The sequence below is a fragment of the Rousettus aegyptiacus genome, unplaced genomic scaffold, assembly GCF_014176215.1.
Source record: "Rousettus aegyptiacus isolate mRouAeg1 unplaced genomic scaffold, mRouAeg1.p scaffold_m13_p_11, whole genome shotgun sequence".
Classification (NCBI taxonomy): Eukaryota; Metazoa; Chordata; class Mammalia; order Chiroptera; family Pteropodidae; genus Rousettus; species Rousettus aegyptiacus.
Genome location: NW_023416286.1, coordinates 16,823,291 through 17,111,648, shown reverse-complemented (window position 1 = coordinate 17,111,648; position 288,358 = coordinate 16,823,291). Strand labels below are relative to the sequence as shown.

Sequence of the window (288,358 nt, the reverse complement as noted above, 5' to 3'; positions counted from 1 at the left end):
GACTTACCCCTCAGACTCCTCTCTTTGACATCACCTCCTCCCCAGCTCAGGATTCCACTCAGGTTCTCCCAATCTTTTTTCAGGGAAAGTCCATTCTGCTCCAGTTCCTACTCCCAAAAATCCAGAGTGTCCATTGAAACTAATTCTAGTGTCCAGTCCGAAATCAAGGTGTGTATGTACTCTCTATGCCTTGTATCGATCTAGGTTTTTACATCACTGGCTCTCATTACATGAAAATTAGGTAATTTCACTGCACTTGAAGTATTACTGAGGGCACACATCCATCTATTAGGCCTTACAATGCAAAGGTTAGATTCAAGGGCTCTAGAGTTCAACTGCCTCTTTACTAGTTCTCAAAAAACCACTTAACTCCTCTGTGCTTCACCCTTAAAATGGGGATAATGAAAATATCTGCTCCCAGGGGTAGTGATGAGGTTTGTATGAAATCATTACATAGTGCTCATCACAGAGCCTGGCCCAAAGTCAGCACTAAATGCATTTCAGTTATAGCAAGGATCAGCATTGATCATAAACCCTTCTTTTGAACGGCTCACATTAAAAATAGCATTTTATTTTGATAACTACCTTTTATTTTGACCTAGCTTCTGTGTGGACCAAAAGATAAAAGAAATAAAAATGTAGAGTGAGGTAGACTTTGGACTTTTAAATTAAAAGTGATGAAAAGGATTATAATTCCTCTGCCCTAATAAATTGTTGCAGAAATAGACTGCAAAATTAAGTCAATATTGTCAAGGAAAATGAAAGCTCACCCATTTTGCTCTCCTGCCTTCACGCAGGTCCACATCCAACTTATTTCTGGCAGACAAGGATAACATTTAGTTTCCAAGGGTTTCTCAGGAGAGATTTGGCATTCTATCTCTTTTTCTGAATGTGAGACAAAAATGTGGGTCTTTTATTCTAGACATGGATGTATGTATAGAACAAAAACTGAGCAGGATGAATGAGCATAGAATTGACAAAGGTTTCTGTCTTTTATTTACATTTCTGTTTTCTAATTACCACAAATGATTTACAATGAACAGAAAATAATTGGCAAAAATGCTATACTTTTACTCACCTACTCTTGGCAAAACTTCACATTATTCCCTTAATTTGTTAAATCCTGTCACTAGTATAGTCTTGCCTATCTAAATTTGTAAAAATTATGTTAATAATATTAAAATGCAACTGTCACTTCAAGAATTGACCTTCTTGGGTCAAAGAGGACTAGCTCTGGCCCTGGTGGAGAGGACACTTAAGAAGGTGTGGGCAGAAGCAGGAAGACCAGCTCTGAAGCTGTTTGGTAAACAGCTAGGAAATAATGTTGAAAGCCCAGAGTAGGCAGTGCAGTAGGGGTGAGAAAATAAGAAAAGATGGAACAATAGTATGGAGGAAGGATGACAGGACGTGGTAACAAATTTCTTCTGTCTAAATTTTTCTCATTTATTATAATTAGTCTTCAGGGGAAAAAAAAAGAAAAACTTCTCATCTCTATGTCTGGCAATACATTATACTTACGTAGTGCTTCAGGAGAAGAAAAGAAGAGAATTACTATTTCCTGAATGTGTTAGGTCTTTGGACCTCTTCTCTATCTGTATTGGTGATTTCAACCAATCTCACAGTTTAAAATATCTATATCCTGAGGGCTCCAAATTTTTTGTGTCTAGCTTTAACTTGTTCCCTGAACTCTGAGCTTATATATCCAGCTGCCTACTCAACTTTTCCACCTCCATGCTTATTAAGCATCTTAAACTTAACACGACCTTAAATAAACTTGAGATTCTTCATCCAGCCTGCTACCTCCTTTGTCTTTCTCATCTGTTATTGGCTTCTCTACTCGTAAATGCTCGAGTCAAAAATCTTTCAATTATCCTCAACTCCTCTTTTTGTTACATATCTCTTCCAGCCAGTCAAAAAATCCTATTAGCTTTACCTTCAAAATATATCCAGGAGGACCCCTTCTTTCTAGTGATAATAGGCTGTACTTTTCAAACCAACCCTCACAACAAAAAATTGGGGGACAAAATAGTTTTTAAAACTAAGATCTGAAAGATAAGAGGGAATTACAAAAACTGAAGAGAAACTAATAATTTGAGAACTAAAAAAAGACCAAAATAAGATATCTTTGCCCAGAGGACATGTGCCAATCCGAGAATATTTTCCTTGTGAATATAAACAATAAAAAGAAACTCTCCCCACTGTAATTTGGGACCTTAAAGGATCTACAGTATGAGGCTGGTCCATGAATGTTTTGGTTCTCACATAGACTTATCCCTGAGCTCTACTTCTAGTCATCTAGTGAATCTCAAGCTTTGAACTTGACTTAAGTTGATCCCAAACTGGTTGTATCCCCATGGCTGACAGAAGCAATGACAAATCCTTTCTGTGTGAAGTTTCCTTAATTAATTATAAGCCTCAAATTATTCCTACTCTTTTTTCAAATAAAACATCCAGTAGGTATTCAAAAATAACTAGGCATACAAGGAAACTAGAAAGAACCAGCAGAAGCAACAGATTCAGAAGGCTTAAGAATTACCAGAGACTATAAGGTAATTGTGCTCACTATCTTTGAATAAACAAAAAAACCAAACTTGAGGGTCTCTGTGAAAATTTTAAAAAGCATATATGTAATGATAAAGCAGATAAAAACAGAATTTTATAGAAATGAAAATTTTAAATTACATGAATGGGTTCAACAGCAGATTAAACACAATTGAAGAGAATTAGTGAACTGGAGGATAAGTCATAAGAAATTATACAGAATGTAGCATGGAAAAAAAAAATGATTAAAAGCATAACATAGAGGCAGCCAGCTGGGATGGCTGGAGGTATGGTGGGGTGGGGGCAGATGTGGCTTCTTTGCCTCATATTTTCCCAGCACTGCCTGGCCATCACATAGATCACCACCACCATGAAGATCTGGATTTCAAAGCATGTTTTACACCCATGGGAAACTATTACAACAGCTGCAGTGCAGTTATACGCAAACTCTGTGAATTCAAATATCGTTGGAGTTGATGTATTGGACAGACATATAAATTCCTCTGGAAAGTTTCACAGCTATAAACTTCTCACCACAGAGAGAAAACTGCCTTCCATTGTGAATTCATTTATCATTGCAGCAAGAACCAAAGCATATGTGTAAGAACGTGCCATATTTAATCTTGCAGAGAAAATAATGGAACTTAAATCTACTAATATTTCATTTACAAATATGGTTTCAGTAGTTGAGAGACAAATGCAAACCATATCCTTAAAACCCATAAAAATGATTTTGACTCGAGAAATCATAATGCCTTTGAAACGAATCCATTTAGCAGTTACCTAGAAGGACTAATAGCAAGTACCACATCTTCAAAAGATAATAAAGGCTGAGAAGCAATGGAATGAGTAATACATAAATTAAATACCAAGACTGAATAGTTGACAGTTTTAACAGGGGGAAGATAAGGACAGCCATAGCAGCAGTAGCATTTGTAGAGAAATGATAATGAAAATTGGGATACAACATATGGTACCCCAGGTGTCTCTAAGCTGGCAATATATTTAATTTTGACAGTTCCAGTATCTATGTGAAAATTTAACAATTTTTGAAAAAGTACTTTGAAATTGGTATTTGCATATTCAATGTCCTTGAGGTAGAATCTTAAAGTTTTTCACACATTGATCTTCTAGCTGGCTTTGGACCAATCTAGAACAAAGCAGAGCTACCTCTTATGTACACACTATTTCCCTAAGGTAGATTCCATTCAACAGCTTGCTTGAAGGACCTCACTTTCAAAGGAGAAACTGTACAATTTTGAAGGCATATTAATTTGTATTTGAAAACCTACTTTGCTATAAACCACCATTAAGAACCACAATGTTTTAATTTGATATTTAATGATATTTCTAAAGTAAAAATTAAAACTAAATATAATTTTATTGTATTAATGAGAACTGTATAATTTTGTAAAAGTTTTATAAGTTAGTAAAGTTATTACTTTCCTTCAGTTTGTACTTCCAAAAGTCTTTATGATTTAATATGTTGTATTATGGGCTAGTTATGTTATTTGAAAATCTAGACATAGCTGAAAAAAAAAGTTTAGAATAGAAAGTAACAAAAAATGTCCATAGTGAGAAAATCTCACATTAAATCAAAGTCTCAATATAGTAGGGAAAGTGAAGAAGAAGCAATATTTGATGAGATAGTATCAATTTTCTAAACTATAGAAGGGTAACAATCACATCTTCTAGAAGTACTATGAATCCCAAGCAGAAAAATTAAAAGGATGCCACACCAAGATATATCATGGTTAAAATTCAGAAAACCAACAACAAAAAGAATGTCTCAAAAGTGATGAAAGAAAAAAGACACGTTGTCTTAAAATAAAAACAACAACTGACAAACAGTAATACTTTAAAGAGCCATAAAAGAAGTCAGAAGACAGTGAAATTACTGCCTTGATGATTTTTTTTTTTAAATCTAAAAGTCTACATCCAGCTAAAGATATGTTCAAACAAACGAAATGAGTTTCTTCTAGCAGATTTGCACTGAAGGAAATACATTTCAGAAAAAAATAAAATAATCCCAGTGAAAGGTCTAAAATACAAGAAGTAAATAAAGAGAATAGGCAATAACAAGTGTGAGCATAAGTTCAAATAAACATTAATTATGTAAATTAATGAGTATAATTTCTTATGTTTTAAAAATATATATATAATTAAAATATACAACAATAACAGCATAGTCAAAGAAGTGTGAATAGATTTAAACTATTCTAATGTCCTATATCAGCCAAATACTAAAAGTATTTAACAATAGTAGATTTTGATAAGGTAACAATGTATGTTGTAGTTTCTAGTGTAACCACTAAAAGAAAGGAAATATAGCATATAACTTCCAAACCATTCTAGCAAAATAAAAGTAACAAATGTGGAAGAAAGAAAATAGTGCAAATAATAGCATAAATTAAATACATTAAAAACAATTATGTTATAGAAGAGATAAATAAAGTCAAACACTTTTAGTTGAATTGACAATTCTCATTTTAAAAAAAAGAAACAAAAATAACCAATAAAAGGAGTACAAAGGGAAGCATCATTACAGATCCTGCAGTCATTAAAAAGGTGATAAGAAGAAATTAAGAATAATTTAAGGCGAATTAATGTGAAAAGGTAGTTGAAGTAGACTAATTTCTAAAAAATAATCAACCAAATGTGATTTAAAAACAAAAATAGAGGTAGAAAAAAATGACGTCGATGATAGAGGCTCTGTTCATCCCTCTGGCCACCAAATCAAAGTTATGACAGAAACAAAGAGCAAAAAGCAAGGAAAATCACCTGAAATTTAGACGAACAACCCCTACAACTAAGGAGCAATCTAAGAAATTACTCTGCAATGGCAGAAGGTAGGACAGGGCAAGGACACGAGGCCACCTGGTCCTGGGTGGCTGAGTGGGACAGAGGCAGCATCGGCGACAGACATCTCTTAAAGGGGCTGTGTCCACAAGTGCACTTTCATGGTGACAGACCTGTTCTCTCTGAGCACCAGAGCTGGTTTGGATGCTCTGAAGGCACTAGAGACTTACGGGGGGACACTGAGTTATTGGAGAGAGGGTTGAGGTGAGGCTCACTCTGTACAGAAGTATTGGCAGTATCCATTGTTCCTCTGTTATGCCTTCCCCACTTCCTGTGTGCAGACATAGCACACCCGAAGCAGAGATGTCATAAAACTTGATAACAAAGGTCACTCCACACACAGGATTCCCTAAAACTCCACCTCCCCCAAATCGTAGACCCACCCAAGCCATATTCAGTTGTGTCCTTGGGGAGTCCTGTGCAACTTGCTGAGCAGCTCCAATATTCACACTGGTAGCAGCTTACTTCAGTTTCTGGCATGGTTTCTTGATGCAGCCACAAGCACTGCATCTGTGGAATGCTTGATGAATCTTAGCAGTTGACTCTGGAGGGGCACAGGCTTGGGCTAAGCTTGTCCTGAAGCCAGCCCATCTCAGGACTGTGCCACTGGACACCTACCACACAAAGCTACGCTAATAAGACTGGGAAGCTTAAGAGCTTTGATTATTACATAGAAACAGACACAGAAAGACAGCCAAAATGGGAAGACAAAGAAGCAGAAACCATATGAGAGGACAGAACAGAGGTCCAGAAATAATGGAATCAAGCAATCTAACAGATGCAGAGTTCAAAACACTGATTATAAAGATGCTCAATGAACTTATGGGAAGTGCAGATGAATTCAGTGAGAACTTCAACAAAGAGATAAAAAACATAAAAATGGAAATGGAAATTATAAAAGGAACCAGTTAGAAATGAAGAACACATTATCTGAGATGAGAAGTATATTAAGTGGAATAAAAAAAAGTGAATAAAGAAGGGGATCAAATGACCTATATAGAGGATGGGGAAGCCTAGGACATTCAATCAGAATGTCAAGAAAAAAGAAGCCAAGACTATAATAATAATTTAAGGAGCCTACGGGACATTATTAAAAGTAAAAATATCTATGCCATAGGGGTATCTGAAGAAAAACAAGATGTTAAAGAGCTATTTGAAGAAATAATGATGGAAAACTTTCCTAACCTGGTCAAAGAAATAGACATAAAACCCTAGGAAGCTCAGAGAGTTCCAAACAAGATGAACCCAACGAGGCCCACACCAAGACACACCATAATTAAAATGACAAAAGTTAACTACAAAAAGAGAATCTTAAAAGTAGCAAGAGAAAAGCAATTAGTTACCTTCAAGGGAGCCCCCATAAGACTGACAGCTGATTTCTCAAAAGAAACTATGCAAGACAGAAGGGCTTGGCATAAGATGTTCGACATGATGAAAACCCAGGATCTACAACCAATAATACTTTATCCAGCAAAGCTATCACTTAGAGTTGAAGGGCAGATAAAGAGCTTCCCAGACAAAAATAAGCTAAGGGAATTTATCAACACCAAGCCAGTTTTACAGGAATTGTTGGAGGAACTTATTTAAGAAGAAAAAACATGTATCAAAAACAGGAATAAAGAATGGTACCTCAAATGGAACAAGTACATCAAATGGAAAAGAATTAAGTGCTTCAACCAAAAGGTAGAGTGGCTGAATGGTTAAGAAAACAAGACCCCTACATATGCTGCCTACGAGATACTCACTTCAGATTAAAAGACACACACAGACTAAAAGGAGGGGGATAGAATAAGATATTGCCTTGATGGACCTCTAGGGTATTGCACTCAATGAAATGGGTCAGATAGTGAAAGACAAATATTGAATGCTTTTATGTACATGTGGAATCTAAAGAACAAAATCAATAATAACAACAACAAAAGCAGAATAAACTCATAGATACAGAGGATATTTAGAGGGATACTAGATGGGTGGAAGGTTGAGGGGACAAAAAAGGCAAAAAGATTAGAGGTACAAATGGATAGCTGCAGAAAAAGACATGGAGATATAAGTGTAGCATGGGAAGGATAATGAATAGTGTTGTAATATATAAGGGGGAAAGGGGTACTGGGTTTCGTGGGGTGATCAGTTTGCAAGTTATGTAGATCTCTGATTATTATGCTATACAACTGAAACTGGTATATTATTTATGCCAATGTAACTCAAAAAAACTCATTCAATTGTACAATGTAAACGCAAGCAACTAATTGTCTATTATATTTCAATAAAAATGAAAAAAGAAAAAAAAACAAAAAAATAGAAAATCTGCATGATGACCTTTTTAAAAATGCAATCATTAAGATGAAGTCTTCGTACCAACCTTCTAGGTCCAGATGACTTCACTGGAGAATTCTAAAAACCATTCACAAAATTCCATACTTTCTAATCAAACAAAGTCATCCGGACAATAGAAAAGAAACTCATTTTATGAGGCTGGCATGTACCCAACACAAAAATCTTCCCGAGACATATACAAAAGGAAATCACAGGCCAATCTTTCTAATAAACATAGATGCAAAAATCCCAATCAAAACATTAGCAAATAAACTCAACAATAGATAAAAATGTAATACATCACAATAAAAAATGCAAGGTTGTTTTGACATTAGATAATGAATGCAATACACCACAAAAATAGTATAAAGGAGAAAAACTATACAGTTACCTCAAGATATTCAGAAATCTTTGATAAAATTAAACATCTATTATAATAAAAACTCTTAGTAAGCTAAGATAGAAAAGAATCACTTTAAGCATGATGAAAAGTATCCACCAACATCATATCTATCCTGAAACACTGAAAGTGTACTTGAAACAAAGAATAATAGGACTGCCTACTAGTATCACTTCTTTTCATCATTTTACTGGAGATTCTAGCAAATGCCGGAAAGCAATAAATAATGAATGAATGAATGAATGAATGAATGAATGAATGTTTTACAAATTAAATGAGAAGAATTGAAACTATCATAATTTAAAATGATGTGACTGCATAGCAAGTCCCAAACCAATCGCATTTGGACATCTTGCTATATTGAAAAGCAAAGAAGCACTTATAGACTGATAGGAGCAATGCAAAGAGACACAGAAGCCAGCTTGAAGAGGATCCCAGTGACCAAAATATGAGAAAACTTGAACATTGAATAGGAAAATGACTGCAATTAATTATAAAGTATTTAATAAATAAAACTTCACAATGAGTGACAGAGAGACAGAGAGAAAGACAGACAGACAGACAAAAAGGCTTAACTGGGGCCACTGACAGAACTTGTTGGGGAGCCTCTGTGTGGTGCTGCTAAACTTATTGGGAAATTTTCCTCAGGAATGCAGCTGAAACTTTCTGGGGTATGAACACCACTGGGTCCTGCATACCAGATGCCACAGAAGCAAGAAGAAAAGGGAGAGCACTGGAAATAGGAAGAGAAGTCCCGGTCTTCTGCAGCACCCTCCATTGACAAAGCTTAATAGCACACCACCTGGCAAAGGAGAAGTGTTTATAGGATCTGACTACACAGTACCATAAATCAGAGCAAGGAAAGGTAAATTTAGGGCCCGGAGGCAATAAATTATATATATGTTCATATGTATGTATATAACACACACATATAAAACAGTTTCATGCTAATAAAGTTAACTATATTTAAAACTGAAATTGAAAGCTTTAAATTAAATGTGTATTTATGTGTGTATGTATTGTGAAACATGGACATATAAAGATACATTAAGATTCATTTAACAAATTTTATTTAAAAAAACTTTTTCAATAGATCAGAAAAAGATGGATCTTTAAGTATATATTTTTTCCAGCTCTACTGAGACATAATTGACATACAACATTATGCAAGTTTAAGGTGCACAACATGTTGATTTGATCCACTTATATATATTGCGAAATGATTACCACTGTAACATCACATCACATAATTACCATTTCATTTTTGTGATGAGAACATTTAAGATCTACTCTCTTAGCAACTTTCAAATATAGAAAATGGTATTATCTAATATAGTCATAATGCTATACATTAGATCCCCAGAATTTATTCATCCTACAACTGGAAGTTTGTACTCTTTAAGCAATATCTCCCCCATTTCCCGCCCCTACCCCAACCCCACACCCTGGTAACCACGATTTTGGTTTCTATTTCTATGAGTTATACTTTTTTAGATTCTACATATAAGTGATACAATCCAGTCTTTGTCATTCTCTGTCTGACTTATTTTACGTAGTATATACCCTCAAGTTCCATCCACGTTGTTGCAAATGGCAGAATTTCCTTCTTTCTCGTGCCCCAATAATACTCCTTTGTGTCTATCCACTACGTCTTCTTCATCTATGCTAAGTATACATTTGGAGGCCTTTGCTACTTTAACTAATTTTAACAAATGTTCCTAACTTATGAAAAAAGTTTAAAGATTTTAATAATCATTGTTTCCTATTGCTGTACACTTTAAAAACAGTACCTATGACTATTGCTTGCCTTTATATTATTTGGACATATACTCATATCTGACAGCTCTTCATTTTTGCCTTACCCAAATTTAGGCCTGAAATCAGATTAATAAAAATGTTAACATGCCTATATATATAAACCATCTTTGGGTTTTGTGGGGTAGTCACCAGGTAACTCAAAGTTTTGCTCCTTCACTCTATAAAAGAAAGGATTGTAAAAATAATTATTGGGTTGGTTTTCTATTCTCCAAATTTTAGATAACTCATAACTTCAGATAAATGTGTTCCAGTGACTATGGGTTTCTTTTTTCATGTTAAAATATAATCTTATTCAAGCACAAATATTGATACAATAAATGTCTATAATATGTTAGAAAGAATAGTCTCTTTAATAAATTGTTCAGGGATAGCTGGATATCCATATGGAAAAAAATAAATTTGCCCCCATTTACCCATGTTCAAAAATCAGAATCTAAAAATAGACTTAAATGTAAAATACAAACTATAAAACTCTAATAGATAAAATTGGAAAATTTCTTCATGATCTTAGGCACATGAAAGAAAAAAATGGAAAAATTGGACTACACTAAAATTAAGAGTTTCAGTTTATCAAAAGACACCATGAAGCAAGACTTGTCAAGATGGCCTGGAAAGTAGGGGCTGTGCACACCTCCTCTCGCAACAACACCAAAGTTATAATGAAACTACAGAGCAACCAGCATGCAGTTACCTGAGGTCTAGCCAAACAGAAGCCCTACAACTAAAGACAAAAATAAGAGGTCACTTCAAAAAAGTAGGAGGGGCGGAAACGCAAAACACCTGGTCCCACAATCACGTGTGGCGATCAAGAATCAGGAGAGTTGTATTGGCTGCAGAGCCCCTTGCCCAACCTGAGAAGTGAGGGGTCCTGGCCTGCACTGGGCTTCTCAGCACAGCGCTCCAGTGCCAGAAAGAGAAGTCCCCACAATCTTTGGTTGTGAAAACCAGTGGAGGTTGCAGCTGACATTCCTCTTAAAGGGCCCACATCCGAACTTACTTGCTGAAGGACCCACTCCTTCACTCTGAGATACAGTGCTGGGGCAGCTGCTTGAGGAGCACCAGGGACATACAGGAAGACACAGTCGTCAGGCTTCAGGGGGAGGGTTTGGAGGGGTGGCCTCTCCCAGAAAGGAGTGCTGGCAGTATCCTTTGTTCCTTTGTTCAGCACTCCTCTTCCCAGCCTGTGGATGCTAGTGCCACCATACTAGATTTACCATCAACCCGGATAACACAGGTCACTCCACCCAGATGATTCCCTGAGACTCCTCTTCTCCTAACTTGTGGGGCCACCCAAGTTGCTTCCGGTGGTTTATTCCATACAAATTGCCTGTCTTGGCTCTTGCTGCAGACTTTCCTAAAATCTCTCAGAAGCTCACAAAACCCAAAGAAGCAGCATTTGGCCTCCGTGTGTCCTGAACCTCTTGCTGAGTAGCCCTGCACTAGTGGCAGTTGGCCTCAGTTTCTGGCTTGGCCTTTTAAGACACCTATAAGCCCAGCACAGGTGGCAGCCATCTGTGGATTGTTGGGTGACTCTTACCAGGTGGCTCTGGAGGTGCACAGGCTGTGGATGAACTTGGCCTTTAGCTGAAATCCTCCCAGGACTGTGCCACTGGGCCCCACAGAACATCTACTACATAAAGCCACTCTACTAAGGCTAGGAGACTTAGAAAACTTACCTAGCACATAGAAACAGACGCAGGCATGCAGGCAAAATGGGAAACAAAGAAGTATATTCCAAATGAAAGAATAGAACAAAGCTCCAGAAAAAGGACTCAACAAAATGGAGATAAGCAATCTACTAGATGCAGAGTTCAAAACATTAATTGTAAAGATGCTCAAGGAACTTAGAGGAAGAGTAAATGAACTCAGCGAGAGCTTTAACAAAGAAATAGACAACATAAAAATGGAGATGGAAAACATAAAATGGAATCAGTCAGAAATGAAGAATACAATATCTGAGATGGAGAGTACATTAAAGGGAATCAACAGAGTGGAAGAAGCAGAGGATTGAATCGGTGATATAGAAGATGAGGTAGCAGAGGACACCCAATAAGAACAGTAACAAGAAAAAATAATTCAAAAAAATGAAGAAAGTTTAAGGAGCCTCTAGGACAACATCAAGCATAAAAACATTCACATCCTAGGGATAGCAGGAGAAGAGAGAGAGCAAGGAATTGAAAACCTATTTGAAGAAATGACAGAAAACTTTTCTAACCTGGTGAAGGAAATAGACATACAACCCTAGGAAGAGCAGAGGTTTCCAAACAAGAGGAACCCAAAGAAGCCCTCACAAAGACAAATCATTATTAAAATGCCAAAGATTAAATACAAAGAGAGAATCTTAAAAGCAACAAAAGAAAAATGGTTAGTTATCTACAAGGGAGCACCCATAAGACTGTCAGCTGATTTCTCAACAGAAACTTTCCAGGCCGGAAGGGCTTGGCACAAAATGTTCAAAGTGATAAAAAGCAAGTACCTACAACCAAGATTACTCTAGTAAGCAAAGTTATCATTTAGAATCAAAAGGCAGATAAAGAGCTTGCCAAATCAGAAAAAGATAAAAGAATTTATCACCACCAAGCCAGTATTATGAGAAATGTTGGAGGGGCTTCTCTAAGAAGGAAAAATATGTATCAAAAATAAGACAGTAAAGCAATAACTACATATCTATCAACAAATTCATCAAGTGAAAAAGAATTAAATGTTCCAATAATTTTTAATTAAAATAATTTTTTAATTAAGAAAAAAGATTGGGTGGCTGAATGGAAAAGAAAACAAGTCATTTACATTGGCTGCCTACTAGAGAATCACTTCTAATGAAGACATACACAGATGGAAAGTAAAGGGATAGAAAAATATATTTCATGATGGACATAGAGGGTATTGTGCTGAGTGGAGCAAGTTAGATAGAAAAAGACAATGCATTTGATTTCACATACATGTAGAATCTAAAGAACAAAATAAACAAACAAACAAATAAGAAATAAACTCATAGCTACAGAGAACATTTTGTGGGTTACTAGATGGGAGGAGGGTTAGGAGTCAGTGAAAAAGGGGGACGAGATTAAGAAGTACAAATTGGTAGTTAGAACATAGTCATGGAGGTGTAAAGTACAGAATAGGAAATATAGTCAATAATATTATAATAACTATACATGGTGTCAGATGGGTACAGATGTCTAATCACTATGTTCTACACCTGGAACTAATATAATATTGTATGCCAACTATAATTTAAAAAATATGATTTTAAAAAGACACCATAAGGAGAGTCAAAAAGCAAGTCACCGAGTAGGAGAAAGAATTTTCAATAAAAATAACTGACATAAGTCTTGTGTGCAGGCTACATAAAAAAGCTTCTACTAATAAATAAGAAAAAGGCAACCCAATAGAAAAAGGGAAAGTGACTTGAACAGGTACGTCATGACATAGAAAATGCAAATATCAAATAAATATGTGTAAAAGTGTTGACCTCATTAACAATCAGATAAAAACAAAGTAAAACCACACTTAGATATCACTACATAAGCAAAAGAAAAGCTAAAATATAAAAGAATGATGATAATAAGTATTAGCAACTGAATCTTTCATATATTGCTGGTGACAATGTAAATTGAGCAGCCACTTTCAAAAACAGTCTAGGATTATCTATTAAAGTTGAAAATATCCACACCACTCTATTCAACTATATTCAGATATAGTTGGCATACAATATGATCCAGAAAGGTATATGTCTTGATATAGATATATAGGTGGATAGAGATAGATGGATAAATAGATGGATAGATAGACAGATAGATAGATATATATGATAGATAGATAGATAGATAGATAGATAGATAGATAGATAGATAGATATAGATAGATAGATGATAGATATAGATAGATGATAGATATAGATAGATAATAGATAGATGATAGACAGATAGGTATTAGATAGATAGATAGATAGATAGATAGATAGATAGATAGATGCACAGAGAGAGAGAGAGAGAGAGAGAAAGAGAGAGAGAGAGACATGTATATTTGTAAATGTTAATATATCCAAGAGTAATATCTATCAATAGATAAGTAAAAGAATGTTCACAGCAACATTAGAAGTAACTGCAAAACCTTCGATATGCAATGGTTTTTTTTGTATTGAAGCAGGAGCAAAAAAGATTGCACCATCCTTTCCCTTGGTCCTGGAGGCCATTGACTGGCGCTAAGGGGAAAGAGTGGGAACCCTTGACACAGCCAGAAAAAACCGCTCGAGCTCGCACTCATGCTCCCACTCGTGCTCCCGCTCTCTCCCCACCCCCCGCCCTTTCTCTCCTCCCTCTCTCCTTCTATCCTCTATCTCACCCCTCTGCGGCCTTCCTACAACAGTTTGCAAAGACCGGGTTCTCTAGAGTGGGAGCATATGTCTGCCTCTAGGTTGCTTTCTTATGCCCCTAGGTGTGGGAAGAGGGTAGTGGCAGGTTGAGAAAGTGTTCAAGAAGTGTATGAGGAAATTAAATATTTAAGTCTCAAGATCTCGAAATAAACCAAGGAATATTTCAGGTAGAAAAGAGGATAGAGTGAAATGGAGTGGGGAGATCCCTGGCAGCCTGCAAAGCTATTTTGTCCCCCTGCCCCGCCATGTTATGGAAGAAAAACCAATGAAGGAGGGTCAGCAGGAGCGCACACATCTTAGCTTGCCCTGCGAAACTGGAACTCCTAGAGGGGTCCTTGTGCTCCCCTCTGCTTAAGAAGTCTCACACTTAATAGGCAGGAATGAATGGAACAATAATAGTAACTAGTCCAACCAAGGAAGATATAGGAATGAATTTTAGCTACCTTATGGATCAAGGCTTTGGTGATAGAAACTAACTGCCATGTTTAATATCGATTACACAGGAAAATACTTTCCAGGTTCCAAACTTACAGTACTCATTTATAAATTCCTCTATGTACCCAATTTCTTAAATTAATATACTTTATAATTGTACCTTCTAAAAATATCTGAGCTGTAAACTAAAAGCTAGGTAAGGCATACTCATTAAAAACAACCAGAAAAAAAATTTTCAGAGAAGTTAGTAGATGTTATCGGGCAGCTGGGATAAATTTGTTACTGTGGTGGAGGACAAGACCTACTACCAAGACCCCTGGAAACTCAATGTAGTGACTGGAACATATAGCATTTCCCCACAGGGCAGTGACTAGAGGACTGGGCTGAGAGGAGGGGAATTGCTTATAGGGAGCCTAGGACATCTGCATGTTCCCTAACACCTCTGGGCCTCTTTTCTCTTCTGTAAAAATAATGGAATTAACTACATTACAGTAAGGCCATTTTTAGTTCTAGAATGTTATGACTCATCTTTGATTCACTGATCCATATTTTTAAATGCCCTAGTTTATTCAGAGAAGCGATTTATTTTTCCTGGTATTGATTTGTAGGGTGAATTTGTCACAAAGTTCTTTATATAATGCTCATTGAGTAACTCATTTGATAATGTGCTTACTGCTGTTTTGCAAAGGACACATTTAATAAGCTTTTCCTGTATCTTCCCTCTATAGAACTTAAAGACCGAAAATTAAGGTAAGCTTGGCATTTCCTAAATTTTGTTTCATTAATTCCATTAAACACTACTTGAAAATTTTCTTAAAAAGTGAAGATGGTGGAGTAAATAAATGCTATGCTTGCCTCCTCCCACAACCACATCGAAATTACAGCTAAATTCTAGCACAACCTCCCTTGAAAACCACCTGAAGACTAGCTGAACAGAATTATTTAAGGATATTAAAAAGTTACACCAAGATTAACAGAAGAGAAAGATAAGAAAAGGGCCGGTCCCACGCCCATGTGTGGCGGTTAAGACTCAGGAGGGATATCCCGGCTGCAGAGGTCCCTCCCCGAGAAAGGAGAGGTCCCATTTCCTCACTAGGCTCTTCAGCGTGGAGCACCAGTGCTGGGAAGGGGACTTCCCACAATAACTGGCTGTGGGAGTCAGTGGGGAATCCATTTGGATAAGACAAAGGGCTGTTGTAAACTCAGGGATTCTCTTAAAGGGCCAGAACATAGACTCATTCGCTCATGAACACTCACACTAAGCTACAGAGAAGGAACAGCAGCTCAAAAAGTGCCAGGGACATAGGAGGATTATCTGGCTTCACAGTGAGGGCCGAAGGCGCATCTCTATCTGGGAATAAAGTACCATCAGACACCATTGTTCCTTTGTTGAAATGTTTTCCATGCAGCTGGTAGACATAAGTAGGCACCAAATCTGAGTCTCCATTAACCTGGCTAACATAGCTCTCGCCCTACTTCACTAATTTTCTCAGACTCTGCCCCACTCAATTCACATGCCCAGTCCCAACTTCTTTCAGAGGCAAATTCACACAAGCAACCAACCTATGCCCATACTGTGGAGTTTCCTAAGATCTCTCAAATGTCCACAAACACCAAACAAGTAGCATCTGACCCCAGTGTGACCTGTACATCTTGCTAAGCAGCCCCAAGACAAGTACTAGTGCAGCCAGCCTCAGATCACCAGAACATAACCACTCCCAGGTGGCTCCATGCTCAGTACAGACAGCTACCAACCAAGACTGCTTTGTAGCTTCTACCAGATGTCTTTGGGCTGAGCATAGGCAGCAGCTGACCTGGGCCTGCACCAAAACCCCTCCCTAAGGCCTCAGCACACCCGTCAGAGGGCTTCAGACCACTCCAAAGCACCACCTCATTAATGCCACAAATGACATACCCAAAGAGTGGGCTCTGAAGGCACTCTTTAGCCCTTCCCTGTGAATCCTTCCCTGTGGGGTCAGCACCCACACAACAGTTTGTTTGCTGTAGTTATGGCTAGACCTCACAATCAGTTAGCCTGAGGATTAATCCCCACCCACTGAAATGCCGATAGCGATCAAGGATCGATTACAATAGGAGGGCACACACAACCCACTCAAGGGACACTCCTGGAGCACTTGAACAGGGAGATTGTACCAATATGCCCCAAGGGACACCTACTACATAAGACATCTCTGCTAAGACTGGGAGACATAGCATATCTACCTAATACACAGAAACAAGCACAGAGAGGCAGCCAGGATGAGGAGACAAAGAAATATGTCTCAAATATAAGAAAAGGAAAAAACTCCAGAAAAAGAGCTAAATAAAATAAAGGCAAGCAATCTACCAGATACAGAGTTCAAAACATTTGTTATAAGTATGCTCAATGAACTTAGGAGAAGAATTGATGATCCTAGTGAGAACTTCAACAAAGATATAGGAAACATTAAAAAACAAGGAATAGAAAACATAAAAAGAACCAATCAGAAATAAAGAATATAATAACTTAAATGAAGACTACATTAGATAAAATCAATGGCAGATCAGATTAATTAGAGGATTAAATCAGCAATTTGGAAGACAAAGAAGCAGAAAACACTCAATCAGAACAGCAAAAAAAAGTTTTTTTTTTTTTTTTAACGAGGATAGTTTAAGGGAACTCTGAGACAACAACATCAAGTGTACCAAAATTCACATTATATGGGTACCAGAAGGAGAAGAGAGAGAGCAAGAGTTAAAACCTTATTTGAAGAAATAATGATGAAATACTTCCCCAATCTGGTGAAGAACATAGACATACGGGTCTAGGAAGCACAGAGAGTCCAAAATGAACCCATAGAAGCCCACAACAAAATACATCATAATTTAAATGCCAAAGATTACAGACAAAGAGAGAAACATAAAAGCAACAAGAGAAAAGCAGTTAGTTACCTACAAAGTTGCTCCCATAAGACTGTTAACTGATGTTTTAACAGAAACTTTGCAGGCCGTAAGGGATTGGCATGAAATATTGAAAGTGATGACAAGCAAGGGCTTACAAGTAGGATTATTCTACCCAACAAGACTATTATGTAGACTCAAAGGAGAGATAAAGAGCTTCCCAGACAAGGAGAAGCTGAAAGAGTTCGTTACCACTGAACCAGTATTATAAGAAATGTTAAAAGGACTGCTTTAAGAAAAGGGGAAAAATGAATAAGAAAATATTGCAAAAAAAAATCTCACTGACAAAGGCAAGTGCATAATAAAAGCAGTGTATTGACCAAAACTAAAGCTAGTACAAACGTTAAACGGCAGAAGTAAGAAGATCAGGTGTAACTATAATAGAAATTAAAGGGTACATACAAACACACACACACATGCACACACACACACACACGAAACAAAAAATAATGACAAAAACATACACATGGAAGGAATGAGTAAAAATGGGAGTGATTCTAGAATGTGTTCAAACTTAAACAATCATCAACTTAAAATAGACTGCTATAAACATAGTTTGGTATATAGAAGTACTTGGTAACCACAAACCAAAACGTTACAAGAGATATAAAAGAAATAAAGGAAAGGAATCCAAACAAAACACTACAGAAAGTCAACAATGTACAAGAGAAGAGAGTAAGAAAATAAAAAGAACAGAGAAGCATTGCAAAAACAATCAGAAAACAATTAATAAAATGGCAATACCTATATACCTAACAATACTTTAAAAGTAAATGGATTAAATGATCTAATAAAAAAATGAATGGATAAAAAAGAAGTGTTACATATATAGAATGGAATATTACTCAGCCATAAAAAAATGAAATCTATCCATTTGTGATAACATGGGCGGACCTAGACTTGAGGGTATTATGCTAAGTGAAATAAGTCAGAGAAAGACAAATACCTTATGATTTCACTTATATGTGGAATCTGAAAAACAAAATAAACAAACCAAATAAACAGAAACAATCTCACAAATACAGAGAACAAACTGATGGTTACCAGATGGGAGGTGGTTTGGGGAGCTGGGTGGAAAAGGTGAAGGACTTCAGAAGCACAAATTGGTAATTACAAAATGTACACAGGGATGTGAAGTACAGCATAGGGAATATAGTCAATAATATTGTAATAACTGTATATGGTGTCAGGCGGATGCAACATTTATGGGAGGGAGCATTGTACAAGTTACATAAATGTCTAGCCATGTGCTGTACACCTGAACTAATATAATATTGAATGTCAACTGTAACTAAATTTTTTTTAGTTCTTTTTCTTTTTTAAAACTTTCTGGCATCAAATAAGGAGAAAAATTCATAATGCATGTTAACTTACCAAGGCTCTCTAAAGATAGGTAGTAAAGATGTTTTTAAACCTGTTTCTCAAAACCAATTAATACCTCATATGAAATGGACTGAATGTTTGCCCTTCCCCCAAATTCGTACATGGAAATCCTAATCCCACCTCTAACAATAGATTTTACTTTATTAACAGTTGCTCTTCTAAGGCTCCTTAAAATCCTGTCCACAACATTCTAAGAGCTACTCATGAGCCTAAGACTTGCAGGTTGGCTCCCTTGTTCTAATGTCCTCTGCAAGGACTCCCACATGGGCTGTCTCAGCTCCACACTGTCCCTGACACACAGTTGAAGCAGAGGTGGAGCAAGCCCAGATGTTCTGAAAGGGGCTGAATGTCCTCATGATTCCCTAAAAGAAAAGAGTTTTCCTTCCTTCACTTAATGTGTGTCCACAGAAGTCTCTCATGCTGGCCACAGTCCCACCACTAAAAGTATAGGCAGCTGCTGCAGTTTCCGATGGTGAAGCATGGAAAGTATACTCTGTACTCCTCTTTGTGGTAGCTGAGGACCACACATGTGACTGAGACATGCACAAAAGGCCCATGAATAATCTTTAATAAAGGCTTGTGGAATTACATTATGAAGTCAATTCTCCCATTGCGTAAGTGGTGCTTGCTGGTGCCACTTTAATAAATTCCATTTCTAGTGTAGTGTTTGCATAACTATTAAACACCTTCATTATTAGAATAGAAAATTGGACAGCAAGGGATGAAGCATCAAGCCCTATGTTTGACTAATACGGTGGAAATGCTGGAAGTAAAACAAGGTTCTGCATTCATTCGAACTATAGGTCGAGGAAGAAATACTTTAAATTCTTGTGTTATACACTCTCATGTACTCATATGAGCAATTATGCTTCTAACAACTTATCCTGCAAATATTTATTATTAACAATGATAATGTTCATGGAGCCATGGTTTGGGTTCATCAGGAGGTTACTATTATAAAATGTGGCAATTCATTCAGAGCAACATTAAAAGAAAAGCTTTTTTTAAAGGAGGCAAGTCTGTATGTATTCACATAGGAACATCTCTATATAGATGAAGTGAAAGAAATCAAGGCAATGCAGTCAGTATAATATTTCAATTTCATTAAAAAGAATATATTCATATATGTGAGCATGTGCATGGAAAATATGTAGAAGGAAGCAGAAAAACTGTTGATAGAATTTAGAAAAAAAAGGACAAGAAGTTTGGCATGTAAAGAGCCTCACTTTTTATTGTATATGTTTCATTCTATTTGAAGTATTTTACCATATGCATATATTTTTAAGATAAAAAATCTTATCACTAACAACTTTTACTAACAATATAACTTAATAAAATAATTTGTGTTAAGATGTTTGATATCCTTTTAGATGATTTTGTCCTTATTTCGATTGTGCCTGAGAAGACCTTTCAGGTTTTTTTGTTACTCAACGCTGCCCTTGCAAGTTTATTCCAACCTCAAGAAGCTCACAAAGGCATTTTTCAAAAAAAAAAAAAAAAGGTAAGTCTGTTTTGTTTACCATTATCATATATCTCCAGCACTAGGGACAAATCAACAGTTAAAATATAGAGTATGTCAAATGGTGGCTAGTGGTGTGAAAAAATAAAGTAGAATGTGAAGGGGTGAAGTATAACTTTAAAAAGTGATTAAGAAATTTTTTTTGATATTCGAGTAAAGACATAAAGGATTTATTATAAAGTAAGGCATGAGGCAATTGGGAGTAAGAGATTTTCAGGCAAAAGAGTAGCAAGTGTAAAGGCCCTGGGGTGGGATTGTATTGCTCAAATAATATGCTGGATTTCTTTTAAATTTTACACTACATAGATCGTTTCTGAACTTAACACATGAGTTCGAATGCAATATCTTTGATCTACTTCATCATTTCTTTATTTCCTAGAGTTAAAGATACTACCTAAGAAAACAATATTATGACACATCTAAACAGGGATTAGCATTTTAAGGGAACTGGGGTGAGGCTCCTAGCCTAAAACAATCAGGTGACTCTCCCAAGAGACCACGGGTGATTTGTCTGAGAACCAAAGTTGCTTGTTAACAAGTTATACCTATGCAGGGCAATTTTGCAAATGACCTTGAACCATAAGACCCTGAACCATAAGATTTGAGTCCTTTTTCATAGAGATTATCCTAACAGAACATCCAGTGCACCCAGAGCCATAGCTTTTCAATCATTTTAAGGACATCTTATTTCTCTCCTCCATCAGGCTTCATGATTCTCAAAGACTTCTTCATGGATCTACTTGACCTCTACATAATATTTGACATTCTTGGTAACTAAGTTCCTTCCTAAAACTCTCACTTACTTTGGCTTCCATAACATGATTTCCCACTAATCTATGATCACTCTTTCCAAGTCTCCTTCTTCCTCTGCTCCTCCCTTAAACAGTGATCTGCCATGACTCTTTTCTCTTCCCTGGCACTGACTCTCACTTAAATGCTTAAATTTCTCCTTATGTTAATCTACAGGGGGAATGAGGCAATTTCCAGACCATCCCTACTGCCATCACCATTGTAACTTACAAGCGATGTCACCTGCTGTGTTAAACAGAAAAACCAATAGCACAATGATGTCAACCAACTAATAACAGTGATAATGTCAACTGTATATAGAAGAAAAGAAAGGGTTTGTGTATAAATACAAAGCTGATGCTATCTGCGTCTGTTCAACAGTCAAGCAAGTTTGGGAGTAACTTCATCTCAGAGAAACACAACTGGAGTGGGATTTTTAACTAAGAAAACTGAAATGTGAACATTTGTACCTTGTACTTTCTGAAAAAAAAAAAAAACCTTGAGTAGAAGAATGTAGTCAACAGGTAGCCTAGAGAAAGAGCAAGACCATGTGGCTCTGTCTACGTGTCCAATGCACAGATCAGAGGAGAGAGAATTCATGTGGCCTAACTTGAGGGCTCACTTTGTGGTTCATGCTCTGTTCTCCCCAGCCTGCCCCATGGTTTGCCTGAAGCAAGAAGTCTGTAGCCAAAGCTACTTTAAAAAAATTCCACTTTTTTGATATGTGGGTAAGAAAGGAAAAATAGAGAAGGCATCAACATTGCAGCCTCTATCTCAGATCCTTCTACTCTGGGTTTCAGAAAGAACTCTTCCATGGCCAGAGGCGTATGTCTCCTCAAGCAGATGGTGACCTACTGTAGTCATGATGTTATTGGCTCTTTTCGGACTATAAATCTTCAACTTGGGGCTTTCTCTCACTTCCAGGTAGAACAAAAGGAAGAGGTTAGGATCTTGAGATTCTGAACTCAGGACTCAAACCACCTGGGTTCAAATCCCAGGGCAGCCACTTTCTAACTATGTGACTTCAGCAAGTTATCTGCCTCACCATGCCTCAGTTTTCTTGTCTGCCAAGCGGCAATGAATAGAGCATTTACCTCACAGAATTTTAAGCATGCAATGAGTTAATATATTTCAAGGATGTAGAACAGTGCTTGGCTGAGAGTTAAATTCTCACTGTCATCTTAATGGGCAGAGAGGAGAACGAGAAAGACTACAGATGTCAGCAGTTCTGAGCTTAGGACACTTATTGTGCCTCCCACAATTTTTGCTCATTAGAGCAGAGCTTGCCTCTCACTGATTCTTTTCCCCCAAGGCAATTACATTAGAAGCATGGTGCTGATGATCACTCTCTGGTTATTTTTTCCATAAGACCCAAGCAGAAGAGAAGATTCAAATGACTATTCTCTCAACCGCTTTATCTTCCTCAGGGCAAAAAGTTTAATAAATTAGAACATTCTTCTAACTGGGTCTCACTGGGAGTAAAAACTTACCTTTTGTAGGCAATACATTTTAAGCGAAATATAACTTTACACTGAAAATTTCCATAGCCTTGTGTTTTTCTTCGGTTGTTTGCTGTTTTTTGTTTTGTTTTTTATAAGGCAACAAAAACCATTTGTAGAAAAAAAAATCTCATATATAAGTAAAAACTGCTTCATTGTTTTTATCCAAACTTCAAGTTTAGCTCAGCATAAATAGAACTTTAAGACACAGCATCAACAGTGCCTAGAAACATGCATATGAATATTCTGGACCAACAATTCAATGGAAACCATTCATCTCACTTCCCTAACTTGGATTTTATGCTCATCAAGCAACTTTCTGATTATAATTTGTCTTACAGTAATTTCTTTTTGGAAAAAGAATGTTTGAGCAGTGAAGTCGGTATATTCTTTAGGCAAATTTAATAGTTATATTTCTCACTCTAACGAATTGACATGATTGATTATATATCAATTTCTTGTGAGTTAAGTGTATGCAAAATAGCCCCTAAACAACTGGAGGGCTTCAGCAAATTAGAGTTCATTGTCCTCTGAAGCCTCCAAGAATGCTGTGGCCATAACTGGTATGATTGCTATTCTGTGAACCCAACTGGGGGAACACCTAGATCACCTTTACAGTATCTCTATGTGATTCTCAGTTACAGCAGCAAGTACTCTAGTTACGTCTCCTGCTGTGAGCTCTACATACATCTGCCCTGAGGACCTTAACCGAATTTCCAACAGACATTTCAAGCTTAACATTACTAAGACATAATTTATAGTCTTAACTTGCAAGCCCATACTTTCTACTGCTCCTAGAGGTGTCAGAAGATCACAGAAGGGCTTTAAGCAGAGTAGTAACATGATCGAGTTTGCATTGCTATAAAATTTCTCTGCCTGGTATAGAGATAGATTGTTAGAAGGCAGGAGTGGATACAAGAGTGTCATGAGGTTATTGTGGTCATCTAGGTCAGCAAGGATGTTGGCCTGGACTGAGGGGGTGACATTGGAGATGAACATGAGAGGATGATTCAAAAGATACTTATGAGGTGTATTTGTGATGATTGGATGTAAAGGGATGGGACAGATGGAGATATCAAAGATGACTCCTTGGCTTCTGGTGGATGGTGGGATCATTTACTAAAAAAACATATAAGAAAAGCAGCAGGTTTGGGGAGAAAAATCATCATTTCTGTTTTGGGCATGTCGAATTTGACACATCTCTGAGATAGCCAAGTGAAATGCCATGTAGGAAATTGGGCTGAGGGTTGGAGCTCAGCTGGAACAAATGGTCAAAGAAACAAATTTAGAAGTCATCAGCATAATGATAGTACTTGCAGTCATGAGCTTGCATAGGATCACCAAGGAAATGAGTGAAGAGTGAGTGAGGCTGAAGAGTGGAGATGGGGTACGGAACTAGTGTTAACAGTGACTACAGCACAGGAAGCTCAACTGATCTGCAGGATCTGGCAAAGGAATCTGAAAAGCAGCATCCAGAGATTTGGGAGGAAACCCAGCAGGGGTAATGTCAAGGGAAGGGAGTACTCTAGGAAGAAGGGTGAGGCAGTCTGTGTGGGCTGCTGCTGGCAGGTCAAGTTGAAGTGTCTATAATCTTCCTCTTGGGAAAAATTCCATGATAGAGTCAGAAAAATGTTTATTTTTTGAAAACAACTCTCTGGATACCCATAGGTTATGTTTAGAAATGCAATGTAAATCCTACCTACATATAATAAGGAAACTTTTCAAAAATGATTTATGTGGCACCACAATAAGAAATTTTTAAAAAATACATAATTGTTCATCCAGAAAGTTTGTCATTGCAATGCCAGACATTTGAATGTTTCCAAATATCTTAATGTAAACCAAACGGGCATGTAAACCAAGTGGGCAGATATTTGGCAGTGTTTTATTTTTTTTTCATAAATTATTCCAATATCTGGTATTATGTGCAAAATAACCTAAAGCTTTCCACAGCTCACTGACCCACATTCTACCTTTTTAACATAAAGCCAGCATTTGCACCTTGATCTTTCTGGTTTATGCACTGTTGGTTTCTTAAATCACTTAGAACACCATTTGTCAGTGTTCCCAGACTCACAGATAAAATATCACATGTGTTCCCACCAAGAAGCCAAATCCAGATAAATTTTGAGTCAGTAGCATAAGCCCTCCGAGATCCTCATATCAGGCTTTGCTTGTTTCCTAGGTGACCAAGCTGTGCAGCTAGTTACTATTCCAAAGCACACAGCCAGATTTCCATCACTATGATATATTCCATTTTCTATTCAGTTTCATCCCCAGGAGAAAACTCAAGGGTTATATGGAATTGCACGTTTAGACTTGCCCTTCTGTCAAACATTGATAGGATCACAGAATCATCATGAAGAGGGAGACTGGGGAAACTCGTGGAATCAATTCACTCACCTTCAGCAGGAAGATGTTTAACCTAACCCTGAGGAACTAAGATGTCCTTACGTTTAAAAGGCAGCTTCTTTACCCCTCAGGAGAGAAGATTCCACAAACTCCAAGAAACAATTCTCAGTGCTTAGCAACCTCTACTCTGTGACGACCCTGGGGTGACATGGTGTCAACAACTGTCAACGACCATCACAGTAGGACATTGCTAGTAAAGACAGACTGGGAAGAAAATTACCTAATTTACCTAGAGATAATTCAGATATAATACTTTGAATTTGGGAAAATATTACAGGAAAGTGAAAGCATAAAAGCACAGCCAGTTCATAATATAACGTTTTACACATTAAATTACTCATGCCTGGAAGAGTTCAGGAGTCACTTGGGTCAATTTTTGAGGGGTTGTGGGAATTAACCACTGTCACTCAGTGTATACTTTCTTCATGCTTCTTCCAGTAAGTAAATCTCCCAAAGGGATAAAACCTAATTATTGAACTATGTCTTCTCTGTTACATATTCTGTCCTGCCCATGAAGAATGCTGTAATAAAACTGTCTTTTTTAAAAGGAAAGTGAACATCTTTGAGAATTTTTCTAGTTTCCTCCAAAGGATTAGTCATCATAACATTCACAGCTCATGTGCTCAGTCACCCTTTCAGCAACATTCGCAGAATACCTACTGTGTGTTAGGCTTGGTATTAAGTGCTAGGCATAGAAGAATCTGTTATAATAGTACTCACCATGTGTCAAGCACTGTTAGACAGTGAAGGTACAACAGTGAACAGAATCATTTGGTTTTCAAGAAGCTTAAAATTTAGAGGAGAAAACAGGAATGATGAAAGAGCCACACAAACAAATATGAAATTATCACTTTTGTTAAGGTCCTCTGAATGTATGAATAGGGGAATCCATCTAATCAAGTAGGCAATAATGATTCAGAAGTGACCTGACAACCAAGTAGCAGTCAACCAGGTGAAGATGAACCAAGAAGAGTGCTACAGAGAGAGAAACCGCAATCTGCAAAAGTCTGTGCCTGGAGAAAGCATAGTTGGTGGTTGGAGGAACTAAAGTAGGCTAGTATAATTGGAGCACAGAGGATGCTGAGGGAATTGGGAGTGGGCTGTGATGACGCATGGCTAGAGCTTTGGTATGATTCTGGTCTCCATCCTATAGAGCAATAGGAAGCTATGGCAATTCTTTATGTTGTTGCAGGAATAACACACCAGATTTGCCTTTCAGGAAGAAAACTCTGGCTACAGCATGGTGACGAGATAAAAGGACAGGAATTGATATGAAGCCATTTGAAAGACCAGTGTAATGAGCTAGCCTAGAGAGGAAGGAAGAATGGACTAGTATGATGGCAACAGAATAGGAAGCAAGAGAAATATTTCAGGGCACATCTTGCAAGCAGAAATGATAGTACTATGTGATGTATTGATAAATGATTAAGTGAAAGAGAGTTTTTGAGGATGACATCTAATATCTGGCTTGCATACTAGGGCAGAGGATGAGAAATAGGGAAGAGAATCATAGGAGGAGTAAGGGTAGGGGAGTAGAGAGAGTGGGGTGGTGATCATGAGTTCGGTTTGTATTACTTTAATTGGAAATAACTTTGTAACATCCAAGAAAAGCTGTCAAGGAGATAGTAAGATCAACAATAGGTCTGAGGCACAGAGATGTCACTGTTGGATTCTCATTGAGAGTCGTATGTGCATCACTTGAAATCATGGGCCAAGGGCCAGGATGCAAAGAAGGGAAGAGAGCTTAGAAACAGACTTTGAGTTTATAAAGGGGAAGACGCATGGGAGACAAAGTAGATGAAGCCAGAGAGCTGGCAAGGAAACCCAGGAGTATCATAGTGTGGAAACCAAGGGAAGAGACTGTTCCAAGAAGAAGAGAGGACTGAACAGTGTCTAGAGAAACTGAAACCTATCTAGAATGGAAAGAAAATGGAGTTAACAAATATGCACAACACTTTCAGGAAGTTTGCTGTATGAAGGAGTGGCAGTTGATGAAAGAGGATGTAGAATTATTACAAAGATTTTTTCTTTTTCAACATGAGAGAGATGAATGTATTTAAATGGATAGGAGAAGTCCCAGGAGAGGTTAAAGATAGAGCAGAGAGAAGCAGTGAAGCAATAGGGTAGTTTATGAGTAGGCTAGAGGAGATAGTATCCTTAGATGGAGAGACATTATTCTAAAGGTACTCACTGTAGGTGTTGACAAGGTCAGATTCTCAGACTATACTAAAAACAGCAACCATCAGGGAAGAAAGAGGAGAAGTTATGACAGACACCACAAAAATACAAAGGACCATACAAGAATACTATGAAAAAGTATATAACACCAAATTTGATAACCCAGAAGAAATGGACAAGTACTTTGAAAGATAACAACCTTCCTAGACTGAATTAAGAAGAACTGGAAAATTTAAGTAGAATGATCAGCAGTATGGAGATTGAAACAATCAACAAAAACTTACCAAAAAGTAAAAGTCCAGGACCAGATGGCTTCACCAGTGAATTCTAGCAAATATTCAAAGAGATTTAATACCTATTCTCCTCAAACTCTTCCAAAATATCAGAGAGAAAGGAATACATCCCAACTCATTTTTTGAGGCCAATAGTACCATGATATAAAACCTGGTAAAGATAATACAGAAAAAGAAAACTACAGACTGATATCTCTCATGAACACAGATGCAAAAATCCTAAATAAGATACTAGTGAACCGAATACAGTAACATATTGAAAAGATTATATACCATGATCAAGTAGGCTTCATACCGGTGGCACAGAGATGATTTAACATACACAAATTGATTCATATGATATACCACATAAACAAATTAAAAAATAAGAATCATATGATTATATCAGTAGATGCGGAAAAAACCTTTGACAGGATACAACATCTATTTATGATCAAAACACTTAACAAAATTGGTATAGAAGGAAAGTACCTTAATATGATAAAGTCCATATATAACAAACCCTCAGCCAACATTAAATTTAATACTGAAAAACTAAAAGCCTTCCCTCTAAGATCAGGAACAAGACAAGGCTGTCCACTATCACCATTGTTATTCAATATAACATTGGAGGTCCTAGCAAATGCAATCAGGCAAGGGAAAGATTAAAAACAAAAAAGCATTCAAATAGGAAACAAAGAATTTAAACTGTCACTATTTGTGGGTGACATGATTCTCTATATAGAAAATCCTAAAGACTCTACAAGAACACTAATAGAAACAACAAGAAAATACAGTAAAGTTTCTGGATACAAAAATCAATGTTCAAAAACCTGTAGTGTTTCTATATTGTAATAATGAAATGTCAGAAAGGAAGTGGAAAAATAATTCCTTTTGCAATTGCAACAAAAAGAAAAAAACACCTAAGGATAAATTTAATGAAACATATGAAGGATCTATATGATGAAAACTATAAGACCCTATTAAAAGAAATTGAAGAAGAATTGACGTAGTTAAAATCACCTTATTACCTAAAATGTTATATAGGTTTAATGCAATCCTCATCAAAATCCCTTCAGCATTTTTTAAAATAAATAGAACAAAAAATCATCAGATTTGTATGGAAGCACAAAAGACCCCAAATCGCCAAAGCCATCCTGAGAAAAAAAGAACAAACCTGGAGCCATCACTCTGCCTGACTTCAAATTATACTATAAAGTGACAATAATCGAAACAGCATGGTATTGGCAGAAAAACAGACACACAGACTGCTGGAACGGAATCAAGAGTCCAGAAGTAAATTCATGGTAATATGGGCAAATAACTTTTGACAAAAGAGTCAAAAGCATACCATGGAGAAAGGAAAGCCTCTTCAAGAAATGGTGCTGGCAAAACTGGAAAGCCACCTGCAAAGAATGAAACTAGACTGTTGTCTAATCACCACACACCAAAATTAACTCAACATGGATTAAAAACCTGAATATAAGACCTGAAACAATAAATTGCATAGAAGAAAACATAGGAACTAAACTCATGGACCTTGTACTTAAAGAGGATTTTATGAATTTGACCTATCAGGCAAGGGAAGTAAAGGCAAAAATAAATGAATGGGACTACATCAAACTAAAAAGCTTCTGCATAGCAAAATACACTGACTGTCAACAAGGTAAAGAGACAACCATCTTAATGGGAAAATATATTTGCAAGCAACACCTCCGATAAGGACCTAATATCCCAATGTACAAAGAAGTCATACAACTCAATAACAACAACAGCAACAACAAGTAATCCAATTTAAAAATGGGCAGAAGACCTGAACAGACACTTCTCCTAAGAAGACATACAAATGGCCAACAAACATATGAAAGGATGCTCCACTTCACTAGTTATTAAAGAAATGCAAATCAAAACCACAAGGAGATAGTATCTCATACCTATTAAAATAGCTGTTATCAATGGGACAGGTAATAACAAGTGTGGAGAGGATACGGAGAAAAAGGAACCCTTGTATATTGCTGGTGGGACTACAAATTGGTACAGCCACTATGGAAAACACTAAAGTTTCCTCAAAAAACTAAGAATTGATCTACCATATGATCCACCATATGATTCTCTACTGGGTATTTACCCCGAAGACTTGAAAACATATATCTGAAAAGATATTTGCACACCAATGTTCACAGGAGCATTATTCACAGTGGCCAGGACATGGAAGCAACTGAAGCATCCTATAACAGATGATTAGATAAAGAAGCTGTGGTACCTACATGCAATGGAATATTATTCAGCCATAGGAAGAGACGAAATACTGTCATTTATGACAACATGGATGGACCTCGAGATAATCATGCTAGGCAAAATAAGCCAGACAGAAAAAGTTGAAAACCACATAGAAATCACTTATATGTGGGATGTAAACCTAAAAGGAACAAACAGACAGGACAAACAGAGACTCATGGACATGGACAAAAGACTAGTGGTTACCAGAGGGTAAGGGGGTGGGGGAGGTAAATGGAGTAAAGTGGTTCAAATATGTGGTGACAGAATGAAATCTAACTATGGGAGGTGAACACACAATGCAATATACATATGCCTTAGTGTTGAGCTGTACACTTGAAACTTACTGGATTTCGTTAACCAATGTCACCATAAAAAACAAACAAACAAACAAACAAAAAAACAACAGCAGCTCTGTTGACAGAGCAAGCAGCATTGTTGCTAGCATCAGAGAACCCCAAAGATACTGTTAGTTGTTCCTCTCATTGCCCCCCTTTAAACAGCCGATCTAGTCAGGACACTGCTTCCTGGTCGACCCAGCAGAGCATTGTCTGAGACTGAGGTTTTGACAACCCTAGCTAGCCCTCTCAGTGGGCTTCTCATTCAATGACCGTTGTAAAACCCACAACACAGAAAAAGGACTCCAGACCTCCAGACATAGTTCTGGTTAAAAATTAAAATAAAGCAAACAAACAAGATGCGCATAGCAACATGTATTTCATGCAAGGTCTAGGGTTTAGTGGGAAAAGTGGACCCCATCAGCCTTAGGGTTTAAGAAAGAGTATCACATTGTTTGCAAACTCTCAGGCCACTTTTTAATTGTCGAATATAGTTGGTAGAAATTTAAGGGCAAAGATTGTGCCCTTTTTATATGTGTACCTCCAGTGCCTAGCGCCATCCCTCATATAGAGCAGTTGATGGACAAGGAGGACAGGATCCATTACAGAGAGCCAAAGGAGAGTAGAGAGAGAAATGAGGCTGGAAAGACAGCCAGTGTAGGACGTAGTTGTGGTGGTTGCCTGTATTCTGTGACTAGATGATAGAAATGCAAGTTCTTAAAGCTGGGCTGTACGGGAATCTCTCTCAAAGGAACACACCTATCCAGAGACCTTTTAGGATGGTCAACTCTGAGATGCATAAATAAAAGTTTTTATGAAGTTGGGAATGGATGGGAAGACAGAGAGGAGAGTAGAATCTAGGACTGGAACTGGCAGTCATAAATTTGTTTCTTGGAGTCTTAAATTACTGTTGGAGTAGTTGCAAAATGAAGGCAAGAATTAGGGTGGAAAGAGTGATTGTGAGCAAACGGCAAGGTCTTCATAAGACCTGGGGCGGTAGGGAGGGATTATGATATCTATAACGGCAACACACCAGAAGCAGTAGTAAGAGACAGGGGTAGGGGGTGGGCAGAGTTTATTGGGGGTTGGGGCTGGCAAAAGAAGGCTGAATGGCCTAGGCCTCAAAAAAAAAAAAAAAGAATTTCTGACCTTTCACTTTCTGTTTATTCACTCTTTAAGTCCCAAGCTTCATTTTCTACTCTGTGTAATTTATTTCCCCTTCACCTCCCACCCTACTCAGGATGTATTATTTTTTCTCTTACACATGCTCTAACAGCATCTTGTACATGTTTCTAAACTGAATCGCACACGTCTGCCATAACATTTGCGACAACGCATTGAGGGTTTACTTGTCTGGATTGCCTGCTAATGACTGTCAGGGTTCAAGGGCAGGGTCTCTATCTTATTGGGACCAGATCCAGTGGGATATCCAGGTCAACATCATTTTGAGAAGTGAGTGCATAGCATTCGTGTGGAGGGAGTCAAGAGCATTTGGACAGTAAAGACCCAAGAGAGCACATAAAGGGAGATATAGATTTGGAAGTTGACTGCAGAGGAAAATGATAATATCCAAAACTTTTCGTGCTCCAGACACTATCTCAGCACTCTTCATGTAATGACTTCTGAGTCCTCTTAGAATTCCAGTGACACAAAGCTCTTAGAATGCCAGTGACACAAACAGGGAAACCAACTCTCAGAGGGGTGGAGTGACTTGCCCCAGATCATAACCTAGTGAGGAGGGAGGGTTTGACTGAGGCAATCTGGCCAGCATCGAAATTCATTCTAACCCCCAGGACCTCAATATGTGACTGTATTTGGAGATAGTTTTTACAGAGGTTATTAAGTTAAAATGAGGCATTTAGGATGGGCCCTAATCCAATATTACTGGTGTTCTTATAGAAAGAGGAAATTTGGACACAAAAAGAGACACAGGGATGTGTGCGCAGAGGAAGGACAAGGAGGGAGAACTTGGGAGAAACCAAACCTGCCATCAGCTTCATCTTGGACTTCTAACCTCCAAAATTGTGAGAAAATAAATTTCTCTTGTTTCAGTCCTCTGGTTTATGGTGTTTTGTTATGATAGCCCTAGCAAACTAATACAGGCAGTTAGAGCTGTGGAAGACGGGGTCACTAAAGGAAAGTGCGAGAATGAAGAGACCACAAAGGGCCCAGTCTTTCCAAGTCTAGATGATTACTATGAGGATAAATAGGTGACCCAGCCACTGTCCCCAGAAGGCAGGTCTATCCTCACAGGGGTCCAGAGAGCGCTCTCCTGGGTCTAGGGTTTCAGCGGATTCTTAAGTTTCTACAGCACTTTTCCAGACATCTTTCTCATTCTGTCTCATCTTTCAGCCACCACCCTGCAGTTGGAGAGGCCACCGTGGGCTCGTTGTCTGACGTCTGGCCTTGGACTCAGATCTCATCCCGTATACTGCAGGCTGAGAGTTCTTGGATGGGCTCCAAGGCAGGACCACTGTCTCTGCTCTCCCTTATCAAAACCGAGTCATTTATATTTTAATGAGATTATTTTCCAACTCAACAGTTTATCTTTAGTTTCATTTTCCCCTTACCATCTGGTCTCCTTATGCTTGCATGTAAGGCTAGTGGTTTTCTTTGTCTAAGTAGATTTGTCAATAGTTTATAATTTTTCTTGTCATGATCATAATATTTATTTTTCACTTGAGACAAACTCTTCTGGAGACTTGGAAGAAAGAGTTTTATTGTTTTTGGTTTTGATTTTTGGTTTTGTTTTTTTTTGGGGGGGCGGCTCGTTTGTTTGTCATGTCTCTCTTTAACCTGAAACTTTTGTTTCTGGGAAATATGTTTTAAAAATTAAAGAATTAAATAAAAATAAATGAACAAAACTTCTCAAGCCACATCTTCAAGTAACCCATTAACCTGTGGTCCCCAACTTTTTTGACACCAGGGGCTGGTGCTCCTATGAGAATCTAATGCCTGATGATCTGAGGCGGAGCTGAGGCAGTGATGATAGTGCTGGGGAGTGGCCACAAATACAAATGAAGCTTTGCTCACTCGCCTCCTGCTGTGCATCCCAGTTCTTCCCAGGCAATAAACCTGTACTGATCTGAGGCCTGGGGAGGTTGGGGACTCCTGCTTTAAACCAATACTTCAATTAAAGAACTATATTAGAACAGGCTGGCCTTATAGCAAATAGTTCAGAAGGTTTGGACTCATGCTGTGGAAATAGCCTAGCTTCCTTCTAACTTGAAACTCAAATACAGGAAAATCTCATGCCCAGGAGATTTTTATTTTTATCTGTTTTCAATCTCTAGTCCTTATAGCAGCTTATTTTCTATTGTTCAAAACCCTTGGCGCCTTCCCAATTACTTTTGGCTTCTGGCTTACTAATTTCTTTCATCATCAAAACCAAAGCTTTTTATTTACCGTCAGATTATTTTTTTCTTCAGATTTTCCACTCCTATCCTAATGGCCGATGGCACTATACACCTGTCGGGTGTGTGGTGGTGCTTAAGGAGCCCTCTAAAAAAGGGTAGTCTTGGTGGGGAGGCTGGCCCTGCCCATGGGACCTGGGACATGATAAACTGCCCTCCCCTGACCTCAAAATCTCGATTACGCCAGCCACTGCCTCTGGCCTGTTCCCAGTGTGTCCCTGGCACCCAGCCACTGCCTGGCACACTGAGTACTCAATAAATAAATGGATGAATGGCCTTGTTTTCTAATACTAACATGTGCAATAACATCAACAAAGACTGAAACAAGTATTATTGGTGAAATAAAATATGAGAGTGTCGTTCAGACCTGTTTGAAAAAAAGTGATTAAAAAATCAGTGACAAATTAAATTTATATGCTTCATAGTTTCTAAAAAGCTTCAAGTCTCCTTTGAGATTTATATCAACAACCCTATTTTAAGAATGAGGAATCATCACAAAATTATCCTGATGAGTAAAGAGATTATGTATATAAAGTGCCTACCACAGTGCCTGATGTGTAGTAAGAGCTTTTAAAGTAGCTGGTAGTCTCACCCTTTTCCTCTGGTGACATGATGGATTCAGGTCCAGAGTTGGGTTTCATGGTTCCCGGCCTATTACACTTCCTGCCATATCTCAGTGCTCCACCTGTACTGACCTCAGACTCTAATGGGAACCTCTTTTGTGCAGCAGGCAGGGCAGCCTAAGCAGACCAGTGACACTCCTCTGCCCCCTTCTTACGGGGCGGGGGTTGGTAGAGGGCATTACAACCCGTGATTAAAATGATTGATGCTAAATAGTTGGAAGTAGAACCTGGGGACCATGCAAGGTCATGGGCATCACGACGAGGTCTTTGTGCTGATTTCCTGATGATAGCCCTATTTCCAATAATAATAATAACAACAACAATAACAATAAAGTGGTACTCCTGACACCCAAGACTGAAGTGGGAGCGCATGCAGAACCACCATACCTCTGCTCAGGGGGACCATGATTACCATTCATACTTTTCTTCTGGATAATAAATGCATCACTATAATGCCATCAAACACTGTGCCAATGATAAATGATAACACTTGTGCCCCTGTGGTCGAGGGAACCTGAATCAATGCATCATTTTGAGATGTGGCCCAGACTTTTTCTCTGGTCTGACCTTTCTCTGGATGTTTAAAAAAGACTGAAGTAATTTAAGTAGCATCTCATTTTCTACAGCTCTCCTTTTAAGGGTCATGATAATTTCACTCTTCCTTCTCTGACCTTTTTCTTAATGCCATCTTCCTGAGGATGCAACTGGCCCATCCATTAGCCCTCCAAGTAGATGACATGGACTCCATTACATTTAAGGAGCCACCTGGATCCTCCGATCACTCATTAGGTGGCCTGGGGCAGGCACCGGAATCATTGGAGTTTAGTTTTTTCCACTGTATGAAGGAAAAGTAGACCTACTTTGCAGAACTTTCTTTGTCAAGGATTAAATGAGATGACAAATATGACTTGTCCTTACACAGAATAGACAAAGGTGGCTGTAAGGATAACGAGATGGTAGAATGTGCATTATACTTAGCTATTTTTCCACTTTTCACCTGGTTTCATTGACACCATATTTGTCCTTCTGCTTTCTAAATAGGCTGTACTTGTCTATCGATTTCCTGGAGATGTCACATGCATGTAGAAACGTCTACCATCTTTGCCATTTTGTGTTCTCCGATCACCCAGCTTTCCTTAACTCTCCCCCAATGGAATGCTCAGTGCCCCACCCTGCCTCACACTTGCTGGTCTCCACCAGGAATGCTTTCTTCACTCCCCACCTCCACGCTGGGGCTCCTCCCCCTTCATTCACCCTTTCACAAAGAAAGACTAGAAATGCAATCTCATAATCAAGAAGAAACACAGGTGAATATGCTAACTCCAGATCTTAACTCAACGGTCCTTACTGAGCACAAAACTCCTTTTATACAAAACAGAAATTGTTATATTATATTTATTTATTACCCCAGGTGTTGGGGATAAAGCAGTGAAAAAAACAGAGTTCGTGCTCTCATGGAGCCAGCATTGTTGGAGTAAAGTTGGGGAGGGAAGAGCAGGTAATCAGTAAATAAATCTCCCAGGTGCCGGTAAAGTTGTAAGAAAGAGTAGAAGGGGTAAGGAGATTCTGCGATCTAGGATTAGTTTGGAAAGGCCCTCTGATGAGGGGTCATTTGAACAGAGTCCTAAAGGACGTGTAGCAAGAGTCTTGCAGAAAATCTAGGAGAAGGTAATCCAGGGAGAAGGAATGTGAAGTGCAAAGGCCCTGAGGCAGCAGATGGCTAAAATATCTCTTCCCGAGAAAGCTTTCCCTGACATCCAAATTTAAACTATGTTCTCTTTCTCTCAGGGCACACTATTCTTTTCCTTCATAGCATTTACCTTTATTGGTGTTATGTATATTTTAATATGTCTATTTCATTTAATTAGTTCCCCCCTCAGGATTATAAGCTCCATGAAGGCAGGCATCATATCTGTTACTGTTTTCTCTCATTCGTATATTCAAAATTCATCTTCCTGTCCGGTTATTTAATGAATTAATAAATTTAAAATGGTCACTAATGACATTGTGCAGTAAATCACTCACAAAGTTTCTTTGCCTCTTGAGAATTTTCTTTTAGAAATTAGTACATGGGGGTGGGAGGATATCTCCCCTTACAGAATTGGCACGCTCCTTTCCTTCAGCTAATGTGCACAAACTGAGTAGAATATATTCGTGTCTGTTCTGTGTAAAAAGAATTTTATGCTCGGTAAGGAAAATTCAGTTAAGATTTGGGGTTGGCATATTTACCTGAGTTTTTTTTCTTGATGATGAGATTGCATTTCTATTCTTTTGTTAATTGGTCTCTCTTTTGTGTAATTTAATTAAGAGAAAGGAATGGTATTTAATAGTAAGTGGGAAGGAATAAAGGGCCGAGGAGAAGGAGAGAGGAAAGAAAATATATTCCTCTTCACGGTATCACATGTCACCCAGAATGACACTGCTTTGCAAATTGAGAATGGGAATATAGCTAGCTCACACTTTAAATGTAATGATAGCTGCCTTGTGTATAATGCTTGGCATGTATAAGGATCAATGCTAAGTATTTTACATACAAGATCTCATTAAATTCACAACAGGCAATAGAGTAGATATCACTAGCCTTATTTACAGATAGGCAAATTAAGCCTCGAGGAGGTTAAATAACTTGGTTTAAAATGGAAAAAAGTAGAAATTAGTGTTCTCCAATGGCTTGGACAGGGCTGTCATAATTAAATCCAGATCATTCTGATCCTCCCACCCCACCAAGCTTCCATCCCACCTCACTTGACTAAGGAAAGTGAGCCCCTCCAATAGTGACCATTAACTCACCTTGAGGCCTTGACAGGGATACTTTACAAACATCCATTACCCCCTTACTACAACAATCTCTGATTGAAGATACATCCAATGGTCTTTAGATGATTTTTAAAGACATTTTGTTAAAAAAAAAAAAAAAAAAAAAAAAAAGCAAAAGAGTGCATGACACCGACTGTAAACTGCCAAGTTGAATGGTGGGAAGCCACTCAGACCTGTGCTAACAAAAGTGATAATGAATTCAGTGTTGGCAATTCTGAGGAAACTATAAGAAAACATCTAGATGTTCCAGCTGGTGTCAGAAGTGAAACAGATCCCCCCTTGCTTTCACGGTGCCATCCGGTACCTCTCTGTGCTGCTCGCGCAGAGCGGGGCTCGAGAACCTTGGGGCAATCCCTGGAACTCCGATTCACAGACTGTGGGCCCAGGGAAAAGGGGCGGCTCCCACGCGCACACATACACTCACACACACCACACGCGGTTACAAAGCACGGACAAGCGCAGGGGCACACCCAGAAGAGTGCACCTACAAATACGTGCCTCACCTGTCCACCCACATTACGCCACAAATAGGCGCATGCGGCCTCACACACTTCTTCCATTCATGCACGGACATCACACACAACCGCGCGATACGCGAGCTCACACATGCTCGCGCACATGTGCCCCTCTGCGCGCACACGCTCACATCCCGTGCACACACCCTCTTGCGCACGCACAGGCCCTCATACACATGCACACACCGGGCGCGCACGCTCACATCCGGAGCACACACCGTCTTGTGCACGCACGCACCGTAGCGCACACACGCTCACACCGCTGAGCGAGCGGCGGGGCGGGGCAGGAGCGGCCGCCGGTGCCCCGCCGGCGCCGCCAGGAGAGGGCGCGGCGCAGGGGACCGCGGCCGGCGCGAGTGTGTTTGCCCCAGCCGGGACCAGGAGACGCCTGCAGGGAGCCCGGCCATCAGGCTGCTCTGAGCTGGGCTGCTCGGAGGGAGCGCGCCCAGGTCACCCCCGCGTCCGTGAACGGAGCGCGGCGGGGGGCGCGCCATGGACCCCAAGACGGGAGGCGGCGAGGAGGAGGACTGCGTGGACTCCGGCGCGGAAACTGGAGGGTGAGCCGCGCCAGGCCGGGCCGTGGGCGGGGTCGCTCTCTGAGTCGCGCGGCAGCCCCGACCCCGCACGGGACCTTCTTGGACCTCGCCGCGGAGCCGGAGCCGCTGCGGCTGAATGGGGCGGCGGGGACTGCTCCTCCTGCCGGCTCCCCCAGCGAAAGCCGGAGGGACTGCGGTGGGCCCGCTTCCTCCCAGGCGGGTCCTGAGGGCAGGGTTGCGCGGTCCATGGCTGCCCGCGGCAGATAGGACCCACCCCGGGGATGGGGAAAAGTGCAAAGACTCCAGGTTTAGAGTAACCCCCTGCACAGCCCTCCACCCTGGTCCCTTTTGCCCTCCATTATCACTGAGATAATGTGGAGAGCCAGGAAAACGCAGTGTCTCCCTGAGATTATCGTTAGACAAGAGACGCTCTTGCACTTGTTTCAACCTTCCTGTGAGGACTTTCTTCTTGCAGCTCCTGAGCCCTCCGGGGTCCAGGATGGGGGCTTGGGGCAGAGGGTAGGACAGCCGGCACCTAAAGTCTTTCAGAAGTCATCTAAGAGGATGGCATTTTTTATTTTATGGCTTTACTGAGCTTGCTGAGACCCCAGACCCTCTCCAGCACTCCCACGCCGAACTTCCTCGGCTCTGTGCGCATCTGTCCCACCCGGAAACGGTTGCCTTGGGTACAGGTGGGATGAATTTGGTGGGACAAAGGCATGTAAAGAAATGTCCTTTTCTCTTTAACGGATTCAGTTACCCAAAATCTTTGGAGACTAATCAGACCTCTCCCAGCAAAACCGGTTTCCTGAATGTCTTTTAGGAGGTGTAGGTCATTGTAAAGGCTTCCACCCAGCCCCTATCTCTAGAGGATTTCCCTCTGCAGAGTCAGCGACACATCCAGGATTCCGGTACCAACTCAGGAGGAAAGGGTGTCTTTTCCTATCTGGAGTAACCCTGGGGAAAGGCCGGAGCTGCCCTGACAGAAAGCTTTTATCTTTGAAGGTTGGGGAGGAGGACAGGGTGGGGGCGTAGTCTAATCTCAGAGGTTGGTGACCCTGTGAGGGCAGGAAGAGTCCAGAATGGACCCAGGGGTCTGACCTGACCCAGAGAAGGAATTCCTACTCGGCCCTTCCTGCCAGCCCAACACGCACCCACCCCCCTTCTTTGCAGCCTCCACTGGTGCTGCTAGCTCAAATCTGGGACCTTATGCCCTTAAGCATTTACCTTGCAATGGACTTTCCCTATTATCCAAACTTGTGATAATCTAAGGTTCACTACAGAATCTGATGACATTCCAGTGGAGTGACCTGATCCCAAATACTAAACTCCCTTGGTTTTTCCCACACTTGGTATATATGGCATTTATCAACTTTAACAGAAGATTCTTGGCTCTGCCCCCACCCTGCATTAGTTGGACCTTGAATAGAAGAAAGCAAAATTAACCAGCTCGTTTTCAGCTGAGTTAAATAAAGCACCAACTAGTCCATTTGTTTTCAATTTGCAGAGCTCACCTAAAACACTTTTTCCAAAGGCTTGCTCTTGGAGAAGTGGGTGGAGAGCAATCCCTGACACAGGGGGTGGCATCACCCCCCAGTTACAAAGGAGCAACATGACAGCTGCCAGGGCTCCTGGGAGGGGCTCACTGAGCATACCGACACCAGAGCTGCTGTTCTCTGCCTGTCGCGAACGTGCGCAGTCGTAACAGGACAATTGTTTAAATTCTTATTGCCTCAGCAGCAGCCTTGAAGATACAGGTAAAATGGCCTGCATTTAAATACAATAGTTTCTGTGTATGCTTATTAGTCTTGTATTTGACACATAGTCACATTTTTTGAGTTTAGTTATCAAAAAGCTGTTCACAGTTTTCCTACTTTTCCAGAGCCTGCCCCCTCTGACCTTACTTAGCTTTCATATAGCCGCCTGTGGAGATTGTGTATAAAACACAGAGAAAGCGCTCAATACGTGTTTGCTGTCATTATTTTTAAAACACAAATCTGCTCATGTCTCTCTCTTCCATTCAAACTTTTAGTGGCTTTGTCATCTATAAAAGGCAAAGACCTCAGCATGGCCTACAGGCCTCCATGTTGTGAGGTTCCTCTCTCTCTGTTTCTTGGTGGGTCCGCCCTCACACCCTGCATCTAACTATGTCAGTAGGGTGCTTCCAGTTCCTTGCCTTTGTTAAGCTGCCCTCTTTGCCAGCTCTGCCCTTCTCCACCTGGCATACCTATCTAGGTAGTGAAACTCTACTCTTAAGACTCAGCTCAAGTGTCACATTCACTAAGACAGGGGTGCTTAGTCCGGGGTCCATGAATTGCTTCAAGTTGTATTAAAAATGTTGTCATTTGTGAATTTTTATGAGAACAGACTGATTTTTCATCAGTTTCTCAAAGTAGCCTGATCCCTTCCAAACCAGGATGGAGCAGGGTGTGAGAAGTTTCATTTTCAACATGTTGCATTTGAGGTATTGAGAGATGTCCAAGTGGAGATGATGAGCCAGCATGTGAGTCTATCTGCCTAGAGCTTAGAGAAGAGTTCTGCATGATGGCATCACATTTGGGAACTGTCAGCTTAAAAATGGCAATCGAAGCCACAGGAGTAGATTTAATCAACTAGGGATAATAGCAAACACTTACCTAGCATTTACTATGTGCCAGGTACTGTTCTGAGCCTTTTCATAGTTCATTAACTCATTTAATCCTTCAACAACTCTGTGAAGCAGATACTACTTAAGGCTAGCCTTGAGAAATTACGACATTAAAGTGGCAGATAAAGGAGAATGAGCCAAAAAAAAAAAAGTAGTCATGGAATAAAAAAAGGAAGAATGTGGTATCCCAGAAGCCACAGGAAGGAAAGAAACAGATCAACTGTGCTACTGACAACTAATTAAGAATGTGAAGTGTCTTCTTTGTAAAAGGAGATAATGAAGGGAAGGTAAAGAAGCGTTTGACAAAGGAGTGGTAGAGTAGAAGCCAGGAGGGAGTGGAAGTGAGGAGGAGGAGGAGCTAGTTGGAGTTCTTTGTCTGGAAAAGGGGAGGGATGAGGTGGGGCAGTCGCTAGAGGATAGAGTAGGGCGAGGGAAAGATTTTCGAAATATATATGAGAAAAGCTGATAATATGATGTGTCAGCTGTCTGAAAGGGTGAAGTGGATGGACTTCAGACCATCTGTGTGGATGGATTGGCTTTGGATAGGATGGAGGACTTCTCCCCTCTTAAAACTAACAGGAGAGGGTTCCTATTTGGTGAAAATGCAGCCCTCCTCCCCCAGGAGAATGAAGATTTTAAATAGTTTGGACAATGTTGAGTGAAAACCCAGTTGAGATTACTGGTTATATATTTATGGTGGTTCCAGTCTACCTTGCTATTTATTTTCTTGCAACAGTGCTGGCAGAGAGAGACCATGGGAAGCTTGGATCATCAAGGCTTAGGGGAGAGAAACTATTGTTACTGTAAACCAAAATTAATTTTAGGCTGTAATAAAGAACGAAAAGCATTTACTTGAGCAAAATGAGCTGCAGCCTGGCACACACAGATTCAGGTAGCAACTTAAATTGTGCTCCTCTGAGCCAAAGGTGAGGCAGCCTTTTATAGTGAAAGTTTCTTCCCCTGTTCTTAATTAGGTCTGTTTTATGTAAATGAGATATCCAAATTTGTACACTCTGATTGGTATGAATTGTGCAATCCTAATTGGTAGACATTATGCCTCCTAATTGGTCAATATGGAGCAGTTCTGACTGGAGAGGGCAGGTCTTAGACCTTGGTGAAAGACGAGACCAGGAACTCCCTTAAAATAGTTGACTCAGGTGGTATAATTGAGCAAGGTGTAAGCTGAGAGTTCAGTTTGAGGTTCTTCCTGGTACACAGGATATATGAGAAGCCCCTGTCAGCAAGTGGCCATGAGGTGCTTATTTATAAAATTTGGGCCCTCAGTTGACCATGGGGGTCCATCCTAGCAGAAAAAAATTCCTTCTCAGGGTTCACACTAGGCTTTTATGAACATACAGGCAAAGGATTTGTGTATAATGCTTGAGCAGATTATCGATCCTTTCCATATTATAGTCAAAGAGATGGTTCCAGGAACCATTGTGGGTTCCACTGACAGTGGGCAGACTGTACTGATCACTTTGAAAGTTACAATCAAAAGAGCCACCCCACCAGGGTTCAAATTTAAGCATTGTGGAAGCTTGAGCCAATTACTTAACCTCTCTCTGCCCTCAGTTTTCTCCTCTGAAATATGACAATAATCGCACCTACCTCATAGGATGGTTATGAGGATTAAATTAGTGTATACATTTAAAGTCTGTAGAATAGTGCCCGGCATAAGTGAACCCTCAGTACATTATTATTTCTCATTATAGTGTTGTTATGAAAAATACTCCAAATGATAAACTTAGTTTTATATAATAAAACTGTGTATTCCCTGGGGCATTGAAGACCATGTGTTCTTTATACTCATCACAATAGATGCTCTGGTGCTTTTCAATGCCTTAAGCAATTTACTCATCGCTCAGAACATCTAAGACTATAGGACATACCTCAGTATTATAAACATTATTTTACAGATGAGGAAATGGAAGTTCAGAGGGTACATGAGTAATTAGTAGTAAAGGGGAGCAGAATTAGCCACTGCAAAATATACCTCTTTGGGATGTTATTTCAGGCTGGGTAATTTTAAGGAGCAGCAGACTTGGGAGAAGCTCTGGAAGCCAAGCAGAAGCCACTCTGTATAAAAGGTCGTTTACATTTGTGAGGGCATTCCCTTCACTGTACCAACCCTGCCTGCACTGTCCGCAAGAAGGCCTGGACTTAAATCTGTATAACAGCCTTACCCTCGTTTTCCTGGTAACCTTCGATAACTGATTTTTCAGCATCAACGACTTCTTTTGTCTTTACCTGAAGGTGGTATTTAAGGTGGTGGCTTCTGCCTTTTTGCCAAGTCACTCAGTTTTCTGGGTCTCTCCTTTGTCTATAGGAGGTATTCATGTTATTAAACTTTAATTTGTTTTTCTCTTGCTAATCTGTATCATGTCAATTTGATTATTCATCCAACCAGAAGAACATAAAAGAGTAGAGGACATTTCTTCCTCCCCCACAGCAGCCTAAAGTGAAGCCTGGGTCTGTATCACACTTTCTACCTAATAAAGTTGCCTCTCGAGAAGTCGTTTGATCTGGAATTCTTGTTTTTAGGTCAGATATTCTCTTTTGCCTGAAATGCTACCTTTACTGTCTGACTCACCTAATATAGGCCAAAACTGAAAGCAAACTAGTGTTCTTCTGTGGTGATTGATGTCATTTTGAAACTCAGGTTTTCCACTTGAAAGCAAGCCTTGTGCTTCTGTGCACTTTTTGTTAGAAAAAACTGGCAAGTCAGCTGTTGATGCTGGTAAACTATCTTAACAGAATCTTATAATAGAGAGACAGGCAATGCTGTAAGCCCAAATAAAAGACATAGAATAAAACACAGACAAATGTTTTATACTGCTTTATAATGGGTACTTCTTTAGTGATGTCTCCCAGATTTGGCCTCTAAGCCACTCTTTCCAATATGACTGTACCTGATGTATTATTTTCATTCAAATGTTTGGTTTGACATCAGTGGACCTCCTCTTCTGTGTCAACTGTCCCCAGTCTGGAAAACATAGGGTCTCTCAACGAAAGAATGTCCAGTCTATGAAAAGTCTTATAAGAGTTTATTTGACTGAAACTGATGACAATTGCTGGTAAGCAAAAGCTCAATGGTTTGAGAAAATGCTCAGGAGAACGGCAGTTTTGCTGCTTATTTTATACATTACAATCAAAGGAGGACATGGAAGGAGGGTTACGTGAAATTTGTTGGGGGTAGATAAAGGATGACAAGAGAAAGCAAAGTGGGCAGGGGGAGGGGGAATTTCTGAGAATGGAATAAGAGCAAAATGGAGAGACATATTTCTTTTATATTGGTGAGTCAGGATAGTTAACGTTTACATTACATAGAAATTGTGTGTGGACAACAAGACAACAGTGGGGTCTTGTGCTCTGGTGCTGGGCAGTTCAAGGGAAAAGAAAATTACTCTGACATTTCAAAGGTATGTTATCTTAGATGCACAAAGACCATAGACAAGTTTAAAGGTAAAGACTGACATTGTCAAGGAAGCTACAGGCCTCGAACATGACTACCTGCCCTGACTCACTTCTAGTTAGGAATTTTTATATTCAGACAATCCTGTGTGTCTGCTTTTGGTTTCTGAGTTTGTAAGACCTACCATGCAGGCCTCCCCTGAGCTTCTCTGGTTTAGTATGTGGCCCCTTTTTTGTCCACAGGTCATACCATGTCCTTTATCTTTGGGTGACTTTGAACTGATATGTATTGTGATTTAAGAAATAATAAACAATTCACAGGACTAGAGTTTATAAACAGGTGGATGGGAAAGAATAAGTGGAATGAATTTTAAAATGAGACAAGTTTAAAGAAGGCAAAAGGAGAAATCTCTCATAGAAGACAAGATGATCTATTAGGTACTTTATTATCTTCGTGTCCAAGGTGGAGCTAGTTAACTCTAAATTACCATGGCATCTAATTCAATAGACTGAGAGTTAACAGATGAGGTCCGTGATGCACTGAGCCAATGTTTTATAGAAATGTCAAGATGAATTTTACTGAAATGCCAAGATCAATTTTTTGCCAAGTTTTTCCTAAACAGAGAATTTAGGAAGGTATTTGTTATGTACATATGAATTGACAAGTAGGCTAGTAACAGTGGAAAACTATCTAAAGTGCAGAACCCTTTCTATATGATTTCTATATTTATTATTACAATTAAAATACAGTCAAGGGACTGCATCTGATGTTCTGTTCATTATTGGCACAGATAGTAGATAAATGTGATATTTGGAAATGTGTCTATTATATGTGTCACGCATGTGAAAATATGTAATCTTTGCATCATTCTGCCCATCTGTATTATGGGTCTATAAATTTTTCATCCTGAAATTTATGGATTCACCTTTCATGCTTCATTCTGGCAGAGCTGAATGTCTTAGGCAGAGCCAGCTCGGTAAATTCTTAGGATGTGCATCCAGTAAACAGATTCCTGAGGCAGGTACCCTACTGCTGTTCCTTCCTGCTCTGAAATAGCTTAGGCTATTCACCCCTCCAGAGACTAAAATTGTTTGACCCTGCTTAGTATGCACAAAGTTGTTTTAAGCTTTACAGTTTGTCTTTCACTGACAGTATTTCCAGTAAATAATCTTTTGGAGTTATTTGGACTATATTTTAAGAGCTATACCTCGACTCAGTCCCTGCTCTTCATGGTAACTTTGCTATGGAAAAGAAAGTAAATATCAAGCTGTATTTATAAATATCTCATCACCATGTGCTTTGCAAAAGTGAACAATCAGGAACAATCATATATCCAACAAAAGGGAAATGGTTGAATAAGTTATAGTACATCACTTTATCTAAAATCATAATTACAGGAACTATTCAGCAGCATGTTTTGATGGTGTTTAGTGAAGAGAGCAGTTTACAATTGTATCTTTATGGCAACCGCCTACAAATTATATAAACAGGATCAAAGGCTGGAAAGCAATGTGAGATTTTAGGTGACTTTTTTTCTTTTAATATCTGTTTTGATGGCAGACAGGGATGGATAGGGGTGATAGATGAGACTGCAAAGCTGGGCGAGGGCCATTGGTCATGGAAAGAGAGGATTATGCTATATCATGACAAGCTTGAACTTTATCCAGAGAAAGACACAATCAGATTTGTACTTTGAAAAAACTGTGCGCTGTATGGGGAAGGAATTGGAGCAGGGCGAGGGTGACAGTAAAGAGACTGACCAGTTGGCAGGCCTGAACTGGGCAGTGCCTTTCGTCACAAGAAATATGAAAGATTCATGGCAGGGGTATTATACTAGCACCTATCCCAAAATACTACTAGTGCACTTTAAGATTCTTGAAATATCTGTCAAGTGTAAATTTCATTCTACATATATTTCCATCTATATGCAGATCTTTAAAATATATGCATATGTGAAATCCATCTGTCTCAGGAGTATTTGGAAAATCCTAGCTGAAAATACTGACAAATTTTTAATAATAAGATAAATAGCCCCATTGCACATTCTTATCGAACATTTTATTCAAATTGTCATAAAGTTTCTCTCAGTCTGACCATCTTAAGATGATCATATTGTAATGGAATTGTTTTGCTGTTGCATATACCACGGTGGATGTTTGTCGCACGCATTCATTGCATTTATATAGAGTTACATTTCTAAGTACTGCCCTAAAGTTTATTTGTGTCTTGCCCGATTCCGGAAAACATGGAGTGCACCAACACTGGGGTTACAAATCCTGGGTTTCAGAACGTTCCTGATCCTTGACCGTCCTTTCTCTTTCATTTCCCTTAGCTAGCCTGTCATCTTGCCCTAGCCAATTCGTTCTGCATTTTAACTTCTTCCTTGCCACCACCCCGCACACATAGTTCAAGCCCTTATCGTTACTCTCCTCCTTGTCTCTTTACAAATAGTATCACTTTAGTTTCCTAATAAATAATGTAAAAAATTGGATTAGATCTAGGCAGATGCAGTTGGTAATATATAAAGGGATATGCAAATGTTAGTAGTTGTTATTCTTTCCAGTTTTAAAATTCAGTGATTCTATGACTGCTGAAATATTTCATTTGAAAAGAGACCACATGCTGTTTTTCTTCCATTTTCTTTCTCTAACAATAAATCAGTGCATATTTTTGTGTGAGAGATGTAGGTTATTTTAACTAGCAAGAGGCATGCTTTTTATGTTTTTTTAAAGTTTTGCATATATTACACTTTTTTAATGTGATGAGAAACTTGATGGAGTAAAAATTGGATGATTCAAGAAAGGCACTATGAGACTAAGTAAATAAAAGAAGTTAGAATCTACAGAATTAAATATAATTAACCACTTAATTTGCATAATTATGTCCCCTAACTACCACCTTGGCCTACATGCCTGAGAGATTAATTCCTACTGCAAATGACTTTGGGACACTTGGGCAGGGGGTGGAGGGTGGCGGGGGGGGGGGGGTAAGGGGGAGAGTGACTAATATTTTCTACAACAAATACGTTGCTAGAGAGGGAAGGCTTAGGAGCCACACCAGTATGACAGAAGCTTAGCAGAGATTAAGCAGGCATATCCTTGGCCAGACGCCCATCCGCACAGAGACCAAATGCCAGCAGCTGATTTCTTAGCATAGAAACTGATGGCTAATTTCACCCTGGCCCTAACCCTGCCTTTTCCCTTTCCTGCTCACAGCCCACATCCTGTTACTTTACTGTCCAGCAAGATTTCTCAGTCAGGCATCATTGTGCCTTTGTGTTTCCTGATAGTTGATCAGACCCTGACTGTGGAAGCCCTCATGGCCAGGGTCCCCGAGCTCTCTCCCCAGGGTCCACCACTCCTCTGCACAGAGACGTTTGCCTGTGCCATGGTGATAACATTTGAAGGGTACTCATTTGCAGTAGTATAACTTTGGGGAAAGTCGTGACCCCTTTTTGAGAATCTGTTGAAAACTTTGAGCATCTCCCCCAGAAAAATAAGCATCCATTCAAATATTTGCGAGCAAATTTAAATGGTTCAGTACCCATCTGGTCTCCCACGTGAGAGAGTCATAGAACCCATACGAAGGACCCCTGATTTCTAAAGTACCTTTGAAGTTTTGCTTTCAAATTCAGATATAACTTTATTTGCACAAACAGTATTCAGCACTATATATTTTTTTATTTGTAGTATTTCTTTGCTAGTTAAATATTACGCACCACTGACTTTAAAATTCTAGCGAAGAAATTATTTGGATAAAGAAAAATAATGCCTAATCCTACTAATACTAAGATTTTGTGTTTCAGGTCTGACTACAGCCACATGTCTTCCACCAGCAGTAAGTATGGTTTAAAAGTCCTTCAGCGTTGTCTTCACAGTCCCCCAGGGGTCAGTCCCATCTATGCACGTAGAGAAGGTCATCTATGTGACCCATGCTTTAATAGTAAGTCTCACTGAAGGTATACTTGCCAAAGAATATGAGATGGATCCTCTACCTCTGGAAATGGGGCTTTTCCTTAGGGACACTCAGCCTGGAGGAACTAGCTTTATTAGCACAAAATCCTTCTCTGAAGAATATGTGGTAACGCATTCATTCAACAAATATTTATCAAATGCCTGCTGCCCGAAGGCTAACAGCTCAGAGCATTTTCCTTGGATCTATGGGATGGCCCCAGCTCATCTGTTGGGCAAACTTCCTCCCTCATATTTCCGTGTCTGCAGGCAGATGTCATAGATAATTATTGTACAAAGTTAAAAAAAAAAAAGATTGGGAATATGTTTATAAACATACTCTGAGCATAGAAAAAGGTCCCTCTACATTAAATATTAAATTACAAGTAAATCTATTCATGGGAAACAGGCCTTACATCTATGAACAATTTACAGTGATTAAAATCACTGTATAAATGACCAAAGCCATTCAAACACTCATTTTAAAATAATGAAAAAATCTTATAATAAATTCCTGATGTTTTGAGTTAGGACAAAACACTTCAGTATTTAATATCTCACTATCCTGTTAAACTCTCAATTCAAAGTAGTTCCCAGTTGGAAAGACATTTAATTGGATTATTCTGTTTAGTGATGTTCTGGCTTAGTTTTCCCTTGCAATAAGAGACTGTGCAGAAAGCTGTAAATCTGAAATTGTAATTTAGTGTCAAATTATATTTAGTTATTAGTATAACTGCAAGGAGCATCTTCTGCTCATTTCAGCCAACTGGAGACTCAGCATTGCCCCTTCGTTATTAAGAACCATTAGTAATAATGAGAATAATGCTCCAGTGATTTGCATTCACTCCCTGAAGCTTTTGCATTCCTAAAATCAGAGCAAGCTCTCTTGAACTCTCCCTCTGTGCCACCACTTTCATTCTGGTTTTGCCTAGAGGCTATATTTTTTAAAGAATTATTTTTATAAAATACTTGCCCCAAGCCTTTGCTCCCTAATCATCCCTCTGGGTCACAGCAAAGCACCTCTCTTGTCAGAGAAACCAGTAATTTGGTTTGGGATGTTTTCCTCTCCATTATTTTAATTGCAATCTCTGAATTGGAATTTCTCTTAGTGCAACTGGGATCAATAGTCTTTTACTGCTCTTTATTTTCTCTTTAACTATTTGGTGATTCCTGTCTCACCATTCAGTGTTGGGGCTGCTTAATAAGTGAGGACGCGTATGTATGTATGTATATATATTTCATATTTCAGTTAGGAAATGTATTTGATTACAAATAGTATAGGAAAAATAATAACTTGAACAAGTAGAGGTCTGTTTTCTTTCGATGTTAAAAAAGAAACATCCAGAGGAGAGAGTGTAGGTGCGGTATAGAGACTCCTTCAATCACTCTGCTGCACCATCCTCAGTTTGGGCTTCCAGCCTCAGGGTTGCCTCAGAGTCACAAAACGGCTGCCTCCACCATAGCCATCACATCCTTGTTCTGGGCAGGAAGAAGGGGTGAGTGGATACTGGTAGGCCCCTGGCTGTCTTTGCCTGGTATTTTTCCTGGCCTGCCTTTCCTCCCAGCCAGAAACATGAATCCTGGCCACACTCATACTCAGGAAAAGGCCCCGTAAGCAGTCAGTGAAAGGTAACAGTGTGGACTCTTTCTGAAAAGGAAAAGGAAAATTTAAGTCTAAAGTTTTAAATCTGTTCTTTAAAACAGGGGTTCACAACCTCCTGGCCGTGGACCAATACTGGTCTATGACCTGTTAGGACCCGGGCCACACTGCAGTAGGTGAGCAGTGGGCAAGTGAAGGTTCATCTGCATTTGCAGCCGCTCCCCAGCACTAGCATCACTGCCTCAGCTCCACCTCAGATCATCAGATATTAGATTCTCATAGGAGCACTGGTCCCTGGTGCCAAAAAGGTTGGGGACCACTGCTTTAAAGCATAAGTTCAACGGCACTACAATTTTTTAAAAAAAGTATTTTCCAAGTAGATTTTAGAAATAATGTTTCCCCACAAACTATATAATCATACTCAGAAGACTGAGTAGAGTGAAAGGTAATGTGTTTACTATCTACTCTGAATGGTTCAGTTCCGGGGTTACTCTCCCTTTACAACTGACTTGGTGCCAGCGCCCACGAGTGACCAGCAGGGCCCAGAGGTCTGACTGTTGCAGGTCTTTCCCGCGCGTTGATCCTGGGATCAGCTCCTGCATCTCATTGTCATTCCGTTGCCCTGTCAGCCTCTTTCCGCTCAGTGGCTTGTTTCAGAATGATTCCCAGGTCCTGATAGGGATTCGAGCACTGGTTCCAACTATTCACTGTTACGAAATGAATTTTCCTGTGTGTGAATGGTTCTTACTCAACATTTATGTGATGCTCCTTTCCCTGTTTGTTCCTGCATTCACAAGGACATAAATGCTTCCTTGGGGTAAACTAGGGTTAGAGTCTGTTTGTCCACAGTTGGTTTTTCTCCTTACCACAATGATCAGGAAAGCTTCCCCCAAGAACAGCAGTAACTGTTTAGTCATCTTTTCCCTTGGAATGCAGGGGCTGCTTCCTCATGCTGTCTGTGCCTGATGGGAAAAGAAGAGAGGTCATCAGCAAAAGTACAAGACTTAGTTATCCTAGGTCCTAGTCCTGGGTTCCACCATGACTGAGCTGTATACCCTCAAGTCAATTACCCTCTCTCGGCATCGCTTTCCTCATCTGTGAAGGAGGTAGTTGAGCTGGATGGCCTCTAAGGACTTTTCCAGAAGTTCTGGGATGCTAAGATATGAATATCCTAGAAATTCCTCTAAACAGAGAAGGGAGGAAGGAAAAATGGAGGAGAGGAGGGAAGGAGTGAAGAATTGAGCAATCTGTACCTTTTTTCTTTGTCCCCAAATAGAGTTTGGAAGATGAGAATCCTCTCTGGTAGCCTGTAGCATCCATCTCCAGAATCAACTTGAGCTTCTGTACTGCGAGCTGCCTGTAAGTTGGTGGCAGCAGAGACATTGTGGTGAGGGACAGCTAATGCTTTTTAATCCCCCTCACCTTGAAAAAATGGACAAGGTACGGGGCCGGGGAGGGCATGTGTGTTGCTTGGCCCTGTTTTTTCCCCCACCTTATGGATCATGGAATTGCATCTCCACTGACTGTGTCCAATGTCACTTTCAACTCTTGGGGGAGTGGCTGAGGGGACTTCTTTAATGGATGGCTTGGTTTTGTGTGGGCGATTTTTTTCTAGTTGAGACTGATCCATTTGTCTTTTCAGATTGGCAGGGCAGACAGGCTTTCTTTATGCTTTCTGCAGAGCCAAACACTGTTAGCACTCAGGAGATCTCAATAAGTCATAATACTTCCCAAGGAAGACAATAATTTAAACTCTCAGAATTTTAGGTTGTTTTTATGGAATCCTGATAAGAAGATCATCAAGCCACTAACTACAATTTTCATTCTTAAGTGATTTAAATAAAAAGGAGAAATTTTATTAACAAGGTAAAAGAAAAACAATAATTATGCCAGGACGGAAAAATCAACTGTGCCGCATAATGCTAATGAAACTTCCATCATGTATGATTGACTTTCCATTCAAATAAAAATTATAATTATGCTTGGAGAACTATTCTCAGAAGATGCTGGGAGTTTTTAAATTGTATTTTTAGAACTGTATACATTTCTCGAGGATCTCTAGCCCCAGGATAATGCCAGTAAGAAGTAGCCAAAGAATGAACTAGTTCTATTTGAAACTGTTCTCTATTCACTCTCTTAATTTGTGCCCTAAAACTATTCTTTCTCAAATATCAGGTGTAGTCATTGACTCTACCTGGCCCTTGCGAACTGCTGGGTATATCAGGAATGCCTTGCAGTTTTGTGCCCCATCATACTTTTCAAAGCACAAATGGTAAAAGATCAGTTGACGAGACAGAGGCCCTTGGCAATTCTCCTAGTCTGAAATTGTGGAGAAATGGCCATGAACAGTGTGTTCTGCTGATTCGAATCCAGGAGCATGAACCAACCTGTGCTACAAAAGGCACACATCATGGGCGGTTGGGAGCCCCTAAATCTTCTTCATCCCTCCCAGACTTCAGATTCCTGCCCTTTTTTTATCCCCTAGAGTTCTTTTCTTAGCTTCCTGCTCCATCCTTCCAGCAACTCTGGTAGCTTCCCTATTTCCTACCCTCATGCTTCCTTCTGGCCCTGAGCTTCCGAAGTCCACAGGTCCACTGGAGTTCTGTCCCGTCAGTTTTCCTGGGGTCTGTGACCTGCCCTAAGAGCAACCCCAACTAGGCCCAGCTGGTGCTGCAGGCCCCTGGATACACTCTGATCTCAAGGAACAAGGGTCGGGCGATCACAGGTGTTTTTCAAATAGGAAAGTCGGTGTCTTGGTTTACTGCATGGCACTGTTGCTGGTCAGTTCTGCTCACTGTCTGGGAGGATGTCTTATTGCTTCATGAGGCATCCTTTTTTCACAGGTGTATCTTTCTACATAAATGCTGTCTTCTCCCTTTCATTTCTCAGTAGTTTCATCATTTCCTTGAAGTTTCAAGATACTGAAGGAAAATATGCTTTGATTTTGTCTCTGGCCATATCTGTGCCTCCCCTCAGCGTGGAGGAAAAGATAAGCCCATTGCGATTTAATTAATAACAAATGTAAGGAGCTTTAAAAGCAACACATTGAGAAGATATGATTGAATACTATAGAACTCATCACTCTTGGGGAGTATTTGAATGTATGTAATCTGTGTCTTCATATCCAAGTACTAAATTCAGACTTAGAATAATGAAATATTATTTTCTTTCTGTTTTTATTAGAGGAGATAATAACTTATTGGCATATTTTGTTCATTTTAGAGCCAGTTTTTCATCATATTACCAAAAAGGAAGATTAGAATTTTGGAAGAGGTGGTAGTAACCAATTTAACTTTGATCCATTTATAAATTTCAGTTTTTTTTCATTTTTTACTTCTGTGTACAATACTTTCCCCATTATGATTTTCAGAGCAAATAATCTTTCAGAGTCTTATTCAATAAGATCTAGGCAATCTCAAATCTATTCATTAGTCCTATGAAGAACAATTTTAGGTATCAAACATACTTAATTTAGTGATTAGCATGTAGTTTGCAGATTAGAATATAGCCTTTAAGATAAAGTTAGTTCTGAATGGTGATACAGTTTTCAGGACCAACCTATCTTATATCAGTTCAGGGCCATCACTACTGTCATTTGCTACTTCCTGTTTCCAAAGGGCTTGTTAGTAATACTAATGATGTTGTTTGATATACTGTTGTAAACCCAACAGTTGACATAAAGTAAAATCAATGCATCGGGGAAATAGTATATTTATTTCCAAATGGAGGAAAATCAGGATTTTGAATTCTACTCTACCACGCTACAGAGCCAAGAGCACTTGAGTGTGCAACTTCTCACTGATGAACCTCATACAAGAACTACTTCCATTGTCATGTTGGAGACCATGTTCTGGCACAACAGTCACGTTCACATGCAGAGCTGTTCCCAGAGGAGGTTCATGGTGAGCGACTGCGCAGCTGGAATCACTCTCCATGAGTGGCCTTGTGTTGGACGCTGGTGTCACTAGTAATGTGGCTCTTCTTGATGTGTGGCCATAGCTACAGAGACCAATCATAGACTGCCAAGATGTTGAGCAAGTGGATGGATCAGTCTGATTTCCTTGTCTGGTTTGTCTTCCTCTGTGGCTCTGCCTTCCAACATGACTATAGGATTAAAGCTTTTACTTACCAGTACCTTTCGTGTTCCCTGGCATGGGGCATCTGGTACACTTCTAGCTGCTGCTCCTTAGCTGTGTGGGAAAGAACCCTTAAAGCTGCTGGTCTGCTCCTTGGAATGCGCTGGCCTCACTCCAGCTCGTCCTAACTATGGAGAGAGGGCCCTGCTGCCAGTGGCTCTTCCCATACCCCTAAGCATGGATGCTTTCTGGAGCAGGTATGGCTTCAGGTCTGAGACTTATGTTTCTGCGCCTTCTTCTATGTGCTGGAGCCACTTAGCGTATAGCTTGTACGGACACTAATAAAAACACTACATTCCTGGGAGTGACCTTTGTGGCAGGCCTGGGTCTTGCAGCCACTCAGGTAAGGGGTTAGTCACAGCCTGAGAACCACAGAATGCCAGCTGGCTCAAGTCAGAGTTATCTGCTCCCTTCATGTTTTGTCAGTTACCTGGAGAAGACATTTTTGGCTCGGCAGAGCACATAAAAATCACCAAACTGGAAAACTTGCTGCTCGGAGTGGTATAGGAAGCACTGCATCAGCATCGCCCTGGCGCCTGTTCGAAATGCCGTGTCCTGGCCTGGCCGAGACCTCCCAGGTCAGTCAGGCGAGCTGCTTGTGCTGCGGGTTGGAGGAGTGCCGATCGAGCCCCCCTCCCCAGTAAGCAAGATTGCTCTTAAATCATCCCTGGTAAATGTGGTGTATCCAGATTCCCTACTCCGAGAGTCTAACTTCTAATGGCATAATGAAATTTACCATTAGATTTGCATAATGTCTAGAGAAGAAAATGTTTCATTTGATAAATATTTAAATTATTTTATTGATAAATTAAAAGAAGAAAAATGTGTTCATCCTCTAAGAATGGTTTATTTTAAAAATGGGATTTGTCATTTATCAGGCAAGCTAAACATAGGTTTCTGGAGCTTTTTTAAGAAGCACGTGGCAGCCTTATCTGTGCAAATGAAGCCTCTGAGGTAAATGACACTACTGAGGCTGGAAGCATGGCTGCACTGAGACTGTTAATGGATAGTATGGGGTCTGTGTGTTCAGAATCCTCCACATTGGAACCTGAAAAACTGGACAATATTACTATTTGACAGTCGATAAGCAAAAAGCAATAACCAAAGATACACATCAGGAAATCAAAGGCTGAGGACGCTATACCACACAGACAGCTCCTCTGATCTGATGCTTTGTTATAGTGACATCCGCTTCTAAATAAAACATGGTGTAGTCCTTCTGGCTTCAGAATAAGTTTTAATTGTGAGGTTTCAACTATGTAGAGAATGTCAATTTCTGTCCAGGATATGAAAAAAAATGAAGGCAGATTTCTCATGTGATATTTCCCCTGAGGAGCTGAAATGACACTTTGGGGACATCTGGTCTACCAGGGTTATCAGGACGCCCCACCCCTGCCCAAGGGAGTGAACAGAAGTGCATGGTTACCACTGTACATCCCTCCGATATGCCTGGTGCTTTTATTAATTTTAAATAATTATTATTATCCAAATAATACATAGCCATTATAGAAAAATAAGAAAATACAAATTAGCAAGGAGAATAAAACTCAGAATCCTACTATCCAGAAAATAAAACAGTAGTCACAATTTGGTATCTGCCTTTATAGGTTTTATCCTTATTTGTACTAAGAACAGCTGTGAGAAATATTTCCTCTTTCCTTCTATATTTAACATTCCATTGCCTCAGGCTTGAGCATTGTTTGCCTAGACTCAGAGTTGGAGGTCTTTCTATGAGATGACATGCTCAAAGGATCACCATCAATTAGATTATAACACTTTCTACGCTCGGCTGAAAACTCTCCAAGAACCTCCTATGAATTTTCAGTCACATGCTCAGGAATAAAAATTGACGGATGTATTTCTCAATAATTGAGCTGAACTTGATTCTTGAGCTGCCACCCTCACTCCCCGGCAAGTGAAGGCACAGGTCTGCTCTGCTGGGGCATTCCCCACTGCAGGGCTCAGCTCGTGGGAAGTTCGGTACGTGATCCTTTCTCAGAAATCTCCTGGTGTCCAGACTTTGGTCAGGGCCCTTCCAGTCTTCCTTTCACCAGGAGCCCAAACTCAACATCTCCTGAGCTGGAAGAGCCACTTCGCACCATCACGCTTTCTCCTGCATCCCAATTTGTGGGGTGAGCCCTCTGCTCTAGGTTTTTGGCCTTTCTCGGCTCAGAAATCCTTTTCTGTTTTCAAAATCCAGGCCTTCCATTAGAGAGCTTTGCCCTTCAAGACTGTTTCCTCCACTATGATTTGAAAATATATATATAAATTTAGTAACTTGACAAAAGGGTCTATCTGTCTTCACCCTCCCTGAAGCAACAAACAATGCAGACTCTACATGGAGGGCCATAGGCAATAAGGAAATTGCGGGAAAGGTAAACTTTGGTTATTATCTCTGAAATTCATCCAATGCATCATTTAGAACTTACCATCTCCCATTTATGTTTTTCTCATATTATTCACGAGTGCTTCTTCAGCTAGGTTGTGAGTTCCAGAAGGGACCATGTTTGCTGCTTTGCAGCCCTTGTGGCTGTTAGCAGGAGTGGGTACTTTAGAGCCAGGAGCAGCTGATGTACAAAGGGGAGAGCCCCAAATTGGGAGTTGGGAGATGCTCATTCTCTTTCTAGACCTGCTACTGACTAAGTGCTCAACATGAGCAAGTCACCTGACCTCACCTGTAAAATGAGGGGGCTGACCTATATGCCTTACCTGCTTTCAATTTTCTCGTCATGTTCAGTAAACTTGTTCTTCACATAGGCTTCAAGATACATATATTCTAAGGAAATGTGGAAACAAGACCAGCAACTTGTCAGTGTCATAATCAAATCTGCAAAGCATTTGAATATTTCATTGAATTTTAGCCCTCCCCCATCACCTCCCATCCCCCCCCCCCCAAAAAAAAATGAGTCCACAGGCTTCATTGCTAGTTTGATAGTGAACAAAGCCAGTGCCAGATTTCATCACTGATTTTTCTATTTCATATTCAGGATATGTTTTATAAGTATGCATGTAGTGCTTTCTCCTAGAACAGTTGTAATAGCTAATCATTGTTCATGTGATTTCTCAACATCTTGCCAGAATAAATCTCTTTGTAAAATAAATCTTAATTACTATAATTGTGAGGATTTCTCCAGCTAGCTCTAGTATAATACTGAAAAGTCTATATAGAGCTCCTTGATGAATAAGTCCTTAGGATAGGTTTCGGTTAATATTCTCCTCTTTTGTCTGTTTTGTTTTGATAAATGTACTTTACTTCTTAAAAACAAAAATGTATATTCTAATCCTGTCTTTGGCAAGCCCTGCTGCCTCGTTTCCAAATCTACAGAATTTTATTGAAGTCCTGGCTGTCTTAGGATGCTTTGCTACTGATAAAAATGACAAGACAATGTAGTTTAGAAAGAATGGAAATTACTGAGTAGAAGAAAGGATACTGTGTAAAATACTGGGTACTTCATTTTGAATCCTTTAGCTTTGATACACAAAAGGTCTTAGTATATTATTAAGCATTGCACATCAGTGTGTGTCAGACCTGTTACCGTCTCATAAATTTTCAAAGCACTCAAATAACTACACTAGCTATGTTTAAGTATTTCTCCCTGCATTTATACCTTCTCAGACTAATTATGTATCAACCTTCTAGTGCTCTTCCAGAATTCAGGCCAAGCTGTGTTGGAATGTACAGTGTCTTTGTCACTACTCTCTGGTTAGTGTCTGGCCTTTGCTTCCACACCCCTCCTCTTCCCACCCAGAAGTGTGTTTTAGAATGAAGATCAGAAACACATTTTAAGTAAAATGGATGTCTTATTTCCATATGGAAAAAAAAAATGCAGCGGATCCGAAGCGTCCACTTACTATCTATATTATTTCTTTCTTAATAATGTCCTGGTTTCAGAATGAGCTCAAGAACATCCAGATTCCTGACATTGTTTCCATAAGTGATGAAAATTGAGAGAGCCATCCGGTAACACAGTTATAGAAAAGCAGCACTTCTGACAAAAGCTTGAGAGAGGGGCCAAAGGATCAGAAAGATTCTGCATTCTTCTCCGTTGTCAAATGAATATATAGGTTCAGGCCTAACTATTTCAGCCTATATTCCATTCCTTAATTACAAGAAAATTCTGTGAATTTGGGCTGAGAGAGGAGAACCTTATGATCTATATGATGAACACAGTTACGCTTCCTTATGTTAAGAACTCTGCATATCACCTCATTGCCAACACTAGATTCCCACTATTCCCAACTCTGCATCTAATTTCGACTTCAGTTTGGGGCTGGCACTGGGACCAACCTCGCTACTTTCACAGCCCAAAGTTGTAGGCCGACCAAAGGCCTTGTCGAAATTATAAAATTACTAAAAATTGAGAAAGTCTGAGATTTTATCCTAAATGTTGGCAGGGGCAAAGGGGATTCCTTCAATTTTTTCATTAGTTCAAAGGTTCAAGGAACTGGCTTTAAAAAACTGCACCAAAAGAGAGGAAAGCAGATTATTCATTACATTCCAGATGAATAGACTCTCAGGGGAAGGAATTCGGGAGCTCTTTCAGAGAGCATTTATTTCAAGCATTCTGGGAAGACCAGGCAGTTTCATGGGGCAGCTGGCTCTCTCAGGGCACTTTGTGGATGCAATGGGTTTTGATTTCATTGTCATTCTGAGGCATCTTTCCCTCTTGTTTTCTGACCTAATCATTCTTCACTGCATCAGCCTGTGCCCTGCATGTGTCTTTGTTGCATACCTGACCCACCATCTCATGTGGGTTTACTGCTACTGGATCAGGTGGGTCTGGCTAACTAAGCCTCCTGAACTGTTCATTGCCACAGAGTGGGGCTTTAGAAATGCAAATGAGGAATTTATTTAACCTCTAAGGAGTTTCTTAGAGTCATATATATGAGATTGGAGAATCTCAAGCCAAATTCTCTAAGCCAAGCAGGCTGTAGGAGATAGAGGTGACTTTATTCAAACTGTTAGCCTCCTGGGGACCTAGGAGCACTGAGGTGCTAGCAGTACTTACAGCACTGGAATGCTGCTTGGTGATTTATTTGGTTGATGGTAAATGGTTATGGCTGCTGCCGTGAATGCCTCTTATTATACCTTCATTGAACATGGGTTTGTTCAGTGAAGTGTCTTTTACATTTAGCTACTTGACTCCATCTTATATATTTGTTATTTTATTGTCTAGCTTCCCCATTAGATTATATGTTTTAGGAAGGCAGAAATTCTTTTATTCTCCACTGTATCTTACAGTGGCCAGTACATAATAGGTTCTCAATAAACATCCCTCAATTAAATAAATGGTTGCAAATTGTCTGTGATAAATTGTGGATAAAATGACAGTGACATCAATCATTGCCCAAAAATTCTAGAAAGAGGTATTTTTGCTTGTCCTACTCTGAGACTTGGCAAGCTATTCACTTTGGAATGAGAGATCTGGACCTTCAATTATATTTCCCTACTACTGGAAAGGAAGTGCTTTGGGGACATACCAGTGTGCCAGTTCTTGGAGGCAGGCCAGTCTGGCAGGCACTGGACAGCTGGAGACAGTGCAGGCAAGGCTAGTGTGAAGCCCTGGGATGCAGAGAATGGCAGCAAGAGGCCCCGGTGCCAGCAGCATGGAAATAGGTTAGGGGCTTCCACATCAGCACGACACCAGGCAGAAGGACCCTCAGTCTCCTTCCTCTCCCTCACCAGACTCAAACTTAGGATGTCTGTGCAGGTCAGGGATGGCCAGGAACTGCCCAGGAATAATGATCAGTCCATTCACAGCAGAATCTCCCGTCTACATTGCATGCAGGAGCTAAGCCACAGTTTCAGAGTCCAAGCAAGGAGGCTGAGGTTCCAGTCAAGAAACCCACAAGATGATTCTAAGGAGTACTGACCTGAGAGACAAAAAGGCACATGGCAAGGAGCACAGAGACCCTGAATGAACTTTAGCAAGGCAGATGACATTTCACCTGCAAAATGGGGAGAATACCTCTACATGTAAAGCTTTTAAGACAGTGTCTGGCAAATATAAAGAGCTTAATACATGGTGGTTATTGTCCAAATTATTTCCTGTTAAGAGACCAAAAATAAGTGGGGGAGATGTATATGGGAGATGAAATATTGGGGAAAAATGTAAAAACTACTCAGGTCGACAGTACACTTTCTGCCTCATAGAAGGCCTGAACTTGTGTGTGCTTTACCCAAGGCTGTTTTTTGTTTTACATTATGGAAGGGAAATCTAATAGTAAATAATCACATGGGAAAAACTCTTCCTTGTCCTCTTGGGAAGCACAAACTAATTTGGAAACTTTGTTACTATTGTGTGGGTAGCTCCCTTCCACTAACCAGCCTTACAGGGAAGGGTGTCCGTCACCCAGTCCATTTGGGGGCTGTGCTTTGCCCTGGATGAACAGGTGCTCTCTGAGGGCCTTTGAGAAGACATGTAATAGATATGATAAAGGCAGAGCATATCCCATAGTTGTGGCGTCTTTGCTTCTCCGGGGAGGCTTTTCATGACAATTAATTATTCACATTTTCTCTCCTACCCCTCAAATACTTGGTTTCCTGTCTAGCTCCACAGACACAGTTTTTCCTTGGGGCATGTGCAACCCTAGCCCCCCATGACAGGTAGGGGCTGTATTCTGTGGCTCTTTGAGCCTGTTTATGTTAGGCTTATGCGCAGTGGGCACATGCTGGCGATGGCTGGTGCATACTAATCCTGCCACTCATTCTCCTTTCTCTTCTGGGGGCAGGACTTTAGCCACTGACCTGTCCCTGGTTCTTACAGTGCAAAGGGAGAGAGCTCTGGAGTCGGTCAATTGTCTGTACTCAGAGCTGCCCAGGCAAGCTGGTGCCTTTCAGCCCCACCCCCCTGCTCCTACTGGGCATCTTGCCCTTTGGCAAAGCTGTGAATATTCACTCATCCATGCAGGCTCAGAGTGGCCTTTGTAACTGCTCTCTGGGAAACCTTTGTGAGGCTGATAGAGGTGGCCCAATGCTGAGCACCCTGACAACTCCGTCTGGAGACGCAGAAGCTACCTTACCCCAGGTTTCCTCACACCCAGGCTGCTCACGCATCTGCAGACTTGCGCTGTGTCACTCCTCTGCTTTCCTTTCACTATTGCACCCACCTGCAGTGCGGGCCTGTTTCAGTTGCTCTCTGCGGCAGTGCTCAGATGTAAAGGCCTGGATATGTGCCATTGGGGAGGTGGTTTAGGGGTTATTTGTCCTCAGAAACCCAGGGCCAGAAGAAAAAGCTGTAAATGGGTGTCCAAGACAGGAAACTATCGGCTGAGAAACCAGCTTGGCAAAAGGAGGCAGGAGAGTAGTAGAGAGAGGTAAAGTAGTAGCATTGTGGCCAGGGATGGCTGGAGAGTCACAGCCACTGCTCATTCTGTTGTGAAACAAATACAGAAGAGAGCATAAGCAAACCTTTCTTCAGAGCTGTGATGTGACCGTGCACACCGTCAAATACTGGGTGACATGGGCGGGTGACTTCACCTTTGTGTCTCAATCGCCTGCTCTCTAAAATGGAAATAATATTAGCACTCTCCTTCAGGGTTGTTGTGAGGATTAAATGGGTTCATAGATGTAGAACACCAGGAAAGTGCCAGCCCACCAACAGTGAATGTCATACGAGTGTTAGCTAATAGTGTCACCCCAGGTTCACGGCCATATGCACACCCTGAGTGTGGCGCAGAATCACAGCAGGGCTGCCTGGCTGCTCCAGCAACTTCTTTTCACAAACACTCTTATGCAACAGGTGTCCTTTTTTCTCCTCACAGAAATCATCTGTAATTTTCTCAAGTAAATTTTATCCTTAAATTGTTTCAAAGCCTGTCTGCCCCCTTCCTTTTATATTGGGCATTCATTAATATTTTAGTAAAGTCACATGTCTCTGCTGTCAGGAGATCAAATCACCAGGGAAAAGTGAAATATGCATTTTAGGTGATTGTGGTATCTTCTCCTACCTTTACTAGAGTTACCGACTGGCAGAAAATTTCGTATTTTCACTACTTTTGTTTCTATTGCACTTTTGATAATGGTGCTAATGTTCAATGAAACAGAAAGTAGCCAGGCGTGCCAAAAGAGCAAGCAAAGAAAAGGACCAGAATAATCCATGAATTCAGATTGCTTTTTAAGCCATCGTGATGAATTTCCCCATAATTGCTGCCACGCAGTAATGAGATAACTGCATAAAAAGCAAAAATACGGTCTAAAGGTAACTGGCCCATCCTTAAATTTAGCCCATCACCTCAGCAACACATAGGTCCAATGCCAGCAGGACATCTATCCTGGAAGTCATTTGGGCATCTCAAGCCAACACGGCCAAAATGGAACTTCTTACCTTTCCCCACAAACCTACCCTTCTCCCTCTATTTCCTGGCTCTGTTAAGCATCAACATCAGACCAGTGCTCAAGCTGGAAACAGCAAGGTGCACTCCTCTCCTGCTTTTCCTGCTCCCCACCAGGCCTGTGGCTTCCAAGGCTTGTCACATGTACCCCTAAATAGCATCTTAATCCATGGCTTTTCCATATGCCCATTGACTCTGCCTGAATCTATAATATTGCTCTATAACAACCACCCCCAAATAGTGGCTTACAAAAAAGTCATTTATTGTTTTCCATGTGTCTTGGGTCAGCTGATCTAGACCAAACCAACTGGATGACTCGTACCAGGTGCCATTGGGGGTCCGAGGTTGACTGATGTAGGCGGGCTTGCCTAGGGTGGCTCTGCTCCATGTATTTCTCCTCCTCCTTTCCGGCAACAGTAAGCTAACCTGAGCATGTTCTTCTCATGGAAATGTCAGAAGCACAAGGCAGGTTGACATACATGTCACCCTTGTCTCTTTCTATTGGCCTAGCTAGGTGTATGGTCTAACCCAAAGTCAGAGTGGGCAAACACACTTCACCCACTTAGTGGGAGCAACCAAGTCATATGGCAGAGAGCAAGGAGCCAAGGGAGGATAAAGAACTAGGGCCAATAATGCCATCTCCTGCTTTGACTTGTCATCTCTTATCTAGACTCTTCGCTCATCTTCTAACTTATTACTTTGCCCTCGGTTAACCTTCCCCTGACTTGATTCTAACATCCCTTTGTTAAAGATTTCCATTGTCCCTTATCACTACCAAATTGAGCTAAAGTCCTGTACAGCTTGGTTCCAATACATTTTTTCCTGCTGTATCTGTTGTGATGTTTCAGAATTACTCACCACCCCCTTCCAAATGTGCTTGTTTTTTGCACAGTTCTGAGCCTTTGTAAACAGTCTTCCCTCTTCCCACTGTCATCTCCCCCACATGGTGGTTATTATAAGCGATATGTTGTTTACCTTCAAGACCCATTCACGTGGTACCTCCTCCAGAAAGCCTCCTCAGAAACCCTCTGGAGAAAAAGCTCCTTCCTTTGTCATGTGGTAGTAAATGGGAATTGTATCATGCTCATATTTAACTCATTCAAATTAGCGAATATGTTCTCAGCCAAAGTGGGGTCGGGGTTGGGGGAAGGATGGGCAGACTTTAAATAATTCCACTCACCATTCTACTCTGTGATCATGGAGCACTGAGATTTAACGTGGCTGCTGCCTTAGTCATCCTTTGGTTCCAGAAGCCCCTCAAGCTCTCAGGATCCTCTTATAGAGTGAAAAGCACAACCTGGCGGCAGGGGGGTGCGGGAAGGAAGGAATAGTGTTTAATAATACAAGACTATTCTTTTTTAACAGCCATGAAGCAAGACTGTTGTTTCACTGGGTGTTCAATCAAAGGGACATCTATCTGACTGTGTTGTCTTCTTGTAAGTCAGTGCCTTCCCTACAGTATTAGAAATTCAAGAGACTTTCAGTGATAATATTGTCTATAGGTACTTTTTATTTTATGGTAACTTTAGAATCCAACCCTTCCCTAAGATAGTCTATTGTATTTCCTATAGGCGCATATCAGGTTGAATTTTAATTTTTTATGTCTGTGTTTCCCAACTAAATCTTGAGGTGGCTTATGGTTCTCATTTGTGGCTTATGGTTCTTCAGAGGGCTACCGCCTGTGGCTGTGCAGTGCACAAGTCTCAGGGTGCGCTGTTCACCAGGGTCTATGTAAACAGACTCCTGTAGTAGTCAACCGTACCAGCTTTCTTATCTCCCCAATGCCTAGTACATATGGCTTGTTCAAGGAATGTGTGAATGAATGAATAAATGAGGAAAAAGGCAACAACAAATTAAATTAACTATTCCCAAGTGAGATATCTAAAAGTTGGAGTTGGGATGAAAATTCAGATAGGTCTTGATCCAACAAAATTAAAACCATATTATCACAGTTGCATAGTATGGAATGTGCCCATAAGTCCACTTGAAATGTCTGGTTTACCTACAAAACAACAACAAAAAATCACCTTTCATCCTGTGAACTGACTCAAGATTATGGTTCCTGAAAGCACATCGCACTTCTCAAACACGACTGACTGCATGGTTGCCCTATGCCTAACACCCTAGTAGATATTATGAGGCTCGTGTGTGAAAATAGGTCGGATTCTAGATGACTCCAGGCCCCCAAGTCACAATAGACCTACAAATGTCTTGATTGCCCTTGGATGAGTCATAAAGCTTAAATATAGATGGCAAATAGAGCCATCTTTTAAAAGAGCAAGCCTTTTATCAAGTTATCTGATACAATATGTTGAATATTTCTGAATTATAAGTATGTCAGTGTGGCCAGCAAACTGTTCACTCCACGGGAAAGTGTTGCCAAGTTAAACAGTCAACTTCACACTTGGAACTTGATGCTTCCAGATGTTCTGCCAGAGGATACAGGGTAACTGACCCATCTAGGATGTCTGGGCTTCTGAGTGGACATGGCCTGAACAGAGTCCTAAAAGATAGCATTACGCAGGTAGTAATGGTCCCACCCTGCATCCCCCACCCCTAACCATAGCCCCAGTGAGCTCCAACAGCAGGAATACCATTCTTGTTCCAATTATTCTTCCCTGTATTCCAGCAGCAAGATGACCTTGATTAGGCCACCCACCATCAGGCCGCCGTTGGCAGGATGTCTCAACAGCCAGCACTTGATCTGTCAATTAGATTAAGTGCCTAGCATAGCACCTAGCTTAGGTCATGAAGAAAAGATTCCGTAAAAGTTTGTTAAATGAATGAACCAAAAAAAAAAAAAAAAAAAAAAAAAAAAAAAAAAAAAAAAACAATGAAATAAGCAAACCAGAAGAGTACAATGGTATAGGGAACATTTTCTGAGTAAGGCACTGCAGTTACTTCAGGAAATACTAAATAGTGTACACTTAATGCTATAGCATCTTACCTAATGGGCCTGTTATCCCTTCCAGATCAATGGAGACTTGACTTTCTGCTCCCTAATAGAAAGTATACTCAACGTGATGAAGCACAGAACCAGAATTTTCCTAACACTGCCAGGCTGGGAAACACTCTTAGCGACAGTTCCTTAGTTTTTGGCTGCTACAGCACTGGAACAATAGGTTTTGCACATGAACTTGGTTGGGGTCAGGGAGGCAATCCAATTAGAATTTAGTTTGTCTTCCTGCCAAGGCTTTGCATGTCATCACAGGTCACCTGAATGGGGACTTTTTTGTTTTTATGCTCCCAGGTGAGCTTTCCTTGGAGGAGGCGCAGGACCCTTTCCTGGTCAGCATCCACATAATCGCAGACCCGGGGGAATCCCAGCCGCTGCAGGAGGCCATCGACAAAGTCTTGGCTTGGATCCACCCAGACCTCCACCTGTTCCTGGTCTCTGAAAGGAGGGCTTCCCGGCGGCGCAGAAAGCCCCCAAAGGTGGCGCAGCCGGCCCTGGCGGTGGTCCTCTTCCTGCAGGAGGAGTATGGCGAGGAGCAGATCCTGCAGCTGCACCGCACGCTGCAGCGGCCACCCTGGCGCCACCACCACACAGAGCGCGTGCCCAGCAGGTTCCTGCCCTACCTGCCTTGCAGCCAGGACTTCTTCACGCTGGCCCCTGGGACGCCGCTATGGGCCATCCGGCCCGTGCACTACGGCAGGGAAATCGTGCGCTTCACCATCTACTGCCGCCACGATAACTACGCCGACATCCTCAAGTTCTACGAGCTCATCCTCAGGCGGAGCCCCAGCCAGAGGAAAACGGACTTCTGCATCTTCCCCATTTTCTCCAACCTGGATGTGGACATCCAGTTCTCCCTGAAAAGACTGCCGTGCGACCAGAACCCGGTCCCCACTGACTCCTCGGTGCTGGAGTTCCGAGTCAAGGACGTCGGTGAGCTAGTGCCGCTCCTGCCCAACCCCTGCAGCCCCATCAGTGAGGGGCGCTGGCAGACAGAGGACCACGACGGGAACAAGATCCTTCTGCAGGTACCCTGGGGGAGGTCTGACCGCGTCTGTCTCCCTGTCTGTTTGCAGGACCAAGAAACAAGTGGGTGGGCTCTGATGTAAACCCTAGTTAGTAGAACAATGAGTGAAGAGGAAGGGTCAGTGACCGCTGTCTGGCCTTAGACTAAGTCAGAGTGTCTATATTCTACTGAAACAAAAGAGGAGGCATGGAGGCTCTTCCATGGTTCTTTTCACTTTACTGACTTTACCATGTACCTCAGGCAGCAGCCGGTCCCGTCCCCGCTGCCTCCTCACCCACCTGTGTCTGTTCACCCACTAAATGCTCGTGGCTCCTGGGGATTTCTGATGAGCTTGTATGGGGGGAGGGAGACTCATTATTATTAAAGGTTCCTGAATCTGCTTCCTGACTCACTTAGGGAGTTTCTGTCAATGTATCCTTCACTCCCATAGAGAACTTAGGGAAAACCCATGAAAATAGTAAAGTATGGAAATAGTAAAATTTATTGAGGTCAATAGGGAAGATGTCTGTTTTCTCCTTCACTCTGGTGCCACTTCCACCCTTCCACACGTCCACCGCTGGGCAGTAGGTTGTTAAAATTCAGCGACCACTTGAAAAAATGACTTTCTCATAAACATTTTAAGGAGTAAGTGGTATCTGTGGAGTTTCTGGTTTCATTAAGCTTGGGAAAGGATGAGTGAATACCTTTTAAGGAAATGGATGCAGTAGACGACCCTGTTCCTGCCATGGTTAACGCCTTTCTCCTTCTATCCTTCCAGCTTGAACAACACTCTATCAAGATCATAAATCACACTCTAGGATTCAAAATTCAGCATACAGACTTCTGAATGTCCTTCCCCTGGCCCTACCTGATAGATGCTTTCTAAACCCAGGCTTTCTTGAATTAACATGTACATCAGTTTGAGGAATATAGGACTTTGTTTTACTGAAAAGTCTCTGCCAGCTCAGTTTTAGCTTTTGGCTACCCGAAAGGAGAAAGTTGATAGCAAATTAAGGGTCATTGTCTTAAAGGGTGCTGACTGTAGTTACTTGCATCACAGGTTAAGTTTCAGTTTTGGTTGGTTTGGGCATTAAACATCAGGACTGTAATCCATGTGTCACAAAATGAACTGAAATCTTGACACATGTCAGGTACTGGTTAAAACTATAGCCAGGCCATATTGCTCAAGTCAGAAAGGTCACCTTGAGATATTTACTATTTATAGGAACTAGATAATTTTCAGATTTCTCATTGAACTATACAGATAAGTAAATAATATTGCTTTATTATTCAGTGAACTAAAAGCTAGCTAGCTTGTGCTCTATAAACCTTTTTGAAATGTGAGAAAAAATTTTCTTCTGTGTTTGAAGACTGCCAGTTCTTTATGCAAAATATAATGCAGTTGAATAAAAAAGTTAATGGAAGGTTTTATTTATACTAAAAGACAAAGATGAAGGTAATCGTTTCTGAAGGGACTTCTTCCTTTTTGCAATAATTAGAATACTTTTTCGTCTTGATCCCTATAATAACATAAGTGAAAGAACAAAGTGTGAAAGCTGGGCCTGGACTCTGCTCAAAGGAACCATTGAAAGAATATTTCAAAGAAGATCCACACATAAATGGTTATAAAATCTTTATAGGTACAGGATTTTGAAGTTACAGCATCAAAGTGTGAAAAGGGTAAGAAAAAAGATTGGTATCTTAGGCCTCAGAAATGCAGGTCTTTGTTCAAAATAGTAATATGTTGAGAAGTTAAATTAACGGGAGTAGAAGTGACTAATAGCCCTCTCATAAATTTTGATCATGGCCATTTGAATGGGTTACTGTTACTTCAGCACTGCAGAAAGCAACTTTCTGCTCTAGCATGATATATACACCTGCCCGTCTCTTTAAGTTACTTTTAAAAGTCAAAATTTATGTTTCAGCCTTTAGCAAAATTAAGATATTTTGGTCATGGGGGAGGGATGAAGTTGAGAGAGTTCGTTTTGTTCCATATTTTCTTTAGCAGTATATGTTTTCCCAAGTTCCATTTTCAACTATAATTTTTAATATAAATTATTTTGTTCAGTTGAGTGGAGTTATACCTTGAAGAAAAATGTTTTTTGGGTAGTTTTTAATTTCTTCTTGAAATACAGGTTGCATTTTATTTTCTTATCCTGTCCCATTCACTTAACATTCCACATTTCAGAGACCTTCTCCTCCCATTTAATTCCTTTGCAGGAGAAAAGCTGAGAGGCTTTTTCTGGGAGCTACTCAGGCTTTCGTAAGAATTTGGAAATGTTTCTTACTAAGCTCTGATAAGAAAAAGGAAAGAGAAAAGCCTTCCTCCTCCCGAAACTTATCTCTCCTTCTTTCTTGGCATTGCTGGGTTCAGGAGAATGGGCAGGAGATGGGTGGGTGGGGAGTTGCCAGCATTAGGAGTTGCCTGAGATCCCTCTGATAAATGCATCTTAGAAGTTTGCATTAATGCCTGATCATACTAAACTACAGCTTTCTGGAATCAAGCTCTGTGTTCATGATTTTTTTCGCATCTCCTAGAATTAAACTGATATAAATTATATACCTACAAAAAGAAGGTATATTTCACATCATAAATATACAGCTCAGTGACTTTTCAAAATTTGAATGTTTGCATTAGCAGAATCCAGATGAAGAAACAGAATAGAGATGAAGACAGAAAGAAGGCCCCTCCTCCCACTCCTGGGACTCCCTGCCTTAAACAGACATATGTATTACTCTATATTGCTTGAAAGGGAGACAGAAGTACCTAGTCAAAAGTGTAGGGAATATGGGCATGATATCTTTTCTTTTTTTTTGTATTTACAAGTAGATCTCATATGTTTAAAACAAGATTTAAGATTGCTGACAAAGATATATACCACATAACATTAGTAAAAATCATTACATGCTGAAGAGATTTGAAGTAGAGGGAAAATATTGATAAGAAAGTAAGGTAAACCAAGTATGACATTCAAAATGCATGTCATTTTCTGTATGCTGTCTAAAGCTGTGCTGTACATTTGGTAACCACTAGCCACATGTGGCCATTTAAATTTAAAACTTAAGTTAATTAAAATTAAATAAAATTGAAAATTCACTATATACATTTCAAGCATTTAGGTGGCTACTATATTGAACAACATATATACAGAAAATTTCCGGCATCACAGAAAGTCTATTGGACAATGGTGTTCTAGAAATAGGCCCCAAATTTGCCTTTGAGTTTTCTAGCAGCAAAAACAAAATGGAAAATCATCAGTGATATGATGTAGAGTCTGTGAGCTAAAAATAAACCAGCTGCACAAGTGTTCCTAGTTCTGAGTCCTGGTAGCAGGACTTCTCATGTTCATGATGGTGTCAACAGACCACCATCGACTGTACCTCTACAACAACTACGAAGCCTCATGGGCTTTTTCTTATATAATGCCTGTGATGTGGACCTGGGTGCCCAGCCAAGTGTTAGCACAGGAAAGTCACTGCACAGAGGAGGCTGAGCGAAACAAGGTGGTCCTGCCTGCAGCTCCTGGGGGTTTAACTTAATCTTAGAGGGAGGGATAATCTCCCAAAATATGTTTCTCACAGCCAAGCTTTCAGCAGTGACAGTGAGCTTGGCTTTTTTATTCCCAGCCAAGTGCCTGGGGTAGACCTGTTCCGTGTAGCTGGTAAAGGACAGAGCTATATGCCCTGTGACTCAGCCAAGCTGGGCTATGTGTTGACATATTCTTAGGGAACCCTGAGGAGCCTGACAAGGACATGAGCCTGAACTGAAGGCCACCCTACTTTTTTGGAGGCCTGCCATGGGTTTCCCTGGCCAGGATCAAAGCTCTCCTTAAGAATGATCTGGGGTTTACCCAAATACACAGACAAAAGCACAGTTGAGGATTCAAAGCTCGATTCCACAGAGAAAATGGCCTCGGTTTTAGGCTAGAAAATGTTAAAAGCAGGTTGTTACATGTCTTCGGAGTAGCAAGGTGATTTAATAATGGTATTTAGGTCTGTAGAAGACTTCTCCCACAGGGTATGGTCACCAGCTGTTCTTTGTGCCCTCATAAGGCAAAAGAGGAAATGAGCTTTTAAAAAGCCTTTTAAGTAAGAAGTAAAAGTCAAGAAATCCTGAAATGAAGAATTGTTACCAACTAAAAGAGTTACCAGACTCAGTCTCTGGGATTGTCTTCACTGGAGAGCTTTTAAGATCTCATCCACACCACTGGTTTAATTGTCTTCTTCATGCCGGGAGGAGATTGACTGGGCGGTCCGTCCTAGAATACCGGGACCATAGGTCCTGTGAGGACAGGGAGACGGATCTTATGAGGATGCAGTTGAGGGACTGAGTAGGCCCCAGAGACTTAAAAAATGTTTAACTATGGTAAAATACATAACAATAAAATTTACTATCTTAACCATTTTTTAAATGTAATTTAAGTGGTGTTAAGTACATTTATATTGTTGTTCAACTATCACCACCATCTATCTTGGAATTCCTTTCATCTTTCAAGACTGAAACGTACCTATTAAACAATAACTCTTCATTCCCTCCTCCCCCGTGGCTCTGCAACCTCTATTCTACTTCCCATCTCTATGAATCTGACTGCTCCACATACCTCATATAAGTCTTTTTGTGACTGGCTTATTTCATTTAGCATAATGTCCTCAAGGTTCATCCATGTTATAGCATATGTCAGAATTTCCTTCCTTTTTAATTAAGGCTGAATAATATTCCATTATGAACATGCCACAGTTCGTTTATTCATTCATCTGTTGAAGGACACTTGAGTTGCTTTCACCTTTGCACTATTGTAAATAATGTTGCTATATGAACATGGGTGAGAAAATATCTCTTCAAGTTTCTGCTTTTATTTCTTTTGGGTAAATACCCAGAAGTGCAGTTGCTGGCTTATGTGGTAATTCTCTGTTTAATTTTTTGAGGAGAGGATCACACTGTTTTCCATAGCAGCCTTACCATTTTACATTTCCAGCAACAACGCAAAGGGTGAAACTTGTTTTTTAAGGAAGCTGAGAAAGGCTTTTTCTTTGTGAGGTACGGTTCATCATTTCCTGCACTAGGTGGTACCGAGGGTGATGGTGGTTAGAGCAAACATTGAAGTGGGGCTTATTTTATTATGCTTCACCCTGCACATTCTAGATCTAGACTCTACAGCAGGAATTCTCAGCCTGCCCTCTTTGGATCCCAAGCACAATTTGCATGCATGTGTTTATGTGCATCATCATGAAAGGTACATACGTCTCTTTCAAAATTAAGACTCTAAAGGCTTCCCATGTCCTTTGCAATCCCTTCCAGGTCATCACCAAGGTGTAAGGCTTTATATCAGCTGGCCACTGCTTACCTCTCTGGCTTTATCTCATACTTCTCTCTTGTTCCCTCTGCGCCTTCCACATTGGCTGCTTTCTGTTCATCTTTCCTCTCTCGGGACCTTCGCATCTCCCATTTTCTCTGCCTGGAGTGATCTCCTCCAAGGTCTTTACATGGCAGGTTTCTTCTCATCATTCAGGTTGCTGAGGCACTTTTCCTGCCCACCCTACCAAAAATAGTTCCCTTCCCTCAACCCCAGCACTCTGTGTTACATCATTTCATTTTCCTTTTCACATACCACTATCTAAAATTATTTTGTTTACCTGTATATCGTAAAATTACCTGTTTACTTGTATACTATCTGTCTCTATTACTAGATTGTTGAATGAATGAAGGAAGAGGACCAAGAGCCATCATTGGAATTTCACTTGGACCCATAATCCCTTTACAGCCTCTGTGTCTGGATTATGACCCCACGTTATGGGAATAACATTTAGCAAAGATTTATTGGACAATCCCTCTGTGCCAGATCCCCCTACCTTTCAGTAGCTTGTAGTCCAGTAGAGGCAACAGACATGAAAACCAAAAAGTCCAGCAAAGTGTTTCAGATGCTCTGATTTAAAAAACTTATAGAAGGCAGTGTGTGGCACAGGCTTTGGAGTCAGATGTATCTGGGTTCAATTCTGACTCTTCTACTCACTAGTTGAGTAACCCCAGGCATGTAACATTATACTGCTGAAAACTCCATTTCCCAGTTTGAAAATTTAGGATAATAATTGTTAACTTTGCAATGTTACTCAGCCATTTAGAAAGAATGTCTTTGAGGTGGCCCCCCAGTTAGCAGTTAATGAACCAGTAAACAGTAAGTGTTTTTATACAAAGGCAAATTTGTTGATGCCGGCCAGTGGTGGGAAGGCGGTCATGAAAGGCTTCTTAGAAGAACCAATGCCTGAGCTGAGCTGAGGGTGAGCATGGGTTCAGGGTATCCAGGGGAGCCCCAGGGCAGCACACAAAGGCCTGAGCAGGGTGGTCTGGCCAGGACAGTGGTAAGGTTCCTGAGCTGCTGTTCTGAGGGCAGGGAAATGACTAGTGAGAAACCAACTCAGGAAAAGGCAAAACACTTTTCAGTCTCTCAGGCTCCAAATACTGGAGTTATTCTGAGCTCTTCTCTTTTAGAAGACCCTGTTTACTCCACTGCCAGAAAACATGAAGAGTCTAATACTCACCACTGCTACCACCTGCTCCAAGCCACCGACGTCTCCTCGGGAGGCTTTTGACCAATCACCTTATTTCTGCCCTCACTTTTTCTACAATTGATTCTCCACCAGACGATTAGGGGGTCCTTTTGCACATAAGTCAGATCACATGACTCCTCAGCTCAGAACCCCCAGGAGCTGTCCATTTCATCCCACATGAAGCAAAAGCCAGTTTCTTCATAGTGGCTGTTATTACCTCCCCTTTCCACTCTTCTCGCTTCCCTTGGCCTCCTTGTTGATCCTTCAGTACTCCCTGTGCCCACTCTGTCCCCTCTGCCTGGAGCAGCCCCCCACCCCAGCTGGCCACATGACTCTCTCCCTCACCTCTCTTAGGTCTCTTCTCAACATCTCCCTCATTTGCGAGGCCTTCCCTGACCCTCTGTGACACGCTCCTTCTCTCCCGTTCCCTCACACACAAACACAGCAGCAGCCTCCTCCCTACCTGCTTTCTCTCTGAATTACAGGCTTGTCTATCTCCCCCGGCAGAACAGAAGCACCTGACCACAGGGTCTTTATCTGTTTTGCCCATGGCCATATCCCTAGTTCCTCTAACAGTGTCTTGCACATAGTAGATGCCCAGTGTTGAATGAATAAAAGAAGGAAAGAAGGAAAGACAAAAGCAAAGAGAGGTGGCAGACTTTGGGATGTTTCAGGAATACCCAGTGGAGGCAGATCAAGGGGTGGAAAGCCTTGGCATGGTGGTTAAGATGTGGTTGGAGACAGGGATATAGTGACAAGGGCCCAGAGACTAGACAGGAGGTGCCTGGGGGGAGGACTCCTGGGCCATGGTGTCTATTGGCTGACTGTGAGTGGGATGCCAGTCACTGAACACAGGGCAGAGGCAAAGAGAGGAAGCATGGGTGGCCTCCCGTGGCCTCTCTCTCTGCCCTTCACACCAGGCTAGAGGCCCTGTGGGCCAGCTTCTCTCCACACACAGAACAGTGGCCAGCGCTTCTCTAACACTGCTCTACCGTCCGTCCACGGAAGAGGCCCCCTTCCCTCAGGGGGGCTGGAAGAGTAAGGGAGGGCTCAGCCAGTTTCTCTGCAAATGCTCTAAAACCACACAACAGTGGTCCACCCTTCAGTTTTGTCACCTCTGCTTCCAGATGCCGGAAACCATGTGCAGACCAGCTCCAGTTGGTCAGTTTCTTGACTGAGTATGAGCTTATGTGGGGAAGAATTTACCTAAAAAATAATGATGATGTGGTAATGAATGTTAATTGCTGGCTTAGTAGGCACCACACTTTGTGCTAAGTGTACTCTAGCACTTTACTTAACCCTCTTGGCATTTCTGCCACCTGGAGACCATCCATATCTCCAAGTTACAGATGCACATCCTTGGATTTAGGTTAGATAACTGCCGCACTCAGTGTTACCCACAGCAAATGGCGCTTAGGCACATTTGACTCATGAACGCACACTGGCTGTGCTGCCTTCAGTCCTTTTCCAAGGAACCCAGTAGCCACTTTGGTATTCCCTCTACCAGTGCTTCTCAAACTTCAGCAGGCGTGGAAATCACAGATTCCTGGGGCCCACTCCCAGAGACTCTGATCTGGGAGGCCCAGGGCCAGGTCTGAGATTTTGCACTTGTAACCAGCTTCCAGGTATTGCTGCCCAAAGCACCCTCTGTGGACAGTAACCAGGCACAGGATATTCTAAGGCAGGACTACCCAGTTGTTGCTTCATGGTTTTGGGTTTTTTTTTTTTTTTAACCAATGTCTGTGATAATTTCACTTTTGAAAGTATATTATAATTGTGCTTAGTAGGAGGCTCAGGGCAGAACATTAAGAGGATAAGTCACATGGTTCCAGGCAGGATGGTGGAGTAGATAAATGCCATGCTTGCCTCCTCTCATTACCACATCAAAATTGCAACTAAACTACAAAATAGCCATCACTAAGAACTGAAGTCTAGCTGAACAGAAGTCCTATAACTAAGGACATACAAAAGAAGCCATTTCAAAACTGGTAGGAGGGGCAGAAATGCAGAATGAGCTGCTCCCACTCCCATGTGTGGTGGTTAAAAATCAGGAGGGATATCTTGGCTGCAGAGGTCCCCCTGAAGGAACATGGGCTCCAGTACCAGGAAGAGAAGTCCTTACACTTCTAGCTGTAAAAACCAGCAGAGGTTGTGGCTAAGTGAATTGTAAAGCTGCTGGAGTGTCAGGCCATCCTCGTAAAAGGCCTGCACTTGGACTTAGTTGCTGATGAACTCACTTTCTCTGAGCTCTGGCACACGGACAGCAGCTCTAAAGTCATCAGGGACATACCAGGAGGAACTGAATTGTCTGGCTTTGGGGTGAGGGATGGAGGGGCAGCTTTCTCCCAGATAGAAGTGCTAGCAGAAGCCACTGTCTCTTTGTCGAGCCCTCTCCCCACCCCAAGAATAGAGATGGAGGCAGGCAGCAGGTTATTTTACCTGTGTGGATTACCCAGGGTGCTTTAAAGTCACCCCTAGGAAATCATTTCCCAAAGCATCATCTGGGTATGATATTCATTCCTGCAGAATTTGTAAGTGACATCAGAGCCCTTTCAGGCCTGGAAGAAAGAGTCATTTTCTTTTAGGAAAACAAAACCCAGAAAGTGAAGTATTATTATAAGCTTTGGCAGGATCTGGAATCAAATCTTTGAGGCCGAGGGAGGAAAGTGAGGAATTATTTCTGCTCTTTGAGGGAATCATAGAGTTTTCCCTCTTGGCCTGCCTGTGTCACTTAGCTTATTTAGTTTGGTCTCCCAAGGGCTCTACTTCTGAAGGGGTCAAGTTTGGTGGTAGATTTGGAAGAAAGTGTTTCTGTGTGTGGCAAGTGGCTTTCAGCACGTAGGGCCTGTTCCCTGCCCAGCCGTGTTGTGCCCGTGAATGAACCGCAGCAGAAGTAGACAGTCCAGAGCTCTTTGAGGTTGTTAGAGTCAGCAAAAACTGAATATCTCCTCTCAGCCAGATATGGTACTAGAGGGGCACAAAGATGAACAAGAGCGTTCTGGTGCCCCAAGTCCACAGCTGGTCTAGACCATTCTGTGGGGTTACGATATATGCAAGCCACAGTACAGGAAAGTGGGGTGCAGTGAGTGTGCTCTGGAGAGTCGCCTCCCTCCTTGGCTGGGAAAATAAGGAGGCTACAGCAGAAACTTTCTGGAAGCCAGCAGTTGGGAGTTTGGGCACTAGAGCCTACAGATCTCGACCAGCTCCTATTTGCCTGGTGACGTAACAGCTCTGTCAGGTTGGTCTAACCTTAAAACACCAGGCCAAAAAAAAAAAAAAGGCTAACTTTAATTTCTAGTGAATTTTCTTCCTATGTTAATATATTTTTATTAGAAAGAAAACCAAAATATCCAAAAAATTTTTGGAAATTAGAAAATTTTAAAAAAATCACTCTGCTACTACCACGATAACAAAACATTTTGGTACATTTTCTTCCAGGTGTTTTTTGTCATATAAGCTATCTATGTCAATTTGTTTTAAATTTTTTTTTCATTTTTCCTTCCTCATTTATCCCCCCCCCCCCAAATGTAGGAAAATAACCTTTTGCTGAATGGGTTTCAGACACTTTGGTTAGTTTTCTCTTTCCCACTATCAACCTTCTACCCTCCCAAATGGAAAGTCAAACAGTATGTGACTTAAAGGAACTTTCTACCTGATTCTTGGCTTGATGATGAGACCATGAGCCTCTGGACCCTCTCGAACATTATGTAAAAGGAATCTGTCTCCCTTTTTGTACTCAGATACAGCTTTGCCACCCAGAAAATCTAGGTTCCATTAGTTTGGACTTTTGTCACCTCAAAGGAATCACTTTCCTCCCAAGTAAGAAATATGTACCATTGCAGTTGTCATACTGCCCATCCACAGCAGGCTTTCAATGAATAGCTGCTTTTATAAAAAGTAGCACCATGTTACAGGCACCAACTGGCCTCAGAAGTTTAGAATCATCCACCCAGCCCCTATCGAGGACTTCTGGGCTCCTTATAGCCCCTGCTATATAGTCAGTGGTAGCCAGAAAGTCTTCAGCCCCTCACGCAGGAGCCCTAACCTTCCCACTGCCTCCCTCTGCTGTGTGAACAAAGGATAGGGATGGGTAAACAGTGAGCCTAGAAAGGAAGTGGGAAGGCAGGAAAGACCTCAGTCATGGAGAGGGGTGGGCAGCAGTGGGGGGCAGAGCCTGGACAACCTCCAGACCTGTCCCACAGGATGCTCTGCTCTCCATTTGCTCCTGAAAGCTGTTGGCCTATGTGCCACAATGCCATCCCTGCTCTGGGGCCAAGTATGACTCTAAATCTGCTGGGGGATTAGGCAGAACTGCTTTCTCTATGCGCGTTCTCCAGCCCAGGAAGCAAATGGTTAGACTCAACAGTCCTGCTCAGAGCAAAAGTGACCTGAATGGTTCCTGGCCTCCTTGTCCACCTCACTGTCCCCTGGACCTCACTACATCCCTGAAGATGCCTCTTTGCCGGGTCCTTGCTGTACCAAATATGAGAGCATTGTGCATCCTCAGGCTGAAGAGTGACTGTGATTAACAAGTGATAGAGCCACATCTCCACAGTGTCTCACAGTGGAGCTCTCATGTGGCCAATGAACCTTTTCTAAATGGGCTTCAGATTCAATGACTTATAAGTAGAGGAGAACATGGTTAAAACAAACATTCTGCCTGGGCATGCAAACATCTCTAATCTGCTTTAGGAAGGAAGCAGGTCAACATTATCTCTAATTCACATCTACTTATTGAGAACATTGTATAATGCTGTTTAGTTTTAATTTTTTTAATACTTCTTGATGTCTGTATTTGACATTTTTAAGTTATATGCTGCCTTTTAAAAATATTTTAAGTGAATAAATATTTTAGGATAGTTGTCCTATGACATCAGAAATCATATAGGGAAGGGTGGAGAGAAAGGAACTGGAGACCAAATGTTGAGCTTCCTGGAAGCCAAAGCAGACAAAGAAGCCCAGTGTTCACTGTTTGATTGAAAAGGGGAAAAAAAAGAGTCCAGATCTGAAAACTCAAACATTTCTGGGTGCAAAAGTTCATGTTCCTTTTATAAGAATCATTTAAGATAACAATGAATGGTCTTCCACTATGACTTTTTGGAAGATGTAGAAATGTTTGTTGTGGAGCTGTGGATAAAGTCAGGGATGACTGATGATTTTAATAGCTGCAACCATTAATGTCTTTAGGCCAGAGATGCTGTCCTATTTGCTCTAGAACAACATTTTAATGCCAATGATTGCTATTTTTCAAAGAATTTAGAAGTGGAAATAAATTAGAAATGTCATAAATGAAACCTTATAGTAGTAACAGGATGGGAGCACCCGCTTGGGTAGACCCATGAGGTGCCCTCTCTTCCTGTCATTTGTCCATGTTCCTGTTCTCACAGGGTCCCTCTAACCTGAGCCATCTTTTTCTGCATCCTTAGGGACTCAGTCCTCCCCTCTCCCCACTCTGCCACCCTCCTGCATGTCAGTCTTGTGTCAGTGAGTTTAGTGTCCCATGCTTTGAGATGTCTCTTAACCGAAACTAGATAGAGCTTTAAAATTGCGTACACCATGTTATCTTCCATAGCAATGGCTTCCACTTATTAAGCATATATCTGCATCTCTTGTGGTCCAGACATTGTTTATGTATATAATCTATAATCCTCGAAAGCTAAGAATTATTTTTACCATTATGCATGTATCACAACTTTGGCTTCTGAGGCCAGTTTTGCATTTATATCCTATCTCTTCCAGACACTTTCTCCATGACCCTGAGCAAATTACTTTCTCTCTCTGTGCCTGAGTTTCTTTATCTGTCAAATAGGGATAATACAAATAAGTATCTCGTGGGGCTGCTGAATCAACCAGGGCTCACCCAGAGAGACTTATGAAGAATCTAGCATAAGGACCACACACAATCATGGGAGCAGGTAGAGACAGCTGTGCCCCTGGCATAGGCCTGAGATCTCCCCAGATCAGCTAGGCCAACAATCAGGAGAAAACGCAGATGGCAAGTTGAGATCAAGAAAATGCTGGAACCCACAAGGACAAAGCGGAACCGGGGTTTGTCTGTCACCACCTCAATTTCATGTGATGTAGTGACCTGAAAAAAAAAAACAGTGCCTTTTTTCATGGGCCTAAAACACACCTGCCCAGGGCCAGGAGCTCCTGGGGGAGCTGACGTTGCTACAGGCTCAGGGACAGCCTTGTGCCCAAGGGCGAGCCAGCAGATGGGCAGCAGCATGTGCAAGCTGCCACAGCGCCTGAGCCCCCGCTTCAACCTTCAGAGCACAAAAAATGGCTGCTCCTTCTTTTCTAAGCATGTTTCTGTTGTGACCAAGCTTAAACAGAATCATATGGGAAAAGGAATTCAGGGAAACAGTGTCAGTGTAGCTGAGATGACACAGTGTAAAGCCACATGGTTATGGGATAGAGTGAGTAAAATATAGGGGAAGGATTTTTTTCTGGTTTTATTGAGATGTAATTGACATATAGCACTGTATAATTTTAAGGTGTATAGCATAATGACTTGACTTACATATATTGTGAAATGATCACCACGGCAAGTTTAATTAACACCCATCATCTCATATAGTTATCAAAAAAAAGCAAAAAACAATTGTTTTTTTCCTTGTGATGAGAACTCAAGGAAATGGTGAGATTTCCCTTTTTATGGCTGAATAACATTCCGCTGTATATATAGACCACAACTTCTTTATTCATTCATCTGTTGATGGACATTTAGGTTGTTTCCATGTTTGGGCTATTGTAAATAATGCTGTTATGTACGTTGAAGTACAGATACCCCTTCAACATAGTGTTTTCGTTTCATTCGGACATAAACCTACAAATTGAGTTGCTGGATCATATGGTAGTTTTGCTATTAATTTTTTTAAGGAAGCTTCATATTCTTTTTCATGATAGCTGTACCAATTTATATTCCCACCAACAGTGGTCAAGGGTTCCCTTTTCTCTACATCTTCACCAGCATTTGGTATCTCTTATCTTTTTGATGATAGCCATTCTAATGGACATGAGGTAATATCACATCATGGTTTTGATTTGCATTTCCCTAATGGTTAGCAATGTTGAGCACCTTTTCGTGTTCCATTTGGCCATTTGTATATCTTCTTTAGAAAAATGTCTATTCAGGGCCTTTGTCTATTTTTAATTGGATTATTTGGTTGTTTTGTGGGTTTTTTGTTTTGTTTTGTTTTTGTTTTTTGTTATTTAGTTGTATGAGTTCTTTATATATTTTACATATTAACCCCTTATCAGATATATGATTTGCAAATATTTTCCCCTTCCATAGGTTCTCTTTTCATTTTCTTATTCATTTCTTTTGCTGTGCAGAAGCTTTTGGGTTTGACGTAGTCTCTCTTGTTTGTAGGCTTTATTTCTGGTGTCAAATCAAAAAAAAAAAATTATTGCTAAGACCCATGTCAAGGAGCTTTTTCCTGTTTTCTTCTAGGATTTTTATTACTTCCAGTCTTACTTTTAAGTCTTTAATCCATTTTGAGTTAATTTTTGTGAGTGGTGTAAGTAGAGGCTATAATTTCATTCTTTTAAAGTGTGAGTATTCAATTTTCCCAGCACCATTTATTGAAGTGACTATATTTTTTCCATTGAGAACTCTTGGCTTCCTTGTCAAATGACCAGATATGTATGGATTTATGTCTGGGTTCTCAAGTTTGTTCCTTTGGTCTGTGTGTCTTTTTTTATGTCAATACCATATAGCTTGAAATTAGAAAATGTGATACCTGACACTTTGTTCTTTCTCCAGATTGCTTTGGCTATATGGGGTCTTTTGTAGTTCCATACAAATTTTAGAATTCTTTGTTCTATTTCTATGAAAAATACCATTGGAATTTTAGTAGAGGTTGCATTGAATTTGTAGATTGGTTTGGGCAGTATGGACATTTTAACAATTTTAATTCTTCCACTCCAATAGCAAGAATACCTTTCCATTTATTTGTACCTTATATTTCTTTCAGTGTATAGGTATTTCACCCCCTTGGTTAAATTCATCCCTAGTTATTTTATTATTTTTGATGCAATTATAAATGAGATTTTTTTTAAAAAAATTTCTTTTTCTCATAGTTTTTTATTAGTGTATAGAAGTGCAACAGATTTTTACACATTGACTTTTGTATCCTATAACTTTACTGAATTTATTAATTCTAATTTTTTTCAGTGAAGTCTTTAGAGTTTTCTATGTATAATATATCATCTGCAAATAGTAACTGTTTTAATTTTTGATTTGGATGCCTTTTATTTCTTTTTCTTATCCAATTATTTGGCTAGGACTTCCATACTGTGTTGAATGAAAGTGGTGAGAGTCAGCATCTTTGGCTTGTTTCTAATACTAAAGAAAAAGCTTTAAGCTTTTTGCCAGTAAGTATAATGTTAGCCGTTGGCTTGTCATTTATGGCCTTTATGTTGTCGAGGTATGTTCCCTCTATACTCACCTTATTGAAAGTTTTTGTCAAAAATGGATGCTGAATTTTGTCAAATGCATTTTTTGCATGTATCGAAATGACCATATGATTTTTATTCTTCATTATGTTAATGAAGTGGTATATCACACTAATTGATGCTGAATCAAACTTGAATTCCTGGAATAAATTCCACGTAAACATGGTATATGATCCTTTTAATGTTTATTTAATTCAGTCTGCTAATATTTTGTTGAAGATTTTTCCATCTGTGTTCACGAGGGATATTGACCTGTAGTTTTTTTTCTTGTGTTGTCCTTGTCTGGTTTTGGTATCATATTAATGCTGGACTGGAAAAATGAGTTTAGAAGTATTCCTTCCTCTTCTGTTTTTTGGAATAGTTTTAAAAGGATTGGAATTAATTCTTCCTTAAATGTTTGGTAGAAATCACCAGTGAAGCTACCTAGTTCTGTACTTTGTTGGGAAGTTTTTGGTTACTAATTCAATCTTACTTATAATTGATCTGTTCAGATTTTCTATTTCTAAGAATTTATCCATTTCTTCTTGGTCGTTCAAGTTGTTGTCATATAATTTTTCATAGTAGTTTCTTATGATCTTTTATATTTCTGTGGTGTCAGTTGTAATATCTCTTTCATTTCTGATTTTATTTATTTGAGTCCCCTTTCTTTTTTTCTGGGTAGGTCTCACTAAAGGTTGTCAATTTTATCTTTAAAAAACTTTTTTCCACTGATCATTTCTATTATCTTTTTAGTCGATCATTTATTTGTGATGTGATCTTAGTTATTTCCTCTCTTTTGCTAATTTTGGGCTTTATTTTTTCTTGGTTTTCTACTTCCTTGAGGTGTAAAGTGAGGTTGTTTATTTGTGATCTTTCTTATTTCTTGATATAAGCATTTTATCACTATGAACTTCTCTTCAGGAATTGCTTTTGCTCCATCTCATAAGTTTTGATTTTTGTATTTCCATTTTTATTTGTATCAAAGTTATTTTTACTTCTTTTTTTCATTTATTCTTAGACCAATTGGTTTTTCAGTAGTATGTTATTTAACCCATTTCTCATTAAAGGAAAAAAAAAACATGCGGCTCACTGCCAGCATTAATTTTAATAAACACACTCTTCGAGGCTGAAACAAATATGACTGGTTTTCAATGTGAAAATAAAATATAAAAACTGTTCTTGGAGTTATTTCTAAACAGAACTTGTCTCTAATCCTAATGTATACATAAATTGAATTCATCAAGTGAATCTTTAGCTAACGACTGAGAACAATGTTAACATCACTTGTAGGAATGCTATGTTTTCTAGGATTTAAAATTTTCAGCAATCGAGAATGGAAATATCACTAAGAACAGAATGCTATAAATAGAATGATGTCATTTGTTTCCAAAGACTGTCGATATACTAGATAGTCTAAATGTGAAAATAATAAGAAAAGCAAGGTATTTCAAAAGGCAAACTTTGGCCGTAAGGTTAGGACTGTAATCCACTAGTTATTTTGTAGTCAACACTTTCAGCCACAAGTGCTACCAGTGAGTATTCTTGGGGCAAACTTGAAATAGGTTCATCTCTACATGTTTGTGAATTGTTCAGTTTTCTTCTTGAAATTGAGTTCTAGCTTTATGCCATTGTGGTTGGAATAGATGGTTGATATGATTTCAATCTTCTTAAATTTATTAAGATTTCATTTTGTGGTCTAACATATGATCTATGCTGGAGAATGTTTCATGTGTGATTGACAATATGTGTACAATTTTGAAAATTCCAAAATATGCATCATTTTAGTCTGATCTCAAGGTATTGCTTATCTGAAATAGCTGTTGTAAGAAATTACGAATGAATTTTCTCCCTTGGACCTCAAAAGAGAAGGATATCTTCCCAAAATTGAGAAGCAAAGAAAATATTGAAAACTGCAAGGCTGAAATCACACCTAATCATTAGGCTATTGGCTACCGATTCATTTTCTTCAAATTTCCAGAAAATTGGGTTTCACTTAGCTTTCATATGAATAACATTTTTTCAGTGTTCTCCATTTCTGATTCAAAAGACATTCAAATACCATAAATGAGAAATGTATTTTTAGTTGTTTGAGAAAAAGCCTAACGTTGAACCATCCAAGCAATCGTCTGAAGTATAAGGGTTAAGATGCCCTTCTGGTGATGCTCAGCACCGGTCATCTCCACGTTGTAGCCAAGTAAGAGATTCTCTTCCCAGTCACACAGGTATAACTGAAGCACCATGTTAGAATAACCCAATCCTGCCTCCCAGAAGTAGTTGATGTAGCTAGACTATCTGTGCACTGATGTCATTTTGGCATTGAGGAACTGGCATTGATTGAGAAAGAAAAATTAGTCTCCCTCTAGATGACTGAAGCTTTACCAGGGAAAGCTTAGGAGTGGTCAGCAGCTGAGTTTTCCACCACATAGAGAAAACCACCCTGCCATGAGAGAGAAGAATATTTCTGTGCACAAGAAAAGCCAGATAAAGAAGGGGCCTTATTACATATGAATCCTTAGCTCTGCTTATTCCAGTGGTTCACTGCACTTCTGCAGTTGTGTCTCCTTGGTATTCTTATATTAAATCTCTCTCTTTTTAATAGTGTGAGATGAGTTTCTTTTCTTGACAATCAAAAGAGTAATACATTCAGTCTTACAGGACAAAATTCTATTTTGATTGCCATCTTTTGAAAAGGCTAGAGAAAGGATTTGTGAAAAGAATGGAAGAAATAGTAAATAAAAACAAGGAGGAAGTTTCCAGGGCTCGGGCATGCCATATTGTAGGGCCCTGGAAGCCAGTACATGAAATTGCTTTCTAAGATCCCCTTAACTCTAATGAATTTGATAGTTGAGTTATGAGCAGTTTGGCACCTCTCTTTCCTGAGTCTACCTCTCTTTTCAGTTGCCCAGCTGCTTTGTGATCACTTCTTTAATACCAGATTCGCATGGGACATTTCAAGTAGCTGGGTCTACCAGGCTCAACCACCTCCTCCCTTCTATGAACCCAAGAATATCTGCTTATCAGAGGACTTCAGAGGCATTAAAGCTTTGAGAGCTTCAGAATCCAATGAGGTAACATGTCACTATCTTAAGAGAAACAAAAACATGCAGAGCTAACGAAGCAGTGATGGAAGTTAATCACCATCTGTATAAGTCCGTTAGTAGAGAGGAATTAGATAACGGTTTGACTTAAATCCAGGAAGATGGACCATGTGAACAACGCCTTTAAATTCTGGAATCCGTACTATAGCAACCACCAAAGAGGACCCTACTTGTCCCTCCTTGCTGGGACACTTCGTAGCCATGTGTAACCTCAGTCAGTTAGAAAAACAACCCCAAATTGTTTGGAATAACATAGTCATCTTTTTAGTGGATATTTATGTTTTGATCCCAGAAAAAAATTAGAATTAAGTAGAGAAATAATAAACAAGACCTATAATACTAAAATTTTTGTGTGAGGTTCAGAAATAATTTGTTCATTTTTGGGTGAGTTCAGGACCTGTGGAACAATTTTGGGGCCTCACTCTCATTCAGTGGTGTTCTGAGAGAGGTCCTCTTTACTCAGGGCTCTCCCAGATCCCATGGAAATATGGATCTCGCCCATCCCTCAATGGTCTTCTGCAACTCTTGAGTGAGCCCAACTCAAAGCAGTGACCCCAGACTCATATTCGTCCTCCAGCCCTGATAACACAACAGGTTAAAGTGATAATTTTTCAGGCAAATGGCCAACTGAATAGATGTCAGATTGTTGCTGTATCTGAAAATGTAAGCCTGAAATGACTCACCCATTACAACATATGATGATATATTGCATTCTATCTTATCTTCAGTGAAAATGCTTACTTAATTGACATATTCATCACACACCTATCAAGTTGTCCTGTCTTTAGGTCCTTCTGTTTCTGCATCTGTGTCTTGAATAGTAAGCACTACAAAGACAAGATTTTTTAAAATGTAATATTTTTACTTTCTTGTCAATTACCCAAAAAAGCCCACACACAATTCTGGCCAGGAGAGCACCTAAGGACATAATAAGTAGCAGTAGTAAGGTCTTGACACATTCTTGGCATGCTGACTAACGCACAAACTTTGAGGTGCTACCCTAAATTCTGTTTGCTAAGTAGAGGCATTGTTAGAATGAGACTATTCTCAACGGTCAGCATTTTCCCCAGCGAGGCTGATTTATGAAGATTAGATCCATCTTTGCTCTTTAGAATCTAGTGGCAGTGACGTGCATGGAGATTTTATTCAGCCTGGGTTTTTGTTCTGTGAGGCAGTTAGTTGATCTCTTCTGATGTAAGCAGCCTTGTTTCTGGCACAAGCATTACAAATATATCCAATAATTTTCTGTTTTAAGTGAGTTAGCAGATAATACTGCAAGAGGAAATTTATGTAAGCCATAGCAATGGTTGGAACTATTGAGAATTCAAAGCTAAAAAAACAAGTTTTGTTATTAAAACAGATTCGCAGATAAGAACAAAGTGAAAATTTATTGATAGAGGAACATGGGACTGGAAACTCATTTTTCGGAATTTCCATTATCCATATCATTTTCCAGATGAAGGTTAATTGAGAGGGCAAGTTCAGTGTACTTTAGCCAAAATAATTGTATAAAATGGGAAAAAGTGAATGCTGATCTGATTAACACAGTGAGGGGAAGACAGAGAAAAGAATATTCCTGTGTGCTGGTTCTGCCTCTCCCACTAGCTTCCTCAGTCCAGATTATACAAGGCACTCTTCTGAGTCTCGGTTCTCAGTTTCTCAGAATCACGGATATTTGGAACTGGAAGTTTGCAAGAGTTTACTTCACAGAGAGTAGGAAAGAGGGTTTTTAAATTTTTGAAGAGTTCATAGTTATGAAAAAATATACTATCTAGTCATTTAAAGTATTACTTTCAGTAGTAATAAAAATAGGTGCTCAAGAGAAATAAAGCCTAGGCACAAGGGCAAATCAGGAAGCTGGCCTAAAACAGCTGCCCCTGTCTTGGATGCCCATTGATATCACCTGGGAAGCTTTTCAGCTGATGCCTGGGACCCATCCCAGAGACCGTTTCAATTGCTCTGGAGTGGGCTAGTTTTCAAAGCTTCCCAGGTGATTCTTATGTGCAGCCAGGATTGCAAACTACTGGCCTACATAAGATACTAATTATCTCATTTCTGCTCCTCTCAGCATGATTTCATGACAGCCTCAGTCTTGAGGACTCTGTCAATGTCTGTTCTGGCAAATGCTTGTATTCACTGACCCTGATGACAGTGTTGGGGCTGAAGTTGAGGGCAGCAGGAAGGAATGTGATGGCTGGCAGTAGTCTGGCAGTTCTGTAACTTTGGACAAATCCACTGGAAGGTTTTGAAGGTGTTTCGTAGACCTGACTCATCAATGTTGCCTCATGTTATGTAGGTTCCTTTTTTGATATAAGCAACTAGCTCAGCCTTGTAATAGCGCTGCCTTTGAGTTTTGATAATCCACTTATTTTATTTATGTCTGACAGTAGTGATGGTGCCCACTTATCCCTGAATTAGTGGTTGGAGTACACCTGAAAAACAAGGTGATAAATACCTCACACTCGAAGTTCAGAGGCACTCCAACAATTTTCCTCTTCGAAGCATGCTGGGTAGCCCAGTTCATCAGAATCAGAGCTCCACCCACCCCCACCTCCATATAAGAGGACTTGGGGCAGGCACATCGGGTCAACAGATTATCTTTGGGAAAATACATCCCTTCGGCTTCCTACAAGGTCGAGGGTCCCCAGACCATACACTTTTCCTGCTCTCATGAACTAGGGAACTAGTGATTGTCTTGTCTTTATCATTCTGAGCTGCTAAAACCAAGACTTGCTGCATCAGGCTCGGTGTCGCCAGGGTCCTGAGGAAGGGGCAGGAGGGAGATGGCAGAGCTGAAAGGGAGGTGGGGCAGAGTCACATGCACAGCGCTTATACCTAGGCGAGGGGGTGGTAAAATTGGAAAATTGGTTTAAAAGTTTGTATAAAAAGCAGTCGACAGGAGTCAAAAGACCGAAAACCATATCTGGCCTGCCATGTATGTAAACTTTTGTAAAGAAAGTTTTCTTGAATCACACACACAGAGTAGTTAAACTCCTAGATCAGCCACCTATTCCTTATCTTATCAGAAGACTGAGGCTTGTTCTCTAGAAAGGTGGGTGACCTAGAAGTGAGGATGTGAAGCACAATCAAGGCTGGGAGTGCTACCTTGAACCCAGGAAGAGGCGCAATTCTGGATCCTCAGCAGTGTTCCCACCAGCCCAACACTCTCCGCGACTGACTTCAAGAACGTGGGCTGCCTTGTTTCTAACACCTGCCCAGGGCCTGAGGGAATGAGGGAGACTGGGGGGAACTGAGGCTAGACTAACACACCAGACAGGGCAGATATAGAACACTTCTGTCACTGTAGAAAGTTCTATTTAACAGTGCTGCTCTAAGAAATGAGACTCAAGTAAGAGCAGAACCTTTTTTTTCCCCCATTGTAAGCTTTGTGAAACTACTTTGTTTTTAAAACTGTCCACTTACCAGTTTATAAAAATAAAAAATTATTTAAAAAATGATGAGGAGGCATTCCCATAGAATTTTGACACCTGAATTTATGTAAGGGCATTATGTTTCCATAATACAAAAGGTTAGCAGTGGTTCTCAAGTGGGGACTTTTTTTTCACCCCTCCCATGCCTGGGAACATTTGGCAATGTCTGGAGACATTTTTGGTGGTCACGATATGGGGGGAAGGGTGGGGTGCTACTGGCATCTAGTGAGTAGAGAGCAGAGATGCTGCTAAACATCCTACAATGCACAACAAAGAACCATGCAGCCCAAAATGTCAATTGTGCCAAGGTACAATTAAATTAAATCTCTAAGTTTTCAATCAGGCTCCTAAATTGTGTGTGTATGTGTCTGTGTGTGTGTGTGTGTGTGTGTTTAAATGAATAATCTTGTGATCTGCAGTATGGTAATCGGCTAAAGTTCAATGCCACAGGCTAGCATTATACCCTCTGGGCACTAGAAAACTAAAAGGAAGAATGGAAGGAATTATCTGTATAATTCGAACCAAAAATATCTTTTCTCTTGATTATGCTCAAATAAAGGAAAATGAGATTTTTTTAATTATTACTTTTTTATTGAGATATAATTGACATATTGTATAAATCACAGGTATGCAACATGTTGTTTTGATAACGTGTGCATATATTGCAGTATGACTACTATAGTAGCACTAGCAAACGCCTTTATCATGTCACATAAATATCATTTCCTTTTTGTGTTGAGAACAGTTAATACCTTCTCTCTTAGAAACTCAGAAATTTCTAATAAGCATTATTAATTATAATATTATGTTGTTGTGCATCAGAGCTCCAGAACTTATTTATCTACTAGTTACAAGTTTGTACCCCTACTGTTATTGCATTGCTATTTCCTTCTTCAGATCTTTTAATAATTGTTTACTATTTTCAGGTGTCCCAATATTGGGTTTGTGTATGTTTACAATTTTTATATTCTCCTGATGAATGGACTTCTTTATTATTATATAATTTTCTTTATTTCTCTTTGCTTTCCATTTGCTTTAAGTATCTTTTTCCATCCATTCACATTCAGCCTGTGAGTATCCTTAATGCTTCGGTTAGTCTCTTGTAGGCAACATATAGATGGGCCATGTTTTATCCAGTCAGTCTGTGTCTTTTAATTGGAAAAATTAACCCATTTACATTTAAAGTAATTGTTGATAGCTGAGGGCTTAACTATCTTCACCTTGCTAATTGCTTTCTGATTGTTTTATAGTTCTTTAGTTTCTTTTTTCTTTTCTTGATGTTTTTCTTTGTAGTTGATAATTTTTTGTAGTGGTTTGCTTTGCTTTTTTTCCCTTCATCATTTGTGAATCTATTATAAATTTTTAGTCTGTGGTTACCTAGAGGCTTTCATACTACATCTTATAACCATCTATTTTAAGCTAAAAACAATTTAATTTCGGCTGCATAAGAAAGTTCTACCCATTTATCTGCCTGCCCCCATAATTTACATTGATATCTCAAATGATCTTTTTATATTGTGTCATTAACATAGTTACAGCTAATTATTTCCCACACTTGTCTCTTGACCTATATGCTAAATTTCAAAATGATTTACATACCACATTTGCAGTATTTGGGTATTTTGAATTTGACTATTTATTCACCTTTACCAGTGAATTTTAAACTTTAATAGGTTTTAATATTACTAATTAGCAACTTTTTGTTTCAACTTGAAGAACTTCCTTCAAGGATTTCTTGTAGGGTAGGCCTAATGGTGATAAATTCCATCAGCTTTTATCTGGATATCTCTCTATTATTTCTGAATGGCAGCTTTGCTGGGTAGAATATTCTTGGATTAGTTGTGTTTTTTTTTTCCTTTGAATATATCTTCCCATTCTCTCCTGGCCTGCAAGGTTTCTGCTGAGAAACCTGTGGAAAGCCGTATCAGGATTCCCTTGTATATGATGACTCTGTTCTCTCTTGCTGCTCTCAAGATCTTCTCTTTGTCTTTGATTTTTGAAAGATTGATTATGATGTGTCTCAGTTGATATTTCTTTGGGTTGAAGCTGTTTGGGGATTTTTTGAGTTTCCTTTACTTGGATGGCCATTCTCTCCCCAGATTTGGGAAGTTTTCAACCATTATTTCTTTAAATTAGACTTATGTTTCTTTCTTCTTCTTTTCTCCTTTTGAGACTCCCTAAATGAAGATATTGTTTCTTTTAAACATATTTTACAATAAGTTGGCTTACCTCTTTTTCATTCTAATTTCAAAAATGGAATTCTTGCTTAAGTCATTGCTAATTATTTGTTAGCTATTTCTAATCTGTTTATTGAATTAAAGGAAGGAATATGTCTCTTTCGAAATGCCTTAAATCAGTCATAATCAACTTCCTGTGGTCCTTCGTTAATATAAACATCAATGCAGTCTACTTCTGTGTTTTATAGCCAATGGGTATTTCATAAATCATACTGAAAAATAAATATTCAGAGAAAAAATGCAGAACTTATACAAGAAAGTATCAATCTCACTGTTAAATGTAAATATATAGTAAAGTTTAGACTAACCTAATGTTGTAAAGGATCTGAGTTAATCACTTATAAAGTTAGCATGGAGGTTAAAAGATAAAAGTAGTAGAAAGAATTATAGCTACCATAATTTGTTAATAAGTACACAAGATAAAAAGATGTAAATTTTGACATCAAAAACAAAAAACATGGGCAAGTGTAAAAATATAGATTGTTAAAAATATAAGTTGTTTTTTGTAAGCCTCATCATCCCCCAAAGCAAAAACCTATAGCATATACACAAAAGAGAAAGAAATATAAGCATACCATTGTCAACCAAAGGTTATCTTCATCAATTTAATGCCAATGAGAATCCCTAGTTTGGGGTGCGGTAAAGGAGGAGAGCTCAGGTGTGAAACAGTATGCCTTTAGAACAGCACAGCTGTGAGAGCTCAATAGTGATATAGGTCAATTATGATACGGCACAGCTGTGGAACAGCATGGCTGTTAGGCAGCCAGGCGAGGCAGCCCAGGTGTTACTGCTTCACTCTGCTCCAGTGTTACAGCTCCTGCCAGGGAAATGCAACCTTCAGTGGAAACTGAAGGCATGCTCCACCAAGACAGAGGTGAATCTGCCTTCCATAGATAAGAGTGCCTGTCTCCATTCCTTGATTGGCCTGTTTTAACAAGTACTCTAAATCCTCACAAAAAAGCACTAGCCCAAAATAAGTGTCCTGATTGGTCAGAATGGAGCCACTGATAGGCCCGTGAAGATGCAAATGAGGATATGGCTGCACTACCTTGACTGGCTGAGTCAGGTCTTCAGCCTACTGATTGACTTACAAGCCTAGGAGTTCCTTTATAAGGGTTGGCTCAGACATCAGAAGGCAGGCAACTCAGTGCGGGCTTTTCCTGAAGTTCAGAGAGCATGAGAGGCCGCTGTTTAGCAATGACTACTAGACTCTGTTTATAAATTTGAGCCCAGTTAGCCACCACAAGTCCTTTTTAATAGGCACATTCATTCTTGGAGTTGACACCACTGTAGGATATCGTCAAGTCACAGAGAAAGAAAGCAAGAGAAGAAGGAGCAAAGGAATTACAAAAAAAAAAAAAAAAAAAAGCCAGAAAACAATTAACAAAATGGCAGTAAGTAGTTACCTATCAAAGTACTCTAAAAGGAATAATTTTCCAATCCAAAGATATAGAGTGGCTAAACGAATTTTTTTTTTTTTTTTTAAAAAAAAGGATGCATATATATGCTGCCTGCAAGTTACTTTGAATGCAAGGACAAACACAGACTGAAAGTGAAGAGATGGAAAAACAAATGTCATGCAAATACAAACTAAAAGAAAGCTGGAGTATCCTTACTTAGACAAATCGACTAAGAAAAAGACTAATAAGAGACAAAAAAAAAGAGGTCATTTTTTAATGATGAAGAGGTCAATACAACAGAGAATATAAGATTTGAAAATAGTTATACATCCACATAGGAGCATCTAAATTTATAAAACAAATATCAACAGACCTAAAGAGAGAACTATACAACAATGCAATATTAAATGAGGAGTTTAATACTCCACTTTTAACAATGGAGAGATCATCCAAATAGAAAATCAATAAGGAACTATTGGCTTTAAGTGGCAAGTTAGACCTGAGGACTTAACAGATATATACAAAATATTTTATCTAAATACAACAGAATACACATTCATCTCAAGTGCATGTGGAATATTCTCCAGGATTAGTCATATGTTAAGCCATAAAACAGGTTTTAATAAATTTAAAATTGAAATTATATGAAGCATCTTTTCCAACCAAAATGGTATAAAACCAGAAGTCGATTCCAAGAAAAAAAACTGAAAAATTAAACAACTCACTACTGAAAAAACAATAGGTCAAAGATGGACTTAAAAGAGAAATTTAAAAAAAAAAATACCTCGAGACATGAAAATGGAAATACGACATAACAAAACTTGTAGGATACAGCAAAAGCAGTTCTAAGAGGTAAGTTTATGCCTACTTAAAGAAACAAGAAAAATCTCAAATAAACAATCTAACCCTTAACTTTACACCTCAACACACTAGAAGAAGAAGAAATGAGCCAAAATTTAGTAGAAAGACAGAGATAACAAAGATCCAAGCAGAAATAAATGAAAGAGAGACAAAAGAGACACAAAGATCGATGAATATATTCTTCGAAATATACACAAAATTGACAAACACTTAAGTAGACTCGCCAAGAAAAAGAGAAGACTCAAATAAATAACCAGAAATGAAAAAGAAGACATTAAAATATTTACCACAGAAATACAATCGATCATAAGAGACAACAGTGAACAACCATATACCATCATATACCAACAAATTGGACAATCTAGAGGAAACGAATAAATTCCTAGAAATATACAACTCTGCCAAGACTGAATCATGAAAAAATAGAAAATCTGAGCAGACCAATTGTTAGTAAGGAGATTGAATCAATAATCAAAAACTTCCCAGCAAACAGAAGTCCAGACCAGATGACTTCAGTGGTGAATTCTACCAAACATTTAAGGAAAAATTAATGCCAATCCTTCTCAAACTCTACCAAAAAAATAGAAGAGGAGGGAACACTTCCAAACTTATTTTACCAAACCAACACTACCCTGGAACCAAACACAGACAAGGTAACCACAAGAAAGGAAAATGACAGGTCAATATCCCTGATGAATATAGATGCAAAAATCCTCGACAAAATAATAGCAATATGATTCAGCAGTACATGAAAAGGATTATACACCGTGATCAAGTAGGATTTATTCCAGGGATACAAGAATAGTTCTTTACTCACAAATCAATCAATATTATACATGACATTATCAAAATAAACAATGAAAATCATATAGTGATCTCAATAGGTACAGGAAAAGCATTTGACAAGATTCAACATTTATTTATGAAAAAAAAAACTCTCACATCCTGGATATAGAGGGAATGTACACTAACATAGTAAAGCCCATATATGACAAGCCCACAGCTAACATAATATTTAATGGTGACAAACGGAAATCTTTTTTTTTTTTTAAGATCAGAAAAAGACAAGGATTTGGACTCTAACCACTTTTACTCAATGTAGTATTACAACTCCTAGCCAGAGCCATTAGGCAAAGAAAAGAAAAGAAAAAAGAGAAGAGGAGAAAAGAGAAGAGAAGAGAAGAGAAGAGAAGAGAAGAGAAGAGAAGAGAAGAGAAGAGAAGAGAAGAGAGAAAAGAGAAGAGAAGAGAGAAAAGAGAAGAGAAGAGAAGAGAAGAGAGAAAAGAGAAGAGAAGAGAAGAGAGAAAAGAAAAGAAAAGAAAAGAAAAAAGAAAAGAAAAGAAAAAAGAAAAAAAGAAAAGAAAAAAAAGAAAAAGAAGAGAGGAGAGGAGATGAGAAGAGAAGAGAAAGGCGTCTAATTTAAAAGAAGTAAAACATCAGTATTTTCAGATAACATAATTAAATAATGAAAGCCCTAAAGTCTCCACCCCCCAAAAAAGTTACAATAAATAAAAATAAATTCAGTAAAGTTGCAGGATGCAAAATCAGTATATAAAAATCTGTTGTGTGTCTATACACTAAATGAACTATCAGAGAAATTAAGTAAACAATCTCATTTATAATTGTATCAAAAATAAAAAATACCCAGAAATAAATTTAACCAACAAGGTGAAAGACCAGTATACTATAAACTATGAGAAAAAAATTAAATAAGATATAAATGACTGGAAAGGTATTCCATGCTCATGGACTGAAAGAACTAATACTGTTAAAATGTCCATACTACCCAAAGCAATCTACAGATTCAGTGCAATCCCTACCAAAATCTCAATGGCATTTTTCACATAAATAGAACAAATAATTTTAAAATTTGTATGGGATCATAAAAGACCCTGAAGAGCCAAAGACTCTTGAGAAAGAAGAACAAAGCTGGAAGCATCATTCCTCCTGATTTCAAACTATATTACAAGGCTATAGTAATCAAAACAGTACAATATTGGCATAAAAACAGACACAGATCAATAGAACAGAATAGAGAGCCCAGAAATAAACCCAAGCTTATATGGTCAATTAATTTACAACAAAGGAGCCAAGACCGTACAATGGGGAAAAGACAGTCTCTTCACTAACCATCTGAGGAAAACTGGACAACCATATGCAAAAGAATGAAATTGGACCACTATCTTACACCGTACACAAAAATTAACTCAAAATGGATTAAAGACTTAAAAGTAAGACCTGAAACCATAAAACTCTTACAATAAAACACAGCAGTAAGTTCCTTGAGATCAGTCTTGGTGATTTTTTTGGATTTGACACCAAAAGTATAAGCAACAAAAGAAAAAGAAAACAAGTGTGGCTACATAAAATTTAAAAACTTCTGCACAGCAAAGAAAACCATCAGCAATAAAAGATACACCTACCAAATGGGAGAAAATATTTGCAAATCATATATCTGATAAGGGGTTAATATCCAAAACATATAAAGAATTTATATTATTTAATAGCAAAAAAAAAAATCTAATTAAAAAATAGAGAATCTGAATAGATTTTTTTCCACAGACATTCAGATGACCAAGAGGTACATGAAATCATGCTCCACATCACTAATCACCAGGGAAAAGAAGATCTATACAATAATGTGGTACCACCTCACATCTATTGGAATGGCTATTATCAAACAGTCAAGGATATGGAGAAAGCTACCCCTCATGCACTGTTGGTGGGAATTAAATTTGTGCAACCACTATGGAAAACAATGTGAAGTTTTCTCAAAAAATTAAAAATAGAACTACTATATAATCTAACAATTCCACTTCTGGGTGTTTTTATAAAGAAAATGAAAACACTAACTCAAAAGACGTTTGTACCCTTCATATTTATTACAGCATTATTTACGATAGCCAAGACATGGAAGCAACCCAAGTGTCCATCATTGGATGACTGGATAAAGAAAATGTGGTGTGTACATATACAATGTTATTTTATTTAGCCATAAAAAAAAGAAGGCAATCATGCCATTTGTGACAACATGGATGGACCTTGAGGGCATTATGCTAAGTGAAATAAGACAAATACCATATGATTTCACTTATATGTATAATAAAAAAATCTAATTCATAGATACAGAAGGACATATTTGTGATTTGTGGGAGGTGGGAGGAGGCGAAGGTGGCCAAAACATACAAACTTCTTATTATAAAATAAGACCTGGGGATGTAATGTACAGCATTGGTGACTAGTTAATAACATGTTGTATATTAAAAGTTGCTATAAAAATCCTCATTGTAAGAAAAAAAAACTTAACTATATAAGGTAAGAGGTTAACTACACTTATTGTGGCGATCATTCCACAATATATACAAATTACAATTCATTATGTTGTAAACCTGAAACTAATAAAATGTTATATATCTATTATATTGTAATTAAAATTTTTTAATTAACATTTTTAGAGACAGGGTAGTCTTCTTTGTAGATATATGAAAACTACCCAGAGGACAGTGAAAGGACTAGCAAAATGTGATGTTCTTCTTTAGAACAAAAAATCTGATTTCTCATGTGAACCCACTGCCCAATTTCCTTGAGACCGTTCCTAATTTTTATTAGTCCTTGAATTAAAAGATCCATTGCTAGTTCCTTACGTAACAGACAATGCCACACTAGTCAAGGACAGAACAAGAGGAAATGAATGACCTTTCTCAGAAAGAGGAGGAGGGAAGGCAAGAAAGAACTCCCATGAATAATCTGTGAGACTCCATGAATGACCCATGCTACCCTGCCAAGGGTATTAGGGCAGAGTCACAGTCACTAGGGGTTCTATCCATATGCCAGAAAATGAGAGCCTGTTGACACCCATATTCTTGAAAAAGATGCTTTGGCTCACACCTCTTTACTTCGCCAGCTGCAAACTGCCTCTGCTTGAGTTGCATGAGAAATTCATGAGTCTATTAACTGCATTTCAGGTTTTGTTGGTGATTTCAGGGACATACCCAGCTCTCTTTAGCTGGTTGCCTTAAGCAGATTCATTTATGTAATGCTAACTGTTCCTTAGAGAAAGTTCCATAAATAGCAAAGAAGGAAACTACTGGATTCCAGTGAGTCAGCTAGACTGCACTGCTTCATAGAGAAAGGAAGCCGCTCCAAGGTACATTGCTCCTGTCACTTGGAGAAGCTCTGGGGAGCAGCCCCTGAGAACCAAAAGCCATGGAAGCAGGGAGGCTTCCAGGGGAGGCAGGCACAGGGTGTCACTTCACTATAGAAAGGTTCACTGGAGAAGAGTTTCCTGAATCACCTACTCCAATTTATTCTCAGTATTCAGTGTTCCTGGTCAAGTCAGCAAGCAGACGAGAGGCTGGAAAAAGCCACGGTCAGGGTTAGGGCACAGAAAGGAGCTCCGTCCCTTGAATATGCAATTCGTCTTTAGGACAGACAAGACTATTCCCCCTCAGGGCAGAAGTGGAGAACACCACCAGATCTGCTACAGGTGCATCCCGCATCACATTAACCCCTGGCCCAGATAGGGAGCTGGGCACGTGGAGTCTCTGCAGCCACCCTCCTCCAACTCCCTACCCCAAGATTTTGCCATTATCACCAGCCAGCACTGTGCCAGCTGGAATCCCGCCCACCTAGCAGGTACCCCCATGGTACATAGGCAACCTTCCAGTGAAAAACATTGGTGTTCCCTCTCTTCAAAGCAGCAGAATTTAGGGTTTATTTGAACTCCTGTTATGGTAAAAATAAGACAGAGCACAGACAATGAAAATCTGCAAAACCACCAAGTATTCCTCCTCCACCAGTTGTTTCTGATTTTCAGGCACATTTAACACTGCTGTGTCCCTGACAGTGGAAAGACCCAGATGTCCCCTAGCAGGTCACTGCATGAGAACTTTGGCTGTTGGCTTTTTGCTTCTCATGAAGCAATACCCACAGAGGCTTCCTTTTTAAGGCAGATTAAGACTGCACACGTACTCCCCAAGAGCATGCTCCTCACATAAGACTCAGAAGACAGAAGTCACAGTGTGGCGCACACTTACCCAAGACAGAAAATGACATTGAGGCACCCAAGGATTTGGCCCTTGGGAAAAATAAGACATTTTAACTACTAAGTAGTGTCCTTCCTGGAAGCAGCCTCCAGGACTACCTTCTCTAACGAGCCTCATGACATATTTTCTCATTTAGCCAAACTCAAATGATTAGTTTGTCTCTCCAACAGCCACCCAGCTGTGACACATCTCAGGCATGACAGGGCCTTCTGAGGCTGCTCCTTACCCCATCCTGAAGGTGTGACTCTTCATTTATACAGACACTCCTCTTATGTGCCAGGCACTGGGCAGGGTGTGTGCTGAGCAGCCTCTCCCTGGTGGAGCACAGGGCCTTGCAGAGAAGAGAGATCGCTAACCAGAGCAGGACAAAGCAATAATGCCAGAGTCAGAAGGGCTAGGTTGGGAGTCTAGGGGACACTGGAGCACAGAGCAGCAAGTGCTGGTGAGTGGATCATGCCCCATGAGACACCAGCTCAGCTCAGAACCTTTCTCGCCATATTCAGCTAAGTCTCCCAGGCACAAAAAATCTGGAGCTGCTTAAAAAATGTCATCATCATGTCTTGTGGACTATGATCCGTAGAAGAACAATACCTTACCCACTTACAACCTGTACTAAAAGCATTTGCATCATGGTCTTCAATTCAGATCATCAGAAATCTTAATTGCTGCTCTTCTCCTTTAGCCTCTTAAGCCACCCCTAGCAGAACAACTTGGGAACCCCAATATGCTGTGCAGAGCCTGAAGAGCAGGAACAGGATCAGCAGATCATGGGGACAAAACACACCCACATACTCCATGCACAGAATATAGAGACTGGGGATTAAGAGAGGATCAGGAAGGCTGGACAGAGAATCCACAGAAAATCCTGAATACCTGAATCGATGATCGAGAGGAAACACATGTAAGCGACTGAAAGTATGGCTTATTTGTCCCGAATCTTTAAAAGTGAAAGACCACGATGGTATCTTCTAAATGTTCTTTCTACCGCTAGTCTAGCCCTTTCTCCCCCACAAGACCACGCCCCTCCCCATCAATCCTTTCTTCTTCAATCTGCTGCCCCGAATCTGACCATGCCACCGTCTTGCTTTCAAGCCTTCAGGTTTTGAAGTGATGGTCCTTCTACTTGCTTGTGACTCAGGGTCCGCAGTAATGAGACTCCTCTCACTTCTCAGGACTCACCTCCTATTTACGCCTCCAGCCTCTGCTCATGCTGCTTCTGTGCCTGAAAGCCCTTCCACGTTACACCCACTGCCCACCAGCTGGCGAACACCTCTTCCACTTCTAAGATTTCACCCAAGCATGACTTCCCAAGGCAAGCTTTTTCTACCTTTTCCCCAGGCTGCCTCCTCTATAAAATCAATCATTCCCTCTTTTGTGCCCCAACATGTCCCATAAATTGCTACTCACTTTATCATCACGGCTCACTTTGTTACACTTAAAATTTGTGTTATTAATCGTTGGGAACTAAGACCACATCTTATTTAGAATTATCTGTGCTGTGCCCAGCCCTCTGGACCTTTATCACATGAAAGAGCACATAGAAAATGATGATAACATTTACGTGGGTGCAAGAGGCTGCTAATGAAAGAGATTAATATCTTGGCACACCTTTAATAACCCTTTCGAAACTTAAACACACCAATTGAGAAGCTGAAGAATGAGTCAGTCATTCTGTTCACAGGATGAAGAGATATCTGGAATTAGAAAAATAAAGATCTTAGAAATCAACAAAAGGAATGGTCATATTGAAAAAACATAACTAAGACTGATTATGACCCCTGTAGAAGGATAATAAGTATGTGGATTTTTTAAGCACTAGACTCCTTTCCAAACTTGACCTTCCAGCACTGCTTTTCATGCACTTGGACTCTAATGAAGCCAAACTTCTTGCTGCACCCTGCAAGTCCCTCATTCACAGGTCAGGCCCTGTGTTGGCCTCTCTCCAACCAGGCCACCCACAAGAACAGCTGCCCCTCTCGAATGCTCACCCATAAGGCCACCTCCACCAAGACTCCTGCGCTCCCACTTGGTGGGCGTGGTCTGTCCCTCAGCCCTAGGATTGTACCTGTCATCATAATCTCTTGTCTGAGTTATTTCTTTTTGTCTTCTTTTAATGAAATATGTTTCATGTGGTTAACGACTGAGTCCTTCTCATTGTTGTTTCCTCTCCTTTACCTGTAACAAGTATTTGATAAATGTATATTACATTGAACTGAATTACCCAAGTGGCTGTAGGAAATCCAGGTTCCTGCTGACTAAGGAGACAGGCCTGTTTCTTGTCTAGGGAAGAGCCAGCGTTTCAGCCTGCTGGGTGCCAGGAAATATCATATATAATAAACAGCAGTCAGAACCCTTTTTTGTAAACAGAGCCAGACCTGCTATCCCCAAATCCATTATTTGATTGAAACTTTGCATCATAAAGTTGCCATGTAGGCTTGAGCTCCGAGCCAGACCAGGAGAAGAATCTAGGAGAAGCAGACCCAGGCGCGTGCAACAGAAACAGCTTCCTGCTGAGCTGTTGGGGTGGTGGGGAGAACTGGAGGACAGGGGTGAGGCAGGACAGGGGTGAGGCATGCTTGTCCATGCCTTGTGAAGCATCCAAGCATCAGTGGTTCCTAATAGTAAGTAAATATGTGCTAATCTGATAGCCCCTCACTTATTGAGGATTTATCACCCTGAACCATGGGCCAGCCCTAGGATGTGTCTTGATGAGCACACGTGTACTGGAGTCAAGTCTCAGGCTGACCTGATCTGACATTGTCTGTGTGTACCCCATCCTGATAACTTCCATCCTTTCATCAATAAGAACTTTTCCAAACAGTGATGGCTTGGTAAAGAGAAGGAGCCCTTCAATCATTCCTTCTGCATATAATGGGTAATTCTTAGTTCTTTTACCAGCCCTTCATTCTTGTGGCTAATCTGTTGAGCCCCTTGCATGTGTACTTGAAGAAGTGTCATTCTTCTTGTGACAAGGGGCTGCATCTCCTCTAGGTAATTAGTATCACCCCAAGCTCTGCTACCTCATCTTTACTTTAGAGTTTGGAGAATGAAATTTCTGGTAATGCCTTATTGCCATGACATTGCTGGCAGTTTCCAGTTATGAAGAAATGCGTTTCATGATGTGTTTGACAATAAATCCCCTCCCCGGTGACTAACAGGACATGCCCTCTTTCCCCTATAGGCACAAAGGGTGCACAGGAGGTTTCCTAAACCCAGCAGAGTTCACCACTCCTCGGAGCAGCAATCTCACTCCACGCCTTCCCCGAGTGCCACCACACCAAGCGGTACAACGGGCAGCCGCCAGCAGCCCCTGCTGAACAGTCCACATGTGGGGCGCAGCCGGGTGGGCCCCCCTACTGGGCACCAGCAGGAATTTGCCGGACAGGCCAGCAGCGCCCCCTGCCTTCACGGGTCTTTCCAGAGAAGCAAGTCCTTGTTCTGTTTGTCCACAGAAGACCCCTCCCCGGCCTCCTCAGCTGTACCGCAGTGGTTTTCAAACACAGGTGCCCCAGGGCACTGTGCATCGGAGTGGAGGCACAACCACCTCCTCTCCGTTGATGACTTAGACGGGGCCCAGGAGACGGATGTGGACACGGGCCTGCGGCTCTCCTCCTCGGACCTGTCTGTTGTCTCTGCGTACTCTGCACCCAGCAGGTTCTGCAGCGCGTCGGAAACGCCCCTCCCTCCTGGAAGTTGTGGCAGCCACTGGTCCAAGCACAAGAGTCCCAGAGGAGTGCCGCTGTCTGCTCCCAGTGCGGGGACCTCGGAGACCTCCCACGTATCCCTCCCTTTCTTCACTAAAGGGCCTTCCAGCTACTCGGCCACAGCGGTTGCTGTGCCCCCTGCACCTGGTGCCACCTCACTCACAGGGTCACCCCCTGAGCTCCCTGGTGATGCTCCCAATAGCGAGTGGACCGGCAGAGACGTCCCGCCGCCCACAGCACTGGCGGGGCCTGGAGACGACGATGCAGAGGAATTCTACATCTGAACGCCCTCTACTCTGGTTTTTCAGACACACGAGCTCAGGACCCACGGCCCCGCTGGGGTCCAAACACCACCCGTGTTCGCAGCCCAGCTTCCCAGGTGTGTCTGGAACCTAATTGTCTGTTTCACGGGGATCATTAGCACCTTTGCCATGCCACCCACTTTTACCTGAGAGGCAGTATATTTCTAGGGACTCAGAGGGAAAACGCTGGCATTTTTATGCAAATAAATTCTCAACGAACTTGACATAAAATATATTTTCTGAATACTCAGTTCCCTTTGAGATATGCTTGAGTGCACTTACATAACAATTTAAATCCTTCATATAATTATTTGAAATGAAAAGAAAACCTAGTCAGCCAAAGCTGATTTGGCAGTTTTTCATGCTGTGAGGGGAAAACAAAGCCAAAATGTTGAATGTGGGAAAGATACTAAGTGACTTGTATGAGAGATTAGTGCACAATAACAAAATACACAACTTACTGGATTCTCCAGATAGATTTGCATTACCAGGGAACAGTGACCCTAAGAGTTTCCAAGTACTGCATATAGTGAAAAAAGACAGCTTCATGAGACAGCTGTAAACATATTACGGACTACAGTATTACCTCACTTTGATACCACGCAACATCTGAAAATCTGGATTTACACCAAAGTGGCTAATATGCTTCTTAAGAATTTAGCATGAGTAACACACTCTTGGTGCATTTAAAATATGATCTGAGTTCCAAACTAGATTTGCATCCACCTTTCAACAACACATTCACTGTAATAAGTGAAGGGCTACAGAAGACTACTCCACCTGAATTTATTTGGATCACTAAGGAAGAATCGTTCATTGGAGTTACAGAATAATAGGATTTATACATAGTGGTAGATAGTCTTAGGATTCTTCCATTTAAAAACCACAGTCTAAGGGCTGTATATGTTTAATCTATATGAATGACAGGAGCCACATTTTTACTGCTTTCTCCAGTAAATATGCATTGTCACCCTGCCTTTTTCATTTTAAAATAATTGGAACATTTTAACTGGCATTTTGATTGCACAGATTAATAAATGCCCCCTTTTCTCTGAATGGGAGGCTTTACACGAAATGCTGCCCTGAACAAACACTGTTGCATTGCTAAACTTGCATGAGTGCACAGGAGCCTTAATCGAAGCCGGAGCTTTCCCCCGACCTTGGCCCTTCCTACCTGCCTGTCCTCTGCTTCTGTCACAGTGTGAATGGTATTTAAATTTCACATCTCTCCCACTTCAGTAAGTGTATGTTTACAGTTCCAACCTCGGCAATGCCAAGCACGGCCAGGCGGCCAGGCCATCCGGTGTGATGCTGAGCTGCCCCTGTTTGCTGTTTACCTTTGGAGAGGAAGAGCTTGGATTTGCCCTGCTTACTTCCCAATCTGGTGCTTTTTGCCAAAATACTCATGGCCCAATTTCCACCTCTCTGGAAGTGCCCACACCAACCCAGAATCCTTCTCGACATGGCCCTCCCAGCATTTGTTACCAGTCGTCAGACTAGTACTTAAGCCTCATATTTGCCATCCTTGTAATGAGAGTCTTGGATCCTGCCCCAAACATCCTGGATATTCCAGGACTCCAAATTATACTATTCTGCTCCAGTTTAAGTAAATAAAAATATGGTCTCATAATTCTAGACCAGAAATGAGCAAACTTTTTCTGGAAAGGGCTAGATATTAAATATCTTAGGCTTTGCCAGCCAAATGGCCTTATTGCAACTACTCGACACTGCCATTATAGCATGAAAGCAGCCATAGACAATATGTAAATGAGTACGAGTGGCTGAGTTCCAATAAAACTTTATTTATAATAACAGGTGGAGGGCCAGATTTAGTCCAAGAGTTGTAGTTTGCTAATCCTTGTGCTAGACAGGTTGATTTAAGATCCCAGCCCAGTCAGTAACAAAAATCTAGCCCTCTTCTGCCATGGTGCATGAGGCCAAGAAAGTGGGCTGCTCAGATCATGCCAGTGACTGCAGAACCGCAGGGAGCAGAGGAGTGAGAGGCTTCTTTCTGCAGATGTGATTCCTAGAAAGCCACTAGCTATCTACGTCTTTACTAGAATTGTGACAGTCAGTAGCTGATGATGGAAATCAACATGTTAACATTAGGGAGGAGGAGAAAAATAACTTAGAGGTGTTGACCCAGCCTCCCAGGAATGGGGTGTGGGGGAGGTGCAAGCTCAGGGGCAGCAAAGTCAATAAGGCATAAATGAGTAAACCAATTACGAAGTGATGGCTCCTCCTGTCTTCAACCTTAATCAGTACACTAATGTGCCCACATGCACCACTAAGATTGCCTTATAGCCCAACTCTGATGCTCTCTGGTCTCACGCTTTTTCAGTGGCCAACCCTCAGCACAGTCCATTCAATCAAAATGACCCCAAAGGATGTCAACAACACCATTCAAAAGCAGAAAATGCAAGGTGCTCCCAAAACACAAAGAGTGAAGGAAGAGAAACCCACCACAGACCACATTCAGGCCCTCTCCTCTCCTACCCTCCCCTCCTCTCCAGTGCTATGGTCAGAAATGGCAGTCACTCCGTGGAGAAGGAGTCACAGAGACATGACTGGCAGAGCCCCAGCTTTCATTTCTGGTCGTTTTCCTCATCCAGGGGAGTGTCTCCTGACACCCACTGGTGGATCTGACTTTTGGGTTATTATTGTCGTGATGGATGCTGGCATACTGTAGGCACTCAATAAATTTGTCCTATTTTAAAACATTGAGGTCTTCATAAATTATTTCTCTCCTGGATTAGGCTCTGTAATGTAGGAAATCTAAATTAGAGCCCTAGTTTTTTGCCATTTAATGGAACCTGGTTTCTTCTCCTTGGGCTTGCACTTTCTCCAGCTTGCCCCAGAATGGCCATGTTAGGAAGTACCCTGGTCTAGTTCACTTATTTGTCTCTTTTCCAAATAAGACTCCCCAGAGTTCACTGCTCACAGTCCCACGAAGGCCTAGACTAAACACTAACTAGTATCTGCTTTAAAGATCAAACACTTCTCAGGGCCGTCCCTAACTGACCTACTGGGCCCTACAGAATCATCTTGGGTCACTCAATTGGGTCACTTGTGGAAGTGTGCAGTGGGAAACCACCAAAGAAGCTTTTGTGATGGGGGGAGGGCTGACATGTGACTATATAAAATGGGTTACAGTGCTGGATGTGCCTGGAGCCCAGGGGCCAACAGCAGAGGCACAGTCACATGGAAGCCTATTGGACAATACTGTCTAGTGCATTCCAGGTGAGCCCAAATGTTTACCTTTATCAGGAAGCCATTTGAGTTAATGGCTGATGTCTTCAGCCCCAAGTCAATCAGTAGAGATGCAGATAGTTTCCTACTCCCTGCTGGGCTTTTCATAGATGAATGAATTCTCTAGTCCATTGGGTAAGAGGTGCCTGAGTAGACTCAGAATTCCTGGAAGGCATTCTTAAAGCAAATAAAACTAATCGTGGCGAGTATCTCTTTCCCAAACCCACAGAATAGTATCAATGACCAGTTCTGGCCAGTGATCGCAGGACTGAATTTCAGGAGAGCGGTGGGAATAGCTGTGTAGTCTCCTTCCACCCCTCTGCCCAGGCCACCCTCCTCCATGTGCCTGGTCTGGACATAAATGTCTGCTCGCTTGTAAGATTCTACTTCTCCTTAATCTTCTGGAAATATGACTGATCGGGTACTGCAGAGGCTTGAGAAAATAACAAGAGAAGCCAGCATGAATAAAAATGGATTCGTGAAGCATCTTTTGTCACAATTATTATAACAAATAGATTCATGAGGGGTTGAGAACATGAATTTAAAGATTTTTATGTAATTACATTCTTCCAACTTCTGCTGAAGGCCTTTTTCTAATTTGGGGCATAGAGGCCTAGATACAAAATGACTTTAAATGATGTAGTTCATCTGCGTGAATAATGGAGGCAAACATGAATGGCAATGTCAGCACACTTGGGTCTTTCTAACAGCCAGTTTCTATGTTAAAGGTGTGAAAACTATTGTCCAGTTATATGCCCACTATTAGGAGCAACATATTCATTTCAGACAGAAGTCACTAGAATATTTGGTGAAGCTAAAAAGGCCCTTCCCCATGCCCCTATGACACTCTCCTTAAACTCTCCATTTGTGATGAGGGCCCCGCCTGCAGTTGCCTCAGATGGTGCAGAAAAACAAAGCTGCTTCTGACAACGAAGGCGTAGCCCCCAACTGGCCTGGTCTGGCTGGGACTTGTCCCACCGCATTTGAAACCCTGATCTTATAAACTGAGCATCTGAAAGAATGACCTAAGCTGGGCTCCCTTACGTCAGTTCTGCCCAGTCCCCGCTGCATTTTGGACAGGAGCCACTAGATGAGTATGGCACAGTTCACAAGAAATGGCTGCCGAGCATAAACACTTTCAGGCCAAATTGCCTCAGGAAAGACGGCTGTGGGAAAACTTTAGTGCCACCTGGTGGCCGCTGTGCCCCGGAGGGTCGGCAACTGCCCTTTCCATTTGAGAAGACTCCATCCACCTGGATGAATAGGCAGGAGGCCCTTCGCTTCTGATTATTATTCTGCATCTAATTACTTATTTCTACAGGGTATTGTGGCAACTGAAAATATAATGACAAAAGGGAACCCAAATAGAAATAGAAAAGCAGGGCAAAGAAAAAAAGAGTCTATAAATATGCCAACCATAAAGAAAACCTAACTGCTGTGGATGAATTTCCTAGAAGCCAAAGCAGAAAGAGAAACATGAGTAGTTCTGTAGTTTTCCTTCGTGATTAGAGAATCTAGCAACACTGCCTTATTTCATTGTAACTGAAGATGCCGCAATGCCCTTCCCTTCCTCAGTGGAAACCAAGTTTTTCTTAGCACAGTTTTCTAAAATCACTTTCTCACAAGGGGATTGTCACAAGGGGTCTTCTCTATGGGGTTGCTCATTTGGTCCAAGCTGGTAGCTTACTTAATTGTAGGATGAATTTACAAGACCCAGAGAGGTGGACTTGGCCACGCACTTTGGGAGGCACTTTGGATGAGCCTCCCTAGACGCAGTGGGGAGAAGGAAATGTCACCCTCAGCAGAAAGCCTGGAGGCTGGCTTCTTCTCATGGGTCCAATCTGTCTGGCAAGTAGAGGACAGGTGGAAAGGCAGACACCCTACTGGGGAGCCCAGCAGGGGGTAGGAAACTATCTGCATTTCTAGTGATTGACTTGGGGCCATGAACTCGAATGCCTTCCTGATAAAGGTAAACATTTGGTCTCACCTGGAATGCACTAGAAGAGGTTCTAGCCTGCGTGGATGAAGAGCCCAATCTCTTGGCTCCTTCTGCATCCTCATTCACGCTCTGCTGTTGCCAAGTCAACCCTAATTCTCTAACCTCCCCCAGGTAAGAGGCTTCCGGCACTTTGAAGCTCTTCCAGGTAAGTTATAAAGCCCCTCATCCCACTGAGATTCCTGAAAAAATGTTAGGAATTTGGGTCTCTGTGCCACTTTCTTGATTGTTCTAAGTGGGTTTGCTTATTATCATCTGTTCGACAGGTATATTCTGAGTCCCACTATGTGTCAGGCAGTGAGCTAGGTGCTGAGGACCTAGGATTGAATGGGGGAGACATCATGGAACTAATCTCCGATAACCGTAGTTGCTATTTACCACTTCCATGTAGATTTTGTATCCTCCTGATGGATCTGATGGAATTAACTTTTGCTACAGTTACATATGGAATCTCAGATTTTGGCATCAAATAGATCTGGCTTCCAATTCTGACTCCACCACTCACTATGTGTGCCGAGGGTAAGTTATTGCACTTCCCTGAGGCTGTTTTATCATGTGTAAAATATGGACAACATTGGAAGATCATTGCAAAATTTAAATTATACGATTTGTGCAAAAGTTCCTATACTGCCTGCCACATAGCAGGTAGTTAATAAAGGTTGGTTTTCTTTCCCCTTAGGCTATAAAATGGCCACATGCTCTGCCCAGCAGGCTCTAGTCTCCTCCGCAGCCTCCCTGTGCCAGTTGGGCAGATAAGGTTTGGCTTCGATGTTCTCTACAATCAGCTGTTCTACCACTGCCTCTCAAACTTCTGTCTGGATGAATTTCCATCTGACAGGAAATCATCTTTCTAACGTCAACCTGACCAGCTTTTCTCTTTCTTTCATTTCGAGCCACTCAGTTCTGCTCCTTCTCCCAGATCTCTGAGCTCCCCTTCCCCACACTTCCTTCTCTCTCCCTCCTGCCAGTCCCACAAACCTGTGGAAACTGCCCCACTGTCTGTCAGCCATCGCCCTGTCCACCCTCTCCTCGTGCCTTCTCCTCCAGCTTCCAGATCTGCCTGCCCCAACCGGAGCCCAAGCTGACCATTTCGCTGCTGCCCTCTGTAACATCTGCACCCCTTCCCCTCAGGCCTCCCATTGCCTCTTCCACCAGGTGCCAAGCTCTCACGGGGAGTCGGGGAGTCGCTGTGCTGAGCCACTCCCGCTCACTCCACCCCTCCATGGCTGTTCGGACAACTGTCATTTACCCTCACAGGCTTCAACTGTCCAAACCTATTTTGACTTCCCAAAGACCCCCTAAACCACCTTGGTCCACACTACTCTCAGCAGCTAGCCTTGCCACCTATTCACCCAGGGCCATGCTGTCCACTATACCTTCAGGACCCCTCCTTATCCCATAAGATGTATCTGACTCTAATGAGGTAAGAAGCAAGAAGAGACTAAGGAGAATGGGTTTACTGCCAGGTCCTCTGCCTTTGGAAATTGTCTGACAACTGAAAAGGCAACCTGGAAACTGATTTGCGCAGCAGAGAGATTCCTTGTCCTCTTTCTGTTCCCGGAGTTATGTTCCACATCCTGCACAGTGAGCCTTCCATGCCCAATATAAGTAAATCGCCCCATGCCAGGGGCTCCAGAATTCTCCTTGGCCATAGAGCTCAGTGGCAGTCTGGGCCTGTGTTTATCCCCAGAGCTGGCTCTGCAGACCTGCAGTGACCCCTGTGCTCCTCTGGTCAGTGTCAGAGCCCCCAGCTCTGCCCCAGGCTTCCCAGGAATGTTGCCCTTCCGGCTTTGTCCTTGCTGGACACAGTGAGCTGGCCGCAGCTATGGAGATGGGTGCTCTAGGGCATCCGGCAGTAGGCTCAGGATTGTGATTCAACCATGTATGACCATCCCCAAGAATTCTGCCTGGTCACGGTTCTGTCCTCGGTCCAACCCAGCCTTTGCTTTCAGATTTGATAAACACGAGCTTTCCATTAGGCGGGCCCAGGCCTTCCCCTCCAGTCCCACAGGCCGAGTCCAGCCTCTCCCACACATTCAGTCACACTCCTTTCTGTAGGCCAGACCTGAATTTTCAGCTGCCTGCTGCATATCCTATAGTGTACAGGTCCAGTTTTCCTGTGCCCCCAAATCAACGTGACCCACAACTAACTACCACCACACACACACACACACACACACACGTGCACGCACACACACACGCACGCACACACACACACACACACACAGGAAAACCAGCTGCTTCTCCTCCAGGTTTCTCAGTTTCGTTAAAGGTTTCTTCCCTCTCATCCTGCACGTTCAAAAACCAGGAGTGAAACAGCAAGTTAGCCTAGGGTTTCAGACAACTATACCTGATTTGAATGTCATCACTGAGACTTACCGGCTGTGTGAGCCTAATCAAGATACAGGCAGCCCTCAGCACCCATGGGAAGTCGGTTCCAGGACCCTCACACATCCTCCAATCTGTGGATGTTCAAGCCCCTTATATAAAATGACATAAGTATTTGCATATAACCTACAAACCTCCCATATACTTTAGCTCCTTTCCCATTTGCCCCAAGAATACTTGGCAGTAGTACTCACGGTGTTTACCCTGAGAGATAACTCATGGATTACAGTCCTAACCCTCAAAGTCTGCCATGAAATATCTCCCTTTTATTATTATTTTTGCATCTGCCTAGTACATCTATAGTCTTTGGAAACAAATGACATCATTCCGTTTACAGCATTCTGTTTTTAGTAGTTTGATCACTGAAAATGTAGCAAATCCTAGAAAACGTAGCATTCTTAGCCATGACGTCAAGTAAACACTGCAGCGAGAGGAGACGCTTTTTTTTTTTCTGAATGGGAAAAGGGTTAAATTATTTCTAGATTACTTCTAATACTTAATACGATGTAAATGCTACGTAAATATTTGTTATACTGTATCGTTCAGGGAATAATGACAAGAAAAAAATCTGTACATGTTCAGTACAGACACAACCCTCATAGGCCTAACACGTCAGCAACGAAGTAATTTTTTTCTCCCAAATATTTTTGATCTGCAGTCAGTTGAGTCCAAGGATACAGAACCCGTGGATACGAAGGGCCCACGGTACTTCAGTTCTCTCACTTGGTTCCCTCAGTTGCAAAGTGGAGTGAATCAAAGCCGGGACAAGGGTGGAGTGAGGTACTTGCCTCAGGGGGAAATTTAAGAGGGCACCAAAAATCTCAGTCAGCAAGATTAATAATAGTATTTTAAGAAATAAAACCTTCTTCATAGGGTCGTTCTGAGGAATAAATGTGATCAAGGGGCAAAGCCTCTCACAGTGAAAGGTCAATTTCACCCTTTTAAATTATCAAAGGTTTTAAAAGTAATATTCGATTTGCATTTAGACATGGCTTTTAGCAATAATTGGTACAAACTTTTTGGAAAGAGATGTTCAGCAATCTTAAAGAGTTTATGCCATATAATTCAATTACCAGGACTCTATCCCAAGGAAATTATCCAAGACAGAGGTAAAGACCTGTGCATCTGTTTGTCACAGTATGATCTGTAATAGCAAATTATAGGAAAACAACCTGAATGTGCAATGAATTAGTAAATTAAAAAGAAAAGTAAATTAGGAGCCCATGCAGTGAAATATTATGCAACCATGACAAATAAATGCTTCAGAACATTTTTAATAACAAAGGAGAAAGCTCAATATATCTTTAAGCTTAAGAATCATGATATCATTGTATTTACATATGTAAATACACAAACACTCATGCACACACTCGCACACTAAACCATGTAGAACAATGCAGAGAAAAACTAATTATAAAGGACTATGTAAAAATATAATAGCTTTTGCTTCTGGGAGGTAGAATCATGGGTGGTATTTTTTCTGTTTTATTTTCCTTTTGCATTTGATATGTTTTCTATGATAAGCACTGACTAATTTGATAATTGAAAATAAAGATAATAAAACTAGGAAAACCTAGCCACCTGTGAGTGTTCTCAATCTTCACATGAAATCTGTCCTCACTCCTGCTTACTCATCCTCTCCAGGTTTTATGTGCTTCTGTTCCTTCCTTTCCAGTCAACCCCAGCTACACAGATGGTGCAGACTAGTGATTAGAGGAAGGGTCTTTGAATCCTGGCTCCCTCCTTCCTAGCTGTAAAACCTTAGACAAATTCTGTAACATCTGGTGCCGCAGTTTCCTCATCTGTGAAGTGAGGGCATTCAAATACTCACTTCACGCCTCAGGGTACTTGTCTTCATGTATAGAAATACTTCATGAACCACTGTGGAATTAAATAGCAAAGACAGCAGCAGTAGCACCGCGAGAGATCAGAGGCTTCTTTCCCATTTTCACCTGCCACACAATTCTCCTAGATGCCGATGTGTCCTGTCTCAGAGGCGAGGTCCTCAATTATGACCACAGTGGAATTTTTCAACAACACACAAGACGATGGCTTTGAGTCAGAATTAGTTATGTTTTTTCAATAAAGAAATGTTTTTGCACATGTAACTCATTTCCTGAGAGTCATGCCCACTAAGTCATGTCTTTATGAAATGTGTCATCGCTCTCTTAAGCTATGAGCATAGACTCCCAAATGGTCTCCATGGCCCCAACATCTGCCCACTCCTGTCCATCTACACACAACTGCCGATTTCTGACAAGTGTTTTACACACCCTCATGTTCAAAACCCTCTGATGGCTCCTGCCGACCAAACAAGAGTGCCCTCTCCCCAGACATGCTCTCAAGGTTTTCACCACCTGGCCATGATCACCCTTGTACCGTAGCATTTAACAATTCTACGCTCCAGACAAACGGTCTCTTAATTCTCCACTAAACCCACAAGTATGCCGAAGCCCAGGTGAATCCTCCAACTTTTCCTATCAAAACCCCGCCATCCACTGAAGTCCAGTGCAAAGCCCACTTCTTTCCGGAAGCCTGCCTGGTTATGACTGTCAGAGTTCACTTCTCCTGTCGAGACATGCCAGTACTCGGTTTTCTCTGACTCAGGACAGATCACAGGATACTTAGTCTTGGAGCTGTTTAGATACAAGGCTTATCTACCCAGGCAGGCTTCAAACTAGCCCTTCATCCAAAGCAGCACCTCGATAAATAAGATTTGAATGAGCGAGTGCAGGAGGGATGTACCGCTTGCTCCACAGTCCATCAGCAGGCCCAGATGCTGCTTCTTTCATGATGATTCCTCATCTCCTCATTCCCAAGTTGAGTCCCGTGGCCCTGATCAGGCTGCTCATTTCATGATTACTTAATCCAAGTACTTCGGTGGGTGAGCAGCAGACACTGTGTGCAGGGAAGAAAACTCCAGGCAGTTAGTTACTGAGCAAATTTATATTTACCTGAACCTTAGCCATTTACTTTGTTTTTTAGTTTCAATCCCATCTGCCTTCACGCATCCATGAAAAATCCTAATTTTCCTCGCCTGTCCATATGGAATTTTCTCTCCCTACTTCCCTCATCATCTCTTTTTAAATCTTAATTCTTTTTTATTGGTCCTTAATTTCTCCCATTACATATTTTTGCATCACACCATCCATACCCACATCGGGATCCAGACATGCACCTGTTGGGACCACGAGTAAGACACAGCTACTACTCTGATCTCTAAAATGTTTCTTGTCTTTACAAACATCTGGGGTTAAACATTGAGGGCACTTGCTCACAGAACTTTTTCTCAACCTAGAATTCATCCACATTTCCCTGCAGACATCCTACGTCTGTCTACACAGCTATTTTTAAACTTTACACCCACAAAACTCTTGGCAAAAACACAAACTGAATGGATTCCAAACCCAACTGGCTTAAATACACACGTTTGAAAAGGAACATTGAAATGGCACGAACACACTCACTTGCTCTCTTTAATGTTTGTCAGGTTAGAATTGTAGCCTTCCAAGGACCGGGAGTTCCAAGGTTGACCTGATCTTTGCGTCAAACTGAAAATCATTTCCATTGTGACCTTCCACAATTTCCCCCGTGCATAAAAATATATAAAGCCACGTGTGTAACATAAACCAGCAAACAGGGTCCTCTCAGGATGGGCTGTGCCCCGAGAACCCTTCTCAGAGCTGCAGCTGTTGCCTGGAGCTGCGGTTCCCAAACTCTATCGTTTACTTTGCATTTTTACCACATCCATGTACTGACTGTGCAATTATTTACTTATTTTTAAGATCAAATGGAAAACTAGCAGAGTCTGCAACACTAGGTTATGGGAAAATGTGGTGCAATAACCCAGCAGTGTGAGGCCAAAGGACGATGGAGGAGGCAGAGGGGCGCCGCTGGCCAGATTGGTGGGGTGCTGCCGCCTCTCTATGCTCAAAGCTCTGGTCTTTCCTCTCAGCACATTCACAGCTTTGAGGCCACCTGAAAGTGTTCAGTGAAGAAGCGCTTTGCTACAGGAGCTGGCGGTACATTCACAGCCCAGCAGGAAAAAAAAAAAAAGCAGAGGAAGAGAAGGCGATGGAATCTGTGCCCTGGACCGTGTCACCACCCCACTGAGTGGCTTCTCTTCGCCTTTGAACTAAACGCCCGATTGCCTGTCACCAGGCCACGAAGCCCTGCATGATCTGACCCCTCCATCTCTATCCCACCTCCTCTCCTCTCCCCTTTCTTCGCCTCACTCACTCCGCTCCAGTCCCACCAGACTTCCTTCCCTGCAGGTCATAGAACACTCAGCCCAGTCTTTGCAACTGCAGTCCCCTCCGCCTGCGATGCTCTTCTCTTCACTCTTTGCTCCTATATCTCCTTCTCACCCGTTTGATGTTAGCTTAAATGCCATCTCTTCTAAAACACCTTCCTGGACCGTTTATCTGTATTCATCTATCTACCCCCACACATATCCATTCCTTTCTCTCCATTCCTTTTATTCTCCATTTCGCCCTCTGGATTCTTTTCTTCATGTACACTTTATGCATCTATATCTATGAATTGCATTAATTTTCTCTGGTTCCCTGACTAGAACACCCTCCATGTGGCAGAGGCCACCTCTAACTTTGAGCATAAGATTGTCTTTTAGAGCCTAGCATCTAGCAGGTGATCCATAAATATTCATTGAAGGAGTGAATGAATGAATACCTGCACAAATGATCGGCACTTACCAGGTAGTTGTATGATTTTAGTCCACAACTCTACAGTGCATGATTTATCAGATTCCTTCATTTCTACAGATTGAATGTTATCTCACAAAGCACCCGCCTGCTGTTTCCGTAAGGAATTTGATTCTAGCCTCCACTGGGTCTCCCACACTCTCTTCAGGGATGACAATAACGTGGGCTATGTGATACTGGAAAATCAGGGAAGGGGCTGGGGCTGGTCCATGCTGCTGGCCATGATGGCCACTGGAGCAGAACTCTGGCCCTGAGTGTGACAGGCACTTTGCCCCAGGCAAGCTCAAGGTAGGCATCATAGCTGTTTATCCTACTGTCCCCAAACCTTCATATTTTAGAACACGGAGACATAAAAATGATCAAAAACAGGGCCACACCTTTTTGTGGTTCACGGTCAATCAGTAGAAATAAACCTTTAAACATACACTTGCCCTACAATAAGGGAATGGCAATGATACAAATAGAACCATTCTGTGTTCCCCAAGTTGGGGGGGGGGCGCGGTGGGCAGGGAAGGGACAGAGAACTCTTCCTAGGGAACAGGGAAAGCTCCCTGGAGAAGGTGAATGCTTGTGCTTGGTGTGGGCAGGTGGGCAAAAGTTCATGATGCCAGAGAGAAGGGATACAAAGAAGCTTTGGTGAAATCTGAAAAGCTGGGGAACATTAGGGGAAGAGATGCCGGATCCAGCGCTTCCTTTAAAAACACAAAGAATCTCTCCTGAAAGAAACTGTCACAATATCATTATCAATAGATACTGACCAAAGCTATTGAGGGTCACAGAGTGATTACCAAGGTCTCTGCTTGCTATAGGAAAATGAATGCAGAGAAGAATAAGGCATTAATTTAACCTTCCTTGGTTAAATTAACCTTTTAAAAGAGCAGGTAACCCAAAGTACCACCAAAGGTGCATTGTATCTCAGAGACACCAGCACAATATTCATTCACTTGATGATCAACATAGTTATCTTGGCTGTAGATCAAATTTATGATGAAGTTGAGTTGTATTTTTATGTGCCGAATGTATGCATTAGAGTACATTTGGGCCTTTCTGGAACTCTGCCTGTTATTGTACACAGAACCCGAAGCATCATTTTACTGGTTAAATTTACTTTAGCTTTATTGCTGTTACTTTGCTTTTATGAGATACTATTGATTATGTCCATCGTTCATTTACCACTATGCCCTTGATCAGCAAAGATACCTATTAAAGGTACCTACCTACCTCAAGATACCTACTAAAAATGCATTCCATGTTAATAACAATAAAACCAACAGTTGGCATTTATTGAGAACTCGATGTGCCAGGCCATGTACTAATACTAGATACGCACAATGTCATTTAATCTTAAATGTATAAGATTTTAGTTACCACCATTTCACACATGAGGAAACGTTGCCTAAGATCATACAACCAGCAAACAGTAGACTGTCATCATGCGTTCTTTCTTTCCTTTGAATGAGTATACTGAGTACTGTTAAGTTGCATCAGAACGGGTAAAGTTGTATATAAGATGTTCTCCCCTAAGGAGTCTACGAGACAGCAGGTAAAGTAAAACAATGCACAGATATCTAGAAGAAAGAGTGAGGTGTGTGACAAGTGATATGAGCACTCCTCTTGAACAGAACTGGGGAATCACGCCTGTGAAAACAAACAACGACTGAGCTAAGTTTTGACGAGGGGTAAAAATTTAAGAACAAAATGTGAGAAAGTCTTTTCAAGCAAAAAAATTTCTTAAGTCGAGCTTCCCCAAAACAGGAATAATTAAACCAACAACAACCTCTAGAGCATATGTTATTTTTTCATCATTATTTGTTAATAAAATATTAATGCATTTTATTTACTTATTCATATATTTAATTATAAGCACAATTCACAGTACTGTTCTTCTCAGACAGAACACCTAAATAACTCTGATGGAAAAAATCTGGTAGGAGTAGCATATAGCTGTTTGGGACTAAATTCAGGTCTCAGAAGTTATGAGCAGATTCTATTAAAATTCTAACCCTCTGATTTAATTGTGGTCATTAACAAGACTAACTCTTTTTAAATAGAGAAATTCTGCTTGTGTGAGAGGGAAGCAGGAGCATGCCTGCCTGAGTCCGGCCCTGCCTTTGGAAGGCAGGCTGGAGTATCCACGTACACCAAATGAAAGGTCTGGTTCCACAGAGGTCGAATACACAAAATGTCAGGCCCACCCCTGGTCAGTCAGTGCCCTTAGGGGCACATAGTCCCATTTGAAATGTCTTTGTCATGCTTGTAATTTGACAAGGAGACCAGCTCTTCCTTCTGCAACCAGGGGGCGCTGGGAAAGGGGACTCCTTACCTTCCTAGTTTGCGATGAGCAAAAGAAGAAACAGAAATGAAGCTCTGCCTTCTCTCCACCCCTAATCGAGAGCCAAATTCTTCCCACCACTTTGATGTTTGGTGCAGAAGGAAAGAAGAAAGGGTAAGAAGAATGGCAAGAAGGATGAAAATAATCTAAAGCTCCCAAGGGCCCCTCATCTCTTGGCCCTCAGAGAATGGGGCGGTGAAACCCTGGTGGGGCACCTGGTGCTCCTAGGAGGCCTTGACTCACTCCTGTGCCTTCAGTACCCATAAAGCATTCTGCACTTTCTTCAGGTTAAAGGTGTTTTAAAACACACCACAAATAAGGACAATCAGACACAGAAAGGAAAAATAATGTATGCCAGACCAGACAGTTTATAAAAGTCAGATCTGTGACATTTTCAACTAGGTTAAAAAATGTTATAAATTTTTCAAAACAAAACTAATATTAATTTGCTCTATTGGGGAAGTTATAATGTTACCCCTGGAATTAGGGAGTGGTGTAGAGTAGGGATCCCCAACCACCAAACCATGGACCAGAACCAGGCCACACAGCAGGATGTGAGTGGTGGGCAAGCGAGTGAAGCTTCATTTGTATTTGCAATCATTCTCCAGCGCTAGCATCACCATCTCAGCTCCACTTCAAATCATCAGATATTAAATTCTCATAAGAGCACAGTCCCTGGTGCCAAAAAGGTGGGAGACCACTGAAGTAAAGGGCTAGGAGGATGAAGTTGAATCTAGGGATCAGTAGAACAAACAAAGCAATAAGGATGAGGTGTGTGGAGCATCCAGACAAATGAGTCCTCTGACCACACACTTGGACTTCACTCTTGAACGAGGCTATCTACAGTCAAAGCTTGTTACAGAGTTTCTCCAAGTCATCTGAATTTGTTCAGCTTTTCCTCAGCTAAGTGCAATCAATTTTGGAATGTATTTTATTTTTCTATAACCAACATAGGCTCTTCAAAAAAACCAGTCTGCCTGTCTGGATTTTTGTCTTTTCATTTCTTTCATGATCTGAAATGCTTTCCTGTGTCGTATCACCTCTAGACAGCGTAAAGATGGCACCGTAGTTAAGACCGTCCTGCTGAATTGCAAATGTCTTTCATTGCATTTGGCAGCTCATTTCTGTACCACAAATCTCTAGCAAGACACCATAAATCAGCATGTTCTAAACAGCTGAACTAGAAAAACCAAAGAGGATATTTGTCCCAAATGGAGTGGGAGGCCAGCATGAAAGATTTAAACACTAAGGGGAAATGTGTGGTGAAAGAACAAAGAGATGAATTAAGCAGAGGCTGTTTTTGTATTACATGTAGTAGAGTGATATTCTAAAGTCTTGCTGGAATCATGCCTGATACTTTTTAAAAAAATTCTTACACCCCTATCTCATCCAAATTGCTACCTTCAAGATCACTGTAGCATTAGCCTAATTAGAGCCAGTGACAAACCCAAATTCCAGGTAAACAGGCCATACCACATTTTGCAGAGACAGTGCTTGACCCCACTGTTAGTCTCCAGAGAATTCCAAACATCTCAAGGAACAGGGCAAGTGGGAAAACCACCTCAAAAGGAGACTGAAGAAGGAATTTTTACCTCCAGCCATCTCTAACCTTTTATTTTGCATCTTTATGACAGAAAAAAAAAAATTTAAATAATCTAATAGGTTAAAGAGGGGATATATGCATGCCTCACTGGAATAACTACCCTTTCTTTTACTGAGTGTCAAATACATGCCAGGGGAACCAGTCAAGACAGCGTAGTGGGGCTGGGCACACCTCCTCTCCCGACAACACCGAAATTATCACGAAACTGCAGAGCGACCAGCACGCCGAGTCACCTGACAACTAGAGACAAAAATAAAGAAGTCACCTCAGATGAATAAGAGGGCAGATGAGTGCAATCAAGAATCAGGAGGGCTATCTTGGCTCTAGAGCCTCCTCCCCCACCTGAGGAGCGAGGGTCCTGGCCCCACACTGGGCTACCAAGTACAGAGTTCCACTGCCAGGAAGAGAAGTCCCCAAACCTCTGGTTGTGAAAAACAGCAGAGGTTGCTGCTGAGTGAGATAAAGGGCTGCAGGAGTTGCACACATTCCTCTTAAAGGGCCCGCACCCGGCCTTACTCAGTGACAGACTCACTTGTTCTGAGCTCCAGCTCTGGGGCAGCTGCTCGAGAACCACCAGGGCCATATGGGGAGACACTGAGTTGTTAGGCTTCAGGGTAAAGGTTGGAGGGGCAGCTTTCTCCCAGACACAAGTGCTAGCAGTATCCACTGTTCCTTGGTTGAGCCCTCCCACTCCCAGCATGGGGACACAGATGCTGCCATAGCTGAGTCACCAATGGCCTAAATAACACAAGTCCCTCCACCCACCCAGGACACAAGTCCCTCCACCCAGGTCACAAGTCCCTTTCTCCAGGTGATTCCTTGAGACTCTGCCTCTCCCAACCTGTGGGCCCACCCAAGCCACTTTCGATGGTTTATTCCATACAAATGGCCTGTATTGGCTCCATTGCAGATTTTCCTAAAATCTCTCAAAGGCTCACAAACCCAAAGAAGCATCCATCAATAAATTGCTTGATGACTCTTACTACGTGGCCCTGTAGGTACACAGACTATGGCTGAACTTGGCCTGCAGCTGAACCCCTCCCAGGACTGTGCCAATGGGCCCCACAGGACACCTCCTACATAAAGCCACTCTACTAAGACTAGGACACTTAGGAGCCCTACTTAATATATACAAACAGATACAGGGAGGTAGTCAAATGGGGAGACAAAGAAGCATGTCTCACATGAAAGAACAGAACAAGCTCCAGAAAATGAACTCGACAAAATGGAGGCAAGCAATCTACCAGATGCTTCAAAACACTGGCTATAAGGATGCTCAAAGAGCTTAGGGAAAGAGTAGATGAACTCAATGAGAACTTTAACAAAGAGACAGAAAACATAAAAGTAGAGACGGAAAACATAAAAGAGAACCCATCAGAAATTAAGAATATGATATCTGAGATGAAGAGTATGTTAGAGGGAATCAATAGTTTGGTTGAAGCAGAGGATCAGATCAGCGATTTAGAGGATGCAGTAGTGGAGGACGCCCAATCAGAATAGCAACAAGAAAAAAGAATCCAAAAAAAAAGAAGATAGTTTAAGGGGCCTCTGAGACAACATCAAGAGTAAAAACATCCACATTCTAGTGGTACAAGACGGAGAAGAGAGAGAGCAAGAAATTGAAGACCTATTTGAAGAAGTAATGACAGAAAACTTCCCTAATCTGGTAATGGAAATAGAAATACAATCCCAGGGAGTTCAGAGAGTTCCAAATAAGATGAAACCAAATAGGCCTACAACAAGACACATCATAATTAAATGTTAAAGGTTTAATTCAAAGAGAGAATCTTAAAAGCAGCAAGAGAAAAACAATTAGTTACCTGCAAGAAAGCTCCCATTTAGACTGTCAGCTGACTTCTCAACAGAAACTTTGCAGGCCAGAATGGCTTGGCACAAAATACTCAAAGTGATGAAAACCTAGGACCTACGACCAAGATTACTCTACCCAGCAAAGCTATAATTTAGAATCAAAGGACAGATCATGAGCTTCCCAGGCTAGAACAAAGAGTTCATCGCCACCAAGCCAGTAGTACAGGATATGTTGGAGAAACTTTTTAACAAGAAAAAAATACCTATCAAAACTATGAATAAAAAATGTCAAGAACTACGTATCTATTAACAAATATTGCAAATTTAAAAGAACTAAATGCCCCAATTAAGAGATAGGGTGTGAAGGAATAAGAAAACAAGACGCTTACATAGGCTGCCTATAAGAGACTCGCTTCAGATTAAAGGACGTACACAGACAGAAAGTAAAAGAATGGAAAAAGATATCTCATGATGGACCTAGAGGGTATTGTGCTGAGTAGAGCCAGTCACATAGAGAAAGACAAATGCCATCAATTTCAAGTACATGTGTAATCTAAAGAATAAAATAAACAACAGAAAAAACAGAAGCAGACTCTTAGATATAGAAAACATTTTGAGGGTTACCATATGGAAGGGGGGTTGGGAGGAATTGGTGAAAAGTGGGGAAAGAATTAAGAAGTACAAGTTGGTAGTTATAAAATAGTCATGGAGAGAAAACTATAGCATAAGAAATATAGTCATAATATTGTAATAACCATGTATGGTGTCAGAAGGATTCTAGATTTATCGGGGTGATCACTTTGTAAGTTATATAGATATCTAACCACTATGTTGTATACCTGAAACTAATATAACATTGTATGCTAACTATAATTGAAAAATAAAAAAATATTATTAAAAAAGAGAGGAAAAATATGCCAGTTATTGTGCTAAATTCTTTCCAAATGTTTTCTTTTGAATGCTCTGTACAATCCGATTTGAAAGGTTTTATTTTGATTATTTATTCATGAGGGAACTGAGACTTAATGAGATTAAATAAGCTGTCCAATGGCATATCACTAGCTAACAGCTAGGTCAAGTTTCAGATCCAGGTCTGTCTGATTCCAAAGACTGTGCTCTTATTTATTACACTACCTCCTCATCAGTTGACTGGAAGTAGTTCTTGTTGTAAACAACAGAATTCAGCCCCCTAGTTGGATCTATAAAGATATTTGTTAAAGGATGTCAGACAGATTCTAGAGTCTCTGAGAGGGATAGAGAGACCCACGCTTGACTGCCACACAGCCAGGAAAGATGCCAAACTGTTACTGGGAATTTTTTTCTTATTAATTAATTTATTTATTTATTTATTTTTCTATGGTGACATTGGTTAACGAAATCCAATACATTTCAACTATACATTTTAACAGTAAAACATACACACACACACACACACACACACACACACACACACTTTGTGTTCACTTCTTTTAGTTAGACTTCTTTCTGTCACCACAAATTTGAATCACTTTACCCTATCTACCTCCCCCTTCCCCCCTCCCCCTTACCCTCTGGTAATGACTAGTCCGTGTCCATGGGTCTCTATTTGCTTGTCCTGCTCATTCGTTGCTTTTAGGTTTATGTCCCACATATAAGTGATATCATGTGGTTTTCAGATTTTTCTGTCTGGCTTATTTTGCTTAGCATGATTATCACAAGGTCCATCCATGTTGTCACAAAGGGCAGTATTTCAACTCTTCTTATGACTGAGTAATATTCCATTGTGTGTGTGGAGATATATATATCTATATCTATATCTATCTATCATCTATCTATAGATGATAGATAGATAGATAAATAGATAGATAGATAGATAGATAGATAGATAGATAGATAGATAGATATAGATATAGATCAAGAAGACATATATATCACAGCTTCTTTAGCCAGTCATCTATTGTAGGACACTTCAGTTGCTTCCATGTCTTGGCCACTGTGAATAATACTGCTATGAACATCAGTGTGCAAATGTGCAAATATCTTTTCGCATGTGAGTTTTCAAGTCTTTGGGGTAAATATCCAGTAGAAGGATTGCTGGATCATATAGTAGATCAATTCTTAGTTTTCTGAGGAACCTCCATACTGTTTTCCATTGGCTATACCAGTTTGTAGTCCCACCAACAGTATATGAGGGGTCCTTTTTCTCTGCAACATTTGTTATTACTTGTCCTGTTGGTTATACCTATTCTAACAGGTATGAGATGGTATCTCACTGTGGTTTTGATTTGCATTTCCCTAATAGCTAGCAATGTTGAGTATCTTTTCATATGTTTGTTGGCCATTTGTATGTCCACTAGAAAGAAGTGTCTGTTCAGGTCCTCTTCCCATTTTTTGATTTGATCATTTGTTTTTTTGTTGTTATTGAGTTGTATGAGTTCTTCGTATATTTTGGATATTAGGCCCTTATCGGAGGCATTGCTTGCAAATATATTTTCCCACTCAGATGGTTGTCTCTTTACCTTGTTGACAGCTTCTTTTGTTGAGCAGGTTTTTAGGTTGATGTAGCCCCATTCATTTATTTTTGCTTTTACTTCCCTTGTCTTTGAGGTCAAATTCATAATATCTTCTTTAAGTCCAAGGTCCTTGAGTTTAGTTCCTATGTTTTCTTCTATGCATTTTATTGTTTCAGGTCTTATATCCAGGTTTTTAATCCATTTCGAGTTAATTTTGATGTGCGCTGATAGACAACAGTCTAGTTTCACTCTTTTGCAGGTGGCTTTCCAGTTTTCTCAGCATCATTTATTGAAGAGGCTTTCCTTTCTTCACTGTATGTTTCTGGCTCTTTTGTTGAAAATAATTTGCCCGTATAAGTATGGTTTTACTTCCGGACTCTCGATTCTGCTTCACTGGTCTGTGTGTCTGTTTTGCTGCCAATACCATGCCGTTTCGATTATTGTTGCTTTGTAGTATAATTTGAAATTGGACAGAGTGATGCCTCCAGCCTCATTCAGGATGTCTTTGGCAGTTCAGGGTCTTTTGTGCTTCCATAAAAATCTGATGTTTTCTTGTTCCATTTCCTTAAAAAATGCCGATAGAATTTTGATGGGTATTGTATTAAATCTGTATAATGCTTCAGGTAATAAGGTCATTTTAACTATGTTGATTCTTCCAATCCAAGAACATGGAATATTGTTCCATTTCCTTGTATCTTCTTCGATTATTTTTTATAGGGTCTTATAGTTTTCATTATACAGGTCCTCCACATTTTTGTTAAATTTATTACTAGGTATTTTATTCTTTTTGTTGCAATTGCAAAAGGAATTTTCCACTTCTTCATTTTTAGAGTATAGGAATGCTATGAATTTTTGAATGTTGATTTTTGTATCCAGAAACTTTACTGTATTTGCTTATTGTTTCCAGTAGTGTTCTTGTGGAGTCTCTAGGGTTTCCTATATAGAGAATCATGTTATCCACAAATAGTGACAATTTGACTTCTTCGTTTCCTATTTGGATGCCTTTTATATCTTTCTCTTGCCTGATTGCACTAGCTAGGACGTCCAATATTATATTGAATAACAGTGGTGTGAATGGACAGCCTTGTCTTGTTCCTGATCTTAGAGGGAAGGTTTTTAGTTTTTCACCATTAAGTATAATGTTGGCTAAGGGTTTGTCATATATGGCCTTTACTATGTTAAGGTATTCTCCTTCCAAATTGATTTTGGTAAGTGTTTTGATCATAAATAGGTGCTGTATTTTGTCAAAGGCTTTTTCTGCATCTATAGATATGATCATATGACTCTTATTTTTTAATTTGTTTATGTGGTGTATCACATTAATTGATTTACATATGTTGAAACACCCTGTACCCTTGGGATAAAGCCCACTTGATAGTGGCGTATAATCTTTTTAATATGTTTCTGTATTCGGTTTGCTAGTATCTTATTTAGGATTTTTGCCTCTGTGTTAATGAGAGATATTGGTCTCTAGTTTTCTTTTTTCTATGTTATCTTTACTGGGTTTTGGTATCAGGGTAATACTGGCCTCATAAAATAAGTCAGGAAGTATTGCCTCCTCTTTGATCTTTTGGAAGAGTTTGAGGGGAATAAGTATTAAATCTTCTTTGTTTGGTAGAATTCACTGGTGAAGCCACCTGGTCCTGGACTTTTACTTTTTGGTAGGTTTTTGATGATTGTTTCAATTTCCATACTGCTGATGGGTCTATTTATATTTTCCAGTTCTTCTTGATTCAGTCTAGGAAGGTTATGTCTTTCTAAGTACTGGTCCATTTCTTCTAGGTTATTAAATTTGGTGTTATATATGTTTTCATAGTATTCTTGTGTGATCCTTTTTATTTCTGCAGTGTCTGTCATAATTTCCCCTCTTGCATCCTCGATTTTGTTTATTTATGTCCTTTCTCTATTTTCTTTAGTGAGTCTAGCCAGGGATTTGTCAATCTTCTCAAAGAACAATCTTTTTGTTGCATTTGTTTTTTCTATATTTTTTTTGTTTTGTTTTCAACTTTATTTATTTCTGCTCTAATTTTGTTATTTCTTTCTATCTGCTACTTTAGGCTTCATTTGTTCTTGCTTTTCCAGTTTTGGAAGATGAAGCATTAGGTTGTTTATTTAGGCTCGCATTTTGGAGATATGCCTATAATGATATAAACTTTCCTCTTATGACCACTTTCGCCATGCCAAAAGTTTTGATATGTTGTACTATCATGATCATTTTTTCTAAGTATCTCTTGATCCCTCCTTTTATTTCTTCTCTGACCCAGTTATTCTTCAGTAGCATATTGTTTTATCCCCATGTATTTGTGGTTCTTCCCACTTTCTTTTTACAGTTGATCTCCAGTTTCAAAGCATTACTATCAGAGAATACGGTTGGTATGATTTCAACTCTCTTATATTTGTTGAGGTTATCTCTGTGTCTCAGTATGTAGTCAATCCTTGAGAATGTTCCACGTGCACTAGAGAAGAATGTATAAGCAGCTGTTTTGCGATGGAAAGTTCCATAAATGCCAATTATGTTCAGTTAGTGTAATGTGTCATTTAAGGATGTTATTTCCTTATTGATTTTCTGGTTGGATGATCTGTCCATATCTGACAGTGGAGTATTTAGGTCCCCCACTATGATAGTGTTTTGGTCTGTCTCCTTTAGTTCTGTTAGTAATTGCTTTATATATTTTGGGGCTCCCTGATTGGGAACATAGATATTAATAAGTGTTATGTCTTCTTGGTGCATGATTCCCTTTATCATTATGAAGTGTCCCTCAGTATCTTTCCTTACCTTTTCCTATTTTGTCTGATATTAGTACTGCTACTCCCACTTTTCTCTGAATGGCATTTGCTTGAAATATCATTTTCTACCCTTTCGCCTTGAATCTATATTTGTCTTTGGAGCTGAGATATGTCTCCTGGAGGCAGCATATGTTTGGGTTTTGTGTTTTGATCCATTCTGCAACTCTGTGTCTTTTTATTGAAGAATTCAGTCCATTTACATTTAGGGTGATTATTGAAATATGAGGTCTTTTATAGCCATTTTATCTTTTGCTTTCTGGTAGCTTGGTGTTTCCATTGCTTCCTTGTCCTTGTGTTTCTGTTTTCTTTGTTTTGGTTGGCTTTTGTGGGTTTCCCTATGGTCTTTCTTGTTTTATGTTATATACTTCATTTCTGAATCTTTGGCATGTGGTTACCATTATGAATATGTAAAGGATAGTTCTATATATATACAGTCATCCATTTTCTTCTGCACATGCCTTATCTCCATCCCCCTTTGCAAATTTGGATATTTGAATCCTCCCCTTTTCAATCACTGTTGTTTCAATTTGTCCCTATGTATGCTGAACATTCATTACTATCTTGCTATAGCAAATCTCTTCTTATTGTTTAAGCTTATAATGCCCTGTTCTTAGTGAGAGTTGCACGCTTCTGCTTCTATTTGCCTGATAGTTACCTTACTCCCAATTACGTATTTTTTCAGTGAGCTGAGCCCTTTCAGTATTTCCTGTAATGTAGGTCTTGTAGTGGAGAATTTCCTCAGTTTTTGTATGTCTGGAAAGGTCTTTATTTCTACTTCATATCTAAAGAAGAGCTTAGCTGGATAAATTATTCTTTGCTGGTAGTTCCTTCATTTAATAGTTTGAGTATTTGATTCCACTCCTTTCTGGCTTGTAAGGTTTGTGCTGAGAAGTCCAATGATAATCTAATGGGTTTTCCTTATAGGTTACTGTCTTCTTTTCTCTGGCTGCTCTGAGAATTCTGTCTCTATCATTGATTTTTGATAACTTTAATACAATGTGTTTTGATGAAGGCCTTTTTGGGCTGAGATAATTTGGTGTTCTCTTCGCTTCTTGAATTCCAAGATCCAGCTTATTCTTTAGCTTTGGGAAATTCTTGTGAAATAGTTGTCTGAAAATGCTTTCTAATCCCTGCTCCTTTTTCTCCCCTTCGAGAATGCCCATTATTCTTATGTTTCCTCTCCTGATGGTGTCCACTAGTTCTTGTGTTTCTCTTTCACTATTTTTCATTCTTCGGTTTCTCTCTTCCTCCTTGTGATTCATTTCTAGATTTCTGTCTTCAATATTGTTGATCCTTTCCTCCATTTGGTCAATTTTATTTCTCGAGCTTGCTATTTCATTTTTAAACTCTTCCAGTGTGGTTTTTTTTTACCTCCAGAAGGTCTATTTGGTTCTTTTTGAGGGTTTCAATCTCCTTGCTAAAGAACTTATTGTGCTCATTAGTTGTTTTTTCAATTCTTAAAATTGTTGCTATGATTAGTTTTGGATTTCATTGAGTTTTTTCAGAAGGAATTTACCATCCTAAATTCTCTGTCATTCAGGTTGCATATTTCTATGTCTGTAAACTTATTTTCTAGAGATTTTTCTCGTTCTTTCTGAGATACCTTGTCATCTTGATTGTTCATGGTGTTTAATGGACCGTTTCTCCTCCTGGGCATTAATAGAAGTGTATTCTGCTTTTTTTTCCAGAAAGAAGATTTATAATATAAGTCTCTCTAGCTTGTTGCAAAAAAAAAAAAAAGGCATTTTTATTTTGTTTTCCTGTAGTTGGTGTCTTAGCCTCTTGGACCCTGCTTTAAATAAATCCTTAATAATGCCTTTTTCTTTCTTACAGGTGTTTAATCATGCTCACTACCCTCAGTTTCAGTCTCTGTCAGTATTAGTGACAGTTTTGGTTTCATTTGCTCAGATTCCCCTGGGGCTCGTCAGTGTTCGTTCTTGGAGTTGGAGGTGGTGGAGGGGCCCTCCGTGTTGGAGGATGGGGGCCGCAACTCAGCCTCGGTTTTGCAACCATGACTGGTGCGAATCAACTGTTGTTGCTTTGCCATCCCTACTTCTTTGCTCTCTGCTTTGATGACTGGGCCCTGCTGCTGGCTGCGTGGAGCTCACAGCTCTCCAGACAGGGCTGTTCAGGGAACTCACCACACCTTCTCCCCTCCCCCTCTTCCTACAAGGAGCTCCAGCTGTGCTTATTGTTGTTTGAAGAGGAGAAAACTGGGGATGGCTCTCACTCAGCCATCTCTCTGACATCACTCCCCTGGGAATTTTTCTAGCAGAAAAATTCAGCTGTATGAGCCATCATTGGCACAGAACATGACTGAGACTGAACAACAGATTCTCCACTAAAATTTTCCCAGGAGATCCAGAGGCCTCTGCAGCCATGCTTGCAAGGAGACCAGCCTCCCTGCATTGCCTGCCATTGCTCATTTTCCATTTATGTCTGTGTGAATGCTTCTAATCAGATTACTTTAAATCACATGGCTGCCCTTGGTTGGGAAGGGAATCTGAGTGATGTGTTTTGGATGTGTTTTTCTTGAGAAAATGAGACTCATAATATGGAAGCTGTGAAAATAAGGAGAGAGTAAACAAAAAGAAGTAGGTCCACTACAAATAGTATTAAATAAGCACTTACTGAGGGCCTACTATGTTTGAAACATGGAGATAGACTCAAGGCTTTCAAGTATGAAGAAATATGCTCCAAGAGCTGGTTCTTGGAAGAATGGAATCTGACTGGATACAGTAAGTGACCAACCCATCCACGGAGAGCCAAATAAACAGTCAGAGAGTCATGTGAAATGGGACATCAAGATGTAATGGATAAAAAAATATGACCAGATGATTTGAACTTGAAAGGCACAGGTATAATCCACAAAGGTAGAGGAGAAATGAGTGAAAATGCTGGCCCTCTTCCCCACACTTCCCTCAGAGTGTATGCAGCAGGGAAGAATGAGCGCAGACCCTGCACAGGGCAGGATCAAACCTAAGATTCCACTTCTGCCAGATGGTAGAGGGCCTGAGGGTACATGAGCTAACTTACCCTGGAGTATTTCTTCAGGAATCCCTGAGAGGAGGAAGAAGACACAGATGGGAAGAAAAAAGCACAAAGCATTGTGATCATGAGAACATGAAAAAGAATAGTTGTTCAAAGAGGCTTGCATTTTGGACAGTGGCCTGACAAACACAAGTTGTAAGATTGTGCCAGGCAGGATTATGAATTATAAATGACAGTACCCATACTAGCTTATTTAAACAGCTAGAATTTGTGAAAGAAATTAGTTGGCTCACTGAATTTCTAGAAGAGCTAAACAGTCAGGTTAGGGGTTATGCAACCAGGAGCAATGCCCAGACTCCAACCTGGGGCAGCTTAAGCAAAGACCCGCCACTGCTGCTTCTGAGCTGCTGCTGTTAGACAACTTTGCAGCCCCCTCAAACCTTACAGAGCTGCCCAAAAGCCAGACACCATCCTTTCCTGAAAATGGATTCCACAAGCACCATTTCCTCACATCGATGTGATATAGGAGCATCCCTTTGATGGTGCTTTTGTCACATGCCCATGCCTTAGCTTCAGGGGAAGTTTGGGAAAATGAGTTCTGTCTTCTCCCTTGAGGAAGCAGACAAATATTATAAGAATATCGTTCAAGGACTTGGGTGACCATATTTATAATAAATATCCATGAAAAGAGAATGGTGTAAGCTGTCCTTTGGTGTAAGCTTAGGGCACAGTGACATTGGACTTGGTTTTGTATCATCTGACCAGAGGCAGCAACTTCTACTTTCACAGATTGAGGTTTCAGGGTCCCAGATTTCAGTTGGGGGGAGTTTCTGAGCAAATGGGCCCTGAGGAAAACCAAAAATATATAATAAGCTTATTTATCCTGAGATATAAATGACCAAAAAGACTTATATGCTTCCTTTCCAAGGATATTTCATTTTAATAGAAAACAATGAATTAAGCAAAAGAGATAAGTTACTAATTGGCCAATATTTGGTATCAGGCAACCAGTGGGGAAATATTTTCTAGTTGGTGGAAGAGGAAGCTGTGGCAAACACTCCAGATTGTCTATCCAATATCCACTCTCCCTTTCCTTATTAACAATATTGCAATTTTTGTGGGAGGGGACAACAATGTACTATTTAAAAACAGTCATTCCCAACAATGAAATATCTGAAAGACAAATAAAATGGTTCTATTTAAAATAGCATCAAAACAGTAAAATATAGGAATAAATTTAACCAAGGAGGTGAAAAGATCTCGCTGCTGAAAAGTATGAGACATTGGTGAAAGAAATTGAAGAACACATAAATAAATAGAAATGTATCTCTTGTTTATGGATTGGAAGAATTAATATTGTTAAATGTTCATATTACCCAAAGCCATCTATAGGTTCAATGCAATCCCTACCAAGATTCCGAAGGCATTTTGGAAAGTAGAAAAAAAAGTAGAAAAAAAAATCCTAAGATTTATATGAAATCACAAAAGACCCCAAATAGCCAAAGAAAATATGAAAAAAATAAACAAAGCTGGAGGCACAATACCTCTGATTTTAAACTAGATTACAAAGCTATAGTAATCAAAGCAGAATGGTACTGGCATAAAAACAGACATATAGATCGATAGGGCAGAAATAAACCCATACATATATGGTCAACTAATATTTGACAAGCCAAGAGTATTCAATAGAGAAAAGAATCTCTTCAATACATAGTACTGAAATCGGATATTCAGATGTAAAAGAACGAAACTATACTCCTATCTTACACTATCCAAAAAGTAACTCAAAATAGATTAAAGACTTAAATGTAAAACCTAAATTATAAAATTCCTAGAAGACAACATAAGGGTCGATATGGATGCAAGGGCACAAAAATTAGCTTTCTTCTGACCTCCTAAGATGTCCTAGTTGGGCTAATAATCAAACTAACATGAGACAGATTAATAGAAGGAAATGTCCAAAATTTATTTTGTGGCTGTACATTCAGATGCATAAGATATGATACCGGAAAATGTATTGGGCTGTGAGGTTTATATGCCATTTTGGACAAAGAGGAAGCGGGGCAGGGGTCCAGGACCTCAAGCAGACAATTTACAGGTAGATGAGAAAAAGCAAATGAGAGGCAAACAAATTCTTTATAGGCAACCCTGAAACAATGGGGTACAGAGGGGAATCCAGTGAACAAATCCCTGTTTGGATCCTTCCTGTCCATCATACCTAATTCAAATAGGCTAAGGTAAATATGTTAAAGTGAACGTGCTAAGATGAATATGGTACAATTGCCTTCCTGAAGAGGGCCTTTCTATCTGAATTCTCTTAGGCAGAAAAAGGGAGAGTCAAATGTTCTTTATGAGTCTTTTGTTTCATAATAACCAGCTTAAAATCAATACCCCAAAAGGCATTTTTGAGTGGCAAAACTTTGGTCCCCTTTAGTGTCTTGGCAATGACTTCTTGTATTTGACACAGAAAGCGCAGATAACAGAAGCAAAAATTAGTCTACTGAGTAGGATTTCTAGGGAAAATATTATTTTGTTGATGAAAAGGGACTAACTCAACTAGCCCATCACTTTTATAAATAGATAAATATAACTATTTATTATAAGATAAATAGATTTCATTTTTAGAGCAATTTTAGGTTCACAGCAAAACTGAGGAGAAAGTATGGAGAGTTCCCACTTACCCTCTGCCCCAACACATGCGCAGCTTCCCTGCTATCAACACCCTGCCCCAGAGCGATACACTTGTCACAGTCGATGAACATACATGGAAACATCACTAGCACCTGAAGTCTACAGTCTACATTAGCGTTCACTCTTGGCCATGTATACACCACAGATTTTTACAAATATTTAATGACATGCATTCACCATGATAATAGCATATATAATAGTTTTACTACCCTAAAAATCCTCTTTGCTATACATCCTTCCCTCCCTTCTATGCCCTGGATATCATTGTTTTACTGTCTCCATAGTTTTGCCTTTTCCAGAATATTATATAATTGTAATCACACAGTGTAAAGCCTTTTTAGATTGGCTTCTTTCACTTAGGAATATGCATTTAAGTTTCCTCCATGTCTTTTCATGGGTTAATATCTCACTTATTTTTAGCACTGAATAGTATTCCATTGTCTGGATGTATCACAGTTTATTTATCCGGTCACCTACTGAAGGACATCTTGGTTGCTTCCAATTGGCAATTATGAACAAAGCTGCCATAAGAGAATCTGTGTGCAGGTTTTTGTATGGACATGTGTTTTTAACTCATTTTGGTAAATAGCAATAAGCATGAAACCTGGATCATGACCCATCACATATTTTGTTGCTCTACTTCCTGCCTGCAACTCAGGGACAATGCCCAGAGGAAGAGTATTCATCCTACCACTCCAGGTAAAGGGGCTTCGTGTTAAGCAAGGAGCTGGAAGGTAGAGGTACCTGGTCCACAACAGCTACGTTGAGTAGCTACACCAGCCTTGGACTGCCACAGCACATTTTTTATTACATGAGAAAAAGAGATCCCATTTTGGTTATGCAACTGTTTCAGCCCAGCTCAGCCCTATCCTATACAGAAGTCTTCTCAATGTTCCGGAAATCACCTGGAATTGACAGCTTATAAACGACAGGCTTGGTTCTTAAAATATTGTTAGCCTGGAGACAATGCAGTTTTCTTTTCTTTTTTTTCTTTCTTCATTTAAATTCCATCAGATCTTGAATCTTTTACTTTGTTTAAAATAGATTTTCCCCCTTTGAGTGAATCGCAAAGAACAGAAAAAGTGCATCGCCAGTGTTCATGGTAGGGAAAGGAGGAGAGCTAGACTCTTCTTCCTCATTAAATAACCAATTGGGAATATAAAAACACCATCTGCAATTCAGTACCTGCTGGGCAGAAGATGTGCATTCTGAGCAGAGAATCCATTTGCTTTTATGAGAGAGGTTTTTTTTTCTCTTTTCCTGTGAAAGTCCTATTATAAAAACAATTAGTCTCATTGAAGGATTCTGTTCTGCAAAAGAATTAATTCTCTGCACAGCTGCTCATCCTTAGAAATGGCCTAAGTACTGGAGGGAGGGTGATCCTGTCACTTCTGCAGAACTGCTTCTGGAGCCGGTACCAGCTTGGCCAAGGCAAGAGAGTGCCTCTTTTATCCTCCCCACTCCCACTCCAGAGGTTGAGCCTGGAGTTGAGCCTGTTCTCCTGGCCAGGCAAGGAGGACTCCTGATGGAGACAAGACAAAGTCTCTAATCCCATCAGCACTGCTCTGTGGTCAAGAGGCCACAGCTGCTAAATCTAAGGGGAGAAAAAGGCTTGAGGCTAATTGAATCATGTCAGGGAACAACTCTTTAAGGCCGCCAACACTATAATGTTTGGCAATTCTTGATTAAAAAGGACCTTTTTAATACCTATAGTTGCGTTGAAATATACAATTTGATTGAGGAGTTTCAATTTATGAAATATAGACATGAGAGAGATTATTTTTCTAATATTCCATTATGCATGCCAAATTCTATCTTCTGCTTTGTGGTAGTCTCCCTTAAGGACATTTCAGTCCCATTTAACAGCTTTTCAAATACTTTCTATTATTAACAGTCTCATTTTGGTTGCTAAGCCTTAGCTTTGTCTACATTTTAATCTTGATGCCCTGCATGACTCACATTCTCCTCCACCACATATCAGGCTCCTGGTCCCAGGAACTTGGAGTCAGTGGTGTGCTGGTAGATGTTAGATTCCCTATGACCCATCCCAACTTAGAAGGGAGAAAGAAGCACTGATTTGTAATTTTTGCTGATTCTCATGGTGTAAAGCATCCCACCAGGTAGATTTCAAGCTACCAAGGTGACGTCACTGAATAATACCAGAGCAGCACCAAATGGAGTTGACAGAGGGATGTGTGTGGCCCATATTCCCATCACTTTTCCTGAACCTGCTGGTGCTGGGTCAGAGTGGAGGCTAAGGAGGCCAAAGCACATTTTCAATCTTAGTCATTACATGGTAGCAGCGCTGAGGTTACTCTCTCCCTTTTATTGGTCATTATCACCCATCTAGCTTACAGTCCCCAATCCCTGGCAGCAGAGAACACATCCCCAGGCAGCTTCCCCAACCATGGACAGTGACCCTGAGGCCTTGATGCTTCTGGTTGGTGACTTCACATCACCAGGCAAGCACCTTTGCCCCACTCTGAAGCCTGGAAAGCCTACAGACCCCAGTTTTGTCCAGCCTCCTGGGCCCAAGCACATGGGCAGATTACATCATCTATATGTCTTAGAATGGGAAATTTAAGGAGGTTACAGTGGCTCCCTCCAGGGCTCTCCCTACCTTCATATAGACTAGACCTGGTCAGCAAATATGATGGAAGAACAGACGTCAGCCAGGGCACAGAACACCCTCTTTCATGCACTTGCTCCAACCTCCCTACCTTCTCCTACCCCATTCGATACTCCAAGAAAGGTGACCTCTCGCTCCCTTCCTTCAACCTTCTTTATTATATGTCTCAGCAAGCCCAGTGGGGAACTGGCTTGCCTGATAATGAGTATCTTTCAGGACTTACAACATTAAGTATTTAGAGACTTTTCTTTTCTTTGTGGGCTATAGTCACAATTTTGGGAAAATGAAGCATGAAATAAGGAATATATTATTATTGACATTTGTGACCTTTATAGCACACAAAGGCTTTTCTGTATGTTACTTCATTTGATCCTCCAGTGGTCTTTAAACAGGTTCATGTATCACTGGGGAGTCTCAAAAGACTTTCTAAGGGGAACTCTGAGCATGGAGGAAACCAATCTTCAGTTCTCAATCTTCCTCTGCCCTCTTCCTAGGGCTGATCAGCTGAGGACGCCCTTTGGTGAGGCGTGATGAGGATCCCTTTTCCCATCTTCCCTTCTCCTGCTTCACAGGAGAAAAGCACGCCTCTCACCCATCCCAATCCTTATTAATTTTTATTATAGATCACCATGTGTATTTTAGCATATAACTCAGATAAGTCCAAAGAACTGATTGAACTTGCAGTTACAAAATGCCTTCTGTTTCCATCAGTTTATTTTTGCGAGAAAGGTTACTCTACACCTGAATTCACAAATATAAAAATTAGAATGCAATTGGAATCAAGCTCTATACCATTCTACCAATAAATAATATTCTTCTGTCATACACATTTTAATAGCATTAAGAAATATATTGCCAATAAAGCCAACTTTCTTATTTTATTACTTACTGAAAATTATACCATATATTGTTTTAGTCAGTTGTGTTCTGACCAATAAATCATAACAATAACAATTCAAAAGAAATGTTTGTAGTAGGCTTTATGGTCACAGGAAATAAATTCACATTTCAACTTACAACCTTTTATTTTTTAAGGTATGCGAGGCTCTTGGAGCATACACTTAACTGCCTGCCCTACAGCTATGCCTGCTCCCCTTGTGTATGATAATTAAAATTTCCCTTCCATAGTTTCTCTCTCACCTTCCCAGGCCAACTTGCAGCTAGCAAAAAGGCATGTGATTCAGTCTGGCCAAAGTGACCTGAAGGAAGTCTGCCAGGAGGTTCTGAAAAAGATTTCCCTTCCTGATTAAAAAAAAAAAAAAAAAAGGAAGAGCTTCTTTCTCCTTCCTGTATTTGGATAGGTGAGAGGCTATGAAGCCTGGAGCCATTGCAGCCATCTTATAAACTATGAGGGAAGAGCCAAGAGAACGGAAGCAAAGGCAAGCCAGAATCCTGACATCATTGATATGCTAAATCATATCAATGAAACGCCTCCCTCCAGATTTTCTATAATGGGAGAAGGTCAAAATCTTAATCTTTAAATTATTTTAGTCAGGAATTCTATTGCTTTAAGGAAAAACAAATCCTGATATGCTAAAGGTTTGAAATTTTAGGTACCTGGGGAGCCAGCAGAGGATTTTAAGAGATTTAGCAGCAGAATAACCTCCCTTTAATAGCCACTTGGAGAATAGATTGGAAAAAGGAGGGAATAAAGGGAGGGGATCAGTTACATTCCCTAGTCTTTATGACCCCATCTTCACATACAGAGCCTTCACTGAAATGTAGTGTACTCTCTAACAGGAATGCTCATTTTTAACATTTTTATTAAAGAACAGATCAAGCTGCTGTGCCAAACACTATGGTCAACAGGTGTGTAGTCTGAGGGAATCAAAGGGGGTACATGGGACAGCCCCACAGCTGTCAACATATGGCTTTCAAGGTTGTTCTAGTCTTTGCCTTTTTCCCAGGTAGTGGGAAGAGGAAAAAGAGAAGCGAGGACAAGCATCTTTAAGTAGAAACCGGAAGTTGCACACATCACGTCCACTCACATTCCATTGGCCCAAACTTAGTCACATGGCTAGACATCGCTGCAAAGGAAGCTGAGAATTATAGTTTAAAGCTAAAACTCACATCGTTTTATTACTAAAAGAAAGAGGCAAATGAATATCACAGGACATTTTGTTTTAAGGCTATCTACAAGTATTATTAAGGTATCTCTTGAGATTGGACATCAAATTTCCTTAAAGTAGTCCATTCTTGTAAGAGTAGAACAGATAATATGAGACTCTGAAAGGTATATATTTGAACTAATTCTTAATCCATTGAATAATTACTTTATCATTAATTCAATAACATGCAGATTGAATTGGCTTCTGAATGCAAAGCAGGTGTCAAGAAGAGGCAGGCAGTGTCTGGTGCAGGGTGGGCACCACCAAAAAGCAACAGAAGGGGTCAAGGAATGTGAGCAGACCCATTGAGCATCTGATGGTGTTTTGAATCTCTATCAAACCATGATGACATGAAAGAAATGACCAAGAAAAGACATAACTTACGACTCAAGAAAACTGAGTTCCCAAAATATAACTGAATTCAGGAATGGTGCCTATGGCTGTAAGAGAGCCTATGGCAAGCACATTCCTCCACCAGGCATCTGCTTTACAGAGTGCTCCTTGTCATCTTAGTAAATAGCCATTTACCTCAGCCTTAAAAATGAAAAAAGAATAAGAAATTTGGCCAAGAAATCCAGGCAGAGCAATGACAACTTGCTAAAGAGCTGTCACTTTAAGTTTTATTTCCCCAGCTGCAAGAAATCATGAGCACATCAAAGGAAAATTTCAAAAGAACTTATGAGTTGTCTTGTAACAGCAGAATGATGCTTCCTTCCCAGCACATATCCATGGTCCTCAGTGAAGCTACAAGTCTGCTTGTGTCCAAGTTTTAAGTAAAGGATCTAATTTAACAGAGGAAGCAATCCTAGTGTTATTGAGCCCACTTTAATATTTATTTATACCCAAGGGTACAGGAACATTAAGTAGTTTCCTCTCCTTGAGAGGATATATTTGTAAGAGTGCTTTGTAAATTACAAATTATCATGCAAATGCTATAGGGATGTATGCACACATACCACATACATATTAATGTATATTAATACTCCCCAGGAGCACTGAGTAGTTTCCTCCACTTGAAAAGTCTCTGTGAAATATTATATATAATGGTGCCTTGTAAATACTACAAGCCAACACACATGTAACTAGCTGGTAGTATTTTATTTGACTTTTTTAATCAAGAAAAGCAGTATGTCCTACATCAGGCCTCTGCACTCAGACCTGCCCATCAGAGGCACCATGTAAAAAAGGGGCAGACAGATGCACCAATGGAAGCCAACCCACATAACAAGGACTTCCAAGATCCTGACGAAAACCAGGATCTTTTGCCATTTTGATAAATAAGACTCTTAAAACTATCCTAAGAAGTTATGACTTGTTCCTTTTTGTGCCCCGAAAAATCAAAGAAAATGATAGTAAGTTTTCCTTGCTTCTCTGTTTAATAAAGTATTACATTTACCCCTAAATTGAAATAAATAATCAATAAAACATTTAGAATCATGTAGCTTCTTAGAGATCACAGGCAAATTGAATAATGCAAGATAATCAAGATTGACAATAAACTATTATCATTTCTTTCCTTGTATAGCCCAAGGACTCCCTCTACCACCACCAAAGCTGTGAAATAAAAGAGGACGAAAAAGGTCTATAAAACTTGTAATAAAGCACATAATGCACACTGTCACCAGACTGTCTCAGAAGTGACAGAGATGTCAAGACGAAAAAAATACTGTAAGTTCAAAGCATTGCCATAGACAGTCTTTTCCACAAAAACAATTACAATAAAAATCTCCAAGTAGCAAAAAAAAGTAACCCCAGCAGTCTATCCATGTCAAGAAATATTGAATACCATCAAGTTTAAGTGCAACCTAGACCGCAAACCATCCTTTGGAGTTTGCTATAATAGCATTTGATTCTAAACTCTATTACACTTCAATATTGCATACTCTCTTTTTAAGAACTCCATAAAGACAGCTTCCTTAGAAGATTCACTGAAGCCAGCTCACCCCTTCATGTTGCCTAACTACACATGGCCAAATCACCGAACAGAGGGCTTGGCTTCCTCAGCCTTCCATCTGGGATCGTTGATTCCCTGCCAGGTCCTCCACTTCTATATATTTGAATTTTATCCAACTCAGACTCTCTCATACTATACCCTGAGGTTCCTAATGCCCTTCCCATGCCTGATTTGGTCTTCAAATCATACTTGGAGTTTATACCAGCAGTTTCAAGCCACAACCTTTCAATTCAGCCAGAATATCACATTGGCTCATTAGTAATCATACAATTATTTGACATGCTATTGTGTTCTGCCTTTATCTTATACAAATTACTGTAAAGTAAAAACTTAAATGTTGATATTAGTACCATAGGAGTGATCTTCACTAATATCAATGTTGGGGGCTTCTTCTTCAGCACCACTGCCTCTGCCCACTCCAGTCGTTATGGATCCTGTCCACTGTTCAGGAGCCCTGAGAAGTGTTCCGGGCCATTAGAAAAGGGGTGGCCTCATTTGGAAGTCTAGACAGCATCTGGATCTCAGGACTGGAGCAGGCATCACGTCCACCCACCATACTCACTGATGGGAAGAATAACCATTAGCACGGGGCACATGCAGAGCACCCTTAAGGTCAGTTGAGGATGTGGGGGTGGGAGGTACAGGGAGTATTTGCAAATTCTCTGTACTTTCTCCTCAATTTTGCTGGGAACCTAAAATGCTCTAAAGAAATAAAGTTTTTAATTTTTTAAAAAAGTTAGTGGAAGATCTACAGATATTTGCTTTGCTCTCATGTGGCTTCTTAGTGTCCACAATGCCCAAGGCTGGGCCATCCCCTGATGGTGACCACCTCTTCTTCTCCTCACATGGTTCCCTCAGGTTTGGTTCTCCCCACTCATACCCCACAGACCCACCCTAAGTGTATGCCATCTGTGGAAGGCAGAAAATGGCCCCTAATAATGTCCTAATCCCTCAACCCTCTGAATACATTCCATACATAAAGGAATTAATGTCACAGGTGAAGTTAAGGCTGCACATCAACTGATCTTAATATTGGAGTTGGCCTAATACAGTCACAATGATTCTTACAAGTGAACAAAGAAGGCAGAAGAAGAGAATCAGAGACAGAGATTTGACAACAAAAGAGGGGTCATAGATATGCTATGTTGCTGGCTTTGAAAAATGGAAAAAGTGGCCGTAAGTCAAAAAATGGGGACAGCATCTAGAAGTCAAAAAGTCAAGAAGGCAGATTTCCCCCTACAGCCTCCAGAAATGAATGCAGCCCTGCCAACATCTTGATTTTAGCCCAGTGACACCAATTTCAGACTTCCAAATTATAGAACTGTAAGTAAATAAATTTATATTTTTCAAGCCACTAAATTTGTGGTTATTTGTTACAGCAGCAATAGCAACCTAATACACCATTATTCCGCTATTTCATCCGCCTTTGCTCTCCTGTGATAATAGTTCTGAGCAATGCGCATGTCTCTCACCAAGTAGAGGGGGGAGGCAGGCAGGGCACAGCAAATGATACTTTAAGGAATTCTTTTGCTTCTTTAGTGATATGAAGTATATATGTCATAAGTTTTGTATATGTGGAACATTTTTCATGCCAAAACTGGCCGGTGAAGATTCTCTTCAAATGGTGATGTATAATCTTATGTAGTTAAAGAAATAGATATATACTTCTTTAAGATAATAAAATAACTCACTAGCTCTCAGCCCAAAGACCAGCTTAATAATGAGAAAATACTAGAAGCATTCACATGAAGGTCAGACACAAGATGACAATATTATACGCTATCATCTCAATTATTTACTTAACATTTTTCTGGGGTACTAGCCAATGCAATCAACTAGCAGAAAAAAATTGGAGGTATAAAAATTGGAATGGAGAAGATAAAATTGTAACTATTAGGGTTCAAGTCCAAGATGACACCGTAGAAGGAACCTAACCTCATCCCATGAGCATATTGAATCTACATTTACACATTAAACAATTTTCTCTTTAAAATAATCCAGAAACTAGCTGAGCAAATCCTACATATTGGATAAATGAGAAAAAAACCTGCATTAAAACTGGTGGGAAAGGCCGAAACACACTCTTGCCATAACCCCCACCCCTGGCACAATGACGTACAATCAAGAAGAAACTCGCAACTCCCAGCTTCTCCCTGAAGAGTGAAAGGTTTGGAGCCAACATCCAGAGCCCCAATTTTAAGACTATCACCTAAAGGACATCCCCCCAAAACACCTATCTGAAAGCTAACAGAGCTTTTCATTTGCAAGACCGACAAGACTATAGCAAACAAAGAAAAAGTTTTTAACAGGCTCTTGAGAACATGATGCGTCTAGCCTCTCAGGCTTCAGTACAAAACCAGCAGACAGAAATGCCAATCTCCCAGTTTTTGCAGGTAAGAGGTCTGCTTGCATACTTTAAGACCTGCTACCTGAGGGTCGATCTTCTTGTTTGGCATGCATCCTGGGACAGACAGAAATCCTCCCTGGAGACTGGGGAATCCAATGGGTGCCATATTTATTCTCTCTCACTGCCCTGCTCCAGGTTGCTGTTGTCTTTCTAAAAGTTGCTCATACACATGTCTGATGCCCTGACTTTTGAGGCTGTTGCCAGAGGAGCAACCCCTTTATAGCCTGGCTCTGATTGCCAGTGGGGCTTCAGTTCCAGGTTCCACAGAATTGTAGCAAACAAATAAATACTTCTTAACCAACTAGCTGTTCCCTAGGGCTCAGCAAAGAGGGAACAGACAGAAACACCCAGCTTCTGTCTTTCCCTGAAAGGGGTCTACTTGCACACTTTAAATATGCAAAGTATATTTTACCTGAAAGTCCAGTTTCCAATTAGCTTGCATCTAGATGCTGACTGAGATCCTTCTCTTAGGGACACTGATTAGTCTTGGCATACCCTCAACTACTGGGAGCCACTAACAACAAAGAAGGTGCTTGGACAATCACAATGGTTTGAGAGACAACCAGGGCTAAGGTCAAGCTGAACGATAAGATTCATTTCCTATACAAAACTACCTTTTCATGACAGGGAGAAGTGGCTCTTTTATCTAAGGCACAGAAACCAGCACAGATTGTGTCAGGGAAAATAAAGAAACAAGGGAATACATTAATAACAAAAGAACAACACAAAACTCCAAAAACAGACCTTAATGAAATGGACACAAGTGATTTATCTGATAAAGAGTTCAAAATAGTGTTTGCAGAGATGATCACCAAGATGAAGAGCATGATGAGCAAAGTGAATATTTCAGCAAAGAGATAGAAAATATTTAAAAAGTACCAAATAGAAGTCACAGAGCTAAAGAACACAATAACTGAACTGAAAAATATGCTGGAAGGGTCCAACAACAGAATAGATGAAACAGAAAAAGATCAGTGAGCTTGGAAACAGGGCAGTGGAACTCACCCAATCAGAGCAGCAAAAAGGAAAAAGAATTCAGAACAGTAAAGATAAGTTACGAAACTTATAGGATGCTGATAAACAAACCAACATTCACGTTCTTAGGGTCTTAGAATGAGACGAGAGAGAGAAAGGAGCAGAAAACTGATTTGAAGAAACAAAGGCTGAAAACTTTCCTAACCTGGGGGGAAAAAAAAACAGATATCCATACACAGGAAGCCCATAGAATTTCAAGATAACTCAAAAAGACACATACCAAGACACATTATAATTAAAATGTAAAAAATACAAGACAAGGAAAAAATTTTAAAAGCAGAAAGGGGAAACCAACGTGTTAAGTACAAGGGAATCCCCAAAGACTATAAGCAGATTTTTCAGCAGAAACTTTGCAAGCCAGAAAGTAATGGCACTATATACTCAAAGTGCTGGAGGCAGAAAACTTCCAACTAAGAATACTCTACCTGGCAAAGCTGTCATTCAGAATAGAGGAAAATAAGAGTTTTCCAGACAAACAAAAGCAAAAAGAGTCCATTACCACTAAATCGGTTTCACAAAAAATGTTAAATGATCTTCTCGAGAGTAAAAAGAAAGAGAGGTAATTAGTACCAAAAACACATAAGAAAGTATTGATGTGAAGGGATGGAAAAAGGTATTTATTCAATAGGAAACTAAAAGAATACTAGGGTAGCTGTATTTATATTAGACAAAATCAGCTTTAAAACAGACTGTAATAAGACACAAAGAAGGTCAAGATGTAATGCTAAAGGAGACAATAAACAAAAAGATATAACATTTGTAAATGATTATGCACTCGACATAAGAGCACATAAATATATAAAACTAATATTAACAGACCTAAAAGAGAAAATAGGCAACAGTAATAGGGGACTTAATATAAAACATTTGTGAATTGATAGATTATCCAGACAGAAAAATCAATAATCAACAGCCTTAAATGACATGTTATACCAGATTAAATTAACAAATATATACAGAACATTAAATACAAAAGCAACATAATACACATTCTTCTCAAGTGCACAAAGAACATTCTTCAGGGTAGATCATATGTTAGACCACAAAACAAGTCTTAATAAATTTTAAACAATAAAAATAATATCAAGCATCTTTCCAACTACAATGGTATGAAACTAAAAATCAATTACAAGAAGAAAACAGAAAAAATAACAAATATGTAGAGATTAAACAACATGATACTCAACAACAAATGGGTCAAGGAAGAAATTAGAAGAAAATAAAAAAACATACCTTGATACAAATGAAAATAGAATTACAATATACCAAAACTTATGGGATGCAGCAAAAGTAGTTCTAAGAAGGAAGTTCATAGTGATAAATGCTTACTTCAAGAAACAAACAAAAACATCTCAATGACCTAAATTTACACCTCAGTGAACTAGGAAAAAGATCAAATGAGCCCAAAGTTAGCAGAAGAAAGGAAAGATCAGAGTGAAAATAAATGAAATAGAGACCAAAAAAATAGAAAAAAAATAAGTTTGTTCTGTAAAAAAATAAAAAGAAAATTGATAAGCTTTTAACTAGACTTATTAAGAAAACAAGGGGACTCAAATAAATAAAAATTGAAATGAAAAAGGAGGCATTGTAACTGATACCACAGAAATACAAAGAATCATAAGAGACTATTATGAACAATTAATTATATGCCAACGAAATGGACGACCTAGAAGAAATGGATAAATTCCTCAAAACATACAATCTACAAAAACTGAATCAGGAAAAAAATAGAAAATCTGAACAGACTGATTACTAATAAAGAAGTTGAAAAAGAAGTAAAACTAGCACTATTTGCAGATGACATTATATGTGCATATGTGTGTATATATCTACATCTATGTATAGATATTTAAAAACCCAAAAGATTCCACAAAAAAAACTGTTAGATTCATAAACAAATTTAGTAAAGTTGCAGAAAAAAAACTCAATGTACAAAAATATGTTGCATTTATATATAATAATAAGAATGTATCAAAAAGAGAAATTAGAAAACAATATCATTTACAATTGCATCAAATAATAATAAAATACCTAGGAACAAATTTTTAAGAAGTGAAATACCAGTACACTATAAACTCTGAAACATTGATGAAAAAATTTAAAGAAAATATAAATAACTGGAAAGGAATTTCATGCTCATGGATTAAAAGAATTTAATACTGTTAAAATGTCCATACTACCCAAAGCAATCTACAAATTCAATGCAATCCCTACCAAAATTCCAATGGTATTTTTCACAGAAATAGAACAAACAATTCTAAAATTTGTATGAAATCATAAATGACCTTGAATTGCCAAAGTAATTTGAAGAAGAAGAACAAAGCTGGAAGCATCATGTTTCCTGATTTCAAAGTATATTATCTGCTGTATATTATATGCTGTAGTAATCAAAACACTACAATATTGGCATAAAAGCAGATGCAGATCAATAGAACAGAATAGAGAGTTCAGAAATAAACCCATGCTCTAGGGTCAATTAATTTATGACAAAGGAGACAAGAACATACAATAGGGGAAAGGGCAGTCTCTTTAATAAATGGTACTGGGAAAATTAGACAGACACATGCAAAAGAATGAAACTGGACCACTATCTTAAACCATACACAAAAATTAACTCAAAGTGCATTAAAGACTTGAATGTAAGATGTGATACCACAAACTTCATAGAAGAAAACAGATGGTAATCTCCTTGGCACTAATATTGGTGATGACTTTTTAGATTTGACATCAAAAGCAAAGGCAGCAAGAAGAGACCAAGCATGAGAGAGGCCGAGAAAGATGGCATAGAACGTAGAGGCTGTGCACACCTCCTCTCACAACCACACCAAAATTATAACAGAGCAACCAGCAGGCAGAGTTGCCCAAGGTCTGGCTGAACAGAAGCCCTACAACTAGAGACAAAAATAAGAGGCCACCTCAAACTGATAGGAGGAGAAGAGAAGTGAAATGGCCCTGTCTCACAATCGCATGTGGCAGTCAAGAATCAGGCAAATTATCTTTATTGCAGAGCTCCCTCCCTCACCTGAATAGCGAGGAGTTCTGGCCCCACACTGGACTCCCCAGCCCAGGATTCCAATGCCAGGAAGAGAAGTCCCCACAGCGTCTGACAGTGAAAACCAGCAGAGATTCAGCTGAGACAAAGGGCTGCAGAAGTCCCAGACATTCCTCTTCAAGAGCACACACCTGGATTTATTTGCTGATGGATTCAATGGCTCTGAGCTACAGCCCCAGGGCAGTTGTTCGAGGAGACGTATGGGAAGACACTGTGTTGTTGTGCTTTCGGATGAGGGCTGAAGGGGCACCTCCTCCCGAACAGAAGTGCTAACAGTATTCATTTCCATCAACCTGGATAACAAAGGTTGCTCCTTCCAGACGATTCCCTGAGACTCTGCCTCTCCCAAGTTGTTGGCTGCCTCCCTGTATCTATTTCTATGTAGTGGGTATGGTGCCTAAGTGCCCCGGTCTTAGTAGAGTGGCTTTATGTAGTAGATGTTCTGTGGGGCCAAATGGCACAGTCCTGGGAGGGGTCCAGCTGCAGGTCAAATTCAGCTGCTGTCTGTGCACCTGGTAAGAGTCACCCAGCAATCCAAAGATGGCTGCCACCTGTGCTGGGCTTATAGGTGCCTCGAAAGGCCAAGCCAGAAACTGAAGCCAGCTACCGCTAGTGCAGGGCTTGGGGTTGCTCAGCAAGAGGTTCAGGGCACACCAAGGCCAGATACTGTCTCTTCGAGTTTGCGAGCTTTCGAGAGATTTTTAGGAAAGTCAGTGTTGGGGAGGATCTAGAGGAAAGGGAGCTCTTGCACACCAATGATGGGAATGTAATTTGGTGCAGCCACTATGAAAAACAGTTTTGAGGTTCCTCGAAGAAATAAAAATAGAACTACCGTATGATCCAGCAATTTCACTTTATCCAAAAACAAAAACAAAAAAAGGAAAACAGTAACTCAAAAAGATATATGCATTCCCATGTTTATTGCAGCATTATTTACAATAGTCAAGAAATGGAAACAACCTAAGAGTTCATTGATGGATGAATGAAAAAAGAAAATATGGTATAGATACACAATTGAATATTATACAGCCACAAAAAAGAAGGAAATCTTACTATTTGTGACAACATATATGGATCTTGAAGGCATTATGCTAAAAGAATAAATCAGAGAGAGAGAGAGACGAATACCATATGGTATCACTTATGTGGAATGAAAAATTGTTTAGGGCTCACAGGTACAGAGAATAAATTGGTGATTGCCAGAGGCAGGGTGAGAGATGGGCAAATGAATGAAGAACATCAAAAGTCACAAACTTGCAGTTATAAACTAAACAAATCACAAGAATGTAATGTATAGCATGGTGTCTACAGTTAATAATACTGTTTTGCATATGTCAAAGTTCCTAATAGGGGAAATCTTAAGAGTTATCACAAGAAAAAAATTGTAAATATGTATGGCAACACGTGTTAACTAGACATATTGTGGTAACATTTTGCAATATATATAATACTGAATTATGTTATATGCTTAAAACTAATATAATGTTATATCAATTACACATTAATAAAAACAAACAAATAATAAAAAGGGAAGAAAGGCTGTAACACATACATTTATAGTTTAAAAGTTAAATGCAAATATAAATATAATTATATATACGTAATTATTGTCATGAATAGAAGTGAAACCCAAGAGACCGGTACTATTGCTTGCCTCAGAAGGGCTGCCCTGGGTGTTAGAGAAACAAAAATGAGACAAAGTATTTTTAATGTATGCTCCTTCATGCCTTTTTAATTTTGCAACCTTATGAATGTAATGTCTTTTTTAAGAATACAGTATAAATCAAATTATAGATTATACTTAAAAGAGAATGTATAACTTAGGATTTAATTATTTTTAAGCCCTTTAAAATCAGAACATCTCCTCTGCCCATAGATCTCATACATCTACTATTTAATTTCTCAAGGTCAACTTTCTTGCAAGTTTTTCAGAAATATTTTGTATGAAGAGGAAACAGCCTGCACATTAGTGTGTGAGGTTTTAGTCTCACTTCAAAATACAGCCATTTACAGCAGTTCCCCTCAGCCCTCAGCAGAGGTGAGTTTACTGAGAAGGGCTCCTCACTTGGCCGGGCCCTTCTTTCCCTGGCAACATGTCCACATGGTCAGATACTTGGGTTCATTTACTAAAGTAAGATATTTTACCCACAAATTGTTAACATTGATGTCCCCTCCCACTCCAGCTTCCCCTACATTCATTCTCTTCAGGGACACCACTGAGAGGGTCAAGCCTGGGATACATTTTATTTGGGTCTAGTGAGATATACTTATGTGCTGTTTTGCAGTCTCTTCCTCATATAGTTAAGTCACGGCTGGTGTCACAGCGCTAAGAGTGTCTTCCAGGAAGGCCGCTATCAGCCCATGAGCCGGGGATCATACTGTCATTCAGAACAGGTCCTCTGGCACCTATGTGGCTGGGGAGGAACAAGGTTTGAAACATGTCAAGTCAGAAGCGTGCTGTGGAAAATCCTTCCAGTCCCCAGACATGTAAAAATGTAAGCAGAGATTTCAATTCTCACAGATGCCTAGTCAAAATAGAAGTTCTCTCTTGTTAGAAATATACTCGATAATACGATTTATATAATTATAAACATACCATGTATTATTTTTTTCCTATAGGAATTAAATGAAATATAATCTGTCAGAATTCCTGTGTCCATAACACAAAAACTTATAGCAATAACACAATATTTTGTCCTTCAGTACATGAAATCACATGTTTCATGCATCCTATCAGTTAAACTTTTTATTTTATCTAAATAAAACTAGGGAAATTTTTTTTAATCAATCATGCTAAAAGAAAGTCTCAGTTATCTTTCCAGTCTCTCTATAAAATATATATATATACATATATATATATATGATTTGGTATAATATCATAAAATGATTGTTATAAGAAGAGTTGAACAAAAAGTATGCAGCCGAAAACTGCGGGAAAAAATATTACAAAAGTGTGCCAGGTACTTATTTCCTTAAAACGTTAGGTTATTTTTCTAGATTTTGTGATTTTTGTGTTATTTGTCAGATATTTGTACTGTTTGTCAATTTGTAATTTGTTGTGGTTTCTTTCCTTTTTCTAAGTATTCATTTTCTTACCTAATGTTTTAAGTGTTTTCTCTCCTTTTTCTAGAAAAGTTTTCCAAATTATATAAGCTTCAAACCCCAGAACACTTGGACGCACATCTGGGGCGCATGATCATTTTAACATTCGGATTTGCCAGTGTCTCACGGGAAGATAAGAAAAGGCAGCACAGGGCGACTTCCACTTTTATGCTAAAGATTCTGACATCCAGATTAGTCAAGTAACTTGCACCAGTGAAAATACTGTCAACAAAGCCCAGGTCTCTAAATCCGTCCCCCCTCCCCCGTCACCTTCCTTTTAAACCTTTGTCTCTCAGGGCACAGAAAACAAACATAGGTTTCCCACCAAAATCTTCCACCTCAGTCTGCTAAGCCTCAAGTGCTGTCACTCTCCCAACATGCTCAAGGCTTCCATGCACTTCTCGTCTCATATCTTAAAAGCAGAGAATTAATTATAAGGCTTAATTCTCTCAGTGATAGAATCTCCGCAGAGTGACACACTTTGCAGTTTCATCTGTAGGACTTGAAATTACCCCAGCATGTGCCCGGGAGCCCTGAATTCCCAGACTGCTGTGCTGCTTTGAATTTGATTACATGGGAGGCTTTTCCCACCTACTGGCTCAACAAAATCCAATCTTTTCTAGCAAGACTTTTCGCCATTTTTTTCTGTTCAGCTACTGAAGGTTTGATTTTAGCTATAATCTGGAAATAAAGGCTTTGTGAGGTGAGTGTATGTGCGTGCGCACGCATTTGGGGAGGAAATGCCCCCTTTGCATCTGGCAGCTGTGAGAATGCACCATTCAATTCCCCATTCCAGAGAGCAGCCGCTACAGGCAGTGTAGTTGGCTGTCTGCTTCTGCGCCTTCAGGATGCAAAGCAGCTCACAGGAGGCCATGATCTTCTCCCTGGGCTGTTCCCAGACAAAGCCTATGCAGAATGGGAAAGTCGCCCCTCCCCATGCAAGATGCTTTAATGAGCTCACTGTTGGCTGGCCAAGACTTCCTCAGAGCTGGACCAAACTCTCAAGCTCTTCCTACCCAACCCTTGCTCATTCCTTCCCTCCTCTCCCAGGTGTCAGACAGCATCGCAGTCAGAAGGCTCTCCCAACTCCTGCTCCCTCTGTCTCCTGTTCTTCACAGATACTTCCCCCGATGAATCTCCTACATGTCTGATATCAGCGTCTGCTTCTCAAGGACTCAGACTGATTGATACATGACACTAGAACATTTTAATCATGTGAGAAAAAAGGGAAAAAATTAATGCTACTTTTGTTTTTGCAAAGAAAGAAGGAAAATAAGATTGATGGGACATCTACTAAGTATCAGGTATCGTTAGATATTTTATAATGCATGATCTTATCTAATTCATAAGAGTAAGCCCTGTTATTCCCAGATTTTAAAGCATCTGAGTGAAATTCTGATTGACAAAACGGCTGCCGATGCTCTCAGTATTCACAGAGCTGCCGCTCTGCTTAGCTTTCTAGAGACATCCTAGGTTTAGAGTCAAGACACAGTTCACATACAGTTTTCATGAGCCTAGGGTAAAGTATAATAATATATGATGTTGTAGGTTGAACGGAACAAAGACTATTACCTCCCGTGGTCACATATCCTGTCTTCATTCCAGCCCCTCTCAGACAAGAAATCTGTCAGTGGGCCTTTCTGTCATTGATATGCCCTCTTAGAAATCTCTGCCAATGTTCAGACTGAGCCTGAATCTATATGGAGAGTTTTAGTCTCCAAATCTGACAGCAAAAGTCCTATCGAATGGTGACTATAGCATATCATCAAAGTTTCAAATTTTTTTTTATTAAAACTCCCTAACCTTTTTATTTTTAAAAGAATTACAATCCAAATGGTTAAAATCTATATAAATAAATATATAAATGCTTACCTTGAGAGGTCAGATAGCTATACTAATAACGATAGCACCAGTCACTGGAACGCTACACTTCACTGGCTTTACCCAGTAGAAGCTTGTGCCCTGCCTGTGTAAAACCTCACGGCAATGGTGGTAAAAAGGGTGATGGGAGTCCTTGGCCATATGTAGTCAATCACTAACCCAGTCGACAGTGGCTCTGCCCTCTTCAATTCATGGCATTTACAAGGTGGCCATGGGTGTCAACATCCAGGTAATCCAAGAGGAGAACATAGAAAAGCATCCGCTCCTGTACCGCTTCTGCCCACGTGACAGCCATCGAGAAGAACCCGTTCTATGGCAGCACCCGATGCAAGGAAGGCCAGAAAACGTGTTCTTGGTGGGGCTGAAACATGACATGGTAAAAGAAATGTGTTTTGAGGGAGAGCTGGTCACCTCTGTCCTGCAGGATTGCTGCCTAGGGTGACTACTATCTTAGTTTGCCTGGGACTCCCCCAGTTTTAGCACTGAAAGTTCCAAGTCCCAGGAAAACCCTTGATCACAAGCAAACTAGGACAGCTGTCTTGATTCAAAATGAATTAACGATTGAAAATAATAACTTAGTAAATGAACAAAATTGCTTTTATACATGCATTTAAGAGTTTTATAGATGGTACAAAAATCTGAGCAGGTGATTAGAAACATTAGTTTTTAACAAATTTTTTTCAGATAGAAAATTTATTAACTGCTAAACACAAACTTAAGAATTCATGAAACCATTGACAAGCAATTAAGATTCATTATGCTGAAAATAAATTGGAAATAAAATATTATTAAAACGATAAAATCCAAAGCTATTAAAAATCTTCAATATTCTAGAAAATATGCTGAGCAGAAATGCTTAATGCATAAAATATTGCTGAATTGTTCCTCCAGCAAAATAAGATTATCAATATCTGAGGGGGAAAAAAGGTGATAATTCATTTTTACCAATTCACCATTTCGGCCAATTTGTTATTTTAAACAAGTTTGGAACAGTGTCTCTACCCGTCTGTCTTACACCACTTCTTGATTCCCTGTAGAGAAGCCTTCTCCAACCAGCTCGACCACAGTGATCCCTACCTGCTCTCTTCCCTGCTCCTTTTTGTTTTAGCATCTTTCTGCAGATTCACCTCATTTGGTTTTGTTCTCCTCACCTACATTACCATTTCTCTCAAGTACAGAGGCAAAGCATTTCCTCCTGGTGTACTTTCCTCGCCTACTCTCCATAATTCCTCACGGCAACTCAAAGCAATGAATAAAGTCTGAGAAGACCCAGTTCTCTATTGTCTCCAGAAAGAAATGTCGCTTCATTTATTTCTCCACACACACGTGTCAGAATTAACCTCTCTCTCCCATGTGCTTAATCATACCTTACTCGGCTGCTCAGTGAGTGTCTTTCCTAGGCTGCTGGGAACATGCGATTTCTTCTTTACTATCCTGTGACTTCCATAAGGAATTCCCTACGGATTTCACGTTGCACCTTATTCCTCTGAGGAGCTAAAAGAAAAAAAAAAAATACATAGCGTTGAATTGAAATTTGATTTGAAAATACTATGTGAGGAATAAATCCACAAACTTAGTCTTATGATAAAGTGAGATTCTCTAGGGAAACTGGACTACTGTGTCATTTGCATTTAAACAATTTCGAATCGCAATTTCTGTGAGAAATTTGAGCTCGAGAGGGCTACACAGACAAATCAATAAATTCTGGCTTTCAGTTTTAGCTTTCAAGAACCATGAACTTTTTCATTCTTGTCCAGTGCCTTTTAGTTTTCAGAGCACTGACTCTAGTTAAATTTCCTAGGCATAGGGCTAAGTTTGTTTAAGTCATTGCTGATTTAAAGGAAGTGAGTTGGGCTGAACCAGCTTGTCACAGCTGTGAGTCACAGCTGTGAATCCCCAGGGTGCTAAAATAACAGTACCATGCACTAATCCAGTCTGTGCTTTTCCTAGGGGCTGTCATTACTGCAAAATGAGGTGAACTTGGTAGAAGAAAAGCTCCTAGGTGGCTACAAGGCTGTGGCGTTAGCAGTGATACAAAATCATATCTGAGGAGGAGGTAGCCACAGAGACCCAGTGGCTATACTACTATAGACACTGTATATAATACTATATATATACGTATACATAATATACGATATCTATATACGTGTGTATATTATGTTTACACATACTTAAATATGTGCTATCGTCACTATATATACTACTACATATATACTATAAATAGCGTGTGTATTGCGGGGTTAATTCAAAGCAGACTCAGAAGACTGCTGGATGCCCAGCCAGCAGCCAAGGAAGGCAGTACACAAAGGGTTTTTGGCAGTGCCTGCTCCCCAGGGTATCTTCTGCTGCTCCCATGGATGCTATCTGCTCCTGTAACCGAGTAGCACTCCCATCTGCCTGAGGAAGAGGCTGCTCCCGCAATGAGATGACCCCTCCCTCTCTGCTTATGGGCATAAATAGGTTGCTTGCCTTTGGCTGGGGCCTTTTCCTGCAGCTCCAACCCTCCGCTGCTGCGGAAGCTTCCCTGCCCTGTGAGTGACTGTCGGCATGTCACACCCCTCTGGTCCTCCCCGGTGGTTTTCCTGGAATATCCCAGGTGCAGGTTCCTGGCCTGGAGCTCCCACATTACGTGTGTGCATGTGTGTGTGTGTGTGAGTGTGTGTGTGAGTGTGTACACGCACTACAGCCACTACTATAGCCACCCCCTGCTCTCCTGCTCCCGCCGCACTGGCCTGCGTCAGCGCCTTGCGTCATGCTGTTGCCCCACCGCGCAGCCTTAGCGCGTGTCCTTCCCCCATCTGAATCTCTTTCCTCTCCCACAAACATCCCTCGCCTACTAACTCACGCTAATCTTAAGGTCCCATTCCAAATGTCACATCCCTGGAGAGAAGGCTGTCTTCTCAAATTAGGTCAAGACTTCCATAAGCTATTCTTTTCCTGTTCACTATGTATGAGGATATTATTTCGAAATAATATCTATCTTCTCCAACAGACTGTGAGTTCCATGAGGACAGGGGCCTTGTCTGATTTGCTCATCTTTGCATCTCCAGGCCTAGAATAATGCCTAGCCATAGTAAAGGCTCGATTAACATTGGGTGCGTGAATGAATTTGGATCTGATAATAACCCAGTCGAGACAGTATAGGTTGAGGGGGAAGCAGACTCCGCAGTACGCACTTCCTCCAGGTGCCATGAATGTACCCTTTGTCCTAAAGCTGCAGTTCTCAAACTTGAGCCTGCTGTAAAATCACCTGGAGGGCTTCTTCAAATGCAGATGGCCAGGTGCCATTCCCCAGAGTTTCTGCTTCAGTAGCTCTGGACTGAATCTGGGAATTTGCATTCCAATAGGGTTCTGGGGTCTCCATTTTAACAACTGTTCAAAGACATCAGGCAGTTTTTATAAAGCCTGCTAGAAGCAACCCAGCCACTCTCAAGCTTTCTATAAGTTGCTCCTAGAGAAACCAACACACCAGGGCATGGCAATCGCCCTCTCAGTTACTTCAGTGGGCTGAAGAATTACCAATAGAGACAGCCAAAGTTCAAACCCTGGATATGCGTTTTCACTGATGTGCGTGGGAACCCAACATCTGTAGCTATCAGTCTACCTCAGGTGACTTTAAAGTACAGCCAGAACTGAGAACCACTGATTGAAGTGATGGCTGGTATATTCAACCAAAGATTACAATTGTTACAGATGTCTAACCTGCAATCACTGAGGTTTCTACAAGTACCATGTTGTGCCCCTTCGCTAGTACCATACATCATCACCATGGGTAAAACAGAAACCTGTCCCTTCCCGCAAATAGCTATGTGAAAGGAAACTGCTTGGAGTCAGAACCAGAGACCAGAGGGTAGGAGACCATTCATTCATTCCTTTAATTCTTTACTGGGAGAGGACTATGCCAGGTACTGTATTAGGTGCTAGGGACACAATTTCTGCATGAAAGGAACTTAAGTTTCAGGCTAAGTTGCTAGAAACTTTCCAGGTGAGGGTCCAGAATGAAGAGGCTGGGAAATGTAAACATCGGAAGAATTCAGTGATGTGGGGAAATAAGACCCCATTTGGCTCAAAGAAGCAGTCAGAACTGAGGTTATCTGCCTGGTGTCCTCCAGGCCTTGAGATATCCACTGTGGTCCCAGAAAAGCTGAGATGCTGGATCCCAGGCCTGGGAAAGGAAAAAGGCTTGACTGGGTGTGCCTTGCAGGTTGGGTTTGGAAGTCTGAGATGGCTCATATCAAGGGTTAGAGGTGACGTTTTGATATATTAGCAGTGGATTGCATCTTGCCGAGGAAACAGCTATACCCACAGATCCCACCCTGCTACGACTCCTCAAAGGGGCATTCTGGCCCTTAGAGAAATCACACACACATCACAGTAGCAAAACTGGAAGGAAAATCTCATGACTGTCTGGGCAGGTCTGTTACCAAATCAAAGTCTGTGTGCCCCACACTTCGAAAGTCAAACCGTCAGAGTTTGGAATAAGGAAAGGTTTATTGATTGAGAAGGTGCCAACAGAGAAGATGTGAGACGCATCAGTACCTCAAATCCGTCTTCCCCAAAAAGCAGCAGTGGAGTCTTTATGCATCTAGGGAGTGGACGAGGGGCACCTTCAGAGAGCAGAGAGAGAGGTCTGTGTTTCCTCAGTCCTAGATAACATTTTTCGCATCAGATTCCCGGACGCCAGCAGCTGGTCGCAGCCACCTTGGAGCCACACATTCCTTCTGCAAAACAAGCTCATAAATTCTCCTCCTGACTCTGAAGTTATCTCCTCCAGCTTGACAAAGAGACACCACATTAGCAACTAAATTATGAGAACAAGGGGTGTTGAGTTGAAGAATCAAGATTCTGTAAAATACCTCATAATTTTGCGTCAGCGACATTATCTTTAAAGCAAAAAGCAGAAACTAGACATCTTGTGACCTTTGTTATCATTTAAGCTATCATTGTCTTGTGAGGCAAGCACAATCATCCTTCCCTCTGGGGAAAAAATGTGAATCCTGGGCTCTTAAAATCAGCTTATTCACTCCAACTCCCATGGGGAGCAGAAAGGCAGAAGTGTGTGATTCCCATTCTTGCACTGGGATGCTCAAAGTCCCCTCCCCTCCTCTTAAATATAAATATAAATATATATATATATATATTTTTTTTCTTTTTCTCTCTCTCTCTCTCAAACAAAATGTACTCTTATACATTTCTCTTGGAACTTGTTTTACAGATAGGCCTTTAGAACACAACTAACACACCTTTTTAATCTTTGAATATCAGCTGTGTACATGACAACCAAAGCAATTGAAACATTTGTTTAAAGCCTAAACCTGTATCTCTAGACTCCAAGATCTAACACCTAAACATGTTTACTATTAACTGCGCGTTTTAAGGCCCCATTCCTTTGAAATGCAGGTCTCTATAGAAGTAGCAGGCCAAATGGAGGCTCCTACTCCCCTGTCAAATTATTTCTTTGGGCAGGTCTAGAGCCTGGACAATCAAAGAGGGGTCCGAGAGCTCGCTGTGTTTTGGGGAGCTCAGTCAACTCCACTGAGGAGGAATCTGTTGCCGGATGGACCAGCACCCCAGGGGGTTCGCAGGCAGCTGAGGTTTGAGGAGCCTGCTCTCTGCCCTTGCTTCTCAAGCCCCCCCTCCTCTGAGAATCATCAGAGGAGTTGTTCTCACCACTGGGGGCACTCAGGCCCCACCCCAGACCACTTAAGCCAAAGCTCCAGGAATGGAGCCAGATGCCAGTATTTTGTATGGGCCCAGAGGCCTGTGAGGAGAGCTTGCTCTGCAGAAGAGAATCTGTTGGGGCCCTGGAACCAGGCCGTGTGGCTCACTCCCCAGGAGTCCACAGGAGCCATGGCCTAGGAGGAGGGGGTGCAGGAGAGCTAGCCATTTCTACCGTCCCATGAGGCAGGCATAACCATCCTCCCTCTGGGGAAAAAAAAATGTGAATTGTGGGCTCTTAAAATCAGCTTATTCGCTCCTACTCCCAGGGGGAGGAGAAACACAGAAGTGTGTGACCCCCTCTTCTTGCCTTGGGATGCACAAAGTCCCCTTCCGTCCTCTCTGGTAAGTGCTTCCCTTCATTTATTTATTTAGCAAACAATTGTAGAAAAAGAGCTTTAACACGTACTGAGCACTTACCTGGATTGGGCAGTATTCTGGGGCTGGGGACAGCAAAGGACAGTTTTGTTTATAGAAAACTTATTCTAAAGCTAAGAAACGATCCCAATGTGTAAACAAATAAATGGACAACATTTCAGGTAAATGCTGCAACAGTGCAGGCTGTTCTAGTGACTGGAGGCGCGTGGCAGGAGGGTGATCAGAAAAGGCCTCTTTTCTGAGAACGTGACATCGGGGCAGAAACCTGAGTTATAGGAAGAAATTGGCCACCCTGGGGCAGAGAGTCCCAGGCAGAGGGAATGGCAACAAGGGCAAAGGCCCTGAGGTGGGAGCAGCTAGTATCCATGGGCCTGTTCATCCACATGGAAGGAGAAGCCACAGGAAGAGAGAAATGATATGAGTTGCACTTTTTAAAGACCACTCTGGCTGCTGTGCAGAGAATAAAATGTAAAAGACCAAGGGAGGAAGCAGAGTGACCAGCACAGCTGTGCAGTCCAGAGGCCATGCTCACAGTCCAGGGTGTGTAGTATCAATACCACACAGTGCTGCGGGCCCCGTGAGGCACTCACTGGGCAGTTCTGTGGAGGGATTCGGGGCGTTGTTCCTGCTCTGTCTCATGACCTGGTTCTCTGGCCCTCCCACAGATTTTGCGAGTCACTAATATCCTTTGTATAAATTCTATTTCTCCTCAGAGCAGCTAGAATTGTTTTCTATTGCCTGCCACTAAGAACTTTAATATGGCAAAGCATATCTTGAGGTCGGTAACCGTGAATCAGAAGTTCTCCTGTGTTAAAAGCAAGTCCTACGCTGAGATAACTCAGTGTAGAATTTTAGAGAACAGAAAAGTATGCTGACAGGATTTATTAATAAGACCAATTACCCAGTTTGCCAGACAATCCTAGTCTATATCTGTTGACCCCATATAATTATTAATAGCCCTCTCTCTTTCACTCTCAAAAGCTATCTGATTTGCGAGATAAGAATTATCCTACATATTAAGCCCTGGGGCATAACTCTGATTCTAGGCTCCCTAGTCAAAGTTTGTTAAGAGGCCTCTGTATTGTAGCCCACCCAGCCATGACAGGAACAAGCTCCTTTTACTATACCAGATGTCACAGTGACTGCTGGGGCGGGCGGGGGGGGGGGGGTGGATCTATGATAAGCCCTCTTTGGTAACCAGACAATGATCTCACTGTTCCAGGTTGAATTGTGTCCCTCCAAAATGTGTATGCTAAAGCCCTCACCACCAGGACCTCAGAATGGGACTGTATTTGGAGACAGGTTTTTTAAAAATGGTCATACAGTTAAAATGAGATCGTTAGGGTTGGGCCCTAATCCACCCTGACTGGTGTCCTCATATGCAGAGGTGATTAGAACAGACACATGCAGAGGAAAAGAATTTGAAGGCACAGGAAGAAGATAACCATCTGCAAGACAGAGAGAGGTCTAGGGAGACATCAGCCCTGCCAACACCTTGACCTTGGACTTCTAGCCTCCAAAACTGTGAGAAAAATAAATGTCTGTTGTACCCCCCAGTTGTGGTACTTTGTTATGGCAGCCTGAGCAGCCCAATACACTCACACAATACAACATAGAACAGAACTTCCCATTGCCCTGACCTATGGTTAGCTCCACTCAGCTGAGAGACACTCAGCTGCTTCAACTTGGGCCAGCTAATCTGCCCAGGCAGATAATCCAGACCAGTTAATCTCCAGTACCTGGCAGCCCACTTCTGTGCAATGACCAAATATGAACAGTTGGGGGTTGATTGGGGCTCCTTTAATCCATGCTGACTGCCTTTCTCTGTGTATGCAGGGCACAGAGGTTAAAAAGTATTAAGAACCTTAACCATGAACTTGACTCATGCTCACTGTTACTGGCGAAGCAGGTTTCCAGGGTTACAGACTTGATGCCAGATCCTGTCCTCAAACATAGTACTTGTTTCCATCCCTCTGTCCTGGAGCCAACTCGTGGATCTGAAGTTTCTCAAAGAAAAAAAGCTTGTCATAAGACTGGTCAGCTGTCTGATATCAAGGCCTTTTATGGGATTAATCGGCAATTATTTATCTGTTACTCCTGGCACTGTGGGAATTTCAAAGAAATATTATACTTGGTGCCTGCTCTCAAAACAGTGGCTACAGTGTAGTTGGGAATGATGGATTTAAGAACTTCAAAAGTTAAATAAAAAATTTAAAAGCCCAGTAACCAATCCAAGACCAGAACTGATTCCTGATGCTGTCTCTAGTTGGTTGCATGACCTAAGCAAATTCTTCAACCTCTGAGTCTCAGGAGCCTCCTTTGCCAAAGCGGGGTAAGAGTACTTTCCTCCCAGGGTTCTTATGAGAACGAAACTAAACAGTGTATGTAAAAAATATCCCATAAAGCACCCAGCACCTTGTAGGTGTCCTTTTTTAAAAAGAGGAAATCAACAACTATAGACCATGCTTGCTACAGCAGTAAGGGGACACTCACAGCAAGCCAATACGGTATGATCTTGTTCTTACATTTGTCCAGTATTTACTGAGCACCTACTATGTACCAGAAACTCAGCTATATGATGGGAATCTAAGACCAGGTCATAATATGCTCCCAGTCAGTCAGAAGCGGACAGGTGAAGAAGCCATAACCAGACAGGCATGGGAGTGCACACTCACCTGAGGAGAGCAAGGTTGAGCTTCTGTAACACTGACCCATCAGCATTCACTGAAGATATCTATCAGGCCAGGTGTCTTTTTGACATACACACACACACACACACACACACACACACACACACACACACAAGTGTTGATTGACATTCTCATTTCAGTTTGCAATTTGATGTTTTGCTTAGAGTGGCACCAAGAAGCTCGCATAGATTTATACCCATTTTCAGTTTTCTATAATGTAATGCTTTCTATTTATTTCCTCTTCTGCAGGAAATAAAAGGATGAATGTCTATGATGATTCAAACTATAAAATAGTTACATACACATAGTCTGTTGTTCTCTGAAGTCCTGATGTTTTTTATCTGCCAACGTCCTGAAGCAGGCAATTTGGTCCCATGATCAGCAGCTGACCTGGGGAAAAGGAAGGCAAGTCTGCAGGAGGCTGCTGGAGCCTGAGCAGACACCTGCCTGCACTAACCAAAACAGGTGGAGAATTGAGCTGCATCCACTGCTATCATTCTCCCAGGGGGTCCAATCTGGTCAGGGGCAACACCTAAAGTCATGTTGAAGTTCTCTGTGCTCTGATTTCAGGCAGGGCCTCGGGCAGGTACAAGGTAAGGAGTCATCATCACTCAGACCATGGAGAGGCAAAATCCAGGCATGGGTCCTGATCTCAGAGGGGCCTGGACCAGAGGTCCAGGGGCTCATAACAGGGAGAGGTGGAGTTGAAGATGACAGTAGTCACTGTCAGTCCAGAACTTGTTTGTTGTCAAGTGCTTTGCGTAGTGTCTCATGTGAACCTCACAGCAACTTTAAGGGTAGTTCTTCATTATTTTCATTTTATAGATGAGGAATCAGAGGCTTGGAGAGGTTAAGAAAAAGTGCAAGATCCCACAGCCAGGAAGCAGAAACCAGCAATCTAGTCCAGGTCTGAGTCCAACATTTTTATCTTTACCTCTATAGCCCACTGCCCGTAGGTAAAGCCCCTTCGCTTTCAGGAAAGGCGGGCTCGTGCCGGCAGCACAGGCGGACTCCCAGCAGCAAGATGAACTCCAGGCCTTGCCCACTTGGAGAGAATCTTCCTGTATTTACTGGTCTGATCAGCACTGGCTTAAGGGGGGGCCAAGTTCACAGAGGCCTGGCTAGCAGCAAAAACAGGTAAGAAGTGAGAAATTCAGGGCCTACATGTCTTCTATCCCAAGTTTATAAAATAAATATTAGGATAACAAACTGAATTTTCTACTGATTACAGATTATCTTATGTTTCTCATGGTTGGGAATTTTCTAAAATGGTACTCTAGTGCTGCCTAGTAATTCTGCTCATTCTTAATGAATATGGAAAGCTCCAAGTAGAAATGGCTATGTTTCATCCAGCATGTCATCCATATAGATTTCATGAAGAGTTTTACCAGGAAGAAGCAAGTCAGAAAATGCACTTTGCATGCCAAGTCACTAGAAATGTTTATTTTATAGAGAAGAATGTTGTTATGTTCAGAGCTACGAAACGAGTTCAAAAGGGCTTTCAGACAGGGGACAATGGGCAATACCAGCAGGGTGGACGTGAGCATGTTCCATATCCAAATGCCAACCCCAATCCCTACCTTTGGTGCCAGAGAGAGAGACCTGGGCATTTGGGGGCCCTTTCCAGCCTCTAGCATGTAGGAAACCAGGGTGCAACTCTACGGGGGTTGCAGGAACAGGAAAAGGGTAGGCCAGCCCAAAGGGTCACTGAAGTCAGCAGCCAGAGCAGGGAGCTTGGACAGATTCAGAGCACAACTTCCTAAGCATGGTTGAAAGCCTAATTCCAGAGGCGAAACAGAAGATTGGCAGCAGAGAACAGACAGGACTGAGTGCACCAGTGCGTTTGAAACGATGGCCAGAGGAGACACGATGCAGGGGATGAGGCTTTGACAGCACGCCCTCGATGCCCTCTGATAACGCCCTAGCTATGCAGAGGGTCTGTAGCGGATGCCACCTGGTTCAGACATACCCAAATATAATTTCAAAGCAGCCCCCCTGGCACTCCCAGCAGTGTCAGGCACCCCCAAACATAGAGCAATGATCTACTTTATTAGATTGCTAAGACTGCCATAACAAAATACCACAAATAGGGTGGCTTAGAACAACGGAAATGTACTATTTCCATTCTGGAGCCAGGAGTCCAAAGTCAAGGTATAGGTAAGATTGATTCCTTCTGGGACAGTGAGGGAGAACCTGTTCCAGACTCCTCCCTGTCTCTGGTGCTTGGCTTGCAACCCTTGGCACTCTTTGGCTTGTTGGAGCATCACCCCAATCTCTGTCTTCATCTTCATATGGCCTTATTCCTGTGGTTGATGTCCCTAAACTTCTCTCTTTTATAAGGACCCCGGTCACATTGGATTAGCGTCCACACTAACAACCTCATCTTTATTTTACTACATCTTTATTTTTACTTTCATTTTTTGGAGTTTATTTTTATTAATTTATGTATTTTAAATTCTTTAACATCACCACATATTTGACCTCTTTCCCCCTACCTTAGGGTAACTACTCGTCTATTGTCCATGTCCATGAGTCTCTATTTGTTTGTCCTGTTCATTTGTTGCTTTTAGGTTTCTATCCCACATATAAATGATATCATGTGGTTTTCAACTTTTTCTGTCTGGCTTATTTCACTTAGCATGATTATCTCGAGGTCCATCCATATTGTCGCAAATGGCAGTATTTCATCTCTTCTTATGGCTGAGTAATATTCCTTTGTATATATGTGTCACAGCTTCTTTATTCGGTCATCTGATCGTAGGACGCTTCTATTGCTTCCATGTCCTGGCCACTGCTGCTATGAACATCGTTGTGCAAATATCTTTTCGGATATGATTTTTCAAGTCTTTAGGGTAAAAACCCAGTAGAGGGATTGCTGGATCATATGGTAGACCAATTCTTAGTTTTTTGAGGAACCTCCACACTGTTTTCCATAGTGGTTACTTAATGGTGAAAAACTAAAAACTTTCCCTCTAAGATCAAGAACAAGACAAGGCTGTCCACTATCGCCACTGTTAATCACTATAACATTGGAGGTCCTATCTTTAAATAAGGCCACATTCTGAGGTACTGGAGGTTAAGACTTCAACATATCTTTCTGGGGGCAGGGACACAATTCAAACCATGACATCCATTCTCACAAGACCTTTGAGCAGTTGGTTCTCCTCAAACCCAGCTGCCCATTAGGTATTTAAAAAATGCCGATATCTGGGTCCCACCTCCAGAGATTCCGAATCACTTGGGCTGGGCTAAGGCCCAGTCATCTGTATTTTTAAAAGTTCCCCCAGGTAATCCAAAACTACAGCCAGTTTGAGCACCTCTATCTTGGGAGTGAAACAAGATAAGAAACCAAAGACACCAGGGCCCACTTCTGCTGGGTGTGCCACACGGCAGTTTCACCCACAGGACCAAGGCGCCCAGCTCTGTCTTGCCGGGAAGCAGCTGAGCAGCCCCCGAGAGAGCACTTAGACTGAGAACATCAGGTCTTAGGAGCAATGTTAAATGATGTCCCCTGGTGTCTTAGAATGAGGGAGTCCAAGGTTTTCATGCTTTTCAACAACTAAATAAAAAAGGCATAACTAATCTTTCTCTTCATGAAGATACACTTGCCTAGGCCTACCCTAAGGAGAGTCCTGATGATTCGTAGAGCATGTGACTGTCTGGCAGGCCAAAGAGCCAAAGGTTTTACGTGAAACTGAATATTATAGAGAATATTGAGGCTGATTCACCTTGCTGCAAGGTGAAACATGAGCTCACAGCCTCAACTTCATCCCAGGAGAGAAAAAAACCATTGAAAATCTAGACTACTGTGACAAACTCCTTAAATGCCCACAGGGCTGATTGTACGCTAGTCAAAATAATTTTGCTCTATTTTTAAACACTGTTGAATCAAAACTAAATTAATACGAACTCAGATTTAAAGGGAAAAAAGACACCAACATCCATAATGAACTGACGGACTAATTAATGTATCTGAACGGAAGAAGGAAACCATAGAAACAGATTGGAAATCGTGTGGATTTCATTCATATGAGAGAGAAAGCAATTGAAATATTCTCTGGCGAATTAATTAAACTATCATGCACCCAGAATGCATGTTGTTCTAGCTTCCTGCTGAGTTCTATGGTGAAGGTTCATATTATCTTCCGACCAGTAAGTATTTCTAAAATGTGTTCTGAAAATGTGCTTTAGAAGAAGAGCAGGGAAGACAAGCATGCCATGGCTCTTTGCTACTGGGCCTGAGTTTACGGGACATTCAAATTTAGATCCTGGCAGAGTCTATGTCATACTTGCTGAGGGATGGTCATCCTGGCGAGAGTGAGGCCCACCCTGGCTTTTTTTGATTGGCACAGAAAATTATGGAATATATTGGTAAGTTGAGGCAACTTGCAAAGAGTTTATATAGCCAATGATGTAATGGCTTACATAATTTGGGTACATCCAATATAGCAAACGTAATTTCAAACCAATAGACATGAGGCAGCCCAGAGTATCCAGGCTCCCCAGCTGATGATCCTTGGCTGCTAGACCACGTGACCACTGACGACTCCCTGTATCTTCCCAGAGTCTTCGGAGGTGGTTGCAGTCCACAAGTGCTGACTATACGGAATTCTGCCTCGAGGGGAAATAGAGACCAAGACCTCCACCGGCAGAGACCACTGAATGCACCGGCTGAGACTGAGCAGCAGCGAATCAGTGAGGGAGAGCCTGGACCGGGTAGGCGGGGGTGGAGGGGGGGGGTGCTCCTGAGCCTGTTGAAGGAAATATACACATGAACCTGCTTATGCTAAGCGGTATTTGTCCTACTCTTTGACGTCCTGACCTAGCTTCTTGTTTTGACTCAAGGTATATTCCCAGAATAAATCACCATCACATCATCATGTGCATTACCAGGCCCAGCGAAGAGGTGTGGGGCGGCCCACCATGTGTGAAATTCTCCATTTCTTCATGAACAATCAGGTTTGAGTGCTGTTGGAATGAGGCTGCTCCTAGGGGTAATGCAGTGGCATTTAAGATGAGACATTTTCCCAAGGAGTATAACCTTGTGATAGGCCCTGACTTGTCCCCCAAGACCGTCACACTGATGCCCTCAGCTGTAAGGCTAGCAGGACTGATAGGCCTTCATCATCCAAAAGGCCAGCCCTGCCCAGGGCTTGCCTGTGTCGGCAGCCCAGTACCCGTAACCCCCTTCCCAGCGGCTTGCTGGGCCCAGAGCACTGGGAGGCTGAATCTGCTTGTCATTGCTCTTCGCTCGGACATTGTGTCTCTGACTTAGGCATCCAGACCACTCCAGAACACTGTCAGCACATGTAGTTCCTTCACACCCATCCCTCTCACAGCACCCCCAAGACTCTTCTTTCCTTCACTCTTCTGTCAACCAAGCCCCATCACGATCACTGTTGAGTTGAAAATAGAAATAGTAATGTTTTTAAATCTCGCTCCCACACACGCCCACCTTCTCTCACCTCCTAACTTCCTGTGGGGGTGTGTTAACTGAATGTGTGTGCTGGGAATTCTGCCTCTGCTTTTAAAATATCCTCCTCATGTTGTCACTTTGAGGCCTCTTCGCCACATTGCAGCGGCCTGAGGGAAGATAGACACGTGGCCTCCCCAGTACCCACAAATGGGGTGCTCTGTGAGCTGGGCCCCAAGTGCACGATGTGAACCCCACACACATGGTACTATTTGCAATGTTAAAGCTTTCACAAAATGCTTTAAACGTCTTTTAATTGTTGCTCTCTCTACCTCCGCCCCTTACCTCTTTTCCCTCTTCTTCCCACTAGGGGGGGAAAAAAGTTATTGGCTTTAATGTGCATAAAAACTGATCGTGTTGAAGTATCCACGTGGCACTGTGCTACCAGGCTCTTCCTGAAGTCCTCAGGGTCTGTCCAGGGACCACGGTGCCCTCTCCCCGGCCCTAACCTCTTCCTGGGGCAGCATTTGTCTAAAGCCACCACTTGGTAATTTACCGGATTCCCCCAGCCTTGTCATCCTCACTCCATTCACAAGCTCTTGCAGAGCTTCTTAGAGTCTCAGGTTGCAGCCTCTATGTAACCTGCAGACATTTCTGAGGAGGTTGGTTCAGCCACAAGGACAGCATGTGGGAAATGAAGAGGACACAGCCATGTGGTCTCCACAAGAATCATAGCCAAGGAGCCTATAGCCCAGTGGCATCACTTGGGGGCCCCCTTTCTGGGTCTCAGGTTTCAGAGCCACCTAGGTGTGTGTGTGATGCATCAGAGTCTCTTCACTGTACATTAATTGATTTAGGCAGCTTGCCCATGTGGCCGTCCAGCCATGTCATCCAGTAGCCAGCAGAGTGCTACTCAACCTCCAGAACTGTGAGAAATAAATTTCTATTGTTGAAGTCACGTAAGCTGTAGTATTCTGTCATAGTAGCTCTAGCTAAGACATGGACCAACTATGATAAATTAGAAGTGGCTCCCGTAAGTCCCACTATGAGAAGCCTTGTAGGTCAAGGACAAATTTATAGAAAAGACTGTTGCAATAAAATCAGCGATGCCTGTGGCTCCATGGGTGAAGGAGGACAGCCACATGTGCTGGGCTTGCAGCCCTGGCTTGAATTTTTCTACTCACTACACCTGCCCATTCCTGAACAGAGATGCTGGCTTAGTGAGAAAGAGTCTCACCTGTGTGCTCACACTGATAGGGGCCAGAGGGGGAAACACAGAATAATCCCAACTCTTCTTTTCTTTCATTTTTTAATTTAACAATATGAAAATCGCCATAATGCTAATTATAAAGAAATATATGAGCGAGTAACACTAAAAGCAAGATATAAAGAACCAGAACAGCCAAACACAGTTCGGTGTGGTGCCTATTTTCTATTTTCAGTTTTAGTTACTCTCTGCTTAGTTTGCTTTGTTTTTAGGACTATTCTCCAAGCTCAGTAATAATTGCTTTGAGCTTATCCTACAGTCTTACTTGGAGCCAACTTTGAGGAAGAACTGATATGCACACTGGTTCTAGTATTAAACTGAACCATAGGGCAGCTGGGCTGAGCATTAGTATTTGTCAGTATGAACAACCCACAACAGAGCCTTAGCATGTGCCCCCAGCATCTGTACTATCCCCAAGCTCTTTGCTTTATCATTTAGTTTCTTCTAGGTTACAGTACATGGCTTCTGTCACAACATCGAATCTTTCAACTGGTCATAACCACGAATATCATTCTTCCCAATCAGAACCCAAATATGAGGGGGAAAAGACTCAACACGAATCTCTCCAACATCTTCCCAACACCACCTCTAATTCAGTGACACCTACTTTTCATTAGAACCATCAAGACTGTGTTGACCATGTGTTGTTGAGCACATCACCTACCTCCCTTTTCCACTTAGAAACATTTACTATTCTATGTTCTCTAAATTTTTCATAGGAAAAAGAAAAGAATTGCTGAAGAGTTGATAAGCCACAAGCTGGGGTAAATATTTGAAAAATACATATTTGATAAAATATTTGTGTTTAAAATATGCAAAGAATGCTTAAAATTCAATAATAAGAAATCAAACAGACACACTGACAACATCAAATGCTGGCCAGGATGTGGAGCAATAGGAATTCTTGTTTATTACTGGTGGGAACACAAAGTAGTACAACCACTTTGGAAGAAAGTTTGGCAGTTTCTTATAAAACTAAACATATTCCAAGATGCCCGTTGATAGGTGAATGGATAAACTGTAGTGCATCTATACAATAAAATATTCAGCAGTAAAAAGAAATGAGCTATCGAGCCACAAAAAAGACATGGAAGAACTTAAATGCGTATTATTAAGTGAAAGAAACCAGTCTGAAAAGACTATATGCTGTATGATTCCATTCTGGAAAATGCAAAGCTATAGAGAAAACAACAAGGTCAGTGGTTGCCTGGGGTTGAGGAGGGGAGGTGGGGAAAGATGAACAGGTGAAGCACAGGGGATATTTAGGGCAATGAAACTATTCCGTATATTACTGTGATGGTGAATACACAACACTATACATTTGACAAAAGCCATAAAAATGTATATGACACAAATAATGAACTTTAATAATAATAATAGAATATCAATAATAACAAATGTGTCATGCCAATGCAGCATGTTAATAATTGGGTAATTTGGTGGTGTTTGGTGATGGGTTTTATGAGAAATCTCTATACTTTCTGCTCAATTTTTTTGGAAACCTAAACCTGCTTTTAAAAAATAGTCTATTAATTTTTTTAATGCCAATAAAGCATAGGAATTTAATCAAGTATACATACAAAATCTTTGCTTTCAAATCTTCAATGTTTTACTAAGATAGCCTATTATAGAAGATGATTTTAATAACAGAAAGACATTTCTTAGTCTTGCATGGGATGCTTCAATATTATTAAGACATTAATTCTTTCCAGATTAATCCAAAGATTCAATACCATCATAATTAAATTGCAGCTGGATTTCTGAGGCACTTAAACTTGCTTTAATATGAATTTGGAGGACTAAAGTCTATGGAAAAGCTGATTCAACCTTAAAAGAGAATAGTAAAGAGGGGGAACTTGCCCTATTACATAACAAAATATATTTTAAAGCCATGGTAATGAAACAGTCTGAAACAGAAATAAACCAATAGAATGGGGTAGAGAGCTCAGAAACACACCCATGTGAATGTGAGAATCTAATATATGGGGAAAAAAAGGAGGACCCAATAAATCAATAGGAAAGAACAATTTGAATACATCAAAAATAAGAATTTCTTTTCAATTCTTATTTTTGATGTATATAGGTAATATGCAGAAACGAAGAAGATATTTGCAATATCTAAAATTGACAAGGGATTTATACTACTGTATATAGACTGAAAATCAACAAGAAAAAAATACAATATAGAAAAATGGCTAAGGGGTATGAAGAGGTAATTTCAGAAGAGAAAACATACAAAAACAACAAGCATATGACAAGATGCTCAAAATTATCGGTGATCACCCAAATGAAAATTAACACAATGCAATACAAATTTTTACCTATTACACTGGAAAAATAAGAGAGCTGGGAAATACCAAATATTGGCAGGGATGTGGGGTGTTTTTGAGTGTAGAGGGGTGTTGCTCTTCCAGAGCTTAATCTGGAGCTATGTAGCCAAATTAAATACATGCATATCCTGTGATCCTGAAATTCTCTTTCTGGAGATGTTTACCCAGGAAATTCCCATACAGTTCATAAGAGAACATGTACAAGGATGTCCTAGGACTGTTTGTGCTAGCCAAGAGTTGGAGGCAGTCTGTATGTTCATCACTAAGGGAGTGCATAAAAAAATGTGGTGGTTGCACCCCATGGAGCAGCTCACTTCCATTACACAGCAATTGAAAGCGAGGATCAGATGTACACATAGTGCCATATGGATGGGTCTTAAAAACACATTGTTTATTGAAAAACATTAGGAAACATGAAACATATAACATAAAACCATGTGTGTAAATCTAAACTGCATGTACATAAAACAATAACACATTTTTCAAGAGTTTATTCCTATAAGGAAACAAAATAACAGACAAGAGGGGGCCCTCAGCGGACCAGTGTGAAGACGTGGTATGAACTGAGAAGGATTAGCTCAATCCTCTGCACCTGAGGCCACAATAGGACCATTGAATGACTGGCCTTTTACAAGTTAGATTTAAAAAATAGTTCTGAATTCAAGTCCATTGTCCCTTGTTAAAATTCCCAACCTTTTTCCAACAAAACATCGAAAAAGATACTTTGGGATGAAAGAGCATAGACGCACATTTTAGCCAATTACATGGTGATTCTCAAAGCCCCTGTCTACGTAAGCAGTGGTTCTTCCTTAAGATGAGATGAGGGTCGGGGCGTAATCCAAAGAACCTGATATTTTTAGCCTTTCCTACTTCTCAGGTACCATGTGAAGTGTTTTGTAGAACTGTCTCATACAATCTCCACCGGGAGAGGTAGGTATGATAATGCCCATTTTGCTTTGCCCAAGGTTTACAGTTAGTAAGAAGCATTTACATGAATCCAGGCTTTTGTACTGGCTCCACTATGCCATACAAAAAGCTGTTGAAAGGCAGAGAGGTCCATATTCTCTTTCTGAGTCCATGCGCTTAGTACCTATAAAGACCTTGAGGGCTGGGCTACAGGTACCAGCTGTGACAGTAGAAAGCCCAGAGATGTCCTCTCTGTCTTCTCCTTCCTAGAATGATGCGGAGGGTTGGGGTCACCTTCACAGTTTCTCCTGAAGAAGCTGGCAGTTCTGTCCAATTCTGAGACACCATGTGTTGGGTTCCTTTGCGTTGCACTCTGGCTCACTCTACCAGTGCCTGAGACTTGTTTCTGTGGCTTCTGTGTCTCAGTCGGTCAGTGTGCTCTCTTTCCATGACGAACTTCTCAAAGGCAGAGAAAATGGGCACTCTTTCAGTACAGCCCCAGACAAGCGGGCGACACAAAAAAGAGGAGATGTCCATATATTAATTATGTTCCAAGTGAATTAAAATGCATTGCTTCCATTCATCAGATTAGTTGGGTTGACCTCTTGGTTTAAAAGTGATTTGTTTCTGCCCGTAAGAAACCAAGCCATGAAAAATTAAAAATCATAATTTAAAAGGCACCACAACTCATAGCAGTAGATCTCAGAGTGATTCATCATAGCATTCCTGGTAAATGTGAGCAAAGTGGGCAAACATTATGAGCCAATAAAGTCTGGACTGGCCACCAAATTCTTAGAATTCCACAACCATGAGGGATGTTAAGAGCCTCTTAGCTCCTGACAGATACCGCCAAGAATGTGGTGAAGAGCATGAGCCTTGAAGGCAAGATGGCCCTAGGTTCTCTAACTGTGGGACCTTGGGCAAGTATCATAAGTTCGTCAAGACTTAGGCTCACTATCTTCAAAATGGGGATAATAATACTTTCCTCATAGGATTGTTATGAGGATTCACTGCAATTGTGAATAGAAAGTATATAACAGAGTACCTGGGACATAGCAAGCACTCGATTATGTTCACTATTTTTGTTGCTAGAATTATGAATAAGTATCTCTAAGAATAGAGCCTCCCTTAGCAGTGTAACCAGTACCCCAGCAAGGTAGAAACAAGCTTGATAATCTCTGTTGAAGTGGGCGGAAAGCACAGTGACTTATGCAGGGTCACAGCTGAGCACACAAAACAAGAATCGGTTGCAGTTCATCTTTCATTCATTCACAGTTTAAAATGTTCAACCTATATAGGAAATGTTTTTTGTATATTGTTTCCCTAGCATTTTTTTTCTTGAGAATGTTTTTTAAAAGCAATTTAGAGTAGAGTACATTCTTGTGCTCGCTTTGGCAGCACATATACTAAAATTAGAATAGTACATTCTTAGAGTTAGGAAGGAACGTTCACAGAAGTCACATAGCCAGATTTTTTCCAACTTGGGAAATATTTTTTACAAGCATGTCCCAAACCCCACCCCTGGCAAATGGTGAATAAAGTCGTGCTCAAATAATTGCAGCTACAGGGAATTCATGGCTTTGGAAGATGGCCTTTGCAAGGTACTACAGACTTCTCATGGTCAGCTCTTTCTTCTCAAAACTATCTGCACCAACATCAGAAGTCTGTACTTGATGGACAAGATTCTAGGTCTCATGATAGCTGAGCCTAAGTTGCTGGCTCACAGCCACATCCACAGGACCTAGTGTCTTGAAACCTAGTGGACAGCAAGAGATATTTGTTGAATGGATGGATGGATGGATGGATGGATGGATGGATGGATGGATGCATGGACGGACAGACGTGTGGATGGGTGGATGAGTGGGGAGATAGACAGATGGGATGTCCTCTCTGGGTACTATAAAATAAGTTATACATATTTATTTCTCCATTATTCTGAGACCAAGGCTTGCAGTAATGCATTTCTATCTAAGTTAAAGATTTGGGGAGATTTCATGTGAAAAATTACAGAACTGTAACCATCCTAAAAAACCATAAACTACCCTAGGCTCTAGTGTCAGCACTAAAATTCTGCTTCAAAGTGAATTACCTGATTGCAGGAGTATGAGTAGCAGTCAGATGAAAAACAGTGTCATGCATTTTCACACACTAACAAGTACCTCAGAGATAATTATTAAGAATTGCATTCATTTCCAAATGTTGGCTTCCTTTCTTTAGTCTTAACAATATATAACCTGTCATGTATTTTTAACTTAATACAATACCTAAGACCTTAATAGGAAAGTATGTAATTTGGAATTGGACACAAGGACAAACTTTGGATAGAATCTGTTTATACTTCCTCAAAACGTACATTTACTCATTGACAGCATGGTCTCTTTCTCACATCAAGTCATTGGATTTATCAGCTATTATATCTGAGAATAATAAGATTATTAATACTGTTTATATTACATGTAAATAAATAAGTGCATCCCCTTTTATTAATAATAAGGCAAGTCAGTCTGTTCCAAATTTATTGTGCCACATCTTACATTGCTTTCTTTCTCTTTTGCAGAATTTCATTTGCTAAAACTTTTGAGTGCCCAATGACTGATGTATTGTTTTCTTCACAGGAGGAGGGGAGAAGCTTTAGGTACCTGGTACCCAGCAGAGTTATCAGTGGAATTTCTCCAAGTGACAAAGGGCTGGATGAGGGGTTCCTTGCTGGTACGACCAGGTCACAAGCCTAAGACGGCTTGACGGGTGTGGCTGGCTCCCTCCCCGGGGCCTGCTCGTTTTCCGATCTGGGCTTTGCTGGCCAAAGCTGTGCTCCTTCTCCTGGCTCTCTGCAGGACCTCAGGCTCCAGGAATTTGGACCGAGTGGTAGAGACATCGCCGGCAGAGACGGCAATTGCCAGCTTCCTCCTTGTGCTGTCTTGTGATTCAAAACAGATTCTGCTCCACTGTTTAAAAGGGGGAGCACATTACTGCTAGAGACCCACAAGAGCAGAATCAAGCAAGAAAACGCAACAGTCCGATACGAGAGTCCATGAGTAAGTAGCTCATCCATGGTGAACCTTGGCAGGGAAGTGGTCAAGGGGAGCCCAGAGACATGAAGGTCTGATGGCTGAGTACCTTGACGGGAGGTGATAGAAGCTATAAGAACATTGGGACTTGGTCATTTCCCAAATGACCCTGGGCCTCCAAACACACACACAGAGAGACACCCACATCCCTCCCGCCCCCCTCCACACACACACACACGCAGGTCCCACCTCTACAGTACACAGTTATCCAAGCACTGCCTTTGTGCTTGGCTGCAGGAAGGAAGAGCTGGAAGAAAAGAGGATGCTTTTCATCTTAAGACTTTATCTGAGGTGTTTACACCATTGAGCCCAGCGGACTTATTTGCAAACTTCTTATGGGAAGTGACTTTGAGCTGAGCCCCTCTCACATCAACCCCGTCTGATGCCAGTCAGACGACTTAGCGAAAATGGCTGCAGGCTCTATGTGTGGCACAGTCGTTGAAACTGCTTTTCACTTTGCCTTTCACTTCTTGGTGTTAATTTCCAGCAAAGCTCTCTCTTTCTTGGAGGGGAACATTTCTGTGGTAGCGGTTATGTTTGTATAATTCTCTCTCTGTGAAAGTTCTCTCTTTAATATAATTCACATCACAAGAATGCTGATATCCTAGGTATGATTAGCTCATGTATCAGTGTTTTCAAGTGCATTGATATTCTCAGTATTTTATATACCTCTCATAGAAGACCAGGACTCAGTCATGGACCTGTTCCATTATCCATGTGTGTTTCTTAAGTGATTCGCTGAGCTCTCTGAACCTCATTATCTCTATATTTGAAATATAATAACAGCTACATTGTAAGGTTGCTGTAATGATTAACTGAGAAAATACAAAGTCCTTTTTAACATAGTGTATGATTTATTATTATTACTATTATTGATGGTAGACATGGCACAGCTATAAGCTGTCTAGACACCAAGGAAAATGAGTAGGGTATACCTCTTACATTTCTTTTTCAACATTATGGTTTGCTTCTGATCTGACCAAGGCCTTGCCCGAGGTCACACAGCCAGTAAGGGACAGAAGCAGGCCTACAGTCCAGGCCTTCCAGCTCATGGTTTGCTTTCACAGCGAGTGTTTCTAATGCAGACACGACGGGATGCAGTAAAGCCGCTGGGTGTGGGGTGGGACCAGGGCTGGGGAACCAAGACTGCTAAATGAACACTCCCCCTCTGGCCAGTCTTTCAGCCCCTGAAACGGAGCCCCGATGTCCCCGTTCCAGGTAGGATGTGACAGTCTCTGGCCTCACCCTGACCTCTTCCCTCTGAACTGCAGGACCCCTCCCCGCCTCCATGTGGCCTCTCTTGTTCACGCTCTTCCTCCTCCACTCCTGCCTCTGTGGAGGAAACAGAGACCTCCGTGAGCACTTGACCTTGCTGAAGACAGAGCTTGCGCTCCGCCTTTACCAGAGTGTGGCCGCAGACAGAAACGGAACAAACATTGTCATTTCTCCCTCCGGGGTGTCTATCCCTCTGGAGATCCTGCAGTTTGGAGCCCAAGGAAACACTGGCCGGCAGCTGGCGGAGGCCCTGGGTTACACCGTCCATGGTAAGAGGCTGATCGCTCTCCTGCTCACACTCATACTCACACTCACTCTCATCATTGCTTTCACACTCAGGACCCCTTGGGAGATGGGGAGCTCCCAGCTACCAGGAGTGGGCACCTAGAGAAGGGTGACCATGTGGCAGGAATGTAGCAGAAAGCATTTAAACTTTGGATTGTAGTGACCCTTTTAACCTCAGATTCTATGGCAATTTTTCAGTTTCATTTCACAAGTCCTTTAACGGTGCTTACTAGGTACCAGGCCATGTTTAAAGCACCTCACAAATATCAATTTAATTAATTGTCACGACAACCCCATTGAGGTAGTTAATTATATCATCATCCCTATTTAGAGATGAGTAATAAGCACAGAGTTTAAGTAACTTGCCCAGCATCACACAGCTAGTGAGTGGCAGAGTCAAGACTCAAGCCCACACTGTCTGGCTCCCGAGCTCACACCCTTAACCAAACATCTTTCATTAATCTGTAACTTCTAGCCCGTACCATGTCTACCAACAGGTTTCCATGGCTGCAGATTTTAGAACAGCTCGACCAGCACCGACGAGAGTTTCATGAATGCCAGGTCAGACACACCTGGCATTCATGGTCAAGGCCTCTCTGGCTTAATGCCTCACCTTGGTATCAACCTATCAGCTCCTTTCTAACACAGACACTCACTCATCACAGATTTTTTTCTTCCCTATCTTAGAATAAGTTGTCAATAAAAATGATAGGAGTTAAAATTGTGTAAGTTAATATTTTTTTTAAAAGTATAAGAACTAATAACAACGTAGTCTTGGTAAGAACTTTCTTTGAGCCAGAATCTTGTGGTGGTGAGCAAAGGTTGGCACTCAAGATATGGGGCCACAGACACCAGCTGTGCTTCCTGTCCCCCTGCCTCCACAACCTGTCCCCTGCCAAAGCGATTCTCCTGATCCTGCTGGCTCAGACAAATGTGTTTTCTCTCTGAGGATGACTAAAGACAGACATAAGTTATCGGGCTTAATTTTTCTCAGCAAGTGTATCATGGAAATGGACATACCTATGGAGTTATTCTTCAGCCACATTAGATTCAGTGCAACACAATTACCAAGTACAAACGAGCTCCTACTGCACGGCCCAGAGCTATGCCAGGAAATCAGCATCCAGATCCAGATCTATAAGGAAAACTCTGAGCCCCAGCAGCCTGGTCTCACAAGGCTGATGCACGTAGAAATACACTCCAACACAGAGCAGTAACTGTATTTATTTGAAATCAGTTAGTATGCGGTGGGGTTTGGGCGGGGGGAGGTTTGGTAGGGGGGCAGTGATTTATTCCCCTGGCAGATCAGGAAGCCTTCTCAGAAGACATGACATCTGAACAGCGTTATGAAGAACAAATAGAAATATGAGAGAGGACCAGGCATTTCAGCCTAATTTAAAACAGTGTCCAAGAGGTCAGGATTAGGAAGAAAGCAAGAAATGCATGTGTAGCTATCCCACGGAGAAAGGTATTGATCATCATCAATTCTCCATTGTCAGGTATGATCACAGTACCTGGTTAACCAAATTTGATGATTACCAATGTCAAGAACGCTTAATAGTCAAACTCTGTGGAACATATCCCACCTTGTTTTTCTTACTCATAAACTGCTTTATTACCTTATGCAGTCACAGTTAATTATTATCAACGAGAATGTGCTGCTTAGAGTTCTAGCTAACAGACTATCCCTGTAGTTTGGTTTGCCCCAAGACGGCTCAGAGGATCATGTGTGTGCTGCTTAAAACAACCCACCAGGTGCCCACCACCTGCCCTGGCCCGGTCTTCTTTACAAAGTCAATACAGACCAATAAAACATGAGTAAAAAGCAGCATTAAAGCACATCCTGGGGTCTGTGGCATTGTTCCTATTTAATCAACAGAAAGATTGATCCAAGTTTGCAGTAGGACACATTAGCACTATCTTCTTCTCACTGCGTTTTCAGCCAATATACGACAATCAGGAACCTTGCCAGGATTTCTGCATGCCGGTCAGACAAGCACAGCCTGAGACGCAGAACAGACACCTGTGCTGTCCCCAAAGAGTATCTTCGTTTTCACCACATGAAACACACAATTTCTCAATGTTCTCATTGTTAGGAATTTTCATCATTTTCCCAGGTAAATTAGCAAAGGACACTTTGCAGCTTTCTGTCACGCACAGGAACGCTGCTAGGAATAGAGGCCTCAGAGATGGAGGTGGCCTGACCCCTGGGAGAGAATTCTGTGGGATATGTGTGTGGATTTCACTTTCACAGTCATTATGTCATTTGATCCTCATAGAAACCACATGCAGTCTCTAGGCCTCCATTAACAATTCCCATTTTACAAATGAGACAAGAAGTTATTGATTTGGCAAGACTCAGCTCAGCCAACGTGCAAGTGGTGGAGCCAGGATTCAAGTCCCAAATTCCCTGACTCCAGATCCCATAGTCTTTCCACAATTCCCCGCTCTAAGCCACTGAGCAGTTGCATGAATATAGATACAGCTTGCCTTCTCTAGTTTTCACCAGGGTTACCCTATTACTCTCTCACACCAATCAAGCCCTTTAGACATCATCTTAAATCTAACCCTCTTTTTATTTCCAGACAATCAAAATATCAGCATCACAATAATGATTTTCATAGTTGGAGAATTTATGCATATTGATCTTACAAAGTCAGGACCCATCAGGTTCAGTGTCACATTCAGAAGGTCACTTCGGCCAATGTATTAAAACGGAAGGCCCTCTCCATGCTGGCCTCACGAATGAGTTAAAAGGCTGGTCTGCAGCAAGACCCATGAAAATACCATTTCTTCTTCTAGCACTTTCCTCTCACTCTGCTCCAGTCCCAGGGACCCTCTCCCGAAACTCTTCACACCTCCCCCGTGACATTCCTGACCTACTGTCTTCACACCTCCCCCGTGACATTCCTGAACTACTGCTGCCCGGCCCCGGTGGTTTTCCTTCCTCTGCCTCCCTCCCTGCTCACAATTTTAGTAGAGCCACCTCAGCCCTGTCCAGCGAGAAGGATGACGGCTTCCAGGAGCAGGGGGCAGGAGATGCGGCAGGTTTCCCTTTCAAGTGCTGCCGTTGAAGAGCTGTGTCATGGCTCACATCAGTCTCCTTTGCCCTGTCGCTGACAAGGGCCTGGGAATGCATGGCAGTGAAGCAAAATCGAAGGCTTTGTGTTGCATGGTGCTTTGCGCCCGCGTTCATCCCAAGAGGAAAAGGCTCTCCCAGGCAGGGGAGTGGAGTGCTCCAGCCCCCCTGTCCTTCACCTGTGGGCAGGAGGACAGTGAAGCATCCCCTCCTGCCACCCTGACACGAAGCGAGTTTCTTCCCTTGCCTGAGCCCAGCTCCCTCGTCTGTGAATGGGGATTATAATAGTGCTTAATTCCCAGGGTTGTTGAAAGGATTAAATGTGATCGTGAGTGTAGAGCATTTGGCACGGTCCAGGAACACCATCCACCGTCACCACTTTTTATTCCCACAGTGTGATCTCGGCAGCATCTAGGAAACCTCTTCCTGTGCACAGATGGGCAGGGACAGATTAGGCTCAGGTGGAGAAAGAAAGCTAAAGCTACGCTAATGAGTCCAGCTGGAAGGATGGCTGGTCCCTGGCCCAGAGAGGGTGAGAGTACGGGAGGAGGGTCGTGTGACCATCCCCAAGGCCGCACTTCGGTGTGGAGTGCCGGGATGACCGATGTGCCCCTGCAGGCAGTCCACACTCTACAGGAACATGATTCTGTAAGTACATAAGACCTTCCTCCTGATTTTAAGTTTTTTTTTTTCATTTATTTATTTTCTCACTAAAACAAAAACCAAGCATTCAAGTTAGGTTATAATTCATGAGATATATATATCCTGAATTTGCTGTTTACAGTCGTAGATTCTAAGAAGCAGCTCTGGTAGTAGAGTTTTATGGATGAGTGAAATCGCAGCTGTGTCCCATGCCTGCTGGCCAGGGTGTATTCTGGGTGCCCACGTACACCCAGAGAATCTTGGCCAAGCAAGTCGGGGGTCTGAAGCTGCCTCCTGGCCTCACCTCATGAAGACTGTTGGAGTAGATAGACCCCAAGCCAAGTTAGGGACACATCCCAATGGGGGTCCTGAGAAAACCAGCCAGGGCAGGGTAGTACAGGAAGAGGGTGTAAATCGTGTATCACAGAGGGATGATTGGTGGACAACCACAGGGCTGTGCCTAGGAGGAAGGCAACGGTGACAGGCGAAGACCAAAGCCATGTTCCAGAGCCAGGGCCTGACTGCTGGAAAACCCCAGACTGCATGTGTCAGAAGCAAGAAGCTTAGATACTCAGCTGGGTCCTGAGCAGTGGGTGAGGTCTCGTTCCAGCTACAGATGCCTAGGGGAGAATAGAAACCACAGAGGTCAATGATAGAGTCCAAAAGAAATCCACTATTGCTCATGGAAAGAAAGAAGCAATCTCCTGTATAAACAATAAACAAATAGAAGTCCAGCTGCCGTCCAAGGAGGTGGAAACTATTGATTCTCTCAAATGCTTATTATTTCCTCAACTTTCTTTCAGGCTCTTGCTGACAATAACAGAGTTGTCCGCTGGGTTTTAGGGAGTGGGAGAGGGGAGGTGTTCTTACCTTTCCTCTGTGTTCCTCCAGTTGAAAGCACAGTCCTGAAAGAAGCTGCACCCAAACGTCACTCAGGCTTGTGACGTGCAGCTGTGAGAATGGATTTTAGGCCCTGTGCAAGACAGTTTGACCATCTGACACCCTGGCCACCGTCCACTACTGTTACTTATGACTTTCCCGGTAAACTGGTTGACTTTGTAAATATTTGAAGCCCCACTGCCCTGTGCGCCAGACCCATGGCTTTCCCAGCCCTTTCTACTCCAGCGCACTCAACATTTCTGAATCAAGAAGTAAAGGAAAAATCGTCCTTGGCATGTCCACAGTGTTTTTCTGTTCACCCTGGTCACAGCCTGATTTCTTTCAGCCCTAACATGAGTCCCCCGCCCCCGCCCCAACTTCCAAAGATCCAGGCTACTTCCTGAGAGATTTAGCTATGCTTTACCAAGCTAACTGTATATGGTAAGTGAACTTTGTAAAACGAGAGTGGGGTTGCTGGGCCCCATTTTAATGCAATATGCACATGGAGCCTTGCTCACTCCCTACTTGCGCCACTGTCAACTTCTCCAAACGCCTCTGTCGCAGACCGAACCGTGAGAGAGCTCCTGCGCGCTGCGTACGCCACGCTGCCCGGCTCCAGCCACGGCACCGACATGGCGCTGGCCTGCACCCTTTTCGTGCAAGCGGGAACGCTGCTCTCCTCCTGCTTCGTGGAGCGGGTCTCCTGGTGGGCCAACTGCAGCCTGGAGCCAGCCAACCTCAGCAAGCCCAACAGCACCACCGTCCAGGACAAGGAGTGGGCCCCCAGGCAAAGCACAGGTAAGAGGAAACCATCCTTCTCAATGAGGCTAACGTCAGGTGGCCGTAAAAACAGAATTACTTGTCAGGAGCCGTGCAGATGGGCCGCCCTCCACTGCAGCTGAAGTTTGTCCTCTTGAGAAGCCCTACCCTGATTTACAAATTCCCCATCTCAGCTCATTGTGCTATCAGGGGGCCAAGGTTACAGTTAGCTGCTCTCGACTCCGAGGCAATTGTCCTCTAAGAAGAAGGAGCAGTTGGTGCAGCTGTGCAGAGTCGGGCCAGGCTGCTTGGGTTCGGATCCAAGATTTCTATCTTAGGCAACTGGGCTAATGGTGGCTTTGACGCCGATAGTACATGACTTTGGACTACCTCTCCAAGCCCTGGTGTCCCCATCTGTAAAACTGGGAATAACAATAGAATTGGGAGGGAGGAGTTGGTGAGGACGTATTAAAACATTTAGAACAGAGGCTAGCACAAAGTATGCATTTATTAAATAAATAAAAGGCTGGGGGAAAAAATCGTCCCTTGAGGTGTGGTCAGCCTGCTCCTCTCTGGAGAGATTTTAATTTAAAGATCGTTCCCTGGAAGTTTTTATCCAAGCAAAGGCTCTACTAAGGATGGGGCTTAGTGGCTGGGGAGATGGGGGTGAGGTGCGGTGGGTACCACTGTACAGCATCTCCCGGCGCAGCACCCAGCCCCTCCCAGGGGTCTGCCTGAGCTGTGCGTGCCTAATGCTTCCTAGGAAATGGCCCCAGGTAGGACCAGCTAGAGCATCCCAACCTATTCAGAAAAGAATGAAACCTTGGCTTTCAGCAGCAACTAGTTATAAAGGCGATTCTGCAACTCATAGGTACTAACAAGCAGGCTACAACCTGACTTCGGGGATGCCTCAGTGCCCTCCAGAGCATGCACGCGGGTGTCACCACATAGTTGCTTTCCCGCTTGCAGGTGAGGGCCCGGGGGACTCGGCGTGGGACCAAGGCAGTGCAGCATTTGCTCAGCTGGTGCTCGTAAGCACCCTGTCTTTCCAAAGCACTTGGTGGCAGAGATTCTCCTCCATGAACACTCAGCTCCTGCCTTTCACCTGTGCACAGGGACGTGTCCTCCAGGTCCCCATGATGTACCAAATGGCCGAGGTCAACTACGGTGAGTTTCTTCCCTGCCAGCCAGGGGTCTAAAGTGAAGAGACTTCAGAAACAATGCGGCCGGGAGGGGAGATCAGGTCTCGGTCTCTGCTCTTAAAGCACTGACCTTTTCCCTCTGCCATGTGGTGTGCAGAATAAGGAAAGATGAGGGAGCCAGAAGACTCAGAGAAGACAGCGAGGAACCAGATGGGGAGGAGAACCCCATTTCGTGCTTGACGTTTCCTTCTGCACTTCATAAATGGAGGTGTTAGTGTGAAACCAAAAATGTTTGGACCAAACCCCCTCCCCTAGCAGGTAGTCCCATAAAATGAACTTCCCTGTGTGGTGCTGAGAAAGGATGGAAGATTGAGAGTTGTGTCTAAAAGGCTCTCGAAAGCATGTCCACACGGAAGGGCCCATGGTCCTGAAATGCCACCGTTCTGCCTGCCCACCCTGCCTGATGGTCACTCATCCTTGTCAGGGGTGGTATGCGATGCCAGTGAGTGCTGGGCAGCCCTATCTGGCAGACTGGTTTGTGGCGTGGACAGTTCAGTGGGGCCCCAGCAGGCCCAGGAGGAAGGGACCCCACCACCCTGCTCCTCACACCTCCTGTCACTCATTTGTGGGCTCAGCCCCTTCCAGTTTGTGTGACTAATGATGTTCTCATCTAAGAAAAAGCCAATGAGACTTAAATTATTGTTTTAGGAACTTCGACGTTTAGAATACTTGCTATCATTCTACTTTGATTCCATACAAGACACATCGTGAGAGTTCAGTGAGTTTATTCGTTTATTCAACCAATAATTATTACCAGAGGTCAAGTAAGATGAGACTGGGACATCTATTAAATAAGTAAATATACATTTACAGTATACTATAGTTCTTGTTCTTAACACCTGCCCGTTGCTGCTGTGACCGGTGTTGGATGAGCTGTCAGCTGTATGATGGCCAGTGGCTCTTGAAGCTCTTGTTCCTCCCAGTATGCCCGGACCAGTGACTGGCACATAACAGAGGCTGAGCAACTGTTGATTGGATAGATAAAGTATGGAGTAGGAACCATGCCCCTGTCTTTCCCCACTGAGCCTAATATTTTGCCTGAGTGACCAGCCAGCTCCACTGGGCACTAGGGCCCAGCACTCGCTGTCCTCCCAGGAAGGGATCAAGCCTGGCGCTCCCCCAGAGGCTGCTGGGTCTCTGCCCCCTGCCTGGATTGCTCCATATTACGTGCCCTCCTTGCCCCATCACTAGGTCTGGACTCTGCCTCTGCTTTCACCAGGGACACTTGCTGGGTCTCCCTGTCTCCGGCCATTTGTGTCTGCTGCCACCTGTCCCATCACGTGCTTCTGAAATCATGCTCTGCCCAATGGGCTGGACTTGTCCTTGGCCAGCCCATTGCCATTGCCCACAAGCTCCCAGCTGTTCAGCCCAAGACCTATTTGTTTATGTCACAGGGTACAAATTATCTGCCCCCAGGGTAGATCCAGCCTGGAATCATGTTGTGTTAGGCCTATGTAGTGTTTTGAAAATTGGCAAGTTGCATATGACGTCTGGGTTTACAGCTTCATTCAAAAACAGGAATATCTGGCACAAAGAGCCTGTGTCGCCACATGCTACAATTGGCCAGGATTGGAGTGGCTGCCACTTTAAGACAGGGTCTATGGTTCTCCCGTGCGTCATAGACCCCATCATGCCCAGCCACTACGGGTCCTGTGACTCAAGACTTGTGTATGTATCTTAGAGATTCTAGGTCCTAATATCAGAAAAGGTGACCATAGTACCCAACAACCTTTGACCTCAAACCTTTGGCCTCAGCCTTTGGCTTCCTGAGAGTGAGATGGACACCCTCTTAATGAAATGTATTCTTTCCCATCCTGCGAGCTGGCCCTTTCCAGAGACTGGCATTGTTCGGTCCCCCTGGCTCCTGGGACAGATCTAATCCCCCGTTCACTGAACTTCCAGGCCAGTTCCAGGACCCTGTGGGCCATCAGATGGGGGTGTTGGAGCTGCCTTACCTGGGAAGTGCAGTGAGTCTGCTCCTGGTGCTACCTCGTGACAAAGACACCCCACTGAGCCACGTTGAGCCACACCTCACAGCCAGCATCATCTGCCTCTGGACTTCCAGCCTGAGGAGAGCCAGGATGCACGTGTTCCTGCCCAGGTAAATAGCGCATCATCCTTGCAGGGTGCTCTGCGGTATAATCCAGCTGGCCAGGCCTGGGTTAGAGAGCCCAGGTGCTCTCACTCCAGGGTCTGTCCTGAACCACTTGGCAAGCTTGTCTAATGTATCCCTCGAGGTTAGGCCAAGCGGGGGTTACCCTAGAGTTTCAATCCATTTCAGAATCACTGCTGACTAGCTCATGACACAGACTGAAAAGAACTAATTTTCTGGGGTCTTCTCAAGAGGAGGTATCATACCTTCACTGGACCAGACTAGAGCCCCTAGGTCTCCACTCCAGCTTCATGTCACATCCAGTTGTCTGGGCAGGGAAAGAAGGGCAGTGCAGTGACCTTGGAAGAATGTACCCCAAATCTTATCACATCCTATGAGTATTCAACTGTCATTTGTCCAAAACCAAAAAGGTAAGATAGCTTACATAATTGAACAAGTACAGATAAAATTCTAATCAGAAGGCAAATTAAGGCACCAAGACTTAAGACTTTAAGTCTCTGTGCTAAAGGTCTCCTTCTTTCACCTCCAAGTAAACAGAGTGAGACTTTCTTGTACTCAATAGGTACAAATACAATTTATTTAAAAGTTAAATAATGTATATTTTCCTCGCTTTTCCCAAGGAAAGCCTATTTGTAAAACTCATTATTTTACAAAAGATCCCTCACTGAACATCTTTAAATGATACGCTTCTCTAAAACATCGGAATCAGAGTGGATTTATAATGAATTTGTAGACCGGCATGAAGTGGGGACTGCTTTCCGAGGGCTCATTTTCCGCATGTGGCTCTTCACACTCCTTCCCACCGGCCGCCTGGCCTCCTCTCCTGTGCAGGCTCTCAGCGGTGCAGAGCCAGAGGCTTTGGCAGTGCTCCCTCGAAGAGTTAAAAATAAGTCCAGGCCCTGGAATAAAAATGCACAAAGAAAGACCCAGTAAGTAAAGAGCCAAGGTCTGAAGTGACATCTGCTATGGCCAGAGCAGAAGATGAACTTAACTCTACGATAAAGCCTGTCTCTCCAAACCAGATCAAAGCACGGAGACACTAGATATTTCAGCAGACCTCTCTGGCATGGAGCAGAAGCATTTTCTTCATATCAGAAATGATATGTGTGTTTTTAAAATCCACCAGATCCCATAGTTCCAGAATGAACTTTGCCCCTTCCTTCAAGGAGCTGCTGATTAATCACTGTGTGTGTGGTTTGTGCTTTTCTAAGGGAGTTTCTTTCTTCTTTTTTTAAAAAAAGTTGAGATTCGATTCACATACCATAAAATTTATTCTTTTAAAATGCAAAATTTGGAAGTCTAGTAAATTGGCAAAGTTGCGCAACCATCACCACTATCTACTTCCAGATCATTTTCGTCACCTCGGAAAAAAAACCTCCATACCCAGTAGCAGTCATTCACATTCCCCCACTCACAGCTCTAGGCAGCCATTAATATACTTCCTTTATGGATTTGTCTATTCTGGACATTTCACATAAATGAAATCATACACTGTATGACCTTTTGTATCTGACTTCTTCCACTTAACATAATGTTTTCAAGGTTCATCCTTCTTGTAGCGTACATTAGTACTTCGTTCTTTTTGTGGCTGAAGAATAGTCCATCCTATGAATATACTACATTTTGTTTATTCTTTGATCAGTTTACAGACATTTAGGTGCCAAAACACTTTCGGCTTATTTCTACTTTTTGGCTTCTACAAACATTCATGTGCACATTTTCGTGTGGATATGTATTTTCAATTATCTTGGGTAATACCAAGAAATGGAATTGTGGGGCCAAGTGTTAACTCTACATTTTTTACTTTGAGGAAACACCAGGCAGTTTTCCATTGCAATATTTTACATTCCTACTAGCAATATATGAGGGTTTCGCTTTCTCTGTATCCTTCTCAGTGCTCGTCATTGTTCACCTTTTTTTTTTTTTTTAAGTCTCTCTTCGTATTTAATGTACAGGGTTTCTGCTCAGCATAATGAAAAGGTTCTGAAGTGAATAGTGGTGATGGTTGGACAACAGTGCAACAATGCACCTAATGCCACTGAATCATACACCTAAAATGGTTTAAATAGTAACATTTATGTAATGTATATTTTACTACAAGCTGTTAAAGTTTTTCATGGAGAGAAGGGACGAGGAAAGAGGACAAAGACTGCCTCCCAAATAATGAATTAAAAGGTAGGGATATAATAAAGCCTGCATTCGGGAACCGTAATGACTCTTGATTATGTTAGGATGCATTCACCTTCTCCATCCTCCAGCAATGCCCTCCTCTGTGCTTTGCCTTCCTCTTTGGGCTGGAGGCAACATGACTGCAACTCATCTGACCTCATAAGTGTGTGTAACAACAGCTGTAGGAAAAGAAAGCCTTCTTTTTTTTTTTTTTTTTTTTTTTTTTTTTTTTTTTTTTTTTGCATTATAGCCATCCTAGTCAGTGTAAAATGGTATCTCATTGTGACTTTCATTTGCATTTCCCTAATGGCTAATGATATGAAGCAAATTTTCATGTGCTCATTGGACATTTGTATATCTTTTTTGGAGAAATATCTATTTGAATACTTTGTCCATTTTTAAATTGGGTATTAGTCTTTTTATCATTAGTTATAATAGCTTTTTATATATTCTGGATACCAGTCCTTATTAGATATATTTATAAATATTTTCTCCCATTTTGTAGGCTGTCTTTTCACTTTTTTGATGGTGTCTTTTGAAGCACAAAAGTTTTTAATTTTGGTGAAGTTCAATTAATCTATTTTTTTCTTTTTTCTTGTGCTTTTGTTATGTCATAGCTAAGAAACTACTGCTTAACCAGGGTCACAAAGATCTATGTCTACGTCTTTTGTCTAAGAGTTTTAGCTCTTATATTTAGGTCTTTGGTCCATTTTGAATTAATGTTTGTATATGGAAGGAGGTAGAGATCTAACTTCATTCCTTGCATGTGGCTATGCAGTTGTCTCAGTGCCATTTATTGATACAACCCACTGGATTTTCTTGGTACCCTTGTCAAAAATCAATTGGCCATAAATGTATGGGTCTATTTCTGGACTTTCGATTCTATTCTACAGGCATAAATGGTGCTTTTGCCACTACTATACAGTCACTGTAGCTTTTTATTATGTTTAGAAATTAGAAAGTGTGAGTCCTTTAACTTTACTTTTTTTGAAGATCATTTTGGCTATTTTGGGTCCCATGCATTTCCATAGGAACTTTAGGATCAACTTTAGTTTCTGCCAAAAAGACAGCTGAGATTTTGGTAAGGATTCTGTAGAATCTGTGGATAAATTTGGGGAATATTGCCTCTAACATTATTAAGTGTTTCAACCTATGAATACAAGATTTTTCATTTTCTTTAATTTTTTTCAAAGATGTTAGTTTCTAGTGAAAAATATTTGCACTACTTTTGTTAAATTTGTTTCTAAATATTTCTACATATTTTATTACTTTTGATGTTATTATAAATGGGTTTTCATTTTCGGATTATTCTTTGCTAGTATAGAGTAACACAGTTGATCTTTATATCTGGATCTTGTGTCGAGTCACCTTGATGAACTCACTTAGCTCTAAGTTTTTTCTGTGTGGGGGGGATTCCTTAGGATTTTCTACATATAAGACCATGTAATCTGTGAATAGAGATAGATTTATTTCTTCCTTTCTAATCTGGATGCATTTTATTTTTTTTCTTCTTTCATAATTGCCTTGTATTCCCTCCAGTACAAGGTTAAATAGAAGAGGTGGGCATCCTTGACTTGTTCCTGATCTTAGGGGGAAATCATTTGGTATTCACCATTAAGTATGATGCTAGCTGTGGGTTTTTTTTGTATACGCCCTTTTTTGGTTGAAAAAGTTTCCTTCTACCCCAAATTTGTTGAATGGTTTTTGTTTTTGTGTTTATGAAAAGGTGTTGGATTTTGTCGAATGCTTTTTCTGTATCTGTTGAGGTGATCATGTGGCCTTTGTCCTTTATTCTATTAATATGGTGTTTCTCATTGATGGGTTTTCATATGTTGAACCCACCTTGCATTCCTCAGGTAAATCCCAGTTGGTTCTGGTGTGATTTATATATTGCTGAATTCAATGTGCTAGTATTTGTTGAGGATTTTTGCATCTACTCATAATGAATATTGGTCTGTAGTTTTCTTGTGATATCCTTGTCTGGTTTTCATAAAGAGTGCTTTTTTAACTCTGGATATTTTTGTAGCATTTCTTCTGGACTGACCTTCATAGCCACACCTTACTTTTACTTTTATCATAACTTACTTCTACTATTATCCTTCGTTACTAAAAATATTACCCAGTTTTATCAACTACATTAATTGCCATATTTGGCTTCAAACATCTCATAGCTCTTTGTCAATATCATTGAGATGATAACAAAGTGTGTGAGCTGTGTTGGGCATTGTTCTGACCACGTTGCAAGCACAATTTCACTTAATTTTCACAAAGATAAGAACTAAGCACTACTAGGTTTGTTTCACAGATGAAGAAACTGAGGCCTAAAGAGGTAAAGTAACTTGTCCCAGGTCCCTCAGCTAATAAGAGGCTGAGCCAGGAATCAAACCCAAGCACTGAATTCCCAAGATTGTGCTCTTAATCACTACTTCTCAGCATTAAGGGTCTTCAAAAGATGTGTTTTAACTATTACAAAATTTTCAGAAGAGGCAATTGAAAATTTTTTTGAGAAATGTCAGCATGGACTTGAAGAAAGCATGTATCTTCTTTTGGAAACTATTCTGAAGATCCAAAACATCCATTTATGAAAAAATCTGATACTTTTGTATCAATGACATTGTCTTACATAGCAATGAAGATCTTTGATATTAACTGGTCTCATACAGTATTTTTACTCTCCTGCAAGTTCTGCATGGTTTAGAGAAAAGGGGTATCTAAATTCCATTTTGAACGTTTTTTATTTTCAAAGAAAAATAATCTCAGAATTCCTTTTAAAGATGCTTCAATGGTAAAATTTTAGATACCTTGCCCTTGGGGAAATATTGCAAAATTAGTATGCTAATTCTATCTCCTCTCAGGACTTACTGGGAAAACCAAAGCTTTAACTTGTATTTCTTCTCTGCTGTGTGTCAAAGGCACACACTACACACAGCAAACACGAAAATATGTCTTAGCAAACGAATATAAACATATTAAATGAGACAGTCTATTAATTATCAGTCAGTCAACAACTTCTTCTCCGCACCTACTCTGTGTGAGATGCCACACGAGATGGGAGGCAGCAAAGCGTAGATGGCAAGCTCTGCACTCAGACACCTTCGGTTTGAGTTGAGCTCCACCGTGCTCTCATTATGTCATCTTGGACAAGTTTCTTAAACTCTTTAAAGCCTCAGTTTTCTCATCTGTAAAATGAGGATAATAATAACATCGTTATGTGAACACGAAACAAAATAATCCACATAAAATTCTTTTCTTAGTGCCTAACACATGAAAAGCACTCAGTAAATAAATATTAATTATTATTAGGGAATAAAAAGTTGCGATGGATTGCCTCCTATCTTAAGTAGTTTATAATATGATAAGTAATCATAATAGGAAATGTTCTATACATCAAATGAGTAAAACAAAGTGTGAATGGGGCTTTAATACCCAAAGGTCACAAAATAGCTGGAGAGGAGGGGATAACAATTGAATTGGGCTTAAAGAAAAGGTTAATAAATAAAAGACGATCAAGGGAGATGGAGGACACCTGGAAAGAACAGTCAATGCAAAGGTAAAGAGGAGGGAGAGAGCCCTGTGTGGTTAGATTATTCAGAGAGTAGGGTTTATGGGAAGGACCAATGAACGATAAAGCCAGAAACGATCCCAGAGAACCCTTACTTCCAACTTGAGAGTTTAGTTGTCTGTCATATGGTGTGTATAAAAGTATATTGAATAAGAATTTTGATTGAAAGTTGATGTTTTTTTTTTTTTTTTTTTTTAGATTTAAGATCCAAAATCATTTCAACTTAAAGAATATTTTAAATTCTTGGGGAGTCACCGATCTTTTTGATCCACTCAAAGCTAACTTGAAAGGAATTTCAGGTAACCACAGTTCTTCCAAGCTTTTTGTCATTGTGTTTGTAGGAAGTTTTCTAATTCGATTAAGGGATTCTCATTATTTTTACATAACTTTCAGTGGTAATCAGCCAGAGTTTACATTATTTAAAAGAATAAAAAAGTGCTCTGCTCTACATAAGAACTTGTTGCTTCAGAAAACAGTCAAATTTGGGTTACACTTTGGGGAGGAAGGGCGTTTCTTGAAACCTCTAAGTATCATTTTCAGAGATCACCTTCAGAGTGAGTTCAATGACCATAGGACACACTACAACTCACCTTCCCCCTGCCCATTGTGACTGGGAGCATGCCAGAGACATTGGTGCAACAACACAGTTCTCGATTCTGACCTCCCGCTGTCATGCCAGGCTCACCATCACCATGTTTCTCCCTTCCTCCCTGTACCTACTCTCTCCTCTTCTAATGAGCCAACCTTGAAACTTTCCCTCATCCATCTAACTTTTCTTCAAATTACCTATGCATCTGTAACCTTGCCCTAAAATTATCTCCTTCTCAGAGTCTGTATAAAATTTCTTTGCCCATAGTAGACATGCTACTACTAATCAATAAGAGCTGTGTTTGCCTAAGATTTGACAGTGGACATACATCAAATATTAAAAGAGAGTGGAATGCCATAGCCTTCTGTTCCAGAATCCTCTCAGGAGACCGTTAGCTGAACTATTGCCAACTCCAATGACTCAGGTTCATTTCTGTTCTACATAGTAGTAAATTATCTGTAAAAAGATGACACTACCACAGGCATATCCATTAGCCTTGACATTTTCCTTGCCCAATGACCTTGAGAGTCTCTATTTTGAATGCTAGAACCTCATAGCACCTCATAGAGAGAATTTTTCTAATTCTTAACTCAGAATCAAAGCAACCACAGGGGGGAAAAAAATGGAAGTTTGGTCTACAAGGAAGTCTTGGCTTGAATTTTGAATGTGACCAGACAGACTAAGTGGAAGAGTTACTTATCACACATAACATAAGAGGAAAAATCTATTTTAGAGTATTTAAAATCCACCAACTCTCTACTCATTGCCTAAACATACAAGAGATAAGCAAAGCAATAGTCAAGTGGCTCAGTGGCTCTGACAATGCTTGGCACACAGTGGATGCCTGCTGAATATTGTTGACTTGGTTGGCTGACTCAATCAGAAATTTCCCCTGGTGACACAGACATAATTTGACCCTGCAGGGGAAGATTAGAGGGCAAGGAGAGAGCAAGGGATGGAGAACTTGAGTGCATTCTGTCTTTAATAACATGAAAAATCCAATCACTGTGTCTTCTTGAAATTCTAGAATTCAGCCATGACATCCCTGTTGTTGAAAGCAGTACCATTCTTCTTTAGATCATTGTGGTTTAGAACTTTGGGGCCATTCTTAACCTTTTCTTCTACACTAGTACATGCAGTTCACTACTATGACTTACTGATTGTTCCTTCATAGTTCTTAAATCTCTGCCTTTGTGTCCTAGAAGTATATCTTAAAATGCCATCATCCTGTGTCCTCAAACGGGACAGAGCTTAACCCACACTGTGCAGCTCCCCCAATCAATAATGACTTTCGAAGCCCTTAAGCTTGTTTGACAAGATCTAACAATCAACCTAGTTTGAAAAGAATTTTTTTGATACCTAACCTCTTTTATTATAATGCAATTAAAGTCTACTTGTATTTGTTTAAACCACTGGAAATATAGGCTTGTGGATCTGGCTAGTTAAATAATTATCGAGCAGTTGATATGTGCCAAGTATAAAGCTTGTATGCACGTTTCCTATTGATAAAACATGCCAGCCTTATGATCTTCTCCCTTAAAGTTTTGTTCCTCTAATGTAAGGGTGACAAAAAGATGGCCCAAAACCTGTTCTTATAAATAAAGTGTTATTGAAACACAGCCACTCCCATTTATTTACAAAGTATCTATGGCTGTTTTCCTGCTCCAATGGCAGAATCGAGCAGTTGCAACAGATACCGTGTCTTCTTGAAATTCCTGCTCAATGGCCAAAATATTTAATATCTGGCACTTTACAGATAAAGTATGCCAACTAAAATATTGCTTTCCAATAGCCCTTCTTTGAACATAATCAAGAGACGAGTCACTTCTGTGCCCAAGTAGGCTATTGACTTAATTCTGGAGACATGGCCAATGAATCTCTCTAGCAAATAATTCGTTCCATCATTTCTAAAATAGGGTAGTTACCACCCACCTCACATCTAACTTGTGGAAATGAAATTCTTTAACATATAGCAAAACATCAGCAGAGAGCTTACCAGAGAGTAAACGATCAGAAAATGCTGGCCTTCCTTCCTATAATTAACAAGAGGTCACCACGCAGTTTGTACTATTCATGGAAGTTCAGCCACCACTGGGGAACATTTGGCCTTTTCTTTCCAATTTAGTTCCAAAGCCCAGAATCATTTTACTCAAAGTTTCTATCCCCATTTCAAAGTCACTCGCCTCTTCGTTCACAGCACCAGATCCTTTTTTGCTGCCTGAAATACTTGTTCAACATCATTTCAAGGCTCAACTCGACCCAGGGTATAATTTTTCCCTTCAAATATCCTTGACACTACACATTATGAAGCTTTTAAGAATAATTTCAGTTTCACTTACACTAAAGATACCAGCTAGAGATGCACTTTTTGAGCAATCGATGCCATGCTTCCTAATCCAAAAAATAGTCCTTGGGCACAAACTTGAAACTTAAAAAAAACTATTTTATTCATGACTTTTATAGAGGAGTAGTTAGTTTCCAATATGCTCAGTAGAAAGTGCAAGCTCCCTATTACTATGACTTCAATGAGCAAACCACCCATAGCTGTTGGACTGTACACTGACGTTAACTTATGCCACACCCGATGGTTGCTCAGAGCTGCAATAGGTCATCGGGATGGTGAGATGTCCTTTCCAACTTCAGTCCCCATCCCATGAAAATCAACTAGCAACTATCCATAAACAAGTCACCATTGTGAAAATTCCAGCACCCAAGGATGAGGCTGAAGCACCCCTCTGAAACAGACAGAGACTGAGAAGGACTCCATTAGAAGGGTGAGAGGAACAGCTCCACTCTGACTGCATCACCACTCCCCCAGGCGGACCCAGCACTGCACCAACAGAGGGCCCCTGGGCCTATCATTTCTCCAGTGGGAAAAGAGAGCCCAAGATAAGCATCCAGCTCATCCAGAATTATAAGGTGCTTCCTGGCAGGCCCACCCAGGCCTCACATCATAGGAACCACTAGGGATCAGATAGAGATGGAGGAGGAGGAGGAGCAAGGCTTACAGCAGCAGCCCTCAGACTTTGGCAGACCATGTTCCCACTTGCAGTAGTACCTCAGCAAAAGACCCCAACCAGCAGCAATGCCAATTTGCAGAGAGAAGAGCTGCTGGCCTTGTCTGGCCAGAGAGCTTGGTTAGCACTGCTGCCTGATTTGGGTCCTTATTCAGTGAGCCATACTACCACTCCGCTGAGGCAGGAAAGCTAATTCACAACCCCACCCAACTGCTGAGCATAGTCTTAAGTCCTACCCAAGCCATGAAGTCTGGCCAGAGAACCCAGATAGCCAAGAAACCCATCCTATAGCCCTGCTTGGGCAAAGAATCAAGCCAGCAGCTCTGACCAACTGTTGAGCATAACCCCTGACCCCATATAATCAGGGAGCCGGAACAATAATACTAGGCTGCCTCGTAGCCCAGCCCACAATAACCCCAAGCCACAGAACCAGCCTACGACCCCACCCAGCAATGAAGCCCAGCCTGCAGTCCTGCCGAACTTCAGGGCACAGCCTGTGGCCCCACATAAACATAGAGCCCAACCAGTAACACTATCCCGATTTGGTTAGCATGGCCTGAGACCTCCACCTGACCAGAAATTGCAGAGCCCAGCCCATAGCAGCCCATTCATGGCATCTAAACATTGGTACCACCCTGCCAGATAAGAGCCTGCAACTTCACCCCTCCATAGATGATTGCAGGGCTAGTGGCCCAACCTGAGTATTGGGCATAGCCAGAAGTTCCGCCTAAACAAGGAGCCCAGCCAGTAGTCCCACCCAACTACAGAACTACACCAACAGCATCCTTCACAACCACAGAGCATATGTAGTGGCCTTGCCCAAATACGGACACTAGCAAGCCCAACCTGCCCAAGAATGCTACCAGCTGACTGGTGAAGGTCAAAAGCAAGACTGTAAAGTCTAGAGGAGCAGACAGCTAACTTAAATGTAGATAGATACCAATGCAAGGAATCAAAAATTATGGGGAAACAGGAAAACATGACACCACCAAAAGAAATGAATAAAGCTCCACTAACTACCCTAAAGAATAACTACCCTGGAGATCTATGAACTGTCTGGCAAAGAATTCAGAATAATCATCTTAAAGTAGTTTGGTAAATGACAAAAAAACACACAGCCAGACAACTAAACAAAATTAGGAAAACAATGCATGAACAAGATACGAAGTTCACCAAAGAAATAGAAACCATCAGAGAAAAAAACAGAAATTCTAAAGCTGAAGAAAACAATGACTACAATGAAAAATTCAAAAGGAGCTTCAACAGTAGGTTCAACCAAAGAAAGAATCAATAAAATACAGGATAAGTCATTTGAAATTATCTAATCAGAGGAGCAAAAAGAAAAGAAAGAGTGAAGAAAGCCAATGGGAGTTGGAAACACACATAAAAAAGAAACAATATACATATTATGCAAATCCCAGAAGGAGAAGAGAAAGAGTCAGGGACTGAAAGCTTATTTAAAGCAATAATGAATGAAAACTTCCCAAATTTGGGGCGAGAAATGGGCACCCAGATTCATGAGGCCCAAAGAATACAAAATAGGTTGAACCCAAAAGAGGGCTACAGTGAGGCATGTTGTAATTAAATTGTCAAGAATCAAAAACAAAGACTTTTGAAAGCAGCGAGAAGAAAAAAGTTACATACAAAGGAACCCCCATAAGACCATCAGCAAATTTTTCAATAGAAGCTCTGCAGTCTAGGAGAGAGTGGGATAATGTATTCAAAGTATTGACAAAAGAAGAAGAAGAAGAACAAATAAAAGCTGTGGGAGTTCATCAACACTGTACCTGCCTTACAAGAGAGGCTAAAGAATATTCTTCAAGTTGAAATTTTAAAATGCTGATTAACATTATAAAAACATATGAATGTGCAGAAATCACTGTTAATGGTAAACATAGTCAAAATCTAATTATCTGGTATTGTAATTGTGGTGCATAATTAATTAGAACTACTCAGCAAATGCAATAAAGTTGCAGGATCTAAAATCAACACACACATGTCAGTTGCATTTCTGTATACTAACAATAAACTATCTGTAAAAAAAAAAAAATGAAGAAAACAATCCCATATACAATTGCATCAAAAATAATGCTTAGGAATAAATTCAACCAAGGGGATGAAAGATCTCTACATTGAAAACTACAACACATTGATGAAGGAAATTGAAGAAGACACAAATAAATGGAAGGAAGAATATCCTGTCTTCATACATTGGAAGAATATTAACTCTCTATATACCAAACCAATTCTCAGATTCAATGCAGTCCCTATGAAAATCCCAATGTCATTTTTCACAGAAGTGGGAAAAAAAATCTAAACTGTGTATGGAATCACAAAAGATCCTGAATGGCCAAAGCAATCCAAGAAAAGAACAGACCTAATTTCAAAATATATTACAAAGCTATAGTAATCAAAACAGCATGGTATTGGCATTAAAAACAGACACATGGATGAATGGAACAGAACCAAGATCTTAGAAATAAACCCATGCATATACATTCAACAAATATTTGACAAGTGAACCAAGGATACTCAACGGGGAAAAGATAATCTCTTCAATTAATGGTGTTGGGAAAACTGGATATTTACATGCAAAAGAATGAAACTGGACCCCTATCTTACACCACTCACAAAAATGAAATTGAATGGATTAAAGACTTAAAGTGTCTGAAACTATAAAACTTCTAGAAGAAAACATTGAAAAAAACCTCCTTGAAATTGGTCTTCACAAGGATTTTTTGAATACAACATTAAAAGCACAAAGCAACAAGAACAAAAATAAACAAGTGGGACTATATCAAACTAAAAACTTCCTCACAGTCAAAGAAACAACTGAAAAAATGAGAAAGCCATCTATAGAATGGAAAAAAAAATATTTGCAAACCATATATCTGTTCAGGGACTAATATCCAGAATATATAAAGAACTTGTAACTCAATAGCAAATCATCATCATCATCATCATCATCATCAATTTTAAAATGAGATCTGAAATAGACACTTTTCCAAAGAAGATATTCCAATGACCAATGGGTACATGAAAAGGTGCTCAAATTCACTAATCATCAGTGAAATGCAAATCAAAAGCCACAAAATCACCTTACACCTATTAAAATGGCTATTATAAAAAAGATAGATAACAAATGCTGGCAAGGATGAGGAGAAAGGGAACCCTCGTGCACTGTCGGTGGGACTGTGAACTGGTACAGCCACTATGGGAAACAGCATGGAGATTCTTCAAAAAATATAACTACCATATGATCCAGCACTTTCACTTCTGGGTATATATCCAAAGGAAATGAAACCACTATCTTAAAGAGCTATCTGCACCTCTACATTCATAGCAGCATTATTTACAATAGCCAATGCATAGAAAAAATTCTAAGTGTCTGTTGACAGATGAATGGATAAAGCTGTAACATATATATGAAAAGAGGAAATCCTGCCATTTGCAATAACATAAAAAAAATTAAAGGCATTATGCTGAGTGAAATGAATTAGAGAGAAAAGGACGAATCCTATATAACACTTATATGCAGAATCTAAAAAAAAAAAAAAATTAAACTCATAGAAACAGAAGATAGTTGGTATTTGCCAGGGGCAGGGAAAGCAATGGGGATGGAGGAATAAGTGAAGGCTGTCAAAGGGTACGAAACTTCCAGTTATAAGTTCAGGGGATGTAATGTATAGAATGGTGACTATAGTTAACAATATAGTGTTGTATATTTGAAAATTGCTCAGGGAGTACATCTGACAAGTTAATACACAAGAATTGTAACTATGCAAGGTGACAGATGTGTCAACTAATCTTATTGTGGTAATCGTTTCACAACACATACATATATCGTTACCTTATAAAACTTGAACTTACGTAAAATTATATGTCAATTATATCTCAAGAAATCTGGGGCATAAGACAAAGAAAGGTGTGAGGAGTGGGCTAGAGAAGAATGGAGAAAGCTAACTAACACAACTAACACAGCCTCGTTTCCGAGGCCATTCCAGATTCTTTTTCATACTCTGTATGTCCTAGGCTGCATGCTATGTGACACACACTGTCTGCCTTTTACAATTAAGTGAAAAGGATGAGAAAGATAAACTAGAAGTAAATTCTGATGATACCTTTTTTAAAGCCACTAAATTTTCCAATAGTAAGTAATAATAATTTAAAGACAAATGACATGTTTATCTTGCTTTGCATGAAGCTTAGGATCAAATTCAGGAACATTCATTTACATTTTGCAATCTTGTGTTTACACATGTCATGTTATGAAGACTCTTAAGCCTTTTGAATATAACCAAGCACACACAAAGAATGGCGGTCTCACTAACAAAGCAGAAGGGCCATAGAAATAATCATCTGATGAAATTCACCCAAGACCCATTCTATCCCGCACCCTTATGATTTTACAGATACCAGCCAACATATCCTTACAAGTGAAATCAGATTAAAGAACTTTAAGGCAGCTGTTTTTATGGGGAAATGAAACACATGTACAAGTGTGAGTAGTGTCTAATAATCATTGACCCGACATTTACTACACACAACCATTGTTATACTGGTTGCACAATGTACAAAATATTTAAAATTAGTAAGACAGCTTTTGTCTCTTAGGAGCTAACAATCTGAAAAGTAAGGTTAACACATAAACATGTTAGAAGATGTTATAGAGGAAGGGTAATGAGTATGCCAAGAGGGAGAGTAAGGAAGAATCTTACTCCTTTGCTTTGAATATTGAAATGTTCTATAGGAGTGAATGGGTTTATGGTAGGCTATAGTTTCCCAAAGTCGTGTTCCCCAGAATGCTAATCTGGTAAATTTGGAGAAAGGGGCTGGTGTGGATGGTTCCATGGTTAAACGCTACACCTTATGGTCCTCCTATAGGACTCACTGCGAACATTAGCAAATCAGCAGCTCTTAGAAACCCATTACTGAAAACAAAGCATGAAACAATTCAACCTGCATGTCCCATTTTAATTAACCAAGGAACTCTTTTACAGAGTAGCACCTGTATACAGTCTTGGGAACAAATTTTGGGAAAACAAGCCATATGACCTCAATGGCACTAAGCAGTTGCTAACACTGCAGGAGAGGATGAGACCAGAGACAGGAGAATCCTTTGTGCTTAGCCTCTTTTAGGGTGATTTAATTCATTGTACATTTCAATAGCTACTTAACAAAATTAAGCACATAGGTATCTGCAATACAAGATCAAGCAAGAAGAAAAACACAAACCCATAGATGACTCCTGAATTTCCCCTCCCTCACCCTGCTCCCAAGGGTCACAACACAAATTTTTTTACATGGCACTTTGGATCAAGTTGCTGAGTTATGTCACATTCGGACATGTTTAGTGACCCAAAACACTTATGCCGACTAGTTGTTCTAAATTCTTACTTTGACCACAAATGTCAGTCTCCTGAAATTTTAACTCTTTTCAGAGATAAAATGTAAGAGATATGGATGCTAAGTCCTGATAGCCTATGGGTCTTGGCTTATGGCTATGCAAAAAAAATGGTCATTTGATTATTCCTGTACTGAGGAAGAAAAGCTATTAAAATGAAACCCATCAGTTGACATTCTCAAGAAATTGAAATCGCTAAGCCCATCTAACCAGATTCATTCATATCAAATGGTCCCATTTCTCATATTGTGCCAAGATGCCTGGACTGTAACATAAAAACATTTACTATACTTTCACTAATAAAGGATTTCATAGTGAACCTCTGCTCATTTCATTAACAATTATTTAAAATGTTCAGATACCATACAAGATAGTAATGAAGCTAGATTAGTAAAACCTTCTTATGGCCATCCAAGAACCATTCTTTATCCATAATATTATAGAAAAATATTTTTTGAAAAAGCTACAGAAAAAGAATAACTACTAGAATAATCAGATTCTTTACTGGTTTTAGGATAAGTAAGTGATGCCAGATGAGTGCTTCCATTGATTTTTCACTTTCTCTGGCCCCTGTACACCTGACTGATGCTAGAAAACAACTGTTCCTTAGAGAGAATTAGGCCAAATTTACAAGACGGGTGAAATATTGCATATTCTATACTGTGAGCTGGTTTTATTCTCTCATGACATTCATTTGCCACCTCCTTGTAAATGTATGAAAAATGCAAAACAATTTAAGTATTAGTTTAAAATAAAACTTTCTTAAAACACATGTATGCCAAAATGAGTAAGACTCACACCTCCAGTTCCTTTTCAGTGGCACACTAGAGTTGACTAGAATACTTCTCAAAAGGTGGTAGTTTATGTGGAGGGATGCAGGGCAATGAGCACTGCAGTCGGAAAACCTGCATCTGCCCAGCTCTTATCAAGTGTGTGACCTCAGATGACTTAACGGCACTCTAAAATGAAAAGGTTGAATGGAATTTCTGAAGTTTCTTCTAGTTCTGAAGATTAACTTTTATTCTTTATTGTGTCATCAAGTACCATTTCATGGTAGAGAGTTGTTTAAAAATGATTAAGAGTTAAATTACAAAATTCTATCAGTTCCCCTAACTTATCACTCATATTCCTAGTTGCTAGGCTTTACATTTACAACCATTGGCATAAAACTGTTATAGTTCTAATTTCTCATTTTCTTGGCAGATTCTAGCCCATGAGGCCAGCTAACTGCATAGCTGATACACCTCAGTATACACAATGCAGTCCTACATTAGACATATTTTCGGTACACTGAATTGTGCTTTTTAAAGCCTATTGTACAAAAGTGTGACTTTGTTATTTAAAAGTGGCTCTTAAAATGCAGTCTAAGAAGGCATTCAAGGGAAATCATCTTGGCTTGTTTAAAATACAGATTCCTGGGCTCTAGAATCTGCATTTTAATACATACACTGGTGATTCTTATACCACCAATTTCAGAAATACTAGCTGAAAGCTGTAAATATTAACTAGAAATGTTTTTTAAAAATAACTAAAAAAAAAATGGGGCACAGTTCTGAATGTTAATTGGGGGTTTTTAGATAATTTGTCAAATTTTAGATTGTGAAAGTTGTATAAAATATTGGTTATTTTCCAAACAAATCTATCCCTAGCTAAACAGTAGGCAGCATGAGACTGAAACTAAGTACAGCACTTTCTTTAAAAATGTACTCAAATCCTCAAACTAAATGCATCAAAAATGCAATAAGCAATTCAAATTTTTATTTCTTGGGGTTAGGCCAAGACGACTTTTATGTTTCCGAAGCAATCCACAAAGCCAAGATTGAGGTTTCGGAGGAAGGCACCAGGGCATCTGCAGCCACAGGTATGCTCATAAGGAAAAGTCAGCAATACCTGGTCACACTGCTGCCCATTATTTACCTTCATTACATTTATCCAGTTCAATCTTCATATCTCTAAAACTTCCCACTGAAAAGCCCATGTCCCAATGTGGGAGGGCAGTTTCAAAGAAAGCAATGTTAACAGAGAGCAAAGTTTTTGACAAATGATGGGAAAAAAAAGAGATATCCATTTTGAAAAAGATGTGTACCATTATCCCCATAAACAAGGAATAGAGCCATTCTGAAAATTACCTTCAGTAAGAAATTTATTCCATGAAACATTTAAAAAATAAGATACAGGGTTCACTAAGTGGTACCTTTTTAATTTCCCCATTTACCCCATCATAACTCTAAATATCAATAGGATGCTTTATTTCTTCAAAAATCAAAGGATATAACTGATTTCATATCCAATTTTAATGACTTTCCTCAAATGAATAGAAAGCGCAATGGAATTCTTCTATTATCTTTCCTGCAGCTCTTTTGTTACTGAAAAGGTCTCGGAGTCCTTTTTTTAAAGCTGATCGGCCATTCATCTTCTTCCTGAGAGAACCTAACACAGGTATTACAGTATTTTTGATAGAGTTCAGTTAAATTAAGTATTTATTAGCATCTCTTTAGCAACAAGGCCCCATTTGTCCACTGTAGCCTAAATCAAGCATTCCCTCTAGGCAATGCTAGTTTCTATGGTGCTTCAGAAGCTTCCCAGTTGCTATGTCATAGATCCTGAGAAAAGGGAATATTTCATAACTACAAAGGAAACTAATATCCTCCTCCACGGGTTTTCTTTTCACACCTCTCTCTCTGGTCATATGTAGATGTAGATTTTTTAAATTCAGGCTTCCACTTCTGGGGAGACTTAGAAAAATCATATAAGTAAAATAAATAATAAATTCCGACTTTTTCAAGTTGTTCCTAGCTTTCTGGTCATTGCAGGAAAAACGATATTTCCTTCAGGCTACTAGAATAAGTAGTCCTCGGACTCTCAGCAACCCTAACATTTTAGTGAATGCAACTGGATTTCTGTAGTTTTCCTGTTGATCTTCTCAAGCTTGCTGAAATTACAAAAAAAATAAAAATAAATAAAAAAAGTTTACCCTTGTAATTTTAATTCTCACTATAAAACTTCATCTCAATCTCTCCCAAAACAGTATGGTGCAGGAAAAGCCTTAGCACATCAGAAGCAGAAGTCCTTTAGCATCAACAACATTGAACAAAGTATTCAAATTATTCCTCTTACTGTTCTCCCTCCCCACTTTGACAGTCTTTTTATCAGCCTAAGAGGGAAAAGAGATTCTCAGTAAAGAGTTGTTGGCAAGTCTAAACAATGTGTTAAAAGAAATAGGATGGAACAAGACTAACAAAATCAAGCAAAAGTGGATCTACTTTAACTAAACATCAGGCATTATTTTTATTTATGGAGAGAAAAAAGTCAAGTTAGAATAATGAAAATTACGCATAGGCTTTACACAAATTGTTAAGGAAATACTGTCAACATCATTTTATCTGAGAATCATTTGCATACTGCTGTAACTTGTGCTAGAAATCAAAGAAACACTTTTGTGACAAAAAAGGATGAAAATAATCACTAGGAAATAATCTACTTAAGGATTATTTGGGGAGAAAAAGTCCATCGACAGAATATATCCTGCTAGTATTTTACCATGATCATCCCAATTCCATATATTAGATGAAAACGTCAAATATCACTCAGAATAGGCAATGGAGAGCCCTCTCTTAGGATAAATGTGAAAAAAATGAAAGATAAAAAAAATGACAGGTTCGACTCCCTTAAGAAAGAGGCAGGACTAAATTTGAACAGAAAGATCACTGTCAAAAGCTGATAGCCAATAAAGGTTGATAAGAGTTTTTAAAAGAATAATTTCTCTTGGAATTCAACTGCATAAAAATAAAATAAAATCTTTGTAGGAAGGGACACACCACTATTCCAGTGACATGAGTTTGTAGAAATACCTTAGTAAACAGAGAATGAAAACATAAGGCTAATCCAAAACCAGTTCCATAATCCGCCGCACATCTAAATATAGTCCCTGTGAATTTATTTACCTCTCTTTCTGAGAGGTACTTGCCCACATCACAAGGTGAAGTGGCCATTCCTCTGGTGACGGGTATTGAAGAGATTAAAAATAAGTCTCAACCTTCAGTACATCAAATTGAACAATCTTACTAATAAGGGTAAATGACTCAATCGACAAATGGGACACACGAGACTATTAAGAAAAACAACCTCAACCACTGGAAAATACCATTTGTCTAGCCTAAGGTCATCCAGTGATCTAAAGGGCCCAGAAGACCTGATATTCCCTTCAGATATACACCCCTCCCTTTTGCTTGCAAGAATTATACAGTATTTTACTAACAGAATATGCCCAGTTCCTTAAAATGTAGAAAACCTTTTAGAGATGGGCTATTAAGTTTGAGTTTCAATGAGTTTCAAACCTTGCGACTAAGTTTTAGCTTGAGGGTGTAGAACACAGTGGCAGAGAGATTAAGGACAAAATGAGACTGAACTAGCTGCTTCTTCCTAATTCCCATTAGGGTTCATCCCAAAAAATGGTTTAAAGGCCAAGGGGCTAAAGGATTATTATTTCATGAGCGATCTGTGAAATGGGAATAAGAATTTTCTGATAAGCTGCTAAATATTAGAATAAACTAAATCCCTTTCCTAAATATTCTTGGTAAGCATGAACTTTTATCTGAATGACTTGTAATCCCTTCCATTAATTTCAATCTAAATATATGTAATTTAAGACCAGATATATTCTGGATTTTGTGTAGCTCTTGCTGAATTAGCAATGTCCCCTTAACAATTTCATCTATTAAATGATATCCTGCTTTACTTGAAGGTATTTTGTAGAGGTAAAAAAGGTTTAAGGAATTGCATATGAAAATACTATGTAACATTATATATGCTTCTTTTTCTTGACAGGGTTTGTCTTCAGTATTGGAAGAGTTTCAAATCCCCTAGATTAAAATCAACAGATCTCAAACATGTTCTCCACTTTCATCTATGCTTTTCTTCATAAAAAGTTACAATTTTATTTTGCTATACCCTTGAAATTTAAAAAAATGTTCTGCTAAAGTGTAAAAAGATAAGGGTATGTGATTTTCAAATGTTATGAACCTAAAAATATTTCAATTTTACTATAATTTTATAAATTTATTTCACCCTCCTAATCTAAATGCATTTTAACCTTTTTCTACTGGTTACCCCAAAAGCACTACAAGGCACAGCAGTGATCCATGAATGGTAAATGAGTCAGGTAATAGGGTCATGTCCTCAGTAAGGACACATGAGGCCATTTTACTGATGATGGGCAATGAATAATGTTGGTTTTTCCTTATCCTGGGTAATTAGGGGGAATGGAAAATGAGTAAAGTCATCTTAAATGCGTTTCCTTTCCATTTAGCTTCTAAATAAAATGGAGAGTTCAAGTGTGAGAACAACAGAGCAAAACAAAGAGATCCCTTTTTATCCTCCCATTTGTTACGGGGCTTTTGTAATCATGGCATCAAGTTGCTGAAGACTAGACAGAGTATGTGAGAGACTTCATACTTAAAACTCCCTAACAGTTCAACTTAGAGCCATCCACAATCCTAGTGATAAAAGAAAAGGGATTGAAGGGAAAAAAGGAAACCAATGATGTCCAAAGGAGTCTGCTTTTTAAACAGCTTTTAAAGTGTCTGCCTATCTGCCACAGATACTGTCATTTCCATTATCTAGGCAGAAATGGGAGTACATTGGTGTGGCCAACAATAACTAAGAACATATAGTAGAAAGACAATGCAGATTATGTACCATGTGATTACAGTTAGGTTTAACAAATATGAACTTCAAGTGGTATATTTTTCCAATGCTAAAAAGCAAGGCTTTTAAAATTCCATTATCTTAAGATGGTTTTAAATGAGTACTTTAAATGTGATTATTTCCTAAACCACACAAGAGTAAAATAGAGCATTTATTGATGGAATAACAAAAGTGCTTTTCTTAAATATTCTTCAAAATACATTTGTACAACTTACAATAATATATCCAAAATAACTGTATATACAAAACATTACCTAGTTTTAATGTATGTGCTTTTTTCCCCAAAAATTACAAAGTAACTTCTCTTTTTTATTTTTTTGGCAAAGTTCAACCTTAACAGAGGTGACAATTTTAAAGGTTGGTTTAAGAAAATAGAACCTGAGGGAAATTGACACGCAAGAGTCAATGACAAGCAAGAGATTTGGAGGAATATTTTTAGTTTGTTAAATAAAAATGTTTTTTTTAGAGTGATACTTTTCACATTACAAAAATAAACCAAAATGAAGAAAAGGTCACTGTAAAATGATGGGAAAAGGATCTGTCGACTTGCTCTTAGTATTTCAAATAGCCAACAATGCATGTCAAAAAGGAATGCAAGATCACAACAGTCTTGCATTTACTTTGTATTTGGAGAAGATATAGTGAAATAAGTGGCCACATTCTGTTTTCTTTTAATTGCTATTAATATGGTTGATCTGATTGGCTCTTCGATGAATTTCATCCAAGAAGTTCTCCAGTTGTTCTATTAGCATTCGTTTTTTAAACCTGTATAAAAAAATAATAGCACTCTCAATTTCTTTTTAATGTATAAAGTTATATATCATTATAATTTTTTTTTTTTTAAGAGAGAAACTGCCTTGGAAGATTTTTCAAAGTGAAATGAAAATTAAAATTCAACAACTTTATGATATATAAAATCTGCTGGAAGATTAGCAAATAATTTTATCAGTACAGTATTATAGTTTGTTCCTAAAACAAATAACCTAGACCTAAGTACAATGGGAAAGAGGTTATTCCTTCCGCAATCAAAAAGAAAAAAGAAAAAAAGGGAAAAGAAAAACACCTCATGTATACAAGGATTAAAATATTCCAGCAAAATTAGGGCTCCCAAAGAAATGATTCCAATAACTTCTTCTTATGCTCTTTGAAAGTTAAATGTTGAAAGGAATATGAACAAAGTATGAATATAATCCCCCAGTAAATGGGAGAAGAAATGAAAATTAGTAGTACTTAAAAAACCACGGTGTTCTGCCATTATAATTTGAAAGCTGGCAAATCAAGGATAATTATCGACATCTTGAGGAGAGAATATAACAAACAGTTAAAGTTTAAGCCGTAATTTAAAAAATTTTCCAGTAATAAGTACACTAAAATTGCATTTTTCTACATAAGTATTAATACTGGTGATACTTTTTAGAATATCCCCAAACACTGCCCAATCAATACCCACTTCCTTTCTATTTGTAAACTAATGAATAGCCGCAATAAAATATACAACTCTCTAAAAGGTGGCAAAGTAACAGGCACCAGAAATATAACTAAATCCATGGAGTTTGAGCTGACAGAATGTTACATAAAGAGCAGAAAAGGTTAAATACTCAAAACAAATAATATGAAAAGTTATGTCCTTATCTTGCATGTTCTAAGTGACCTATATATACTCTAGCCACTCACGAAAAAAAAAAAAGAGAGAGAGAGAGAGAACTGCTCTAAAACAACCTCTAAATGTAGCATAGAAGAAATTGGGAGACCAATTAAAGAATGGTTCTATTTGGAAGGACGGATAAGATAAACCCTAAGTCTTCTTACAATACTAAGTCTTAAAGAAAAAAATTAAAAATGCTTTTCTGTACTCACTAAACTCATACAACTATGCTTTTCAGTTAACTGCACTATGTAGTTACCATTTATAATCTTGATCCACATTCCTCATACAAAAGTACATAATCCCGGGCTACTGAAGCAATCAGAATAAGGCCCATTTGTCTGACTCTGGTCCCCTTAACTACATGTTTTCCCACATACAAACTGCATTAAAATACTGTCTTTAAGGTTATTTCTAATTGCTGATTAATATTAACCATAGTCCAAATATAAAAAGGAGAAAAATTAAAGACTATAAAATATAAAGGAGACCAAAAAAGCCACAGAGCAGAATGAGAATTATGCAAGTATCTGTAATTTATAGGGAGGAAAGGTTCATAATTTCTAAAGAATTTGTATATGGTTTCTTTTTAAATGAACTTAAAAATGAACTAAAAAAAGACAAAAGTACATATATGAATGTGTCATATATATGCATAGCAATACAAGTACAAAATAGATACTGTTAAAACAATACTGACTATAATATTCGATAGATTATTTACCTTGATGCTTCTTTAATGACATTTTGTAAAAATATTAGTCTTGTTTGTAAACTGCCTTGCACATGCTTCAGTAAAGTGAAGATTCTTTCATATTCTTAAAACAAGAGAAGCAAAAAAAAAAAAAAAAATTAAGTGGCTTTCCTTTGCACTCTTATTCAATATTTTTCTATTGCAGTTTATTACATCAAAATATACTAAGACAAAAACAAAAATATTTTACATAAAATTTTTACTGCTCACTAAAGATTTTATTATACATATATTTCATCATGTATCAAAAAAGATAAAATAATTTGTCAAACACTGCTTTTTTTGGTAAAAGTTCCCATTAAGGTATCAAAGATTGAAGTATGAATAAGTAGCATTTTGGTAGTGTCACTTAAAAGTAAGAAGCAAGTTGCCTTTACAAAAAGCCATCCTTATAATTTAAATTCTAAAGTACAGCTAACATAGCGAGACAGAGGTTGGGGGTACATGTAGGAAAAAAATAAAATAGATTGAGTGCTACTTCGGTTTCTGGTTTTCACAAAACACTCTGCCACGAACTATAAGATTCTGAATGGCAAGGACTGAGTCTTATCCACTTTTGGACCACCCATGGGTCACTGTATCACAGCAAGTCATCTGCCAGCACCTTCTAAATGAATGCCAATAATACTGAAATTTTATCCCACAATGTTCTTTTGTATTCATATAAATAGATAGCTTTCATAACTTCAGTTTTTTAACCTAAACATATCCCTACTCACCATCACAATTTAAATCTTAAACACAGGGGCAGGCACTATGCAACAAACTTTACAAACATGAAGTTGTTTAACATTCACATCTTTTGGTGTTTAAAATTCCAGTTGCTAGTTAAAAGAATATTCTAGACCAGTGCTCACCAGTCCGTGGCCTGTTAAGAACTGGGCCACCCAGCAGGAGGTGAGCAGAGGGCCTAAGAGCGAGGCTTCATCTCTATTTGCAGCTACTCCCCAGCACTAGCATCACTGCCTCAGCTCCACCTCAGATCATCAGGCATTAGATTCCCATAGGAGCCCTAGTTCCTGATGCCATAAAGGTTGGGGACCGCTGCGCTCTAGGCTATGGGTTCCCATCATGGTAGGAACTACGTGTAATTTATCTCTGTGCTTCCTGTGCTCTCAGTCCCCTCTACTTACCATACTCAGTCCAGTACTTTGGATTTAGCAGATATTCAGTTAAGTGTTTGTCAGCTAAATAATCAAACCTTATATAGCTTACATATCATGCAAGATTGATTTAGAATCAGATGTGTCCTTTAATTTAACTTTTTTTCTATTGAGCACACACAGAAATCAAATCTGAGGATTATCTCTAATTATACATACTTCTTCCTGGCTTTCGGATCTCTTTCATTATTTGTGCTTTTAGTTCAGTGTTGACTTCTTCATGGCTTCTGCAATGCATCAATTTCTTTCCTTTGTTAAGTGAAGATGCTGGTAGATTCTCTTCAGGACACTGTACTTTATCTCTTGGCTCCTCATGATTTTCTAAAAATCCACCAACAGCAAGGTCATTAGTTCCTAAATGGTCATGACCAAGAGCCTCTGCATGATTGGTCGGTCGTTCTAGTAAATTGGCCGGAGAAGATGTCAAAAATTCAGTATCCAGAGCATTTGGTGTAATATCTGATGAAAGTTGGTCAGCAACATGATTTTCAACCACATCATCTATTGTCGAATCATTACTGGCTTCTGAAACTGAAAACAAAGATAAGGGGAAAAAATGATGAGAGAATTTCAAAGCACACAGTAAAGAAAGCTACAAAGAAACATCATTATAGCAAATCACAACTGACCTTGACTGATGCAAATTAATAAATAATATGATATAGTTCCTAAGCTTTGCCAAAAATATTGTGAATTCAACATCAAACATTCACTATATTTACAAAATCTATACAATTTCTGCCCTTGGGTCCGCGGGATGGGGGGCAACTTCAATCAGCTTATAGTTCTCTGTTTTATTCTACGGCATATTGAACAAGTAGGGTTTTACTGCTTTAGGGAAATATATCTGATCAAGATTACTGTAATTATCCTTCTTTAGACCTAGATCATTCCAACCTACCTGTCTTATCCATCTATTATCATATAGAGGCAAAAATAAACACAGGGACTTTAAACTATTCAATGTTCTCCAGGTAACCTACCACCAAACAGGTTATTTCACAGTACACCCTTTTCTTATATTCGTCCACCCAGTCTTCATTACTTTAGCAATGCAGAACCTGGTGCCCACTTCAGCTCTTTAGACAACTGGACAAAAACTTGCCACCTTGCCACTTAACATTAGATTACTATACTTGCTGCCCACAGAAAGCAGCTGATTCTAAGTTCCCTGACTACTCACCTAACCTCCAGGACACCAAGCTGAATTCATCTCTACCTCCCTCACTTACTGTCCAAAATGTAAACTCATCCCCACAAAAATCCATCCAACTCTGACTCCTTCTTAAATTATATTCCATGATATGCAAACTTTACTAATATCTTCTACAACTCCTTTGTTAACTTTGCAGCTTTGCTGCAAAGAAACGGCTCTCCTTTTCAGACCTGATGTAGAAACTGCTTTCTCTCAAACACTCTCCATGGATGTAGAATCACTAATCCCTTCACATCCCAGTACTACCTCGAAGTCCTTTTTCCATGAACTCTTATTAAAAAACCAAACCAAACCAAAAAAAACGCTCTTGCACTTTTGAGGGTCAACTATGTCACTCTACTCATCCTCTCACTTCTCATTACTATCTTTCTTGATCTCCAGGCACAGCTCTGCAGCGATGGATGTCTCTGCCACCTGGTTCAGACGTTCTCCTACCCCCATGTCACTCAAGACATCATTCTAGGTCCTTACTACTCAAAATGTGGTCTGCAGACAAGTAGCATGAGCACCACCTGAGAGCTTGCGAGACATGACCATCAAAAGCCCCACCCCAACTAAATGAATTAGAGTCTAGTTTAACTAAACCCCCAGGTGATCCACATGATTCACATCAAAGTTTGAGAAGAGCTGCAGTGCACGACTTCAGTGTCTAAGCAGATAGGCTGGCAAGAACCTGGCCTCCCAATGCCTCGTTTCTCCTCTCTGAAGATCTTTTCTACCTACACAGTTGCCTCTCAAGTCAAACACAAATCCAGCTATAGAGAAGCTTAGCCGTTACCTTTGCAGTACCTCCTACTACTGCTCTTTAGCTCCGCCAGACTTGACTCCAGCGATTCTTTCGCTTTTTCCTTCCTATTAATTAGATACCTTCTATATATTCATTTTATCTATCAATTTATATCCCGTAACATACCACATTTTACCAATGTCCTAAATTCTCTCATGTTAGTGCTCTCCCATGACACTGGTAGGACATAGTTGACCCTCAGTCACATCTGATGACTCTGTATCTACCTGCTTGCTCCAGACCTGCATCTGGAGTGAGCGCTGCCGGAGAAATGTGACCCAGGTCTGCAGAGAGGGCACAATTACTGTCTGTACCTGGATCTCGGAACTGCCTAGCAATCTTTTATCCCTCTTCCACAAAAGATAACTCAAATCTTCCCCACTCTCTTCACATCTCCTACTATCCCAATCTCTCCTTTCCTCCCAGCAGTATATGACACCTCCTGCTTCACAGAGGAAAGAAAAGCAGAGCCATGGGATGGGAACTTGCTCTGCTTCCCACCATTAAACCTGTACCCATACTCATTCTGCTTCACTGGAAGTAGCATTCTTTTATTGGGATCTGAACCATTCCCTTCACCCTTTTCAGTGATTTTTATGCTGATTATGTTTTTTTCTCATCTTCACTTTCAAATGGTCCTTCTCTATTGGCTTGATCACATGAACATTTGAACATGCTCAACTCTCTTAAAAACAAAGCAAAATCACCATTTTAAACCTCATAACCTTGTCTAGCTACCATCCTCATATCCCTTTTGCCCTTCGTAAGTAAACATCTTCAACTGGTTGTTTACACTCATTGTCTCCATTTTCTCATCTCTCACTCTTCAATCCACTTCTTCAGTCTTCTACCTCCTTTACTGCACCAAAATTGCCCTTGCAAAGATAACCAAAGACTAACAAAACCTTTCTAATCCTCTAGTCCGTTTAAGAAATATTGAGACCACCAGCCTTTCAATTTTCCTTCCCTTTATCTTCCACAACAGTAAATGCTTCTCTATTTTTTCCTCTTTCTTGGATTCCCCCTTCTCAATCTCCTTTCTGAACCTTATATCCTCCAATTTTGGCACTTTAAAGGTCTTTTTTAAGCTCTTTCTTCTGTTTCCCTTGGTAAGATTTTACGCACTCCAAGGGAGAATAAACTGCCTCCTGAACCTACCTCTTTAGCATAATCCTGTTCTCCTGAGTTCCAAACTCAAATAATCATCTTCTAACTTAGGATGTCTACTTGGCTATCTAATATGCACTTCTAAACTAAGCTCACTTATCATCTCTTCCTTGACTCCACCTCTGACACCATTATCTACATCTACCCAGTGTCCCGCAAGCCTGACTCCTCCCTTGCCCTGGCTTCAACATCTTGTCAGTCATCGCTAAGTCCTCTGCTGATAGGTCCAATTATTTCTCAAATATATATTCTTCTCACAACTCTCAAGTCACCATTAGTCTTCCCTGGGTTTCCTAACCAGTTCCATTCCTGTGCATCCAAAATAATTATTTAACAACATCAAATATATAGTCACTGTCCATAATTTTAATTACCTTACATATTTTCTGTTTGTGGAAAAGTTTGATTTTGTTTGATTCAGGGTCCAAATCAGAATCAAACCTACAGTGGTTTATATGTCTCTTAGCTACCTCTGAGTCTATAAAATCCTTCTGTAACTCTTTTTTGGTATGCATTTTTTTCTGGAAATACACACACACACACACACACACACACACACACACACACGATTCTTTGTCCTACAGTTTTCATAGTTTGAATTTTGCTCATTGTATCCCTGTTTTGTCATTTAACATGTTTTTCTGTCCTTTGAATCTCCTATAAATAGGTAATTAGATCTAGAGGCTTGATAAGATTGATGTTAAAAAAAAAATTGGGGGTAAGACAACTTCAGAAGTAGTAGCTCTGTATAATTCTATCAGGAAGTATACAATATTTGTTTTCTCTCCAGTTAAGATGTTATAAACCATCATGATCACTACCTATAATCAATAAATCCATTATTTCATTAAAGGTTCCCTACATCTACTCTTATTCTTCGCTGATCATAGTCCACAAAGTATAGTCAGTCAACCTGGTCTTTATAAAATGCTAATCATTTTAGCAGAGTCATATTGTCCCTTAATGCCCTTCTCCTCACTGTCTACTTTACACATATTTTAATATCTTCTTTGACTACACCTGTAGCATAGGCAAATGCACAGTTTTAGTTAACTAATTCCCATCCATCCTTCAAGTGTTGGTTTCAATAACTTCCTCAGTAAAATGTCTTGACCTTACAGACTAAGTTAAATCCTCTTGCTAAATACTTTCACAACATATCTGACTTCCCTTTATAACATTCACCATACTTCTAATGATATGTTTAATGGCTTTCTTCATTCATTATAAATGAAAGGAGAGATCACTACTTTCTTAATCACTGCTATACCTCAATGCCTAGCATTTCTAAAATAACATAGGTATTTAATAATTAGTTGTTGCACTAAACTGATATTGTAAACCATCTTTCTAAGGGTATTGATAATGTCCCTTTAAATACTACTATTTTGAAATCTTCAGATTTACAATATTTTAGTTCATTATAGCTAATAAAACAAATGAACATATGAAATGTTCGACAAACATTCATTAAAAAGACATAAAAATAATTACATGCCAAAACTTAAACAAATATCTTCTCTAGACACTCTTGGACTTCATTATTTTTTTCCAAAATCTATTTAAAAATTTGTTCTCTGAAGAACCAAAAAGTAACAAATGGTTGTTTTCTTTAAACTCTTACTTTTATGAAGAGGAAGGGGTTTAATAAGATCTGGCTGTGCTTGAGTTATAGGTACAGGTGGTCCTTTTCCTCCAATATGGTTGTTCACAACTGGATTCTGTTGTCTGCCTCTTAGTAGTGGAGACATACAGCGACGTCTTTTAGGGATCCCTTGCATATTTGGTTCTCCAGGTCGTTTATGTTTATTTTGAGGTCCAGCCACAAATTCATCTGCTTCATCTATCATCATCCCCTATAACAAAAAAATATATATAATTTCCCTGAATTTACATATAGTTTTTAAATGACACAATTCCAATTCCCATTAAAACCACTATATTTAACTATGTTGACATTTATTAGATACTCCACCAGGAAAATAGCTTCAGCTTACTTTAGTTAAATTAAAAACTGGTAAATCATTAGTACCTAACACAAATGAATTTATACAATGGAACATTTCAAATTTACCTTTTTATCCAGCTTAAACGGATTGCCAAATGTATGCAACCTTCGAGGCTGATCAGGATCAAGTTCTCTGAGTGGAGAAGGTACTTGCTTGAGGTATTCCTGGTAATTCCCCATTTGTGCTATAGGAACACTGTGCACTTGATCTTTTCAAACAGAATAGAGCAACAACAAAAATTAAACTTACTAAAAGCTGTTCTAGTTATCTAGTTATGAATGATACCTGATGCTACTCTAGGCAATCTTCCCTTATTACATATTCTAAATTAATTAATTTATTGCCATTTTAAATGGTGTGACATAAACATCTTTGAGATTTTTAAAACAAAATTTTAAATAATTGATTTTTATCTTTAAACAAAACGAAAATATTGCAGCTAATTCAGTGCATAGAGTAAGCAATATGTGTAAGCTTATTATGAAAAGGAACCTCTCTTCTACTCTATTCCAAATTAACAGAATTATAGTTGAATTTACAGAAAAAAAGAAATCACCAGTAACCCTTTTTACATAAAGCTAGAGTTGGAATGCTTGCATCAGAGACATCAAAGGGTTAAATTTTCATCAGACTTCATTTGTAGTAGATGCCATCGACACAGTTGAAGGAAATATCAGAATATGACAGGTATTGGCCACCCAGAGTTAAACCATGAGATATTTGTATGTCACAAGGCAATGGCTACAGGTAGGTGTCTGTGTATGTGATTGTATAAAAAAGCAAAAAAAGAAACTAAGCTGTTAACAAAGTTGTTACCTCTGGGGAACAGAATTTGGGGTAATAGTAATGGTAGGACAAAATGTAGAAAGACTCAGGGATGACTCACTCTTCATTTGTTTGAATTTACAATGAGAATGTACTACTACTGTAATAATTCATTAAGAGTTACAGTATAACCATGTTACAGAATTAATAATTCCTTAAGAGTTATAATATTACCATATTATGTTTTTTCAATATAAAGGAAAAAATTTACAAAAGAAATACCAATATTAAAACCATGACCTAACCTTCATCCTGTCCTTTAAGAAATCTGCGGGTGCTCTTCATAAGATTAGATCTCATTCTTGTTAAGTGATCCAAAAGATTCCGTCTTGGTATGTCATATGCATTTCTAAATGTCTGTGGTTTCAAATCCTATGCAAAACAATCAAGGATAAAAGTTATTTACAAACATAGAATTAAGAGACTAAAATCTCTAGCCTGTTCCTAAGGTTTGAAAATATGATATACAAGTTAACTAATTAGCTTTAAAAATAAAGAGTTATGATGTAATCTTAATGTACTGTTTTGGGAACCAAAAGATAAAAAAATCAGTAGTGAGCTCAACCAAATAATTTCAAATTCACATCTAACTTAAGATTTTATTATACATTCTGGCTAAGAGAAGTAAACATCTTATAAAATATATTTCTGAATTTTAAAGACTTTGAAGATTTTTTAAAAAATAGCTTTGATGTATAATTTACATTCCATAAAATTGCCCATTTATGTATAGTTTGATGAATATTAGTAACTTTATAGTTGTGAAATAATCACCACAATCTAGTTTTAGAACACTTCCATCATCCCAGAAAATTCCTTGTGCCCATTTGTAGTCAATCCCTATTCCTAACCCCAGGCAACCACATATCTGCTTTCTGTCTCTCTATATTCCATTTTATATATAGAATCTTAAAATGTCTAATCTTTTCTATCTGGCTTCTTTCATTTAGCACGATGTTTCCGAGACTCATCCATGTTGTTCATGTATCAGCAGTCTTCCTTTTTACTGTAGCATAGTAGTATTCCATTACATGGATATACCATATCTTTTATCCAATCACCAGTTGATGAACACTGGATTGTTTTCAGTTTGGGGGTATTACGAATAATGCTTCTATGATATATATTTTTATTTCTCTTGTGTAGATACCTACAAGTAGAATTGCTGGTTATATATCAAGTATATATTTACCTTCTTAAGAAACTGTAAACTATTTTCTATCAGCAGTGCATGAGAATTCTAGTTACTCTACATCCTCACCAACACTTGATACTTTTCAATCCTTTATTAAAAATTTAGTGATTCTAGTGGGTATAAAGTGGAATCTCATTATGATTTTAATTTCCCTTCCCCTAAAGGCCAGTAAGGTTGAGCATCTTTTCATGTCCCTGTTTGAGCCTGTCTATCTCATTTGGCGAAGTGCCTGCCTATTCAAGTATTTGCTCATTTTTTTATGGGGATACTTGTCTCTTTATTATTGAGTTGTATGAGTTCTTTATTCAATATATGCTTTTCTCCTAGGCTGTAACTTCCTGTTCAGTTTTCGAAGTTTCAAGACAAAAATTTTAATTGTAATAAAGTTCAATTTATCAAGTGTTTTTTTGTGTTGTATTTTAGAAATCTTCAATGATCCATGACCCAGGGTCAGGAAAATTTTCTCCAGTTTTCTTCTAATTTATAGTTTTAGTTTTTATATTTAAGACCAGGATTACTTCAAATAATGTTAGGTAAGGGTCAAGTTCATTATTCTGAATATGGATATCCAATTTTTCCAGCAGTATTTGTTGAAAAGACTGTATTCTCACTCACTGAATGATCTTGGCACCTTTATGAAAAATTGACTACATGTGTGAGGGCCTACTTCTAGACTCTATTCTGTTCCATTGATCTTAGAGTTTACCCTTATGCAACAACACAATGTGTTGATCACTGTAGCTTTATAGACCTTTTAAAATTAGATATTGTAAGTCTTCTAACTTTATTCTTTTCCAAAATTGTTTTAGCTATTTTAGTACTTTTACATTTCCATACAAATTTTAGCTTGTCTGTTTGATAAAGACCTTTTTTAAATAATGAGTATTCATAAAGCATTTTATGATCACACTGTGCACCCAAGGTCATCAGTTTAAGTACTGAACTACAGTGACTCTACCATTAGCTATATAACTTTAAGCCATCTCTAAGCCTCTGTTTACTCATCTTTAAAATAAATGGGTTCGTTTACTCTTCATCAATGCATCCATTCATTCATTCGCCATGTACGTGTCTGTTTCAATTCTCAAATTCAACAATTTAATGATAGCTTGGACAAACCGAGTATCAATTAATCAACAATACAACAGAATATAACTACAGCAGTACTATTACCTTATTGAGCAAAGCAACTTGGAAACCAGTGTATTCTTTCATATTAAGGTCCAGCAGTCTGTGAGGAATATCCTCTGAAATCCCTTGGAGCAGTTGCTGAAAATCCTTCCTATATGCCATTGATAAACCATGTGATCGGCTTCGAACTTTAATTCCTGTTTCCTGTACTACTTTTTTGCCTACAGATCCAATGACTCGATCAGATTCGATTTTGGCCTAAAGTAAAAATAAATAAGAATCGTCTTGATATAATCTAAATTGGTAAATTAAATATTGGACTTTTAGTCTTATATAATTATATTTAAAAAGTATATAAGAAATTAAAAACTCCAGTAGTGTACTTTATGTTAATTACTTGGTAAATTAAATATAATTTAAACAATGTCTTATGATGTTAAATTATTAGAATTTTAGCCTTTTGGAGCAGGAAAAACAAATACAACTTCAATTTATTTTATTATTACCCACTACACTTATATCATGAAACATAAAGGCACCCTAAATGAAAATATGTATTTCTAATTCAGAGGTGATATAAAACTAGAAAAAAAAATCATCTCAGCAATATTCACTTAAAGATACTGTTATTAGCACAAAACTAAATGTTCATAAATAAGGCAAATAATGTAGTTTTTCAGTGGAATCTAATAGCAATATTTTGACTCTTTACAACTCGCACTTCGATTAGTAGTTAAAGTCAAGATGGCAGAAGTACTGGTAAAATAATGTATTTTAACTGACATTAATAACTTGGCAGTCAATTGAACTGTATACTGCTTAATTACCATAGTACCTGTTAATGTGATCCATGCCCAAAATGACAAAATTCAATGTCTTTTATAAACATTTCAAAAGAAACTGCTATTTTGTCTAAGTAAAACAACTTTCTAAGACGAATTTCACAAAACAAAGAATGTTGACACACAAGAAGTCTAGGACTACACTGATAAAGCTATTTTCATAAACTAGAAATTATTTGAAACATTAACATTCGAAGACACAGCATGCCATGTACTTGAGGCAGAATTGTTAATGTATGTTGTTTTAAAATGTAATATACTAATATAATAAAATTCCATTAAAACTATCAAACACTAACATCTGGTTTGTTAACCATCTCAGCCAAAACTATTCAAAATACTTAATGGCTCCATTTCTTAACATTACCTGTTGACTCAACTTTTTGAGGTATGAAATCACACTGTAACTAAGTCCATATTCCATACTGTCTGCTATTAGGTTAGGTGCTCCCATCATTCTAACAGCTTTCTTCAAAGGCTATAAGTAAAAAAGAAAACATCACTCAATCCTAAGGCTGTCAAAAATTTATGGCTACATGTATTAAGTCAGTTTTGAAAATTTCTCCAAAAAGACAGTAACATAATCATATTTGCATTTCAGTAAAACGTTTTCAACAGTATGAAAAACAGTCTAAATAGTTCAAAAGGATTAGAGGCTATAATAATAACACCAAGGGCAATAAAGAATGAAGTCCTGGACCTCCTAGTATCATTGGAGATATTATTAAATTTGGAAGAAGTGGCAGAAGACACATTGCAGAAGTAGATTTGATAGAATCTGGGTAACTAAAAAGGAGTCAAAGAAAACAATATGTCTATCTTGGGTAACAGTGGGTTGTGACTCCACCACTTACTAGCTTTGTTACCCTATAACAAGTTATATAACCTCTCTGTACCTTAGTTTCTCACTAGAAAGATGATGATATTATCCACCTCATAGAGCTGTCATGGGATTAAATTACTACATGTAAAGCACTTATAAAAGCATCTGGTACACAGTAAGCATTCAGTAGGTATTTACTATTATCATTAGCTGAGCTGAAAAAAAAAAAACAAAAAAAACCCAGAAACAACTCTGAAGAAAAAATAAAGAGAAAAAAAGAGTCTAATATTTACTATGGATGTGGTATAATGAAGTAATTTTTCATTGTAAGGAGAAACCAATTGAGAACCACTTTGTATAGTGAAAAAATACCACAAGCAGAAGTGTCTAGCATATGTGAATGGGACAAAGACAGAAAAAGGATGATAATTCATTGACATATTAAAAAGTGTAAAAGCACTTGTGTCAAACCAGAATCAAATCCCAGCTTTGTATTTAATACCCATTAAGTCCTCCAGGTTAAGTCCTCCAAGTTGCTATGAAATGTAAATGTAAATGAAATGTAAATGAGTCAACATATGTAACAGTTCATATTCACAGTGTTTCTTCTTTTTCACTCTCTTACATGGCAGGCACTATGTGCTAGACACTCATAAAATTTCTCTCTTAAAACTATAAAAAACATGATTTTCACAGCTCAAGAAATTAATGTTCTTATTAGGAACCATTTACAAAGATTATAGTCAAATGCCATAATATTCCTATATTAAAAGCAGAAGTTTAAAAGTGTTTTTTTCAGTGTAGGTTCTTTTGGTAAGAAGTTACTTTTCATAAAATAGTGTACTTAGTAATATATATGTTCTTGGTCTTATCTACTATGATAAACTAGGTTTTAAGTAATCAGAAAATTCATGATTCTAAAAATATATGGTTCTATGATCTACTGAAAACATATTTTTGGAGAGTTAGAAAATATGCAATAAAAACCATTTTGTACCCTTACAGAGAAATATTCTAAAACTGCAATTTTAAAAGGTAGTACAACAATTGAGATTAAAAGCCTAAATTCTAAAGTCAGGCTGCCTGAGATTGAATTCCAGTCCCCCGTGTATAAGCAATGTAGCCTTAGACAAATTACCTTATCTTTTAGTGCCTTAGTTGCCTAATCTATAAAATAAGAACAATGATCATTTCTACTTCGCAGGGCTACTATATAAATTAAATGAGGTTAAATACATGTAAAGCACTTAGGATAATACTAAGCATAGAGTAAGCATTACATACACCCATCCCTCGATTTGCATGGTGTTTTTTTTACACGCATTTTTTTTATACACAGTAAATATGCCCATTTACACAGCATTTTTATATGTGGTTTCCATTTACACAGCCTCATTTTACGCAGTTTTTATTTCCATTATTGGTGATTACTCTTTCTAAAAAAAACAACAGCTTAATGCAACAATGTACAAAGAACTAATACTAACACACATTATCATTAATGATCTCATTCATGGGATGGCAAATAAAAAAGCGTGGGTGACTACTGATATATTTCAGGATGGTTTTACAAATGTTTTGCTAAAAATTAGATGAAAGAAAATGTCTTACTTTTAAAATACTTTTAGATAATGTACCTGGTCATCTACACAATTTAGAACATCCAGATATAAAAGTTGTATATTGCCACCAAATACAACTACCTTGATTCAACCTTTAGATAAAGGCATTATTTCCACCTTTGTAAGATTAATTATATTAAATAGAGTCTTAATGATATTTTTAATAAGCTTGAAGATAATGAATCACTTACAGTTACAGAAGCCTGGAATAAATATACAATTTTAAGTTGTATCAAGAATACTGCTTTTAGCTTCTGAGTGCTAGAAAATCATCAACTTTAAATGCTTGCTGGAAAGCAACATGGCCAGAAGAGGTTGTACCAGGAAATATGGTTCCAACAACTGAAGAGGGATTAACTGGCATTATTAATTTATTAAATAAATTTCAAAAAGAAGGCTCTGACAATTTGAATACAGACGATATTAACAAATTACTAGTTGATCACATTAATTCACTTAATATCTGAAGCCCATCCTGCTGATGAATATGATAGTGGCCTTGAACCAGTTTCATTCACTGCAGAAAATATTTACAAAGTTCTTCAATTGGCCACAAAACTGGAAACAGCAATTCTAGATATCGATCCAAACATCCAACGAGCCTTAAAATTTCAACAAGATTTTTTAAAAATGTTGCAGTGTATATCTAAAAATTTATAAAAACTTAGCAAAAGGTGGGGTTTTTAAAAGATCATCCAAAACATAAACATAAATAGTGAAACTGAAATAGAACTTCCAATTTCGAGTGAAGATAGTGGACTTTGTGCCAATTAAAAAGAGGCTGATTGCTTTAGATTACAGTAGAGACACCTAGAGTGAATAAAATTTATTTTGCTTTTTCTGAATTTTCATTAGCATTTTTTTTGTGTGAAAATATGTGACATAAATACTTTTATAACTTATGTTGGCTTATTTCTTTAGTATTTTTTTTTTTGTACTGGTAGACTCTTTACACAGTTTTCTTCCATGTAAAAAAAACCACATGGAACAGTTAATCCACATAAATCGAGGGACAGGTGTTCACTATCATGATTATTTTGTAAATCACCGAAACATTTCTTTCCCATTACATCTCTATTAGTCATCTGTACACTCGATTTTCATGACATTTAATCTATAATAGCAATACAGTAAATTATGCTGTAATTATATAAAATATTATATAAAACCTTATAACAAGTTTATTTTTAACAATAACATTCTTACCCCAAGATAGTAGGGAGGCATTGTCTTCAAATAACTTTCAAATGACTGTCTCCATTTCAATGTTGGTTTTGCTTTATGTACTTTAAACAAGTCATCTATAAATGTATAACATGAACAAACTATCATCACTCATTGTTTTCACAGATAAAAATCAAGTCAAGTAAGTTTCATTTTTAAAGAGGAAGAGAAACACGAAACAAACTTGTAACAAAAATAAAAGAAGTAAAATTTTTGGTTCTGGCATTTTTGATTAATTTTAAAAATGAAAAGATACCAATTATGATATAGAATTACATGTAACAATAAAGGTAGAAACAGAAAATACAGAAGAAAAATCTACAGCCTACCTAGACCCAGACATGAAACAGGATGGAGGACAGAAATAAAGTATGCACAGTGTTTTCTATAAGATACACCTACTAATATTTTGATTTTAACTTTTAAATCTGATATGATTTCATGGAAGAAAATTAGTCTTCTTCAACCATATTCCTCAAATATTACAGCCAGATGGTCCCTAGAAACTTTAGGCTTTTATCATATTATTTTGGAACAAATTCATTCATTTAAAAAAATATTTGCCAAGTATAGCACTAAAGTATAGCTAAATTCTTAGAAAATCCATTCAGATCTTATAAATATGCTTCACAAAATCTTATTTACCAAATACAAAGCCTGAATTAGCAATCTTATGTAAGAAATCTAACTTGAAAAAACATTGAATATTTAAAAACTTTAAATATAATACCCTCACTAGTTGTCCACTCAAAGGTGTTTTGATACTGCCTTTTAGTTTATCACAAACATAAATAGGGCACAATAAAACAGCCTTCAATAGGTTTGGTATTTTAGAATATTAAAAAAGTTTCATTAATTTTCAGCAGACAAGAAAACTTACAAAGACCTGTTCCCAAAGTTGTTTTTAGAAAAACTGGTCAATATGCTGAGTCACGGAGAATGTGACAAGAATGACTTACCTAAAAGGGGAAGGAGAACTGGGTAATTGTAAGGCATCACAAATAAGTTGACACAGTTCAGTGCTGTACTGGCTTTCAAGTAACCAAACGGATGACCAAGTTCACTATATTTCGCACTATTGCTCACATATACCTGTTAGAAAGTTATGGTTAAAACTTTATATTTAATAAACTTTACTGCATAAACCATTGATTCAATTTAACTTTTTAAGAAACATCTAACTTAAAATTTTAAGTCACTATAGTTGTTCAGCTCACCTGCCAACATGTTTGAGGAGATTTCCTTTCCAGGATAAACTGAGTCAGTGGTGAAGGTTCCAATTCATATTTGTCAAAAGGCAATTTGTCAATAACCATTGGTTCACAATCTGTACAGGAAAACTTCACTACAGGATGAGATGTACGAGGTGGCTAAAAGGAAATTCTCATTATTACTATTTATATAAAATACCAGAAAAACACTTATTTTCAGTATCCCTATCTCAAAAATATACTCAGTTCCTCAATTTTGCTAGTAAGAGTTTAAGGTATTACTGAAAGCATCATTAAGCTGAAAGAAAACAGTTGGAAATGTAAAGCATAAATTATACAATATTCACAAGAAAAAGACAAAAACTTAAAAATCTATACAGAATAAAAATACTTTTAGGTTTAAAATCAAATTTTCTTAGAGAAGTTGAATGCAAAATTTTGGAATTAAATAAGTACTCATTAATTAAGTACTCATTAATTTTTACATCTAAGAAACAAGGAACATATAAAAACCTTCCTAAGTCCTTACTTGTAGTAATTTTAATTGCTTATACAGAGTCGTATCTTCCAACTTGATCGGTAGAAGGTTTTGAATATTCAGTATTGTTAGGACATTATATATATTTATAAATTTGTAAATTATTAAGTATATACATGTATGTATAAGTACATAAAGTATATATCAAAGTAATATCAAAAATAAAATAAAATAAACAAAAATGGAAGTTCTAATGTATTCCTTCCCTATTCTGGTAGACTGTTTTGATTACCTTTGTGGTTTATACACCCTACTTCTAGAGACACAAAAAAACATAATATTTCAAAGGAAAAAGGAGGGGGTACATGTTACTCTATTTCCCCCTTAATAGTCTTCCTAAAAATCTTTGTTGAGGGTCATGTTGAGCTTCACACTGCTTCGGGGGCATCTTTAAAAGTCAACACACTGGCAGAAGACCAAAATGGAGAACTACTAGACTGCTTCTTTTGACAGAAGCTTCCTCACTCAGAACCAGACCAAGAATTGCTCACTTACAACTACATCAAATTCCATTGTTGTGAGAAGGCAACACCCACTAACGGGGGTGATGTTTCCATGTGCGAATAATATTAACATGTGTACAAAGGCTTCTGCCCCATATCCTGGGTGTTGGCCTGGGATAATCCCCGGGCAGAAGGCATGTTTCATGGGAAGACCTGAACCAGCTCCATCTACCTCTCCTCTGTCCTCCGTCCTCCCAGGGTGGTGGAGGGAGCCCTAAGTACACGGTGATCCCTGCCCTGGGATCCTGAATCATGACCTATTAATAGATACTTGTTGGAAAAGTGAAAAATAAACAAATTTTTATCAACTGAAGACTGGTGAAGAAGATATGAGCTAGAAGGTAATAATTTGAAATTTCACAGTTATATAAAGGGCTCTGTTAGCCTCAGTTACTACCTATATACACTGGTGGCTCCCAAATCTACTGTGTTGGAACCAGATCCCTCTCATTTCTCTTATTTACCCAACTGACATAACCTAAATCTCCTTTAGGTGCCTCAGACACATTATTATCTAATTCCTTATTTCTCCCCAAACCATAAAACCTGTTCTAAAAACCTAGGTATTATCTTTAATATCTCCCCCTTATATTCCATATTTAACTTTCACAAAGACCTAGATAAAATGATTCCACAAATTCTAAGCCACTTAGCAGAACACTTAAACATGGCAAGTGCTCAGTACTTATTCTGTCAGTACTAAATTCTCATCTAAAATTTATCTTCTATTACTTATCACTCTAATTCATGCCTTTATCATTTCTCAGACTAGACTAGCACAACTACTTATTTTTAAATTAGTCCCCCTAATAAGTCAGCCCCCGCTAATTCATCCCTGAAATTTAAACATGATCATGTAATTACCCTATCTGAAATTATTTGGTAAAAACAATAGCCAGTCACCTAAAAATAGAGTTGACTCTTTTAATAGCATATACAAAGATCCTTGATGATCTGGTCCCTATCTGCCTTCCGATCATCATACCATGTACACTTTCTTCTCTCACCATGCCAAACTACTTGCACTTGCACAAATAAATCATCATCGTTCGTGCTTCTATGTCACATGTTATCCCTGACTGTTCTACTCTTTTCTCACTTGGATATTGTAAACAAAGTTTAGAAGTCTGAACTGGCAAGTACTAACCACTAAGAGATTTCTTTCCTGACACCCTTTCCTCCCCAAATACATACCAGGCAGTTAGACACTACCTCCCTCTGGATTCACTGTGCCCCTCTACTATAGTCAGTGCACTGTACTCTTCTATTATGCTTACATGTCCCACTTTCCTATGGAATGGTAAGTAAGGTTCAAGAGGCTAAGCACTATATTTTACTCATCTAGTGCTCCTGTATCTAGCATGCACCTAACACATAGCTTATTGAATCAGTCCATGAAACTCACTTTTTTTAAAATGAAAAGATTGAAGTCCAACAGGAAAAGGGAGAGGGAAAAAAATCTTCTAGAATTTGGGAAAGAACATTTTGCATTTATTATTTTGTTCAATCCCCAAAATAATCCTGAGACAGGAGTTACTATCTTCAATTCACAGATGGGAAATTAAGGCTTAGAGAAGATAATTAATCAAAGATACATAGCTAATAATTGGAAGAGCCATGATTCTAATTTAGAATAAATCTCTACTAAATCACATTTAATTTCAATTTCAATACCCCTCATTTGAAAGTTATTCATAAAAATTTTATTTCACCTCTAATATTTTTCAGTTACAAAATTTTGCCAGTTCTTTCCAATATTATCTATTTCTTATGTTTCTTTCTTTCATAATCTTAATCTAAACTCTTACTACCTCTTATGTGAACCACAACAATAGCCCAATAGGAAACCTGCTTACCTTTCAACTCACCTAATTTTGCTGCAAATAACCACCACCAGATTAATTTTTCTAAAACAGCACTGTGTAATAATGTCTTCAGTTATTCTTTGAGCCCCAATAAAAGAAGCTTAAATACCTTAACTTTGTATTTAAAGTTATGAACAATTTGGTTCATTTAATAGTATTCTCAATGTTCTACAACTGTGTTACGACCTACCTATACCCAGCTACTTGATATTCCTCTGAATACACCTCTTTTCTTTCACACTTTTTTACTTCCATACTGTTCCCTCTCCCCACTGAAATCTTATCCACACTTCAAAAACCTCCATGGCTTATAATAATTTCCAAAAGACCACTAGAGTAATATTAATAGATGATGCTTGTGATACTGGTTTTGAATTTCTATTAGGATTCAACAGCCTGTACTGCTGTGTAAACAAATAACTAAGAAGACACTATTTCATAGACATTTGATATCTATAAGAGTTAAAAAGCCTCCAGAACAGAAAGAAAAATGAAGAAATTAAGAGCTTCTCTGTAAGACCAGACTAAAAAACTATGATGGTTCAATCAGAAAAAAAAGGAATAAAAAAAGATACCTTGTTGAAATTTATAAAACCTTAATTTCATTAAACCAAAATGAATAAAGGAAGTATCACTTTATAGATTAAAAGTAAATATTATCCTGAAGAGTTGATAGAGGTTTAAAGTAGAAAAGGTTTCATATAGGGTTCAGTTTAATTCATAAATGATAGCCTCATGAAACATTAAAGACTGCTTAATGATCTTTGTTTGAAATATAATTCTTATCTTCTAAGGGCAATATGAAAAGAACCACCGCCATGCTCTCCCACAAAATATCCCATGATGGCCTCAGATACTAGAAAAAATACTAATCTGAAAAAAATATATACTAATCTAAAAAAAAAAAGTCTATTAACAATATCAAATAGGTATTTGTATAAATTTATCCTATAAGAACTATATAGCGAATACTGATAATTCTCCATGATCATTCAACAAGCCTGTTTCTAAAAATAATTCATGTAAATAAGACCAGAATATCTTTTCTACCTTAAACCTCCAGACTGAAAACATTGAATATAACTAAAACCATACAGTCAACATATATTTGTAAAACTAAGTCTTAAAAGACTGCACACAATCAGAATTTTCTAAGCTTTAATTTAAATTCTAAATTGAGCCTCAGAAGCAAATCTTCATGTTGCATTATGTTTAGAGGACAAAGAGAAACTCATTAGATTCTATACCCAGATGTCAATAATAAAAGCGTAAACAGAGTATTAGATTCTAAAAGAAACAGGTGCCTTTTTTCTATTACTACATAATGAACAATACAGAACACTAAACACAACTAGTAGCTTATCACAGCACTTTCAACATCTCTCTTAATTCCCATTAACTAGCCACTCCTTTAACAGACGGTACTTAAAAGTAATATGAAATGCAGCTAAATGGTTACTATTATAAAGTCACAGTCTCTCTGGTACTTACTAGTGTTGGAGAATTCTGATCTGGCCAAAAAGATTCTGGAACAGGCCAATGACCTATAGGAACCCCGGTTTTAGGATTTGGTCTGACATATATGAGTTTGTGACAGCTATGCCAAGGCTGTGATCCAAAAGGCCTTGATATATCTGGTTGCCCATCTATAGCAAAGAAATTAAGACAAAGCATACATCATTAAGAGAATAAAGCATAAAAAGTTAAATCATATCCATTATTAGTTAATTAATAAAAATGTCCTATTACTTGTTCAATTCTGAATTTTCCTATTCTCCTTACATGGTAGAATAATATCACGACTGCTTAACATTTAGATTAGGTCAAAATTCTGAAGTCTAAAGTCTGCAAATGCCAACTAGGAGTTCAACAGCTGAAAGGTCTCATAGCATCCTTTGCCTACCCAATCAGAATATGTGAAACATTTAATAAACCCTTATTTAATAAATAACATGTTTCCTCCACCAGATGATATAGACAAATATTCAATTTTGTTTTGGGGTGTTTTTTAACACTCAATTTCTTTATCATCGCGTTTGGCTTAGTAACAACTAGGTAAGTATTGTTAAATGAGAAATCATTTTAACTAAATCCTAACAAATACACACACACACACACACATATATGTATACACACACATATACACACACACACACACACACACACACACACACACGCAAATCCAGATCTGAAGTAATTAATCTAAAATAATTCTATTAAAATAACAACTCTCTTCAAGCAAACATTAACTTAGTACCTAACTCTAACCCAAGCACTAAAGTAATCTAAAAAGAAATATATTTCATGCCTAACAATTCAATTAAAAAGAAAAGATTGTTTTTAAGCCAGAAACAGTGATATAATTTATATGATCTTACCGTCTTCTGCTCCTTCCCTAGAATCCCTCTCTGAAGGTACCCATTTTTTTCATTTCTATGATTTTCCTCCTGCTCTAGTGGATCACCTCTATCAAGTGTCATTAACGACTTTCAAATTCTTGTTATAAGCTCCCTCATACAATGCAGAGTCCAAGTAGCTGTCCATTAGTTCTAGTGTTACTCCTTATACCCTCTGGCTAATATCATGATCAAAAAATATTAGAATAAAGCCAGGTGGGGGCTTAGCTAGAGTTAAAATTATCATGCCTACTGGCAAAAGCTGGTTCCTCATTTTTTTGGTTCTGACCAGTCTGATCCTTAGAAAAAATACAGCTAAGAAACTAAATAAACACCTAGAGTTCATTCTTGTGAATTAAGGGACATGAAGCACATATACAGGAAAGAGGCAATGTTACAATACTAAAAAGGAAATATGAGGTTGCTCACCTGTAAATGTTTAAAAAGGTTTTTGGTTCTTATAAAATTTCAGGCTATGAACAATCAATATAAAAAAAGTGATGCTACTGAACCACTACCAGGTTACCTTGACTTTCCTATTTAATGTTCCTTCTTTACCAATAGCTATTCTGTCATCTTAATAATTTGGCCTTGCCAATCTTAGAGCCAAGTCACAGTATTTTTAAATTCTAGTTGAATAATTGATACAACAAATTTAGAATGTCTATAAGGAAAGTACAATAATACCTTCTACAGGGGAAGGATCTGGTCCTGCTTTTTCGAAGTTTATTACTACCCCACTTTGCACTTTTTGCACCAAGGACTCCAGACACTGATTAAGCATTCTTGGAGAACATACAGAGTATGAGCGGCCTGAGGCAAAAAAACAAAAAACAAATAAAGTGAACTAGTTAGTTGCAGAAATTCCTACCTTTAGCAAGAAAGAACAATACTGGAGTTTCTGACAGAACTGATTAACAAAGGTTCAATGGTAAAGTTTGACTTATTTCATTATCTTATGGAAGAATGAATAAAAACAGTTATTTTAAATAAACCAACAATTCCATTTTGTCAGAGTTTATACATTTTTTCCTTCTAATTATGGGTAAATGGAAAATAGAAATCTTGTTCTGAACAAATCACTATTTAAAAATCATGTTTTAATTATATATATATTATATATGATATAAAATGTGATTTTAAAAATATATACATCATAAACTATCTCCAATTGTTATCCAATACAGTTCATCTTTAGGATGTTGTGTATATATAGTAAAGATGAATTTTACTCCTGCTTAGCCAAAGTATTATCACTAAGATTAATGCTAAGCACAGAGCAGTAAGTATTTAATCGGTCTGGTGGCAGTTATTGTTATTTTGAATATTTATACTTTGCTATATATAGATGGTAGCAAGTACGTTTCTGAATTTTATTTGACTTACATACTTGGGAATCACCTATTATTAAATGAATTTCCCTTTTGCATATTTTATAACCTATAGGATTTTTAGTTCAGAAGATTAAAATGCTAGTGATTATGAAAAAAGACTAATAAAAAGATTTCTTAAACAGGGATTTTCCATATATCTAGACCTATGTTGTCTCATACTATAGTCACTGGCCACATATGGCTATTGAGAACTTGAAACATGGCTTGTCCAAATTGAGACGTATAGTAAATATAAAATATTATGTACACAATATGAAAATAATGTAAAATATCTCAATAATGTTTAAATATCAAATTCAGGTTAAAATAATATTGTGTATATACTGAATTAAGATATTATTAAAATTTCATCTTTTTAATGTGACTATAAAATTTATAATTATACATTTAACATGTGTCATATTTCTATTACATGTACTGATATAGACCAATGCTGAAAACCTTAACAGCTAAAACAATCGTTAACCAAACATCTTACAATGTAATACAATTTGTAATGAGCTCAATAAGGAATTTTACATATCCAACAATTCAACCAAAAACAAATATATCATTATATTTGATGCACCAAATTACTCATATTAATTTATACTTAACGTGTGATTTGCTAAAGGCTATTCAGAAAAGAGAACATTAAGCAATAGCGTGGTTCAAATTCTTCTCAGAGGCACCTTTACCTAGAAAAACAAGTATCATATAACAAACACTTACCTGTGTATGATAATGAGTGCTGTAATCATAAAAATGCCTACCAATTACTGAGTGCCTATATGCCTGGCACTATTCTAATCATTTTATCATATTAATTTAATCCTAGCAACATCTGAGTTACCTTCCCCATTTTACAAATGAGAAAACTAAAGTATGTAAAGATTAACTAATTTATCCAAGTTACTACAATAGTGCAAACAAAATTCAAACTCTTAAAACAGGGTATATGATGTTAATCTGAAATCGATATATAAACCAGAATGTCTATATGAAGTTTCACTTATTTTAAAAGAATCAGTAAATTAAAATATTTTGAGTCAATTTTAACATACACTATAAAACAATACATAAAAAGGCTAACCACCTTAAAACACAAAGTATTTAGAAGATTATATAAAGGTGTCTCATTTCATACAACTTAGGCAGATTCCCAAAATGTCATAAAAAACAAAAGTTTTAAGTGTAAAATTGTGGCAATCTCTCCATTCCCCAAACCTGTGTCATCATCAATTAATTAGGAAAATTATAAGTAAATGAGTTATGATCTTAGTATGAAATAAAGTTACTAATAATGATGCTTAATGAAAATTAAAAAGTGAATAAACTTGAATAATTTGGCAAACAATAAAAATGCATTAGTTCTTTTGAAAGTTGAAGAGAAATAGCAAATTTTGCTATCTTTACAAAGTGAGCTTATAGCCTATGTAATGTTTCTCTTACTCTCTCTGTCAAAACTTACCCTTCGGAATGTATGACACTCTGTATTGAAGCATAAAGTTTCTAGGATCACCAATTATATTTGTGAGAAAAGTACACACCTTCAAGTCAAGAAGCTGGCTCAGCTGTGGTTATGTAGAGTCCACAAAAAAATCAAACTAAATATAATGAGTATGAAGGCAGTCAAGGGGAAAAAAAAAACTTTCCCACAGAAGCCTTCTAATTATCCTTTTAGTATAACAGAAGAGACAAATAGAACATTTCTAAGTTGAGCAACAGTCCTTAACAGAGGATAAGAAAGTTAAATTGATTTAATCTAGAAGTGTTAAAATTTTTATAAAATGCTTTTATCCTTCATACTTCACCAGCATATCTATTAGGTATTTTCTGATTTGGTATCATCCCTCCATTTCCCCCACACCTGCTTCTCCCCAAAGTACCCATCTCAGTCCATGGCACAGCCATTCACCTCCCCTTGTTCAGGCCAATTGGATCATCTAGGAATCATCATGGATTCCTTCTTTCTTCACTGCCCTCATACTTGGTTGTCCTTTGCATCGTATCTCCTGACCATGTCCAAACCTAGCACTTTTAGCCAAAGTACTGTCATCACTTACTAGTCCCTGCTTCGATTCTTGCCACTTTACAGTATTTTTTCATCTAGCAGCTGATCTTTCAATGTTTTCTTATCACACTAGGAAAGTTAAAAACATTTATTATGACCCAAAAAGCTATTCAATATTTGGTCCTTGCCTACCTCACTAAACCTGTTACTCTCTACTCTATCTTATGTAAGCTCCGACCATATCAGCCTTTCTGTTGCTCCCAATACAGCATGTTCCTTCACTTACAATTTCCTCTGCCTAGAGCTCCATATGGTTTATTCCATTATTCAGATTTCTGTTCCTATGTTACACTTATTGTGATCATTTCACAATAAATATAAATATAGAATCATTTTATTGTATACTAATATAATGTGTGTCAATTATACCTCATTTGAAAATAAGAGGGTCAATGAACATGCTGTAACAATAATTTTAATAAAATTAATATTTTTAAGACACAAACAAGGCTGATTTAATCCCTATCCAAATGATTGACCTTAACTTCAAGGTTAGAGATATGCAAATGTAATTTATGAAAAAACAACTGTTGTCTTTATTTACTTCTTTAGACAAGTATAATAATCTCCAAGGATAAGCAATATTTCAAAGCGATTCAAACTGAGGTAAGCATATACTTTAGGTTTGCGGTAAAAAGAGAGACCATTTCTCCCTCAAGACTTCCCAATAATATTCATTGTCTTCTTCAGGTTACTCCATACACCCTCACCCTACTAGTTTTTCTTCAAAGAAGCACTCTCTAAAATAACATTATTTATTCATCTCACAAGATTTTATGCCATAGTCCCAAAATGTAAGCTTTCTGTCTATTGTTCCTACTGTATTCCCAGCATCAAGAAGTTATTTAGCATAGAGTGGGTACTCATTAATTACCTTATGGTAAAAGAAAAATGCTTACAATGACGATTGTACAATTTTTTAAAAGCACACGTAAAAATATAATAAAATATGAATCAGTTATTTTGGCAAAGTTTCCTTCCAATTTTTCCTAAGTAAACATGAATTACTCTACAATGGGAAATATAAATGTACACACGCTACTCTTACCATTAATTTTAAAAAATGCACAGGAATTATTAGCAGTCATTATATACTACATAGTGCCATACCAATGGACATTAGCTTTTCTCTTCTACTTTTCTGGTGTTTTATCCTCAAAATTTTCTTCAGTGAACATTCTTTTAAAGTAAATAAGAAAAAATATTAATCAGATATATGAAAAGGTGAGTGGCTATTTGAGCAGCTTCCCAGTTTTGCTAGCAAGAGCATGAGAGGCAAATAAACTAGTACATCAGGAGAGATTCAGGATGTACATACGATTGGGAAAATCTTCCTAATTTCTTAACTGACTAAGGTTTCTGGGTCATTAAAAGATATTACCAAGGGTGACTTCGGAATCTTCTCCTCTGGAGATGTTCCTTTCAAAGAATAAACAAGATAACTTTAGTATATTACTGCCCAAAGACAAGGACATCAACTACTATATGGTGTCTCAGGTTCTTTTTCAGACTCTTTGATTATACCACTCACTCCATTTCATACTCTGAATATTCTTAATCCCAGAGAAGACGAAAGTTATAGTACATGTAGTCTCATAATTCTAAATTCAAACTAAGTAATTTATAGTAAGGAAATTCCGATATGAGAATGTTTAGATTACAGCCTCAAATCCCTTCTTCAAGCTGTTAAGTTGAAAACCCTAGTTAAAAACAAAACAAAACAAAAAACAGAATTTTAGCAAGTGGCCCAGTTCAAGGCTGAAAACCAAAATTTCCTGAATACAAATTTGCATCCACCCACAGAAACAATTAGGACTGTCACTGATAAATATTATCCATGCACAGAGAATTGTTAGCAGTGAATTGTCAAGTTTAGATGACTGACAGGTTTTCCCTTTAAAATTTTAGGTATATGCCTTTTTTTTTTGTAAAATTAAATTGTGAAGGCATTACAAGAGTTCACCTAAAAGTACTTCTATAAAATAGGAACATTTAATAATTAAGTAACAACTTCCTAATTTACCTACTTCACACACCTATGTAGGGTACCTCTTTTGTCTGTGAATTTTGCAGATTTCTAAAACCTACGAAATTTTAGAATAAAGGTACCTAAAATATTCATTAGACCTTATATTTTACTTTAACTTATATAGCTGGCTATTACAGAATCTCAATAGAGCACTGACGATATCTAGAGACTGTCATAAGCCCCTGACACAGGTGAAATAGTGGTATGCCAGACTTGGGCATTTTAGGTTCAAATTCCTTCAGTGAGAACTAAAATGCTCCATGAAAGCAAGAATACCATATCTGTCATATTCACTACTGAAGTCCTAAAGTATGGAACAGTGCTTTGTACACAGCAGGCACTCAATACATAGTCATCCAAATTAATCTACCTGTTAACTAATTCCACATTAAAGAAGTTCTGAGTTTATCACATATTCTGTTTCAAGAGTATCATTAATGTTGACTTAATACAATGACTACATGGACTAACTGGTATTTCCTCTAAACTATCTAGCTTCCTCTTTGCCTCTGAAAAAAGAAAATGCACTTAACCAGACATTAATCATTACATAGATAATGGATAATGAGATGATTCCCAAGACATTTTTCACAGAAAATAATTCTTTGGCATTTATAAAGCATTTGCGATCTTTATAGATAAGAAAATAAGTTTAACAACTTCATATACCAGTATTTTCTATATGGGTAGAAAAAAATTGCTATTCATTATTGTATCCAATAGTTTTCACATCCTAGTCAAATCAAATCACAGATCTTCATCAGTGTAGTTTTAAAACCATAAATGTCTACAACTTACTAACATTATATAACTTGTTAAACAAAACAAATACGGAGTCTTTGAAATGTACATTTTAAGACATTCAGATAAATTCTGCTTTAAGTCACTGAAAGACTGCCAGGAAAAAACTTACCGCCTGTCACTTCACACATCGGTGTGATTGCAGAGTCATCTAAAGGCACACCTGTCAACTGTTCTGATTCTACTGACATGGTGCCAGGCAACCGCAACACTAATGCAAAGAGTCTCTGATCCCAACGAAAAGGTTCCTTGGTCAATTCACTCCCAGGCAAAGGAGAATTAAGAGGTAAATGGAGCTGAAAGTAAAGGAGGTAAAAAAACGGTAAGATTTCCACATGCTATTTTCCCCAAAAGAACTCATTAATTAAACTTCTATTAAAACCGTATCATGAGTCTCCCATGGGTTAAAAAAAAAAAAAAAAAAAAAAAGCTCCAAAACAAATGCTTAAGCAGATATAGCTAAAATAGCACATAAGATAGTGTTATTTCAATTTTCTTAAGCTCTTCTCTGAAGAATTCAATTGAAAAAATCTATTACTATAATGCTTTTCAGATTTCAAGGCAATCAACCATCAGATGATAGACAGCTTCCAAATAAATCATTTCATTTAATCATTCAAACAACCTATAATAATTATTCCTATTTTCTAGATTTTTTAAAAAATGGGTCTCAAAGAGAATAAACCTTTTGGACTCCTGGGTATCTGTACCCCTTCTATTACACAACAGCAGCCTCAAACATCTCCACAGTTAATAATTTTAAATATGCTTCATTTTATAGAAAACATACATTCCCAAAGCACTTGCATAAAAGTAGATTCTGTCACTAATTTTATATTAAATGTATTAAAGGTAATAATTCTTACTATATCTGAGTGAAAATAGAGGGTGTGCAATTTTTTCTTGTTTGTTTTTTAAATAGTATCTCTCTCCATCCCCATCAGACCAGCTAAATGAGAATCTAAGACTCTTAAGAATCTCTAGAAATTTTAAAGTGATTCTAATGGGCACCTTTGTATCAACAGATCCTTTGTACAATAATCTTAGCATAATAAAATGGGAACAACCAAACAATACGTCTCGGGATGTAATGCAATAGAAAGTCTAACATCGGAAGGAAAGGAAAAGTTAAACCTGAATCTAATCAAGCCTTTAATTCTAACTACCAATTTACAGGGGCTACTGGGGATATAGGATCAAGTTAACCACCACCACAAGATAGCAATCAGTCAGATCCAGAATGAAAGACATTCTACAGAATAGATGACCTGGCTTCTCTAATAAATCAACTGCATGAAAAAGCAGAGTGGGGAGGGTTGATTACACTGTTATAGAAAAAAAAAGACAAAACAATCAAAAACAAAGATTTTTGAGACAATCAGAAAATTTGGAAATACGTTACTAGAATTATTAACAATATTTTAAGTGTGATGATGATATCATGCTTAGGAAAACAAAAATCCATACTAACTAAAATTTCTTTAAATAAAAATAAAGCCCAGCATCAGCATACTCAGGAACTTATTTATACAAATATTGGAGTTTTCTTTACAGTATAGAACACACTTTAAAATAATCATTTCCAAATTGCCAGAGTTTATACTACTCTTGTCATAAAGCAATATACACTTGTATTGCTTACAGTCTGTTTCTTAGCACAAATATTTCTGAACTTAATATATTAGGGATTGAAGCTATTCTATACTGATTTAAGACTCAAGTTTCTTCACTGATTTATATCAAACAATTAAAAAAATCAAATTCTATTCTAAGAGTGTTCTTAGTAAAGCTCTGATAAACTGTCATCTCTCTCCAAAAGATTCTTGACAAGAGAATATGATTCCTTTATCAAGATTAGCCAAGATTTTGTGACCATGACCAGGAGTCATGAGCTCATCCTCTGGCACTGATTCTACGTAAGGCAGAATTCAGAATAAGGAAGAAATGTTGAAAGAAATCTGGACCAACATGTTCTCTAAGGAAGGTTCCCTAATCTCAAAGGCTCTGTGACATTTGCAAAACAGCTCAGGACTCCAAGTCCTTTGCTGCTATTACCATACTCTGCCAGAAGATAAGTAATAAAGCACTGTTTTCATCATCTCCTTTTACTCCAGACTACCTTTGTACTAGGGAAGCACAACTACCAAGTGCTCATTTTCTCTATAAGATCACAGAAATATGAACACACTGGCAGAAAAGGGTTTCAACTGTTAATTAATGTATTGTTCTGAGAAGTAATGGATATGTGGAACTATCTCAAGAATCCAGTGGATAACAGCACTGCATAGACCTTGTATGTAAGTGGTAGGCGGAATGACAGACCCCAAACTATATAGACATACACAAACAACAATCAAATAATAATCATTCACACACACACACACACACACACACACACACACACACACATAACTAATAAGATGATGATGAACATCTTTAGGGAGATAATATACAATGAAATAATTAGCCTTTGGCTGTACAATGCTAGATCTAGAATGTATTTCAAGTAAAACAAACAAAAAACCAAGAAGGGTCACAAGTATATTTTACACATAGCCATATCAATTTTATAAACTTCAAATTTTTATTTATTTTTCTATCTTTTATTATTTCCTATTCCAATATCACTACCACCCTCTCTCATCACCAAAGAGAGAGGAAAATCCTCTATAGCTGAAATGTGATAGGAAAATAGAAAGGAGTGATGGCAGACAAATAGAGACAGGAAACATTTAAAACCTGATGGAAAAATATTCTTAGGAGGGTTGAATTACTCCAAATCCAAAGTCTACAGTTGAAATTCTAGCAATGTCTTAAAATCACAAAGGGAGGTCTTTCTGAATACATAGACTTTGAGAATCAAAGCAAATTATACAAGTATCAAGAAGAAAAAATATATAACTAAGCATAAGAAAAATTTGTAATAAATATGAACAGATGATTCCCAAAAGTGAAAAATAGGCCAAATACCCAAAGAAATACATATGGCTTATAAATATGTGGAAAATGCTCAAATACACTAACTTTGAACAATGCGAATTAAAATATCAATGAGATACCATTTCATATCCATCACATTAGTAAACTTTAAAAGTTTGACAATATCAAGTGATGACAAGTATACATAGCAATGGGAATTCACCATCACGCCTCCATACAGACATATTGGAGAACAATTTGAGAATACCTGGCAAGCTGCAGATGAACCCAGCAATGCTACCTCTAGTTTGTACATCTTAGAGAAACTCTAGTATTTTCCCAAGAAGACATGTAAAAGAATATTGTCTACGGCATTATTTGAAATAGAGAAAATTGAAAACAGCTTAGAAATCGAATAAGAGGATTAATAAGTAAACCATGATCTGTTCATAAACCAGAGTTGAAATGAATAAACTAGATCTCTTAATATCCAACATGGATCAACCTCTAAACCATATTTTTTGGATACTATAACATATATACATCCACCCATGCATACATAAAAGAACACAAGTCATGAAAATATAGCTTGATGAATTTTCACAAGTTGAATGCCCTTCTTTAACAAGCACTTACATCAAGAAAAAGAACCTTACTATTTTATGCCCCCTCCAGTAACTACCCCTTCTCCAATTGATTAGTTTTGCCTCATTTTGAACTTTATATAAAGGTAATGTCTATGGAAAACGTATGTATACTTTTCAGTTGGATATACGCTTTTATTAAGAAGAATTACTGCTGGGTTACAGAGTATAACTATATTTACTTTGATCTGATACTGCCAGTTTTCCGAAGTAGTTGTACCAATTTATACTCCAACCAACAGTGTACAAGAATACCAGCTGTTCCATATCTCCTTCAGCAACACTTAGTTTAGCTGTCTTTTTCACATTAGCCCTTTCGGCATGTGTGTGTAGCAGTGTCTCAGTGGGGTGTGAATTTCCCTGAAGTTATGGAAGCTGAACATCTTTCATATACTTCAAGGCCATTTTGCTATGCTCTTTTGTGAAGTACCTATTAAGTCTTCTGCCTAGTTTTTAAAAAACTGAGTTACCTGTCTTTTTCTTATTGATTTGAAGAATTATTAATATATTTCAGATGAGTCCTTTGTTGGCTATAGGAATTACAAATTTCTCCCACTTTTTGACTTCTTTCATTATTTTATTGGTATCTTTTGATAAATAGAATTTGTTATAATATATTTTTCCTTTTATGGTTAGTACTTTTTGTGTTCTTAAAAATCAAGAAAATGTTCAGCTTTCTTCTAAAAGCTTTATTATTTTATCACTTACATTTAAACCTGAAACGTATTCAGAATTGAGTTTGTTATACAGTATGAGGTGGGCTGAAGGGAGATTATTTTCTCAAATGGATATCCCATTGACATAGCCCCATTTTTTAAGAAGACCATTCTTTCTCTGCAGCTTTGGAATGTCACATTTTTCTTACATTCGTGGACTATACAAGTGTATTTCTAGATCAAAACCAATATTGGATGGAAAAAAAAGGCAAGAGTCAAAATGACGCACATATTTAGCATCTATATGCACTGTTAAATATTACTTAGTTTTATATATGTATTATACATACATGTGGTAAAAACATGCACTGGAAGGCTACACGCCAAATTCATGATAATTGTTGCTTCTGGTATGGGGAAGTGGGACAGAAGTAACACTGAGTTGAGGAACAAAGGAAACTACACCTTTACTATCAGCAATGTTCTATTTATTAAATTTTTAAAAATCTACAACAAAAAAGAACAGGACTGGAGAAATGTGGCAAACATTTTTTATCACTTACTCTAATCCAGAATAGTAGAATATATTAATATGGAGATAACTGTCAAAAGCCACTAAATTCTTTAAGTAGTTCTCTATACCCCTTTTACAACAGTGTTGTTATTTTATATGAAATCAAAGAAAATAAAACTTCATACACATTGTATAAACAGTAGATCAGATATAATCAATAACCCCCAAACTGAGACATTTATAAGGACTCTTAAGAGAGAGTCTACTTGATTAGCTATTAAAATATACTGCAAGAAGTTAGACTAGTCACTGAAAATTAGCCAGCTTTCTTTCACTCATCATTTTTTTTTTCACCTACCAAATATTAGGCATGTTTAGGTTCTGGAGATTTAAAGGTTCATAATATAGTCCCACTACTTGAAGAGTTCTGAGAAAAGGGATCATGTTCCTAAAGAAGTGTGTTTAACGATAAGCTAACAGAAGAAAATGGAAAATCACAGTACTGGCTATCGAGATATTAGTATTTTTATTTCTGAACAGTTGACAGGAAGATAGTTTTACAAAAACTGTTTTCTGAGACTTAATTGCAGGAAACTTTGGTATGAGAATACTTAAATTTAAATGTCTAAACTGATATTTAAAAAGTTAGTCATTAATAATCACGTTATATAGTAGTTACTATTAAATGGCAGACATTGTTCTAAGCTCATTATATACACTAATTTATTTAATCCACAGGCACTATTGTACTTCCTACTTAAAAAACTGAGACACAAAGAGCTTCAGTAATTTGCTGGAAGGTAGAAAGTAAATGATGAGAGGACAGACTTGAAACTCAGGTAATTTGGCTTCTGATTCTGTGCTCTTAAACAATGCTTTATAATGCCTAACCATTAGTGAAACCATAATCTGTATTTTAAAATATCAAAATAAATGAATGGGACAATATCAAACTAAAAACCTTCAGCACAGAAAAAGAAACCATTAACAAGGTAAGGAGACGACCATCTGAATGGAAAAATATATTTGTAAGCAACGCCTCCAATAAGGGCCTAATATCCAAAATATACAAAGAACTCATACGACTCAATAACAACAAAAAAACCAATCCAATCAAGAAATGGGCAGAGGACCTGAACAGACACTTGTCCCTTAGAAGACATACGAATGGCCAAAAAATATTTGAAAAGATGCTCAACATGGCTAGCTACTAGGGAAATGCAAGTCAAAATCAGAATGAGATACCATCTCATACCTATTTGAATAGCTATCACCAACAAGACGAATAATAAAAAATGTTGGAGGGGATGTGGAGAAAATGGAACCCTCATACACTGCTGGTGGGACTGCAAATTGGTACAGCCACTATGGAAAACAGTATGAAGGTTCCTCAAAAAACTAAGAATTGATCTACCATATGATCCAGCAATCCCTCTACTGGGTGTTTATCCAAAAGACTTGAAAACCCATATCCAAAAAGATATTTGCACACCAATGTTCCTAGCAGTATTATTCACAGTGGCCAGGACATGGAAACAACCGAAGTGTCCTATGATAGATGATTGGATAAAGAACCTGTGGTACATATATAGAATGGAATATTACTCAGCCATAAGAAGAGATGAAATACTGCCATTTGCAACAACATGGATGGACATTGAAATATTCATACTAAGTGAAATAAACCAGACAGAAAAGGTTGAAAATCATATATCACTTATATGTGGGATATAAACCTAAAAGCAATAAATGAATAGGACAAACAAACAGAGACTCATTGACATGGACAATGGACTAGTGGTTACCAGAGAGGAAGAGGGAGGGGGGAGAGGGGGAAAAGTAAATAAAATGCCAAATAAATAGACAGATAGATAGATAGATAGGTGAGTAAATAAATAAAGCTTTAAAAAAGAGATGAAATATTGCCATTTGCCACAACATGGATGAACCTCGAGGTAATCATGCTAAGCGAAATAAGCCAGAAAGAAAAAGTTGAAAACCACATGATATCGCTTATAAACCTAAAAGCAACAAAAAAGCATGACAAACAGAGACTCATGGACATGAACAATGGACTAATGGTTACCAGAGGGTAAGGGGGAGGAGGAAGTAGATGGGGAAAAGGGGTTAAATATGTGGTGACAAATAGAAAATCTAACTACAGGTGGTCAACATACAATGCAAAATATATATGACTTACTGTTGAAATGTACACTTGAAACTTACTGAATTTTGTTAACCAATGTCACCATAAAAATAATAATACTGGTAATAATAATAAAAGAATACATAATCAAGTACTGAGGTAGTAATATAAAAAAGAAACTAATTCTGTTAAATGGAAACTTTATAACTTTTAGAAAAAAGTTTTAAATCATTGATTTCCGAATCAATCTAGTTATTTTAAGCCATTAATTAATATGGTATAAACATTTTAGATTGTTTTTGTAAAGCACAGTCCTATGTTCTTCCCCCAATTACTCTTTTATCCAATGGAAAGAGGCAGCAATACATTTTTCTTCCTATTGCTAGTCTTTTCCAGTTCTCTGGTACATGGGTAATAACAATAAAAATGAACAACAGCTAGTACATTGAGTGCTTACTATGTGCCAAGCACCATTCTATGATCTTTTCATATAATATTTATAACAAATCAATGAGGTAGGTACTATTATTATCCCCATTTTAGAGACAAATTTTAATATAAGACTGTATGCCAGGGGACATCTGTTTGAGAATACACACTCAAATAATCCCCTATATAATTAAAAGTTTAGAGCATCTAAGGAAGACTGAGAATTTTAAAAATTAGATAAATCATGTGTAATTCAATCATATGAGAACTTTCCTATAACCATGACATTATTAGTCTTCACTCGAGTCTTCATAATATTATATTTGGCAAAACTTCAGTCTAAATAGACTAGTACACAAAGAAAATTATTGTTTAAACTAACAATGTTTTATTTTTACTTGAATACAACTGAGGATTTCTATATTATTATTTGAAATGATTTTTATTGATATCACCATTCCAGATATCTTAAGTAATTATCTTAATAGCTGACAGAAAAGAAAATATAACTTCGATTTAAATTTAGGAAGACTATCTATCCTGTTTCCCCTTCTTTCCTTTGGAGTATACTATCCTTCCACTTTTGAGTGATTCTTGAACTTCTTATTTAAAAAAATAAAATTTATTTCTCCATAGGTGTAAAAAATAAAAGGCAGATTAGGTAATAGTCTACCATTAGATATACTCAAACTTTCTGTATATATAAAAGTACAATTCCCCCTTTGTTTTATGTTTGATTATGGTTCAGACCCTAATTATTTTATTTCTGATTCTGCCAAGACTGAACTAAGGCTCAACTTAAATTTTAATTATTTTGTATTCACTGAGCACCTACCATAAGCCTAACATTATTTCAGGATTTAATAAGGATTACCCCAAGCTAAATAAATAAGCTTTGAGATAACAATTTAGAGCTAGTTCACTTTAAGAGAAACTATTGTAAAACCTCAACTGATGAGGATTCTCATAGATTATTTTTTAAATTTGCAGAATGTAAAAAACAAATAAAAGTCAGCAAACAGTGAAAAAAGATAAAAGAAATTTATTTTTTAAGCATATTTAAGTCAGGAACCAGATTTCTCCTGGCATACAATCTAACTGGATCCTGGATAATGATCACACCAGAGCCTGTCATGAGTCAGGGTTGATTGATCCATGCCTACGCCAACATTTAAGAGGTGTCCCCTTAAGAGGTGTCCCCTTGCACTTGGATGTTCTACCAACTGGTTCTATTACTGAAGTAATTTAAATTATATATCCTTTAATAATCATACTTCCCACCTTAAGTTTTAATGACCCATTTACCTGGTTGCCTATCCCACCATTTTGAGAGAGGACAGAGAGAAGGATCTAGATTCTTTTCTGTGCCCTACCCCGAGGTAGGATTTGTCAAATGAAAGAATGAGGTCCATCAGCCTAAAGAAAGTACGAGTGTTATATGGGACAGAGTGAGAGCTGCAATCAGAGCATAAACACCTCTGTGTCCTGCCAGCAAAAATTGTGCACCCCTCCAATCCCAATGTACATACAGATGTGGATTCAAAAACACAAACATGGATTCCATGGTAGAGTCAGTGGTGAGTCGCAGAACCAGACAATCTTACCTCCAAGAGTCGGGAGTATTATTCTGTACCTATGTGTGTAAACGGCTCATCTCTATGGTCTTTTTATGTGCCCGCACACAGAAAATTCCAAGACATGAAATGCAAAACCTGTCTGATACCTTGAGCAAGAGGAGTAGGGAAACAACCATTTCGTATGTTGAGGACAAAGCAATTAATCCATCTAGCTCAGTGTACTATACTCATGAAAATTTATATATAGACACACTTCCACAGAGGCCCACACAGACTATAACCTCATAAATGCTTACCTTATTCAGAGATAAAGAACATGACCATATTATTATTTCTTGTAAAATTTTTTTACCTCATACACCAAACCATCACTTTTATATAGTTTAATGCACTAGTTAATACCAATGAATTTGGCACAGTATCAAAGAAGTAATTAGGTCATTATTAATATTCAATTATTGTTATCGTGTGAGGACTTTTTAAAAAAATAAGAATGGAGATCACAAATCAAGCTATAACTCAACAATTATTTAATAAAAGGCAACACATTAGATGCTGTAATTTCCTACCTTCAAGAACATGTAAAAAATTATAATATAAGATGTGCAATAGTAAAAGTATGCATGAGGTACAAAGGAATAAGTGATTAGCTGGGGGATGAACCAGGGAAGGCTCAAAGAGGAAGTTAGCATCTAAGTTTGAAAAATGAAAATTTTACTGAAAATCTAGAAACCTCTGCAGGTTGGGGAGAATATACAGAGTGAAGATCATGATCAAAAATATAGAAGATAAGAAATAAAAATAAAAAACAAACACTGGGATAAAAAAACTAAATTAAAATTCAGAACTGCTAGAGAATTAAGTACAAAAATGAGAAATTAAATTCGATTTTAAGAAAGCCTGTAAGAATGGGTAAGGTTTTTATATGGGGGAGATAGAGGAATAACATGTAAGAGAAGGGGAGCATATAAGTAAAGAAACAGGAAGCATTCAGAAATTGGTAGCCTGTTTTGAGTAAAATTTAGAGAAAATACAGAGGCATAATAAGGAATTTTTGTCCATCTGCTAGTCAATTCCTAGTCTTTACACTCTACCAAAACAACTCCCACTGTAAGTCATCAATGAACTTTTTTGGTCACTGTAGTAGGTGACAGTATGGCAAAAGTGTTCCAAGCCTAAGTTTTAATGTACGCCTTGCAGCTTCATTCTTACCACCTTGGGAGCCAGCCACCATGTAAAGAAGATTGAACTAGACTACTGATGACAGATCACATAGAGAGACAGAAGCCACAGAGACAAGAAGCAAGGTGCCCAAACAACAATGAGCACCAAAGCCCCAGAAATATAAATAAGGCTATCTTGGATGTTCTAGCCCCAGTTAAGCCCTCGGCTGAATGAACCCAACCCACAGAATCTTCAGAATAAACTGCTGTTGTTTTAAGCCACTAAGATTTAAGACTTGTTACACAGAAATATATGACTAAAGGAGTTATTAAATCGAGTGGCCATTTTTCAGATTTGGCTTCCTAGCAGTTTTCAAAACTATTCACCACTCTTTACAAAGACTTACTAAATCCTTTGGCTTTCATACTAAAATATTTTCATGGTTTTCCTCCTCTGGCTGCTGCTCTGTTTTCCATTCCAACCCTCAACCCAGACCCAATCTGCAATACTTGGTATTAAGTGCTATAGGTCTTCAAGGCTCAGGCTAAAGCCCTGGTCAATTTTTACACTTAACCCTCAACCTGCCTACCCACAGCTTAAATTACAATCTATACTCAGACAATATTTAAAATTTTTATATGACCAGCCTAGGTCTTTCTTCTGAGCACCAAAAATCATTCTGCCTACTTGACATTCCCTCTTGAACGGCTCTAAGGAACCTCAAACTCAAACATATGGTACTTTCAAAATTTCCTAGCTCAGTGAATAGCACCATAATCTATCTAGTTTTGCAAGAAACCATCTTCCACTTTTTACAATGACTCCTCTTCTTTTACATTCCAAGTCACCTTAGCCTTCTTCCAATCCTTCATTTCTCAAGACTCTGTACAAGTCCCTCTGCCAGGTAGGATCATCCTTCCACTTTTGGTGTAGTAAATCCTCATTTCTTCATATCTTAGATTTCTACAAACTCTAAATCTAGCACCCTTATTGTAAGCTCTCATAGCACATATTCTTTCCTTCTGCTGGATATTTGATAGTTGCAATTTTGCTTTTATCTATGTGAAATTTTTATCAATGTTTGTCTTCTCAAATCTAGATTCATGGAGGCAGAGCTCCTGCTTGTTTTCACTCACCATTTGATCCTCAGAATCTCCTACAATGACTGGTTCATAGAAGAAATTCAATAAACATATCTGAATGAATAAATGGATAGATGGATATATAAGGTAACTGACTACACTATGAAGGGTACTAAGGAATCTAATGACAATGGAAAGCAATGAAACATTGTGAACAGTAGAATATTACACTCAAGTGGTATGCTTCAGAATAATTATTGCCACGATATGATAGATTGAAGGAAACCAAGACGAGTTAGGGAGCTACTCTCATACTTTAAGAAAAGCACTTGTATGACTGATTGATGGAAGAAGGAATAGGAATGAAAGGAAGAAACAGATTAATGAAAGTCCAAATCAAGGCACTGATACCAAAGACAATTACAGACGAAAAAAAGTAGCATAAATGTCCTAATGCTCTGATGCTTTCTCTATTTCTAGTATTATAGTGATGATTTAACATGTTCAAAATGATAACAAAGTACTTTAAGAATCACTTTTTTTAAAAACTACAAAACTAAGTTCCAAATACACGCAGACAAAACCAGAAAGGGTATTTTTCTCAAAAGACATACAATAATGGCTATCAATTCTAATGTTTAACTATATATAATTGTTAAATAACATCCCAAATTATTAATAACCTAACATAAAACATTTAAACTTGAAAAAAATATAAAGTATTAGGTCAGAATGTTAATTTAAAGCATGTTAATAAAGAAACTCAATATAGTAAAAGATGTGGATCATTTTGAGGGCCATTATTTTCTATGTAACTGAGCACTAAATGCTTCAAGCACAAAAATATATCAACGAACTTTCTATAGCACATTATATATGTCCTATCTTCTGGAAACAAACTATATCCCATATAAATAATAATAACCTTTTCTTGATAATTCCAAGAAAAACAGAGGGGGGAAAAAAAGCTTAAAGACTTCTTGTTCATACCACATATTGTTCAAAATCACACAGCAAGTTAAGGGCTTCAATTAGATATCCTGCACTGAATCATCTCATTTAATCCTCCAACACATCTATTACCTATAACTTAGATTCTACGGTATATCATCAATTTAATATATTTCTTTGGTCCCCCCAAATTTAACATTAAATGTACACAAAAAATTTTTTCCCAACAATAGCACATAATTATCCATATGGGCTGCATATCCCTGTCTCCTTCTATATCACAGAGTTTCATAGAGTTTGAGTCCAAGTCTTCTGAATCCCTTTTGGTCATTTGAGGTTAAACAGAACATCAGTTATATTTTTTAGCCTGTGCTTATGATCTTTACCTCTTTAGCATCTTTAGTTTTAACAGTATAATTTCAAGGTATATTAAAGATTACTAATATTTCATTTGCATTTCCTATTTGATTAACCTTAGGCTATTTTTCTGTTCTCTTTATTTCAATTATAAATTACTGGATGATATAATGCTTCCCTTTAAAAAGTTAGCTTTGGTCTCAGGGCCAGTGACACAACGGATAAAATGTTGGCTTTGGACAGATGAGTGTTTCCTCAGTAACAGTTCTTCATAATCAGTAAAATAATCATAATACCATCTCGCAGCTTTGAAAGTTTTATCTTGCATCTCAGAAATCTGGCAATTTCAACTGCCTTTATTTGCATTGCCTGTTGTGCAATTAGGTAATCTAATGTATGTGTTGTATTTTTTTTATTTCAATGCTAATTCACATAAGATAATAATTTCCCTAAAACTTTTTAAGAAACAGTTAGAGATCTGAACTGCTCTTAAACTTCTATGTGACTTCTCGTTAAAAATATATGGCAAACAGATATAATGTGTGAAATATGTTGTGATACCAGTTGGGAAACTGGGATATAGATTGAATATTAAGATACTGAACCCCTTCAAATTTTTGTTAAGCTATAAAGATAAATCAAAACTTAAATTCAATTAATTAAAATTCATATTAAAAAAACTAAATGTAATAAAATTTGTTAAATTAGATTTTGTAAGGCTATAGAACACTGCAGATGCAGATACATATTTAGACATCCTTATATGTAGGGATGCACACAGAAGTATTTAAATGAAATGATACAATATTTGGAATTCGCTTTAAAATATTTCTCGAAAAAGAACAGGTTAAATAAGACCAGAACAATGTAGATAATTACTAAAGCTTGGTAAGAGTGCCTTAGGTTTATTATTTTATTTTCCCTACTTTTCTGTATGTTTGAAAGTTCCATAATAAAATTTTTAAAAATTGAACATATGTGAGTCAACCAACACAACAATTAAAAATGCTAACAGTTAAAAGCTTCTATGGAAAGGAAATGGGAATAAAAAGAGAAAGTTGTGCTTTTATTACTAGGCCGCCTGTAAATAGTATTAGCCAAATGTTCATGTTACTTACACCAAAACATTTTAACTCTTTTAAATAGAATGTTAAAATTTCACCTGACATGATGTGCTTACAAAGCAAATAATTCAGCCCCAGTGAAAGTTAAATGATCCATACCTATGTCTAAATACTCAGTGACAGAGGTAGTACCAGATAGACAAGTCCATCACAGATTATTTCCTGGCTGAAAGACAGCTAATTTCCCCTGATTTGCAAAATGTTGAAAAGGATAGGGAATGGGTAACACTTCTTAGAATCAAAGAAATTTAGAATTATCATTTGGGGGGTAAAAAGAGGGTAAGGAAACCGTGACACAAAGAGATTGATAAAACTGCAGGTTCTGGAAAAAAACAAGATTTAAATGCATATTCTCCCACTTTACAACATCCTTGTTACAAATCTGGATTCCCACCAAATTTTTACACTGTGCTTATACTATCACCATGCTAAAATCTGTTTTTCTGCTTGACTCTATAGTAAATAATTTCGGATTGCTGCTTTCTGGGTTTCTATGTCTGCTTATTTACATCACCACTTTTGTGAATCAGTTTCCTCAACTATAAAATATATAAAAAGAACACATATATATAAACAAGGTTGCTTTAACATTAAAAATTAATCAATGTAATTAACCAAACTAAGAAGCTTTTTAAAAGAAAAATGATTATCTCAACATATTCATAAAAAACTTTTGACAAATTTTCATTCTCATTCATGATTTTTAAAAAATTCAGCAAAATGGGAACAAAAAAAAATTTCCACAACCTGATAAAAAGAATATACAAAGAATATAGTTAATATTACACTTACATAGTAAAAAGTTACACTCTACACCCCATCCTCCATGATCAGAAACAAGATAAAGATTTCTGTTCTTACCACTTCTATCAGTACATTAAGCCAAGAAACAAAAAAAATCAGATAGATATTGGAAATGAAGAAGTAAAACTGTCTATATTCACAGACGACATGATCTTGTAAGCACAAAAAGCAAAAAAATCTAGAAAAAAGCAAGGTCAAAATACAAAAATTAACTGTATTTCTACATACTGGCAACAAGTCATCAGAAATTTGAAAGTAAAGAGATCAATTTACAATTGCATCAAAACATATGTACAAAACTTAAACAATGAAACTACAAACACTGCTGAGAAAAGGAGACTTAAAAAATGAGGTATACCATGCTCATGGATCAGAATAATCACCAATGTAAAAGGTCAACTTACTTATAGATTCAAATTAACTAACAGATTCAATATAATTCTAATCAAAATTTCAGCAGGCTTTCTTGTAAAAATTAACAAGAGGTTTCTAAATTTATATGAAAACTCAAGGAACCTGCAAAAAAAATAGAACAATTTTGAAAAAGAAAAAGTTGGAAGACTTATAAAGCTATAGTAGTCAAGACAGTGTTGTACTGGCAAAAGACAAAGATAAGAGATCAACGAAACAGAATAGAAAGCCCAGAACAAGGCCAACAGACTTTGAACAAAGATGCCACAGCAATACAATGGGGGAAGAATTAACTTTTCAATTAAATGGTACTGATACAATGAGTCAATAATGTGCCAAAAAAATGAACCTCAATACTTTCTTCCCATCACACATAAAAATTCTAAATGAATCATGACCCTAAAAGTAAGACCTTATACTATAAAACTCCTCGAAGAAAAGGAGAAAAATCTTAGTAATACTAGGTTAGGCAAAGATTTCTGAAACAGGAAAACAGAAAACACAATTCAAAAAGAAAAAATAAATGTAAAACATTTGTTCCTCAAAAGACACTGTAAAAAAAGAAAAGGCAAGCCACAGACTAGGAGAAAATATTTGAAAACATGTACTCAATAAAGGACTTGTATCCAGAATATGTAAAAAAATTCTTATAAACAACCCAGTAAAAAATAGGCAAGAGATCAGAACACTCACTTCACCAAATAGAGATACAGATGGCATATAAGTACATATAAAGATGTTCAACATCATTAGTCATTAGGGAATGCAAACTAAAACCAAAATGAGATACCACTACACACCTACTATATTGTCTAAAATTTAAAAGACTGAAAAAATTCAAGTGTTTTAAGGATGCAGAGCAACTAGACCTCTTATGCATTCCTGGTGGGAATGTAAAAGAGTATACCCACTTTATAAACAGTATGGAAGTTTCATATAAAGTAAGGTATATACTTACAGTATGAGCTACCAACTGTGCTCCTACATATACACCCAAGAGAAATGAAAACATACATCCACAAATGGACTTGTTTGCAAATATACACAGTGGCTTCATTAACGGTCAAAAAAGTAGGGGGAAAAAGTTCTATCTGGTGAACGGATAAGCAAATTATAGTATAGCCATACAATGAAATACTACTCAACAATAAAAAGGAACAAACTACTGCTATATGCAACAACTTAGATAAGTCTCAAAAGCCTTGTACTAAGTGAAAGAAGCCAGACACAGCAGACTACACACGATATGATCTCATTTATATGAAATTCTCAAAAAAGGCAAAACTATGAGTGCGCACATGTGTGCATGCACACACACACAGTCAATCAAGTGGTTTCCAGAGGACAGTGATAGAAATTAACTGCAAAGGGGCCTAAGAGAACTTTTTTGGAATGACATACACTTGTCAAAATTCATTAAGTTTTACATTTGAAATTGCTGTCTTACCATACATAAATTATAGCTAAATAAAGGGAACAATAACAACAAAGGAAATATAAAGAAATGTAAATTTTGAGTACCATACATTTAGTGGCGAAAAAAAAACAAAAACAAAAACAAACAAAAAAAACCCTCTAGAATACAAATGCCATTTAATTTGGCATCTAGTGCCTTATACTATACCATGCAAATGATGTGCATGTGCGTGCGCACATCTGCTGTGGAAGTATTAGACTTAATTCTTAGGAGGATAATCTAACTATGTATCCTGCTCTCTCCCAATTAAGACAACAGAACAAAATGGATGCATCAGAGTGGCTTTATTATAAGGGATAAAGTACTTTAAATGCTTATTAACAATAATTTATTTGCCTGCCCTCCACATTCTTTACTCCTTCCCACAGGCTGAAATTCAATTATAGTATCAAATTAGGATGTGTTATAAAATCAGTATCAACCATTCAGATAAAAGCAAAGACAAAGCAACAAGTAGAAGGAACCTGGTGATCCACACAACAGTCTGGAGCAGAACTGCCTTAAGCAATTCTGTCTGATGTGAGAGAAAGAAAAGCTTTCTATCTTTTTAAGCCACATTACTTTTGTTCCAATTACAGCAGCTGAACCAATATCCTAAAAAAATTATACCATTCCAGAAGCTTTTTAGAATCCTTGAATGTTCAACTAGATGCTTGTCCATTTGTTTTGCTTTGTTGCAGAAAATATGTATTGAAAGAGGTACTGTATGTGCATTAAAGGCAGGGAAGCACACATTCTAACCAAAATAATGCTGGATGTGTTTGTGATTTAAATAAATAGGATCGAATCACACCCAATTACTCAGATTTGACTAGATTATATAGGAAAAAGCTTCCAATAAAATTATAACATTTTCAGTAAAACTGAATGGTTTATTTCTTAAATCTCTTTCCTAAAATGTAATGCAGCCTTAGCTCTTATTCATAATGAATTAAAAAAAAAAAAAAAAAAAACCCAAGAACACATAACTAGTAACAGGCCCTTATAGATTCATTTCAGTTTCCTCCTTCCCAGTAGACTTAACAAAAGTTCTAAGGCTCAACATTTAGCCCTCAAATTCCCCTCTCTCCCTAAGATTTTTACCCTTTAATAATTACAATCCTCGGTTATTTTTCTGATTTTTTCCCAAAAATAATGGTTAAAAATCCGGGGATACCCAAAATGATATCATCTGATCAAGAAAAGGCATATGAAAGAAATCTGCCTATCCTAGAATTTGCTACTTGGCCTTAGAGAAAAACCAATGCACTGTTATAGCACCTGTATCTTTCTGCCTAATGTTAGAGCTTTATTAAAAATGATGTACTAAATGTAACTGAATTATTTACTTTAAAATGATTAATTTTATGGTCTGTGAATTTCACCTCAATAAAAAAAAATATACAAACCTTAGCAAAAGCCAAGCCCTTTACCAATCCAGTTAAGGAAAATTCTAAGAAAGAACAAAGACTAAGTTGGAAGTAGGAGACAAAAGGTAATGATGATAATAATGGATCAATTCAGAGTCTGATATCCAAAAAGAAAGAATAGAGACATAAAAGAGAAAAAATTATCAAAGAAATAATAACACTTCTGAAACTTAAAGGTTATGAGTGTCAACTGCACAAAGGATTGGCATCCCTTACCCCCACCTTTTTTAAGGGTCAACTGTATATACAAATATCGAATCAAAATGAATATGTTGTTTATATGCTATATGTCAATTATATCTCAATTAATACACATACACTAACCCAACAGGAGTGTTGTTCAAGTAGTTTATACTGTGACACCATTTATACACTTAAAAATTGAGGACCCTTAAGAACTTTCGTTTTTTTGGCTTATATCTCTCTGTTGATGTTTATCAAAAGAAAAGCCAGGAGAGTATAAACCCAGAAATCAAGAGGAACATGAAGAATGTTCAACAATATCAAAGAAAAATTAAAAACCAACGATTGGATTTGGAAGATGAGGGAGTTATTAGTAACCTTATTAAGAATGGATAAATCAGAAGCCAGATTATAATAGATTAAGGATTAAAAAGGAGGTAGAGAAGTCAAGGAAAAATCAGAAACAATTTCTAAATTTGCTGTGAGATAAATTAAGAAAGTCACTTGAGAGGGAAACATGGTATGTGGGGGTAAAGATATGAGTTTTTCCATTTTTTTATTTCATTTATTTAGAATGGGTGAATTAGAGAGGCAGAGTCAAACAACCATCACCACTATCTAATATCGGAACATTTTTATCATCCAAAACAGAAACCCCATACTCACTGGCATCTCCTCCTACCCCTAAACCCTAGCAACCACTATTTCTGTTTCTATGAGATTGCCTATTCTGAACATTTCATATAAATAGAATTATGCAATAAGTGACCTTTTGTGTCTGGCTTCTTTCACTTAGCATGTCTTCAAGGTTGATCATGTTGTAGCATGTCTCAGAATTTCATTCCGTTATAAGGCTAAATAATATTCTATTGTATGGATATGCCAGTTTGTTTATCCAACAGCTGATGGACACTGAGCTGTTTCTACCTTTGATTATTATAAATAATGCTATTACATTTTATGTGGACTTGTTTCATTTCTTTGGGGGCCACAGGTTAACTGTTTAACTTCTTGAGAAACTGCCAAACTATTTTCCATAGTAGCTGTATCACTTTATGTTCCCATCAGCAATCTATGAAGGTTCCAGTTTCTCTACACTCTCAACATTTGTTATTATCCATCTTTTTTATTACCATCATTATGGTTTTGATTTGCATTTCCTTAATGACTAATGATGGTGAACATCTTTTAATGTACTTATTGGCCATTTGTTAGTCTTCTTTGGAGAAATATCTTTTCAATCCTTTAACCACTTTTTAATTGGGTTTTTTTTTTTATTTTAACAGTTCTTTGTATATTCTGGATACTGGGACCTTATCAGATAAAGGATTTGTAAATATTTTCTCCTATTCTGTTACTGTCTTTTCTTGATAGTATCCTTTGAAGCACAAATATTTTTAATTTTGGTGAAGTCAAATTTATCTAATTTTTCTTTGCATGTACTTTGGGTGTCATGTCTAAGAAACCACTGCCTAATCCAAGGTCATAAGTATTTTTATTTCATTTTTGTATACAGTGTCAGGTAAGAGTCCAACTTCAATTTATTCTAAGTGGCTACTGATTTGTCCGGTGCCATTTGTTGAAAAGATTTTTCTTTCCCCATTAAACTATGTTGGCTCCACTGTTGAAAATCAATTGACCATAAATGTATGGGTTTTGTTTCTGGACTCTCAATTTTATCTGGACTCTCAATTTTATCCAGTGATCTATATGATCTATATGACTATCCTTACTGTACTTTACTTTTTTTTCTTAATCCCACACTATAGTGTAAAGAGCAACAGATTTAAAATAAAAAGAAATCAATGATCAAGTCCCAGCTCTGCCTCTTAACTTAGAAATTGTCTATACTAAGCTTAATTTTCCTTACTCTCACAGAATTGGGAATTGAGCTGTGAAATTACCTTGTAAACAATAAAAAGTAATACAATTAAGTTTAACACATATTTTAATGATTATGCTCAACTTTAAATTACTTTAGTATCTAGTAATAACAGAAAGTAACAGTAAGAAAGTACCTAACACATAGTAGGCCCTCAATAAAGTTATTTGAGTGAAACTAAGCACTTTCCAGTTGTTTTGTATTCTTTTTATTCATTTTCTATGATTTAAGATTATAAGGAAACAATTTATAAATTTAAAATTATCATACTTCAGGTTCTTTCTTTAGCAATTATTTCTTTGGAAAAAAATTAAGTAAATTTCCCTTAGCCTATTTCTCACTTTTTAATATTATCCAATATAAAGCATTTAGATAGAGTTCTCCTCATGATATTTAATAAGTAAAGGAAAATTAAGAAAGTCAAAGTGAATTTTATAAACTTTAGTAACAATCTGATTTTAGTTGGTAGTTCCTACAGTTACACTTTATAGTTACAATGTATACACCCTTTAAGTTTAAAAAAATACTTTTGGGGGGTGCTAGTAGTTTAAGATTGATATAGGTTCAGAAGAGCAATTACTTTGCAATTAGCAATATGGAAATAATTTCTTTACCAAAGATTACTCCAAGACATTTCAAAGGTGAGGTCTAATTTTTTAACAACTTTATTGACGAATAATTACCTACCATAAAATTTACCCAGTTAAAAAGTACCCAATTATTTTTAGTAAATTTAGAGTTGTACAACCATCACCACCACCCAGTTTTAGAATCTCTCCTGCCCATTTGCAGCCAGTTCCCAGTCCACCCCCAGGCAACCACTAATCTACTTTATGGACATTTCATAAAAAACAGAATCATATAATATATGATCTAGTTCATCTAGCATAATGTTCTGGAGATCCATCCATGTTGAAGCATATCAGTAGTTCATTCTGCTAAATAATATTCCACGTTTCTTGATGTCTTTATTAAACAACCCACAATTATGTCCTTTTTTATAAGGGGGTGAAAAAAATTAGTTGTCAAAAATATCTACTCCTTGTATATTCCATACTACTGCCACTATCTTTCTAAAATCCCAATCTGATCACTGTTTCCTCTACTAAAATCTCTTCAATGGTTACCATCAACCTATAAGGCAAAGTCCAAGTTCTTCGGCAGAGCATACATGATGGGCCATGCCAATCTCTCCAGTCTCATTTCCTGCCACTTCATTCTTGAACACTCTGCCAACTATCAGAAATGAGGTTCTTCCATGCTCTCTTCTATCACTTTTATGCCTTTGCACCCATCTACTTCATAAACTCGAATTAATCTTTCAAAGTCCAAGTTGAGACATCATTTCCCAGTGCCAGCCTCACTTTCCCAGCAGTTACGTCATGCTGTAACTGTTTACCTCTCTCTCTTACAAACTCATGATCTCAGCGCCTAACCTGTGTCTGAATCACTCGTGTTCCATAAGTATTTGTTCAATTAAAGTGAATACATTCTGACCTCTAGTATTCTTTATGCTCACTTCATTAAGGAAGATCAATTGCACTCTAAAACTGATGGTGAAAAGAATCTAACAAAAGTAGTATACCACAATTTCGAGGTCTAGGGCAGTGGTCCACAAAATACGGTATACTCCAGGGGTCAGCAAACTATGCCCCACCAGCAAATCTAGTCCACAGTTTGTTTTGGCAAATAAAATTTTATTGAAGACAGCCACATTCATTCATTTAAAATATTGTCTATGGCTGTTTTCGCTTTAAAATGGAACTCAATAGTTCCAACCAAGACCATATAGGATAAAAACTAAAATATTTACTATGTGGCCCTTAAAAGAAGTTTGCCAACCCACATATAATATATCATGATGCAGAGTGTGAGGAAAGAAAATATGAGAACTTCCTCTGCATAAGTTTTTTCACCTCATCTTTTCAATTTCAATTTTTGCATGTTTTCTAACATTAATAGAGCAGTGACGGTTATAATTCCTAAATGTCAAAATGTACATACACTGGGGATGGTGCATGCCCAAATTATTATTTCTAATATAAAATTTTTCTAAAATAATAATATGTGACTCAATTTAAAAAAAAAAAAAACCCTAGTAAGTCTTAGGATAGGTTTTACAGTTTGAAAATTTAGCAATAAAGATTATTATAAGAACGAATGGGTTCTGTAAGTGCTTCAAGCACAGAAAAAGAGGCCTAGACTTAAACTTTTTCCAAACCAAAATGCTCTAAACATCTCTAAAGAATCTTTTCAAGGGGCTGAAAATGTTACTTAAATAATGTAGGCAATACTAATATTCTTCAAGTTGAATGGAATAAAATATGATCTACGTAACTCCAAACTGCTACAAAGATGGCTACTTTTTAAAAAAATTATAACAAATCAAATCTAAATTTGTCTTTCCAAATCCTGAAGCCCAATTGCCTGATATATAATAGATATATAACTATATAAACAAAGAAAATACCTGACTAGCTAATTTTTTTAATCTATCTATACTTAACAACATAACGTGATTTTGTAAGCAAAGTGTTTCTTAACTATGATAGCAAAGTCTTTCCCTTTAAGACAACAGATACTGACCTCAGGTTCTGAAGGACCCAGGAAATACCGAATTCCTCCCTTTATAGATCTTAAAGTTAGGAGGGAAGTTTCTAATAATACAAAAATTGGGGTCTGATCATCATCGACAAGTTTAGAAGCTAAAGTTAATTTACCAATTGAACCTGTATCTGTCAGGTTAGGGATATCATTCTATGTTGAATCATATTCTCCAACAAATAGTCACAGCCCCCAGAGAGAACTACACTCTACTCTGCTCACCTTTAAGGCTTTTTTCTGAGGCCTTCTGAGATGACTAGCATCAGACTTTTGAGGAAGGCTAGCCATTAGACAAGGCTTTTCCCCACGATCTGACTGCTTGAAGTGACATCCAGGATCAGGTCGATCCTGTATCCAGGAATCATGACCCTCCCTGAGGCACCAGTCATCATGAGACAGTCAGTGCACTTTGGCACTTCTTGAAAACCACTGGGCTGCTCCTTTAGCTGAAAGGAAAAAAAACATCAAAACCACAACAAACAAAACAAGGGGGGAAAAATCAGTAATTCAACCTGAAAAGACAGAGCGTGGGGAAAAATATACCAAAATAGCCTTGTCTAGATCAAAATGTAGCCTTGCCTTGATATAAAGATTAGAGTTTCAATATTGTTCCAGTCACTGCAAAGTTTATTCCTAGCATACAAATCTAAAAATTTTTTTAATCCATTGTATTACATCTGAAAAGCACAACTGAAAGTGGAAATTACATAAAATAACTATTTATGGAATACAGCTAATTAAGTATAAGGAAGGTATTTATAAATGACTTGCAGCCTAAGGCTTATGTGAGTGTGCCTCATCGCGGACCAAGTACTCAACTTTTTCATGCTCTTGTATTGTAATGTGGATTTAGAGAGGCACAAAATATACCTAACAGGCTGACTTTAACTGAGTTTATTTGGACAAAAACTGCCAATGCAGTTAAAGCCAACCTACTACAATTCTTAATTACACACTGATAAACAGAAGGAATTAACCTCGCATCCTCTTTAACTGGCTTGACACTAGTATAAGGTGTACCCGCTCCATACACAATGCCCTTGTCCCAGCATTCTGATTTTCAGTGTTCATACTTGTTTGAAATAAGCAATTTTAAATGTTCACATCACTATGAACTTAAATTTAAAACGTAAAACATCTGATAAATAAAGCTGATTTAACCTGCTTCAAAATAAAAATTCTAATTATTGAAATCCAGAAATAAACTCCACTTATTTGTTTTTAAATACAAAATAATTTTCCTAAGACATAATGTTGAAAGGCAAGAAAAATCTGAGGTTATTGTTCTTAAAGTTGGCTCACAATTCCTTAAAACATCTGTACCCTCAAGATAGATACTTTATCAAATAGTTATTTTATATTCCTTTCTACTACTACTTATCCAATAGCCCCAGTCAATTAACACTACCAATATCCACATAGATTCTCAAGTTGGAACCCTCAAAATGCTGTCATTTTTGTTTTGTTTTTCTTATTTGAGAATATGATTAAAGCTATAAACTTGATCCTGAGAAAAATGTGCATATACAGAGATGGGCAACATCTGGATAAGATTTCAGGGAATTCTGAGAACTTCTGAAGTCCAATCCCAGACCCTGGGTTCAAAACCCCTGTAAATCACTGCTTTTTTTCTCCTACCTTATTGTCTTTGAAGACCTCCCTAGCATGCCTACCGAATTTCAGATTTCTGCCTTCCTATCCAGCACTTGGCTTAGTTTTGGCATGCCCCATGCCCCATGTTTTTCCTGAATTGTTGCATGTAGTTTGTGAATTCTTCCCAGTTCACCATCTTCAACCTATTTTCTTTCACCTTGCTGACAGAATAAGCTTATTAAAATGCAAATTTGAGCATGTGATTCACCTGCTTAACATCTTCAATACCTCCTCCCCTGTAAATGTTAACAGAATCGCATGTCCAGTCTCCTTAGGGTGATTATCATCTGACCTCTTCCTACATTTCAAGAATCCACTCCTCCTACCTACTATTTCCACACACCACTCAGGTAATCTGTAGTTGCCCAATACACTGTTTTCGTGCCTTCACACTTTTGCGTACTGTTTCCTCTTCATGAAATATCATGGCTCATTTCCTTATTCATCCTTCAAAACTTAGCTCTTCTATCCTCTCTCAGAACCTTCTGTTTATTTATACCATGAGATTTATCTCAATATATTACAAAGGCTTATTTACTTGCATATCTTCAGACAATATGTTTTCTAAGGACAAGAGCCTTGCTTAATTCCACCTTTGCATTTCTAGGAACCAGAACACAGGAGTACTAAATATAAATGTATGGTATGTCACTATTCCTATATACAACCAGTTACTATGCACTACAAGAAAAATTATTGCCGAACTAACCTAAAATATTCTTTAAAAATTCAAAATCAGAACAATTCCTTATGGAAGGGTATTTAAGCAGCAACTCTCCAGAAAGCAAAAATTAAATGTAACTATCACCAATTATTTATAAACTGTCCTCATCTGGATCAAGTATATACATACATATATTTTTTAAATAATGCTACTTATGGACATTGAACCAGGAATTAAAGCATAAGGATAACAGAATAATATTATGTTGTTCTTTAGACAAAAACTCCTAAGCCATGGATAGCAGATGTGACAAATAATACGAATTAATTACTCTCTTTTTCTTATCCTCTCTTCCTCTATCCCATCTCAGAGTCTAAGAGTCTTCCTCAATACAGCAAACCATAAGCAGTAACTAGATTGACTGCAGTTGGCACAGAAGTTAATATTTCAAGGTTATCTAATAATTGATTCTAAACTACATCTAACAAGATAAAAAGTATTCACAGAAGACCTATTCCATTTCCCTTAGAAATACAATCCTGAGTTTAATAATTCTAAAGATCGAGAATTTTTATCTTAAAGTATTTTGCTGGCTTTGTAAATCAAAAACAGTTTTAACTTGTTTATTGTTAAAGTTATTCATTTTCACATGTATTTTTTGTAGTTTTTAAAATAAATATATTTGTTGATATACTATGTTCTAAAACTTAGTCTAAAACTATGATTTCCAAATCTGTGCATCAAAATCAATTGGGACACTCCCAAAAATACAGATCCCCAGTTCCTTACCCAGATCAACTGAAACAAAATTTCCCAAATTAGAGCTGAGGTATATGTATTTTATAAAACACCCTAGGTGGTTATGATGTAGCCATTTGGAAACTACTGTTCTAAATATCACAGTAGTTTAATTTATATATGGAAGAGCCACAATCAGTAAGAGTAATAGAAATGTCTGTATTAGAAATTTTCCTTACATGTGTAGTGCTTATTGGTTCTGACAACCTAACAAATGCTGGATAAAAGTTGCTTCCCCTTCTGAATAAAAACTATTTTGATATATTGTACCATAGATTTCTAGAGAGTATATTAGTTATTATAGCTATATAGCTTCAATAAAGAGTAATCAGCCTGTAGTGTCTATCTACAGGCAATTCTTCAGAGTTTTTCTTTACACATGACCTTGAAAAAAGATATATTCAATAAAAGTATTACAAATGTGAATTGCTGAAAATTCACTACAGGTATTAAATTGAAATATTTCATCAACTCCTTTTAATTGTGCATTTTTATTACATACATTTTCTATGTACTAATAATTGCATACATTATTACATTTGCATAATGTATACATTTCTATAGCACACCAGAAGTAATAATTCCAGAGAATAAGAGAACTGAGTCAAAAATGTAGGTAAAAAAAAACAAATACAAATGATCTACATCCAACAAATTCTTGGAAAGCTGCATTGATAGAGACTAACAAATACAGTAATGCTGTACATACATTTAGAACATTCGAATCAGAAACCCGTTAAGGAACTAATCTTGATGTTGCTATTGAGCCCCTAGTAGTATAAATATGAAAGGCACCACTACTAAGAAATAAATATGAAAACTCAAAAGCACTTACACACAGATCTGTTTGATACATTCTATCATACTACAGTGATATCCCTCAGATTCCTTAGTGGTCTTTTTAAAAAAGAAAAAAAAAAGAGTACCCTAAAATTCTAAGTATACTAGGGGAAAAAAACAACTATTTTAAATATGTGTTTTAAGTTTTAAATGACACAATTTAAATAGTTTCTGGTACATATTTTTAGAGATTTAAGTGAATAAAAACATTTTATGCAGGCAAAGACAAATGTGGGGTTTTTTTTTTTCACTATTTCAGATATTAGAAATAGATTAATAAATTCTGGATTGTTTTTTAATCAGTACAGATCATGAAGTGTTAAATACAAACTTTACTTACAGGTCTTAATTATCCTTGATTATAGATCAGATTATCCTTATAAAAGCTAAAACCATTTACATTGCCCAGAATTATCCAGAAAAATCGCTAATATCAATCAACATCTCAAAGACCAATGGGACTTCCGCATCAACTTTTGAGAATTGAGATGAAAAGATAACACCCCAATTCTACAGCCACTTAAACATATAAATGAGATTACCCTGACACTTTTTTTTCCCTAAAAGCACATGCCCTCTCAGAATACCTGCCAAGAGGTTATAAAAGTAATTGTCTTTGTCTGTCTTAAAAAGCTGAGAAAGCTCATTAAAGGCAAAACTTTTAATGTCAAAGGCCAACAGTTTATTTGACTGCAAATATCTTCTAAAATGTTAGCCTCCAAGGCAATCATAAGATTGATAGAGATGCAGAAAGATTCTTCAGCATATAAAAATCTCAATATTTGAAAGATAATACTACTATTAGCACTTTCAAGGAAGAGAAAAATAACTGCTACACTTTCCTGGAATGCCATTCATCACCAAGAAGGTACTGGCAAGATTTCTTCTGGCTACTTTATTGAGTGATATAGTTAGCCACATGTTCCTGGAATCACAGTACAGAATAGTTTTCCATTGCAAAACATTACTAGAGAGGACCACTGCAGGAATAAAGACCAGGAAAAAAATCTCTTTCAATAACTCTAATTATGATACGGTGATTCTACCAAAACATCTAATATATCAGTAATATAGCATGATGAATGGTACTATGAATATTTGGCCACGAGTATGCTTATCAACATCAAAGATTACTACTATGGCAGTAAATAATCTAGTTTTCTTGTGTATCAGAATTCAAAGTCCCATCTAATTTACTCTTCATAAGCGAAAATATCGCTAACAACCAGTTTTATCAAATAGCTCCATTTTAAAAGAGGCAAAAAAAATATATACACATACTTTTCCAACACAAATGGTTACAAAAGTCCTAAAGAGTTATCAAAAATAGCATACCAGAAACACTCATGATACTTAAGACATTGGTCTGGACATTATTAAATGAGGTCAAGAAAAGGTAATTACAGTTATGAATTAAAGTAAAATTATCACATACAGCTCAAGATTTTTGTCCATATTACAAAGCAAACTACCACTCTTCTAACTCCTAACGCACCTCCAAGTGATGAGCTGTCACAGAGGAAATAGTATCCTTAAATTATTTTGACAAACAAGTTATAGGAAATTGGGTCATTGTGTCCAGCATGAACTTAGCCAGGTCAGAGGCAATGTGGTATCAAATTTTCCCATCAACTACTTTCTAGGCTCAAAACAACTTTATACCAGACTTCTTCAAAAACATCACAGATATAAATTATAAGCCACATCCTCTACCAAACCATCCACAAGATCTTTGAATTTAATCAAAATTAAATGACTATAAAAATTCACACAGGACTTGACACTTACACAAGATTGGTAATAGTAACCCCCCCCCCCCTCTTTAATGCTCCCATACACTTAGTACGCATCTCTGTTTTATCGAACTATTTAGTAAGCGATCTCCCTCATAAGATTGTGAACTTGAGAACTGGAAATCCACCCTATTTATCTTGGTTATCCTCACTGCCTAGAAATGCCCTGGTCATAATAGTCATTCACAGCACATGGAGTGAATAAGAACATAATACCTATGACACAACTGCATAGAAAGCTGAAGTAGACAAACAGGAAAACAGGTTAACGGAAGATACATTTTAAGAACACAAAACACAGAATTAGAGAGGCAGTAGATGCATCAGGGGGAAACCACTGGTCTGGTGGGCATTTGCCTCCCTGGATCTCAATTTCCTCATTTATAAAAGAGATAGACTAGATGAGCTGTATGCTTCCTCATATGCCATAAGGATGGGTTTAAAGTAGCAAGAATACTTATTCCTGAAAAACAGCACTAACAGAACAGATATAATATACCTTGTAAGAGAATATAAATCTAGAGCACAAGATATTATACAAGTGAGATACGCAACTGTGTAAATGGAAACAGGTCATATCACTAGCAGCTACAGTCACTTAAGATTCATATATACACACGTAACTAATGTGAAAATTACTAACACATTCACTCATTCAATAAATCTAAAAAGAATCAAGTTTTGCCAAAAGCAAAGAGTAAGAGATCTGAAGTAAGAGACATAAAGGCAAAATTCTATTTGTTATTCCCTAGTAGAAATCACATTATAGATCATATGTAGCATACATGCACACACACATACATACACAAAAGAACAAAAAAAGCATCTTGATGACTTTTAAGAATTGAAAGGCTCCTTAAAATAAATCTCATAATTTAATTATCTGAGCTAGAACATTGACTGATATATCACAACATTTTAGCAAAACTTAAGCTTGGACAATATGCCCCAAAAAGGTATACTATCTCTCTTCCCCACAACATGAGTCTTATTGGGACATTAAGAAACAAAAGATCAAAGACATTAGTCCTAAACTCGAAAATCAAAACAACTCATAGACCTATGTTCCAACTACATAACCAAAATAAACCTTTACTTTAAAATAAACTAACCTCCTGCCTCAGATAATAAGTGGTAATAATCAATTTTAATTTTGTCTATAATCGATAGTTTTTAAATGTAAGTTCTGTTCTCAGTACTATGCTAAATACTGTAGAACATATAAGAGAAGTAAGATTTTCCCACAGGAATATCTTCCCAACCTACTAGCAAGGTACTTTTAGGCTACTGTAAGCACATAGTCTCGTTTCTATAATATCCTTCCCAAAAACCTAGGAAGAAAAGTGAGCAGTTCCAATATCTAAGTATATTTAAAGGTATTTTAAAAGATAGAGGAGATCCAATAAAACAGACATTACAAACAAAACAGATCTAGATATATGGAAACAAGAACAAGTCTACAAAGGCAGTAAGACAGAGCATGGATAATCTCACATGTGGAATATTTTACAATAAAAAATAGAATTACCTTTTCAGTCATCACAACTACAAATCAAAATTAAGGATAAAATGAAACAAACCATCAAAAGACTTCTAACTTACACAAAATATAACTGAAGAATTATTATGAGTTCTATAATATTTCTGATCCAATTATTAATACGTCAATCTTTCTCAAATTTTCAAAAGGAACGTAAAGTGGGAAAAATCAATTTGAGAGTTTCAAATTTAAAGTTAAGCAACACTTCTATTGCACATTGATGTACATGAGCAACCTCTACCTGTTCCTGATAATGGCAGGACATCATACATGTGACTAAGTTCAAGAAAGCCCCAAAACCCATTAAAGTCAGCTATGGAGCATTCCAAGGCTACTAATTATGCATACACTATACATTACTTAAATATGAATTTTAATCTCCCTGAATTTTTCAGCTCTATCTCTATGAATTGAAGCCTAAATTCCCTTTAATATTAACTGCTCAAACAAAACAATTCTGGCTCTCCTCCCTCCTCTCAGGCAATCACAATTCTTTCTAGTTCCAGTGCTTCATGGCAGAATAAATGTTCTTTACAGCCTACCAAGTACTTTCACATACATTCTTCCAACAATCCTATGAGGTAAGGCAAGAATTATCATCTTTCTTTCATGGACAAGGATAGAGATTTAGAAATGTTAGATACAAAGTTCAATGCCAGAAAGTAATTGAACAAAGACTAGAATCCACATGTCCTGACTCCACGTCCAATATGCATTTCACAATGTCACACAAATGAAAAGTATTTCTAAAAATTACTAAACTTAACTGCACTCTTCTACTTAATCAAAACCTTTGTAAATACAGTGAGAACTAAAGTTAAGATTCTAAAGCAAATGCAAAAAGTAAAGTAAGTAGTCTAAATAACCTCCTTTCTATAGCAACATATTTTTAGGATAATAGTTCTAGAACAGTTCAAATATTATAATAAAAACAATTTAAAGTTAAAATAATTCTATTGTATTCATCCTGTCATACCACACACAACCAACTCTGTATGATGCATGCTAGTAGAGAATTGGTGAGGTTAGCTATAAATTATTATACTATATTTGACTTATAATAAAAATGTCTCAAAACCTTCATTTTTCCTAGTCTTAACTTCCTCATGACTTTGTTATACCCTAAGTCTAGGAGTGTCCACAGTGGAGTATACATGATAATACACTGAAATATGTTAAGAAATTATTGGAATACTGTCTCCATGTTTTAATCTAAAGATAAAAATTAATTTTAATAAATTTACTGTATGAACTGATACTATCACCCTCACGTAAATTCAATAGTACACATATAAATGGGGCAGGGGTAGGCTCAAATTTTTTTACAGAGATTCCTAATCAAGAAAATTTGGAGACCATTGCTATAAACAACAGAGAAGGTAGATGAGTCCTAGAAGATAACTCGATTGCATCAAATTATCAGAGAGAACCTATTTAAGGTGTCAATATTTGACAGAGTATAAAAAAAATTTTTCAACTGCATTTGCATAACCATGCATAAATATAACTTACCTCATCCTGGACTCCACTGGTAGTAGTCAGTTTGCTCCCATCAGTAATTGTAATAATTATTGCTGGCTCCAAGAAAAAGGGGTTTCTTCCCTAAAGTTGAAAAACACATTGATCGTATTAAGGTCTAGACATTACCTTAATTTTTCTGAGTAAAAAGTCAATTCTTAGAACAATGCATAAATCCCCCCATTCTTGTTAACATCTTATACAGAGTATACCTTTGTACATTAAAAAAAAGTTTAGAAGGAAACATAAACAGAGGATAACTTTAAAGGAGTAGAAATAGGTAGAGAAAAAAGTTTATGCTTCACTTTTTCCTAGATTGTTTTAATTTTTACAGTAAGCATTTATATTTATGTAACTACAAGTATTTCATTTAAAAGGGACTCCATAATTCAATTCTAAAATTTGACATATTTAGATATTACAAATTAAAATGTAGACAATGTTTACGGAGAAACTTCTTCAAAAGACAGGCAAAAAACAGGTGAACATCTGTGCCTATAATCAAATATCTAACTAAATGACTAGTTCTATACATAAGGTGAAATAACTTCCATTCGAATCTCTGGCCAAGTCACTCTATGTGCACTACGATCAATTCTAGGTGACATCTTCTGAGGGACTCAGATAAGCACATGCTTTTCTTTACATATAAACGGCTCTCATTTGAGATATTAAGCACATTCTGTATAAAACTATGACCAAAAGATAGACATTTCAAGAGGGTAAACCCTGTAGTTTAAATCAAAGGTAACAAATTCTCTGCTACTAACATTGTTCAAGAAAGGACAAAATGAAGTTGTATTAAATATGATGCAGAATGTATCTGACAAACTCTAATGTGCATATGAATCACTTTAAGATCTTGATAAAATGCAAATTAAGTGAATTTATACTTTTTCATACAGTAATTGTGATTATAACCTAATCATCATAAAGTGTGTGTGGGAGGGAGTATCTAGTAAATTAATCAAGTCACACAACCTTTAAGTAGCATGTACATTTTTCAAACGTGTCCAAGTAACAATGGTTCCAGATGGAGAAAGCTTCCTCTGGTCAAACAAAACAAAACATCAGATATAACCTCTAGAAGATTTTGAATGCACAGTAGCATTCAAACATTACAGAAATCTTGCAGGGGAAAAAAATCCATGAATTTACACCTTCTCTTCTTGCTCTACAACATTCATGATAAACAGATCACATTTTTTGTAATTATTATACTATATTGCTTCTCACACTATTCACCCCTAACATAAATAATAAATTCTAATGATGCAGGTCTTCTCATGGATCTAGAAACAGGGAATGTTCATTCCCATCTCTGAACTTTGACTGGTCCCCTCAAGTAGAATACTTCCCTTTTCCCTGTCCACAACCCGTCCAATTCCTAATCATTAATGCCCAGTTTAAGTCATCATCTTCTTCCATGAAACGTTCTCTATTACTCAGGCCTTGAATAATTATATCCGTCTCCCTCTCTAAATCCTAATAATAGTAATTTTCAAACCTAAATTAAATAATTAAAATATACATAAATAGAATGTTTCTCCAAATAAAACTGAAGTGGTTTCATAGAGTATATTTTGAATACCACTTCCCTAGAGCATTTATCCTTTCTCTCCTTATTTTTAATTTATAACACTTTACACAACAATGTTAATATATTTACCATTATTAAACTCTACACTTAAAATGGTTTTAAGATGGTAAATTTTGTTGTCTTTACTACAATTTTTAAAAAATACACCATCTTGTATTATTTGCTGTTGTTTCATGTGTTTCAATACAAAAAGGCAAAGATCATGTCATGTTTCATCCTCAGCCACAAGCACGAAATATTTAAGCACTGAGCACTTAAACATCATTGATTCACTGATTATAGCCTAATACAAACCTGCCCATATTCACAAAACCATTTAAAATCAAATTTCAATAAGCTTCAAAAATATAGTTATGTTACTTTTACCTCAATATGAGTGCTTCCAAAATGTAACACAAAACATTTCATGAATTTACTAGGTTACAAGGGTACACTACCTCCCTTCTATATCTGTCCAGTCATCCACTGTCCATTCACATTTGTCATTCAAACATTTACTGAGTGGCTACCATGCATACAACAAGCATGGTGTTAGATGCATAATATATAATCTCTACTCTCATACATAATAAATGTACGTATCCATGAATACATATAACTCTCCTCTTCTGGTCTCTACAAACACATTTCAGTTCAAAAATTGGCAAACAGGGATAAAGAAAAGCAAGATATCCTAATGCCTTCAAAACACTGTATCTTGATTCTACCCTTAAGTTAAAACTACTTTGGTTGACTTGCTGCCTTTCAAAAACAGATCAGCAAATCCCTTAAAGCCACCAAAGCAGGGACCAAATAGTAGTGTCTCTGTACCATTTTAACCTAAGTCAAAGTCGTATTTTCTGACCAAAACTTTGACATCCATCCATTCTTTTTCCTGTATAAGCACTTTAAGAATTACCCTCCAGAGCCCAGAGAATTGGTCATACTTACAATTAATAAACAAAGATCTATGGTGTATTAAGAATTTTATAGATATCAATCCAAAACTTAATACACTTTCTAAAAAATATAACCAGAATGTCTAAAAATCAAGTGAAAATGTACTCAAACTTAGCAAAAAGTCTTTAAGTTATTAAAATTTAAGCTAAATTCAAACACTAAAATCAAAGTTACTTTTTTCCTTGACAACAAAACAAAATCTCTAGTTGAAATTTTACTAGTCTTATACACATAATATTCTCCCCAGAGACACTATGCATGAGATTACTATAATAACCAGGTACTTGCTAAGGACGATAACTTACATTATCTCATTTGGTCCTAAAAACTTGATATAACTCAAAGCCACCCAGTTGGTAACTGGCAAAGCCAAAAACTTATTCCAACTCCTAATCATATGGTCTTTCTGTAGCACTTACAAAGGTCCTGTTGGTAGCAGCTAATTCTCCATACAATGCTACACCAACCAACCTGGATTATGCTACATTCATTCAACAATGGATAGTGTTACAATCTGTTTGGTTTTCATAATATATTCTATCTTCAGTGAAATTTAACTACGGTTAAGACTCTTGGTTTCCTGTTGCTGTGATTTCTTACCCATCAATTCTAATAGTGTATGTGCTAACAAAGCAAGCACTATCAATTCTTCTATATATAAATCAATATACCTTCCCCCAACAAAAACACACTGAAATGTAACACAATTATTTATCAGTTTACTTTTGAAAACTATGTAACTTCAGCCAACTTTCAGAGAGTATATATACAAATACAAAAAAATATTAAGTTCTTTAAAGGCTTTAAATTTTGGAAAATTTACATAAAGATCAAAGGTAGAAAAAAAGTAAAGAAAAATATGGCCATCCTCATTTCACCTATTTGAGATATTCTGAAATCTTTATTTTTAAGAGTAACTATATTTTTATTCTTAAGTATGTTCAGCAAGTCACTCAAATGGGGGAAGAGCCCATGTTAGAATTTACTTCAAAATTGACTTTGGTCATAGTTATAAACAGCCTTTATCTTAGTTGTAACATCTCAAAATATAAATTAATAAGCTCTGCTACGACAAAGGCAACCAGCAGAGGGACTAAAAGTTTGCTTTTGCCATTAGCAGAATTAATCTCAAAAAGCTTCCCTCTGAAAAGCAGTATTTCTTGGCAAAGCAACCTAGACATGTCGCCAGAAAATATACTGCAAAATATAATATTCTACCTCCAGAGCTATTTGCTAATGGGAATCCTGTCATTTAGAAAATGTGATTTAAATATTGGTCAAAAGCCTCAGGTAAAAGAGATTTTATAAAGGAAACATTTTCATTTAATTCCTCAATAATTTAAAAATATCATGGCGTTAATTCAACTAAGGCATAAGGTATCACTAAGAAAATTTAAAGTATAAAACTAAGGTGAGTAGAAATATTACTAATTTCTCTCCAAATACAAACTAGCCTGGTTCTCAGAATCAGAACTTTTAATTTTTATCCCAAAATTTAAAATATAGTGGAAGAAGGGGCACAGGAATTTGACTATACCCTTAAACAGATCTTAGCTATTACCTTCTGAAGCAAAAGAAAGGCAGTCCTGAGCATTTACAAAACTTTTGGTAGCTACTCTGCTGGAAGACCAAAGGACTCAAGTTTTCTTTCAGTGCCACCATGCACCACCATGTCACCAGTCCTTCGAACAATCTCATAAGGATAGCCAAGTTACTTGTGTCTGCTACACTTTTCTTATGCCTTAAGGTTTATTGAAGGAAAAAAATGCACCAAACGTCAGCTCTCCTGTGGCAGCATCTTTAGCTAACACACACCTATTACTGTCTAGCTATTTTGCTATGTGCCAGGAAAGCTGTGGCTCATAGAAATCAACAAAAAAGAGATGTTAAAATGTATATGTCTCATACATTTGGGTTAAAAGTATACCACCTAGCAGGAATATCAAAAACTCAGAAACAGCTTGTGCCTTTTTCCATGTGAAACTTCCTTTTCAAGTAAATAACAGCAACAACAAAACGGAAAGGGATGCCTTGAAAAATACATACCATACCACTAAAGGTTCTCATGCACATACCAGACAAGTACTAAGTAGGACTGTTAATAAAAATTTTTTAACAATTAAGTTGCTAGACTAGATCTTTAGGTTCCCTTTACTTGTATCTTTGTAGAATCTATATAAATAGTAAAAATATGAAATGAAGCCTACATTATCTACCCTATTATTCTCCTCTATTACTAGATATAATAAAGGGATTAACAACAGTTCTACGAAATCTGACAAACCATCTTATATTCATTTAGAAACTTTTTCTGACACTTCTCTACATCATTTGTCAAAATTTAGGTTCTATAAAGAAAACATTAAATATAGAAACATTAATATTAAACATAATAGTCTTCTACTTTAAACTTATTTCTAAAAGAGAAGCATCTTAGGATCCAATTCACCCAGAGACTTATTAGTCATACTGATAATAATAAACACTATTACAATTACATGTAACTGAGAAAAGAATCTTTTAATAAGTATTTTGCAACACGACCCAATTAGAATAAATAACATTTTTTAGTTCAGTACTGTTTAAACTCTGGACGGACATCTACATTCCACAACCAGAATTTTTTTAATTTCTGCTTACTACCTGTACTATTATTTATATATTTAAAAAGATCTATGGAATCAGTTTTGAGGTGCTAATTATATTTCTTTGAATAATTTGTTGTCATTAATACTGTTTAGCTATTTTTTTAAAGAGTGGGGAAGTTCATTATATTACAGAGATGACTATATAACAGGTTAATTACATATTCAAAACAAAACATAATAATAATAATATTTAAATCAATACAGGCCTGACAGGTCTACATTTAAATCAATATTCCAAGGCCGAAATTACAAGTTTTATATTTGTTTTAGAATTCAGCAAGATTATTACTTTTATAGTTAATATCTCAAGTGGTATGGCATGAGACTTTTGATGGAAAAACTCTGAAGTAATACCTTTGGCTATTCATAAAAGATCTCTGAAGGATACTTTACAAACTGATTAACTAACCATTGTTGCCTCTGAAAAATGGAAGTGAGCACCTATATAACTTTCTATAATGCCTGAACTTTTTAACCAAGGCATTTATTACATATTCAAAACAAGTACTCTTCAAAATTAAAATGTGCTTAGTATCCAAAAATAAAACTTTAAAAACCTGCTAGTGCATAAAAACCTAGTATTTTAGAATACATTAAGGTCTATGACTACAGAAAAACATGTTAAAATTCCACATTAAAAGAAATATATTTTTAGTTTCAAGTAATCCCATTATACAATTGCATACCAATACAGTTCCTTTACCTAACCATATAATTCCTTACGCTAAAAACATGCATTAAAAGCAGATTGAAAATTAAGACAAGCAAAAGCGGGAGGAATCCATATATTCATTTTAATATAATGACTAAGGAGCAATATCTTAGAATTTGATTTAAATAATAAACCAAATAGTAATGATGCAAGAAATGCTGACTGGAAAATTGATGGTGTGAAACAAATTAATGTTAAGGAAACTCAATAAATGATAGGGCTAAGTATTACTATATCAAAGGGCAGTAATATAAATTCAACATATCTGACATTAAATATGGAATAATTTCATGGAATTTGAGTGTTACTAGAGTGTAAAGTTTGAATAAGATTACTTTAACAAATAAATAATTGGTTTGGGCAATATTTAAAAAGCAGTAGCAGGCGAATAGTATTTATACCGGCATAAAATGAGGAATGCGGGTATCAGAAACACAATTTTACTTAAGAAATACTAACATTCTAGATTAAAAAAAAAAAAAAAACATATACAATATATCAAATGGATAGGATAATAATAATTTGGGAAAAAATTATTCCAGCAAAGTGTATAATAATAAACATGTTAGAAACATGGCCGAAAGTTAAAAAATAAATTAAAATAAAAGCCAAGATGAAAAGATATTTTCAAAGACAAGTGAAGTTACGTAGCAATACAAATTGAAAATGTGACCATAATAAATCACAGAGATCTGCCTATCCTACTGAGATTAATTATCAATTTGGGTTGTTAAATACCACCAAATCTATAGATATTACCTTTGCAAAAGTCTGGTTAAATCATATCTTTAACCATTATGGTTACTTCCTTCTAAAAACATCCACACTATGAATATGGTTTCAAAGAATCATTCACAGACCAACAGCTGTCCTACAAAAAAAGATGGAATTCAACCATAGTATTCTACATAAGTTATCTTCAGGACTACAACTGAAAATGAAGAGGGAACAGCCTAGTAAATGCTATATATTAGTAAAGCATTCAATTTAATAAAGGAAAAAAATCATAAGCACTTGGAAAAACTGAGTCTATTGTTTTCCATATGCTACAGCTGAAGGCCAAGCTAAAAATAATTTCACTGAATAAATCGTAATTTGAGATTAGTGTTAAGAGCGCCCATTTTGTAAAAAATATGGTTTTTCATTTTCTAGATGATCCAATTTCAGTAAGAATTTCTTAGGAAATATATTTAAACTTCTCCGAATCCATTACATAGGTATATATACTTGAGTAGAGTTTCTAGACATTCATTCTTGCTACATTCCAATTTTAAATTCTCAAAGTAGATATTCTGGGATAACAAAATACTAAACACATATTTCAGCTTACTTTTTTATAAATTTTTTATAAGCCTTACTACCTATACATACCACCAAGGTCTTACCTTAGACATGAACCTCAAGAAAAAGCAGATGTCACATATGGATGACTGCAGACTGTTACATGTTTTAGACTGCTGCTATAAATAGTTCACTAAAATGGAAGCTCTAAGAATATGACAAGATGACTTTCTTTTTTTTTTTTTTTTATGACTACTGCTTTATTTGCAGTAGAAACAATCTGACATTCGAAACCAAAAAAGCCAGGGGTGAGTGAGAACGCAGTCCCCCACTATCACAAATCATGCTGTTTCCCACATTTGGGGAAATCACTGGGGTCAGCACATCCAGAGTGCAATAGACAAGCCTCGCCCTGGGAAAACCACCTTCATGATCATGGTATCTCCCCTGCCAGTTAAGTATAAGATGATTTTTTTACATTAGGACTTACATTCAATACATTAATCTTGTTTGGGATTAGACATTATCCATCCTGGGTTAACAATAAAATTTAGATATAAAGAACTTTTACTCTCTCTACTAACTGACTTAGGCCCAATTCTCTGCAGGAAATTTGATTTTTCTAAAAACTGGTTTTGAGAAATGGGACTGACAACTAAAACTGCACAACAAAAATTCCAATTTTTACATTAGTTATTACCTGCCAAAGTATATAAATGATCAGGAACTATCAAAACCAAGGCATTACCAGAGGCCAGACATCAATTTGCTTATTCCTGATAATCCAGATATACTACACCTTGTCATTTTCTTTGATGTAAGCTTTGTAACATCAACCACTGTGGGTTTTTTTGCAGCCTACCTTTCACAGAACACTGCATACTCAATAATCTTCAATTCCAGTAATTAAAAATAATCTGTTAAATAATAAAAATTGACTAATGGCTACCAGATGTATAGGGAGATGAGGGGGACAGATGGGGCCAAAGGGGTCAAACGTGGTGACAGAAAGAAATCTAACTCTAACTCTGAGCAGTGAACACACAATGTAATATATATATATGCCTTGTTGTTGAATTGTACATCTGAAACTTACTGGATTTCGTTAACCAATGTCACCATAATAAAACATAATAATAAAATAATTATCATCATCTATTGTTTTTAATCCTTTCAGAAAAACTGGACAGTTCCAGTTTCAAACACTAGAATACTCAGAAGACTATTGATGTTTCCTAATATCTAATTAGGTTCAACAACTTTAAAACAAGGGGAAAGTATTCCTTTAACAGGCCAAGGTCAATCCCATCATTTACTAGTTACAAATTACCTAACCTAACAGCTAATGCTGCAATTACTTTTCTCAAACATTCAGAACTGTTTTTATTTCTATAATAAATTTTTGATGATTTAATCCTCCCAAAGACCTTCACCACAAGTCCCCTAACTGATCTAGGCAAAACTAATGGATAAAAAATGTTAGAATGTCATACTTTTTGAACGTACAGATGAAAAAGGCAAGAGTACATAGGGACTAGTAGTGATAAGACATCACTAAGCTAATATTAATTTGTCCTCAGGTTACAACTAATCCTCTTAATTAAACGGTAAAATATTTTTTACTTGCATCTCTTAATATACTAATAATCAAGTTTCAAATACCTTATGCTCTAAAAAGGAAATACCATCACACAAAAAAATTCTTCCTAGACTTATCCTATTGTTTTCTTCCCCATAGTTAAGTCTACATTACAATCAATGAAACGGATCATACATTTTATATTTGACCTTTCTTCTGGTCAAAAACAGCCTCCTTTCATCCTTACCCCAACCATCACCAACTTGAATTCTAAAATATACTGTTAACAAAGCCCTAGAAATAAACTCAGATCTAAATTTCCTCAAAGCTTAAATCTCTCTTGCTCTGAAAATCAAAACCTTGTAAATATTCATTGTTATAAAACTTTGAACAAGAAACAGATTTGGAGGAAAAGACTTTTGTAACACCAACAGGGAAGTATTTCTGGAACAATCTATAGAGCTTCAATTCAAAACCAAAAACCATTGTGTTTCCTATGGCAAGAAATTTTACTTGAGCTGGAACTACTGAATAGCTAATTCCAGCTTCTCATGATGGACATATGTTGAATTATGCAACAACTTTTATTGTGTTCTTTCAAAGGCTTCAGATTAGAAAGCTTTACCCTGTCAAATGTTTACCATAGTACTGGGGATGATTATCATCATCTAAGTTCCTACCATGTACCAAGCAGGCACTTTGTTAGATAATTCACAAATATTATTTTTAATTCTTATACAATTTTTCAAGATTGATATTATCATTTTGTATGTGAGTCATTTGAAATTCAGCGAGGTTAAGGAACTCGTCAATACAACATAAAGTAGTTAGTGGCAGAGCCAGGCACAGCCAGTTCCAATAAAGCAGTTCTTTCCATATCACCACTTATTGTTCTGAAAAAAGCTGAATAAAATACTCTATGTACCCATAATTCCAGTTTTTGAAATTAAACTAAAAGTCACAAAAACGGTATGTGTTACAATAATAAATTATGCTGTACATCACTAAATCGTCACCATAATCCTGCAAGATAGATCCTTTCATCCCATTTTCCTAATGAGGAAATAGGCTGAAAGGTTATCTGACTTGCCAGGAACTCATGGGTAGAATGGGAATTCATATAGCCAAGCAGGTTTTTCTGCATTTTAAAACACAATGAATAGAGATTTTCAAAATTACCGTATGTGAGAAGAAACATGCTAGTTAACTAATTACAAAACTGTTCAGGTAAGAAGTTAATTATAGCACTAATACTGGCTGGCATACTACCTTAGAAAAATTTACTAATTGACTAGGTGAACAGCTCTATATTAACTACATCAGAAATATAATGAACTATGAAATACAAAATCAAAAAGTGACATTAAATACATATATATGTTAGTATCTAGGCCTTAAAACAGTAATGGTAAAAAATTCCTGTTAACTATCCCCCTCATCACATTAGTCTTTTCCGAACAAGGGAGTGGGGAGGAAATCCACCTGAATCTAATAATATTTTAATAGGGTGTTACAAGAAAGACTATAACACATCGACAAAATGAAATGCCTGATTTTCAGAGGAACTGAAAGAATGCATATATCATTAGAGAATTATAGATATACTCCTGAGAGACTCAGATCTACTGGTTATGTACCTTAAACTAAAATTTATTTTTAATATATAAATTACTAATAAAATCTGCAGACTTGTTTCATAACCAATTGCGATCTTTTAAAATATTTCATAACTGTGAAGAAATTAAGCATTTTAACTTCTCTGGGCCTTACTTTATCCATCTATAAAATGAGGAAGATGGAGTAAACTTCTAATATCACTTTCAATTCTAAAGTCCCAAGAAACAATAATCATAAGAAATACTTATAGAAAGTCCAATGAACAGTTGTCAGGAGGTGCAAAAGTTCAACTTTCCTTCAAGAGTGTATATAAAAATTCACTAAGCTCCAAACCTAGGATTTGTATATTGTTATATCTCAATATAAAGGTTGGCGGGAAAATGATGGATCAGGGAATAAAGACCCTAAAACCAAACACACACACACACACACACACACACACACACACACACACACACAGTGTTTTGCTTATGGCCTGCTGACCATGCTAAACAGATTAATAAAGCTAAACAAAAATTATGGTTACATAAGGAAATTTTTTTAAATAAAAAAACCATGGCTGGTTTACATGAGCATTGACCACTGCCCGCCCCCCCCCAAAAAAAAGCCTACCAAGATGATTTTATTTGTAGATTATAAATTAGGATAAAGGATAACGATGGCTAAAAATAACTTAAAGATTTAAGAAAATCTCAAGTTATAAAATACTGTTCAATCTCTGAAGAAATCCACAACATGAACATGGCTAAACTGTCCTTTTAGCTAATTCTAACCACAAATGACCTTAAACCAACTCAAAATACTTAATAAGTGGAATTCTTAGATTTGTTCCTGACCTTTTAATTTTCAGTTGTACAGTTTAATACATAATTATTGATACCATCATGCACAAGCAAAAATACAATTTCAAGTAGTCTATTGTTTTTGCCTTCTATATTTCTTTCCAATAATTTCTAATTAAGAATGCAATGTAATCTTTGGAATATTCCTTTTCATTTTGAAGGTAATTTTTTTTTAGAAAAGACTGTGTTAAATATGATGAAAAACTGTAACAAGTGTTTCAAATAAAATCTGGGTCTTGAAATGTTCCTTTACACCATTAAAATTAATGCTCAATTTGAGATCAAACCTTCTGATTAAAATATCCCTTAATTTATCCAAGAGATGTGTACCTCAAAACTTCCTTGCAAATCGAACTTGTGTAAATCTCATCTTAAACACACTAGGGGGAGCTCCCTATTTGAAAGATTCCTAAAGCGTGTGCTTTGTCTCTTAAGGGTTCCTTTTCTAACTTGCATTCCTGCCAAACAATGACTTTCTGACTTACCTACTGAACTATTTACATTGTTTTCACTTAAATTTTTTTAAAACACCATCTCTGTACTTATGTCATGCATTATCAATTGCTATTAAAAAACCTTTGGCCAACTTATAGTATTTTACTTTTCACACTAATTCCCAAGGAAGCAATATAAAGCTCAAGAAAAAATACATACTTAATATGCTAACAGATTTAAAAGCATGTAATAAAAACCTGCTTTAAATACAGATTTGCATAGTTAAATATAGATTTTTATAATTGTAATTTCAAATTTAAAGCTGGAAAATAAAAAACTAGAGGTAAATAATCTATTGATGAAAAATATGCTTTGTGTCTTACTGAGCAAGCACTTAATAATTTTTAAAGTGCATTTTAATATACTATCCCATTTAAACCTCTCATCGATTCTGTAATAAGGGTGCAATGGCTTCGTTATTGGCAATTTGGAACACAAAGCAGCAGCACAGGGCGGTAAAGTGATTGCCCGATGTCACATAGTAATGTAATATATTAAAGTCAAGACTGGGATTCCAATTTTCACATTCCTGACCATTGCTTTTGTTTTACACAAACAAAGATGGAGAAAAAACATTTAAGTTAGTCTGACCATAGAATCCCCTATCTGTCAGTAACAATTACTGAAAATAATTTTAGGAGGCTTAAAATTCATGGACTTGCCAAGACCTTTCAGTGGGTAATGGTCAGTCTTGTCAACAAATGGTGCTAAGAATACTAGATGTCCACATCCAGAAGAATGAAGCTGGACCCTTAACATACACCATCAACAAAAATTAACTCAGAATGAATTAATAACTTAAGATCTAAAACTCCTAAAACAAAATATAGAGAGAAAACTTCAATTGAATTTGGCAATGACTGCTTCAATACGACACCAAAAACATAGGCAACAACAAAAAAAAAACTGATAAACTGGACTACATTAAAAATTAAGACTTCTGTGCATCAAAGGTCAATCAGCAGTGAAAGGCAACCTACAGAATGGGAGAAAATACTTGCAAATCACATTATCTGATAAAGGATTGATATCCAGAATGTTTAAAGAGCTACTATAACTCAAAAAAAAAAAATTAATGAACAAAGGACCTGAAAAGACATTTCTCCAAAGCCAAAATACAAATTTCCAACCAGTATATGAAGAAATGTTCAACATACATAACAGGTGAATGCAAATAAATCATTAGGATGGCTAATATCAGAAAAAAAGAAAATATAGTGCTGGCGATGATGTGGGGAAACTTGAATTTTTGTAACTATTAGTAGAAATGTAAAATAGTGTAATCACTATGAAAAACAATATGGTGGTGCCTCAAAAATTTTTAAATTTTAAAAGAGAATTACCACATGACCAACATGATATGCAGGGTATGTAGTCAAAAGAACTGAAAGCAAGATCTTTCACGTCTGCACACCATGTTAATAGTGGCCAAGAAACAGAAGTATTAATTGACAAATGAATGGATAAGCAACGTGTGGTATATAAATACAATGGAACATTATTGAACCTTAAAAAGGAATGAAACCTTGACACATACTACATTTATGAACCTTGAGGACATTACACTCAACGAAATAAGCCACTCATAAAAATACAAATACAGTTGACCCTTGAACATAGGTTTGAACTGTACTGGTCAAGTTATACATGGATGCTTTTCAATAAATATTTATTGAAAAGCATCCATGTATAACTTGAATAACTTATGATTTTTTAAACATTTTTCCTAGCTTATTTTATTGTAAGAATAATGCATTTAACATACAAAATATGTGTTAATAAACTTTAAGTAACATTTCTGGTCAATAGTAGGCTATTAGTTAAACTTAGAGGAATCAAAAGTTACATGCAGATTTCCAACTGTGCCGGGGTCAGTACCCCTAACCCCATTGTTGTTCAAAAGTCAACTGTACTTTATGATTCGACTTATACAAGGTTATCTCTAGAGTAGTCAAATTCATTAACAAGGAAAGCAGGATGGTGGCTACCAAAGGCTGCAAGGAGAAAATGAGGAGTTATTATTTAGTGGGCAGTTTCAGTTGTGCAAGATAAAAAAGTTCAGTTGTGCAAAATGAAAAAGTTATATTGTGGTTGCACAACAATATAAATACACTTAATGTTACTGAATTGTACACTTAAAAAGGGTTAAGATTATAAATTTGATGTTATGTACTCTTTACCAAAATTTTAAAATCAAGATAAAAAGTTCAGGGACTTAAAGCATTTACCAAATTCAATCACTGTGTTTCAGTCCACATTCAGCACAGTAGTATGTTCAAGTATAATAAACTACTTTCTTTTGAAAAGATGCCTATAGTCAAAAGATACCAAACTATTGTTAAACATTTGTTGATAACTTGTGGGAAACCAAAAACCCAAATAGGTGTCAAGTTTTCATTACTTGACCTACCAACATAGAAGGGAAGCCTATATTTTGTACTCAATGAGTACTAAACGGGTTCTGCTTGGGTAAAGGAAAAGTAAAGTATTATTAGAACTCTACCTGAATTATCTGTTAAATTCACAAATAGTTCTATATGCTGAAGAATAGAGCTGGTTAAAATTATCCTAAGATTCACTGAATTTGACCTTGTCTAAAGCCACCATTTTTAGTTGATTAACACATATTTTATATGTTAAACACTCAGTTTGAAAATCCTAAAAACACTAAACACATCTTCTATCTCATTTTAAGGACTGGTCAGGGATTATCTTCACAGTGAGGATACAAAGTAGCACATTGGGTCCCATTTTAAGTCCTGGAACAATCTAGTCAGTACTAATATATTGGGTAGTAAGACTTTTGAATCAGTTCAGTGACAAAAATGATGAATTACAGGTAAGAGTAATATTTAACGGCTAAATCTAACTGGAATCTAACTTCAGAAAAAAAGAAACAATAATGTTGGAAACACTGAAAACAGACAATTTGGAATAATGTGAAAAATAAACCAATCTATGTATAAAATTTTAATCAGACTTTTAAAACTTTATAGACTTGTCCTAACTTTAGATATTAAGCCTGGCTCAGATTTTAGGTGGCTCTCAAAAGATCATCATCTGAAACTCTAGTGTGAACACCTAAAAAATATAGCTGCAATGATAAGCAACTTAATAGGTGCTGCTATAATTAAAGATTGACTAGAACCTACGCTGTTGCATAATTGTAGAAATACCAGCAAATGGTACTGATTATCAAAATTAAATACTATAAGGACTTCTATATAAGGAATTTTTTAGTGGACTATCCAAAATGCTTGAGGAAAATAGCCACCAAGGATTTTCTCAGCTACTTTAACCTTATTGATGCACTGCAAATTCTGTTAGTAACCCAGCTAATATCTCAACAATGTTTTGTTTGTAGGTATGCTAATAACAGATGCAATATAGATATTAAAAACATTTTTGGAGTTGGTTTCAGAAAACCCACTATGTGCATGTATTGTGGGAGCAGATGTGGCAGTATCTATCTATCTCTGTTTACACAAACATACACACTATGTATATGCACATACACACACACATATGCCCACATTAAGATTATCCAGAAAAAAATGGTTTTTAGGTGCTCTATAAAATCAGTATGCTATTTTTCATCTAGCTCACTTTTTCTCATTTCTTTCAATTACTGAGATTACATACAAGTATTTAGTATTGTGGGCTCCACAGACCCCAGTGTAGATCACGAAAGGGAAGTATTTATGAAAAACAGAGGTTACAGAATAAAGGTTTTCCACAGAATATAGGCAGATACAAAGTACTCTTGCAAATAAGAAAATACATGAAATATATTTAGTATTAAGTATTTGAGACATTCAGAATTCGTTACAATTTATCCTTTCTTTGAACTGTAAATATATAATATCTAAATTAGCAAGGGAAAGTCCTATGATGAAAAATATCTTCTGGAAAGATGTTTTCTTCTCACTAAACACTATACTCAATCATGTTCATTTTGAAATTGTAGCTTCCTAAATTAGTTTAATACTAATGTCATTTATATGTGCCAATTCAAGATATAAGCATTAATATTACTCCTTGCATCCTTGCTTTCATCAGAATAACTTAGAAGCATTATTCCTTTCTCTTGCTGAATTAATAAGTCCTAACATGCAAAAATATCCTAATCTCCAGGCGCTTCTCTTGGTCAAAGTGGTAACAGCACAGCCGGACCACCTTCAACCTGACTTTCTGTAAGCTTTACAGACAAGAACTTAAGTGTTATCCAGAGGCAGATGGCAACTGGGAAAAGGAAAATACAGGTTTAAATTACAAATGTCCTCAGCCTCTCCATAACAATCAGTTTTTCTAAGGAAGTACCTTAAGAAATATTTTTAATTAGCTGGTAGTAAGTGTGTTTAAATGCCTTTCTCACTTATGAAATGTGATGCAGAAAAACAGGAAATCAAGTTTCTGCTATATAATGATAACCAATAAAGATAACAAAATAATGGCAACTTTCAAATTTGTCTTTGAACTAAAAGTTTAGACCAAAACCTTAAACAATGACTGTATATCACTACATAAAACAAAGGAATATAAAAGGGAAATAAATCCACTATTTTATAGAAACTGAAAAATTATAGCAAATCTGCCTAATTACTGAGTTGCAAAATAAAGCAGCAAAGAAAAATATAAAAATATTAATGTAGTAAAATACACATTTACTTAATTAAATGGAAATGCAATTTAGTAAAAACAGAAAGTGACTCTGAATTGCAACGTATACTTTAAATGCTATATGGCTAAATTACTCCTAAGTACAAACATCACTAAAACAAGGGAACTATTCTGTTCTTTTCTATATAAAGCAACCACAACTTGTAGTAAGGAGAAATTTGTGCAACTCATGAAAACTGGCTCACGGAACTGGGGAAAAGAACAAAATGTATAGCTAAACATATCATTGTGGTAACAGTGCTTTGCACTACAGCATAAAAATTGAACTCCTTGGGTTTAATATTCTTTTATGTTGTAACACTACACATTCTTTAATATCTTTTATTTTCCAGGCCAGCAATCTCAAAAAAAAAGTAATAACGGACCACCTTACATTATTCCATAGTGAACCATCCTGTGATTTAAAGCTCGTCTTATCTTCAAATGATAAAAGCAAGTGCAATGGAGGTGGGGGGGTGCTAAGGGAGGAAGGAAAGGTTCTTTCGTATTTTCAAATGGCCTCTTTTCCAAGGGGTTGGAGTTTAAGACAAAAAAAAAAAACCAAAAAACAAAAAACCCACCTCTGGACCTGCCATTTAATTCAGGAATTAATTCAGACTTCTTCCCATAGTTGCTTATTGTATATGCTTCAAAAGCTGAGAAATCTTCATGTATTTAGCCAATTACTACACTCCAATGAAAAATCTTACTTTCCAGGGTAGTTATACAATATGGTTAAATTAAAACCTGATATATTTTCCTCTAACAATTTTAGTAATATAGAATAAAAACAGCTGATCAACTAGTGTCTGTGATGGCAGACTAAATGCCTGTGGGTAGAATAACAGAAAAATTGTGTAGTAAGGCAGGATGTTTTCCCTTTCATGTCCTGAGAGCAAGGTATTAAAACCAAATTCATGACAATGTTATAGCAAACAATTCTAATTTTGAATACAAATACACTTTAAGAGAAAAGGGGCTATATAACCCTATACGGTATGGTCGGTTTCGCTTTTCTATTATGTGTATATTGGATTTTGATCTGAAATGTTTTATACTTGTATTTCATGTTATATAGTTTTTGGACTGGACTGTGTTTTTTTCACAAAAAGAAAAAATGTTTTTCCACCTTAATATTCAACCTACCTGCCCATAGTTGTCTATGCCAGTTACTAATCTATTTAAATTTAATAAATCAAAAGCTGTCCTTAGGGATTGGCCAAGAGTCGTAAGTCCTTCAGCCTGAAGGTTTTTCAGTTCATTCATAAACGTAGCATGGTTTTCTTTCCATCCAGCCTGAAAAGATAAATGTTAGAATTTTTTTTTTCATCTTTCAAAGTCACGTATACACGGAGAGCCACTACAATCTGTAGTTCATCAATTAGCTACTTCACTTTACAGTGTGATTTGATTAACGTGTTAAAACTCACTGCTCAGGAAACGCTCTCCCAACAGTGGCTAAGAATAAACTTGCCTGCGCTACCGCTTTTGCTAGCTAACAGCCTAACTACTTTATAACTTCCTGGGAAATTTACTCCCTAACCTAATACCTAAAATTTAGGGATGCAAAGTGCCAGTGGAAAGCAGACGTTAGCAGGACTTCTGAAGTTAACCTACAGCTGTCCCACTGGCCTGCGGCCCTCTGGGGAAAAATTTGAAGACCAAGCCCCACAGCCCCCCAAGCGGCTTGCTCGCCAGCATGGGCGAGAACGGCCAGGCCTCTGGCCGATTCCCCTTTAATGCAAACCCGGGCTCGGCGAGGCCGGGCCCGGCTGTCACTCGGGCTAACTTGAATAAATATCCCCCACAGTTCATTGCTGCCGCTCACGCCGCGGAGGGGAAATGTCGGCCATGTTGATTGCAGCGCCGCCGCCGCCGCCGCCGCCGCCGGGCCGGGCTGGGGAGGGGATGGCGGTGGCCCGGCGACTCCGCGCCGCGCCAGGACGCTCCAGAGCGGGGGAGGGGGTGGGAGCCCGCAGGGGAAAAGACCTCAGCGCCTGGAGCACAGCGGGTGGGGGAGGGGAGCATAATGAAGGGTGAATGGGGGGGCGGGGAGGGCGAGCGAGGAAGGAACAGGGAAGGGAAGGGGAAGGGGGAGGGCGAGGGCTGTTACCTTGATAGCATAGGGCGGCTCTTCGAAAGTGACCAGCATATACCTGTCTCCTCTGCTGGCAGGATCCCGGGCACGGAGCTGCGGGAGAGCGGGTGGGGAACGAGAGGAGGAACAGGGCGAGCAAGAGGGAAGCACACAAGCGAGGTTATGAGGCGGAGAACGGGCGCCCAGCGGCCCCGCCGCCCCCCCCCCCCACAATACTGCACATGTAGCGGCCACCCCACCACGCTGTCCCCCCCACACAGATCGGCCCCCACACAGTGCCCGGGGCCAGAGTCCGGGCCCGGGCCGAGCCAGGCTCGTAGCGCCCGCCCGCCCGCCCGCGCGGTGGGGGAGGGGGTCCCCGAGCCCAGCAGCTCCCGCAGTCAGGTCCCCGACACCTCCGCCTCGCCGCCCCCGGCCACCTTCCCCGCCACCCATGCCGCCGGCCGGGCCGGGGTCGCCGCCCTGGCTCGGTCAGTCGGTACCTTCATGAAGGTCTCTACCGCGCCTTTGGCCGTGTCCAGGTAGGTGGTGCCCAGATGGCTGCGCTGGTTCATAGAGGCAGACGTGTCTATCAGGAACAGTAAGATGGGCATAGTGCTGGCCGGGGACACCGGGGCCCGAGGTGGTAGAGAAAGAGGAGATGGTAGAGGTGGAGGCGCCGGTGTCGGCGGCGGTGCTGACCGCCGCTACGCGGGGCGGGAGAGCGCGGCCCCCGGGAGGAAAACACCGTCTGGGTCTTTCCTCCGGCTGCGGGGAGTTTCTCCCCCGATAGTTGAGAGGAAACTCCCAGACCCAGTCCTCCCCGTCGTACCCCTGCCTCCGCCTCCGCCTCCTCCTGCCTGCCTGCCCGCTGGGGCGGGCGCCCGGCCGTCTGTCTGTCGGTCCGTCCCCCCCGCCTCGGGGGTCCCGTCCCCGCTCCCGGCCCCTGTGTGTGTCCCAGCGGGAGACGGGCCTGGCTCCCCACCCCACCCCCGGTGCAGGGAGTGGGGACCAGGGAGCTGGCGAAGAGGGGAGTGGGCTGAGGGGAGATTGGCCCTGGGGCTGTTGGGAGAAGTTTCAGGGACTCCCTCCGCACCCCGGCGGTGTCACCACTTTCTCAGCCCCTCTCGCTACTGAAGCGCTTTTCTCTCTCACACTCCGGTTTTAACTCGAGCAGGGGCTGCAGAGGCTCCGCCTCCTGACACGTCCTCGAGCCACGTGATGCGCCGCCCCGCCATTCTATTGGTTTGCTCCTAGCCTCTTATTAGCATATTCAAACAGCTCAAGGGCGGGAGAAGCTTGTAGGCCGCCTCCGGGAACTGTTATTGAGCACGCGCGAAGGCGGGGCGTCGGGTGCGCGCGAGAGCGAGCGCTAGGGATGAGCAGGCGGGTCGGCAGACGCGGAGGCGGGCTCCTGGAAGGGGCGGAGACGGGCCGCGGAAGGATCGCGGGGTAGGGGCGGGAGCCGCGTCGGCGCGCGCAGGTCAGCCGCGGCTGTGAGTCTGCGCGTCCGTGCTGGTGGCCTCTCCTTGGCTGTGCGAGGTGATAGGGGTCGGGAGAAGGAAATGGAGGCTGGCCTGACCTCCCCTTTCGAAGTCGCTGTAGCGATCCCCTTGCCTGGTGAACAAGTGAAGGGTGGCTGAAGTAAAAGATCGAACACCCGGTTAGGAGAAGAGGGCAGGCCCGCGGTCGCTGGAGGAGTTTCCTTGGGCCTCGGAGGGCCGGCCCCAACGTAGGCGGTCCCGGAGGCGGGGGAGGGGAAGTGAGAGGTTGTTTATGACCAGGGACTAATCTTCGCGAGTCACAGGGCTCCCGCTGGGGAGTGAAGGCTAGGGGTAGACTTCGTCCGCAGTGGGGTGGGAGCAGGCCAGGAGCCCTCTTGTTGAAGGACCCATCAGAAAGAGAACGACCCCACTGTTTTCTATCTTAGTCCTGAAAGAGCATGGAGGAAGACTAAAGTATCGATAAACAGTTTGTTGCGCTTTTTATTCTCAAAAATAACTGGTTCTACCCAAAAAAATACCTCTCAAGCCCTGTTTACTTAGAATATCAATTTCAGAGCTAAAAGGGACCTTACCAAACCATAGTCCATTACTTTTAGTTTTAAATGAAGAAACTGACCAGCTTGCCCAGGCGACCTAGAGAATGGACTCCTCAACCGTCTCTACTTTTACTTTCGCTATGTGTTGTCTCTCAGACCCTTTCCAAATACTGTATGAGGAAAGACGTTCTAGGTTTTTTTTTAAGCCCTTATGCCTGAAGTAATGAATTCTAAATATCCAAGAAAAACCGTTTCCTCAAATACACTGGTTTAAAAACACGACTGCTTGAAAGATAAGTCTAATTAGGGACATAACACCCTCTATAAGACTATGTAGGTATTTATTTATAAAGCCTCTTACTAGCCTTGCATTTCAACTTTATTTACTCTTTACCCTGAAATTCATAATTACCTACTGATCGTTTTTATAAATTGTTCCTATAAACACTGAAGAGAATTGCTATGTAGCACTTTTTTAAAATCTTGAGTTTTATAACTTGGACTTTTCCTAATTTTTTAAGACAGTCTCTGAACTTTTTGTTAGTTTATAGTAGGGCTATTTGTTAATTTATAGTAGGCTTGTGAGTATATACCATAGAACACAAATATTTTTAAGAGATTTGGACTACTAAATAGGATGAAATACAGGTCTTAACATCCAGCATTTTCTGAGGACCAGTAGAGTTAAATAAAGCGAGCCCCCTGCGTTCAAAGAGTTTATGGTTTTTCTAGAAAAATATTACATATTATTAGCTACTATAAGGCAAAAAGTGATTAGATAGCAAATAACTCAGAAAAGAAAAATATGTTGCCCTATTTACCCTTGGAAAATATGTTACCCATTTTCCAAGGTCAGTATGTTTAAGATGTACTTTAAACCAGTGTTTCTAAAACTGGAATCCTAGGCCTGGAGCTAACAATCAGAGTTCTTTGATGCTTTAAACTTTTTGTTTTCATTTTAATGACAATATACAAATTGTTCTACCAATTACAAAGACAAAATTCTTTCAAAATGATAATTTATAAACAAGATTTTCATGGAATTGGTCTTCAGTTTTCTATGTCAGCCCTTTCAAACTGTGGTGTCTGGACCTCTGCCCATCTAAAGTTGTATTCTGTAAAATCCTAAGAATTAATTTTATACTCAGGTTTGAGAAATACTGCTTTAAAGGATTGGTAGGATTTGGATATGTGGATAAAGGAAGAGGAAGCTGCTGGTGAAAAAGTCCTTCTAGACATTGAAAATGTAGTGAAGAAAGCACAGCATTGCCAGTGGCTTTCTGCGAAACAAGTTCAGCTGGGATGAAGGGTCAGCTACACAAATAATATCCAGAAAGGTAGGGAATGTGTAGACAATAGAGGGCCTTTATTCCAGGTTGAAGTTTTTTTCTCATATAAGAGTTTTTAGTTGGGGTGCTAAGTACAAAGCAGTGTTTGAAGGGATTCAAACTAGACTACTAATGTAGATGAGCCTGCATTCTAGTTATTTCATATTATAGTTACTTGAAATCATTTCCCATGGAACATCATGGCTTGCTCTTCCCTGACTCAGTACAGTTAGCAAATTGTCATGATAGGGTCATAAGTGGAGGTATATGGGAGAGCCAGGTTCAGATATAAAAATCAGGAGAGCCAAGTCCAATGAGCCAACCTGGAGCATATAACCAGAACCTATGTTTATGATGGCATCAAAGGCCAGGTTTCTAGTTCAGAAGCTTAGAAGTACTGGAAGACAATGCCCTGAGGCAGAACAGGAAAGAAATCAGGACATAGATAGGCAGCAAATCAAGAGGCAACAGAAACTGGAAGCATTGAGGAGTGATCCCTAGACAAAATTGTGAAATAGGCCAAGTTTATTCTTAGTTATTCTAGTTGACAGTTAAGCTATTGGTTCAGGCACATCAGTATTACCTATTGAGCTTAAAAGTAATAATAAATGTACTAAATCCCCATACCCAGAGGAAAATGATTCAGTAGAATTAGGATAAGCTTATAAAAATAATATATATGTTTAGCATCTAATATTAGTAAATAACTTCACAAATTCACATACCCTTAAAGAGTTATTACATTTCTTCAAAACTAAAATAAATCTGCAAACCTAAAGGAAAAAAATATATAAATGTGACACCAATATAGCTACAGATTTGTATTATATGCTTATGTAAATTGCTTGGATTCAACTCATTTTGACAAAAAATGAAAAATAATGATGGAGACTCCCACCGTTTTCCTTGGTGAGCTTAGGCCTTGGAGTAAGCCTAAAATGGGAAACATGATCTCTTCCTCACTCAATCTCTGTGATTCTAGAATATGATTCTAGAAAGATTCTGATAATATGCAGGCTTATTTTTCTAAAACATAACCCCTAAATGCAAGCCAACTATTTCATCAGATTCAACTGAAGAAGCCGTGAGTTCTTGCAATGCTAGAGGGAAAACTAGTTGGAGTAGTGTGTGCTAACCCATGTGCTGTTGCAGTCTAGGGGATTAAGGAAGATTTTTCTGGAAGGGCATTGGTCAAAAAAATAAGCGAGAGATAAACGCACTTTGCTGCTGCTTTCAAAGGATTGCTGCCTAGATGCTATAGCTCTGATTTAAAAGGGATGAATAAATTATATGAAACCTTCTGAAAGACTAGTGACTCTGGCTTTAACACTAGCCTAAATTGTTGAAATGGAGCTATACTAACAGAATTAAAAACCGATAAATTAGATTGATTTGTAGAAGCCAACCAGAGATCTTTTAAATTACTTTAAACCAGTTAAGCAGGGTTACACAGTTTAAAAATAATTATGTGCCAAAGACTTGGTTTATGGTATCTGGATGTGCCATCTGAACAAAATAATCAGATAAACCTAGTGTTCTCCATATGTAACATAAAGTTACTTTCCACTGTCTTACCATTTCCTGAGCTCTCTGCTTTACTCTTTGAGATCACAAATAGACAATAATGTTGAAGTAATAGGCAATAATGTTGAAGTAATAAGCATAAAAAATTAGATGTGAAACTATGCCACAGAATGTATTCAGATAATACACGTACAAGAAAATTTATTTTGGTCATCCTAATATATCAATCCTGAGGGGGGAAAAATGCTACTAAGGACTATTAAAAAGAAAGTAGACCTTTTCATAAAACAATATTTCCCATTAATAGTTGAAGTCTGAGATGATTCAAGATCAGTCTTGAAAATGGACATTTCCAAAATGAGAATTGGAGTCACAGTAGAACAGTTTCTCCAGCAAAAGAGCATGAAAATTGCAGTAATTTTTTAAACTTAATATTATTTGTGCACCTAGTATGAACAAGCACTGTGGTAGGCCATAGAAAGTTTACAACGTAATGGAAAGATGGCAGAAAAACAGATAATAAGAACCCACTATTATAAGTCAGCAGACCCCAGGCATGATATACTAAGACATATCTTAGAGGATTGTTTTGAAAATGCAAAGTAACATACCGTATTCCATCAATACTGAGACACCATGGGTCCTAAGAAATGCTATTGTTTTCAGACCACTAGGGGAAAAAGAAATGCTGCTAATTAAACTATGACGCAATGCTTTCATATCAATTAGAATTTATCCACACTAGATTAAATTCCACCACCCAAGAGCATTATTGATGCAAGTTGTTTTAAAGAATACTCCACTATTGTCTTAAGTGATTTCTTCCAAACCATTGGCTTTCATTCTGTGAGTTTTGATGTTAGTGCTTTATCAATTCAACTAGAAGGTATCAATGAAAGGTTTTCAGACCACAACCAGGACTTTTAAGCTTTCTTTAAATGATTGAAATGTTTAGGGTTTGCAATTGTCTAGTTAGGACACCAGGAATAATCACTACATTTGCACATGTACAGGCTGATATAGCTACATCACAACTGCCTTCTCGTGACAGCATTGTAAGATACCATTATTGCAAGTTAAATTCCAGTTTTAGAAGTGTTAAAATAGAAATGTAAATCGTAAAATTGGTAAAATACCATTTAATTAAGAGCAGTTAGCTTTTAGAATAAGCATCAGAGAACTCTGACCACTGAGGAGAGAGCAGCTAATATTACAGAAGTGATCATTTGAGCAGACAGAAATCATACAGGGCTGGAACGTGTGTGAAAGAGTGGTAGGAGTTTAGGCTGGACCACATCATAAAGGGTTCCATGTGATCATGTAAGAAAATTTGAATTTTATCTTTGAGTGATAGGGAGACAAAGTTTTGGGGCAGGGGGTGTTATAATCAGATTCTCATTTTAGAAAAATAATTTTAGTTACAGTTGGGAAGAGGAATTAGAATGGGACTAGAATAAGCAAGGAGACCAATTAGGCAATTTCTGCATTAATTCATGGAACATTTTTTTTTAAATAGGAATAATTTTGTTCAAACAAATATGGAAGTGTAACAGAGAAAAGAAGGGGAAGGTTATAAAAGACATTGAGGTGACAGAATTGACAGGACTTGGTGAACTATAGGCAGATCATGATATTGAAATTAAATTCATCTTGTGTCATATATAGTGAATATTGTCAAACTACTTACTAGTAACTATAAAATCTAATAAGAACCAGTGGTTTTATTCAGCCATTTGTTCAACTATTGAATCTCTAGTATGTGCAGTGAATAAAATAGGAAAATGAAGTTTACATTCTAGAAGTTTACATTCTAGGTGAGGTAGACAATAAGATAATTAAGATAATTATCTGGTATTTTAAGTGCGAAGGAGGAAAAATAAAGCAAGGAAAGGTAACAAAATGTTGCAGAAGGAGCAGAGTTGCAATTTTAAATAGGGAAAACAGAGAAGGAATCTGATAAAATGACGAAGTAGAGACCCCAAAAAAGTGAGAGCTCTAGAGATATCTAGGGGGAGACAGATTTTATCCATTTTGTGATTTGAGATGCTGAAACATATTAAAGTCTTAACTGTTGATAAGTATTCTTTGCTAATAGTTACTCTCATTAATAAATTTATTGATAATACATAATCATTAATAACTATTATTCTGATTAATAATAATAAGTAGTCTTTGCTGATACAGGTTCTCCCTGACAGGCAAAACCTCAATTATTCATTATATATTATTGAGAGATTTATCTTAAAGTCAACAGCTACTGAGGATTCATTGTTAAATGAGATAGACCTACTCCCTACCCTCATAGAGTTGCTAGATAAAATAAAGGATTCCAAATTAAATTGGAATTTCAGATAATGTATAATTTTTAGTATAACTACCAAATATTACATGGAACATAAAATTCATTTGTCGTTTATCTGAAATTCAAATCTAACTGGGCATTCTGTATTTTTATTTGCTGAATCTGGCAATTCTATGCCCTCACTGAATTTACAACCTAACCTCCTGGAGATGGAGATAGTAAGTACAATTAGCATATATAACCTGGGAAAAGGTTTTGCTATATAAAATGGAAGGCCCTGGGACTGTAAATATGTGGAGGGAACCTGTCTTCCAACCAAGAACACCAACCCTTAAGAGCAGAAAATAAACTTGTCCTGTTCATGCTACGTGTTTTGGATCCATTTGGATCTCTTTGTTATACCAGCCTAGCCTAACTAACTTAGTGTGTCAGTCCCTAAAATCTACTATCACGCCCAAACTTACTCCAGAATCAAAAGTTTTCATGTCATTTACCTACAACAAATATATATAAATAGAGGCAACAGAGAGGAGGGCCAAACCCCAAAAACGATTGTACAATAGTCATTATTCTAATATAGTTTTAAACGTGACTATTTTCAAAGCGGTCTTGAGGGACATCAGATAATAAAACATGATTTCTGACTTAAGAAAGTGTAGGGCCTAGTAGAGAAAATACAGATACGTAAAACTAGGAGGCATAGAATCAGTGCCAAAAGATAAGTGCAAATCATATCTCTAACTGAAGTGAGAAATTTACTCAGACTAGAGAAGAGAATAAAGCAACTGAATAAACAAGCATTTTTTTATTCAAAGCTTTACAACTTTCTGTTTTTAACTTTTTTTATTTAAAAGATTTGTCCAAAATTTATGAAATGCATAAAGAAAAACAAAGATTTAGAGGTGGAAAAAATGGATGCTGGGGAAGCTATGAAAAGTGGATGGTCACCCAAACTGTCTGGTGAGACTAGGGGCTAAGTAAGCTAAGTGCTCAAGGAAAATCCCTTTAGTGGCTAATAGGGGATGGTAAGGACAAGCAAGCAGATCATTTGGGCTCTTATGGACAAAGATCCTGGCAGGCAGTGGTCAACCTCTAGGAGACCCGAACAGTCATTCCTATAAATAGAGCTTTGAGCTAGGAGGTAACATCAAGAAATGGGAAGTAAATAAACATTTCATTGCCTACTTACACCAGGCACTCTGCTAGAGCTTCCCATGATTATTTAATTTTCTAACAAAGATAAGGGCTTCAGTCCCTGAGAAGACTAGAAACAAGGATTATTACCTGGCATGAAAATAAGGCAGAGACTTGGGCACAGAAGAAACAACAAGGAGACAACAAAATATAA

At 38.5% G+C, this 288,358-nt stretch overlaps 3 protein-coding genes, 1 long non-coding RNA gene, 1 other non-coding gene and 1 pseudogene across 8 annotated transcripts; 3 read left to right on the top strand and 3 right to left on the bottom strand.

The window, feature by feature from the left end:
• The first annotated feature begins 2,911 nt into the window (after positions 1-2,911).
• On the top strand, positions 2,912-3,488 carry LOC107509997 (annotated as a pseudogene).
• A 34,609-nt stretch (positions 3,489-38,097) lies between these two features.
• On the top strand, positions 38,098-106,300 carry FAM124A (family with sequence similarity 124 member A). 3 transcript variants are annotated; one of them, XM_016143079.2, is made up of 5 exons: positions 38,213-38,273; positions 39,760-40,009; positions 48,117-48,148; positions 65,582-66,315; positions 100,532-106,300. In XM_016143079.2, the coding sequence occupies exons 3-5, from the start codon at positions 48,133-48,135 to the stop codon at positions 101,336-101,338; spliced, it is 1,557 nt and encodes a 518-aa protein (XP_015998565.2). In that variant the 5' UTR covers positions 38,213-38,273; positions 39,760-40,009; positions 48,117-48,132; the 3' UTR covers positions 101,339-106,300. The 3 variants fall into 3 exon arrangements, with proteins under 3 accessions (XP_015998564.2, XP_036084422.1, XP_015998565.2); XM_016143078.2 differs by lacking the exon at positions 39,760-40,009 and having other exon boundaries at positions 38,098-38,273; XM_036228529.1 differs by lacking the exons at positions 39,760-40,009; positions 100,532-106,300 and adding an exon at positions 91,538-93,455 and having other exon boundaries at positions 38,098-38,273.
• A 63,983-nt stretch (positions 106,301-170,283) lies between these two features.
• On the top strand, positions 170,284-200,199 carry SERPINE3 (serpin family E member 3). The gene is made up of 10 exons (XM_036228528.1): positions 170,284-170,320; positions 171,625-171,897; positions 177,078-177,311; positions 177,483-177,497; positions 178,242-178,439; positions 180,377-180,575; positions 186,517-186,617; positions 197,103-197,189; positions 197,684-197,767; positions 200,156-200,199. The coding sequence occupies exons 1-10, from the start codon at positions 170,317-170,319 to the stop codon at positions 200,197-200,199; spliced, it is 1,239 nt and encodes a 412-aa protein (XP_036084421.1). The 5' UTR covers positions 170,284-170,316.
• On the bottom strand, positions 179,234-186,072 carry LOC118609351. The gene is made up of 3 exons (XR_004953321.1): positions 185,779-186,072; positions 180,430-181,486; positions 179,234-179,439 (listed from the first exon to the last, which is right to left on the bottom strand). It is a non-coding gene; the product is annotated as an uncharacterized LOC118609351 (long non-coding RNA).
• INTS6 (integrator complex subunit 6) lies at positions 198,592-280,966 on the bottom strand. 2 transcript variants are annotated; one of them, XM_016143075.2, is made up of 18 exons: positions 280,319-280,966; positions 279,852-279,929; positions 278,885-279,034; positions 261,361-261,450; positions 230,340-230,523; positions 224,638-224,763; positions 223,046-223,200; positions 218,655-218,807; positions 218,397-218,529; positions 217,420-217,514; positions 214,136-214,246; positions 212,969-213,184; positions 210,846-210,972; positions 209,841-209,983; positions 209,391-209,622; positions 204,756-205,127; positions 203,404-203,497; positions 198,592-201,799 (listed from the first exon to the last, which is right to left on the bottom strand). In XM_016143075.2, the coding sequence occupies exons 1-18, from the start codon at positions 280,427-280,429 to the stop codon at positions 201,706-201,708; spliced, it is 2,664 nt and encodes an 887-aa protein (XP_015998561.1). In that variant the 5' UTR covers positions 280,430-280,966; the 3' UTR covers positions 198,592-201,705. The 2 variants fall into 2 exon arrangements, with proteins under 2 accessions (XP_015998561.1, XP_015998562.1); XM_016143076.2 differs by lacking the exons at positions 261,361-261,450; positions 278,885-279,034; positions 279,852-279,929; positions 280,319-280,966 and adding an exon at positions 252,783-256,641 and having other exon boundaries at positions 201,210-201,799.
• On the bottom strand, positions 268,850-269,008 carry LOC118609451. The gene has a single exon (XR_004953436.1). It is a non-coding gene; the product is annotated as a U1 spliceosomal RNA (small nuclear RNA).
• Positions 280,967-288,358: the final 7,392 nt, after the last annotated feature.

What these genes read in the sequence shown, in the direction of transcription:
- FAM124A (XM_016143078.2), top strand. Translation starts at nt 38,209, where the DNA reads ATGGACCCCAAGACGGGAGGCGGCGAGGAGGAGGACTGCGTGGACTCC. An exon ending in CCACATGTCTTCCACCAGCA is followed by an intron (nt 48,149 to 65,581) that starts GTAAGTATGGTT and finishes TTATGCTCCCAG; the next exon opens with GTGAGCTTTCCTTGGAGGAG. An exon ending in GGAACAAGATCCTTCTGCAG is followed by an intron (nt 66,316 to 100,531) that starts GTACCCTGGGGG and finishes TTTCCCCTATAG; the next exon opens with GCACAAAGGGTGCACAGGAG.
- SERPINE3 (XM_036228528.1), top strand. An exon ending in AATGGCCGAGGTCAACTACG is followed by an intron (nt 178,440 to 180,376) that starts GTGAGTTTCTTC and finishes CTGAACTTCCAG; the next exon opens with GCCAGTTCCAGGACCCTGTG. An exon ending in TAACTTGAAAGGAATTTCAG is followed by an intron (nt 186,618 to 197,102) that starts GTAACCACAGTT and finishes TCTTGGGGTTAG; the next exon opens with GCCAAGACGACTTTTATGTT.
- INTS6 (XM_016143075.2), bottom strand. Translation starts at nt 280,429, where the DNA reads ATGCCCATCTTACTGTTCCTGATAGACACGTCTGCCTCTATGAACCAG. An exon ending in AGATCCTTCCCCTGTAGAAG is followed by an intron (nt 223,201 to 224,637) that starts GTATTATTGTAC and finishes TCTTTGCTATAG; the next exon opens with ATGGGCAACCAGATATATCA. An exon ending in TGCCTCCCTACTATCTTGGG is followed by an intron (nt 214,247 to 217,419) that starts GTAAGAATGTTA and finishes TTTTACTTATAG; the next exon opens with CCTTTGAAGAAAGCTGTTAG.